This window comes from Tenrec ecaudatus, chromosome 1 (genome assembly GCF_050624435.1).
Source record: "Tenrec ecaudatus isolate mTenEca1 chromosome 1, mTenEca1.hap1, whole genome shotgun sequence".
Taxonomy (NCBI): Eukaryota; Metazoa; Chordata; class Mammalia; order Afrosoricida; family Tenrecidae; genus Tenrec; species Tenrec ecaudatus.
Window position 1 is genome coordinate 318,948,112 of NC_134530.1, and position 288,358 is coordinate 319,236,469.

Consider the following 288,358-nt stretch of genomic DNA (forward strand, 5'->3'; position numbering starts at 1 on the left):
TTATCAGCCAGGTTGGCACAATAAACCATAACTATCTCAGACTGTGTTAGTTTGGGTAGACTAGAGAAACAAATTCATGGACACTCATATGTATATAAGAAAGCGGTTTATATACAAGAGAATTGAATATTGAGAAAACATCCCAGCCTTGTCCAGATCAAGTATTAGCCCATATGTCCGATATAAGCCTATAAAGCCCTCTTCAGACTCAGGAAACACATACATGATAGGAAGATCACAGGCCAGTGGGTGGGAAGTTTTGTGAATCCAGAGACATTGTAAGCATCTCAGTGCTGGCAGGGGTCTCCATGTGGCTTCTCCAGCCCCTAGGGCTGCATCAGAGTAGGTCCATGTGGCTTCTCCTCAGGGATGTCCCACAGGGAGTTAGCCTTGTTAGTAGTGAGTCTCCAAGGGAGTGAACTGAGAGTGTGGCTCCCACTTCCAAGGAGGAAAAACAAGTTCCCAGAATTCTCAGAAGAAGGCCATGCCCACACAGAGGTCTCATTGGCTATTTCCGGATTGACAGGCTCCACCTCTGCACTCTTAATCCTCAAATTGACACCAGATTATGTAAGTACCACCATGACTGACTGGGGAGATGGAGGGAAAGTTGGAGGGATATTAGGAGCTAGTAACAAGTACAAGAAAGAGCACTTAGACGTATTTATCTGCTCTATATCATTATTCTTGCTAGATTTGTGACTATTTGTGTGTGTGTGTGTATACGTTTGTTTGTTGGTGTCTGTGTATGTGTGTGTTTATACAAGTAATCTAGATGGGCAACTTTACAGAGACAGCGACTGAAGCAATGCTTCCTGGGGGCATGGGAGGGGAGGTGGAGGAGAAGGGGAGTGGGGAGCCAAAATGATGGATACAACAGACTAGTAAGTGCTCTAAAATTGCTGGCAAGGAGTGGGTTGCTTCTCTTGATGTATTTGAACAAGTGAATGGTATCTGAGAGGAACTGCTGAAATGTGAATGAGATAGGTAAATATAGCTGTGGGGTAGGAGGAAAATAAATAAATTAGATATATATAAAAATATATATATATTATATAATTCCTGGTTCTCCTTTCTCTGTGCTCCAGGGGAAATGGAGACCAAATGTTCTACTGTGGGTGGGCAGTTGCAAGCCTTTAAATCTCCAGGCAATACACAACAAACTGAGAAGTAGATCAGAAGCACTAGCACACTGTTAGACCCATTACCAACGATGGCTATGAAACTATGACCCCAACCTACAAACTAAATCATGCTGCGGTGACCATCGGAGAATGTGTGTCGATTTGTATCATCATTTCCAAATCCCAGCAGTGTAGAGTTGCTGGATCAGATGGCGGTTCTATTTTCCTTTCCTTGGGAACTGTCACGTCGTCTTCCAGAAGGGCTACCTTATTTTTCACTCCCACCAGCAATGGGTAGAGGTTCGAATTCCCCCATATCCTCTCCAATATTTATTTCCCCTTATTTTATATTATTTTATCTCAGCCATTATATTGGCAGTAGAATGACTTCGCATTGTGATTTTGATTTGCATCTCTGATGTCCAATGATGTTGAGCATTATTGCATGTATACTTGGTGGCCACCCGAATGTCCTCTTTGGTGAAATGTTCCATTGGGTTTGCAATGACTGATTTTTAGGAAGTAACATTTCAGTTCTTTCTTCTGCTGGGAGCACTTGGGGTACAGAGGTGAATGAGCTCAGTTGTTTACCAATGGTTTGAACTCACTAAACCACTCCATGGGCCAAAGGTGTGGCAATCGGTTCCTGCCAACATGTGTAACCTTGGGAAGATTGTTAGGCCATTCTACTCTGTCTGGTTGGGTCACTGTGAGTAGGTTTGTATTCTATGGCTCCAAAAAGCCCACTACTATCTAGTTGTTTCTGACTCATAGCGACCCTGTAGGCCACGGTAGAACTGTTCCTGCGAGTGTCTGAGTCTGTAACTCTTTTCAGGAGTAGAAATCCTGTCTTTCTCCTGTGGTGCTGCTGGTGGTTTTGCAATGTTGACTTTGAGGATCACAGTCCAAATGAGTAACCACTATGCCACCAGAGATCTGTTGTTGTGCAGTAAAGGTCTGTTTCCATGAACTCAGGTGTTCTTAGGCAAATCATTTTTTGACATAAAGATATATAGAATATGGGTGTGCAGAACCGATTTCCTTCAAATAGTCCATGCTTGTGTATGCCCAGACAGCCTTTTAGTATCTGTGGGTAGGGGTGGCCATAATCCATTGTTCAAAGTGTTAGTGATGTGCTGTATTTTCTACTTTTCATATAATCCAGCTTCTCTGATGATTTGTTTAAAATACACATTGAATATGTATGGTGAGAAGATAAAACCGATGAATATCTCTCCTGATTGTAATGCATCCGGTTCTCTTATTCCACTTGAACAGCTGTCTCTTGATTGACATACAAGTCCCGAGTGAGCACAATGAGGTGGTCTGGAATCCGTACTCATTCATGGATGCTCCTGTCAAGAGATCAAAAGACACACTGTCGGGAGTAAATCTGCTGCACCAGACCTCTTTGGCGTGTATTGAAAAGCAAGGATGTTACCTTGAGGACAAAGGAATGCCTGAAAATACCCCAGCCATGGTGTTTTCAATGGCCTTACATGCATGTGAACGGTGGACATTGAATAAGGAAGACCACAGAAGAATGGGTGTGTTTGAATGATGGTACTGGAGAAGAATAGTGAAAGTGCTCCGGAACCCCCCAAGAACAAACGAGTCTGTCTTGGAAGAAGTACCGCCAGAATGTTCCTTAGATGCAAGGATGGGAAGACTTCATCTCATGTACTTTGAATATATTCTCAGGAGAGAACAGTCCCTGGAGAAGGGATGTTATCTTAGTAAGGGGAGGGGCAATGACGGAGAGGAAGGCCCTCAATGGGATGGTTGACACAGTGACCGCGACAGGGAATGCGAGCCTGGGAACAATTGTGACTATGGCGCAGGACCAAGCAATGTTTCATTCTGTTGTCCACAGGGTCGCTATGGGTCAGAACCGACTCAGTGGCACTTGGCTAGTTTTAATTAGAATGCACCTATCTATTATATTGTGTCTGTTATACACATTCATAGCTGTGATGCGCTGTCCTTGTTGTGCACCATCCAGCTGATTCGGACTCATACCTACCTTCTAGGAGAATAGTTCTCAACTTGTGGGTAAAGACCCCTTTGGGACTCGAAAGACCCTTTCCCAGGGGTCACCCAATTCATAACAGTAGCAAAATGATAGTTATGAAGTAGCAACAAAAATAATTTTAGAGTGCGGGGGGTCATCACAACATGAGGAACTCTATTAAAGGGTGGCAGCATTAGGAAGGTTGAGAACCACTGCTCTAGGACAACGTAGAGGTTTTTATACTATAATCTTTATGTGAACAGATTACCAGGTTTTTATTCCCAAAGATCCACTAGTGGGTTTGAATCACTGACCAGTTAGCTGATGAGCACTTAACTATGGCACCTCCAAGGTTCTTATATATGACATGTCCTTTGACATGTAGAGCTGTGTGGTAGACAGGGTTCTCTAGAGAGACAAAACCAGATTGCTAATAATTATACATACACACACACAAGAAATAAACAGTTAAATTATAAAGCAGTATAAATGGCTCAGTGCAACTCACTTCCGTGAGACAGTTGTGAGACACTGGCAGTCCTTCAAGTCTTGAGGGCCACCCAGTAGTCCTCTGTAGATCAATTCAGGCTATCCGGGCACAGACAGCAAACAGCAAGGTAGGTCACCAACAGTCAGTCAGATGACAGGGTCCGACAGTCCCCAGCTCAAGAGATGTAAATTCCAATGGTGTGGCGAAGCAGGTCTTGAAGGAACCTCAAATGACAGCGACACAGTCCAGGGGTTAGGTGTCCCACAGGTAGTGTAGCTTGCAAATCGAGGCACAGAACAAGCAAGGTAGCCGCACACTGGTCTGATCATAAAAGAGCAAGAGACAAGAAAGGTGAGGCTCGCGGAGCCATTTATCTCTCTGCCCATCAATTAACCCCACATGTGTTTATCGGCCACACTGGCACAATAAACTATCTCAAGCTGGAAAAAAAAATTCACCAAGTTTGCAGGGCAAGTTTCTTTTACACTAACACACAAGGAGAAATCCACGGAGCTTAGCTGGTCTGATAGATGTCATAGTGGGGGAAATGTGAGCGTTTTACAGTTGGTAGGAAAATTCCTCCCAGGGAGAAAACAATCTTCAGGAAAATGATGACTGTTTTCCACTGCTAAGTCATGGCCCTTGGGCTGCACTTAATGTTCTCAGTAAACAAACCTGCCCGTTCCTAGAAATGTACTCTAACCTGGAGTTTTGCAAAAGATCCCTGGGTCTTTTTTGCAAGGTACCTCTAGGTGGATTCGAGTCTTCACACTCTCGGTAAGCCAGCAAACACGCCAACTATTTGCACCCCCTAGTGAATCCTTGGTAAACAAAGAGCTAGTACACTAGTTTTGCATTTGGAAAATAAAGGAATGAGGACATGAAGGGAGCTGAGAAGAGGTGGGGATTGGGGTGGGAGATGAGTGGTGTGGGGATGAGTGGTGAGTGGTGGGAGATGAGTGGTGAGTGGTGTGTGGAGAAAGGTGGACTGTGGAAGATACACTCATGCGTGTGGCAAAGGCACTTAAAAATGTAACCATGCCTGTGTGTGGTGTTGAGACCCAGTGGAAAGGGACCATGATAGGGATATGTACACTATTCGATATAGAGAAACACTTACAAGGTTCGTTCAAGGTCTTCTGACCCAGGTAGTCAGCATATAACTCATGGTCATGTGGAACCTAGAACCCCAAATTCCATTAAGGACACACCCTTAGGCAAGTTCCTAGGCCCAGACTGCCCATCCCTGTGCTGGCTAGGGGAGTGGTAATAATCCAGTTTCTAACACACGGCCTGAGAGCAAAGGCATTCGTGTTGTAGGCTAATAGAAGGAATTTAGTGAAGGTTGAATTTATGTGGATAATCAAGACTGATTTAGGGCTTTCACTGAAAACCTGTCGTCTTCCAATAACCCGATGCTCATGGTTTAAGCTCTGATACAAGAGGGAAAGGAGCCCTGTGGGAACACTGGTTTATAAATTGGACAGAGTCATCTGTTCAAAACCACCAGCTGCTCTGAAGGAAAAAGATGAGGCTCTCAACTCCCATAAACAGTTACAGCCTTGGAACCCCACAGCGGTAGCTCCCTGTGCAATGGGGTTGCTATGAGTTTGTCTCAACTCAATGGCAGTGAGTGCAGTTGACAAGAGGGACATTGAGAAACAGTCAATGACAGAGTGGGTTGAACAATAAACCCCATTGTCCAGACGGTGTATGTCCCGACACAAAGACAGGGGTTTGTAAGAACATTGCGGGAGGCCACTCAGCACTCAGATAAAACTCAATAAAGCTTAGTGAATAATTGGGTGTGAGCCTTTTGGCTCCTCACCATGAGATACTCTTGAGCAATTCTAAGGGGGAAAAAAGCTTAAAATTGAAAAATAAGGTGACAACCAATAGTGAATTCTAAGGTTTTTGCAGACCTGGAATACAAATTCCTACACCCACGATAAACTACCATACACATATGCTGACTGTGGGTGGTAGGAACTATAGGAAAAAGTGAGAGTCCAGAAAACAAATCAGTGGCCAAAGGCAGGGGGGAGAGGCAAGCTCCTGACCAGCCAACTCCGGAGGCTGGCAGAGGACTTCGCACAGTATCGTCTCGAGCACCGACGAGTCACTCCCACCTGTCAGAAGGAGCGCAACTGGGGTCGAGAACACCCATATGTCTGCATGAACAGATACAAAATCTCTTGTGCTTTGGCCAACTTCAATTTAATAAGTGTATATGCAAAACGAATGTGAGAGTGTTTCCAAAAGGTTATGGAAGATTTCCATTAGCTTGCAATCCCTCTTTTTCCCCCATAAACCTTTTGAAGCCCCCTCATCTGCTATCCGTTCGAAAAGGGTTTGAATTCTTAGAAGGTAGCAATTAAAAGAATACTTTCTCTGTCTTTAATGTTAATGATAATAACTTGGAAAGTGTAATGCTTAAGTGGTCTTAAATGATTATCAAAATGTTTTTTTTCTTGCTATATGTGTTAGGCTGGGTTGTTTAAAGAAACAAAACCCGTGACACTCATATATATGGATAAGAAGGAATTGTATAGAGGCATGGCAGGGAGATTGGGGGGAAATGGGGAGCTAACAGCAATGAGTATGAGCCCAAAATGTTCTGAAATTGATTGTGGTGATGATGGCAGAGGTCTTCTTAATATGGTTTAACAATTAAATTGTGGTTTACGTGAATGATATGCCAATAAACCTATTTTTTAAGAAGTAATTTTATACCAAGTAGGCATCCCAGCCTAGTCCAACTCAATCCATGAGTCCGAGGGCAGCTGGGGCCCTCTTCAGACTCACAGCGCTGTAGGCAGACGCTGCAGGGAGATCGCAGGCTGGGGTGCACAGAGTCCCAGCAGACGCTGCAGGGAGATCGCAGGCTGGGGTGCACAGAGTCCCGCAGATCCATGCTGAATGGAAACATGGCAGGCTGGTGGACCACATGGGGCTTCCCCTAGGGGCAGCCACAGAGTCCCAGCCAGGGGGAAGGCAAAGGGCAAGAGGAGGGGAGAAAGGTCCCAGTGCCTCTTTCTTAAATGACTAACCCCCCACCCCCAGGAGGCATCCCCAGGCTACCCCTTGATGGACAGGTTGGACCCCACTCCTCCACTTTCACAGGGGTTCAAGTTGACATCGAATCTACTGCCACACTGTACAAGACTGTGAAAACTAACCAATGCTATTCACTGGTGAGTCCATTCCAACTCTTGGAGGGGAACCCATGTGTGTCACAGCTGAACATGCTCCATAGGATTTTCACTGAAGTTTTTTTGGAAGTACATTGCCAGGGCTTTCTTTCCAGGAGCTCCTGGGTGGACTTGAACCTCCAAACCTTTCAGTTAGCAGCCAAGCACATTAATCATTCCCGTCACCAAAGGACTCCATCAAAAATAAAAGGAATGCCAAAGTGAGTAGAATCGGTTCTTTGTCTGACAATCACTCCAACGTGGTAGACACAGCCATCGCTGTGGGAACCAGCCCCTCATCCGGACGGGTCCTAAGGGGGAGGTTGTGTAATTGAGGGGTAAATTAGAGAGACGTGAGACAGGGCATACAAGGACTCACCTCTTCTGATGGAGACCGGAACCAGAGAGAGGCAGTAGCGTAATCTCAGGCATGCAAGCCAAGGTAAGCACATAAATAACAGGAAGGGGTTGTATTAGAAGGATACACGTAGCATGAAGCGGACAAGCTAGGTTTATACACACGATACCCAATACCAACCTGAGTTACTAGAGGCTTATACATAACAAAATGGCCAGGCTCTGGGTTAAGATGGCGCCTAACCTTAATCATCTCTGCGCTGGCTTGACCGCAGGTGCCCCCCAGCTCTTCTCCAGGGTAATAATCTCTGATGTTTATCAGAAGACAGTAGGCACTTCTTAGGGTGGGACAGACAATAGGGTCTGCTTGCTCTTGATGGCAGACAACCTTCAGGCAAGTAATTTTCATGCCATTGACCTTCAAGCAAGCAAGTAGCAAGCATGTGCATGTGAGCTCCTTAAGGTTGGCATGATTGCAGGAGGGGGAGACATTGTGGGGGGTAACTTCTATTTAGGAGAATGTGACTGGAGTGTATCTACAAGTTACAAATGTGAAGGTCTCCCTCCACAGGCACCGGGCCTCCCAGGTCTTCCAGACTCCTCATGTATCCGTGCTGAGAGTTTATCCCCGTATACTCTCTTCCCAGTTCAGTGTCCCACAATTACCTTTCACGACTTGTACCCAAAATCAAATCACTTCTTACGTTATGCACTGCTATCTACCTGTGGATCCATCAATCATCTCTTGTCTGGATTTGCTAGGTAAGCTAGCTAGAGTTGGGGAATGTCCAGTAACGCATGCCCAGAGGGCCAAGCTGCAGAGACAAAGGAGTGGCACTGCACATGCTCAGAGGTTCAGGTTACCTGCCGGTGGGCATGGGTGGGCGCTGAACCTGGATTGGCCCACCTGGGCCAGGTGAATTCAATTCAGCCAATGGGGTCCATCAGGGTCATCCACCACGCCTCCTGTGGAATCCTTGAAAAGGCAGGAGCCCAGAGTCCAGCGACACCTTTTTGCATGACACTGGGCAGCTTCCAGCCAAGCTGCATGTTCCGGAGGAGTCCTGAAACTTCTTCTAACTCTCATAAAACTCACTTGGATCACAAGCCAGGCTTCGGCATGAATTCCTTCTCGCACAGAGCCCAGGACCGAGGTATAGATCTAGCTCCAGAGAGATCTAACAGATTCCTACAGTAACTTCCTAAACCAGCTTCCTGGCGTTTCTCCTTACCTTCCATGTTGTCCATTCTCAACAGAGACGCAGACTGACCCATGGCAAATCCGACCGCTTCACTCCTCTGCTCGGATTCCTACACCAGGTCCCCATGGCGATCAGAGGAAAAGCCTACCATGTCCTCTGGGGATGCCCGGGATCTGTCCCTGGCTGCCAGATCTCCTCTCCCATCTCCCTCACTCTTCTCCAACCCCCCTTTTCAACACACTGTTTTTTCCCCTTGCCAGACCTGTCTGTCTCTGTCTTAGCCCTTTGCCTTTGATGGTTACCCTTTGGGGAAGGTTCTTTGAATTGCTTGGGTTAATTCCTTCAGTGTCTTCAAGTCTTTGTTCAATGGATACCTTCTCTAGCAGACTGACCCTGACCATCACCTTGAATACTTTGACCCTCGCCCCTCCTCCACTTCACTCTGCTGCGCTTCTCTTTGTTTCTAGGCACTGGTTGCTTGTACATAATAATATTGTTTGGTTTTTTAAATGTATTTTAAAAAATACTTTTGTTTTCTTTCCCGGAGTGTGAACTCCATGAGTGGAAGGACGTTTATTTGTTCATGCATATGTCTCCCAAGCACCTCAAATCAATACAACATGCTGGAGTGGATTCAGAGTCCTGGCAGCCCCGCAGGAGAGGGGAGCATTGTTCCTTGGGGTTTCCAGACGCTGGCCTCTTTCTCCCCAGCACCCAGACCGGCCCTGTCAACAGTGCGCCTATAACACAGACCTCCTGAGTGTTGACATGTATTCTTCACAAGGAAAAGTGTGATTTCTCCAAGTATAGTCTGGGAAACCATTGTTTTGAAGGAAATAACTCATACACGCAGCTATGTTGTCAAAGAAGCTTTATAATTCCTGTCAAATCAATCCTAACTCACAGAATACAGAAACCCTGTGGGGTTCTGAACCTGTGGGCCTTGACAGAGAGCCTTCTCTTTCTCCCTAGGAGCAGCTGGTGGGTTGGAACTGCTGATCTTGTGGTTTGTAGCCCAATATGTAATCCACTAATCCACCATGCAACCAAGACTCTTATGACAGTTAACATGTAAGTACCTACTGGTGGTTTTTTAAAGCATTTTATTGGGGGCTCATATAACTCTTATCACAATTCATACATCCATCCATTGTGTCAAGCACATTTTTTTAAAACCTACTGCTTTTGTTGTTTCGTAAAACCCCTGTGCTTATAAAATACATTTGAAGTTGCCAACATGGTCCAGTAGGAGATGGAAAAGAGCCTAGGGGACATGGGGGAAATGCCTAATTTAATCCCAGAAATGGATTTCATGATGCACTCTGGATGTAAGGTTGGCCGGCCTCTGTGCTGACAGAAGGCCACACAGGCTCCTCAGAACAGCAGCTGGGTGGTGAGGATGTGACCGAGGAGAAAAGGGCTTGTCATGGGCCAAATGCCTTGACTGCCAGCAACCCATTCACTCATTCCCTCCACAGCACTGCTGTGCTTGGGACAAATTCCCTGCCCGGGGAATCAGACTGCAGAGCCGTGTAAGTACCAGCATCGAGGACGAATCCAAGTGATCCTCCAGGCCTGGGACTAAAGTTTGAACATCATGGAACTCTCTGGGCCCTGTGATGGCCATCCGTGGCCTGTTACTCCAACAGCCTACATGGAACTGGGGTAGAGGAAGAAGAGGATGGGTGCCAAGCATCTTAGGACACCCAAAGGCTCCTGGGGCATCAGCAAGGCACTGCTCTTGTGATTGGCCATGGTGTTGCCCCAGTTCATGGAGACTCTGGGGTCCGGTGGCTGCATTTCTTAGGACAGCAACAGACATTTCTTCTGTTTACAAAGCTGACTCTGCCCATCTTCCCACCTGATGAAGCGAGGTCAGCTCAACGAAGCTGGTGCTCACCAGCCCATTGGAGTTATCCGCACCAACCAGAAAGATGCAGATTCACCAGGTCTACAAAATGTATAGATGGCCCCCAAAACATAAATACTGTGGGATTTCCTTTGTCCTCTCTCGCTCTTGCTTCTTGCCCCTGCTCTCTACCTGAGATGCCTGCGGCTCTCTCTTGCGGTGCCAAACTCTGACTCTAGTTTGTTAGTGGGCCTGTATTAAGCCCAATGTTCTCCCCCTTTCTGTAATAGTGGATCTCCTGGGCTCGATACCTTTTAAATCAGCGAATCCTCTGGCTCTACATGAGGGCCAGCTCTGAATTTTATGCAGCTATCCTGAATTCCTTTCCCCTCGTTTTCTTTGATTTCCTGTTCCCTGCAAACCTCCCCTCCCTCAATAAATCCATTAATTAAAGGTCTCGATCTGTCTCTTGTCTCTGAAAGACCTAACATTGACTACATGCATATCCTATGTCATCTTCATGATTGGTTTCAAATAGGACCATTTTCATCCATCCATACCTCTAAGTTGTTATCTATAGAGTGGGTGATTTCCATAAGTAGATCACCAGGTGTATCTTCCTAGTCTGTCTTAGTCTGGAAGCTCTGGTGAAAACTATTCAGCATGTTAGCAACATGCATGCCTTCACTGACAGAGGAGTGCTGGCTGTACATGAGATATTTGGGCTGGGAATCTAACCTGGGTCTCTCACCTGGGAAGGAAGAATTCAATCACTGGTCCACCAAGACCCTGACTTGCTATTTTTTATTGTAATCCTAAAGGGAAGAGGCTCCTGGCCATATGTACTGACAGGTTTTTGTCCAGCTCTGTATTCTCAAACAGTGTCTTCAATCAAACTTTATTATTCATGGACAGTTCTTGGGAACAGTCACTATCTGAAAGACAGCCAATGAAACAGGAAATGAGGAGGCGGAGAACAAAAACAGGGTCCTGACTAACTTTGCTTCTTCGTGAACTCTTTAGGCCTTTAGGGAGCGTCTACTGACTCAAAGGCAAAACATGCACTACCATTGAGCCAATTCCTATTTCTAGTGACTCTACAGGAGAGAATAGAACTGCCCCTGTGGGTTTTCTGCCACTGTGCCTTTTTACAGGAGCAGAAAACAAATCTCATCTTTCTCCCGAGGAGCAACTGGTGGTTTTAACTCCTGCTTTAGCTATTCCAAATCAGTAGTTCCCAGAGTAGACAATACCACTCCCTGGGTGAGGTTGTTAGTTTATTGTGCCAGCCTGGCCAATAAACACAGGTGGGGTTCACTGAAGGGCGGAGGGATAAATGGCCCAGTGAGTCTTGCCTCTCTAGTTCTCGGGTCTCTTGCTTTGTGATGGTCACTCCAGGGTGCAGCTGCCTTAGCAGTTCCTTGCGTCAGCTTGCAAGGCTCACTTCCTGCAAGACATCCCTAAGGAGAAGCCATATGGACCTACCCCGATGCAGCCCTGGGTGCTGGAGCACCCGTGTGGAGACCCCTGCCAGTGCTGAGATGCTTACACATTCACTGATCCGACTTTCCTCCTGCAGTTGGCATTATTTTTGTGAGATGGAGGAGGACTTTGTGGGTTGGTGTTGGAGATATGGGTTAATGGGTAATGTTGGACTTGTGGGCTTGGGCAGCACTGGGTTGGGATTTTTTTTTATGTGCACTTAACCTTTATGTAAAACTCTCTCTTTTTTTTGCAAGTGCAAGGCCTCAAAATATTAGTTTATGACTCAGAATTGTTCCTCTCCACAGAAATATTTAGTAAAAGGCGAAAGATTTATACGATCTGAAGAGAAACTCTCTCTTATACATGAGTTTCTGTGGATTTGTTTCTCTAAAGTATCCAGACTAGTACACTAGGGGTCATTGGAATGACCAAGGTGGGAGTCACCTTAAACCTGCAGATCATAGGAGATCCAAAGACACAGGCTAGGAAGGCCATAGAAGGAGCAGGTGGGGTACCATCACAGAACTTCGGAGCTGTACGTGGTAAGCCCATTTACCCATAGTCGTCCCCACAGAACAATGAAGGCAGAAAAAAGATTCAGCTCTAGGAAAGTGACCCAGTTATTGAGAAAGTTGACCTCTTTGGGGATTGCTTAATGCAAGGACAAGCAGTGACATACCAATAGACCCCAAGGAGACCAGGGCACTGCAAAGGGGTCTCGGTTCACAGTAATGCCCCTATGACTCATCAACAGAAGTCCAGTGATGGCCACTCACTTCACTTTAGTGCGCAGAGATATGTGGTGTGGGTGGCACTTGCTTTCTACGGGAGCCTTGCTATCAGCTCCTCATTTCCCCTCCCTCTCCACTGCCCCATGAACTCCTGATAATTTATAAATTGTTATTTTTTGTCATGTCTTATACTGTCCAGTATCTCCCTTCGCCCACTTTTCTGTTGTCTGTCCCCTAGGAAGAGGGTTATATGTAGATCCTTTTAACTGGTTCCCCCTTTCTACCCCACTTTCCCTCTACCTTCCTGCTATCACTACTCTCACCACTGGTCCTGAAAGCATCATCCGCCCTGGATTTCCCGTGTTTCCAGTTGCTATCTGTACCAGTGTACATCCTCTGGTCTAGCCAGATTTGTAAGGTAGAATTGGGACCATCATGATAGTGGGGGCGGGGGAAGAAGCATTTAGGAACTAGAGGAAAGTTATGTTTCATTGTTGCTACACTGCACCCTGACCCGCTCGTTTCCTCCCAGTGACTCTTCTGTAAGGGGGGTGTCTAATTTCTTTATTTGTGATGCTAATGAGACCCTTTCTGAGTAGACTGGGATCTGCATCTGTTCTCTCTCTCTCTCTCTCTCTCTCTCTTCTTCCACAAAAAAGCAAACTAGACCCAGAAGTGTGTGTTCTCTCTCTCTCTCTCTCTCTCTCTCTCTCTCTCTGAGGAATACCCATGACAGAGAGGGTTGACTACAAGCCAAGGCATGCTCAAAGCTACCTAGAAGGAAGGAAGTAATAGAACCTGATTCAGACATTTAGTCTTCAGAATTGTGAGAAAATAAACCTCTGTCCTTCAAAGCAACCCCAGGTGATATTTGTGTTACAGTGAAAAAACACAAAAACCTCCACTGCCATTGAGTTCATTGGGACTCATAGCCACCCCGGGGGACAGAGTAGAACTGCCCCGGGGCTTTGAGAGGGCACCTCTTCATGTGAGCAGAAAGCCTTCTCTTTCTCCTGCAAGAGGCTGGTGGGTTGTTTGAACTGCTGACCTTTCAGTTAGTAGCCCAATGCATAACCCAATAGTTCCTGGCGCTGCAGTAATCTTTCTTACGTGTACCTGCATTACAGTAGCAATAAGCAACTAAGACAGGTCCCCACTCCAGCCCCAAAGGTTGCTATCCTTATTTATATTTTATAGAAGAGCAAGCTGAGGCTTGGCAGAGTTAAGCGATTTTTCTTAAACTCACAGAACAAGTAAAAGAAACTGCTCATTTTCAGGCCCAGTTTTGCTTGGCTCCACCGGCTGATGACTCTAGGTTTTCGTGACCTGCACCCTTTTTGCTGTTGTATGTTTTAGGCTCTCATATTGAGAGTAAGTTCCACAAAATCATATTTTAAAATATTTTTCTTGGAGCTGTTTTCGTTAAGGAAGTTTAAAAATTTTTTAGCCGCTTTTGTTTCTTCTGTCAGTTATCAGTAACTCATTTTTGCCTGTGTTGTTGTTTGCCTGTGATGCTGAGCAGGTTTCCATGGAGCTCCTAGACTAAGATGGACTAGGAAGAAAGACCTGGCGATCGCTTTCTGAATATCAGCCCCATGGATCACATTGTTCATCACTGCAGCCAACCATGGAGCAGTGTTGAGTTGGCGGTATTTACTTTTGTTGTGCTTGAAGTCGTTGTGAGTTGAGGGTTAACTGACAATTTCTGTTTTCTCTTCTAACCTGCTCCTTTGAGAGATTGGTCTGGAACGTCTTGGGCTTTGGACATAACAACATGTCCTTGGTGCAAGCACATTGGCTAGGACGCTGAGATAATTCTGTGTTGATTTGTCAGAAATGCTTCAATCCTCTCAAGGAAAAAGTTGGGTCACACATGCAATAAATAGATGCTCAGTTTCATTAATACACTTCCTTTGCTGAACTCACACACATGAAACTGATAGGCAGCTAGCACAGGGACTGGGGTGTCCATTGCACATGCTCAGAGGTTCAAGCTTCTAGCCCGGAAGGGGTGGGACACCTAGGTGGGCGTGGTTACACCTGGATTGGCCCATCTAAGCCAAGTGAATTTGATTCAGCCAATAGGGTCGGCCAGTATTGTCGACCACGCCTCCCAATGGGCCCCCCTGAAAAAGCCAGAGGTTTTGCTCTGCCTTCTCTCTCCCAGCAGCCGCTACATGATGTAGCACAGCCAGGCCATGGTCCGGCGTGGCCAGGCCGCAGTCCCACACTGTGCTGCGGACTCTGTCTGGCTTGTGTTCCATTTACTGTACGACCTGAAACGGCTACTATTCTCTATAAATCCACTTAAGATCACAAACCAGGCTTTGGCGTGAATTCTTTCTCATGCAGAGCCAAGGACCAAGGGATATCTTTCCCCTGAAAGATCTAGCAAAACTTTATAACAACAGAGTTTCAAAGTGATCTCCAGCTTGGCAAAACATGTTAGCTAGGTAGGTGGGAACTTAGGTTCTAAGTAAAGGGGGAAAATTGAGTCCTGATTCCAAAAATCTAGATTCCCTAAGTGTTCGTGGATGCTTGTGCTTAAAACACCAAGGTGAGACCAACTGCCCACATCCAGATCAGATTTTCAAACGCCATGCCTGGAATTAACACGCCGAAGCCAGCAACAATTTCTGCAATTTTCCTGAAGGTGGACTTCTAGTCTAACAAAAAGAACAATGGAATGCAAACTTAGAGTCCTGTTTTTTTTTTAAAAAATCATTTTATTGGAGGGTCTTACAGCTCTTAAAACATTCCATACATCAATTGTATCAAGTCTATTTGTACATATGTTGCCATCATCATTTTCTAAACATTGATTTTCTATTTGAACCCTTGGTATCAGCTCTATTTTTCCCATTCTCCCCTCACTTCCCACCCTGGTGACCCCTTGACAAATTACACATTGTTAGTATTTTCATAGCTTACACTGACTTCTGTCTCCCTTCACCCATGTTCTGTTGTTCATCCCCCGGGTTGGGGGGTTGGATTATGCTTGGATCATTGCAACCGGTAGAATCCTATTTTTGTTCCTCGCCTGCTGCCTAAGTGATTACCAGAAAGAAACGCCGTATTCTCATGAATGAAAATGGAGTTCGTATTGACATAACCACAAAAGATGGAAATACCTGTCCTTCTCATCCCACAGTGTTCTTGGGAGGATCAGAGGGGATAAGTGGGTATGTCTTGTGAATAGACATGCTCATTACATACATTTGTGTTGTCACTCCGATTACAGTTTTATCTCTGCACGAGTTACATCCTTGTGGCTGGTTTAAATCCAGCTTTGGTAGTGGCTCTTTTTGGTTGGGTCAAATCGGGAGAGGATGTATCGTTGGAATTTTATCTGCTTGAAGGGTTATCCCTTGGTCAACTTGAAGGATGGCTTTAGTTCAATGTTGTTACTTCAGTCTTGGGTCTGGGTGTGGGCTGGCACATGACTGGCGTTCCGACATTTTATCAACAAGAGGAATCCAGCTGCCTCCTTGGATCTGTTTTGGTGCCTGTTTGCGCCTGGCCTTTAATATCTGAGAGTCATCATTACGGGAGACGGAAAGCAGGTGAGCCAGTGGGTAGGTGTCACCCTCCTGGATACAATGCCTTGTCCGCCGTAATGACAGGCCTGGATCCGGTGTGGGGGTAAGAGAGGGGGTGAGGTAGAAGGGGGGGCTCTTGATAAAGAGAGAAACTCATTGTTTGGGGGTTGACTGAGAGTGTCAGGACCAACAGCACAGGATCAGAAGCCGGACAGATGTGCTTTGCTCAACCTGTCTAAACACACAGCCAAGTGACTTAAGCTTTCTACACATCCATTTTCTCAGTCTGAAAAAGGAACCTACAACAGCCACCTTTGGCAAGCAAAATAACTTTTATAAGATTATATCTAAAAATAAAAGTTGGTCCAGAGACTGACAGAATTGCAGGGGGAGGTTTTCTGTACAGCCCCTGGAAGAATTTAGAGTGCCATAGCACAAAATGGTAAACTTTGTCGAAAAATAAATAAAACAATATCTAATGTATTATTTGTATGTAACCACAACAGACAAAAAAGATGGTGTATTCAGTTGATGGATGTATGGATTGTGATAAGAGTTGTATATAAACTCTTGAGCCCCGAATAAAATGATTGAAAAACCAAAAGATGGTGTATTAGTTAAGGCTTTCCAGAGAAATAGTATCCGTAGGAGATATATATATGTGTGTGTGTGTGTGTGTGTGTGTGTGTGTGTGTGTGACACACACCCATATGATATATATTCTATACTTATACATACATAGGAGATTCAGATATATGATGTATATATCAATTTCCTATATATTACATTCTGTATCTCATTCTGCCCCTTCCCCCCCAAAAAAACCCCACTGGCATTGAGTTGATTTCTACTCATAGCAACACCATAGCGTTTCTGAGGCTGTCAATCTCTACAGCAGTAGATCACGGTCACTAAGTCAATTCTGACTCATGGTGGTCCTATGGGTTTCCAAGACTTTTAAATCTTCACAGGTACAGACAGCCTCATCTTTGTCCTGATCAGAACCAGAATATCTCTCTATATACACATATAGATATAGCTAGATTGACTGATCAATGGAACTTTAAAAACTGGTCCTTCTCACTGAGGGGGCTAGTAAATCCAAAACCAGTAGGTCAGGCAGCAGGCTGGAAACTGAGGTCGTAGGTAGAGTGTCCACAATACAGCCTTAAAGCTGAATCCCCGCCTCCCACCCCCAAGCCTGTTGTTGCCTAACTGGATGAGGACCACCCTCATTATTGAGAGTAATCTGTTTGCTCACTGCCTTGGAGCTGCCTCTAACTCTTAGTGACCTATAGGGCAGAGCAGAACTGCCTTTGGATTTCTGATGTGGTTGTTTTTCAATTACTGACCTTGAGGCTGGCAGCCCAAGGCATAACCCACTATGCTACTAGGGTCAATTGATTGGCAATGTCAATCAAACCTACAGATAGCGTCGCAAGCAACACCTAGACTAGTGTTTGACCAAGCAACTGGCCCCAGAGCCTGGCCAAGTAGATATATCAAACTAACCATCACAGATGGAATAAAGAGGTACAGGGGAAAGAGAGAGAGATGGGCCTGTGGTGGAGGAACCTTAATGGCATGGTTGTCAAAGTGCTTGCTGCCAGCCTAGAAGTTGGAGGTTTTAACGTACTCCATAGAGAAAGATGTGTCTGTCTGCCTCGGTAAGGATTACAGGCTGGGCAACTCTTGGGGGGCAGTCCTACTGTGTTCTATAATATTAGTATGAGTCCTAGTGAGTATTGTCCAGGGTACAGTTATTATACATTTTAAAATTGCATCTAATTCTTATCAAAACAGAAAACAGTCTCATGGCCATCAAGTTGATTGACTGCTCCTGTGGGTTTCTAAGACTGTAAGTCTTTATGGGAGTAGGAAGACTCATCTTTCTCCTCAAGAGCAGCTGTTGCTTTTGAACTGTTGATTTTTATGGTGAGCAGCCCAGTGTTTTATTTTCTAATCCTTCAGAAGCTTATTGCATTGTAATGTTTTATGAATATGGATCAATTACATTATCATGTAATCCTTCTGAAGCTTATTAAATGATGATGTAAGTGATCCCAAGTCTTAAAGCAAAACCCATGGCTGTTACATCAATTCCAGTTACACAGGGTTGGGTAGACCTGCCCCGTGGGATTTCCAAGGCTGTTACAGAAGCATTGCAATGCTAACTGTAAGCAAGGTTGATGGTTCAAACCCACCAGCCACTCCACAGCAGATCTGCTCCTGCAATGGTTTGCAGCCATGGAAACCACTTACAGGGCAGTAATGAGTTAGAACTGACTGCCTGGCAGTGGGCTTTTGTTTGCTACTCTTTTAAACAGTTCGAGGAGTAGGTGGTGGTGGGGTTTGAACCACTGATCCTTCAGTTAGCATCTAAGAGCTGAACCCTGAACTCCTCTGCTACAGTATCAGTAGGAAGGAATGGACAAGATTTAAGTTCTGTGACATTTTGCTCATGAGATATAAGCGGAGTGACTGTCTTTTAAAAGAACATTTTAGACTAGATTTTAATTGGTGTGTTCTGTTGAGTAGTTAAAAAAAAAAAAAAGCCCAGCAGAAAGGCTCACAGAGGGCTAGTATTGTTTCCTTTCTCTTCAGGCTTAAGCTATGCATGTGTGACAGCCATTCTTTCAAGTCTGAAGAGCATAATTCTGTGGGAAATTATAATTGGTCTGAGGCATGCACTCCAGAGGCACAACCCTAACTGGCCCTTCTTCAGTTTTCTGGCAGTTCCGATCCAAATGTTGATATATATCTGTACTTAAAATTTTAAAACAGTGCTTTCAAGGTTCTGTTTGCCCTCAAACACCCCACTGAAGCTGTCGCCTTGCTCAAGATAAGGTGGATCTTGCTCCAGCACTGGTCATTCCCCCCAGGGACGGTGTGCTATTTAAGGAGCAGGTCTAGCCTATTTACCAGCATGTGCCCGAGGGTGAGTTTGTGTGTGTGTGAAAGCCAGGTGTGTGGTGGCCTCCCTTGAAGTCTCCATAGGGACTGGGTGTGGTGTTAATGATACTTTTTTCTCAGATGGAGATATGAGTTGAGAAACTCTGGCCCTGAAATTTAATGTTCAGGGAAGCTTGCTGGTGATGAAACTCATAAAGGAAAGGGTGAGGAGCCACTAGTTGAGAAGAGGAAGTTGTTACAAGTCTTTGCTGGGCCTTCAGTTTGATTTGAAGCCTAAGGCTATGCTGACAGCAATGTTGCTCTACCCTCTAGTCACAGGCAAGGGACTCCAGCCACAGGCAATAGTTTTACAAGCTGAGAACATTGTAAGCTTGATTTTGCCGGACTGAACTTGATACTTGGTCAGTTGAACGCCCCGCCCCCTTGACTCAACCTGAATTTATTCGAGGCTCAAGTATTTCTAGCTTGTTCCATGGCAAAAACGTCCTCTCTGGCTGTTTAGCTACAGATGGTCCCCTTTTCTTTCTTACTCATTATTTGTATTTTTATCTTTATATTATTACTTCCTTGCCATTTTACCTTGGTTTTTTTAATTGTTTCTGTGGAGTTTCCCAGGTTGTGAAGCACAGAAGGAAGGAGTAGCTGTTTAGATATAACAACTGATGGAATGGTTTAAAGGGGATATGAGCGGAGGGGAGGGAAAGAGACAGGTAGGAGGAGGTGGGAGGTGGGAGGGATCACTAGAACTGACACTATATAATTCATTTTTAAAGCGATTTAACCGTGAAAGTGTATGACATGTGAATACTGTATCAAGAAAACCAGGAGAGAGAAAAAGAAAGAAAGAAAGAGAGAGAGAGGGAGGGAAGGAGAGAGAGAGAGAGAGAGAGAGAGAGAGAGAGAGAGAGAGAGAGAGAGAGAGAGAGAGAGAGAGAAACCAAACTTGACCAATGGTTACCAAGGCGAAGGGGAAAGAGATGCTGTGTAGGGGGCATTGCGTTTATGCCAATGAAGGTAGAATAATTTGAAAAATGATCCCGATAATGACTGTACAACACCAAGAGCACTTAAAATTACACAGTAGAAGTTGTGGAATTGGAGAATGTTCTGATGTGTATATTTTTGCCACAATTGCAAAAAATTACATGAATAATAGTGACTACAAGGCAAAATAAAATGTTCTAGAATTGAATATGGTGACAATTATACAACTCTTCTCGATATGATTAAATTATTGAATTGGATGGCATGTGGATGAAATGCTAATAAAGCTGTTAATTAAAAAAAAGTTGGTCTACCCCAAAATCATTGTCTTCCTGTTTGGTTGGATTCTACACTCATCTTGGCTCAGTAATAGCTTTCAACTCATCTGCTAATGCGGAGCTGTGGGCTTGCTTTCCTGGTAAAGTTTGGGTGCCCTGCGGACTCTTCTCTGGAGTGTCTGCTTATTCATCCAGAGCACCGTCTCTACCAAAATCCTTCTTTTCCAGCTCCTGTTAAAACAAACCCAAACTCATGGCCACCAATTTAATTTTGAGTCATAGTGATGCAATATTGGGTTTCTGAGGCTGTGAATATTTATGAGAACAGACAGCTTCATCTTTTTTTCCTGCAAAGAGACTAACAGGTGGGCCTGAACCTTGAGCTAGTGGTCCAGGGCTTACCTGACGGAGCCAGGAAGGCTGTTGTTGTTAGCTGTCATGCCGTCGATTCTGACTCCTAGCCAACCATAGGAGATGCTACATTGGGGTTTCTAGACTATCATCTTTACAGGCGCAGACATTGGCTTCCTAGGAATTGTAGGGTGGACTTGAACCTTGGACACTTTGGTTACGAGCCCTGGGCTTAATAGCTGTGCCACAAGGGTGCCCCTTCCCCAGATGTTGTTCTTGTTATGTGTCCTTGAGCTGGTTGTGACCAATAGTGACCTGATGTACAAAACAAGGAAAGAAGGAAATGCCGCCCAGCCCCGTGCCATCCTCACAATTGTGTCGGAACCCATTGTTGCAGCCACGGAGTCAAACCGTCTTGTCAAGGGTCGTCCTCTTTTTCGCTGACCCTCTCTTTTGCCAAACATGGCGTCCTTCCCCAGGAACTGGTCCCTCCTGTCAATATGTCCACAGTACATGAAACAAAGTCCCGTCATCCTCACTGTTGGGGAATGTTCTGGCTGGACTTCTTCCAGGACAGATTCGTTTGTTCCCTGGGGCAGCCCATGGTCATTTCCATATACGTTGCTGGCACCATAATTTGCATGCATTTGTCCTCTGGTCTTCCTCATTCACTGTGCAGTTGTCACATGCATGTGAGATGATGCCTTAGGACTCACGGTGACATCTTTGCCCTCTAGCACCCTCAAGGGGGTCCTTTTGCAGCTGATTTACCCAATGCTATAGGTCATTGATCCCAAACCACAACTAAACTCACTGCCATCGAGTTGATGCTGACTCATAGTGAACCTACAGGACAGGGTAGAACTGCCCCTGTGCGTTTTCCAGACTAAATTTTTACAGGAGTAGAAAGCTCTGTCTTTCTTCTGCAGAGCAGCTGGTGGTTTTGAACTGCAGACCTTGGGGTTAGCACTCCAAGGGATCATAACCATTACAACCCCAGAGCAGCCCATGCCTAGCAAACAGCGCACTTCCTCACGAGGATCTTAAGGACTTCATGACCCCCAATGTATTGCTGTGAGTCTATTCTGATTCACGGTGACCCTAAGGGACCCCTATAAGACAGGGATCAACAGCCTCAGAGGGTATCCAAGGCCTTAAAAAAAGGGATCCGATGGCCACACACACCCTTCTTTAGCCACGGTGCTGGCGGATTTGTAATGCTGGCCTTTGTTAGCAGCACTTGACCACTGCACCACCAATGCTCCTGTCCTTTCCAAATATTTCCCACCTAACTGTGATACACTTGGATGTCGAGGGACAGAGAAAAATTAAAGGGTAAGGGTCCCTTTTCATGGCCCTCATGGGCATAGGGGTTTCAGTTGGGCTGCGATCTGAAAGGTCAGCGGTTCCAAACCACCAGGCCATACTCCCAGACAGGGCTTTCAAACTCCAAGGGGGCGGTTCCATGGCAGTGAGTGGACTGGAGCCCTGGTGGTGTAGGGGTTAGGGGTGGGGATATACGAACCCCACAGTTAGAAACCACCAGCTGCTCTGTGGGAGAAAGATACTGTAAAGAATTACAGTCTCAGAAATCCAATTGGGGCAATTCTACCCTGTCCTACAGGGTCTCTATGAGTCGCTATCGACTCAATGGTAGTTTTTTGAGTTTAAGACCCAAACTCATGGCCTTCGAGTGAATTCTGACTCACAGTGATCCTAAAGGGCAGAGTAGAACCGATCCAAAATGTCTGAGACAAAATCCTTCCGCACACGGCCTGCCGCATCTTCTTCTCCTGGAGTGACCCACCTTTTAGTTAGCAGCCCAGGGTCCTAGCCCGTAAATCACTCATGAAGCTGCCTACAGAATGTAACAACACCGTGTCTTCCAAACGGCACCTTCTCCCAAACTTCACGATAAGTAGTCATCCATAGCGACTACAGGTCAGCAGAAATCCTGTACCCCCTTTTCTGCGGCTGTCTCAGGCCTTTTCATGTTTGGGGTACCTGGGGAGGTCATCCTGCGCCTCCCGGAGAGTCTCCTTAGCCTTGGGGGCGGCGGTGGCACCTTCTTCTGTTCCACTACGAATCGTCCAGTTGTCTCCCTAGCTGAGGAAGGACCTTGGTTCCTTTGACTTTAATAGAATGTGCTCGACGGCGCCTCCTCCAGGTGCCGCCCGGGGTGCTTGTCACACCAGGTGCACCTTGTCTGCTCGCGTGAACGGCGGGCGGGGTGGCGGGCAGATGGGGTGAAAGAAACCCTCCTGGACGAGAAGGAGGCAGAGACCGCGCGTGTGGTTGCCGCGGGCCACCTTCCGCGCTGCCAGCCACGACCTAGCGCGTTAACCCTTCCGAGCCACGGTTTGCTGGAAAGGGGAACGCAGGCCCTCTTCGCCCGGGGGCAGGCCGAGTTGGGCGGGGCCGGGGTGGGGTGGGGGTGCTGTGACTGCGGAGAAAGCAAAACAGGACGGAGGGGAGGGGGTCCTGCCCGGCGAAGGCCCCGGACTAGGTAGCGTGGTCGTGGTCGTTTCCTCTTCGCGGAGCTGGGGCAGCGAAGGAAGGCGGACGCGCTGGCGTCCCTTTCCTCCTCCCCGGGCGCCCGGAGCCGGGCCGGGTGGCGCTCGGGGGCCGGGCTGGAGGACAGTCCTCTTCCCTCCCTCCCGGGTCGCCGGGCCAATGAGCGGCGAGAGGAGGGGAGCGGGAAGCCCCGCGCGCCCGGCCGCGGCCCTCCTACGGCGCCCGTGGCCGCCGCGCCACGGCCAAGTTTGCACCGCGGGAGTTCGCGTGGCTCCGTGCTCCCCGCACCGCCACTCGGTCCCCCGCCACCCAGGGATCCGCGCCGCCCGCGGCCCAGTCACCCAGGAGCACTCGGGCGGGAGGACACCCCTCGGTGTGGCGTGGACTAGGACTAGGGTGCTGCTCCCCGAAGATGCAGGATGGCAGCAGAGCCGCCGTCCAGCCTCTCCTACCGCACCACGGGCTCCACCTGTCTGCACCCGCTCAGCGAGCTCCTGGGTATCCCGCTGGACCAGGTAACGCGGCGCAGGCCCGGCTCGGGTTCCTTTGAGAGGGGTTGCTGGCATGACGCGGGGAGGGGGTGTTACACACACACACACACACACACACACACACACACACACACTATAAGCGAGGAGGGGGTGCCTTACACGCACACACTCATACAAACGAGACCATTGGGCCATGTGTGTTTTCTTGTAGGGGGACAGAGTGGGTACAGTGCGCACTACAGGTTGGACTTCACTCTTTTTGGTTGTTGCTGACGGTTTGGATGGCTTCATTTCCTGTCACCAAGCCCTAAACTTTACAGCACAGTGAACTAGACCTTGTGCGTCTCCCAACAGAGTAGTCATAGTCAAACCTGATCAATTCACATGAAATCGAGTTCATTTCACTGGCCTACCTTAGGAAGAAGCCTGGCAGATCTTTAGGCTATGGTTTCTGAAGCAGAGACCTGTGTCCAGATTTCTGCAGGGCCACCTGTCAGGTCAGGGCCACAACAGATCCTCGGTATGGTGGGGCGCCCTCCATTGGAAAGTGAAGGGGGCCCATAGCACCCTGTGAGCCTCCCTGGGTCTTGATGTCCTCAAGCGCTGATCCCTGGAGTCCCAGTTTCCAGGTGAGATAGGTTAGTGGGCACAGAGGCGTTCGGGTGGAGCGATTTGAACTGTCCAGGGATTATCTGATAAATTTAAAATGAAAAATGGCAACCAATGACAGTGATCCCCAGTAAGAAATCTTCCTGAGGGTTGGTGCCGGATGTCTTCTTGTCTCAGTAGGTGCTGTAGGCTAGACAGTCTACCTGTATTTAGTAGTGACTCAAGAGCTGTTGATTTAAATAGAGGCTCCCCGGAGGCCATGCTTTACTGCTGAGTGCCTCCTCAAGGGCCAGGTGGTCTTCTACTTCTCCTTAGTGATTATTTTTCCTTTCTGCCAACATGAGTGTACCTGCTGCCCTTTCCACTGACATTCCTTTAGCAACGGGAAAGTGAGACCAGGAGGTTTTCTTTATTTGGACTCTGTTAACTGAGCCACCCCATCTATCGGGCAGATTCAGAAGAGAGAGCTGAACTCCACCTGAGCCTCACCAATGCCTCCTGACCACTTGCTGAACCCAGAAAGTCAGGAAACTGGGAGATGGGTCCCAGGCTAAGTTCGTCTTTAGTGTGTGTAGGGAGACTGAGGGAGACCCAGGAGACAAAGGCAAACAGAGTGGTACAGTCTTTAGCTCTGAAACTGTGACTCATCGCTGAGTTTCCTTAAGGTGAGCCTGGTTTGTGTTTTTCCTCTCCTGCTTCAACATTCCTTAGAATTTATTTGAATTAGCTTCCCTTTGTTAAGCTATTTGGCACAGCTGGAAGAAGGGAAGGAGCCTGGGTGGGGCAGCGGGTTAAGTGCTGTTCTGCTAACCACGAGGGCAGCAGTTCAGACCCACCAGCTACTCTGTGGGAGAAACAAGAGGTTGTCTGCTTCTGTGAATAGTTACAGTCTTGGGGGACGAACCACAGAAACATGGGTGAAGGGATACAGTGGACATGTAAGATTGGAAAGAATAATATTAATATATCATGTATCAAGGGTTCACAAGGGTGGAAGGGGAGAAAGAGGAGCTGATAGGAAGTGCTCAAGTAGAAAGAAAATGTTTTAGAAATGATGATGGCAACATATGTACAAATGTGCTTCATAAAATTAATGTATGGGGGTAGCGGGGAGGGAGGGGAATAAAAAGAGGACTTGATGCAAAGGGCTTCAGTGGAGAGTACATGCTTTGAAAATGATGAGGGTAAAGAATGTACAGATGTGCTTTACACAATTGATGTATGTGTGGATTATGATGAGTTGTATGAGTCCCTAATAAAATGTTTTTAAAAATTAATGTATGGATTGTTATAAGAGCTCTAAGAGCCTCTAATAAAATGATTTATTAAAATTAAAGAAAGATAATGTTTTGAAAATGACAATGGCAACATATGGACAAGTTTGCTTGATATAATTGATTTATGGATTGTTATAATATCTGTAAGAGCCCCCACTAAAGTGATTTTTTAAAATATTTTTTAAAGGTACAAAAGTAAGGGGAAAAAACCTGAATTACAGAAAAGTCAAATTTATTTCATGAAAAACTAAATAAAAATTAACAAACCCTCCCACCCCAAAGAAAACCAAAAAAAACCCAGCAAAGTGATTTAAATTGAAAAAATAAACTTTAAGAAAATTTAGTCTTGTGAACTTTAAGGAGCAGTTCAACTGTGTCTCTAGGATCATTCTCAAAATTTATTTTTTAAAGGAAGAATCCAGGGAGTCTTTGTATAATAGCTCCAAAAAAGCCAGACTTACAGCCATCGAGTCATTGCTGATGCACAGTGACCCTTCTATGGGCTTCTGAGCCTGTACTTATTTAAGGGAGTAGACAGTGTCTTTCTCCCTCAGAACTGCTGGTGGGTTTCCAACAGCCGACCATGCAGACCTCAGCCCAACTCATAACCGTTACACCACCAGGGCTCCTCTTGTATTATAGTTAGTGGACCACAGATGTCTTTTAAACTGCACTCACCCTGCCCTAAGCCAGTTGCCATGGAGGTGGCCCCAAGAGTGTGGGGGTAGAATTTCCTTCCTAGAATTTTCAGTTGCTGATATTGAGGGAGAGCAAATCGAAAAGGCCAATCAACAAGATTCCCCTGGAAGAGATCAAACTTCCTGCCCCCCCCCCTTTCTGGCTAGCGGCTCCCCCTCTTCTCTGGTTTTCTGGACTTCTGTAAAAGTGACCTGGTTTTCAAATTAAAAAAAAAAGTGACCTGGTTTTCAAGGTGTAAAAAGAACTGGAATAGTCTAAGACAGTGGTTCTCAACCTTCCCAATGCCGCCACCCTTTAATACAGTTCCTCATGTTGTTGTGGTGACCCCCACAACCATAAAACTATTTTCGTTGTTATTTAATAACTGTCATTTTGAACTGTTATGAACTGGGCGACCCCTATGAAAGAGTCGTTCGACCCCCAAAGGGGTTGTGACATACAGGTTGAGAACTACTGGTCTACGGACTTTAAAGACCAAGGTCAATCAGATCCACAGCTTGACGACCTCTTTGGAGACACCAAGAAGATAAATAGCTCACTGGAGGCCAGATACAGACAGATACTCCCTGAGAGACATTCTTGTTGACAAGACACATGGAGCTACACTAGAGCCCTGGAGCTGGAGGAGCCACGTGGAGACCCCTGCCAGGGCTGAGAAGCCTCCACTGCCACTGGATCCACAAGACTTTTTAACCTACTGCTCTGTGATCTTCCTGTATTCGGCACCATTGCATGTGTTTCCTGAGTCTGAAGAGGAAATTTACTGATTGGTATCGGACATAGAGGCTAATACCGGACTTATGGACTTGATCTGCACTGAGCTGGGATGTTTCTCAATTGCTCTTGTATATCAAGCTCTCTCTTATACACATATGAGTCTCTATGAATTTGTTTCTCTAGTCAACCTAGACTAACACAATAGGACGTGGAGAACAAAGAGCACTCACACAATCTTGATTGGTGGGAAATGAACTCATCGCAGTTGAAGGCAAGTCTACCCAATTGGAAAAAGTGAAAACAAAAAAGCTAAAAACGTTCACTGCCAATGATTAGATTCCAAATATTCTCAACCTTATAGGACAGAGTAGAAATGCTCCTGTGAGTTTCCCATCTGTGAATCTCGAGGGAGTAGAAAGCCTCATCTTTTCTCCGAGGAGGGGCCATGATGGGGATAGGTACATTATTGCACATGGAGAGCCCTAGTGGCATAGTAAGGTATGTATTGGTCTGCAAACCACAAGGCCAGCGGTTCAAAGCCATCGGGGAAAGATGAGGCGTTCTGCCCCTCTACAGATTTAATTAACGTATTGTTTAATTGTGCTTGCTTTAGAATATTATAAAAAGTATATCATGTCTTTTATCCCCTCCATCAATATAGTTTCTAAAATTTGTCCATGCCATGTGTATCTGTATGGTTATAACTCATTCATTTTCCTCCCTGTCTAGTTTTCCATTGTATGATTATGACATAATTGATCTCTTCTTTTATGGATAGAGAGCAGCTCTGGTGGCATGTTGGGTTAAGGACTGGGCTGCTAACCTAAAGGTCAATGATTCAAATCCACCAGCCATGCTGAGAGAAGGATGTGGCAGTCTGCTCCCCTACAGAGGTACAGTCTTGGAAAAAACTCTCTGGGACAATTCTACTCTTATGGGGTCCTTACGAGTCAGAATCTCTGTGATGGCAATGGTTTTAGGAAATACGTTTTCTTTATTGATAGATTTTTGTGGTTTCTATTTTGGGGAGGGATGCTCCGTAGAAGAAGGCACCCTAGTGGCAGAATGAGTCATTTGTTGGGCTGCTAACGTCAGCAGTTTGAATCCACCAAGTGCTCTTTGGAGGAAGATGAAGCTTTCTGGTTCTGTACAAATTTGTACCCACAGAAAACCTGTACAGGGTCACTATGGTTACGCATTAGGCTGCTAATCACAAGCTCAGTGGTTCGAATCCACCAGTCGCTTCGAGGGAGAAAGAGGAGCCTGTCTCCTCCAGTAAAGATGTAACGTCTCGGAAACCCAAAGAGGCCATTCTACTCTGTCGTATAAGGTCACTATGAGTTGGAATTGACTTGACTTCAGTAGGTGAGCAACTTGGAGAGTGTGACCATATACACCGCCTGTGTCTAGCGTTTCTTGGTGTGTCTCTGGGCTGTACATGCGCTGAGCCAAAGGCATGCACATGTTCAAAATGGTAAGAGAGCAACACTTTCCTTCCCCTTCTTGGCTGTTCCAGTTTCCCCAGGAGCAACGAGAGTTGCCGCTATTCTGCAACCTTGTACTTGTTAGATCAGCGTTTCTCAACCTGTGGGTCGTGACCCCTTTGGGGGCCAAACGACCCTTTCACAGGAGTCGTCCGATTCATAACAGTAGCAAAATTACAGTGATGAAGTAGCAACGAAAATTATTTTATGGTTGGGGTGGTCACCACATGTAAGGAACTGTATTAAAGGCTGAGAAGCACTGTGTTAGACTATTGCTTTTTATTTGAAACATTAGTTGTTGTTTTAATAGACATTTGGCCTTGTAAGAAGTCAGAAGCTCTTCGTTCTCTCATAAATACAAGGAGTCTGGTTTGAGAACCACCGATGGGCATGCTGGGCAATCAGCCACCTGCGAAAATCCACTCCCTCGGTTTTAGAGAGCAAGCACTCTGGCTGGAATGAGTAGTGTGGGAGCAGGATGCTGGGCCGTGTGCTCTTGTGAAATCCCATGCCTGCTCTTTCGTAGTGTGTGTGGCGCCGAGTGTTACTTGTCAGTTTGCCTGGGCTCTGATTCTCGGTGACTTGGCAGGCCTGGTGTAATCACCTTCCAGTGTGTGATCTGGTGTGAGGGGCCGATCAGAAGAGTTTCCTTGGATGTCCGGCCTGCATCCATGATGGATGTTCTTTTCTGGTCTCAGCACCTGATTCTGGTTCCTGGGACATAAGCCAGCAGAGGCCTCTAGCTTCTCACCTGACTTAGAGGTTTGGTTTGTGACAGCCCCTGCAGCCATGTGAGCCCACAAATGTTATCAGCTTGTGTCGCCTGACGCATGGATTTCGGATTTGCCAGTCCCCATCATTTGTGAGCCATTTCCTTCGAGTAAACCTGTCTACACATAGGAGAGAGATTCATGTGTATTTGTAAGCATCTCACTGGTTTTGCTTCTCTCGAGAACCCAGGCTAAGCCTGTGTGCTAAAGAGAGATGGGAATGAAGTGAGAAAGGGGAGAAGGCAGCAGAGAAACTCAAGAAATTGAAGTGTCTTGCTCCTGGTCCCAGGCTCGTGGTATGTGAAGATTTCCCTTATCCAGAGCTTCTCTGCTGTTGCTCATTGACTGTAGCCGTGTAATATGGAGCAAGGGGCCGTGGTGGCTCAGTGATGGATTCTCACTCCCACGGGGGCGGCCTGCTTCTATTTCTACCTGATGGACAGCCACCACCCATCAGCCAGTAGGGACTTGCGTGTTGCTGTGACATTCAACAGCCTTCAGCAAAGCTTCCAGACTCAGACGGACTGAGGCGGCGGACGGCAATGCAGAGATTGACTTATAAAAATGAGCCCATGAAACCCATAACCAATCATAGAGATGGCCCAGGACCAGCCAGTGATTTCTTTTGTTGTGCATGAGCAGCCATTATTGGGGAGCAACTCTACAGCAGGAAACAAGAATGTCATCGTCATATGCCCTGGCCCCTCAAAGGGTGGCAAGGGGACCAGCGACCACCAGTGAGCTTGTTAGAGTTGTTAACTCTCAGACCCCACCCAGACTCATTGAAAGGGACTCGGAGTTTAGCAAGAACCCCAGGAAAATGTACACTAGGCTTGCGGGGCATGGATCCCCTCAGTGTAGGGCACAAGCATAGGGCCAGTGGACACGTGTCATTGCCAACTGACATCCTGCCCTCTGCGAGCCTCAGTATCCATATTTGAAAATGAATGATCTACTTTTTAGGGTTGATTATTAAAAATAAAGCTGGCAAAATACATATTTTTTATCCCATTACCTACTTTTACATGTACAATCCAATGATATTAATTACCGTGTTGTGCAACCAGCCCCAGTATCTGTGTCTAATCGTTATCCCTCATCCCAGACAGCAGCTTGTCCCTTAAGCAATAGCTCCCCATCCCCTCCTCTTCCCAGCAGCCCCGGGCAGCTTTCTTCTCTAGAGATTTCACTTAAATGGAATAATAAATTATCCGTCCTTTTGTTCCTGACTTATTGCTCTTAGTAAAATGTCTTCAAAGTTCCTCAAGGTCAAAACGTGTATCAGAACTTCGTTTATCTTGTATGGCTGAGTGATATGCCATTGTTTGTACAGTTTGCCCCTGCCTTACTACAGGGTTCTTTTCCAAGTACTCCATGGAACGTCTGGTCTCCCATCCAACTACTCACCAGGACAGACCCTGCTTAGCTTCCAAGATCAGACAAGATGGGACACATTCAGGGTAGAATGGCTATAGACCTTAGGTCTATTCTGACGGAAGTTCAATGCCTCCTCATTTGTTTACATTCTTACCGCCTTTGTTTATTACCATCTGGGAGTGTAGTGGGTTACAGGTTTGGCTGCAAACTGCAAGGTTAGACATTTGAGACCACCAACTGCTCCAAGGGAGAAAAAAAAATGAGACTTTCTTGGGAACCCAGATGACGGCCAGTTCTGCTCTGCCTTATAGGGTCCAGATGAGTCTAAATCAACTGGATGACAGCAAGTGATCTTTAGAAATCATAATCTTCAACATATGTGAGTGAACAGTTGAGAGTGGTAACATGCATACATATTACTCACGACAAAACAAAACCCAAAGCCAAGCAGATGTTTACTAAGTGTAACTAGAATTATGGCGGGTGTCTGGGACGAGCATATTTTTTGTACTCTTTCATCTGTTGACATGTGGCTTGTTTCTATTTTTTTGGACACAGGGATATGAAAGGCCCTTGACTCATTTGGGGCTTGGGCTGAAAACAGAGTTCAACTAAGTTGTTTGAAGCGCAGCGACTTTAATGAGCTGCTTAGACATGGAACCAACAAAACATGTTGAGGTGCCCAAACTGAGGGCTGAAGGCAAAAGAGGAAGAAGTCTTGTTGCCATTGCCCAGTGAGAGCTGAGCACAGCCCCTGCTGGGGTGTCGAGAGGGCACCTAGAGAGACTCTTGACCTTTCCATCTTTTTCTAATGTCCCCCAAGGGTCAACTCTAGTGTGACTGGCCCTGGTCTGCAGGCACAAGTCTCAGAGAAGAGTGGAGATTTATTTGACAAGTTGTTAGAGGTTAGCAGGGTGGTTCTTGATACGTTTACTCTTGTCTCGGTGAAGGTGACTTTTTCTTAGCCTGACACATCCAGGGAAGTGTCCCTGGGTAGTGTGAAGAACAGAGCATGTGGCCACAGACCAGTGGTTTGAGTTTACCCCGAGGTGCTTGAAAGAAAGGCTGGTTTTACCTGGTGATCTGCTTCTTAAAGTCATTTAGAAGCATTTCTACCCAGACACACGATGTCAGCATGTGTCAAAACTGATTTGATGGTAGCTAGCTGGATTTTTTTTTTTACAGACTAAATCATAAAATTGTTCTTCATATTCGACCTAAAGACATTGACTTGCTCCTTGAATTTCCTGTGTGTATCTCTGATTCCTCACTGATTGAATGTGCATGATTGTCTTTGGACTTGGGGTGTCCATGTGTCTGATAGTCTATGATCTGTGAAATTTTAAATATCCACTGAGAATTCTGTTGCTGGAGCGAAAAACTCTTATTTGATAAAAAAAATGCTATTTATATTTCCTGTTAACCAAGGACTTAGAAACAGCACCCAAAGCCTGTATGCAGTTGTGATGATTGAAGGGAAAAAAATCTGTTGTTTCAGTGTTTAAGGACTTTTCTTACTGTGACATCCTCCTTAAGATGTTAAATAGAAAATTATCTGATTTAATTAGAGACACACAGTGTAGCGCTTCCAATATTTTCCTGTTGTTAGGTGCCATTGAGTTGAGGCCAACTCATAGTGAGCTCACGTGACAGAGTAGAACTGGCCACGGGTTTTTGAGGCTGCAACCTTCATGCGTGCCAACAGCCAGCCTTTCAGTTAGTAGCTGAGATAGGAAATCAATGAAGAACTAGAGGTCTGCGCCCCAAACCCAACCCAACGCACTGCCGTGCTGTTCGTTCTGATGCATAGCGACCTCATTGCACAGCGTAGAACTGTGCCTGTGGGTTTGGAAGGCTGTAACTCCGCAAGAGTAGAAAGGTTCATCTTTCTCCTGCAGAGCAGCTGGTGATTTCGAGCTACTGACCTTTGCCCCAATGTGCAACCACGCTGCTACCAGGGACAAGGGGCTCCTAGGTGAGGTTTTTGAGAACTGAATTTCTGAAATGAACCCATGTCCATCTGACAAACATGGCATGCGGAGGCAGTTGTTTCGCTTATTCAGCTCTAAGACGTCACCGAGGGAGCCCTGGGGGTGTCATGGATGCGAGCGGGGCTGTTAACCAGTGTCAGCAGTTTGAAAAGCCTTTCCACTCGAGTTCCGGTCTGGGAAACCAAGAGGGGTAATTCTACCCCATCCTCTACGGCCGCGATGAGTTGGAATCAATTCGAGGGCAGTGAGAAGACTTCACTTAACCAGACTAGGTTAGACATATTTCCTTTCTATGTAGCAGGAACTAAAGAATGAAGGATGCGTGGCTTTTCGGGTTAAAATCATCTGCCTGTGGCTTCTGGCGTCCACGTTGTTTTGTGGTGGAGTGTGATGTGATCTCGCTTTGGGCTGACATTAGACTCTTACGTTTGCACAGTTGACTCACCAACCAGGATGGAGTTCATCAAGCTGGCTTTGTACAGTCTCGTTCCATTATGGCTGTCCCATGGAGCCAATGCCAGCTCTTAGCGACGCTTTGCAATCTTTACAGAAGTAGACACCTCGGACTTTTGGGTTTGGTTAACCGTTGAGCCACAAGCCCTCCTCGATCAAGTGTTTGGATCTGAACGGAAACAGCTCGCTGGGCTCTGCAGCCCTTCCCCAGTACTGCCGAGAAATTCTAGGTGTTAAGGAAACTTTTACCTAATGTCACACCCCACGAGCTTCCTGTGAGTACATAAAGTATCAATTCAGTGTTCAGCTAAGCTGATTTTTGGTCTGGGTTTCATTTCTCCTACCCACTCACCTCCACCCCATTTAGTACCAGAAGAACAGGAGCTAGGGGAAGTAGATAAAGAATTCGGACCTAGGAAATGTTTTTGAGGTTAAAGCAATTGAAGTTTAGGGCTATTGAAGGTTTAGGAAGCTTGTGTTATAGTATAAAAGGCTAGGTGAATTCTAGTAGACCATCGTCAAAGAACAAACACCATGGGCCATGGCTGTTGGTAGAATGGCATTTGATTGTTCCCCCGGGACCTCTTAACCACAAGGCTTCCTGAACGACCAAAGCGCGAGGTAACCTGCTTGGTTTCCTTGCCCAAGTTTGGAAAGCCAAGCGTTCAGTTCTCTCCTTATCTACGGTTTGCCCTTCCTTAAAAGCTCAGCTCATATTGCACAGTCATTGTCAAATCCATTAAGTGTTTATTTAACACTGTTAGTGCCAGGGCGTGGTAGAAGTACAAGGATGGGAACAAGTCAAGGCCCCCCTATTGGAGGAGCTTATGCACCAACACAGAAGGCAAACATTTTCACACCCGAGGCTGGAATCCACTGCCAGCAAGTCGATCCTGACTCATGGTGACTCCTTGTAATACTGGGTAGAACTGAGCCCCAAAGGGTTTGCTTGGTCTTCCTTCTGCTGTGGGGGTTGGAACAGCTAACCCTTAGGTTAGTTGTCCAGCACAAACCAAGACCCATTGTTATCCAGTTGACTCTGACTCATAGTGACCCTGGAAGACTGAAGAGACCCTCCTCACAGGTTTCCAAGGTGATAGATCTTTATAGAAGCAGGTTGCCACATCTCTCTCTCTCTCCCCTTTTTTCTGCAGAGCAGCTGGTGGGGAAATGCAGCCTTTCAGTTGGCAGCTAAGTTCTTAACCATCGAGACACCCAGGCACCTGTACATATGTGTGCTATATACTCACCTGTGTAGATGCTAGGAAGAGTTTTGTAGAGGATGACTTAAGCAGAACAGGGAGGAAGTCCTCATGACAGGCTGAAGTCCTGTAGAATTATTTACCTTCGATATGTTTTACTTTAGACATACGGTAATTTTTACCTTATATTTATATTGTTGGGTTTGTATTCTGAACTACAAATGAATTCAACCTCTGCGACACTGAGGTCTTATCCCTGCCTGTAGTCTTGGGGGGAAATAAAAACAAACCACCCAGAACTCAAGGAAATAAAAACCAAGCCACCCAGAACTCAATCAACGTTTCTCATTAATAACAATATAGCCTAACGCTGCTGTCGTTGGGTGCCGTCAGTCTGATTCCGACCCCTAAGCGACTCCATGTGACAGTACACCACTGGCCTATAAGGTTTTCAGACTGCAGTCTTCATAGAAGCAAACCATCAGGTCTGTCTGTCTTGGAACCACTGTGTGGCTTCGAGCTGCCAACCTTGAGTTGACAGCCCAGCACTGAACCACCAGGACCCCTGATGATAATGTTAAGTCTCCATGCACTGCACTCACATCGTGATATGTGGAACCAGGCGTCCTCGCTGCATCCCATTTTGAACAGGACAGTAGCTGGGCCCTCCAGGTGGGCGGGACTGTGTAGCCCTTGAAGCTGTTCGTGGTGGCTTGCCGGTGCCCCTGCTTGTCTGGCCTGCATAGTCTTCTATGAACCTGGAGACTTTCCAGTGTGCCCCAGCCACCTGGGCTCCGGGTGCGTGTGCACGTTAGCAGCCCATCAGCCCTGGAGAGAGCACCTGCGTTCCTGCTTCTGGGCGTCGGCAGTTACCGGCAAGGTCAGGTCTGCCCTCCCACTTCATTTCCCCTTGGTCGTGCTCTGATACTGAGCAGGAGCAACTTGCAAGGGTAAATTCGTTTGCTTCGACCACAGATAACAAATACTGAATTCTCCTTGTGTTCTTGGGTCTGTGAGGATTCCATCGTGAATACAATCCTGCTGGCCCCCAAGAAGCTCATGGTGGGGTAGGGGCGGGGACACCATGCCAATCAGGTGCTCACTACCTGGAACTTGTAACCAGGGATCTAATGTGCCCTCTGAGGAAGACCAAAACAAAACAAAACACCGAGACCAAATCAATGGTTAGCAAGCTGATTCGGGCTCAGGGCAACCACTGTGTCCCAGAGTAAAACTGCTCCGAGAGGTTTCAGTGGCTGTGTTTTCTGAAGTAGACTGCCAGGCCGTTCTTGTACCATCCAGGGGCAATGAGCTCTCCAAAAATAAACAAATCACCACCACCACCACCACCTCCCTTCGCCCACCATACTCACTGCCATGGAGTCATTGCCAACTCATAGCTACCTTATAGGACCTTGGGAGTTTCCGACATGGTAACTGTTTACTGGAGTAGAAAGCCCCATCTTTTCACCAGGTGATTCTAATGCTTGCTAAAATTTGACAGTCACCAGTGTACACACCTTACTGGAACACAATTGAATTGAGCATTGCTGTTGTTAGTTAAGGGGCCCTGGTGGTGGAGTGGTTGTGAGTAGGGTTGCTAACTGAAAGGTCAGCAGTTCAAAACTACCAGCAGCTCTGTGGCAGAAACCATAGGGCTTTCTACTCTTGTAAAGAGCCACAGTCCCGGAAACGCGATGTGGATGCATGTGGCTCGGTTTGGGACTGCGAGTGGCTTTCTGTGTCGGTTCCCACTCCTGGCCACTCCATGCGGAACAGAGTAGAACTGCTCCAGTGGGATGTTCTTGGCTGCTATTTTCATAAGGGAGACATTTGGGGCTTTCTAATTCCATAACAAGTTCCAGTCTCAGAAACTCACAGGCGCAGTTCTTCCCTGTCCTATAGGGTCTCTCTGAGTCGGCAGTGAGTTTGGTGTGGTTTGTAATCTTTAAGGAAACTTTGGTAGGGCTTTTCTTACGTGATACTGGGCTGGGTGGGTTTGAACCATGAACCTTTAGGTTTGCATTCGAGGACAAATTGGTTGACCCACTTAGGGAGCCTAATCAAGCAAACCCAAAAGGAAGGAGAGGCCCATATTGCTCCCTGAAAAGGGGTGAGATGTGGTTGCCAGAGGTGAGGAGAAAGTTCTCAGAAGGAACTGGAGTAAGCAGAGGCCACATCACGAGGCAGCTTAAACACTGCCCAGAGGGGTTTGCCTTTCATCCTGTCCATCAGCAGTCTGCAGATTTTTTCTATAATGGGCCAGAGAGTACATGTTTCACAGATTTTCAGAGACACAAACGTATGTTGCCATGTGGTTTTCCCTTCCCGCAGCGGGTAGAGTGGCGGGGGTTTGTGGAGAAGGTTGTTGGAAGGTTCAGCAGTTGGAAGGGGGTGGGGGTCGAAGAGTTGGGAGTGGAGGTGAAAAGGGAAACATGTATAACTGGGAGGGACTTGGAAGGGTCATCGGAGGGGAAGTGAGAGAGCTGGGAGGCTGGGGTGGTGGAGTGGAAGATTTCTGGCAGAGCTTTTCTGGGTGCCTGGACGAGCCAGATGTGAATGGAGGAGTAGAGTGGAGGGTCATTTGGATTTAGCATGGTCTTCATGAATCTTGATGCTGCTCATGTACATTTTAGGATTTGAGGTGGAGTGGAAGACAGTGTCCCTAAGATCTCTAGGAATATGTGTGTCACTTCCAAGGCAAAGAAGGGTCCAGCCCAGCACAGTGGAATCCATCCTATCCCAACCCAACCCAACCCAACCCAACCCAACCTAACCTAACCTAACCCAGCCCAGCCCAGCCCAGCCCAACCTAACCTAACCCAACCCAACCTAACCCACTGCTCTCTTCTCAATTCTTATAAATGTGACCCCATAGGACAAAGTTAGACTATACCTTCAGGTTTCTGACTGTCTATGTTTATGGGAGCAGACTGCTTCATCTTTCTCCAGAGGAATGCTGGTAGGTTTAAACCAGTGACTTGGCTGTCTGCAGCTTTACCCATGATGCCACAGGACTCCTCCAAGGAGGGCCAAAGATGGTATGACCAAAGGTTATACATTTGGAGGGGGGAGAGGTTTTGTCAATGTTGGGAGGAAGAAAGCAGTCCAAAGCAACAACAAACAAACAAAAAACCCCAAACCAAACAGTTGGCTATTGAGAGTCAATATTGACTTACGACAAGCTGATATGTCAGAGTAGAAATGTACCCCAAAGGGTTTTCAGCCATCCTTCTAAGACGCATAAGGGTGGATTTCAACCGACAACCTTTTCAGTAAAGAGCCCAGTGCTTTTGCAGTACCTAGGCGCCCCGGTGGTGTACTGGTTATGAGTTGAGTTGCAATCCCGATGGTTAGCAGTCTGAAACCACCGGCAGCTCTGGGGGAGAAAGACCAGGCTTTCTATTCCCGTAAGCAGTGACAGTCTTGGAAACCCACAGCGGGTCACTGTGAGTCAGCATTGACTCAGTGGCAGTGAGTTTGGTGTTGGAGGGGCACTTCATGTAGCAACAAAAATGAAAAATCCAGACCCACGGCCACTGAGTGGAATCCAACTCACTGCGACCCTGTATAGGGTGTAAGAGACTGTAAATCTTTACAGGAGCAGAGAGCTTCATCTTTCGCACGCAGAGCGGCTGGTGGGTTCGAACCACCTACTGTGTAGTTGGCAGTCCAATGCTTATCCTATAGTGCCACCAGTACTGGGAAAGCAGACCTTGGCCTCCCAAGTTGTCCCCTTATACTGGTAAAATGAGCGCAAGAGCCCACAAGGCAAAGAGTACTCTGAGAAAACGAGCAGGTACAGGAAGAGCCCTGTGAGGATGCCAATTTTGAGCTTGGATGGAACCCCAGGGAGGCTTTCCAGAAGATCAACAGTGGGTGGTGGAGGTCAGTTGGGGGATGAGTCATGGAGAGGAGGAAGTCAGGAGCAGAGCAAGGTTGCCAGTTGAGAAATGAGCTTGCCTGCAGGACACTGGGGTGGGGCGATGAGCAGAAATTCTGAGCTGGTAGAAGGGCTCCCTGGGAGTCCTAATTCCTTGTGAGGTGGTGAGGTGGTGGTCTGCAATTGAGAGCCAGCACCAGGCTTCCCAGGTTGTGCACACCCTTAGTGGAAATTTCTGTGCTTCTAAAGAGAGGGTTACTGGGCGGGGGAGGGGTGTTCGAGGAAGCCTAAGAGCATGAGAAGATAAGACAGATTGGGTGCAAGTCTGAAAGGTCTGACCTGCAATTTCATGAAGTCGAGAGGGCAGAGCTGGTGCTTTCTGGACCATCCCTGACAACTTCAACCGCATCTCCATTGTCATGAGCAAGAGATAGTGTGGCTTAAAGATGCTAACAATGTCTATTTGTTGAATACTTATGCTATCTGTCACTCAGCCAGTGACTCCCCAAATGTATCTTGGTTAGTTGTTATAATGCTACTCAGTGTTATCCCAAACCTTTCAAGTTCAGGAACCAAGATCATAGTTTCACGGGCCATTCCAGTTAACTGGCCTGCTATAGGTTTTAGCTCTTCTGTTCACCCTGTTAGGTTGTTGCATAGTGTTGGGGGTCTTAAAAGCTTATAATGCCCATCTAAAGTGCAGCAGAGGAAGAGGGGGAGTCAGGAACAGGAGGAAGAAACGGAGTGCACGGTTGACTGTCTCCGAGAGCAGCAGTCTGCTTGGCTAGGAGACCAGAAGAACTGGGTGGTGCCCAGCTATCATTGACCATGTTTATCGAAGATTTTAAAGAAGAATCCTTATCCAAAGGGTAAAACACAGAACAGAATTTTAGTTCTCATGGAATCCACCCTGTGTTAGTCCAGGAAGACTACAGAAACATTCATAAATGCTCATATGTGTGTAAGAAAAAGTTTTAGGTACAAGAGCAGTTGAATATTGAGAAAACATCTCAGCCCAGTCCAGATCAAGTCCATAAGTCCGCTATTAGCCCATATGTCCAATACCAATCTATAACAGTCCTCTTCAGACTCATGAAACACATGCATTGACGCTGCATGCAGGAAGATCATAGGCCAGTGGGTGGGAAGTCTTTTGGATCCAGCGTTATGAGCATTTTAGCACTGTCAGGGGTCTCCATGTGGTTCCCTTTCCATGCGTCTTCTCCACAGGGATGTCTTGCAGGGAGTGAGCATGTGTCCTGCCTCCAGGGAGGTATTTATCTCCTTAGCGCCTCCAAATGAGGTCATCAAGCTACTACCTGATTGACAGACTAGACTCCACCCCTTCACTCTGAATCCTCAAATTGACAGCAGATTATGTAACCACCATACCTGTCCTGGAGTCACTGATGCGGAATGAACTTCTGAAATCATTGTTTTGAGGTTACCTTTAAATCTTAAACCAAAAATATCCCACCCCCCAAACTTTTAAAATCCAAATAACAATCTTGCTTAACTAGTAAAGAACCTGTACTAAGGGCATTGTGTTCTTTTAAAGAATGCACGATATGAGATCAATAGGAGCCCTTGTAGCCTTGTAGGTTATGAGTTGGACTGCTAATCTCAAGGTCAGTGGTTCAAACCCAGTAGCCGTTCTGTGGGAGGAAGATGAGGCTCTCTACTCCCATAAAGATTCACAGTCTTGGAAACCCACAGGGGCAATTCTCCTCTGTACTCTAGACTTGACATCAGTTGGAATAGATGTGATGGCATTTAGTTTGGAGTTTTTGTATATGAGTTCAAATTGTTAACAGCAGGACACCCAGGGAAGCAAGTTTAGATCAAGAGCCAGAGGTTGAAATGGCCACACCTTTAAAGAGTGTAATCAGTGTCACTGGATTGTACATGTAGAGACAGTTGACCTGGCGCCCGTGCCTATTTTCAACAGTCATTAAAGAACAGAGAAGCTTAATGGAAGAGAAAGGAAGCAGGCTCACGTACTCTTAACCCCTTTGTGTCTGGCTTTTTTCACTCAGCGTAATGCTTGTAAGGGTCATCCACGTGGGGGCTGGGATGAGACGGAGGGTGGGCTTGTATGCTGCCCCTCAGTCACCGCACTGTTCCCAGCGACAAGCTCCCTGTGCACCTGACGCCCACCACATGCCCTGTGTATTTCCTGAACCTCAACCACATTGCTTTTTTCATACGTTCTAGCTTCCGCCTCTTCTCCCTGGAGCATCCCTCCTCCTCCTGGGCCCCATTTCCTGTTTTGAGGCCTAGTCATAACATCACCTCCTCCCTGTGACACTGACCTTGTGGTGTCCCCTCACTCCTAGATGTCCCTCCCTCCCCTTTCTGCCCTGTTCCATCCAGGGCCAAATGGATCTCATCTTCTGGAAGCCCCCATGCATATCACAAAGCGTCCAGTGCTGTTCATCACACCCACCCTGCTGTGCAACATTTCAGAGAGCTTGAAGGTTCACAGAAGCTTCTCATCACTAAACAAACTTACTCCCCCTTATGTTCCAGCTCCCCAGTCCCCAACTCTGGTGGTGGTTGCTGCCCTTCAAAGTAACCCGTGTTACAAAGCAACACTGCCCCACAGGCCTTCCTGGGCTGGAGTCTTTAGGGGAACAGATCTCCAGGCCTTTTCCCCACAGAGCTGCTCGGTGGACTCGAACCACCAATGTTTCCTGTAGCTGTGGAGGGCTTACAATCAGTGGTTCGTGGGGCTCCTTTTAGCTCTTGGTAACAGGAGCCCTGGTGGCATAGTGGTAATGATTGGGCTACAAACTGTAAAGCCAGCAGTTTGAACCCACTAGAAGGGGCTTTCTACTCTCTTAAAAAGGGATAGTCCGTGTAAGAAACCCACAGGGCAGTTCTACCCTTCCTACAGGGTTGCTGTTCATCAGAGTTGGCTCGATGGCAGTGGAATTGTAGTTTAGCCACAAACACGCTTTCAGGAATGTACATTTGCCTACTAGATGGTCCACTAAATGGGAATCAGACAGTATTTGTCTTTTTGTGTCAGGTTTATTTCACCCAGTGTAATGTTTGCTAGGACCATTCATGCCAAGCACGTGTCAGCACCTCACGCTATTTTATAAACTCAAGGCCTCCTAGTTGATTCCGGTTCAGAGTGACCCTAGAGTTCTGAGTAGAATTGCCCCCAGGCTGTTCCCTTTATGGAACCAGGCTGCCGGAACGCTAACCTTTCAGTTAGCAGGCCAGCAAGCGCTTAAACAGCGCGCCACCAGGGCTCTGGCTCTCTCTTTGTATTTCAGGTGTGGCTGTGCCACGTGCTCTTTTCCGCTCATCTGTTGATGGTCCTTTGGGTCGGCTCCACCTGTTGGCCGTGGCAAACAGTGCTTCTGTGAACACATGCCTCTTTGCTTGGTGACTTCTTTCCAGGTGGGATTGGGGGATCCTATGATGATGTTTAACTCTTCACAGAACTGACAAACGGCTTTCCCCAGCAGCCACACTACTTTCCATTCCCGCCCCCTCACTCCCGTGTGGTTGTTAGGTATCAGCGAGTCGGTTCCGACTCATCGCAGCCACGTGCACAATGGGAAACCCTGCTTGGTCCCCTGCCATCCCCACAATTGTCCCTATGCATCGACCCATTGATGTAGCCGGTGAGTCAATCCATCTTGTTGAGGATCTTTTTTGAGTTGCTCCTCTGCTTGACCCATGGTAAGTTGTGTGTGCACACAAGAACTGTTCCACAGAGACTTCCTTGCTGTGATCTGTAGAAGGAGATTGCTGAGCGTGGCCTTCCATGGTTTGAACAGCCAACCTTCTGGTCACCTACGAAATGTGAACTGTTTGTGTGGCCCCGGGAGCTCAGGGGATAGAATAAACCAAACTCACTACCATCCAGTTGATTCCAACTCATAGGGACCATATAGGACAGGGTAGAGCTGATCCCAGTGGGTTTCCGAGACTGTGATTCCTTATGGGAGTGAAAGGGTGGCAGGTGGTGTACTGGGAGCTGCTTTGGGCCCACCTGAACAGGAAGGATTTCCTGGGAGGAAGGGGCAGCTGGAATAGAAGAAGCTGCTTGGGCAAAGCTACTGTGTTTCAAGCAAAGATGAACATTGTTAGTGGGCAGTCACTGTGGGTGACTCAGACTTGTTTGGCCTACCGCCTCCTTTTCAGGAAATAAAAATTACTCAATGCCCCACTGGCAGTTAAAAAAATTTTTTTTTGAGGTAAAGGTTTGGCTTAGTGACTTATTTATTTATTTATTCCCTGTCTCCCTCCTTCTGTTCCAACCCCTCCCCTTTCCCTCTCTGCCCCTGGCTTCCTTGTAGTCTTCAAAGGCTCTTCCCTTGGTGTGAAAGCATGTCTTCCTTTCCGTCTTCTGTATAGTAATGGTGTCATGAAAGGTTTGTCTTGATGAGACTGACTGTGCTGAGCATAATGCCTTCCATTTTTGCCTATGTCACGAGGAGTTTGACGGACCCATCGTCGTTTTTAAAGATGTGTAACATGCCATTGTGTCTATGGACCGGAGTGTGTTGATCCTTTCCTCCACACACTGGGTTTTTGGTTGTTTCCATCTTTTTGCTATTACAGAAGTTATTGTGGTAGACATGGGTGTGCCGGTGATTAAATACTTTGGCATTATAGTCCACGACTTAGAATAAAGTGTTGGTTTCTGCTTTTGAAGCCCCCTGGGTCATTCCAGAACCACCCCAACCCCCTCTGGGAACAGTATTACCCATTTGGGAAATACTTCTATAAAATGTTTTTTATATATTTGTATTTTTTAACTTTAAAAAAAGTTTCATTGGCATAAAATTCACATGATAACATTTCAATAATGGAATCCTATTCAAAAGAGTTGTGAAATCATCACCACAGAAAGTTTTAGGACATTTCTTCTTCTTTATACCCATTGTTATTAGCTTCAAATTTCCCAGCAATCTCCCCTGCTATGCTCTCAGGAAACTCTAAATCCAAGTGCTGTCTCTGTAGATTTACCTATCCTGGGTTTCCTATGCAAAAAAACAAACTCAAAACAAACAAACAAACAAACAAACAAAAAAGACACAAGAAACCCCAACCCAATGGCAATGACAGAATAAAACAGGAAAAACCCCAATAGAAAAGAAATCAGAAAATATTAAAAACTTCAGCAAATATACATTGGCTAAACAAGGGAGATCAAGTGACAAGATGCCCCAGTTTAGTCTAACTACCACTGCAGTAACCTGTGCTACAATGCGCTCTGATAACAAGGCCATTTTCGTCCTTGGTCTATAATCAGAGGGAATTTATCGGAGGCTTAATCCACATCGGGGATCCTGCAAATGGGTTTTGGGCCTTCAGTGTCATACATAGTCTTTTGCAAACTGAGTGGTCACAATTTAAGCTCTAGTACTGTTGCCTCTTCTGGAACTGGATTTTATTCTTTACAATCCACGATCACACAAGCTGATGCACTTCTTCTGTGTAGTCTGAGCTGAAGCCTCACTTAGATAGTTGCTTGTTTTCAAACAAGCCTTTAAGACACTAGACACCATTCTCTTTGGTAGCCAGCCGTCATCTGTGTGTTAGTCTGGGTGGACTAGAGTAACAAATTCATAGACATTTGTGTGCGTATAAAAAAGAGATTCATGTAAAGAGCAATTATATTGAGAAAACATCCCAGCTCAGTCCAGATCAAGTCCATAGTCCAACATTAGTCCATGTGTCTCCTACTAGTCTATCAGTTCCTCTTCAGACTCATGCAACATATGCAATGACACCGAATGCAGGAAGGTCACAGGCCAGTGAATGGAAAGTTTTGTGGGTCCAGTGGTGGTGGAAGCATCTCAGTGCTGGTGTGGGCCTCCATGTGACTCCTCCAGCTCCAGAGCTCTGGCTCCATCAGTGTAGCTCCATGTGGTTTGTCAACAGGAATGTCTCCCAGGGAAAGGAATATGTATCTCACCTCCAGGGAGAAAGACAGGAGTTCCCAGACTCCTCAGGAGGCGGCCAGGCCCACACAGAGGCCTCATTGGTTGTGACCTGATTGACAGGTTAGACTCCAACTCTTTGCAAGTTGACAGATTATGTAACTGCCACAATCTGGTTTCTTCATCATACTTTGCTGGATCGCCTATACCTTCAGTGATTTCTTCAAGAGGGCGAGCATAGATCAAGGTCATGTCATAAAGAACTAGCTGTTCTTAGATTAGGGCTATGATTAAGTGGGAAAAAAATAGGATTTCTTGGTATGACATCCAAGGACTTAGCTTTCTCACTTAGATTGTCTTAGTTATATAATTGAATTTTTGATGAAAGTGTACACAGCAAATTAGAGTCCTATTTACCAATTTCCACTTTCAATGGCATTTAACTACCTTTCCCACATTGTGTCAACATTCTCTTTTCCCTTCTGTTGATTCTGCTTCTATTGATTCCAGCTTCCCCTTTCCACTTGACCTTTCTTATCTTTGCTTTAGAGTAACTGCTGATCATTTCGTCTCATAAAGATTTTTTTTTCTTTAAGGCTAACTGTACTAATGGGTGACATTGTTTATTTTATGTGTCAATCTGACTTTTAATGGAAAGATATCCTTTGGGAGTAGTTTTAGTTCAAAGCTAAGGAGTATTTCAGACAACTGTTTTGGGGGGTTCCTCTAGTTTCTACTACTTAAGTAAATATGGCAAAAAAGAAAAAAGAAAAGAAAAAGACAAAACAGAGCTAGTTTTGTTCGTTAATTTTCTTGCATTCCCCGAGAAAAAATTATTTCAGAGGACAGCACTGAAGCTGCAGCTCAGTGAGAGGGACATGTCTGATCAGAGCACATGAGAGCAAACGAAGGTGGAGGAAGAGAGAGTGGAGCACATCCTGGCCCACCAAGGCTGGAGGACAATATCCCTCTCAGAGAAACCAATCCACAGAGAAGACCATATGGCCGTCCCCACTATGAAACATTACATCCCTCACTGACCTGTAGTCAGTGGAGACAACACTGGAGACACAGTGTGGGAATTGCGCCCGATCTCATCCCACCACACCGAGGCAAAACACTAAGAGAGTGCAACAGAATAGCAAGGAGAACAGAGAAATTAAGTCCCCAGGGAATACCAAAAATAGACTTTGGGGCCAGGGCGTGACATCCCATCAGACTACAGGAAAACACTCCTAAAGGCCAACAAACAATCCTTGAACTAACTACAGGCTTTTCTTTGTTGTTGTTTTTGTCACTGGCTTTTTGTTCTTGTTGCGTTGTTTTCTTTTGTTGCTTGGTTTTGCTCTGTCTTGTTTTTGTGCATGTTATTATCTCTGCAGGTCTGTCTAAATAAGATGGGCTGGATGAACAATCTGGAGGTGAAAATGGGACTGGATATTCGGGGGGGACATGGGAGAGGGGGAGGAGGGGCACAAGAGGTGGTGCTGACCAACCCAGGGACAGGGGAGCAATAAGTGATCCAAAATCAGTAGCAAGGAGGGAGTGAGAGGCCTGGTAGGGATTCATCAAGGGCAAGGTAACCGAGAGAAATTACTGAAACGCAAATGGAGGCTGAGAATGATAGTGGGGCAAGAGGAAAGTAAAAGGAAGTAGAGGAAAGAGCTAGGAGGCAAAGTGCATTTATAGAGGTCCAAATAAAGGCATGTACATATGTAAATATATGAGGATGGGGAAACAGATCTATGTGCATATATTTATAGGTTTAGTATTAAGGTAGCAGATGGACATTGGGTCTCCACTCAAGTACTCCCTCAGTGCAAGAATACTTTGTTCTATTAAACTGGCATTCTGTGATGCTCACCTTCCCAACAGGATCGCTGAAGACAAATGGGTGCATAAGCAAATGTGGTGAAGCAAGCTGATGGTGCTCGGCTATCAAAAGATATAGTGTCTGAAGTCTTAAAGGCTTGAAGGTAAACAAGCGACCATGTAGTTCAGAAGCAACAAAGCCCACAGGGAAGTGAGGTGTCGAAGGGATAAGGTATCAGACATCAAAGATCAAAAAATCATATCATAGTGAATGAGTGTAGTAGTGCGGAGTGGAGACCCAAAGCCCATTTGTTGGCCACTGGACATCCCCTTACAGTAGGGTCTCAGGAGGAGATGAGCCAGTCAGGGTGCGATGTGGCAACGATGAAAAATGTAACTTTCCTCTAGTTCCTTGATGCTTCCTTTCCTCCACCCCCACCACAAACACTATCATGATTCGAATTCTACCTTGCAAGTCTGGCTAGACCAGAGGAGGTACACTGGTATTGATAGGAACTGGAAACACAGGGAATCCAGGACAGATGATCCTTTTAGGACCAGTGGTGAGAGTAGTGATACAAGGAGAGTAGAGGGAGGGTGGTGTGGAAAGGGGGAACTGATTACAAGGATTTACATATAACCTCTTCCCTGGGAGATGGACAACAGAAAAGTGGGTGAAGGGAGACATTGGCCAGTGTAAGACATGACAAAATAATAATTTATAAATTATCAAGGTTTTATGAGGGAGAAGGGAATGGGTAGGGAGGAGGAAAAATGAGGAGCTGATGCCAAGGGCCTAAGTGGAAAGCAAATGTTTTGAGAATGATGAGGGCAATGAATGTACAAATGTGCTTTATACAATTGATGTATGTATGGATTGTGATAAGAGTTTTATGAGCCCCCAATAAAATGATTAAAAAAATTTCCCCCCGCATATTAACCTGGCCCAACCATCCATCTATTGTGTCTCTGACCAGGATGATTGGTACTAGCAGTGGGGCACCATCTAGTTCTTCTGGTCTTAGGATAGATGGGGCTATGTTTCGTGCCAGCTGTTAGTCCTGTTGAGTAATTTCTTCATTGAGTTCTTTGTTTTCCAGATGAGTAAAGACCAACCGTTGTGTCTTAGATTATCAATCTCAAGCCTTTAGACCCCAGACACTGTTTATCAGACTAGGATGTAGAACTTAAATTTTACAGACGATGCTGTGTCAATTGATTGAGTTGTCCCAAGAGACCATGATCCTAGGCTTTGAAATCCCTTCAACCAATGCTGAAACGTGTATGTCAGGGAGGGATCCGTGACTGTGCCCCTTAGGTGCTTTATTACACATGGATAAATATTTTAGAAACCTTAGAAATCAAAATCTTAGAAACCTCGATTAAAAATAATACAATGTAAAGCTGTTGTTTTTCAATATATCCTCCATGCATGTTTGCACATCACCACTTGTCTGTCTGTCTTTCTGTCTGTCTGTTATGCGTGGTGCCTGTCGTGTTGCTGTGATCCTGTAAGCTATGCTGCCAGCAATTTAGATATCAGCAAGGTCACCCATGGTGAACTGGCTTTAGTGGAGCCTTCAGATTAAGACCAGCGTCTGAAGGAAAATAGATGGTCTACTTCTGAGGGATTAACTACTGGAAATGTCTTGTGAATAACAGCAAAACATTATTAGATATAGTGCCCAAAGCTAGGTCCCTCATGATGGAAAGATTATGAAATATGACTGGGGGAATCTACTCCCTCAAAGCACAGTCAGTTGTGATGGTGTAAACTGAACAAAGCTTTTGGCACCTTGCTTTGCTGTTGGGACATAACTCAGAATGAGAGGAAACGCCTGCCTGCATGCATTAATAATTGGAGCATGGGATGTACAGTGTCAAGAAAAATTGAAGTTATAAAAAATGAAATAGAATGCATAAAAATCACTATCCTCGGTGTTAGTGAGTTGAAGTGGGTTTGGTGTTCGCTCTGAGGACTCCGATAATTACGTGGTTTCCTAAGCCAGGAATGACATGGAGATCTTTCATTGTCTCATGAAGCACCGTGCTGCCTGTGGTAGGAAAATATATATGTATACGTGTTCGTGTATCTATAAATATGTGGAAGCCCTGGGAATGTAACTGTTAATCAAGCTTATGCATCAGCCACTAAAACCAATGATGAAAAAACAAGAATTCTACCATCTTTTTTCACTCTGGAATTGAGCAAACATGTAATCAAGATGCTTGGTCATTACTGGTGATTGGAATATGAAATTCAGAAACAAAGAGGAAGGATCAGTGGTTGAAAAAGATGACCTCATTAAAAGAAATCAGCAGGATCCAGAACTCATGGTATTGAAGGAAGAAGTCAAAACTACCCTGAAAGCATTTGTGAGCAAACAAGGCTCCAGGAATTGATGGCATAGTAATTGAAATGTTTCGATAAACTCATGCAGCTTCCCCCCCTCCCACTTGATAAGAAATTGGGAAGACAGCTGCTTGGCCAATGGACTAGAAGAGATCCATATTTGTGCCCATCCCAAAGAAAGGTGATCCAACAGAATTAGAAAATTATTGAACAATGTTGTAGGGAAGTAAAGTTTTGCTAAAGATAACCAAAAACTTGCGATCGCAGTACAAGCCAAGCCGGTTCAGTAGAGGATGTGGATCCAGGGGTATCATTGCTGGTGCCGGTGGACCTGGGCTGAAAGCTGAGCACACCAGGAATGATTTTACCTTGCTTATTGGCTGTGTAAACTCTGGATAACAATGAGAAGAATGGGAATTCCAGAACACTTCATCATGCTCGTGTAGAACCTGTGTGTAGATTATGAGTGAGTTATTTGAACCGAACAAGAGGATACTGCACTGTTTGAACTCAGGGAAGATAAGCATAAAGGTTGTATCCTTTTACTCTGCTTATTCAACCTGCATGTTGAGCTGGGGGGCAGTTCGGTTGTGTCTATGTTTTTGTTACAGTGAATAATGCTGCGAAGAACACAGGTGCATTCTTGTTACTTCTGTTAGATATCCAGAATAAAATCCTAGGAGTGGGATGGTTGGATCATAAGGAATTTCTACTTATAGCTCTTCAAGGAAGCACCATACAACTTTCCAGAGTGGTTGTACCATTGATTGTTCATCATTTTAGTATGCTTAGCACAAAGTAAGCACTACATAAATATTTGTTGAACTGAAATGGAATTTTATGTGCATCCATTGATTGCAATGAATGACTAAGATAAAATTGGGAACCAGTTTTCTTTTCTTAGCCACCTGAATAATTTATTTTTAAAAATCCATAGTAGGGATTGGCTAGGCCTCATTCCTAGGTTGAAGGCTAATTAACGGTTCAATGACTGATAGAAATGGAAACCAAGCTAGATGCAACTGAATGGACACTGAGTCATGGTGCCCCAGGCCTGTTAGAATAGAAAGGTGCTTTGCCCAGTGCTGAATAGCTCTGATCTTTTGTAAACCAGGCCTCTCGTCTGTGGTGCTTCGGGTGAATCTGAGCACTCCGACCTTCTGGAGACTCCTTCAGTGGTTCATAGTGAAAGGTCAGTCTTTTGTTGCTTAAATATAGCACCTTCTGCTCCCATGGTTCTCGTGTGGAGTCAACTTTTTCATCGCTTGTAGTCGACATGCAGATATTCCTGCCTTGGGTCCAGTTGTGTCAGATTTGTGCAAAGCAGGTGTTCCTTCCCACAGTCTAACACTAGAAGGGAAGTTGTATTGCTCAGTCCTCTAGGAATTTGGCTTTTGTGACCTCCGAATTGTACTTATTAATTTATCATTTTATTGGGGACTCATTCAACCCTTTTCACAATCCATACATCCATCCATTTTGTCAAGCACATCCGTACATTAGTTGCCATCATCATTCTCAAAATATTTGCTTTCTGCTTGAGCCCCTGGCATCAGCGCCTCATTTTTCCCTTTCCTTCCCTGCTCCTCCCTCCCTCATGAACCCTTGATAATTTATAAATTATTATTATCTTGTCATACCTTACCCTGTCCGACGTCTCCCTTCACCCACTTTCCAGACTGTATTTATAATAAGAAAGTCCTGGAAAAGGTTATGTCCAAGGGAGAGGCAATTCGGGAATATCTTCTTTTATCACTGATTTAAAAAATCATTCGGTGTGTGATTCCATTGTGTGCTTTTAGCTGTTTGCTTTCCAGCGGCCTTAGTTTAAGTCCGTCCACCCTTTCCATCGACGACACAAAAGGAAAACTTGCCGCAGTCTCAGTAACAATACTTTCTGGTAGTATTACCAGAACAGCCCAAGGATAGAGTCAGTCAGTGGGAATGTTACATTAAAATAGTTTGTACTGGCTCAAACTGGACTTTATTAAAGAGCCCTCTCCCTCGGGGCTTACCACACAGGAACTACCTGATAAACACTTTTGTAATCTATCTTCTAAGCTAGTCAACCAATATGCACTTGGAGAATCATTTACCACCTTCCTTGTAATCCTGCAGTGCTGCCTGGAGGTTTCTAAAGCTATCAGTGGTTGATCTCCTTGCACGCCTCTCTCAGATGGATCTGCTTTGCCGGCAAGGCTTTGAAAGCCTGGGATGACACTGGCTTGGGATTCCCGGGCTGATATTGCTGGGAATTTCCCAGTCGTCATACTCCTGGCTCGGTCTGCCCTTGGCTTTCCTTATCAAAGCAGCGCAAAGCATGGGCTTAAATCGCATTTGAAAGGGAACAGGGGTTGCCTTTGGAAAGTTTTTGTTCATGATTCCGACAAGTCATTCGAATAATAAAAAAACCCAACAACACAGGAAGTGCTTTCTGACTCTATCTCAGTCTTTCCTCTGTTGCTGTAACTTGAAACAGATCACAATCAGCTGACGTGCCCAGCCGGAGAGGGTGCTCGGCCCAAAGGCAAATGCTCACTCAAATTCAAAAGCCGTTTTGAGACATTTCCGGAAGTGACTGGACTTGAGTGTCAGTGGGTTCAGATTTCTCTGTCCTCCCTACACCCACCCCCCTTCCCCCCATCCCCACTGCATATCCCTCTACCTTTGGGGAATGCTTTTTACTCCTTTTTCTTTCACAGTGTACAATTTTTGTTGTTTTGAAACTTTAGTATTCTGAATAGGTACCGGTATTATTTTACTACCAGATTCACAGACCAGTCTCTCCTCTCTCTCCTCTGCGTCCGGAGGGCATCCTTGGATGGTATGTGTGTTTAGCTTTCCAAGACCTCCTGCTCTGTTTTCCAACACAAAGCGACAGCGTCTGGTTCTTCTGCTCTGTGGTTTTTTTGTTGGTTGAAACTCAACAGTCTCTCCCAGGGATTGATTTATAGCTTCACGCACAGAGCTCTCACAGCGTTTTCAAGATCCCTGTGGGGCACAAGCGGTTGGTACTTGGCTACTGCCCAAAACGTTGGTGGATTGGACCCACCCAGTGCCTCTGTGGAGGGACCCGTCTGGTAATCTACTTCAGTAAGATTGAACAATACCAATCAACCCCATTGCTGTGGAGTTGCCTCTGCCTCCCAGCGACACTGTAGAACAGCATCGAGCATCCCAAACTGTCACATTTACAGGAGCCCTGGTGGTGAAGGGCTCAGCTGCCAATCAAACAGTCCATGGTTCAAACCCACCAGCGGTTCCATGGCAGAAAGGTGAGGTAGTCTGTATCCATAATGGTTCATAACCTTGGAAATTCAATGGGACGGTTCTGCTCTGATATTCCTATGAGTCACGGTGAACTCTGTAGCAGTGGGTTTGGTGTTTTTCAATATATGGAAGCAGACGGCCACACAGCTGGTGTGTTTGAACCATGGACCTTTTGGTTAGTGCTGCCAGGCTTCTGATGGGAATCCTGCTCTGACATACATGGGGGTTGCCATGAATCAGAATAGACTCAGGGGCAACGTGTGTTTTGGGAGGAGTTTAAGCAACACTTAATATTGCTTTCTGAAAGTTGTTTATGGGGAAGAGGGTCTTAATGGTGTTATCACCAACCTCCACTTACCATGGGAGATGCCAGGGAAAGATCACAGAGCTTGGGGAGGCAGATGACTTGACTTGTTTCCTGTTTACTCCTGAGTTGGAGAGACATACACTCGGGACAGAGGCACAAGGCTACTAAAGATTTTGGCACCCTCTCTGTGTCAGGGATGACCATGACTGCTTCGAGCTAGCCTTGTGTCACACTTGTTTTAAGGGCTCCATCTGCTGCCTTTTGAGACAAACTCACTGATTATATATGCATATTTGATGATCTATCTATCAATATATTTCACTCCAAAGCTCACTGCCATCGAGTCTGTGCCAACCCATAGTCACCTATAGGACAGGCTGGAACTGTCCTGGTGAGTTTCCAAGGCTGTCACTTTTAGGAGCTAGAAAGCCCCATCGTCTTTGTCCTGTAGAAGGGCTGGTGGTTCCCAACTGCTGACCTTGCTGTCAGCGGCCCAACACGGAACTGTTACACCACCAGGGCTCTGGGTGTGTGTGTGTGTGTGTGTGTGTGTGTGTGTGTGTGTGTGTCCACCTACATATGTACACCAGATGCATAGTATATATACAAAGACTCGATACTACATTATACACTTCTCTTAACCAAACTATACTCACTGCCGTCAGGCTGATTCTGACTCTGTAGTACAGAGGATAACTCACCCTGTGGGTGCCCCAGGCTTTTCATCTTTTACTGGAGAGAAAAGCCTCCTCTTTCTCCCTTGGAGCAGCTAGTGGATTCAAACTCATTACTTCATAATCAGCAGAACTTCCTATATATGAAAGAGACAGACGGCCCCCGACCTTCACCCTTGCCGGGAGCAGACAGCCTCCTTTTCCTCCTGCAGAGCGGCTAGTGAGACATTCAGGGACTCTGTGGCCTTCAGTAGCAACAGGGGACATTTGCTTTGATCTGTTCATTTTTATTTTCTATTTATTCTTCTGCTATGGGCCTGTTCAAGTTCTTTAAATTAATTTTTTTCAATAAATCATATTATTGGGGCTCTTACAGAGTCTTGTTTTAATATAAAGGGATTTTTTTCTTTTTGTGTTTTTGAGGGGAAGACTATCTAGCTAGGAGAATTGTCCCTGTGTATTTTATATTCATGTTTCTCTGGATGGGATGTGTGCCTTTCCGAGCATGCTAACATGAGCTGACCTTTGGGGCTCTGGGGTCGACTCTCTTCTTTCACTGCTTCAGCCAAGTGAGGCTGACTGCCTTAGAAACTTGCGTACTTTACTCTGGAAAGAAGGCAAAGAAACATTTTTACTTGCTTCTCTCTCTCTCTCTCTCTCTGTGCGTGCACACACGTGCGCATGTGTGCTTGTCCAGCAGAGCTGTGGAAGGCACAGCAGTGTTGAAGTGACAGAGTTCTTGCCTCCCGTGTGAGAGGCCGGGGGTCAATTTTTCCTGCCCAGGTTCTGTTACTCATGCACAGCTACCACACCCCTGTCAATAGAGGCTTTTGCGTGCCGGTGATGCTTAAATACACTGCAGCAGTGTTTGTAGGTTAAGAAGCAGGATCTGGTGGTCTATTTAGAAGACATCAGCCCACGAAAGCCCACGGTTTGGGTCACAGTGGTCTCAGTCCTCTGTGTGCAGTGTGTGTCCCGCGTCTGAGGTGACTCAGTAGAACAGCCAAGGACAACAAGAGAGTGCTTGAGGTGCTTAGCCTGCCTCCCCCATTCTCCACGATAACTAACCATATCCAGTCCAAACAAGAGGTGTTAACATACCTGCCCTTATCAGCAGGAAGGTAAATCAATATTAACTTGGATTTATATTCACAGAAGCAAATGCAAATTGTGGAGCAAAGGACACCAAAGAAAGCCATATGGCGTCTTTATGGGGTTGACAAAAAGGCCTCCTGAAAAGACCAATTTATATTTATTTTTCTAAAGGGAGCCCTAATGCAGTTGCGGTAATATGCTGGGCTGCTCGCTGTAAGGTCAGCAGTTTGAAACCACCAACTATTCTGTGGGAGAAAAAGGAGGCTTTCTACTCCCATAAAGAGTTACAGTCTCAGAAACTCACAGGGACAGTTCTACCCTGTCCTATAGGGTCACTGTGCGTCAGAATCAACTTGGTGGCAGTGAGTTTTTAGAGCCTTGTTAACATTTACCTCCGGTTTACAGTTACGATCACTAAGTTGCAAAACTTCAGTTGATACACGTTTTTTTCATCTTTCTATTAAAGTAATTAAGGCCGCTTATCTATCCATCTGATAACCGGTTTTGTTATCTTAGTTTCGAAGAAGAACACAATGAGCCTGTAAAGGGAAAAGAGATTCATCCAGATACAGGGTTGAGGGCTCTCTGCCAACATAATCACCAATAACGAAGCACGTCTGTGTACCTGAGCCCCGTGAAGGTGCAAGGAGAACTTGAGAGTGGGGTGTTATTCTTGTTGCTAGCTGCTTTGAATTGGTCAGAATGCGTAAGGACCACGGAATGAAACCACGGCCTCATTCTGTGCCATCCACACGATTGTTGTATTTGAGCGCCTGGCTGCATCCGCTGTGGCCATCCCTAGTGTGCTGAGGTCTGGGAAACGGGTTGGAAATGAAGCACTCCGGACTGGGCCACCTGCAAACCTTCATTGAAGAGCTAGGCGTCCAGATCTGGCTCTATGTTGCGAAGACTCTGGACGCATGGGAGAATCTAGAAAAGAGCCAGAAGAGGAGCTCCAAGAACAAGCCGGCCCAGCAAAAGGAAACGAACCGGAATGAACAAGGGGTTTTTCTTTTCTTCTTCTTTTTAATACTGTAAGACAATTTTTGGAAGGACTATAAGTTTATAGAAAAGCTATATAAAAAAACAGTTGGCTAAAATGGGAAAAGCTCACGAGACAACCAGCACCGAAGACCTGGAAATGCTGGTGAGGCACCTCTGGGTGTCATGGACCACTCATGCGTCACATTTCCCGAAGACCATTTGGAAGGAGGTGGCGTTTGGAGAGCTCGTCTTGTCTCTTATTCAGTCCAAGTGACGTCTACCAGTGGAAGGAAGGCCTAGGGATCCATTTCTGAAAAACCAGCCATCAAAAACCCAGCGGAGCGCTCTGCTACACACCGCGAGTTTGAATCCACTTTATAGCACACGGTAGTGGCAGGTGGCTCAAGCGAAAGTACCCAGATTTTCACCAGTATTTTTAGAGGCAACTGGCATGTCTTTAAGGGTTGCCCTTTGCTTCATAGTAAGTGGATAATGTTTTTCAGTCAAACTTCTTTAATAATTAGAGATTGACTGAAAAGTCAATTGTGAATACGGTACGGAGAGTTCTCAGATATGCCTCACCCCGGTTCCCTGATTGTTAACATCTTAGCTAGGCACACGCCTCAGAATAAGAAGCCAACAGTGGTACAGCACTGTGAAATCAACACCACACGGCACGTAGCTTTATCAGAGTGTCCACCAGCATTCCAAACTCCCATCCAGGGTCTAGTAACTGAGTGAGAGCGAGAGCGAGGATGAGGGGACAGGGAGGGAGGCAGGCAGGGCAGGAGGGAGCTGGCTCCAAAAGAGTTCATGGAAAAAGGGAGTTGAAAAAGTAGCAAAACTGGCGTGCTTCATGTACTGCACAATTCGCCTATTTCAACGTACAGTTCATTGTTGCTGTTTTTAATCATATACAGGGTTGGGCAACCATCCCCACTGCCTCAGAATTTTAGAGCCTTTTCCAGTCTCCCCCAAAATATCATAGCCATTTGCAGTCACCCACCCACCTCTCCCCTAACCAGCTTTCTTGGTGCTACCTGCCAGCGAATTGGCCCTGGACTCCTGCTAACTCCAGGTGCCATAGAGGGCACCCCTACCAGGTCCTGTGCCATCCCCAGGATTGGTTGCAGATCGGACAGTTGTGGTCCACACGCTTTGAGCTGGCTGATTTTGGAAGTAGGTCACCAGGCCTATCTTTCTAGTCTGCCTTATTCTGGTAGCTCCTCCAAACCTGTTGAGCTGGCTAGCCAACAATGATTTATGTGTGGCGGCTGCATCGAAGTGCACGCACTGGGACTTGACCTATGGCTCCCCCAGGAAATATGGGACTTCCTACAACAGAACGGCCACTGTTCCCAGCATCCAACCTTCAGAGCCGTTGCCCCGAGTTGATGCTGACCCATTCATAGCCTTAGGCCAACATTAAACTTAGGCCCAAGTCAGTTTGCTGACTCTGGATAGTTTATGTAAATATGATCTGTTTTGTGTATTTCATATAAATGGAATCAAGCAATACGTAGACTTTGGAATCGGTTTCTTTTTTATATCGTTTTATTAGGAGCGCATACAACTCTTATCATAATCCATACATACATCAATTGTGTCAAGCACATCTGTACATTCATTGCCCTCATCATTCTCAAAACATTTGCTCTTCACTTAATCCCCTGGCATCAGTTCCTCATTTTTCCCCTCCCTCCCTCATGAACCCTTGATTATTTAAAAATTATTATATTGTCATATCTTGCACTGGCTGACATCTCCCTTCACCCACTTTTCTGTTGTCCATTCTCCAGGGAGGAGGTTATATGTAGATCCTTGTAATCGGTTCCCTCTTTCCACCCCACCCTCCCTCCACTCTCCCTGTATCGCCAGGGATTGGTTGCTGTCACTTAAAATATTGTCCTCAAGGGCCACTAGTGAGTTTATGATTGAGCTCTTATGCCCGGTTACACTTTGTAGGAGGATTTGGAAACCTGCGTAGTCTTCAGAAGGATTTTACACTTACTCCTTTCAAGCATGGTCAATTTAAGGCCAATGGTATGCATGTCCTATGTTGGATTTCTTTGTGACCACTGAGCCCTGAAAGGCTCTTTCTCAAGGAATTCTTTATACCTTGTATCCTTTTATCTAGCGTCAAGGCCAATGTCAGTCTGAGGGGTCATCACAAAGTTTGTGGGAAAATATAATGAAAAGGTAATGGATTTTCCAAACCCCCCCGCCCCAATTTATTTGAAACTCCCTTGCACCTGTTAGGTTTCTGGAGGCCGGAATCCCTCAGTTCTTGGTTTTGCACGATGAAAGTGTTCACGCCAAAGCCTTTTGTCATCCAAGTGGGTTTTTCTGAAGGACAGGACAAGTTTCAGATTATACCATCTGAAAGGTTCACAACTGGGCACAAACAACCAGATGGAAGGGAGCACCCACACGTGTGGAAATGGGGGGTGGAGGTAGGATCCTGGGAGGCCAGAAGCCCAAGAACCCTAGAGGCTGAGAGCATGTGGGCCAAGAGGTGGCGGGTGCCAAGGGGTGGGTGCATGTGCACTTGTGCAGGGCAGGGAGACCCTCTCCTTCTACCTGCCTCTGACCAGGAGCAGGGTAAGAGAGCATCCCAGAGGGTGTGCCCTGCCTTTATTCTAGCCCACCCCCTGGCTGTGCGTAGGCATGGTTGATGGTATTGGTTGACCCCATTGGCTGAGTTAGGCCCACCTGGGTGATGTCATGAGCATGGGCTTAGTTTGGCCTGCCGAGGTGTACCTCCCACCTGGCTTGGGGGCTTGGGTATGGGCTCAGTTTGGGGTCTTCATAGGTGTCGAATGGTTGCCTGATTTCTTTCCCACTTCCTCTCTGGGGACCTTTGCAGGCATGGGAGGGGCCACCCCTGTCCCTAAGCTAGCTACCTAACACACCCATCCCCACTGTCTGCCTCTCTGAGGAGGCCTTTTATTTTCTTTTCAATCATTTTATTGGGGGCTCATACAACTCTTATCACAATCCATCATCAATTATCACATTATCATCATTATCGCAATACATTTTGATGGTCAGACCAGGGTGCAACTGCCTTAGCCAGTTCTCTGCTTTAGCTGACAAGGCTCATTTCCTGTAAGACATCCCTGAGGAGTAGCCACATGGACCTACCCCGATGCAGCCCTGGTGCTGGAGTACCCATGTGGAGACCCCTGCTAGTGCTGAGATGCTTACACACTCACTGACTTGGCTTTCCTCCTGCAGTTGGCATCATAGTGTGTGTTTTGTGAGATGGAGGAGGACTTTGTGTATTGGTGTTGGACATATGGGTTAATGTTGGACTTGTGGGCTTGGGAAGCACTGGGTTGGGATGTTTTATTGATGCACAGTTAACCTTTATATAAAACTCTCTCTTCTACATGAGTTTCTGTGGATTTGTTTCTTTAAAGTACCCAGACTAACACAGTTTGTATGCCTATATGTGCAAATGTACCCTCGTTTCATCAGAGGAGAGTGTCTGCAGGTAATGATATTTCATTCACAGCAAGCACACCCAGGACCAAGATTTTGGTTTCTAATATCACTCTCCGATGAAAGACATCAGGATTCCTTAGAGAAATGGCACATTCTAGGTCTAGAGTAGAGCTTGTCCAAGGCGAGCCTGGAGCTTCCTGTCGTGGCACAACTCAAGGATGACTTAATGGTCCAACCAGAGGATCACAGGGATCGACGGGAAGAGCCTTTAGGGGCCAAAACTGGAATGGTTGGCGCCACAAAATAAATAGAGGAATGGATTATAACCCCAAGTACACAGTAAGCATCCATGAGTACATACTGCTGTAAATGCACGATTGAATAAGTAAATGAAGGAACATAGACAAATCTCCCTGCAAAAGGCTTCCAAATAATATACGTAGATCCTCTGCCCTTAGGAAGGGCTGCATGACTCCTCACTCATTGTGCATGGGCTCGGCGCAGCAACCTCTTTCCAAGGAATTCTGTATGGGAAGGGAGGGCAGTTCCATTACATTGAAGAAGCCGACCTAGCCACGTCATCTCCATCAACAGCAAGCTGTGCTATATCGGAGAACATGATGGTCGCCATTTCCTGGAAACGGACGGTAGGACCCGTGTTTCTCTAATGATTTTTAGAAGATTAGAAGGATAATATGCTATTATGATGGCATGTGTGAATATTCGGATTTTGTTTTAAAGGTAACTGTATTAAAATGTTTGGAGGCATCTTAAGTCGCTTTGTACAAAGAGGCAAAGGACTTTGGGTCTACATGAATCTTCAGCCTTCTCCTCAATTAAGTAAACACATAAACTCAAACAACAGGGCCATTCCCAGACGTAACTCTCCCTGTTTTGTTTTTGTTTTTTAGTTTAAACAAAATCATTTTATTGGGGGCTCATACAACTCTTATCACAATCCATACGTACATCAATTGTGTGAAGCACATCTGTACATTTGTTGCCTTCATCATTCTCAAAACATTTGCTCTCCACCCAAGCCCCTGGCATCAGCTCCTCATTTTCCCATCCCTCCCCTCCTCTTCCTCCCTCATGAACCATTGATAATTTATAAATGATTATTTTGTAATATCTTACACTGTCCAATATCTCCCTTCACCCACTTTTCTATTGTACATCCCCCAGGGAGGAGGTTATATGTAGATCCTTGTAATCCTCCCCCTTTCCACCCCATTCTCTCCTTCCACCCTTCCAGTATTGCCACTCTCAGCACTGGTCTTGAAGGGACCATCCACCCTGGATTCCATGTGTTTCCAGTTCCTATCTGTATAGTGTACATCTTCTGGTCTAGCCAGATTTGTAACGTATAATTGGGATCATGATAGTGGCGGGGAGAGGAAGCATTTAGGAACTAGAGGAAAGTTGTATGTTTCATCATTGCTACACTGCACTCTGGCTCATCTCCTCCCTGCGACCCTTCTGTAAGGGGATGTCCAGTTGCCTACAGATGGGTCTTGGGGTCCTCACCCCACAATCTTCTTCAATTACAATGATATGATTTTTTTTGTTCTTTGATGCCTGATCCCTGATCCCTTTGACACCTCGTGGCTGGTATGTTTCTTCCATGTGGACTTTGTTGCTTCTGAGCTAGATGGCCACTTGCTTACCTTCAAATCTTTAAGACCCCAGATGCTATATCTTTTGATAGCCAGCCTCCATCAGCTTTCTTCATTACATTTGCGTATGCACCCAATTTGTCTTCAGTGATTGTATCAGGGAGGTGAGCACACAATGATATGATTTTTTTGTTCTTTGATGTCTGATCAGTGATCCCTTCGGCACCTTGTGATCACACAGGCTGGTGTGCTTCTTCCATGTGCGTTTTGTTTCTTCTGAGCTACATGGCCACTTGTTTACCTTCAAGCCTTTAAGAGCACAGACACTATATTTTTTGATAGCTGGACACCATTAGCTCTCTTCACCACATTTGCTTACGCACCCATTGTCTTCAGCGATCCTGTCGGGAAGGTGAGCATCATGGAATGCCATTTTATAGCACAAAGTATTCTTGCATTAAGGGAGTATTTGAGTGGAGGCCCAATGTCCATCTGCTACTTTAATACTAAGCCTATAAATATATGCACATAGGTCTATTTCCCCATCCTCATATATAAATATATTTACATATATATATGCCTTTTTTAGACCTCTGTAAATGCCCTTTGCCTCCTAGTTCTTTCCTCTATTTCCCTTGACTTTCCTCTTGTCCCACTATCATTCTCAGCCTCCATTTGGGTTTCAGTAATTCCTCTCAGTTATGTTACCCTTGATCACACTCTACCAGGCCTCCTACATCCTCACCACCGATTTGGATCACTTGTTGTTCCCTTGTCCCTGGGTTTGTTAACACCACTTCCTTTCCCCCACCTCCCCCTCTCCCAGGTCCCCCCCAAAAGAACTGTGGGTTCAGTGGTTTTCTCCTCCAGATTGTTAATCAAGCCCACCTTCATTAGACACACCTGCGGAGATAATAACATGCACAAAAACAAGACAGAGCAAAACCAAGCAGCAAAGGAAACAAAACAACAAGAACAAGAACAAAAAAAGACAATGAAAAAAAAGAAAAAAGCAACAACCAAAAAAGAAAAGTCTGTAGTTAGTTCAAGGACTGTTTGTTGGCCTTTAGGAGTGATTTCTGGTCGAGTCTGATGGGATGCCAAGCCCTGGCCTGAAAGTCTATTTTTGGTATTTCCTGGGAACTTCATTGCTCTGTTCCCCTTGCTGTTCTGTTACACACCCTTAGTGTTTTGCCTTGGTGTGGTGGGATCAGATCGGGTGCAATTCCCACACTGTGTCTCCAGTGTTGTCCCCTGCAGGGCTATGGCTCAGTGAGGGATGTCGTGGCTCTTAGTGGGGCTGGCTGTATCGACCTCTCTGTGGATTGGATCCTCTGAATGGAGTTATGGTCCTCAGGCTTGGTGGGCCAGGATGTGCTCCACTCTCTCTTCCTCCCCCTTCATTTACTCCTGTGTGCTCTGATCACACATGTCCTTCTCCCTGAGCTGCAGCTTCAGTGCCATCCTCTGAAGTATCTTCCTCTGAGGGAGGCTTCCCTGCATTAATCTGAGATATTTTCTCATAAAGCGTTCATCTTGGACATGCTGTTTTGCCTCAGTTCTTCATTCACTCTTTATTTCAACCTTTCCAAGGACTTCGCATGTAGGCCACAAGAATCCATGCAAAAATCTGCTCACAAGGAATCGGAACAGCAGCTGAATAAAAGACCACATTTCGGATCCTGTTTCAGAGACTGATATTTGTATTGGGCTGTTAATCCAAAGGGCAGAGGTTCAAACCCACCAGCCACTTGGTTGAGCGAGATGAGGCTGTCTGCTCCCACAAACACTTACAGCCTCAGAAACTCTAAGGAGCAGTTCTATTCTGTCCTATCGGGTGGATTTGACTTGTCTTCAGAGGGTTTGACTTCTGAGCTCTCTCCTGTAAAGTCGCCGGCTTAGTGGTCAGGGAAAGGACCCCGGAACAGTAGAGCAGGAAGTTGGATTCCGGACTTAGAGAGGCAGATAGCTGCTTCAGAGTTGGCTCTGACTCTTGGCTGCTGTGAACAGCAGAACTAGCCATTGCCCGGTACTATGTCATCCTCATGATTGCTGGCATATTCGAGCTTAGTGTCACATCCGTTGGACCTGTCCATCAGACAGCGGTCTCTCTTACCCTCACTGACCCTCAGTGGCACCACAGTTGATGCCCTCCTCTATGATGTGTCCAAAGCAAGTGGGTCAGAAAACGTTCTGTTGTGATACTTAAACTTTTTATTGGCTAATTTTGGGAAGTAGCTTGCCAGGACTTTCTTCTTAGTCTGGAAGCTCTGCTGGAATCTCTCTGTGTGCCATTTGGCTTCCAGCACTGTAGTATGACAAACTTGACAGATGGGTGTGGTCTAGAGCCACTATTTATTGGGCATTTGATGTTCGACGAGCTATTTAAATTTTCTGAGCCTGGTTCTTCAACTGTAAAATTATGTCATAATATCTGCATGAAGGGTTTGTTGTGAATATCAGGAAAGGTTTAGTAAACTGTGTCTTAACTATGTGCTGTTTATTACTATTTCCCCTATTGTTCACCCAAAAACTCACTGCCATTGGGTTGATGCAGACTCTTGGTGATCTTAGAGGACAGGTTACAACTTCTTGTGTGGGTTTCAGAGACTGTAACTCTTTACAAGAATAGAAAGCCACATCTGTCTCCTGTGTAGCTAGCACCTGGTAGTTTCCAACTGCTGACCTTGGAGTTAACTAAGATACTATCAGAAAGACATGGATTTCTAGTCCTGCAAAGCATCTTAGAAACCCAGAGGCAGTTCTACCCTGTCCTCACTTTTACAAAATTGGTGTTAAACACTACACACCACCAATTAAAAAGGAGCCCTGGTGGCGTAGTGGTTACACTGTGGGCTACGAACCGCAAGATCAGCCACTCAAAACTACCAGCCGCTCTGAAGGAGAAAGATGGAGCTTTCTGCTCCTATAAAGATTTCCAGTCTCACAAAGGTACAAGGTCAGTTCTACCCTGTCCTCTAGGGGTGCTGGGAGCCGATATTGACTCGATGGCACTGAGATTATTATAAACACTCCACATGCATTATCTCATCTATGATGGTCCTGTGTCATAAGAATGCCACTCCCACCCTACCCTGGAAGGGTGATTTGTGTAAGACCCCATGGCTGGTCCGACGTAGAGCCAGGACTTGGACTGGGGCAGTGTGGGTTCCCTCCCAGGACTCTCTTCCACTTTTCTGTGTTGTGCCCAAGGGCCCTAAGTACAGACTCAGAGCAGGGGGTGATTCAGAGAGGACTTGGACCAACCTGAGAATGAGCCTGAGTACTCTCCAGTTTGGCTTGCTTGACATTCCCATTGCAGTGAAATGACCCAGGGAGCTCATTAATCCCTGCCCTCCTTATCAGGGGACAGGGCAGAAGGGCAGGTGGCTGGCCCCAGTAGTCCATTCTTCCCTAGTCAGGTCACAGCTCCCCCAGGTGCTCAGTTCTAAAGCCACCTTTTATTTATTTTTGAATGTTTAAAACAATAAAGTTTATTGAGGCATAAATTACATGCAATAAGATGCTCCCATTTGAAGTGTAGAGTTCCGTGAGTTTTGATACCTATTAAACCTAGGTATCTTACTACCACTATATTCAAAATATAGAACATTTATTTTTTATTACTATAGGTACATTTTTATTTTTTTTAGGAGTTAGTACAGATGTCACCCTCTTGAATTTTTGGTATATGTTTTCTAATTTTCAGTATATGAAACCCAAGATAATGAACCTATATTGACAGCAAGTAGAATCAGGTTTCTGGCTTGGGGGGCAGTGTGCAGTAATGGGGTAAAAGGGAGCTGATGTCAAAGAATTCAGGGAGGAAAAGGGTATTTTTTAAATGATTGTGGTAGCCATTGTACAGCACTGCTTGATGTGTTTTGGAAAATATGGAATGATACAATGTCTATGGATCACATGGACTGATACAATTTCTATGGATCACATGGAATGATATAATGTCTGTGGATCACATGGAATGATATGATGTCTGCATTAGCTCCCAATAAAATGGTTTGGGTGCCAGCTCTTTACAGTGATGCTGACACAGTGAGGTAGACCTGGAGGAAGGTGGGTAGGAAAGTGTGCCACCTTGTACCTATTTCATAGGAGCAGTGATTGTTGAAGGAAGAGGGAGTTTTCATCTTGAAGAAGAAACACCTCCGAGACTCAGCTTTGAGAGGTCAGAGCACAGGATTACTCTGCTTCCGCTAGAATTAAGTTAGAGGAGTGGGCATTTAGGGAAGCAGCTTTGAACGCCATCATAATGCCAGCTGAATAGATGGAAGAATCGATCCCCGTTGAGTCTTCCTCCCCTGGAGGTGTTCAAGCAGAGGCTGTCAGGTGATAGATACCTGATTGCCACCCTCAGGAATAGCTCCCTTCTCTCCTGCCAACCCTGCCTACCTGCCGTGCATTCTGCTCTCTGCCCAGTGGTCCTTGTTTAGGACTGACTGATACCCAAGTCATTGGTTGAAGGAGTGACCTTTGTCCATGAGGATTTAAAGACTGAAAGAGACCTGGAAGCTAAGTGCCAGATGAGATGCTGTGCTCGAAAGATGAGGCTTTCTTCTCCTGTAAAGAATTTCATTCTCAAATAAGATAGGCTGGATGAACATTCTGGAGGAGAAAGCAACTGGACCGACAGTTCCAGGGGGACAAGGGATAGGGAGATGTGGGGGGAAGGGAGGTGGTGTTAACAAATCCAGGGACAAGGGAACAACAAGTGATCCAATTTGGTGGTGAGGTGGGTGTTGGAGGCCTGGTAGGGCATGATCACGGGTAATGTAACCAAGAGGATTTGCTGAAACCTAGGGTGGGACTGAGCATGATAGTGGGACAGGAAGAAAGTCAAGGGAAATAGAGGAAAGAGCTGGGAGGCAAAGGGCATTTATAGAGGTCTATATAAAGACATGTACATATGCAAATATATTTATATATGAGGGTGGGGAAATAGATCTATGTGCCTATATTTATATGTTTAGTATTAAGGTAGCAGAAGGACATTGGGTGACCACTCAAGTACTCCCTCAATGCAAGAACACTTTCTTCTATTAAATTGGCATTCTGTGATGCTCACCTTCCTGACACAACCGCTGAAGACAAAGCAGGTGAATCAGCAAATGTGATAAAGAAAGCTGATGGTGCCTGGTCATCAAAAGAGATAGCGTCTGGGGTCTTAAAAGCTTGAGGGTAAACAAGCGGCCATCTAGCTCAGAACCAACAAAGCCCACATGGAAGAAACACACCAGCCTGTGTGATCATGAGGTGCTGAAGGGATCAATTATCAGGCATCAAAGAACAAAAAATCATGTCATTGGGTGCACACCTCCCAGATACATTTGCTGAAGACAAATGGGTGCATAAGCAAATGTGGTGAAGAAAGCTGATGGTGCCCGGCTATCAAAAGGTATAGCATCTGGGGTCTTAAAGACTTGAAGGTGAACAAACGGCCATCTAGCTCAGAAGCAACAAAGCCCACATGGAAGAAGAACATCAGCCTGTGCGATCATGAGGTGTCGAAGGGATCAGGTATAAGCCACCATCAGAACAAAATAATCTTACCATAGTGAATGAGCAGGGGAGTGCAGAGTGGAGACCCAAAGCCCATTTGTAGGCCAATGGAGATCCCCTTGCAGAGGATTCTAGGGGAGGAGACGAGCCAGTCAAGGTGCGATGTAGCAACGATGAAAAATACAACTTTCCTCTAGTTCCTAAATGCTTCCTCCTCCCCCACTGTCATGATCCGAACTCTACCTTGCAAGTCTGGCTAGACCAGAGGATGTACTCTGGTGCAGATAGGCGCTGGAGGCACAGGAAATCCAGGGCAGATGATCCCTGGGGGACCAGGGGGTGTGAGTGTTGATACTGGGAGGGTAGATGGAGGGTGGATTGGAAAGAGGGAACCAATTACAAGGATCTACATGTGACCTCCTCCCTAGAGGACGGACAACAGAAAAGGGGGTGAAGGGAGATGTTGGACTGGGCAAGATATGACAAAATAATAATTTAAAAATCATCAAGGGCTCATGAGGGAAGGGGAAGCGGGGAGAGAGGGAAAAAAATGAGGAGCTGATGCCAGGCCCTTAAGTGGAGAGCAAATGTTTTGAGAATGATGAGGGCAATGAATGTACAGATGTGCTTTACACAATTGATGTATGTATGGATTGTGATAAGAGTTGTATGAGCCCCTAATAAAATGATTTAAAAAATAAGAAATAAAATAAACGGGAAAAAAAGAATTTCATTCTTGGAAGGTCTGTTTAATTGGAATCGGCTTGATGGCAGTGGGTTTGGTTTTGGCTTTCGGTTTGGAGGTGCTGTTAGGTTGAATGACAGTATGTTCCACCTATGTGATCACATACGAGTATCAGAGAAAAGGAGGGCATAGTTAGAGACACCCAGCATCTTATGTGCAAAAAGCCAGGTACAGACTGGTGTATACATTATGATCCCATTGAAACTAAACTGCAATAGAAATTCTATCTAATGATCTCATTCTGAAATTATGGCCACCAAATTCGTATTTCTGTCTCTGTCTGGTTCTGGGATGATAGTCACAGAATTGCCCTCTGTGTCTGTATTGTCTGTCTTTGTAACCATATTAAAGGGGCTTCGATCTTTTAATTCAGAGCTTTTTGAAGCTCCCTTGTACCTATATAGGTCTGAAATGATAGCCACCTTACCTTGTCCATCGGTACATCTCTGTAACCATGAGATAATTAGCGTTTATTGTGCCAACATGCCAATGAACACATGGGGGATTAGGCGGTGCACTGAGCCATTTGTACTGCTTTATAATTTAATTAACTGTTTATTTCTTATGTTATCTATCTAAATGTATATAAAATTCTTAGCGTTCTGGTTTTGTTTCTCTAGAGAACCTCGTCTGACATAAACCATGTCTATCTATCTATGTATCCTCGCATGCATCCGTGTAGATAGTAAGTCCTCAGATTATGAACTCTGACTTAGGGCCAACTCAGCTTCGCTCTGCAATGTTAATCTACGTTGACCCTCACTGAGAAATGACTGGTAGAACCAACCCCTACTCACAACACGTTCTTCATCACAATCACCTTCCCTTGCTGTTTGTAAATCAGGGAAAAGGTGTTGAGCTTTTCTGCGCTCCACAGAAGTGTTGAGAGCCATCCCATGCCCTGGGAGGGCCCTGGAGTGACCCAGACGGGCTGCAAAAGCAAACACTTACACTATCTCTTGGATCAATTTTGGATTTTTCTGAAAAGGGGGCAGTAGGCCAAGTAAACTTGTGAACCTATGCAGTAACAGCAGGCTAAGTAATGGTATGAACCTGTTGTGACTTACCTACAAAGGCGATGTAAAGACACTCTTAGGAACTCGTCCAGATCTCGTCCGTAACCTGGGGACTGCCTGTAGGTTTCTATGCATGCGTGGGGATCGATCTGTCAACTTATCTATCAAGTTATGGAATGACAGTCATCAAATCCATGTTATATGTATCAAACTCACTGCCATCGAGTCGATTCCGACTCCTAGTAACTCTATATAGGACAGGGTAGAACTGTCCCCTGTGGATTTCTGAGAGTGGAACTCTTTAAAATAAAGAGTAGAAAGCCTGGGTTTTCTCCCATAGGGCTGCTGGCAGTTTCCAATTGCTGACCTTTGGATTATTATCAAATGTGTAAGCACTATACCGTCAGGATTTCTGTTTATATCTGCAGCTATATTTATATGTCTACAGTCCGTTTGAAGGAGACCTGTCGGTAGCGTGGGCTATGTACTAAGCTACCAGGCACAAGCTGACTGGGATTCTCTGATTTACGAGGGAGTGTGATTAGCTAGGGCGTAGCTCTTGATCTCGTATGAAACGTTGTTTGAGCATTTACTCCTTGGGGGACTTGCTCTAAATTCTGGTTCCCTTGGGGATCTTGAGTCTCCCATGGTGATCAGACATCTTCTGACTTCTAAGGCTGAGCCAGCCTTTGGATGTGTGGGCATGTGCTCATTTCTTGTTTCCTTCAAAGACTCGCTGGCATCTCTGAGAGCCCGCTAATCCTCTTCTCTAGGCGCACTTCCAGCTCAGGGCTGCTTCTCACTCACGGTCCGTATAGTGTTTCAGTTTTACTTTTAAACGAGGCTAGAAAACAAGCACTCTGTTAAGCCTCTTCCCTCCTTGACCTGACCAACGACACATTTAATATTTCTCTGCTTATTCTTTCCTATTAAGTAGACCAAATAAATAAACTCCCCGCGAGGTGACTCACTCCCACCATCCCTCTTTCTTCTCTGGTGAAAACAAGCGATTGCTGGATTGCTTCCAGTTTGGTAAAATGTCTTCAATTCATCAGAGTAAGAGTTTGAGACTTATTTTGTAGGAGGAGCAGGTAAGGGGGACATGAACTCTGAGTACCATTTAGATGCTTGTGACGAATGCGACATATATGTTGTTGATGAATGTTAAGAACGGTCCTATCAATAACCTTTTTCTTTTCTTCCTTGTGCAGATAATCAGAACTGGGCTGGCTGAGGTGAAATAATTTACCCAAGAACACCCAGCCTAGTTACTGGCAGAACTGGCTGCCTGATACCTAAGTTGACCCCAAGTCGTTTGGGAGCTAACTTGTTCTTGCCAGGATGGCATGCTCTTATCTTCAGCGCTACTACGATGTGGCCCCGTGAAGGCGAGACCTTGGAATTAGGTTGGTGTGAGTGGAGTTGTCATTGGTTGGTGTTTATCCTTCCCCGGCCGCCGAGGAATTCTCTCAGGATGAATTCATCATGATATTCTGAATGAACGCGTTGTAGCATTCAAAGGAGATGTCTTAGAGGAATAAACGCAGAAGGTTATTTTTGTCTCAGAGATGTTTAAATGTGCAATGACTGTTTCCAGCATGCTTGGTAAACAGTTTCATGGGCATATTTACAGGCTGCATGCTTTGCCGAGAACTGAACGGAACCAGATGGCAACAGCTGATTTCGCTGAGCCCCACATGTCAGGGTGTGGAACTCGTCAAGGGGACTCGGAATTGATCGCTGGCACTGACCCAAGGCTCTGCGGGGTTTCTTCCGAATTGCTGGTTAGGTTTGTTTATTTCCAGAAGAAGATACTCGAAATCTCAGACCCAGATACTGTTTGAATGCACTACACTGTCCAGCGTGTGCCTTGGATGGAATGTTTCTCCAGACGCTACTTCTTTAAAAGCCCTTCTGGAACTGTGCCCCAGAGGGATGGCCTGATGGGGGGCTCTCCAGAGGCTGAGCCCCAGCAGGAAGCCAGGGACAAACGTGCCTAATCAACCCGACTTAAGTCCTTATCCATTAGCATAGACTCTCACTCTCGGCGGCGCTCTTTCTGCTGGTCATTCTCATACTTTGGGCTGCAGGGAAGTGATGAGACTCAGAACACATATTTTAAATGTAATGGTGCGTTTGCTAGAGCAGTCCATAGCTACACTACGAACATTTCCCACGTGAATGGTTTCTCTCCTTTAAAATTGTTATGCACATCGAACAGCATTTACCTGGTCAACATTTTTCTTGCGTACAAAGTAATGACATTAATTATATTCACCATGTTGTGGAACCACAAAACCCAAACCAAACCCTAATAGAAACCCACTGCCGCAGAGTTGATTCTGAATCATAGTGACCCCGTTGGGCAGAGTGGAAGTGGCCCATGGTTTTCAGAGGCTGTAATGTTTATGGAAACAGAGAGCCACCACTTGGTTCAGCTGGGCTGCTGGTGGATTTGGAATCAGGCACCTTTTCGGGTTAGCAGCCAAGCGATCAAGATTAACGAGGCTCCTGTGTAATCATTACCTTGATCTATTTCCAAAACAATTTCATCCTAACTCAGTGCCCCTTCAGCAATGTGGTAGTTTCATGATTTCATGTCAACTTGAAGGTGTGCATGAAGGGGTAGGAGTCTAGCCTGTCAATCAGGTCACAGCCCGATGATGCCGCCTCATAAGGAGGCTTCTGCTCTCACCTTCTGGTTGACAAGCCAGGTGGAGCCACACGGAGACCCGAGAGAGAGCCCTGGAGATGCTTCTACGACCACTGGATCCACAAGACGGTGCACCCACTGGCCTGTGCTCATTCTGCATTTGGCATCATTACATGTGGTTGTGTGAGTCTGAAGAGGGATTTATGGACTCGTATTGAATTTATGGACTTGAGTTTGGGAATGTTTTCTTAATACACAATGACTCTTTTGATATAAACCTCTTTCTTAGACATATCTGAGTGTCTCTGGATTTGTTTCTCTAGTCAACCCGGCCTAAGGCAAGCAATAACTCGCCACTGGCTCTTTTCACCAACTCATGGTAACTGTTAGCTTTCTCTGTGCATTTGCCTGTTCTGGATCTTTCAAGTAGGTTGGACTGCCCTTTTGTGTCTGCTGTGTTCGAGTGCGCATGTTGTTTTCGAGATTTACCCATTTTGAAGCATGTACTGCAATGCCATTGCTTTTGACTGCTGAGTGGTGTTCCACCGCATCCATGCACCACATTTTGTTTATCCATATTCATCATGTTAAACACGTGGACACTTGGGTTGTTTTAACTTTGTGACTGCTGTGCATAATGCTGCTAGGAACATTGGTGTATGTATTTCTGAGTCTCCGCGCTCAACTTTTTCAGGTATAGAACTTTGAGTAAAATTGCTGAGTCCTAGTGGTTACACGTGGTCTAGTGGTTACACGTTGGGCTGCTCTCTGCGTGGTCAGCAGTTCGAAACCACCAGCAGCTTTTTCTGCTCCCATACACAGTTACAGTCTCAGAAACCCACAATGTTGATTCACTTGGAGTCAACATTGATTTGATGACAGTGAGTTGGTAATTCTACTAGGGGACTTCAAAGACTTCATGAATTAAAATAAAAGGGAACTTTGCATGAACTTGTGGAAGCCCCCCTCATATGTTTATTGTTTATTTATTTTGTGGAACCATCAAACTATTTTCTACCGAAGCTGCCTCAATTTACCTTCCTCCTAGAACTGGGGTATAAATTTTCCACCTCCTCCCCAGCCCGTGTGACTTTGGGATCTTGGGTGGCTGTTGTGGCTAACAGCTACCGAGTTGTGGACTGGACTCTGGCTCATGCGGCCCCATGTGTGCGGAGTGGAGGTGCTCCCTAGCGTGGGCGTCTTCGCAGATGTAAAATGGGATTTCACTGGGGATTTGATTTGCATTTCCTTGATGACTAATGAGGTTGAGCATCTTCCCATGGGTTTATTGGCTGTTTGTAATTCTCCTTTGGGGAGATGCCTTGGGCACATGGAATTTGACCATGCTTGCTTTGACCAGGAGAGAGCGGTCACAGACAAGATGGGTTTATCAAAATCATGGGTTAAGATGGGATAGCTGCAGACGGAGATCTAACCCATCGCTTCTCTCTTGGACCTGCGAACATTGCACACAGCGCGACCCTGCAGAGGGATTCCTGGTCTGCAGCAGGAGCAGACAGGCTCATCTCTCTCCCAGGGAAGGGCTGGTGACTTGAACTGCCGAACTCATGGGGTCCAATGCTAAACTCACAGCAGTAGTAACAGGCAGGGACTTCCGGACTTCCAGAAGCCTGGCCTTAGCTACTCAGGAGGCCTTGGGCAAGCTACGAACCTGTTCTGAGGTGTCAGTCTTTTCGTTTGTGAAATGGAGCTACGGAAGCAAAGACTCCTAGGTTTTGTGAAGAGAGGTTCAGGAATAAGAAAGCATGCAAAGAGCTCAGACGTCGTTGTTACTTGCCACGGAGTTGGTGACCTGACCCCAGGTGTACAGAGTAGAACTGCCACACGGGGTTTCCAAAGCCCCTCCCTAGACTTGACTGTGGAGGCATCTCTGGGTGAGTTCCAACACCAACCTCCTTCTGTCCTGGTTGAATGCTTGGCCTTTTGTGCCATGCGGGGATTCTGCTCTGATCTTAGAGAATAGGGTTCATTTTTTAAATGATTATTTTTAATAGGATTCCTTTTTTATTACTGTTTGTTGAGCATCGTCCTGGCTACTAGGCTTACAAAAGGGCACAGACTTGTTCTCATCTGTCAGAGAACTCAAACTTTGAATATACCTGTGGCAATTAAAATGTTAGCCATGAGTGCACTTGTGTGGTGGTGCAGAGGTAAAGCGAAAGCAGGCATCCAGCTGTGTGTGTGTGTGTGTGGTTGGGGGAGGGAGGGTGTGGTGGGAGGGCTCTCAGGTGGATAGGAAATGCAGTGGGGGGGATAAAGGAAAGAGTTTTTATGGGAGGCAGGAGGTCGAGAGTGGGTGTCAGGGTTTTAGATTTGGGTTTGCATGACAAATGGAATTAATAAGCAAGATGGAAAACAAGTATTCCCTGGCCTATGTATTCGACGCACTGTACTTTTTGTTGTTTTTAAAATGATTTGTATATTTTTAACGCATGTGTTAAAATGCCTCTATAATTTTACATATAGTGTTTGCAATCCCCAAAGGCAAATCAAGATCTGATTTCTAAAGAAACAGATACTAAAATAATGAAAACTGAAAACCAAATGAGATATTGCACCTGTGTTGCCATCTACTAACTACTGTACCTGGTGTAAGAAGCGCCACCTGGACTGACGGCCATTCCATTTGTGTACCGAACAACGTCTGCTGCAAAAGCAGAGGGCAATCTGGGCCAGTAGGTTGGGACCCAATTCGGTTCTACAGTGCTGGAGACATCCTCCCACAGTCTTGCTCGACTTCCTAACTTTCTTTTTAAAACAGAATCCTTTCCTACCACCTTTTCTGTAAACACATTCCCCTCTTCCAGCTAGATCAGAGCACCATTGGTTAGATTATAGTTTACTTTAGTTACATTCCAGCCCAGCCCTGACTGGCAGCCTGCCAGGTGCCTTGGGGGAGGAGGTTGTGGGGGGAGTATAACACAAGTGAGGGAGTTCTCTGTGGCCTTGTGGTGCCATTGTGGAGGGGGGGGGGACAAGGGGACACATAGGGGAGTTTCAATATCTAAGAACACTATCTAAGCAGCTTGATCTTTTTATATGGTATACTAATCTTTTCCATTCTGCTTTTTAATTTATTATTGTTTAAAAAGTTATATGTAAAATGATCTATGATGTGATTCAATTCTATCTCATAACAACTTTATAAGACAGAGTAGAACTGACCTTGTGGGTTTCTGAGACTTTCAGTCTTCATGGCAACAGGAAGCGTCAACTTTCGCCATGATCAGTTTGAACATCTGACCTTGTAGTTAACAGTTCAATTCATAACCCCCTATGCCACTAGGGTTGCCTTGTATCTTTATCTCTTGTACATGGACCAAGAGGCAGTTGGGTGAACAAAGCAAGGGCATGGTTTAAAATCAGGAAAGGTATGTTTCAGGGTTGTATCCTCCCACCACCATGCTTGTTCAATTCTTATGCCGAGCGCCTACTCAGAGGAGCTGGATTAGATGCAGAAGCATGCGGCGTTGGGATCTCAGGGAGGAGTATTAACAACCGGAGATCTGCAGTGACAAGTGAGGAGGAATTTAATTACTCGCTGATGAAGATCAGGGATTGTCACCTTCAGTCTGGATTATAGCTCAACGTAAAGCAGACCAGCGTATCACAGCTGAACCAAGAGGTAAATAACATGATCAAGAAAGGAGAAAAGGTTGAAGTCGTCAACTTTTCCACAGTCACTGCTCCTGGAAGCAGCCGTCACGAGATCACATGATGTGTTGCACTGGGTAGATCCGTGGCACCAGGCCCTCTGGAGAGTGTGGCCAATCAAGGGCGTCACTTTGAGGACTAAGGTGTGCCTGGCCCGAGCCATGGTGTTTGCAATTGTCTCATGCGCACGTGAAATTTGGACCCTGAATAAGGAAGACCACAAAGAATCAATGCGTTTGGATTGTGGTGCAGGAGAAGGAGACGGAAAGTGCCGTGGGCTGCTGAACGGCTAAACCAGTGTGTCTCGGAGGAAACAGGAGCGGAGTGCTCCTGAGGCAAGGCTGTTGAGTCTTCGTCCGACCTACGTTGGACATGTTCCCAGGAGAGAGCAGTCCTTGGTGGAGGACATCATGCTTGGTAAAGGAGAGGGCGGCGAACAAGCGGAAGGCCCTCAAGGAGATGGATGGACACCATGGCTGCCACAGTGGGCTCACACCTGGGCACCGTTGTGAGGCTGGCACAGGACTGGGCGGTGTTTCGTTCTATTGTGCACGGGGTGGCTCTGGGTCAGAACCAACTCCATGACATGTAACAGCTACACACGCACATGCACGCACGCACACATATATACATCTGTGCTTCTGTAATATATACACATATGGGGTCTAAACAATTTGTGGAAATATTCCATGGTATTACACACAGGTGTGCACTTATGCACACACACACACACACACACACTTAAAAATTCTCCATAGTTTCATATTTAAGGCAAACTTTGAAGTTAGAGATTTCAGTTAATCCCTTCCTGTGGGTTGTGAATCAACTGTGAAATAAATATTGGGACTCAGGGCTCTGATATCAGCTTTGATCATGGGACATTGAAAGTGGAAACAGCAGTGGGGGCCTGGGTTCAGGCAGGAGTGCCGACAGCCTGAATTGAGTTGATTTATCCCAACTGGGAGCAGCTGGCCAGTGCTGTGGGGGTGGCCTTGCTCCATGAGGGACAGGGGAAGCCTGGGAGGCTGGTAGCCCCCAGTGGGAAGGGTGGTCTCCCCAGTGTCAGCCATTTCTTTTCCTTTGGTATAGAGAAATGGTTCCCAGAACACATCCCCCAACTGGCTTTCAGCCCTTCTGATTCCTTCTCTGGGCTCTGCGGGAGCTGCTGTTCCGTGCCTCTGTCCTAGCTCTTGTACAGTGGCAATCCTTGGCACTGCTTGGCTGTATCGCTCCACCTTCGTCTTCTGTTTGTCTTCCGTGTTTGTGCCCTTGGCTGTCTCTTATAGTGATGTTCTCGTTGGATTTGCGGTCCACACAGGATGCTCTCTTCTCTAAATCTTCAGTTCACTTGCATCTGCAAAGATCTTCCATATTTCCAAATAAGGTTAGCTTCATATGCAGGGGAGGGAGTGGGGCAGGGCTTGGGGCTCTCTTTTTGGGAAACACAATTCAACCCACTGACTGTGAAGTATTTTCCACCCATGCTGCAACCTTTCCTGGGAAAGCAGTATGTATCATTATCCTTTTGAAGCCAGCGGAAGCCTCCTAGGTCTGTGAAGAATATTCATAAAAACTGACATAATGCAGTCTTCCTTGCTCGCCAACCCCACGGCACTTCTCTAACCCGAATCTCCCTGTTAGGCCCACCCACAGCCATTGGTGCACTGTCAACTCAAAAGGACCCCAGTGGGATTTCTGAGACTGTAAATCTCTATGGGAGCCGAGAGCCTCGACTTTCTCCTGAGGAGGGACTGGTGAGTTGGAAATGGCCAACTCGGGATTAGCAGCCCAGTGTTTAGCCTGCAGCACCACCACGGCTCCGTAGTGGGTCAGACCTCAGTGAAAAGAACTCTGTCCTTTTGGATCAGCTGTCTTTGGAGCCTTTCTTTGACCACCAGCCATCCGGAGTTGAGCCTTCACAAGAAAGCACTTTGTATTTTCGGCTGCCAAATAGGGAAATGTGGGTTCCCTGCCCACTCTCCTGTCCTCAGTGGGTTGATCGTGTGATAGAATAATTCATGAACTCATGGCGACACTACCTGTATGTACAGTTGCACATCAGGTGCAGTCTGGTAGAAGGCTCAGTGTGAGACCCCACTCTCTCCAGGGACAGGCCATTCCCTTGCATGGATGTTCAAGGCAATTCAGGAACCCCAACAACTTCCATGTTGTGGGTCTTTTAAATAAAAATGCATGTAGATGCTTGGTGCCTCATGGGACATGCATGACTGAGGTAATCAATGATTATACACAATTGATTGGATCAGCCCCCCCACACCCCACCTTTCCAGTGGTTAACTGCCAGATATGGTCTGTATAGCTCCCCCTCATTTGAGTATTGCCTGGCTGTTTGGGCCAAACAAGGGCACATTGATTGCTTGGGATATCCCAGGGGCTGTTTGCAGGAACCAGAGACCAAGACCTAAGTGACTTCTTTGCTCCTCCCGCAGTTTACACTTGAGGTGGCTCTGGATACCTGGTGTTATGAAGGCTTGTTGTACTCGTGTCTCTAAAAGGTGTGCCCAGCCCAGTGTACGCCCTTCTGCAAGACTGGTGTCACGTAAACAGTGTGTCTGAACTCGGAGAAGGGCTATTTGGGTCTGTTTATTTAATGGGATACGTTTATGTGACAGCATTTCATCCATGTTAGAATTAAATAAAACAAATCCGGATGGGGAGAAAAAGCCAGCGAGAGAAAATGGAATTAAGTGGGGCACCAGGAAAGAAAGCCTAGAAGGAAAAGGCATTTCTCTCTAGGGAGAGAAAGACATTTTATGAAAGGACAAGAAGGAAGGAGAGGTCTATCGTGGGCAGCTGAAGGGTCCTACCCCTTCTGAGTGGCTCTGACTCTGTAGTGATAGTTTTGGCTCCCTTGTCTTTGGGGTCCTTAGGGGGCTGCGTGACCGCAACCATAGCCAGGATGGCCTCTTTGGTGGTTGGGATGTCGTGCGTGATTCATCCCCCCTTCATTGAAGTCACCAAGATAGGAAATAGTGTCAACAGGCCAGTCAGGACTTTGGCTTCTGGGCGGTAGGCAAGATTCAATCAATCCGTTTCAGGTTGGCAGCCTTCCCTGAAACTCGAGGTTGCGTGTCCGTTTGTCCTGGTGACTTCCTGTGTGTCCGAGTAGCAGTGTGCTCTGCACGGTTTCTCGTGGCTCTTGCCGGGTGGTTTCAAACGACCAACCTTTCGTTTAGTACGACTGAGTGTTTGTTTGCGCCCCCTAGGTTCTCCTCCTAAGGAGCGTTCTGGCTGCACCTCTCTGAGAACGATCTATGCGGTGTCTGGCATCCACGGCACTTTGATTATTTTTCGTCAGCACCAGAATGCAGATGCAGCCCTTCTTTTTCTTCTGTTGCTGCTGCCAGTTGCCGTTGAGGCGGCTCTGACCCACAGCGACCGCGTGCACGACAGCACGAAGCACTGCATGGTCCTGTGCCGTCCTCGCCATGGTCCCAAAACCTGAACCCACGGCTGCAGTTTGAATAACAATCCATGTCCTGAGGGTCTTCCTCTTTTTCCCTGCCCCTGCCCTTTACCAACCTGATGTCCTTCTCCAGGGACTGGTCTCTGCTGACAGTACGTCCAAAGCATGTAAGATGACGTCTTGCCATCCCTGCCTCCAAGGAGCACTCTGGCCTTATTGTTTCCAAGACTGATCCGTTTGTCCTTTTAGCAGTCTGCAGTATTTCCTATATTCGTCCCTAGCACCACAATTCAAACACATTGATTCTTCTTCATTTTTCTTTGTGTAATATCCACCTTTCATATGCATACGGGGCATTGGAAAACACAGTGGCTTGGGTCAGGCACGTCTTTAGTCTTCAAAGTAACATCCATGTTCTTCAATATTCCAAAAAGGTCTTGTGCAGCAGATTTACCGAATGCATCATGTCTTTTGATCTCTTATCTGCTGTTAACAGGAGCATCGAGTGTGGACACAGCGAGACAAACTCTTTGACAACTTCAGCCTTTTCTCCACTTGTTGGTCCAGTTGTGAGGATTTTGTTCTTCTTAACATTGAGTCATAATCCATACTGAAGGCTGTAGTCCTTGAACTTCATCAGCAAGTGCTTCAAGTCCTCCTCACTTTCAGCAAGCAAGGTTGTGTCATCCACATATCACAGGTTGACGACAAACCTTCCTTTAATTCTGATGCTGCATTCTTCTTCATATAATCCATCTCCTCTGATGATTTGCTCAGCATAAGGATTGAACAATTATGGTGAGACGATATAACCCTGATGCACACCTTTCCTGATTTTAAACCATGAAGCATTCCCTATTTTCATTTGCACGTGTCCAAGTTCCTTAGGAGCACAGTGAAGTGATCTGGAATTCCCATTCTTCTTAAGGTGGTTTATAGTTTGTTATGCACCACTCGTTCAAATGATATCGCATAGTCAATAAAACATAAACAAGCAACTTTGTGGTATTCTCTGCACCGAGCCAAGCTCCATCTAACATCAGCAATGATATCCCATGTTCCATGGCCTCTTTTGAATCGGGCCTGAGTTTCTGGCAGTTCCTTGTAAATGTACTGTTGCAGTCATTGTTGGAGGATCTTCAACAACGGTCACTGGCATGCAATAGCGACGATATTGTTCTATAGTTTGAGCATTCGGTTGGGCTTCCTTTCTTTGGAATGGGCACAAATAAGGATCTCTTCCAGTCAGTAGACCAAGTAGCTGTCTTCTAACTTTCCTGCCATAGACGAGTGGGTGCTGTGGGTGCTTCATCAGCTTGCTAAGACCCTCCAGTGGGCAGTCCATCAGTTCCCGGAGCCTTATTTTTGGCTCATGTTTTCAGTGCCGCTTGAACGTCTTTCTTTGGTATAATTGGTTTTATGTCCTATGCTGTTTCCTGCAATGGTGCATTGTCAACTTGTTGATACAGTGACTCCTTATATTCTTTTCATCTTTCATTATAATATTTGGCTTTGTCTTCTCAAGCTGCCCTTTGCAGTTTCATCTTCAGCTCTATGACTTCACCCTGCCTTCCATGTGCCTCAGCTACTCTATGATTAAGAGCAAGTTTCAAAGTCTCTTCTGAAGTCTGCTTTGGCTTCTTTCTTTCTGTCTGTCTGTCTGTCTTTCTTTCCTTTCATTCTTGTCAATGACCCTTTCCTTTCTTCATGAATGATGGTCTCGATGTCCTCCTACAACTCATCAGGTCATTGATATTTCATGAATCAAATATGTTCTTGACATTACTCAACATTCATGTGAGATAGACTCAAGGGCATGTTTTGCCTCTTGTGGACATGTTTTAATTTCCGTCAGCTTTATCCTGAACTTATATATGAGCAATTGATGGTCTCTTCCAAAGTTAGCCCCTGGTCTGGCTTTAGCTGCTGATATGGAGCTTCTCCATCGTGTCTTCCCACAGACGTAGTCAATTGGCTTTCTTTGTATCCATCTGGGAAAGTCCATGTGTATAGTTGCCTTTTGTGTTATTGAAAGCAGGTATTTACTATGCACAAGCTGTTGGTGTTGCAAAATTCTCATCATTGTGTCATTCTTCCGTACTCTTCTTTATTTTCCAACTTTCATAGGCAGTTGAAAAGGCCTTGAGTCATGCAGGAACACTTTGTTCTATTAAACTGGCTTTCCATGATGCTCACCTTCCAGACACGATCACGGAAGACAAGCGGGTGCATACGCAAATGTGAAGAAAGCTGATGGTACCTGGCTACCAAAAGATATAGCATCTGGGGTCTTAAAGTCTTGAAGTTAAACAAGTGGCCATCCAGCTGAGAAGCATCAAAGTCCACATGGAAGAAGCACACCACTCTGTGTGATCATGAGGTGTCAATGTGATCGGGTATCAGACATCAAAAAACAAAAAAATCATATCCTTGCGCATGAGGGGGAGTGCAGAGTGGGTACCCAAAGCCCATCTGTAGGCAACTTGACATCCCTTACAGAAGGGTCGTGGGGAGGAGACCAGCCAGTCAGAGTGCAGTGTAGCAACGATGAAACATTCATCTTTTTTCTAGTTCTTAAATGCTTCCTCCACCCAAATCATGGCCCTAATTCTACCTTACAAATTTGGCTAAACCAGAGGATGTATACTGGTACAGATAAGAACTGGAAACACAGGGAATATAGAACAGATGAACCTCTCAGAACCAGTGGGGAGAGTGGCAATACCAGGAGGGTAGAGGGAAGGTGGGGTAGAAAGGGGGAACCGATCACAGGATCTACATATAACTCCCTCCCTGAGGGACGTACAACAGAAAAGTGGGTGAAGGTAGATGCCAGACAGAGTAAGACATGACAAAATTAATAATAATTTATAAATTATGAAGTGTTCATGAGGGTGGGGGTAAAGGGAGGGAGGGAAAATTGAGACACTAATATCAAGGCTCAAGTAGAAAGAAAATGTTTTGAGAATGATAATGGCAACAAATATACAAGTATGCTTGACACAATGGATGGATAGATGGAGGATGGATTGTGATAAGAGTTGTACGAGTCCCCATAAAATCATTTAAAAAAAGAAAAGAAAATGCCTTGAATCCGACACACCTTAGTCTTCAATGTGACATCCTTGCTCTTCAGCACTTTGAAAGCAGTATTGTGCAGCAGATTGACCTAATGCAATGCATCTTGTTGAGTATTGATTGTGGATCCAAGCTAGACAAAATCTTAGACAACTTCAAACTTTTCTCTCTTTTTCAGGATGGTTTTTATTTTTCTGGTTTCAAAAATTTTGGTTTTCTCTACACGGAGTTGCAATCCATACTGATTGAAGGGGGTGGTCTATGAGTTTTATGAGCAAGTGTTTCAAGTCTTCCTTGCTCTCCTTACACAATCTGCACATTGTAGGCCGTTAATGACCTTCCACCAATCCTGATACCGTGCTCTTCTCAATATAGTACAGCTTCTCGGATGATTTGCTCAGCACACAGATTAAATAGGGTGAGAGGATACAACCCTGATGCACACCTTCTTGATTTTAAGTCCTTCTGCATTACCTCGTTCCATTGGAATGACTTTCTCTTGGTCCGTGGCCAGGATCCACGCGAGGGCACCTGAGTGTTCTTGAATTTCTGTTCTTCTCAGAGCTATCCAGAGTTTGTTATGATCCACATGGCCTTTGCATGGCCAATAAAACACAGGCAAGCGTGATCCTGAAGTTCTCTGCTTTCAACCCAGAGTCATCTGATGTTATCCAAAGATGTTCCTCGTTCTCTCTCTTCTTCTCAATCCAACTTGAATTTATGCCATCTCCCAGTCATTGTACTGCTGCAATTTTTGAATTCTTTTCAGCAGACTTTTGATTGCATGTGATCTTCATGATTACTCTCCACCTTCTATTGAGTCCCCTTTCTTTGAGTGGGCTTGTTTATGGATCTCTTCCAGTTGGTTGGCCTGGAAGCTGCCCTCCAAATTCCTTGAAGTAGATGAGTCAGTGCTTCCAGTGCTTTATCAGCTTGTTGAAACATTTCAAATGATTTTTCATCAATTCCTGGAGCCTTGTTTCCGGTCAGCGTGGAATTCTTCCTTTTGTACCATTGATTCTTTCTCTCATGACATGGTTGAATGTCGACCAGTTCTTTTTTGGCACAATGGCTCTGTGTCTTCCTTCTTCTTTTGAAGTTTTCTACATTAGGCAATATTTTTTTTTTGCCCATGAAATGGTTCAATCTTGCAACTCGAGGCTTGCCTTTTTTCTTTTTGGCTTGAGATCCACTGAGCGTGCTCTTTCCTTTTGGCTTTGTGACTCCTGGCTTTGCACATTTCATTATAAAATACGACTTTGTCTTCTTGAACTGCCCTTTGACATTTTCTGTGTAGCTCTTTCACCCTATCATGTCTTCCATGTGTGTAACTACTCTTTGTTCCATAGCAAGCTGCAGTGTGTCTTCTCACATCCGTTCTGGCCTTTGCTTTCTTGCCTCTCTTTTTAATGCCCTTCTGCTTTCTCCAGGTATGATGTTCTGTTTTTGAGAACGTCGCACAACTTTTCAAGTCTTTTGCCATTAGCATCCAGTGTGTCAAATCTTCCCTGAATCATCTAGGCAACGAGTCACAGGGACTTGGAATCGACTTGACAGCAATGGGTCTATAAAAAATTACAGCCAAGGAAGCCATAAGGCACAGCTCGACCTGCAGCATTTGAGGTCACTGTTAGTTGGAATGGACTTGACAGTCAAGGCATAGCCTGCTCTTAGCTCTGACTAAAAGCAGTTGGCTTAAGGGAATCATTAACTACCATTCTATTTTAATCACTTACTATTTCTACTTAAATTGTCTGCTCATTGAGTCACTTTGGCCTAAACCAAATTGGTTTCTGGCCATTTTCATTTTTATCGGCATTTCAATGTGAAGTTCTGATTAAGCTTTGCTATCCTACCAAGCTGAAAACATTTTACATGTTTACCTAAGAGATGCCATTTAGGGAGCGGTTTAATTAAAGTCCCTTGTCCGTGGATAAGTGAATGTTTTCAGATTTTTAAAAATCAAAAAGGGCCTGATAAATTGGGGTTTGTCGTGCGACAAAAGGGAAGGTTGCGATCATATTTAAAGCCAGACATGCAAATGATCCGGAGGGCAGCTCACGGGGGGGGGGGGGGGGATGCTGCTGTCGCATTCAGCGCGTGTTGACGAGTCCTGAGATTAGTTAGTGCTAACCAGAGCAGCTGGTTCTGTGAAGGTGAGGGAGAGAGGGTGAGTCCACGGCTGCTCATGCGTATTTATTGTAGTGGGAAATAGGTCAGCGAGCTGCATAGGAGGCCTGCTTGAGTCCGTACCAGAAAGACCCTTGGGGATGTGGCAGGGATGCTCAGAAGATGGAACAGGACTGGGCCAAGGAGAGAGCAAGTTGGCGGGAGAACTGGGGGATGAATGAAAATGCTAGGTGGTGAGGGATAGGTATTTAATGGGAGGGGGATCAAGGTGGGAAAAACCAAGCTTCATCAAAGCTTTGTTGAAAGGGCATGGAAGGCATGCTTCCTTGGCAACTCGGTGATTCACCCGATGAGGCAAGGATGGCAAGACTTTGTCTTGAGTATTTGGGGCATGTTATCAGAAGAGACCAGTCCCTGGAGAAGAACAGCATGCATGGTCCTGGGAAGGGACAGCGAAAAAGAGGAAGGCCCGCTACGAGATGGATTGACACCGTGGCGGCAACAATGGGCTCAGGCATAGGAACAATTGGAAAGCTGGCACAGGACCATGTGATGTTTCGTTCTGTTGTGCATGGGGTTGCTATGGGCTGGAACCGACTCAATTGATGGCATCTAACAACAACAACAACAACAGTCTTGGACGAAATGGCAGGAATACAGTGATGTTGCGTGTGATAGCAATCGATATTGGTCACTGAGCGGGGGGAGGCCAGGCCCTTTTGCTTCCTTGAAGGCACGGGCTGGTTTTATTCAGACATTACTAAGTCCCTGATACCCTCTAGCGAGACTCACTGTATGTTCAGCAAGCTGCACAATGAGAGGTGTTGGCATTGTAGTCCCGGTTGGTGGAAACAAACACACTGAGCTATGAACCAAAAGGTTGATGGTTGGAGCGCCATAGAGCCACCTCCCAAGAAAGGCCCAGCAGTCTACTGAAAATCCAGCCACGGGGCCCAGGGCCACTCTGACCCCACAGGCTCTTCTCCAGTTAGAGCCAGCTTCGTGACAACTGGAAGAAGAAGACAAGCAGCAGCTGTTCAGTGGGATCACCTTGCTCGCCCGTGACATTGAGGCTCAGGACCCGCCAGGTGCTGCACAGAGCAGAACCGCTCCGTAGGGTTTCCCAGATTGCAGATCTTCTGGGAGCAGACAGCCTCGTCTTTCTTCTTTGTAGTGGTTGGTGGGTTTGACTGGGCCCTTGTAGTGAGCAGCCCCACATGTCCCCCATGGGACCACCAGCGCATTGTGTTTATGTCACATGCTGTCTGTGTCATCATCGGTGACTCTCTATGCAGGGACCTCGCCCATGGTTAGTAGTAAGACGTCAGTCAGCCTGCCCTCCTCATCTCCTTATTCTGCCAGGCCAGGTATTAAAATCGTTGATCAGAGTTTCTTGAGTTAGAAAGGATCTATGAATCATTGATATACCCTCCGGATTTCGTGTCTTAGAAAACTTAGACCCCCAGGGATTAGATGATCAGCTGACTTCCAGTTCATCACAGACTCTGCTTGTCACCGAGCTTGTGAATGGCAGGTCAGGAGAAACATGGCCGCATTCTGATTCCAGGTGCACTTTGGAAAGGCCATTGTTTTCAAAACCATGCTAACGCATGTCTAATCTCTCCTTTGCAGAATTGTGTTGTACTATCCTACCACTGGTGTTTCTGGGGCATTGGCCATTTGATAAGGATTGCAGGGAGTGAGGTGTTGGTAGGGAAATGGTCTCTCATGCAAGAGACCCAGTTTTGATCGCCAACTCTCCATGGAGGTTTAGGATTTGCTGTGATAGTGAGTTTCAGGGGAGGAGCTTCCAGTCTCAGAAACCCACAGGGACAGTTCTACCCTCTAGGAGCACTATGAGTCAAAAGGAACTGGATGGCAGTGAGTTTGGAGTGAGTGAGGAAAGAAACACCTAGTTGTCTATTTCCCAACATGAACCAGTCAAAATCTAGGGATCCCATGGGTCCAATCTGCAATAGATCTCAGCCATGGAGCAGGATAGGGTAGTGTGTTAGAGAGTGTTCTCTAAAGAAACAAAATCAGAATGCTAACAATTTTATATATGTTTATACAGATAGATAGATCTAAGACATAAGCAGTTAATTAAATTATGAAGCAGTACAAATGGCTCAGTGCCACTCACTCCCGTGAGACAGTTCTGACACTGGCAGTCCTTCAAGTCTTGAGGGCCGCTGGATAGTCCTCTGTAGAGCAATTCAGGTTATCCAGGCATAGGCAGCAAGCAGCAAGGCAGGTCACCAATAGTCAGCTAGATGACAGGGTCCAACAGTCCCCAGCTCAAGAGATGTAAATTCCAGTGGTGTGGCGAAGCAGGTCTTGAAGGAACCTCAAATTACAGAGACACAGTCGACAGGTAAGGTGTCCCACAGGCAGTGTAGCTACAAGCAAATTGAGGCACAGAACAAGCAAGGCAGATGCACACTGGTCCGATGATCAAAGAACAAGAGACAAAAAAAGGCGAGATCCATTTATCTCTCCACCCTTCAATTAATCCCACATGTGTTTATTGGCCAGATTCATGTGTTTATTGGCCAGGTAGCATTTTGTTTCATTGTAAACATGGCCCCTTGTAAGACGACATTGACTGGGTGGCACCTAAGAGCGATCACAACAATCGAGCCCTCCTGGTAGTGGGTCGTCAGCACAGTTCCCTCAAGCCTAGCTTTTATGTTGAAGGGAAGTGGTGCCTTGTTGGCAGCCTAGAATTTCATTCCGTAAGTACTAAGGTAGAGGGGAGGGACTTGTCTATTACAGTCTGTAAATATTACTCCCTTTCCCTGTAGAATTCATGTTTCTGAGAAATAATTCCAGTAGATAATATCTTATGACTTACTTCGTGGAATGATCCAGAGTTAATTATAAAACAGAAAATAGGGGAAAAAAAAAACAACAAACCACCATTGGAGACAGGAAACTTCATGTTGGCTTTGTGGGGTCCTGAGATGTGAATGGTTTTGTTTATTTATTTATTTATTTATTTATTTATTTATTTATTTTCAGTTTATACCACGGAGAAAAAAAATAGGAATTATATACAGAAGTAAGTCCTGGGTTGACTTATAAAACCCAAAGGACTTAGCCCTTCATACTGGGATCAATCCAAAATACCTCTGCTATTGAGTCAATTCTGACTCATGTAGGGTTTCTGAACCTGTAGCCTCATCTTTCTCCAGAGGAGCAGCTGGTGGGATTAAACCAGCAGTCTTGTGGTTACCCCAGGGCCACTACTCTGAGATAGGGCCATTTTAATGTCAGAACAGGGCATCTGATAATCTTAGGCAGCTACAGGACATCTGCTGCTTGGTACCAGGTAAGCACATCAGTTAGTATTTATTCTGCCATCAAAGACCAGGAAAATTGGCATCTGTGGTAGTCCCATAATTTCAGGTAAACCTGAAGAGACATAAAATTGTAGCGGTGGAGTCTAGCCTGTCAATCAGGTCACAGCTTCAGGATAACTCCTTGTGGGCATGGCCTCATAAGGAGGGCTCTGGAAACCTCCTCTCTCTCTCTCTCTCTCTCTCTCTCTCTCTCTCTCTCTCTCTCTCTCTCTCTCTCTCTCTCTGCCTTCACCTTCCTGCTGGCCGGGCACTTTGAGACCTGCCAGAGCCCTGGAGATGCATCCACTACTATTGGATCTCTAAGACTTGTCCCCACTGGCCTATGATCTTCCTGCATTTTGTATCATTGCATGTGATAGCGTGAGCCTGAAGAGGGCCTTGTGGACTTGTGTTGGACTGGACTGGGATGTTTTCCTGATACAAAATTACCTCTTTTTAAAAAACAAATCATTTTATTGGGGGCTCATGCAACTCACAATCCATACATACATCAATTGTGTAAAGCACATTTGTACATTCATTGCCCTCATCATTCTCAAAGCATTTGCTCTCCATTTAAGCCCCAGGCTTCAGTTCTTCATTTCCCCCCCTCCCTCCCCCCTTCCCCTCCCCCTCCCTCATGAACCCTTGATAATTTATAAATTATTATTTTGTCATATCTTACACTGTCTGATGTCTCCCCTCACCCACCCCTCTGTTGTCCACCCCCCAGGGAGGAGGTTATATATAGATCCTTGTAATTGGTTCCCCCTTCCCACCCCACCCTCCCTCCAGCACAATTACTTCTTTATATAAATTTCTTTCTTATACATATGAGTGTCATTGGATTAGTGTCTGTAGTCAACCGGCCTAACACAGTATCAGAGCAAAGGAAGGAGGGAAATGAGGTGCAGGGGGTGGCAGTGGTGGGAAGGCTGAGCTTTGGGGACAAAAACTCAAAGAAGGAGAAAATGAACTCACAGGAGGCACTCAGTGAGAATGTCTCAGAAACGTGTGCTGTGCCTCACTTGCCTGTTCCCGATGAGTACTCCTGGTGAGTTGATTAATCGATATATTTGTTATCATAACTTTCTCTCTCTCTTTTTAAATCATTTTATTGGGGACTGGTACAACCTTTATCTCCATCCATCCATCCATCCATCCATCCATCCCTCCATCCATCCATCCATCCATCCATTGTGTCAAGCACATGTGTACATTTGTTGCCATCATCATTCTTAAAACATTTGCTTTCTGCTTGAGCTCTTGGTATCAACTCCTCATTTTTTACCCCTCCTTCCCTCATCCTTCATAATTTATAAGTTATTATTGATTTTTTGTCATGTCTTACAGTGTCCAAAGTCTCCCTTCACCCACTTTTCTGTTGTCCATCCCCCAAGGAGGGGGAGTATATGTAGATCCTTGTTATTGGTTCCCCCTTTCTACCTCACCTTCCCATTAGCCTCCTGGTATCACTACTCTCATTATTTGTTCTGAGGGGGTTATCTGTCCTGGATTCCCTGTGTTTCTAGCTCTGATATGTACTAGTGTATATCCTCTGGTCTAGCCATATTCATAAGGTAGAATTGGGATCATGATATTGGGGGAGGGGGAGAAGAAGTATTAAAGAACTAGAGGAAAATCGTATGTTTCATCATTGCTATACTGCACCCTGACTGGCTTGTCTCCTCCCTGCTTTCTTTCTATAAGGGGATGTCCAGTTGCCTACAGATGGGCTTTGGGTCTCCACTTCACACTACCCCCCTCTTTCACAATATAATTTTTTGTTCTTTGATGGCTGATACCTGATCCTATCAACACCTCGTGATCACACAGGCTGGTGTGCATCTTCCATGTGGGCTTTGTTGCTTCTGAGCTAGATGGCTGCTTGTTTACCTTCAAGACTTTAAGACCCCAAACACTATATCTTTTGAAAGTCAGGCACCATCAGCTTTCTTCACCACATTTTATTATGCACTCATTTGTCTTCAGTGATTGTGTTGGGAAGGTGAGCATCATGGAATGCTAATTTAATAGAACAAAGTGTTCTTGCATTGAGTGAGTACTTGAGTAGAGGCCCAACATCAATCTGCTACCTTAATACTAAACCTATAAATATATGCACATAGATCTCTTTCCCCATCATATATAAATATGTTTACATATGCGCATGCCTGTATTTAGACCTCTATAAATGCCCTTTGCCTCCTAGTTCTTTCCTCTATTTCCTTTTCCTTTCCTCTTGTCCCACTATCATGTTCAGCCTTCATTTTGGTTTCAGTAATTCCTCTCGGTTACATTGCCCTTAATCAAGCCCTACCAGGCCTCCTAGTTATAGCTTTCTCATGGTAGACCCAAAGCCCTCTGGTTGCTACTTACAGCAATGAGAAAAAAGCAAGAAAACAATAAAGCAAGAAAAAAGGTAGCTAGCTTCCTGTAGGTCAAAGGCCGAGTCCCTGGAGAAAAGTGACAGATGAAGCATTAGCCTTTTAACTATTGAAACGGTGACTTGGTCTTTACTAGTGTTTTCTTCAGGGTAGAGACTTTGGCTTGGCAATCACTTAAAAAAAAAAAGAAATAATGTTTTAAAAAAATCTATATAATCCAACATTTGCCAATTCAACATTTTTTAAATGGCCCATTCAGTGGCATTGATTAGTGTAATACACTAATTATGATGTAAGTCTTTCAGCTCTTGGAACCTACACTGAGTATATCTATTGATGTACTGGGGTGTGTGCTGGGCTGCTAACTGCAAGGTCAGCAGTTGAAACCCACCAACCCCTACACAGGAAGCAAATGAGGCTTTCTACTCCTGTAAAGATTTACACTCTTGGAGACTCCCGGGGCAGTTTTACACTGTCCTGTAGAGTTGCTATCAGTTGGAATCAACTTGATGGCTGTGAGTTTGGTTTTTGGTGTTTGGTATCAGGGTTTAATAACACCACTACTTTTGTCCATTGCCAAATTGTCTGTCACTATTCACAGATCATTGAAGGTTTCCTCAGTAATGTGCCCCTTTTGCCCGGCCACCTTGGGGACCACTAATTGAGTTGCTATACATGTGCCAGGTTAAGATAGTTCACATAAGCGAGGTCACACACAGTAATTGTCCTTTGGCGACTGACTGGCCAAGGCACGTATAGGGTTTTCTTGCCCTTTATGCCTCATGGTAGGCCTGCACCGTGTCTGGCTTCTCCATTCATCTCTAGGTGGGCACTTGGGCTGTTGAGAAGAAAACTACAGTGAAGCTGCTGTACACTGCCTGAGCCTGGGCTTCCAAGTCTGCTGCGCTCCCCCCTGAGAGCAGAATAACTATGCTTAGCTTTTGGAGGGAGCCTGCTAGCCTGGTGAAAACAAATTTTCGATTTTCTAATACCCACTGCCACAGAGTTGATTTAGTGTTTCCAACATGCAATATCTGTTCAAAGTTCTCCCCATTATTTTTATTGATACTATGAAGCCAGATCTCTTTATAATCCTCTAAATGGTCATTATGGCAGGACCCTTTAAAGCCTCCGTTGTAAAGAGACCATTGTTAATGTAATTGTAATCATTTATAATAGTGGCCATAAAAACAACCCCACAGCCTTGGCTGCAGTATATGAAGCATTCATGTTCCCGTGCATTAATTCCTTTAACCCCGACAACGGCCTTCGGGGCAGAGATACGGCTGTTTTACCAAGGAAGAGAGCAGTGGGATTGGGATGCAGGTCGGTTCCAGAATGAACAAACCACAGAGCAGTGGGGGAAACGATCTCTGGGTGGTGTGAATGAAGAGATCTCTAACCTAATAAATGCAGCATAACTAATTGCCGGAAAGAAAGAAAGGCCACACCCCCAAGGAGGCATCATCAGGCTGTGACCTGATTGACAGGTTGGATGCCCACACCTACATGTCCCTTCCAATCCAAGAAGACATAAGCTCTAACTGCCACACGAAGTGATGAGGAGCCACAGAGTAAGTCCCTAGCTTTCTGTCTATGAAACACTTAGAATCTATCGGGAGAAATACTGGTATATGTTCTGTTCCAGAATTCTTACAGATTACGGTGTGTTGTCAAGTCTGAGATCTCCTCTGAGTCGTATAACTGCTTGTGAAGAAAGGGCTGTTACCAAGTCATGTTTGTCTTTTCTCTTCATATGCCTTCTCTGTCCTGGGCAGTTTCGTCTCATTCCCTTTGCTGCGTTTTGAAGTCCTCAATGTTTACCAGCATTAAATAAGCCAGCACGCAAGCCTCAGATTTTTTAAATTGGCCAACTTCTGCCGTCTCTTCTTAAGTTGAACACGTATTTAAATCTCTCTCATCTTTCTACCCACAAGCAGCCAAATGTATTTTGACTTCATTTCAGATATTTTCCAAATGAGTCACTAATTCTTTGTGATGAAATATTCCCATTAAATTGTGGTATCTTTTAAGTACCTGTTTTAATCCGTGTGGTTGTTTTTTTCTTTTCTTAATGGAATTTTAAGATCGCAATAGTAGATTAACTTTTAAGAGTTTTTCTGGCAGGGACTCGACGGCCGTGACTTAGATAGATGGTCGATCAGGATGAGAGATATGAGAAATGCTGTTGGCATCAGGACACCTACCTTGGACTTGGGCAGTCGGGAGGTCTTTATGGAGGAGGTGACCTCTAGGCTGAGATTGGAAGGAATAATTAGGAGAGAGGAGTGAGTGAGGTCAAAGCCAGGGAGATTAGTTAGGTGACTGTTGAACTTGTCCAGGCGAAATGAGCAGTAGCTTGAGTGGGTGAGACATTGGGCTGCTAACCAGAAGGTCACCTGTTCAAACCCACCAGCTGCCCTGTGAGAGAGAAATGAAGGTATCTGGTCTGGTAAGGATTTATGGTCTTAGAAACACTGTATAAGGTTTCTATAAGTGGTAATCAGCTCCATGGCTGTGGTTTGATGAGTTGGGAAATGAACTCTGGTGGCACAGTGGATTTGGTGTTGGACTGTTGTCTGCACTGTAGGCAGATCAAATCCACCAGCCTCTGTGTAGGTGAAGGAGGAGGTTGTCTGCTCCCATAAAGGTGTACAGTCTTGGAGACGTTAAGGACCAATTCTATTCTGCCCTATAGGCTTGCTATGGGTTAGACTGGACTCCATGGCAGTGGGGGCTGGCTTATTTGGGGGGCTTCTGCTTTGAAGAAATGGATGGTTGAGTGACCCCAGCCTTAGATAAGAGAACTGGGAGGGGAAGGAGGTGAAGGGACAGATGAGTTCTGGGGTGGACATGGTGACATTTCCATGTCTGTGGTTTATCCAAGTGAGGATTCCAGTAGGCACTCTGTGGTTGTTGTTGTCAGGTGCTGTCGTGTGAGTCCCACTCATAGCGACCCTGTGCACAACACCGCGTGGTCCTGCACCATCCTCACAAGTGTCTTCTGCCTGAACCCACGGTTGCCGCCACTGTGTGTCAACCCGTCTTGTGGAGGGCCTTCTCCTTCTCGCCATCCTTGCCTCTGAGAACCATTCTGGCTGTTCTGCTTCCAAGTGTCTGTCCATTAGGCAGTCCATGGAGGACGCAAAGAGAGAGGGGGAGATAGACGACGCTGGGAAGGCAGACAGACATCTGGGCTGGAGACGACGGGGGAAAGTCAACAGTGTTCGGAGCCACAGGAGCGGAGAGGCGACTTTGCATAGAAGGTGGCATGGGAAGAGAAGTTGGAGGTGGTCCCCAGAGGAGTGGGTACGGGGAGCACTTCTCCAGGGAGGACAAGGAGTGCTGTGAGAGGTTAGAAGAATCCAGAAGAACGTGCGCAGCACAACAAGCTGAGCCAAGCGTTAGCGAGAGGGGCTGTTAGGGGATTTCCCCTCAGCATCTAGAAAGGAGCAGAGAGCTGGTGACTTGGCCAGTGCAGTTGCAGAGTGTCAGAAGTGGGCTGTGGTTTGCAGCGTGAACGGGAAGTGAAGGGAGGGAGGATGGTTTTAGGGATTCTTTGAGCATTTTAGTCTTCTCTTAAAAATATATACATACATCTGCCCCCTTTCTCCTGTGATGCTGTGGAAGGACAGAAAGGTGTGAGAATGAATACAAACCAAAGAAAAGGCTGCCTGACTATTTACTATGATTATTTACCGCTGACTTGTACAAGGAGCCCTGGTGGAGCAGTGGTTACATATTGGGCTGCCATCTTCAAGCTCGGCAGTTTTAAACCACCACTGCTCTTCTGGAAAGAGAGGGCTTTCTACTCCTGAAAACAGCTGCAGGCTCGGGAACCTCCAGGCAGGTTGCAATGTGTCAGAGACAACTTGATGTCAGGGAGCATCAGAGAGTAAGCGAGCGAGACGACTTGTACATTGGAGAATTGTTGTCTGGTCTGGTGTTAAAGCTGGGATGTGAGACGACTTTGATGCTTGGTCCACATTAGTGTTTTCCTTCTATTGTATGCACATATTTTTAGAGGAGGGCAGGATTACACCAGAGGAGCTTAAAATAGCCGAGTTCCTAGGGAGCAGACAGAATCGGCCATATGACTATCTTCCAAGGCACAATGGCCGCCATCTTGGACTTGGAGCATTTCAGACCCAGCCCCTCTGGCCCCATAAGATCTCTTTTCTAGGAGGGCAAAATGGCTGTGTGTTTTATTTTCAAATTAAGCTAAATTAAAATTAATTTTGTTTTGAGACAGTTGAGAATTTCCCAACCCATGCTGAGATAATTGGTCCCACTCCCGGGGGTGTTGCATAAGAATAGAGAGCCCTGGTCTGGCACTTTCCATTATCCCCAAGGATCTCACTCATGGTTGCCTCTTAAACAGCAAGAGGTATTATTGGTGATGGGAGACTATCCATTGGCGGGGAGGGCACTTTCTTTGGTGTGATTTTTGTTTTGTTTTTCACTTGAGTCCACCAGGAAAGAAATTGTTGACGCCAGGCTTTTGTTGATGTTTTTTAGGAGGCACTGGAGTTTGTTGGGAAAAGAAATGTCTTGGGAGACTTGTTTCCCTCTCTCGTGTTTATAATAAGCACATAACCTTGCTTAACCTCTTCATTTTACCCCGTGGGGAAGACACTGCTGATATTTGCACTCACTGCCTCCTTAGTGATAGGAAACAAGCATGCATTGCGTGCATTTATGCTTCTGTCAGTTGTTACTTTAATGAGAAAGAAGATAACATGTACTGTAATGTGAAGGGGCTTTAAAAAGTTCCTGGGGGAAAAAGTGAATGAAAAAATACTGTAATTTTTCCACGAACTATTGAAATCCCCTCAGAGAATTGACTCATATCCATGCTGGTTGGGTTTATATATTTTTTAAAAAGTTTACTACTTTAGATGTAGTTTGAAAACCGAAATTAAAGAAATAAAAAAAGTTAGACTAAGGAAGAGAGTCTCCTCAAAGCCCAGTGAGAGTCCTCCGTCTTTTTTGGAAAAGAAGATGGACTAATTGCATTTTCACCTTTAACATCCAGGAGCACAGTTCTTTTGAGTCTGGAGGAGCTTCGCATTCATTTACTAGGTCATCCGAGATTGCTTGTCAAGGTCAGCAGTTTGAACCCCTCAGCCACTCCTCTGGAGAAAGACGAGGCTTCCGACTCCCATGAAGAGTCGTAGTCTCAGAAACCTATAGGGACAGTTCTATCCTGTTCAATCCAGTCCCTATGAGTCATAATCAACTAGGTGGCATCGAGAGGGTTTTCATCATTTATAGGCTATCTATAAATGTCTTTGAACTTTCGCCTTAGGACTGTGATTGAACAATAGAGATGATAGTAATATCAAGCATGCATTGAGTACTTAATGGGGGGACAGGCACCAAAGTTAACTACTTTACACTTCTGAGGAGCTTGTTAATTCTATGAGCACAGGTGTATTCCATCTCCATCGGTCGAATAGCTTGGCTCAGGTTGTACAGCCCGACGGTGAGTTAGGATGGGATTCCACCACAAGCAATCTGATGTCAGGGCTTGTGCTCTTAACTCAATACTTCCCCGCAAACAACCAACTGTCACCAACGGAGTCAGATTCATGGCCAACACATGTGGGTCGGAGCAGAATTTGCTCCCTCTGGTGTTCTCCGGGTTTTCATTTAGGGACCGGATGTGGTGCCACGTAGCGTCCTTCAGAATCTGCTCTGCTGTGCCAAGGAGATTCCCGCTCCTAGGGACTCCAGAGGATGTAGAAGACGTGCCCCACAGGTTTACCTAGGCTGTCATCTTTTTGAAATGAACTTGTTTGTCTCTAACGACTCCAAGTCCATTTCACTTGTATGTTTCCTGCCCCCCCCCCCTTTTCTCTTTTTAATCATTTAGATCACTATTTCCGTTTGATGGATAAGGAATCTGGGGGTAATTTTTCTTGTAGGGGATGGCTTAAAAGAAACACACTACATTTAAACAGCCCATCTCAAGAAATGAAATCAACAACAATAACCTGTTAAAACTTCCATATATGTGGTTCTTTTCCTGCCCCCCACATCTCTCATCCTGCCTTCCTGAAATCTTATCATGCCCTCTCCCCTCCCAGATTATAATCTTTTTTTCCTTTAAAAAATCATTTTATTTGGGGCTCGTACAACTCTTATAATCCAGACCTACATCCGTCGTGTCAAGCACATATGCACATTTGTTGCCATCATCATTCTCAAAACATTTTCTTCTACTTGAGCCCTTGGTATCAGCTCCTCATGTTTTCCCTTCTCTCCCCCCCCCCTTAATCTTTGTGGGGGCAGATGGCCAGGCCTTTCCTCTCGAGGAGCTGCTGGTGGTCCCAGCCATTAACCTCTTCGTTAGCAGCTCAACACTTAACCAGAGAACTATTAGGAACTCTTACTTTATAGTCTACCACCCCTCAGGGAAAGGTTAAAACTCACTGCCATTGAATCCATTCTGACTCAGCGATCCCACAGGACAGGGTAGAATTGCCTCTGTGGGTTGATGAGACTGCCAATCTTTACGGGAGTAGGAAACCTCATCTTTCTCCTGCAGAGCTGCTGGAGGTTTTGAACTGCTGACCTTGTGGTTACCAACCCAATACATAACTGACTACAGCACCAGGGCTCCTGGATTAAACGGTGTGGCTGAATTTATCTGGGTAACGGTAGTCCTCTTTTATATATGAAAATGTTAGTCCAGTGGCCAATAAACTCATTGACCAAAAAGCCCATCATAGGTGAATAGGTGCTCATCTAGTAGTCTGGAAAAGGCAAATGCTGGTTAATGTGTTATTTCACCATCTGCTTAAAACCATTAAACAGGTTCACAACGCCCAGTGCTGAGAGGCATGCCTAGAAAAAGACCTGGGGGAGTAAGATTACAAAAAGCTGCGAGGGGGCACCCTAGCTTCTCAGGGGAAGCAAGTGGCAATATGTATTCAAACTTGAACCTGAACTGGACCTCCAGTAGACTGACTTGCTTTCTGGGTCTTGCAAGCCTTCTGCTTTTGACAGGTGTCCATGTTACACAAGTCCCAGCTTTCGAAGATTTGACCCGGCTTCTAGAACTTTATCCTATGAATGTAAAATTACACATACATAGGATGTGTGCACAAATTTTTTGTTTTTAATGGTGGTGTAATAGCAAGGATTGGAAACCACTTGGAAAGAGGGAGAGTAGCTGAGTGAATTATGTCACATTTGTAATATTTGAAGTCTTGAGAAACAATCAACACTACCCCCCTTTCTTTCCTCTACTGGATATGGTACCCATTTCAAAATTCGAGCCAAGGTACAGACAGGTTGTGATAAAAAAAATGATCTTTATTAGTGGTAAAGCTGATTGGCTTACATTTCCCAGCCCTTTACTCTTGCATGAGATTGGTGTTATAACCAACCAATTATGGGTACTGTCGGGCAACAAGCACAGGACTCTCCTGGGAGAGGCCAGCATGGCAGAGCATGGCTGTATCCGAGGACAAGCTGGCTCCCAAAGAAAGAAGTCCAAGAGCCCAAGCTCTGCATGCTCAGAGGTTCCTCTGGTCTACCAGCAGGGTAGGTTGTTCCTCCCCTCCCCGAGGAGGTAAGTGAGAGGGGTCAGGATAAAAGGAGGGTGGAACCATCCCCTCCACATGTTCTCCCCATAAAACAGCCCCTGTGGGTTTCCAAAACGGTAATTCTTGATGGGAGTAGAAAGCCTCATCTTTCTCCCGAGAAGTGGCTGGTGGTTTCAAACAGCTGACCTCGAGGTGAGCAGCTCAATTTTGACTCAAATTTGATTCTGTCACTCAGCATTGTGACGTCAGGCATCGCACTCACATGTTTTGTCCCTTGGTTTTCTGCATATGTAAAATGGGTGCAAGGTACTACATCGGGCCGTTGTGAGGACTGAACTGAATAATTTATGTAGGGCTTTCCCTGAGCATTGCACACGAGCATTGGTTGTCGGGATCCCAACACCTCTCTGTTGACCTGTCATGATGTGGTGGCTTGCATGTCGTTCATGTTGCTATGATGTTAGAAGCAATCTCACCGATGTGTCAAGTACCTACCATCAAGGGCATCCTGGCTGACAGGTTTTAACAGGGTTCTCACTCAAGATAGGCCTGTCAGTATATTTCGAAAAATTAACTCACGAGAATCATATGAATCACAGCAAAACATTGCCAACTCCCTGGATCTGGCCATATCATCCGGAGGGAGCAGTTGGTGGAGGATATCATGTTCGGTGAAGCAGGGTACTGGAACAATAGCTGAAAATGCTGGACTTGAATTTGAGGGTCATTGGGTGGAGGATGCAGGACCCGAACTGTCTGTGTGTGTCCGACCTAAGGTCCCTATGAGTCAGAATCAGTATTCACATGGGGTAACACAACAGAAGCTTGGCCATGAAAGGGCTGGGAGTGCGTCATGGGGGCTGTTATCAATAAAAAGCTTATTTGGTTCTAAACCTATGCACATTGCATTTTTGTTTGTTTGGTTTCCATCTGAAATCACATTTGCTTGTCCACATAACTTGGGGGGGGGGGGTGGAAATGGGCTCATTACAGATTGGAAAGCATTTTTTTTCCCTTCCTAACATCCCAAGGAGTTCATGATCAACATATTACAAGGATCTCTCTGAAGGTGCAGAGATGCTGCAGAGCCTAGTACACCCCCTATTTGTTCTTGGTGGCAGAGGGGCGGGGGCTCCTTCAGGACCCCTCTCCAGCCACATTAATTCGGAGGAGACAATGCAGGAGGAGGACTGATGGGGGCTGCCTTTCAGTAAGGAATGGTTTTTAAGTAGCTTGATTTTGTCTTGCAACATATAAGGCAGTGTTTGCCGAAAGAAGCATTCCAGGGCAGGGCAGTTGGCTGCTTCTCCTTGGTGAGCAACTGGTCAACCTCGATGTTAGGGGAAATCATTTGGGTGGCTCATATGTATTCCTGGTTAAAAATAGCCTGGCTGCATCCCTTGACTCGGAGCTCGGCGAAGCTGGTTTTTCTGCTGGGACAGTGCGGGAGGGCAGAAAGAAGCCTCCAAATCTGGGCCTTCTCGCAGCCCCTTCAAGGACAAAGAACCTTAGACTTCACCGTAAGACGCCCAACCCACGTGGGGACAGTCCCTTTATCTTGCCGCGGTGTTTTATTTCCTCGCTGTGACTCTGAAATCTTGCCAAGGCGACACAACAGGGAGCTTACTGTGGACTCCTGGCCATGCCCGCCTTGCTGAGGCGCACTGATGGAAACAGCTGGCGTCTATTGTTTGCTTATGCACGAGGGCCTACACAGTACTATGAGTATGGAGAGCCAGTGGTTGGGATCAGGGATGAAAACGCAGCTTTGCAGGAGGGACTCAGCCGAAAAGGAAAGCTTCCCACAGCGCTTCTTTCAACGGGAAAGGTTTATTAAAGTACCTCGTGGCGGCCACACGTTTCCTTGTTGGCCACCCACCTGGTTACTTTCCCCATTCTCTGTCAATCCAAAGCTTGCTTCTCATTAAAGTGAACTTGTTTTCAGAGCTGATGTCTTCCATTGGGGTACTAAAGGGACCCCGATCTCAAATATGATTTGAGAACATTTCTGAAGTCTTAAAATGGACAAAGACAACACAAAGGCATAGACACTTCATCCAGATGAGGACGGCCATTAGCACGAGGTCAAAATAGTGTCTGAGAAGTAACAGTTGGGCATGATCGCCGAAGACAAAGCAGGTGCATAAGCAAATGTGGTGAAGAAAACTGATGGTGCCCGGCTATCAAAAGATATAGTGTCTGGGGTCTTATAGGCTTGAGGATAAGCCAAGCAGCCATCTAGCTGAGAAGCAACAAAGCCCACACAGAACAAGCACACCAGCCTGTGTGACCATGAGGTGTTGATGGGATCTGGTATCAGGCATCAAAAACCAAGAATAAAAAATCATATCAATGTGAATGAGGGGGGAGTGCAGAGTGGGGACCCATAGCCCATCTGTAGACAATTGGACATCCCCTTACAGAAGGGTCACAAGGAAGAGATGAGCCAGTCAGGGTGCAGTATAGCACTGATGAAACATACAACTTTCTTCAAGTTCTTTAATGCTTCCTCCACTATCATGACCCCAATTCTACCTTACAAATCCAACTAGACTAGAGCATGTACACTGATACAGATAGGAACTGGAAACACAGGGAATCCAGGACATATTAACCTCCCAGGACCAAGAATGAGAGCAGCAATACCATTAGGTTAAGGGGAAGGTGGGATAAAAGAGGGAGAAAAGGGGAACCAATCGCTATGATCGGAGTATAACCCCCGCCCAGGGGGATGGACAACAGAAAAGTCCGTAAAGGGAGACAGCGGTTGATGTAAGACATGAAAAAAAAAGATAAATTATCAAGCGTTCATGAGGGAGTGGGGAATGAGGAGCTGCTATGAAGGGCTCACGTAGAAAGAAATTGTTTTTGAAGTGATGATGGCAATATATGTACAAATGTGCTTGATACAATTGATGTATGGATTGTTAGAAGCACTGTAAGAACTCCCAATAAGATGATTGTTTTAAAATGGAAAAGAAAAGAGAGAAAAAGAATAAGTAGCAGCAGCTGGGATGCTGGTTAAATAAGGCCTGGAACACAGGAAACAGTCACAAATTCATGATTGGTGGCAGATCAAATATATCATGGGTACATGCATGCTGACAGAAACAGGAACAGGGCCATGATTTTTTTTTACTTTAATAAATCATTTTGATGGGGGCTCTTACAGCTCTTATCACAATCCATCCATCCATCCATTGTGTCAAGCACATTGGTACATATATTGCCATCATCATTTCCAAAACATGTTCTTTCTACTTGAGCCCTTGGTATCAGCTCCTGTTTTTCTCCCTCTCTCCCCCACCTTTGCTGTCTCCCTTCACCCACTTTTCTGTTGTTTGTTCCCTTGGAGTGGGGTGTGTGTATGTGTACATTGATCATTGTGATCAGTTTCCGCTTTCTCCCCCTACCTTCCACCTACCCTCATGGAATCTCTACTCTCATTATTGGTCCTGAGGGGTTTACCTGTCCTGGATTCTGTGTGCCCAGAGCTCTTCTCTGTACCAGTGTACATTGCTTTGGTCTAGCCAGACTTGTAAGATAGAGCTGGGTTTATGTTAGTGGGGGTGGGGAACGAGAGCATTAAAGAACTAGAGGGAATGTTGTGTGTTTCCTCGGTGCTATCCTGCACCCTGTTTGGCTCATCCCTTCCTGGTGACCCTTCTGTGAGGGATGTCCAATTGTACAGATGGGCTTTGGGTCTCCATTCTGTTTGCATCAAAATGGTTGTTTGTTTTGGTTCTTAGGATGCCTGATCCCTTCGACATCTCGTGACTAGGGTCATGATTGAGACACGTACATTATGTTAGAAGGTTTAGAATTGGTCCAGGGCTTTCTGACCAAGGCAGGCAGGGAACAACTGATAGGGTATGACTCAGGACCATTTGGCCCCCTGTATTGTCTCCAGTATGGTGACCTCCATCAAGGACACACCCAGGCAAGTCCCTGAGAGAATCTGCCCTTTCCTGAGCTGACTGGAGATGGGAGGAGGTAATCTGTTTTTCAAATGCACTCTGCTAGAGGGCAAGATGATTTTATACCCTTGGTTAATCATCAGAAAGAATTCAAGGGAGGCCCTATCCATGTGGGACCCCTACAAGTGGATTAGGGACCAGCGCTGCCATCCAGAGCCTTTTGCCAACTGGGATGCTCAGAACTGAAACCCTAATCTAATCTTCATTTGTTAATTATTTGCCATGTAATCAATTTCATATCTAGGTTGCTTGTGCTGTCTACATCCATTTATATGGTGCCTCAGCATTTGGGGAACATTTAGTTGTTTATCATCGAATGGATCGATTTCCTGAAATAGCTCAAATGCCACCTGACAACCAGGTCACTTTGATAGAAGGGATGTGTGGCGGGGTGCATCCTTGAGTTGTCAGATATGCTACCGTGTCTTGACCAATGACCAAACTTTTAGATTACTTACGGCTTCATTCTCAGATATAATGAAATATTATTGGATATAATATTGAGGTGGATATTTTTTGCACATGATTTTTGTCCACTTTTCTACTAGTTTGTGAAATATCCCATTATCATTTCATTCTATTTTCCCCCTCCTCCCCCGAGCTTTTTGAAGCCTCCTTGCATCTATGGCGGGAGCCCTGGTGGCAGGTGGGTTCCATACTGGACTGCTAGCCACAAGGTCAGGAATTCGAGCTCACTAACTGCTCCACAGGAGCAAGACGAGGCTGTCCACCCATCTCCCATAAAGATATCCAGCCTCAGAAAACCAAAGGGGGCAGTCTGCGCTGTCCTATAGGGTTCCTACACGTGAAAGGGTATCCAGGACTTAGAAGCAATTGCCATTAACACGATTATTCTACGTATACATAACACTTTGCCCGGATTGCGAGCAGCGCATAAGAATCAACTTGCTGAGCTATGAAGAAATTGCTTCCCCAGCCCCCCTTCTTGCTTCTCCCTAACCAGTTTGTAAACTGGTCAACCTAGTAGGGGATGAAGCAGATTGTTTTAAATAAGCCTGGTTGTCTGGCTCTACCAGTATGCAGAGTCTCTGCTTTTAACCACTTGGTCATACAATGGGCACGCACAAAGACTTGCTTTGAGGATGATCATTGAGGAGTGATATTTTCTCCTTCATGTTTATTTATTGATAAATCATTTTAGGGGGGGCTCTTATACCTATCCAAACTTCAATTGCATCAAGCACATTTGTTCATATATTTATTATAGTTCTTTGTAAATAGGCATCGATGGTTTTGCAAAAGGTGGTCCATGTCCCTTTATTTGAAAACAGTTATTTCTAAACATATGCGTCACTCCCTCTCTTGATAGTGTGTTCCTCCAGTGGGAATAAGGAGTCCGAGTGGCCCGGGGGGCTATGCATTGGGCTGTTAACTGTAAGGCCGGCTAACTCCCACGTGCTCCACAGGAGAGTACAGTTCACAATTCCTGTGAAAGAGCGACCGCCTTGCAGTCCCACCGGCACAGGTCTGCTCTGCCCGAGAGGGGCATTGTGAGTTGGAGCCAGCTCCACAACAATGAGTTTGGGTCTGGTTTTCTGGTATGAATCACGACACCTTCTCTGTGTCCAGTGCGTAGAACTGTCAGGTCTAAAACCTGTGTGATCTTCCACTTGTGATTTGCTTTCCAGAATTGTACAGTTAACCAAACCAGACCATCCTTTTTTGGCGGACCATTTCGAATATACACAATGGTGGAGAAATTCGTGTAATGGACTTTCATGGACCTTCCGTAATTCCCAACTCATGGCAACTTGATTTTATGTACATACTAAGTAAGGTCTCTCGGCTGCGATGGCACCGTTGGCCTTTTGAGCCAGAAAACACTTTGTTGTGGGATTGCCCAGCACGTCTTTGACTGTTTTGCTGTAGCATGCCTGACTTCTATCTCATAGAAGCCAGTAGCACAGTGTCCCTCTCCAGATCTGACTAAAAGGTCCCTAGATTTTTTCCAAGTGTAACCTGCAGGGAAAAATCATCCGTAATTGGGAGCGAGTGACTCTTCCCATCCCTACTGCATTACTTTGAATCAAATTTCATACATCAAATATAAAACATGCCTGCATGTATTTCTAATATATATAGATCCCTGGTGGTGGTGTGGTTAAGCCAAAATTGGCCTGTGGTCCTCATGGGCTGCAGTAACCACCAGCAGCTCTGAGGGAGAAAGACTGGGCTTTCTACTCCCGTACAGACTCACAGCTTCAGAAACCCACAGGGGTTTGCTAGGAGTCAGCATTGACACCATAAATACACACACACACACACACACACACACACACACAGATGGGGATGGGGGCTCAGCAAGCACGTAGGCTCGGACTCAGGGCAACAGCATGTACACCAGAATGAAATGTGATCGGCGTCATCCCCACCTTCACTGACGGGTCCAGACCATTGCTTGGGCTTTGGTAGCAGTCCATCACACCTGTGGTCTCCGTTGTCCTTGTTGACTTGGCCCTCCACTTCACCACCCTGATGCCCCCCTTCCTTCTGCGATTGATCTCTCCTGATGATGTGTCTACAGCAAGTGAGTCAGACACTCTTTTGTTGTGATTCCCTAAGCGTTTCACTGGCTGGCTTTCTCAAATAGATCATGACATCTTGCTTCTTAGTTTGCATCAGTCTTGGAGCTCTGCTGAAACCCGTCTCCCGTAGGGGACCATACTGGTATTTGAAATATCGGTGGCATAGCTTTCCGCATGATAGCAACACACAAGCCACCACAGTGGAACACACCGACCAATAGGAAGTGGCCTCTAATGTGTGCTAATTAGTAGCTACTAATCACAAGATCAGCAGTTCAAAGCCATCAGCCACTCCTCGAGGGGGAAAGACAAGACTCCTGTAAAGAGTGACAACCTCAGAAACCCACAGGGGCAGGTCTGCCCTGCCCTCCAGGGTTGCTGTGAGTCAGACTGGCTCGATGTCAATGAGATTTGGGCAATGTTTGTGGACCCTTTAGCGAGGGAAGACTGCTATCTGTGACTGCAGTTGTGGGAGCTAGCCACTCTGGATCGCAGCGTTGGTTGTGGAAGCTCCGGTCAGCTATGGGGGTTGGAATGAGCCTCGCGAACATAAAGAAACTCCTATCATGCTGCAGCCTGTACCTTGTAAGGTGGACATCTAGCAGTTGAAGATCAGTCCTTTTTCTGCTAGAAACCCACTGCTAGAACTAAGTGGTGTTTGCTTTGTGCTTTCATGGAAGCGTTTGCTAGGGAACATTCAGTTAGCCACCCAGGGCTCATTGCTGGGGAGGAGGGTGGTGGGGTTGGCTGTGTCTCTGTGTGAGGGAGCTTTATATTGGCTACTACATCTCGAGTTTTGGCATGTACCATGAGCAAGTAAGGGGAAAGGTTCTGGTCAGACGTAGAAGTCAAGACCATGAGAATCTGAAGAGACATGAGAAACCACGTCATCCAAACTACAGTTTGCAATACAGGACCAGAAGCATGGAAGTCTCCTCCTTTTTTGGGCTTGGGCTAGAGACAGTGTCTGGTTCACTGCTCCCTAGTGCCTGGCACGTGGAGTCCTCTCCAAAACCTTGCTGAATGAACCAAGGAGTTGCCTAGAGCTGCTAGTTGAATATCTGGCAGTGAAAACTAGGGACTTTGCCACTCCAGATGATATTATGGTGAATAGAAGATAGATGGTTTTCAGTGCCCGGTTCAGGGACAGTTTTCCAACAATGAAGTATTATTTTTTTTTGGAGATAGACTGGGGAGAAAAAGCAAGCCAAGTTTTTAGACCGTAAGGAGGCTGAGGCGATCCGGGTCGGCTGAGTTGATGGATGGCTTCAGAAATTCAGAGTTCATTTTAAATCGGTTGCATCTCATTCCTGCCCGACAATGGGCGCTGTCCAATCTTGTCATCTTATTATTCCGGGAAAGCCCAGTTCCTTCGGGGCACCTTGGTAGGTCTCTATACACATACTCAAGACAAAACCAAATTCCCATTGAGTTAATTCTGCCCTCGAGTTAATTCAGACTCATTGTGACCCCAGAATGGACCTTGTGGGTTTCTGGAACTACAACTCTATGAAACCTCATCTTTTTCTTGCTGGTGGTTTCAAGCTCTTGACCTTGCAGTTAGCAGCCCCCAAATTAATGCATTATGCTACCAGGGCTTCATAGGAGTATATATATTTAAAATCCACTGCCATGGAGTCTACTGCAACTTATATCAGCCTCTATATGAGGCCATACTGCATTATGGGGGCAGACAGCCTCATGTTTCCCTCAAAGAGCAGCTGATGGATTTGAACCACTCACCTTGGCGATAGCAACCCAGCAACTGTTACCTGGTCGTGCCATCTTGCCTGCTTATTCGAATCACCCGAGGGCTTTCAAAGTGGAGACACCAGGCCCTGTTTTCATCCTGATTTTCAGCTCTCCCTTTTCATCACGAAACTTCTCATCGTCTCTTTTTAAAAACTCTCTGTTGTGAGTTAGGTGATGGCTTCTAGTGCAGGATATCACTTTACATTCAACAATCCATACACATTCTGATTCTACTCAGTCACTGCGGCCCCTTCCATGTGTCATTGCACATCCTACACCCTCCCCGTGTTTCCTGTTACCATTTCCCTTTTTTCCTAATCCTCTGAATGTTGTCCGTGGGTACTTGCTGTCATGGTGATCTTAAATGGTTGATTATCTCTGACAGGGAGCAGTTCCGTTCCAGACCTGGAGTAAGGGCCATAGCCTAGACCAGCCATCCTCAAACTTCGGCCAGCAGGCCACATGTGGCCCGCCGAGGACATTTATCCAGCCCGCCGGGTGTTTTGGCTCCCTTTGTTTTTTTACTTCAAAATAAGATATGTGCTGTGTGCATAGGAATTTGTTCATATATTTTTTAAGCTATAGTCCAGCCCTCCAACGGGTATGAGGGACAGTGAACTGGCCCCCTGTTTAAATAGCTTGAGGACCCCTGGTCTAAAGGTTCCCACCAGTCTCTATCTGACCAGTAAGCTCAGTCTCTTTTATGAGTTTGAACTCTCTTCCCATGGTTTTCTCCACATTATCCAGAGCTTCCTATTTTTTTCCAATGGTTTTATTTGCGTATACTCCCCGTGTCATACAATTTACTTGTTCAGTCGTATTAAGATCTGTGCACTCATCTACCCTGGACATTCTAATGTGATCCGTCTCCGAGCAGTTGCCAGTGGGAGCGGGGCAGCCTCCAGTTCTTCTGGTCTCCGATTTGAGATCCAGGTGCACCCAGAGGCACTTTGGAAGAGAGATGACACGCTCTCCTTCCAAGAAATCAGCCACGAGAAGCCTCAGGAAGCCCAGTTCTACTTCAGTACATATGAGGTCACCATGAGGCTCAGTCCGCTGGACAGCAGATGTTGTTTGGGGGGTGAGCATGCCACACCGGCCAGTCAGAAAGAGTTGGAAAGCGACAATTGGGCTCATTGCTTATTAATTCTACCATGACCTCCAGCCTTTTGTCACTCCCACATGGACACGCCGTGGAGGCCAAAGCCAAGCCTACACCTGAACTTCACTGTTGTGGAAGTCTGACCAACAACAGACAGCGGCAAAAGGACAAGTCTGGGGAAAAGTCTCAGAGGCAGAAGGAAGGCGTTCATTCTCTCTTTTGTCCCACAGGTGAATTTTGTGGCCTGCCAGCTGTTTGCTCTGTTCGCTGCTTTCTGGTTTCGCCTCTACCTAAGTCCTGGTAAAACCAGCCCCCAGGTCCGGCACGTGTTTGCCACCGTTTTTGGCATCTATTTTGTCATCTTTTGTTTTGGTTGGTGAGTATGAACCTCGTAAACTCTCATCTGTCTCATCTGGGTGGGCTGTGTCAGCGTTCTTGGCATTTCCTGGGCACCGGGCTGAGGAGGAGCCCTGGTGGCTCTGTGGGTTAGGTGTTGGGCTGCTACCTGCAGGTAGGAGGTTCGAACCCCGCTGGTTGCTCTGAGGGAGAAAGAGGACGCTGTCTGCTCCTGGTTAGGTTTGCAGTCTTGGAAACCTTTGAGTTTGGATAGGATAGCAAGGGTCTGATTTCCCCCCTAATTGTGAGTAATGAGGGCTTGGCAGGCATCTCCACTTACTGTGAGGTACCTGCAGCCACTTTCCTGAGGAGCCCGGGGAGGTCAGTGCCATGGATCTTGTCCTTTAAGCTCGATTTTAGTGGATTTCCCTCTGGCTCATGCCAAGCAGGATGCTGTGAGGTTTGAATTTTATTCCCCATGGGGCACTTTCCTCCAAGCTGTGCGTTTCTTTCAGAGACCCTGGTGCTAGTCACAAGGCAGTCAGAGGAGAACAATGGGGTCAGGTAGATCTTGGGGATCTCCGACAGAGAAGACCCTGCAGGCAGGGCTTTCCTCTCCCAGGTCAGCCTGGCGGATGCCCCAGACAGCATTTTGTGAGGAAGAAGTTTCAGGGGTGAGCGCTTTTAGAAGCTGTGAATTTGGGTATTTGTTCCGAGTGCTGGAAAAGTGCTCCTGTTTCTTCAGTAGGAATCTGAATTACACGTCAGGGAAAGTCTTGTGATCTGGGGACCCTGATGGTGGGGCTGGTAGAACGCAATGGAAGGACAGAGCATTCCGAAGGGAAATCGCTCTCCTGTGGATTCTCAACTACACGTGTGAGAAAAGAATACAGACCAACCTACTGCCATCGAATCGATTCCAACTCACAACTTCCCTGTCGCGGGTTTCTGAGCCTGTACATCTTTATAGAACCAGGTGGTGTCCTGCCCCCCCCCCCCCGCCTTCAGAGCAGCTAGTGGGTTTGAACTGCAGACCCTGTGGTTAGCAGCCTCGCCCTCACCCAATAGCACCCCCAGGACCCTTTGACAAACACAGAAGCCTCCATGGATAGACTGCTGACAGTACAACCTGTGTAGTTAGCAGACTATGTCTTGGCTTTTGCCTGTCAGTTCAAGATATAAAGCCACCAATTTCAATTGCGTGGGCCAGAAGGACTTGCTTTATTTTCTCTGGCATAACTGTGCGTTATCTGGTCACTGGCATTTTGGTGGGGTTGGGATAGAGTAGACAGTATGAATAGCCAATAGGTATGTTAACCAAAAATGTGCTCAGTATCTTCCCTGCTCCATTATGTCTTCTAGGTACTCTGTCCACCTTTTGGTGCTGGTGTTAATGTGCTATGGGATCCTGGTCACCGCAAGCATACCCAATATCCACAGGTAAGACTCTGGCACTGAACCGTGCAGGTGAGGGTCTCTCCGGTCTTCCCATTGGGCTTCCCAGGGTAAAGGTGTAACTTCCTCAATCTTCACAAGTGGTGTGTTCAAAGTTCTCTAGACTGAGACAGGTGGATGCGATCCCTCAGGAGTGGGAGTCTTCAGAGAAGGCTTTTTGAACACCAAACCATTTTAAACTTACTGCCGCGGAGTCAATGCTGTTTCACAGTGACCCCTAGTCACTAGCCCCTGCTAGTGGTTTCCAACTGCTGACCATGTGGATCGCAGCCCCACACGTAACCCCTATGCCTCCTTTATGAAAATGGTGGGATCAAAGCAGGGATCATCCGGGAAAGCAAGTATCAGGATTAGACTCAGATGTATATAAGAGAAATTCCAGGTTAACAGCGACTTAAACGAGACAGAGCCTTCCTCATTTTCATATAGAGCATCACAGAGTCGCAGGCACTTAGCCGCCTTTCTTTCTATTTCACTGACTTCCACATGTAGATTCCCTGATCACGGCTCCCTCTGGGATTGAGATGCTTGCCAGCAGGCCAGCCATCATGCCAGCATCCTAGTTGGAAGGAAGGAGAGGAAGATGTAGTGAGCGCTTTTAAAGATCCCTGGTGGCTCAGTGGGCTAAGCTTTGGGTGGCTGTCTGAAAGGTTGCAGCCACGCTGCGGGAGCAAGCTGAGACAGTCTGCTTCTGTAGCGATCCACAGGCTTGGGGATCCCGTGGAGCAGTCTACGCTGTCCTATAGGCTCCTGATGACCTGGAGTCCACAATGACAGTGGCCATGGGTAGCCCGGGACAAAAGTTTCACTTGTACCTCTTTGCCCCAAACTTAGTGAAGGGACCACACTTACCTCTCAGGGCATGTTTTACCTGGGCTGGAATGAGGTCCTCTAAATTCTGGGTGCATTTCCTAAGGAGGAAGGTGAAAATGTCTGATGTAGTCAGCAGTTAGCAGACTCCGCTGCGAAGTAGGGAGCAAATAACAAAACGGAGGCATTCCAAACAGAATGATCAGGAGCAAGAGGCGGCATGGGGATGGGAGTGGTACGCCCTTTAGCATTGAGCATGTTAAAGGCTAGTAAATAGTGGAGAGGGGCAGTGGGGCCTATTTTGCATACCCTTCAGGTGAAATTCACATAACATAAAACTCACCCATTTAACCATTGTAATGTGTGCAGTCTAGACGGTTCAGTACATCCACAATGTGGTACAACCATCACCAATATTAATTCCAGGATATTTCCATCATTCCAAAAAGAACCCCATAACCGACACCCCAACCCCACCCCACGCCCCACTCCCTACTGTGACATATGTCTTGGAAGCTACTAATCTACTTTCCTTTTTCCGTGAATTTTCCTATTTTGGATATGTCATATAAATGAAGCCATAGAATGTGCGGGTCTTTGTAACTAGTGTCTTTTGGCACAAACTTCTCACGTTCTTCCTTGTTCGGTATGGGTGAGTCCTTTCTCATTTACCATATGGACGGACTGCATTGTGTCTCTCCAGCCATCAGGTGATGGGCATTTTTGTGGTTTCAGCCCTTTGACTGTTAGGAAGCATGCCATGGATATCCATTTATGCTTTTGTGTGCATACATTGTTTTCAGCGCCCGTGGGCATACATGCCTGGGCATGGAATTGCTGGGTCACATAGAGGGCTGCCACGCGTTGGAACCGACTCAATGGCAGTGCGTTCGGTTTGGAATTTATAATGAATCTACCTTTCCTTTTGGAGGACTGCACAAACTGCTTTCCGTTTTCACTTTTGTCAGCAACATATGTGAGTTCCAGTCAGGGCACATCCTTCCCGGCAGTTATTATTTTCTGTTTTCTAATAATGTAAACTTATTTTGCCATCCAAACAGGTGAGAGGGGGCATTTCCCTGTGTTTTCCTCTTTCCTGCATTTCATTTATTTTGTTGTTGTTGAGACTACGCACAGCAAACCGGAGGCCAGCTCACCAGTTTCTGCATGTACAACTTACCGACAGGATTACATTCTTCAGGCTGTACAACCTCAGTTACCTTCCCTTTCTGAGCTGTTCCATTTTCATTAACATAAACTGATTAGTCATTCCTTAAGGGTTCTCTCTAATCTTTCTAGTTCGTGTTGTTGCTTTGATCCCACATGGATAGGTTTAAAAAAAAATCATTTTATTGGGGGCTCATACAATTCTTATCATAATCCATCCATCCATCATTGTGTCAAGCACATTTGTGCATATGTTGCCATCACCATTCTCAAACATTTTCTTTCTACTTGAGCCCTTAATATCAGCTCCTCATTTTTCCCCTCCATCCCCATTCCCCCATCCCTCACAAACCCTTGATAATTTATAAATTATTATTATTTTGTCATGTCTTACACTGTCCGATATCTCCTTTCACCTACTTTTATGTTGGCCATTCCTCAGGTATGAAGTTATATATAGATCCTTGTAATCGGTTCCCCCTTTCCTCCCCACCCTCCTTCCACTCCCAGTATCACCACTCTTACCTCTGTCCTAGATTCTCTGTGTCTCCAGTACCTATCTGTACTAGTGTACATCCTCTGGTCTAGTCATATTTGTAAGGTAGAATTGTGATCATGATAGTGGCTGGGGAGGAAGCATTTAGGAACTAGAGGAAAGCCGTATGTTTCATTATTGCTAAACTGTACCCTGACTGACTCTTCTGGGTCTTGGGTCCCCACTCTGCACTCCCCCTCATTCACATTGATTTGATTTTTCTTCTTTGATGCCAGATACCTGATCCCTTTGACACCTCGTGATCACACAGGCTGGTGTGCTTCTTCTAAGTGCGCTTTGTTGCTTCTGAGCTAGATGGCCGCTTGTTTATCTTCAAGCCTTTAAGACCCCAGGTGCTATATCTTTTGATTGCCAGATACCATCAGCTTTCTTCACCACATTTGCATATGGATAGTTTTCATAAGCTCATCATGCTCAAGGGAGACCTTTTTATTCCTAGTTAAGCTAAACTATTCTTGGATTTTAAGATGACTTCCAGCAGGATTTTGACTTAAGGTTTAAAATTATCTTAGGGCAGTACTTTTAGAGGCTCATCTGCCCTCCTCAATGGCTCCAGAAAGTCTAAAGTCCTTGAAAATTTGAAACTCTGTTCTGCATTCACCCCTTCTTGATCAGGATTGTCTGAGGGAGTCTTTGGCCACAATGCTCAGTAATGGTAGCTGGGCACCATCTAGTTCTCCGGGTCTCATAACAAAGGCAGCAGTTTTTCCTGAAGGCTATTAGTCACACATCCCATATCTTCTCTCTTTTCCTAATGCTCCTCCCTTCCCTTTTGCCCCAGGTAAATAGAGACCAATTATTGTGCCTTGGATAGCTGCTTATAAGTTTTTAAGACCCCAGGAGCTATGCATTGAGCTTAGAGGTAGAACACAAGCTGTAAGTGAGCTATTAGGCCAATGAACAGAGATGTCCTATGACACCATGTCCCCAAACCTCCAAACCAAGGAACCAAATTCTCCGAGGCACCTGCCTGTATGTAAGTAGCCTCAGCAGCTTCCCTCTTTTGGCGACGTTGTAAATAGATCTGTCATGTGACTTTTACCACCTCAGTGTTTTACAGCTGTATAAGTTACTGACAGAAAGGACAGGAACCAGCTGTGTCAGTCTAGCCTTAATTAATGCCATTACCCCCCCTCCCCCGACTTCCATAACTGTTAACCCCTTCCTGCCCGCTCCCTCCCACCCCTTGGTAACCACTAATAAATATTGGTCGCTATTCTTTGCCTCATCTTGTTATATAAGTGAGGCCATATGCAATATTTGTCCTCTGGTGGTTGGTGTAGTTAAGGGAGGGGAGACAAACCATCGACTGAGGGAAACTCTTTCAAAAGACATGTCCTATAAAGACCTTTCATGCTGACAATACAAAGGTCTATCGAAACGTAGGATAGGCTTCTCTCTGGAAAATGAACGCGAGATTTGAACGGATGCTTTCGTTAAAGAAGACGTTAGGATGGCCACTAAAGCCTAGGACAATTTGCTCTTCATCATTATTCATTAAGGAAGTGGAAAGTAAAATTACAGAGTTAAAATTACCGCATCTACCAATTCAGCCAAACCACACCAGCTGCCAGAATGCCGCTCACCAAGCCTTTCTTCTGAGGTGCTTTTGGGAGGGTTCGAACAACCAACCTTTATGTTCACAGTCAAACCCTTAACTGTCTACCGTGGCACTCCCGTCTACGTATTCAAAACAGAACCAACACTTCCGCTGATTCTGACTCCTAACCTCAGCACACTGGGATGTTGAGACTACGGAGTTTTATGGAGCAGACGGCCTCATCTGACTGCTAGCTTGTGGCTCGTGGCTCTGAGCAGCCCCCTACCTAACCCACCGCACCGCAAACTCAAAAGCACACTCCCTGCCATCAAGCCAATTCCAATGCATGGCCACCCTGTGGGATAGGGTCGAACTGTCCTGTGGGTTTCTGAGACCGGAACTCTTTAAGAGAGAAGAAAGTCTTGTCTTTTTCCTAAGGACTGACTGGTGGTTTTGAACTGCTGACTTTGCCGTTAGCAGCCCACCACGTAACCACCGTGCTACCAGCACCACACGGGCTCCTTATGTAACTATTAGAAGGCTTACATGATTCAAATAACATGAAGACGGATCGAGCTAAGTTTATTTGGGAGTCTGGAGCTGCTGGAACTCCTGCCTACCCCTGGTGTGGTTTTAAAATGAGATAAGTACTGTGAAAAACAATTTGGGAGTTCCTTTCCTAAAAAGAGACCCACCAGGGGACCCATCCATTTCACACCTAGGTGCTTTCCCAAGGGAGAGAAAGTGCTAAAATAAAGGCCTCGGCCTGGCACCCCTGTCAGGCCAAAATAATCCAGACATTAACAGAGGGAGGGAGAGACCAGCAGTGGTTCTGTGGCACTGATAACCCACGGGGTGTGTGTGTGGGTGGGGGAAGTGCTTCCTCTAACTGTCTCTCTGAAAGAAGAAAGGAAAGGGTTTTGATACATTTGGATAAAGGGAAGCAACATTGAAAGTATTGTAACAAGGGTGAGGGGAGTATTGGTGACTGAACATCAGCATTGTTGCAACTAGGGTGAGAGGAGCTAAGAGTCTTCCTCCCCTGTGTGCCGTCTCCACTCCCTTGGTCAGAGTCCCCACAATATGCTCACAGCGAGCACACAGTAGGCTGCTTTCTCTTGCTTTCCCCCTGGGACTCACAGAATATGTTTCAGTGTGACTATTCATTAACATCCCCATTCTCTGGCCTGAAATCACTAGCTATTCGTTTGCATGTTTACTGCCAAGGACACGAAAACAAATCACAGGGTAACGAAAACAAGTCACACGAAAACCACACGATAGAAATCTTCGTGATTCCTCCGCACGTATATTTAATAGTTCCTTTGACTTCAGTCAGCTCAATACGAACCACATGAACCTCCAGCATCCAGAGGGAAGCAGTGAACTGGGCAGTCCACTGAGGCCTGACGGGTCCTCAGAAGCCTGCATGCACCCCCCACAAGACTAGTCCACAGATGCCCATGGAGCTCTGTTGTGTCAGCCAAAGAACCGGGGTACAGCCCACCTATGAACAACGGAAGAGGACTCCGCCATCAAAAGGGAGGAACAATTTATGCAGAGGCCGCTGCTGAATTTCCAAGGAACTAGGCTGGAAGAAGGGAACCATGGACTTCTACCAAGAGAAGAGGCAAACAAATTCATAGAGACAGACCTCTGGGAGTGAGCTTACCTGGGACAAGGTGGTGCAGAAGACGTGAAAGGAACTTCGGAAGGGCATGAAGAAGAAACTTTTGGGGCTGGGGGGTAGGGTTGAGGGACATGCTGACTAACTTGGTTTGGGTGATAGCTTTCTGAGTATCAATTACAGTCTTGGGGCCCCACAGCTGGGCTGTGCTGAGTCCGTCTGGACTCGCTGCCGTGAGTGGGGTTTGTTGTTGTTGTTGTTTGGTTGTTTGGTTCTGAGTATCCACATATGTCCAAATCCCTCATCCAGATGACATGTCCTTCCCTTGTCTTTTCCTGTGTAAGACAATACACGTTCCTCTTAAATAATAAGTCTTACAGCGTAGCAAAGCGCACACTGTAAATGCATGCTGTAAGCCTATTCAGAAGTGACTCCACAGCAGTGAGTGGGGTTTTGTTGTTGTTGTTTTGAGGCTCCGTGCGATACCTGGCTGTGCATTTCACAGCATCTCCATTTGCCACGGCGTTTCTGGAAACTCAGGAACATTCCAATTCTACCTTCTTTCTGGCATGGAAGGCGAGCTCCATATAACGAAGGTTTCCCCTCTGGTTCATGGCAGCAAAGTCAAATCCAGAGCAGTCTCTGGCACCGAGTAAGGGTTCCATAAATATTTACTGAATGAACGACTGAAAGATGTTTAAAAGCCCTTTGTCCTTTTATGGCGTCTTCTGTTTTCTCTGAGCAGCAGATCGTTTGCTTCAGCTCTAGGAAGAGTTTTTGATTCATCAGAATCTGACCAAAAAGGCTTTCCTTCTTCCATGTGCTGCAACTTAATTGCTCACTGCACACCCCTGTTAGCACACTCTTCTGGTGTTTGAGAGAGCCTGTGTTTGCATGCTTTTCAATTTCGTAGTCAGCAGACTAGTTGGCGGCCAGGCGGCTGGGGCACTGCCAGGCTCCTGGCAGGGGAGCAGCCGCAGGGCAGCTCCTGCTGGTGCTAGGAGCCCCCTGGGCTCCCGGAGAAGCTGAGTCTTTGTTATGGATGGAGGTGCCTGCTGAGCCAGGGAAGGTCTGGAGCAGGCTTCCAGGAAAACACTCTGACTTAGGCCCCATCCCCAGTGCCAGAGGTCTAAGAGGGCCTGGCCGGGAACCCAGCAACAGTGACTGTGATGCCAGTGTCTGGTGCCACAGAACCCTCCACATTGGATCTCAGCACTGCAACAGGACTGTTTTTCTACAAGTAGCTCATCAATGCCCGGAGGATGCCTGGAAATCTAGTGTTTGAATCAACCTTTATTTATTTAAATAGTTTTATTAAGGGCTTATACCACTCTTATCACAATCCATACATACATCAACGGTGTAAAGCACATTTGTACATTCATTGCCCTCATCATTCTCAAAACATTTGCTCTCCACCTAAGCCCCTGGCATCAGCTCCTCATTTTGCCCCCTCCCTTCCTGCTCCCCTCTCCCTCATGAAGCCTTGATAATTTATAAATTATTTTTATCATATCTGAATCAATATTTAGAGGCATCCAAGGGCAGCTTCCTAAAAAGTATCTACCACGCTCAATAAGGGCAGGGTTCACCAGCCCAGACCGCAAAACTCATTGCCATCAAGTTGAGTCTGACTTTCAAGAACCATCTGGGACAAGATGGACTGTAACTCTTTACAGGAGTAGAAAGTCCCCTCTGTCTCCCCAGGAGCGGCTGGTGGTTTTGAACTGTCCACCTCGTGATCACTCTGCCACCAGGGATGTGTGACGTTAGCAATAGATTACCACACAGAGAACAGAAGGGTGTGCTTTTCTGATGAGCGATCACATCTGCTCACAGGAGAAAAGGCTTTGGGAATTCATCCATTTGTCCTCTGCTCAGTGTTGTGCTGCCCCCACCAGAGTGTGCAACAGTGACTTTGCTTTAATGAGGAAGTCTTTGAACTTATGCTGAGATTGGTATTGGCCCCACTCACTGGAAAATGATGGTGTGTGTGTGTGTGTGTGTGTGTGTGTTCTCCTTTGCATCAAGGTTGGAGTCGGTCAAGCTGTATAGCATGTGGACTGCTGCCAGAGCCTCAAGGACGTTGTAGTTGAGGACTTGAGTGAGATACAAAGGCTGTTTGTGTTCAGTGGTTGTGTCTGGAAGGTGAGCATCATAGAATGCCAATTTAATAGAAGAAAATATTCTTGCATTGAGAGAGTACTTGAGTGGAGGTCCAATGTCCTTCTGCTACCTTAATACTAAACCTATAAATATATACATATAGATCTATTTCCCCATCCTCATATATAAATATATTTGCATATGTGCATGTCTTTATCTAGACCTTTATACGTGCCCTTTGATTCCCAGATCTTTCCTCTGTTTCCCTTGACTTTCCTTCTGTCCCACTATGCCTGGCTATCAAAAGATACAGCATCTGGGGTCTTAAAAGCTTGAAGGTAAACAAGCGGCCATCTAGCTCAGAAGCAACAAAGTTCACACGGAAGAAGCACACCAGCTTGCGTGATCACGAGGTGCTGAAGGGATCAGTTATCAGGCATCAAAGAATAAAAAATCATTGTGTGCTCACCTCCATGATATGATCAGCTGAAGACAATTGGGTGCATAAGCAAATGTGGCGAAGGAAGCTGATGGTACCTGGCTATCAAAAGACATAGCGTCTGGGGTCTTAAAGGCTTGAAGGTAAACAAGCGGCCATCTAGCTCAGAAGCAACAAAGCCCACATGGAAGAACCACACCAACATGTGCAATCATGAGGTGTCAAAGGAATCAGGTATCAGGCATCATCAGAACAAAAAATCTTACCATAGTGAATGAGCAGGGGAGTGCGGAGTGGAGACCCAAAGCCCATTTGTAGACCACTGGAGATTCCCTTGCAGAGGGGTCTCGGGGAGGAGATGAGCCATTCAGGGTGCAATGTAGAATTGATGAAAAATACAACTTTCCTCTAGTTTCTAAATGCTCCCCCCACCCTCCACTATCATGTTCTGAATTCTCCCTTGCAAGTCTGGCTAGACCAGAGGATGTACACTGGTACAGATAGGAATTGGAAACACAGGGAATCCAGGGCGGATGATCCCTTTAGGACCAGTGGTGTGAGTGGCGATACTGGGAGGGTAGAGGGAGAGTATGTTGGAAAGGGAGAACCAATTACAAGGATCTATGTGTGACCTCCTCCCTGGGGGCCAGACAACAGAAAAGTGGGTGAAGGGAGATGTTGGACAGGGCAAGATATGCCAAAATAATAATTTATAAATTATCAGGGGTTCAAAATAATAATTGATAAATTATCAAGGGAGTGGGGAGGGAGGGGAAAAAGTGAGGAGCTGATGCCAGGGGCTTAAGTCGAGAGCAAATGTTTTGAGGATGATGAGGGCAATGAATGTACAAATGTGTTTTACACAATTGGTGTATGTATGGAAGATGATAAGAGTTGTATGAGCCCCTAATAAAACTATTAAAAAAAGAAAAAGAAAGACTATTTGTGAATAGCTATTTCAGTTGAATATTAGTGTTCCTGATCATATTTGTACCAAACACCACATCAACCATCACTCCTTACCAGATGGCGACAACCTGAGTTTTCTTAGCAAAGAAAGAGCTCACTTTGCAGATGGTGCGAAGACCCAAGACTTGTGCGAAGACTTGTGCAGACAAGCTATGAGAAGATGCTTTCACTTGTATTTGGCACTCCAATGCCTGTCTGTCTGTCTTGCAGGAAGACAGTTGCGGTTGTTCCACCATGAACCCCTTACGTACCAAGACTGGAGAATATCGCCTCTCCTGCTCCCACTCAAGCACAGTTAGTATTTGAATCTAAAGGAAAGTAAGTGAATTAAAGAGACTCGCAACCAGTGACGATCACATGCGACACAGTCCCCTGTCTTTTCCAGTGTTTGCAGAACTACAAAAACCACGCCGTAGTGAAAGCCCTCCACCCACACACGGATGTCTGCTTACTGTGTAGGCCGATCGCTATGGACTGCAAGACTTTGAAATTTTAAGTAGTTTAAAATTTTAGTCTTTAAAGACCTTAATGATATAACTTTTCATATTTTTTCCCATTTTTTTCCTGCCACCCTGTCTCCCTCCAACTATTGCTGCATGTACTTTGGGCGTCAACGCAGTGTTACTATTCAATCAGTTCAAAGGGTCACCTAGAAGCAGAGACGAGCGTTGCTAAGTGTGGAAGGAAGTGTAGCTAGAATGCTCCTTCGAAGCGTGGATGGTGAGACTCTGACTCACATAGCTTGGACATGAGAGACCAGTCCCTGGAAAGACCAGTCCCTGGAAAAGGACATCATACTTTATAGAGAGTCAGCCAAAAAAAAAGCAAAAGGACCCTGAACGAGATGGGTTGACACAGTGGACTCCAACAGTGGCATCAAACACAATTGTGAGGATGGCACGGGACCTGGCAGTGTTTCCTTTTGTTGTATCCAGGGCCATGGTGACCCAACTGAATGGCACCCAACAGCCATGATAATTATATCATTGAAGCTGTCTTTATTGAAAAAACTAAAAAGCTGCTGGATAACTCTGTCACTCAAAGTCTTTGCAAATCCTACTTATTGGTGGCCCAGCCTGTTTGGGATTACAAACATGGCAAAACACAAGTATTTGTTACTGGCTGTCTACTTCAGTTGGGTCATTGCTGCATTTCTTATGAATGTTACTGGTGCTCCACATCTTCTGATAATCACCTTCTTCTAAGCAAATGTACTAAAAGACACCTTAAATCATTCTGACTAACACGGTGGTCCAGTGATCACGAGTAGGTACTGGAATGCCTGATGCCCTAAAGAGGAAGTAGTGTGATTGTAAGCTTAATAAATTTCTCTTTAGGGCCTTATGGCGCTGCAGCAGAAGTAGGAATACGGTCACACCTCTAAAGGTCCATTTGAATCCAGTTTGCGCTATGGTAGTTATATAATCTGTTGCCAACTTGAGACTTAGGAGTGAAGGGGTGGCTTTTAGCCTGTCACTCAGGTCACAGCTTGATGACCTCATTTGGAGACACTAAGGAGATAAATAGCTTGCTGGAAGCAGGACATACAGACGCTCCCTGTGAGACATCCCTGTTGACAGGACACGTCGAGCTATGCTAGAGCCCTGGAGCTAGAGGAGCCATGTGGAGACTCACACCGGTGCTGAGATGCTTCCACAGTCACGAGATCCGTAAGACTTTCCACCCACTGGCCTGTGATCTTCCTGCAATCAGCATCATTGTATGTGTTTCATAAGTCTGAAGAGGACTTTATAGATTGGTATTGGACATATGGGCTAATATCGGACTTATGGACTTGATCTAGACTGGGCTGGTTGTTTCTCAATAGTCAATTACTCTTGTATATTAAGCTCTTTCTTATACACATATTAATCTCCCTGGATTAGTTTCTCTCCTCTACCTGGACTAACACATATACTTACTTCCTTTTCCTGAATTTTAAATACCGCTTTAATTGTGAATTTTTTGTTTTACTCCCTCTGGAAGATGGCCAACAAGAAAAGAAACAAATTCAAATTAAATGCTTTAGTATCAGAATTTGCAGGACTGACAAATGTAAAAGAAACATAAGGAATTAAATTTTCTAATGCTGATTTATAGGTTTGTGACATATATACTTCTGCAGGGATCAAGGCTTGAAACTGCACTGTCTCTACAGAGAAATATCCTCCACTTGACTCTTTTAAATAGCATTTTGCTGGTCAGCAGTGTGAAACCACTCTGAGGAAGAAAGATGAGGCTTTATGCTCCTGTCAAGATTCACATCCTCAAAAACCCACAGGGGACGTTCTCTTCTGTCCTATTGGGTGACTGAGTTAGAATCGACTGCACAGTGGTGAGTTTAGTTTTAGTTTAGTACATTGTTTATCTGCTTTGAGTGCTGTGTTAGGCTGGGTTCTCTAGAGAAGCAAATCCAGTGATGCTGATATGTCTAAGTATCTAGAAAGACATTCTATCAAGGAATGCCTCACACAGTTGTAAATGTAAGTTCAGTTCATACCCAGAGGTCAGATGTGAATTAGGGGTTACTCTGGACTAATGTAGCTATTGAGGTTGACAAACCAGGAATCACAGGCCGGTGGATGCAAAGGTGAATGAATCCAGTGTGGGCAGCCTGCCGATAGCTTCTGGGATCAGCAGACAATATGGCAGGAGGTTGATGAACCGGATCCAGCAGAAATGGCCCGCTCTGCTTAAAGAGGAGCAGCTTACACCCTGAAGGAGTCTTTCTGGCAATCGCATCATTACTGTAACCTGACTTTGTTATGTTGGATCATGTACCGGGGGTTTCTTGCCACACTTCAGAGAATCCTGGCCCAGGGAAGTTTGCGTAAAACCTAACTTTCTTTTCTTTAGACTCGGCAAATGTCTATTAGGAAGACCAATGTAATCCATATGTAATAAAAAGTGAGCTCTGAAGGTGATATAGAAGATATGATAGATATATATATAACAGATGGGTGATATCAAAGAACTTCTTTATCCTGCAAGTCACCCATGCATATGATCCCATTTCAAGACTGTTTATTTAAAGAGGTAACTTGTAAATACCTGAGGAACCCCAATTTCAGACTTTAAAGGTCAAGGAGTAAGTAGTTTTAGAAAATTGAAGCAATATATATAAGCGATTATACACACATACACACACTCCTCAACTTTGTAAAATGTATTTCTCCCATCTTCTCAAATGTACACATTAGGGATATTCCTAATATTAAGTAATATTAGCATTTGCAGCCCTGGAATAAGTTCTCTCATTATAGCAAACCCTCACATGATAGATGTAACATCCTCCAGGTTCATAGCTGCTCAGGGACAGAGCTCTGGGCGATAAATAATGTCACACAGTTTACAGTCTACCACCTCAGAGTCATTGTTTATGGAATCTGGAGACTCAAGTATGGGCTGCAGACTGCCTTTGAAAGGAATGCTGCAGCTCATGTGGCCGGCCTTTCTCAGATTTCTATGAAAGGCTAATAAAAACCCTATTAGTTAAAAGAAATCCATTTGTGGTCATTCCGTTTGGTATCCCAAAGCGCTCTGAACATTAGTCCCCTCCTTGAGAGCGATGATGCCATTCCTCACCGAAGGGAAAGAGGAAGTCCCCATTTCTAATTTGCAAAGAATGGCATTTGGAAAAGACTTTTGTTTTAAGTGCAGGGTGGGGGGTGTGTGTCTGTGTGTTTTGGAAATGCTCGTCTTTCCTAAACTTGGATCTGGAAACAATTACGTGATTAACGATGGTGCCGGTTTCGCTGTTACCACGTCCCGCTCCCTTTCCAAAGGCCATTTGTCAGCACTCTTCACACACGCCTGACACAGGTGGGGCGTGGTTGCTGTCCGGAGGGTCAGGGACGGGCACGCCCACTGGTTCTGCGCCAGTTCCAGGCGGGTTGTGTGGGTGATGGGTCAGGAGTGGAATCCGCCAGGCCTGGCAGCGCCGAGCGGTATGCAGGCAGGTGATGAGTCTCCTGCGTTGTCACATGGTGATTGCAGCGGGCTGTGCCATGCACACCACCAGGGAGAGTGTCCCAAACAAGGTCTTTCCTTCTTTCTTTGCCAATTTGGCCGGAGTCGGGAGTGGCTGCTTGTTCCCCATGGATGTAACATTCAAAGGAATGTTTCCAACGTGGTTTCCTACTGATGTAGGACAAGGCGCTGGAGTTTGGGTCCGGAAACCTGGCTCCTCTTGGAAGTGTGTTTGGAAAAGCCCCACAGCGGCTTTGGACATCAGATGCCCCAGCTGTCCGGTGTGGGGTTTTCGACATCCCTGCAAACATTTGAGAACCTTGCTGCTAAGCAGAAGGTTGATGGCTGGAAGCCACCCAGACACGCTCCGAGGGAACTCCTGCTGCTTTGCCCCTGACAGGTGAAGCCAAAGCCTTCAGGGTTGAATGCTCACTGGACCACAGTTCTACCCTGACCACATGGGCTTGCTCGCCGTGAGTCAGTACCAGCTCCACAGGCACTGGTTTCCTTTGGTTTTTGGTTGACTAGTTTGCGCCTCAAGCGCTCGTCCAGCCCTTGCTTTCCGTGATTTTAGTTTGTACTTTCGAAGCCCAAGGAGTGCATTCTTCTCGACTTCCTGGACCCAGTCAGAAGATGACTGCACAGAGGGGGAGGGGATTGCTCTTTGCCACTGCGACTGTTTGGGGACTGGCACTCGTGTCCAGGAATTGCTTTTAGCATTCTTGATGGTGCCCCTTCCATTTCCTTCCCAAACCACCGTGTTGGGCGGAAGTCAGAGGCAGTAAGTTGTCATTTGTAAACCAGCTAGAATACAGTTTGTATCTGTTAGGATGGAAGTCTCCAGGAGAACTTGATGATGCAGTTATCACGACTGGAGCTCGGTGTCAACTACAAAGCCAAGTTCGTTCTAATAGACTGTGCCACTGTTTCTAGTATGGAGCATATGAGTCATTATACCATTTAGCCGATTACTATGTTATTTCATATTTTAAATATATTGTGTCTTGGACAGTTCTATGGGTGGTAGGCTTAAAAAAAATAATCCCCTCCCCTCGGCCCTCCACCCAGATGCAGAAATGAAGGCCCCCAGAGAGGTAAGCAAATAGACCTCTTGATAGATTTTTACAAGGTGAACACACCCAGGTGTCCCCACCCAGGTTTATGAGCCGCATGTTGCAGGTTGCCATGCCCCAGCCTCTCCTTTCTATAGCGCCTCGTAGCTTGGCTGCTCACAGCACAGATCAGTTTTGCCAGGGCTGGGATTTGATGAACTCACGTAGGTTGGTCTCCAGAATGCACTCTTTCTCTACCACTCCTGGATTCCTTGGATTTTTTCCCCCAGCTTTGCTCAGCGCATGCATGTGTTGCTCTATTGTAGGAGCAGCGGCACTTGGCAGCGTCCTTCATAGGTGGGGTCTGAGGGCAACAGTTGAATTACACCCGGTTTTCCCTCTTGAGCAGAGGCAAAGGACAAAAGTCCTGTTTCTACCGAGGACAAAGGGAAGCAGCCGGTGTGGCCACATTTGAAGGGGCCCTGGGAGAATCTGGAACAGCCCTTGTGGGTCTGAGAACCAGCTTGGTGCTTCTGTTTTGACCCTGTTGAATGAGCTGGAGAAACACAGCAGGTGTCTCAGGCAAGCATGCCCCAATCCTTTGACTCCTGCTCTTAAGGGAGTTGATTGATTTTGCTCAGCATCTCAGGAGCCTCTGCATGGCGAAAACAGTGAGCACTCAGCTGCTAACTAAAAGGTTAGCCGTTCGAGTTCACACAGAGGTGCCTAGGAAGATAGGTGTAGGGATGTGCTTTCAAAAACTAGCCACTGGAAACCCTGTGGTGTACAGTTCTGTTCTGACACGCCTGATGTTGCCATGAGTCAGAGCTGACTGGGTGAACATGTGGGGGTGAGCAGCCTCCACAACTGAATGGGTCCTAGGGGGCAGTAGTCTAATTGAAGGGCAAGTTCAAGAAACATCAGACAAGGCATGCAAGGGCTCACCTCTTCCTGGAGACTGGAACCAGTGAGAGAGAGAGAGAGAGAGAGAGAGAGAGAGAGAGAGAGAGAGAGAGAGAGAGAGAGAGAGAGAGAGGAGAGGGAGACCTAATGTATTCCGGTTCTCAGTTTCCCACAACTGGTTCGGGCTATTTATTTATCTATCTATTTATTTATTTATTTAGCATTTACGTTGTTCACCAAATGGCTTGGAAAAGGTCAAATAAAGATTAACCCAGAGTTGCAAAAAAAAAAAATTCTTGTTGAAAATAATGATAAAAGGGGATTTTAGAGTTTCCATAACTCCTTAATGTATGTTCTCTATCTGTCCCTTGCTACCAAATGAATTTTCATTATGGCTGTTTAACTATTCCTTAGTGGAATCTAATCTTCATGAGTTATTTTCCTGTGAATTTGTGATTTTCAATATAATATCAGAATATATATCTTCTTTGTTTTATGATATATTTGTATGTAAAAGTTATGTCTTCTGAAAAAAATGCCTTCTGAATTTATGTAGCAGTTGACAGGTTTCTGGGCCATGTAAACATTTGCTTAATGTATTCATTTCAGTTTATTTCATCTTATAGTAACTGAACTTGTACTCTGTGTCAGGGTTTGGGATGTTCAAGGTCACAATGAATTGGAGATGACAGACATATTGTTGACATTATCGCTGCATATGCTATATGATTGTACCAGAGAACTAGACGTGGGAGTGGTAGGCAATGAGTAGGTTGTGACTGCATCATGAAAGCCTCCGCTATGGATAGGAGCCCAGGGGTAGTGCTTACATCCACACTGGGCTGCTAAGCTCAAGGTCTGCAGTTTGAAACCACCAGCGGCTCTACAGGAGAGAGTTCCAGTCTCAGAAACTCACAGGGACCGTTTTATCCTGTTCTATTGGGTCTCTGTGGTTCAGCATCAACTCGATGGCAGTGAGTTAAAATTTTTCTTTAGCCTTGGATGGAGTGGGGTGGGGAGCCTGCTTTCTCTGGACCTTGGGACTTTATTTTGGAATTTAGTTGATAGGTATTCCAAAAACCAAACAAATAACAATAACAACAAAAACGCAGCCCTCTGCCGGAATGAAGAGATCCCAATTCCTTTTGAGCTCTACTCGAGAATAGAAGTCTCCCGTTTGGCTTTCCGAGGCTGTGAATGTCTATGGAAGCCACACCTTTCTCTTGTAGAGCAGAGGGTGGGTTCAAACCAGGACCTCTTGTTAGCAGTCAAGCCCTTTAACAGGGGTGCCAGTTCATCTGGAGTTTAACTCCAGGCCCAGGGTAACACACATGGTTAAACCTTCTACTAGCAGAAAGGTTGCCTGTTCAAACCCACCCTGATGTGCCTCAGGAGACAGGCCTGGTATACTTTTTCCTAAAAGGACATAGCCTTGAACACCCCCCACGCCCCAGGGAGCAGTTCTACTCTGTATGTGTGAGGCCACCAAGCGTCTAATTCTATGGCCACAATAAACTAATAGGTAGAGGAAGACAGCTTGGAGTAGGAGTCCTTGCTGTGCTTTGTACTCGCCCTTGAGTTGAGTCAATTGGGACACATGGTGACCCTATGTGTAAAGAGTTGGGCCTGACCTTCTGGAATCAGAGTACCTATTTTTGGAGGAGCCTTTAGCTGGGTTGTTACCACCAACGTTTTGGCAAGTAGTGGAGCACATACCGTTTGTGCCATCCAGGGGTCCCAGGTGCCTTGAAAGAATTAGGTAGGGAGGTGGGAAGAAAACAAAGCAAATGGAAGCCAAGAGAACAAAGTGTTCCATGAAGATCATCAGGTAAACACTCCGGCTTTTGAAGAGGAGAGAGTGAGTACAAGACCCTCGAGTCCGCTGGTTCTCAGTCACCTCTAACCATTTGATTCACTGTTGCCAGCTGTACACTGTGCAGTTAAACCAAACCCACTGTTCTGCAGTTGGTTCCAACTCATAGCAACCCTGTAGGACAGAGTCGAACTACTCCATGGCGTTTGAAAGATTGGACTTTTTACTGAAGCTGACTGCCACAGCTTCCTCCAAGGATCTGTGTGGACTTGACTTTCCACCCTAACCACAGTCGAGCACTGAACCATCGTGGCACCGTTGTGTTAGAGAAACCAGAATGGAGACCCCTGCACTGATCCAGGTGGAAATGAGAGGCCAGCAAGTTGGCGGGGCTGTAGCCTAACTGGGTTGGACTTTATGATCGCTTCCATTTGGAGGAAAATGGGGAAAGGATGGTGAGAACATTTAGTGAGGGTATTCCTGTCCTGAATAACTATCTGGTCTTTTGTGTTTTCCATTTCAGGTACTCCTTTTTTGTAGCAATGGGATACCTTACCATATGCCACATCACCCGAATATATATATTCCACTATGGAATTCTCACTACGGATTTTTCTGGGTGAGTATCTCAATTTCGGAACAGTAGTTGCAAGCATTGACTCCATTTTTTTGGGGGGGTGTCTGTAAATATCAGGGGACACATGTGAATCATCTGTCTCTGGCTTAGTCAATTAGGAATGCACTGGTAATGATGTTGAGGCTGAAGACTTGGTTGCTAGTGGGACCACTACATTCTAAGGCCAAACTAAAAATCAAACTCGCCACCATCGAGTCAATTCCCACTCATAGTGACCCTATAGAACTGCCTCTGTGGGTTTTGTAAGACTATAACTTTTTCCCGGAATAGAAAGCCTCATCTTTCTCCCTTGGAGTGACTGATGGTTTTGAACTGCTGACTGAGATTAGCAGCCCACCGTGCATCCATTTTTCTACCAGGGCTCCGGATGGGAATTACAAGCGATGACTCATGGGCCGTATTTGTCTGCATTGGTTTCTTATGGCTATTGTAACAAAGTACCACGCACAGGTGGCTTATGACAACTGGAATGTATTCTCTTGAAGTTCTGTTGGAGACCAAAGTCTGAAGGCAATGCAGTGGTAGGGCTATGGAGAAGATCCTTCCTGGCCTCTTCTGGCTTCTTATCACCCCAGGTCTTCTGGGCTTGTAAAAGTAGCACTGTAATCTCCTGTGTTTTTGTTTGTTTGGTTTATCTTTGAGATTGAATCTCTTCTTTTCCTAAAAGAACATGCCTTACTGGATTAGGACCCATTCTGCTTCTGCAGGACCTCGTGTGAACGTAACAAATTACATCTCCAAAGATCCTATTTCCAAATAAGGTCATGGTCACCAATACCGGGGTTAGGACTTCAACATATATTTTTGAACAAAAGTTAACTCATTGCATCATCACACTGCCCATGGTTGAAAACAGTTTTACCAGAGCCCAGCCATGCGCTTGTTCAATTAGTTACTGTCTGCGACAGCTTTTGTATCATCATAGCCAAGACTGTGGTCTATATGAAAATATGTATGACTTGCTTCTTTAAAGAAAATGTTGGCCCATCCTTGTGCTAAGGCCCTAACATAGAGTTGATGTCCAACTCTTGGTAGTTAATTACAGAATTCTTCTGTCCTAGCTAGCAAGTATCTGTCTTGGAGCCCTGGTGGCGGAGTGGCTATGAGGTGCACTGCTAACCAAAAGTTAGCAGTTTGAAACCACCAGTCATTCCATGGAAGAAAGATGAGGCTCTCCATTCTCATAGCCACAGTCTCAGAAACCCACAGTGGCAGTTCTACCCTGTTATATAGAGTCCCAGAGAGTCAGAATCAACTCAATAACAGCGATTTTGGTTTGGTTTTGGTATTCTGGACTTTTGTAGCTTTAGGCCCTAAAGTTTAGGGGCTGGTGAACTCAAGACCACAGGCTGGTGGCTGTAGAGGTGGATGAATCCATGATGGGCAGGTCGGATGTCAGGCCTCCCAGAATTGATAGGCAATTTATTGGGTTGTTGTTGCAAGTTCAAAGGATCAGAGATTGTTGAGCCAGATGCAGGCAAGCAACAGAACAGCGTGCAACAGAACAGCAAGAGGAACAGGGCAATGAAGTCCCCAGGGAATACCAAAATAGACTTTGGGGCCAGTGCATGGCACCTCATCAGAATTGACTGGAAAACACTCCTAAAGTTCATTCAACAAACAGACCTTGAACTGTTTATAGGTTTTTCTTTTTTTGTCATTGGTTTTGGTTTCTTTTGTTGCTTTGTTTTGCTCTGTCTTGTTTTTGTGCCTATTATTATCTCTGCAGGTCTATCTAGATAAGATAAGTGGGATAGACAATATGGAGGAGAAAATAATGGGACCAATGGTTCCTGGGGGGCATGGGAGAGAGGGAGGTGGGGGAAAGGAAGTGGTTGTTAACAAACCCAGGGACAAAGGAACAGCAAGTGATCTAAAATCGTGCAAGGAGGGTGTAGGAGGCCTGGTAGGGCTTGGTCAAGGGCAATGTAACTGAGAGGAATTACTAAAATCCAAATGAAGACAGAGCATGATAGTGGGACAAGAGGAAAGTAAAAGGAAATAGAGGAAAGAACTAGGAGGCAAAGGGAATTTATAGAGATCTAAATAAAGGCATGTACATATGTAAATATACTTATATATGATCATGGGATAATAAATCTATGTGCATATATTTATAGGTTTAGTATTAAGGGCTTTTTAATCCTATAAACAGTTACAGTTTCAGAAACTCACAAGGGTAGTTATATACTGCCCTATAGAATTGCCGTGAGTTAACACTGACTCAATGGCAGTGAGTTGAATGATAAATCTCCTAGAACTCCCCAAATGAGGATGACTTTAACTGTCATCAAGTTGGTCCCGATTCATGGTTGTGCTACAGTAAACAAAGTGCTGGCCAGACCTATGTCATCCTATGACTCGTTGCAGATCACACTGCTGTGATCCATAGGGTCTTTGTTGACTGTGTTTTCAAAGTAGATTGGCCAGTCCTCTTTTCCTAGTGCATCTTAGTCTGGAAGCTGCATTAAAACTGTTCAGTCTTGGGGGCGGGGGAAAAATGAAGAGCTGATACCAATGGTTCCAGTAGAATGAAAATGTTTTGAGAATGATGATGGCAACAAATGTACACATGTGCTTGATACAATGGATGGATGGATGGATGGATGGATGGATGGATGGATGGATGGATGGATGGATTGTGATATGAGTTGTATGAGCCCCCCAATAAAATGATTTTAAAAACAAACAAACTGCAAAAAACGTGTTCAGTCTCAGAATACCATGCAAGCCCCTATTGACTGATGGGGGTGAGACAGCTATTTGTGGAAGCCCCAGGAAGCCAATTCCCTCTTCCTTACCACCCCCATCCTTATGAAACCAATCTTACCAGCTAGCCAGACTGGCTACCACTAAACTTCATCCACTGCTCCATGTGCTACTGCTGCCACCCTGGACCACTGGGCATCAGCAACATCTTCCCAATTAGCCATCCTTCCTCCTTCCTCGCCCCTTCTTTACCTGTGCTCATCATTCCCACCAGAGTGCAGTTCTAATATCTAAAACAAATGACCTTGTTGTTCATTGTCGTCGAGTTGGTGCCAATGCATGGCTACCATGTGTGTAACACACCATTGCCCAGTTCTGCACGATGTTCATGACTGAGTCTATTTGAGTCCATACCAATGAGTGACAGTTGTGAAAATCCTTCTTAGTGGGGTTTTCTTCACTTTCACTGTCTGCCTGCTTTAACCAAGGATGGTCTTTTCCAGCAATTGGCCTGTCCTAATCACAAGTCCAAAGTAAGCAAGACCCACCATCTTCACTTCTGAAAAGCGTTCTGGTTGCATTCTTTCTCCGACTGGTGGCCCCTGTCCTCCAGATAGTTCACGGTATATTCAGTTTTCTACACCATTGTTTTTGAGTACATCGGTTCCCTGCCATCCTTTTTTATTCCATCATCTTTCTGAAAACAAAGATGATGCTCTAGACCTACCAAACACTTTGTCCCATCTCTCACTACTTCTGCCTCCCCTTTTGCACCTCATATGGTAGGAATGCAGTAAAGTTTATGACCCGCCTACTCACTCCCTTCATTCACATCTTTGTGTCTGATCCCTGCTCATTCCTCGGGTTGGATAGTTATTTCCCATCATTGTCTTCCTGGAAAACTTTTCCCTTTTTTTAAAGATCATTTTACTGGGGGCTCTTGCAGCTCTTACAACTATCTCTATGTCAATTGGATCCATACATCAAGCATATTTGTACATATGTTGCCATCATTATTTTCTAAATATTTACATTCTATTTGAGCTCTTGGTATCAGTTCATCTTGTTACCCTCCCTCTCCCTCCTTTGCTTTTTTAAAGACCCCAAAAACTGAGAATGCTGACTGTGCCAGGCACGATGGCAAGAGACAGAAGTGAGTGTAGAACAGATGTGTCATTGTGGATTTTAAGTTCATGTGGGAAGTTAAAAATCTCAGCATATCATTGTGTACTGGGTTGATTAATATCTCCCCAAAGTTTGCATCCACCTTGAACCTCAATCTGTGTCCTTATTTGGTTATAGGGTTTGTGCAGATATCCGTAGTTAAGATGAGGTCACATTGGATATCATATCGGATGGGCCGTAAGTCCAATGACAAATGTCCTTGTAAGAAGGCATGGGGCACACAGAGCCACAGACACACAAAGGGGGAAGTGGGCCAGGTGAAACTGGAGCAGACATTTATAACGAGGCAGCTACAAGTCAAGGAACACCAAGGGTTTCCAGCAAGCCCCGGGAGTTAGGAGAGGGCCTGGAGCAGCTGGTCCCGCGGAGCTTCCTACAGGAACCTGCCCAATTTCAGACTTCTTGCCGCAGAACCATCAGAGAAGATGAATTTCTGTATATGTTTTAAGCCACCCAGGTTGTGATCACTGGGTATGGTGGCCTTAGAAAATGTAAACACATCGTTTTATGATTCTACACCCTTGGGCGAACTAACGTAATGAACTCTACCTCAGTGATGCACATCGCCATTGCCGTTCTTATCATGCCTCCTATCATTCATGTGCTTACATGACTTTCTTCTCATGGACAACCGGGGGCCAAAGTCCTCAACACGCTTGCGATGAATGAGACACCCGGGGAAGGGAAGGAGATGGTGTGAGGCTCAACGGGAGGCATGTTTGCCTGAGGATGAAAGGGCAGGGTCTGAAGGGCTAAGAGGACCCGATTCTGTTGCCTTGTCCATGGCGGACGGACGTGGGAGATGAGTAATCTTCCCGGGAGAGAGTGCAGGGACTGTGGTGTCTTTGTGGGAGAGCAGGATCCCACGAAGGATGTGGTTCCCAACCCTGGCAATTTTGGCCCAATATCGGGCAATGCTGGTGCTACCTTTGGCTCTCATGACTGAGCAGGGGATGTTAACCACTATTGCAATGTAGTGGCTGGAGACCAGGCAAGCTGCTAAACATCTGAGAATGTGTATAAAGAATCATCTGGTCCAAATGCCAGTAGGGCTGAAGGGAACATTTTCTGTAGTGGTAGAGGGGGCAGGAGAGATTGTACCCACCATAGCTCGAGAGTGCGGAGGCCTCAGGGGGGCTGAATGGGATCACCGAGCAGTGAAGGAGGCAGACAATGGGCCTTGGCCTCTGCTCATACTTGGCTTTCTAACCTGCTTTATGGCTTGCAAAAGGGGGCACTTGGGTGATTTCCATAATCTGTCCATACCTGTTTCCTCTGCTGTAGAATAGGTGCAGCGATGTTCTCATTAGGGAGCACAACTCTTGCTTTGTCAATGGATTTGTTTTATTCCTAAAGCCATAGACTCTTGAATGAGCTTGACACCCTTGTCCGTGGGGCGGATTACTGAAGAGAGAAAAGAAGGAGCTGTAAAGTGCTTGTACAATTGTGCTACACATACAATCTATAGCCCAATTCAGAGGGGTGTGTCTCCTAGGTGTTTTCTCTGAGAGAGGGGGCTGTTAAAGATGATAGACCATTTATTCTTATGATATAGCAGACTATGGCATCTTTTAGGTTTGTAATAGTGAACCTGTTCCCCCTGTTTGATCACCAAGGAGTGTGATGGAAGGCTTATTCTGAGGGCGACAGCCAGAGGTCCCTTCCCCGCCCCCTGCGTAGGCCATGGTCAGCAGGTAATTGTGTTTCCAACCTATTGGGAATCTGAAAGCATGATGAAATGCGAGTGGAAGTACAAATTGGGATAGCATTTTGGGGAAGCCAATTCAGCCATACCTTTCCAGCAAGGAATTTTCAAATGTTCATAGCCTACAGGAGGATGCATTTCTACGCGTTGAATTCCTAAAGAGAATGCATGTATCAAGATCTTGAACGGCGGTAAGAACTAGAAGCACTGTACATGGCTCAGACGAAGGGAAGGATGGAATGAGGGAGCATCCATCTGATGAGCTCATATTCCTCTGCTGGAAATGTCGGACAACAGAAAGTGGGTGAAGGGAGACATCGGTCAGTGTAAGACAAGAAAAAAAAATTGATAATTGATCAAGGGTTCATGAGGGAGGGGGAGGGAAGGAGGGAGGGAGAAAATGAGCTGATCCCAAGGGCTCAAGGAGAAAGAAAAGGTTTTGAAAATGATGATGGCAATAAATGTACAAATATGCTTGACACAGTGGATGGATGGATGGATTGTGGTAAGAGCTGTATGAGCCCCCAACAAAATGATTTTTTAAAAGAAGACAGAAAATGATGTTGTCACAGAAGGCTTAATCATACTGGAAAAATGCTCACTAATAAAATGGAAAATGAAAACTGGGAGGCAGAGCTATGTATTAATCTTTGATTTTCATGAATTGTGGGCACCCCTAGGAAAAGAGTGAATGGAAGCAATCAGACTATACCACCATGGTTCTATTTAGGGAGATGTTACTGATGATTTGAATATTTATTTTACTCTCTTATATTACTATGCTCTTGGGATGGGGGCGGGGGGCGGATGGGCAGCCCACTGCCACTGAGTGAATTCTGACGCATAGCAGCCCTACATGGGGTTCTTGAGGCAGTCAGACTTCAGAGGAGCAGTTAGCTCCCCTTTCTCTTCCAGAGCCGCTGGTGGGTTTGAACCTCAAACCTGGTGGGTCCCTGGCACTGCCACCTGGGCTCCTTTTCAAGGGCTGCAGTCATGAGAAACTCCCAAGTGTTATTTTAATCGATTTGAATGCACATCAATAGAAGCAGCACATGCGACTGCTAACTCAAAGGTCAGGGCTTCAAACCCAGCAGCTGCTCCGAGGGAGAGAAGGCTTGGCAGGCTGCTTCCATGGAGACGGACAACAGGGTGCTCTTCTCTGTTCTGTGGGGTGGCGTGGAGCCCAGGGCGGTAGGTTTGGGGATGTTAGAAGATTATAGTGAAATGCAGCAGACGCAGTTGGAACGCTAGCTGTTTGTCCTCTGTTATTCTGTCTGCGGGAACATTATATACATGTCACTCATTGCTGCCTCGTTCTAGGGATGGAGTCCCGTGCCCTTTTCTTCTATAGAGTTGATCGTCCCACCTTCTCAAGCCAGGTGGGCAAGGAACTGGGTTCCAGTCAGAGAAGGAGTCCCTGAGCAGGGGCAAGCAGTTGACATGCTCAACTGCTAATCAAAAGCGGGGCACTGCAAGTCCACCCAGAGGTACCTGCGAAACAAGGCCTGCTGAGCTGCTTCACCCCCACGTTAGCCACCGACAGCCATATGGAACTGAGTTCTGCTCGGATTCCCCCAGGGTTGCTGTGACTCCAGATTGACTTAATGGAGATTGATTTTTATTCCATTCTCGTGGGGGGGGCGGGGGGGAGGAGAGAACCTTCTGAGTTTTCCTCTTGTCCATGTTCTCTTTCACACTGCTGCCCACTCTTCAACAACTAAGTGGTCCCTTGCCGCTTAGTTCTGCGGCTATAAGCGAGAGTTATGCCAAGTTCATTGAGTGGCTCCCTGGGAAAATGGAGAATCGGGGATTTGTTGCTCTTGCTGGGTGCTGACATGTAAAGGTTCACGCTGAGACAAGAGTAACATGAAGCATGTGTCTGGACACACCATTCTGCTCTGGCCCACCATGGACTGGCTCTGAACAGGATACCAAGGAACTCAGCCCGGAGTCCCGAGGAGTTTTCTCTGCCACAGGAAGCCTGAGAGAGCCTGGGGCTTCCTTTGCTGCGTGGGGCTCCTGTAGGTCCCCGGGTTCGTTTTCTTTCAGGTTGGGACAAATTGGTCCAAGATTGGGAGTATGCTATCCGAGCTGTAATGTCCCCTCTTTCTCTGCAGTGATCCCAGGGCCGGCAGAGACAGCAGAACAGGAGCCATCAGGAGGAGGTGCACCGCCCAGGCTCCCTCTGTCCCTCAGGCTTGGGGTTCGGGCGCTATCACACATAATGCACGTCGCATCTGACGCCCATTGCAGTTGTGCAAGATGGCAGCATCAGGGCCAGGTTGTTTATGGTTGGAGTGTTGCTGTATCATACTCTGCCCAGTGCCCCACTCCTCGAGGGCCTGGCTGCCTGCATTCCTCGTATGCAAATGCCACGAGCAGATTCATAGTCAAAGCATTGGGAGTTAGAAAAATGGAATGTTTAGCCTTTCGGGTCTAAAATTGCCTGTCAGGAAAATACGATCTTTGAATGGCCAATGAACTAGCTGATGCTGCCTGGTCAGATGTGTGATTCGTTGGCCCTTTGGATGCTTATGAGTGATGACTGCATTCTCTGATGTTCCCTACTAGCTGTAGGAGGGCAGCATAACTTAATCGAGTAGGTCTAAAAGTTACGGTAAAATATTCTGAAACACTGACGACCACCGCATTGATATTGACTCACAGTGACCATCAGGACAGAGCAGAACGGCCCCTGAGGCTGGCTTTCTGGGACTCTAAATCTCTACGAGAATGGACAGCCAACCTCCCGTCCAGGCCCACTGCATTACCAGGGCTCTTCTAAGGCAAAATAGGCTGGTTTTATTTGGAATATTACTTAAGACTGAGTTTTTTGTTCAGTGGTTTAGCGATCGTCTTTGTCATGTTGGAAGTCAAGGTGGGAAGTGAATGAATGGGGAGCCCTGCGCCTGTGTTACCTGTTTCACAAGGTGTCGAAGTTACCTCATGCTGCTGTAACAGATTATACCACAAGTGGGCAGTCTTAGAGAACAGGGATTTATTGTCTCCCAGATGTGGAGGCTAGAAGGCCACCCTAGTATCTTCCCTGGTCAGAGGCCCTTCCTTGTTCGTGGTCCTAGGAGTGTCTTGGCATTCTTTGGCGTTGCTTAGCACCTCTCTCCCACCTGTGTCTCTCAACCTTCCTCATGCCAAGACCCTTTAAAACAGTTCCTCATGTTGTGGTGATCCCCCAACCATAAAATTATTTTCATTGCTACATCCTGTCATTTTGCTACTGTGATGAATCGGATGACCCTGTGAAAGAGTCATTCAACCCCCAAAGGGGTTGCGTCCCACAGGTAGAGAACTGCTGCTGTAGCTAGTCTTTTTTCAACTCAGATATTATTAGGTTTAGGACCCATCCAATCTGGTATGATCTCATAAACATAACTAAGAAAAAACTTCTTTCCAAACAAGATCACATTCACAGGTGCAGGGACTAGGGTTTTAATACCTATTTTGGGTGAACACAATTCAAACCATAGAACAAGGCATTGATTGCGTGTGTGTGTGTGTGTGTGTGTGTTTGTACTCTGTACATCTCTAGCTGACTTGTTTCCTTTTTTTATAAATTGGGAGTTAATACATACATCGTATCATTTCATAGTTCAATCACATCACGCAGTGTTCCATCATTACTACCACAATCAGTTTCCAAGCATTCATTTCCTTTCTGGACGCTTTGATATGGCCTCCTTTTGAAGCGTTCCCCCCACCCCGACCCAACCACCATTGTAACCGACCACCCCACCCCAAGAAACCCTTATTCTACTTGCTGCCACTATAGGCTCATTAATCCTGGGCTCCATATACCAAAACACAGAAAAAACATATAACACAGATTCAAGAGCGTGCCCCGATGACATGACACCACTGAGATAAACACTTGTATGAACAAGCAAAACCCAAAGTGCAGGAACTGCTGAAAACCAGAGCAGCCCAGGGCGCGTCAGAGTGGATCAACTGATGGGGTTTCGACTGTTGGAGTCCGGCTTATCCCTCTGAGCCTCTGCTCTCATCTCTGCAGTGCACTGCATGTAGTGACCCCTCTGCTCCCGTCGTCGCTTTCTCCCGCATAGAGGGAGTTCCCGGAGCTTTGTTTCCTACGTAGACCCCACAAAGGTGTCTGGGGCTCATTGTCATCCACAGCCTCTGCAAATGGGTCCTCATCGTTCAGGCTCGGACAGGAATCCCTCCTTTGGTGTCAGATTATATAATTTACAATCCTTCGGCGACTGCTGATGGTGTGCCTCTTCCATGTGGACTTAGCTGACATCTCACTTAGATGGCGGCTTGTTTGGTGCCAGATAAAACAATGCCCGTTTTTTTTCCTTCTCCTTACTTCATTTCCTCCAACATGTCTTATGATTTTTCATGCAATTTAGACGAATAATCTCAGGTTCGAGAAGGAAAAAAATGGTTTTTTTTCTTTTTAAAAATCATTTTATGGGGGGCTCGTACAGCTCTTATCACAATCTATCCATTGTATCAAGCACATTTGTACATATGTTGCCAACATCATTTTCAAAACATTTTGATTCTTCTTGAGCCCTTGGTATCAGCTCCTTTGCCCCCTCCACCCACCCTCATAAACACTTGATAATTTATAATTTTTTTTCATGTCTTGCACCTCCCTCTGTCTCTCTTCATCCACTTTCTGTTGCCTGTCCCTCAGGGAAGGGGTTATATGTAGATGATTGTGATCAGTTACCCCTTTCTACCCCCACCTTCCCCTTCTCTCCTGGTATCGCTACTTTCATTATTGGTCCTGAGGGGTTTATCTATCCTGGATTCCCTTTATTTCCAGCTCTTATCTGTATCAGTGTGCATGCTCTGGCCTAGCCAGATTTGTAAGGTAGAATTGGGGTCATGATGAAGATAGGGGAGCATTAAAGAACTAGAGGAAAGTTGTATGTTTCGTCGGTGGTATCCTGCACCCTGGTTGTCTTGTCTCTTCCTTGTGACCCTTCTGTAAGGGGATGTCCAATTATGTACAGATGGGCTTTGGGCCTCCACTCCGTACTCTCCATCATTCACATTGATATGATTTTCATTCTGGGTCTTTGATACCTGATCCCTTTGATACCTTATGATCACACAGGCTGGTGTGTTATTTCCTTGTGGGCTTTGTTGCTTCTGAGCTTGATGGCTGCTTGTTTACCTTTCACCCTTTAAGACCCCCAGATGCTATATCTTTTGATAGCCAGGCACCATCAGCTTTCTTCACCATATTTGCTTATGCACCTGCTTTGTCTTCAACAATCATGTCGGGAAGGTGAGTATCACGGAATGCCAGGGTAATAGAACAAAGTGTTCCTGTATTGAGGGGGTACTTGAGTAGAGGCCCAATGTTTGCTTGCTACCTTAATACTTAACATCTAAATGTATGTACCTAGATCTATTTCCCTATTGATATATGTAAATATATTTACATATGTAGGTGCCAGTATTTAGACCTCTATAAATGCCCTTTGCCTCCTAGTTCTTTCCTTTATTTCCTTTTACTTTCCTCTTGATCCACTATCACACTCAGCCTTCATTTAGGTTTCTGTAATTCCTCTTAGCCACATTGCCTTTGATCAAGTCCCAGCAGGTATCCTATGCCCTCTTTGAAATCGATTTTAGATAATTATTGTTCCCTTGTCCCTGGGTTGGTTAACACCCTCTTCCCCCAGCCTCCTCCTCTCCCGTGTCTCCCCTCCCCCAACTGTCAGCCCATTGTTTTCTCCTCTGGATTGTTTATTCCGCCTATCTTATCTAGAAAGATATGCAGAGACAACAATAAGCACAACAACAAGACAGAGCAAAACAAAACAACAACAACAAAAAATCAATGACATAAAAAGAAAAGCCTATCAATAGTTACAGGTCTGTTTATTGACCTTTAGGAGTATTTTCCGGTCAAGTCGGATGTAGTGCCATGCCCTGGCCCCAGAATTTATTTTTTGTATTCCTCATGGACTTCATTGCTCTGGTCCCCTTGCTCCTCTGTTGCATGCCCTTATTGTCTTGCCCCCATGTGGTGGGGTCAGATCAGGCACAATCCCCACACTGTGTCTCCAGTGTTGTCCCCTGTAGCTCTATGGGTCAGTGAGGGATGTCTTGTCTTGTGGTGGGGCTGGCCCTATGGTCCTCTCTGTGCATTGGCTGCTCTGAACAGGAATATCGTCCTCAGGATTTGGTGGGCCAGAATGTGCTCCACTCTTCTTCCCTCTTCGTTTGCTCCTGTGTGCTCCTTTGACTTTTTCTTAACCATGAAAAACATGCTTAGGACAACACAATACCTTCAACCATGATGGATTCAAACCTCAGTTTCTGATTGGTTCCATGGTTCCCCAGGATGCAAATGCAGAGTCTGTTACTGACCTGTGTGTACAAATCCAAGGACAGCACATGGTTCTGGGGTGGAAAATCTGAGTATAGCTCAAGTTCTGTGGCCTCATTGTCCCGAGGAATTTCTTTGGCTGTATCAGGGAGTCATTTATGAATCTCCTTTTTTGTCTTTCTTGTGATGGTGGTGTGTGCCTGTGTATGCTGGGGTTTGTTTGTTTTTCCTCAAAAAGGAAGCATGGTCTGTAATTGCAAGCAACTCATTGTGTCTTGAATTATTTTGTGTTTTGGTGGAAATACTAAAAGGATGGTATCTACGTTTTATCTCTAAAGTTTCTAAGGATTTAACTTTTGAAGCTCAATAACTTGTGTAATCTATTATTGAAAATATGTGTACATAATGTGTAACAGTATTTGATCTTGAGCTGTATTGTTTAAGTGTTCTAAAAGAGCACTACTTGTGCAGTGTGGAAGTGGTTGGCTGCTAACTGAAAGGTTAGCAGTTCAAACTCACCAGCCGGTCCTCCAGGAAAAAACCAAGTGATCTGTTTCTATAAAAGTCTCAGGATAGGAGATCCTATAGGGGCGGTGTTGTTCTCGCTCTCTATCTCTCTTTCTCCCATGCTATGTGTTGAAATCCCCTGGAAGGCAATGAGTTTGATTCAAAGGACAATAGTATTTTCCCCATAGACCAAGCAATATTATTAGCATTACATAATAATGATTTTATTAACATTATTACTTGATGATATTGACATAGATCATGTTGCATATTTTATTCATCTGGGTCCTCTGAGCAGCAGATTTAAAACCAAATGAAACCTCACTACCATGGAGTCAATTCTGACTCACAGTGTCGCTATAGGACGTGGTAGCCCTGCCCCTGTGGGTTTCTGGAGCGATAAAGCTTTACAAAGGCGGGAAGCCCTTTTTCCCCCCCAGGAGTTGACGTGGTTTCAAACTACTAAACTAGCAGTTCACAGACCAACGCATAACCCACTAGGGCACCACAGCTCAAAACGTATTGTTATTAGCGTTCCGGTTTATGCACGCCCTGCCTTATCCCGAGTCAAACCTGCTTAAACGTGCCTCCGATCAGTGGGCGGCTTCAGACACGCCCTCCCAGGAAAACACTGGTCCTAGTCTCATTACGGTGTCTTCCAGGAGAAGCTTCAATCAACACAGTGGCTTCGAAGGGGCTCTCTTATGCTCGTTACATTCAAGGCAGCGGGGTCACTTCGGACCGTTTTTGGTTTTCTTGAATCCTCAAAGGGCAACCTTGATAAGTTTTGGGAAGGATGATCACAGAGTGAAGTTTTCTGAAAATGGAAAACTACACCGTTAAGAAAAAGGCCAGGAAGCTAACTGGGAGGATCCCCCTCCCCCTCAATCTGGACCACGTACTTGCTCGTTCTCCCAGGGTGCCAAGGGCTGTCCTCCAAGGATTTGCTAGTCTGTAGCCCTGATCTTGGCCCTTTAGATTCTTTTTGTTCCTCAAATGCAAAGAAGAGTGGAAACGAAATCTTGGAGCCCTTCGAGAATGCCCAAGCTGCTGTCTTGCTGGGACGTAACGTGAAGCGGGCGGGCTTCTTGGGAGGAAGAGTTGGCGAAATGGAAACTGCCTTCAGGAGTGGATAGACGCAGGTGGAGCCTGAGAAACAATACTTCCATGTCCTGATATCTTTAATGGAGGTTTCTGTGGCTTCACAGCATCACTTTCTGGCCTACCCTCATAGACCTGTAAGGGCCATCGTGGGGAAATGCCTAGGAAAAATGGATGTCTGGCCATTGGTTTGTTCCACCTTCCAAACGTGTAGGCCAGCAAACGAGCCCGTAACCATTGTGCCTTTGGGCTTCATAAATAAGAACCGGGCAGAGATGTTAACACTACAATGGGTATTTGTTGGTCATTTCTTTCAGGTGGTTTTATTTTTGAATAGCTTGGAATGTTCTGTGTGTGATATGCTAAAGAGTTGGAAAATGCGATTGAAGACGAGAACAATTAAAGAGGAAAGCGGGCTCATGGAGAGGCCATCAAATGCTGTCCACACAGATGGAACTTCGCCTAAGACTCATTCGTATTCAAGCCCAGCTTCCCAGGCCCCTGAGCCTGGTCTGAGCAGAGGAGCAGGGGCTAGGCGGCGTCCTAGGGTCATCTGAGGGACACTGCCTAAGACATGAATGAAAAATTCAGCCTTCGGGAGGGGGAATGCTCTATAATTTATGGGGGGCGATTATATAATTCCCTAAGATTTGATTGAATTATATTATTTGTAAATTGCTTGCCAATAAAACTGATGGGGAAAAAAGACCTGAATGAAGATATTTAACTGATTAAAAAAATACAACACACATGTACATACACATGAGAGGGTTTGTCCACAAAATTTGTCCATAAACTCTTTGAAGCCCCCTCGTTATCTACAATCTTTTAACAAGTGAGCCTCCTGGAAACAGTCATATTTTCCGTCATGCATAACCTAACCAAGAAGCTGAAGAGCTGGAAATCCTCCCCACTCATAATAACTGAATGAAATATGAATTGAAAATAAAAATTAAACCTTTGTAAAATTAAAAACAACAACAGCAAACTTCATCCTTTATAGAAATAACTCCGTAGTAAAGAGAGGTCAGAGACCAAGTTCACAGGGATTAGCACATGTACATGCAGACTTTTTAAAAAAAAATCATGTTTTATTGGGGGCTCATACAATTCTTATCACCATCCATCCATCCATCCATCCATCCATCCATCCATCCATCCATCCATGTGTCAAGCACATTTGTACATTTGTTGCCATCCTCATTCTCAAAACATTTGCTTTCTACTTGAGCCCTTGATATCAGCTCCTTATTTTTTCCCCTCCCTCCCCTCCACCCCTCCCTCCTGAACACTTGATAATTTATAAATTATCATTATTTTTTCATGTCTTACATGGATTGATTTCTTTCTTCACCCACTTCTCTGTTGTTTGGCGCCCCCCCCCCCCCCTGGGAAGGGGTTATATGTAGACCATTGGGATCAGTTCCTCCTTTCTCTCCCCACCTACCCCATTCCCCTCCTGGTATGTCTACTCTCAATATTGGTCCTAAGGGGTTTATCTGTCCTGGGTTCCCTATGTTTCCAGCTCTTATCTGTACCTGTGTACATGCTCTAGCCTAGCTGGATTTGTAAGGTAGAATTGGGGTCATGACAGTGGTGGGGGCTGGCGAGGGAAGAAGCCTTAAAGAACCAGAATGCATACAGACTTTCGCAGTACAGATGGAAGACTGGAACTGCTGGGCCAGGTGCCAGGTAACTCCAGGTTGAACATTTTGAGATCAGCCAGGCGTTTCCCCAGCAGCTGCCCCCTTCTACCTTCTCACGAGGGTTGCGAGGGTCCCAGGATCTCTGCATCCTTGCCTACCCTTGTTTTCGTCCTTTCTTATTGAAGCCACTCACTGCTCGCGAGCCGGTGCTGATCCGTAGTGACTCTACAGGGCAGGCTAGAACTGCTCCCGGGGGTTCCCAAGACTGTGACTCTTTACAGGAGTAAAAAGCCTCCTCTTCCGTGGCTGGTGGTTTTGAACAGCCGACCTTGTGGTAGCAGCCCCACTTGAACCGCTCTCCCACCAGGACCCCTTGGCCATTCTAGCGGGCGGGGACTTGCTCTTTCATTCTGGTTTTGGTATGGAGTCACCTGATGGCAAGCGACTTTGAGCACCTTTCCTGTGCCTATGGACCATTTGCCTGGGTATGATTGCGTTTTCTTCGCGTGGCTGTCCATCTGTCTGCCACAGCACCGTTGATTGAAATGGCTGGGGCCGCCTTGCTGAATTGTTGCGACATCCTGGTTAAAGTTAGTGTCCATTTCGAAGCCAAGTGTTTAACTGATGGCCTTTTGAAGTGAAGGCTGGTGTACTTTCTCTCCACTAACTGGCTGACTGATAGCTAACTGCATTTTACAAATGCGTCTCATAAATGCGTGCTTGAGAGAATTGTTTCCAACGGAACAAAAAATGCCGGTAAGGGCAAAGAGCCAAGATGGGTGTCCGCTCACGTGGAGCAGAGCGGTGGGTTAGGTGCCCTTCAAACCAGTGCTTCGTGGACCTGCCACCTCCTTGGAGATTCCACTGGGAACACTGGTTCTGATTTACTGGGTCTGACGTGGGGTCTGCGAGGCCGCATATCTAACGAGCTCCCTGAGCCCACTTGGAGTAGCAAAGCTGAAGAGTGATTCCCCGCTGCCTCTTTGTTGTATGTCATCTTGTCACAATTACTTGTGTGAAGTGATTCGGAAAGGGAGTACCAACTTCTTCTTTGGAATGTCATGTCTTAACATGTGTAAGCGTCCTCGGAGAGATGGAAGAAGACGCGCTTCTTCCGGTCCTCTGGTTAATTGATTCTTGTGTTGCCAACGCTGATTGTTTCCTGTCTTCCTTCCAGGCCTCTGATGATCGTCACTCAGAAGATCACCACCTTGGCCTTCCAAGTTCATGATGGTGAGGCCGCGCTGCTCTTTTGCTCCTGAGAGCGAGCCTGCCCTGCAGAGCTCTGGGCGCATGCTGTGTAGGCGCGCTAAAGTTTAGATAAGCACTGGGGCATCGTGCTGTTATCCTGTTCGATTTTCAGTTCTCTTTTATTCCTGTTTTTAGGGGGGAAATTAGATGGTAACAGTATGGCATAGGGACAATGTCTGACTCCCTCAGACGTCACAAGGGCACACAGGGATCAAGCTCCTGGGAGGTCAAGGTCAGACGTGCCTCGACCCTACCACCTTCTTTACTTTCTTCCGACACCCCCTGCTCCTCACACGGCGCTCTTCTTTTCTGCTGGTTTCCGTAGGTCCTTGGCAATGGCCACACAGAGCTCAGATTTTGATGCATGATTATGAGACCGATGAAGGAAGCTACCAGGTTACAATTCAGGATCAGAAATGCTCAATAGACAACCCTTCCCTGGTCAGGAGCGCCTTTTCTCTGCACCCACAACGATGCCTCTCTCAGAACCATAGTCTCTTAGTCCCCCAGCCCCTTGACTGCTGTCCTGCTGGGGGTAAATGCCCAAAGGGCACGTTCCTCAGTCCGTGTTGGTTGGCATGGCAGGCACCCTGCAGGCATGGGAGGTCCTCTTGCTGTGTGTTCTGCTGCCACCGTTTCTGCTGCCCCAACTTCTCTACGGTCTGGCTGTCTCTGGGGTTGCAGTTCTGTCTCCTGGATGAGGGGGGATTAGTGCACAGGAATCTCAGTGTCCTGTGTTTGGGGTGCTTCTTTTCTGATGTCAGTGAGATCCCCCACTCCTGTGCTGAGATGGCTCATTTCGAACCCCAAGCTGTAGTAACCCACCACAATTAACCCCAAGTGTAACCATAATGTAGTAGTTAACATAGATGTATCCATTTTATTAATGTCAACCAGACTGTATGAATTAGCCAGAGTGTAGTGGTTTTGTATTGACCCAAACACGGCCACTTTGCCACTACTGCGAGTCCTTCTGTAACTGCTATTTTCTGAAGTCGTTAACCTGTTGACACTTATTTTTGAAATTGCTGATGTTGCTTGCAGACCCCTGTTTTATTTTCATAAGTTCTCATTTTTCCATAAATCATGATGCCACCTGCCCTTGTCCCTTGCTTATTCTGCAATATAAAAACTCCCCTCTTTAAGCATTCGGGGTTGAGAGTAAATTAGTCTCTAGCCTCTCCTTGACTACTGGCCAATAAAGTCATATTAAAGTTGTGTCTGGCAAGATTGACCTGCCTACATGTTAATATTCTGTACGCCCCATTTGCATGCTTCCATCTACTTATTTGGTGAGAGTTGCAGACCATGGCTAGAAAAGCCATCATCTACAGCTCTATAATTACCATTTCGATTTTTTAAAATTGATGAGACCATCCTGACTTCATTAATGAACTCCATAGTTTCCATTTAGGGACCGTTTGGGGGGGTATCAATGGTTAGTGACCTTGGCTATACCCTGAAAGGTTAATGGTTCCAGTCCACCTCAGACAGAAGACCTAGAGCGCTACTTCTGCAAGATCAGCCATTGAAAACCCGATGGGAACAGTTCCTCTTTGACCTTCCTGGGCGTCAGTGTGGGTTAGAATGGACTCTGGCACCGGGAGAGAGCTGTCGCTGGGTTTGATCTTTATGTCGGACATTCGTAAGTCCATGATGTCATGTGTGCACCAATACAAGACCCATGTAGAATAGTTACTTGTCCTCAGATTGCCCTGGGTTCTGTCTACTAAGTCTTCTCTTCCATACCTACATTGGCAACCACTGATCTTTCCATTGTGTCGAGTTTTGCTTTTGACAGTAACAATATAGCCTTGTACTTGTCTAGTGTTTTCAATCGCTCACTGCTGCATACCTAATCCAAATTTGCTGAAATGTTTGCTTCGAGAACAATGGACTTTCTCTTCGTGGGATTGACAATATTAAAACCCATGCTTCAGGCCAGATGCAGTCAGTTCAGGTGTGACCGACCATGTGAAACTGGAAAAGCCTTGACCTGTTAATACTTGGAAGGAGCGGAATGTCAATGGAAACAAGTAAAATTGTTGGTTGAAGCCCTGCCGTGGGATATTTGGAAGAGGCAGAGGGGGGCTTTCTAGGAGCCTGACATGGAAGATTGGATTTTTGTCAGGACTGTGCAGAGGGACACACATCCAAACTGCTTCAGTTGGCCACCGACTTTGAGAAGGGCACAGTCGTCTCTACCTGTGAGGGTCAAAGTATTTGGGTGCTGTGCATTGCACACACTGCCCTTGTTTTCTGAGAGGGAGACTTAGCATCTAGCACCTGTTCTTTCCTCTTCCTGTTAGTGGCCCAGTTCACTCACCTTTGACCATTTTGAGTCTATTTGGGTTTCATTTGGGCCTGACTGAAGTGGGGAGAACCGGTTTGAATCCCTGGTGGAAATTGGGCCCCAGGGAAAGAGAGATAGCATTTTCAGCTAGGTGGAATATTTCAATAGAAGCTTAAGGATGCCAAGTGCAATTAGTAAAAGTATCTTCTACGGATTTGTACTGCCCCATAAATGCTTTTGACCCCTGCAGGTTCTTTATGTGTTCACAGGTTGAGAAGATTTACAAACTCTGCCAACTGGTGTTCTTGCTCAGACTTAACGCTTGAGAACTGATTTAATTTCATTTTGATGTGTAGCACCAGTTCTCCAGAGAACTGGGTAATTTTATATCAATGGCAGGGCCTTCCTCGGATGACCACCTGGCCCGGTTTGCCCAGACAGAGAGGTTTCACAGAATATGGTACTTTCAAATAGGGAAAGTCGTGAACAAACTAGAACAAATTACTCACTGTGTCTGGACTTGGAAATTCATTTGATGCAGTGTCACAGACTAACAGTAGTAACAAACTTAATTGCTATAACATGCTTAGTTTCTGGGATTTGCCAGAGTTGTACTGTTTGGTGAGATCTTTACCCCCCAAAAAAAATATGTGATTTTTTTTCTTACTGCATTTCTAGGTTTTGCTTTGTTTCATTTTGTCGGTGTGCCATATTTCATAGAAGTAGCTTTACAATCAGCCAAATGTTCATTTGCTTGCCATCTCTCGCCCCCACCCCCTGTGTGAAGAACAAGTGGGTTCCAGAAACTCTTCCCTTCCCTAGGGGTTCTTGTGAAGTGTCTTTGTGGTTGGTGCCTATCATCAGTCTGATCCGAATATAGAGGAGGTTCAGGGTCAACTTGCATTTCTTCTACAAGGGAGGGGGGGGGAGTGGTGGTCTTCAGTGTGGGAACATGGAACGAGAAGATAATCGAATGTCACCTCAAACATTTTGAAGGCCCACTCTACTGTCCCATGTTTTAAAAGATTAAAATTTATTTTCTTGTGTCACTTATCACCTTTCTGCTTCATTGGCGGTAACTGTACATATGAATTTTATATGAAGCACAAATATAGCTGATACAGTGGGTTATGTGTTGGGTTGCTAACTGAAAGGTCAGCAGTTCGAGTCCACTCCTAGGGAGACAGATGAGGCTGTCTACTCCTGTAAGGAGTCACAGTCTCTGAAACCCACAGGGCCAGTTCTACCCCTTCCTACAGGGTCATTATGAGGAGGAGTCAATTCAATGGCAGTGAGTGACATGAGTGTTTTCTGCCATGGATAGATGTTAAATTACAATAATACAGCTCCAATGATTCCTTGTGTTTTCCTACCTTCTGTATTACATTTCCTAATTTCTTTGCAAGAGGAAGGTCCCTTCCTCCCTTCCCAATTACAGCCTTCACCCAAGTCCCCAGCTTGTGCCAGATGTCTGTATCTAGCAGGAAAGTATATCTGCACTGGTCCAGATTGTGAAAGGAAGTTGATTTCTTTGAAATGGAAACAAAAACCACAAAGCAATGAGGGACTCCTACTAGTAGGATGAAGGGGTGTCTCTGGGATCCATATTGCACTGTGTGAATTAAATAGGGAGAGTCTGGTGGTCCCGTGGGTAAATGTGTCATTGCTACTGCAAGGTCAGTGGTTCAAATCCACCAGTCTGTCTGACAGAGAAAGAGGAGGCTGGCTGTTCTTCTAAAGATTTAAAAGCCTCAGACACTCTGTGTAGGTTTGCTATGAATTGGAATCAAATCCAATGGCAGTGCTTTTTAAAATCTCTGACGAGAACCCTGGTGGTGCAGTGGTAAAACGCTTAGTTGCTAACCAAAAGGTTACAGTTTGAATCCACCAGCCACTCTGCAAAAAAATCGACTGTCTGCTTCTGGAACAGTTACAGTCTTGCAAGCTCGGGCAGTTCTGTTCTGCCCTGCAGGGTCCCTGCGAGTCCGAATTGATTCTGCAGCAATGAGCAATGGCTTGGTTTGTGTTTTCATCTTAACCTTGAAAAAGGAGTCCCTGGCTGACACCAGTGGTTAAGTTCTTGAAGAGTGACCCTGAAGTTCATGGTTCAAATCCACCCAGAAGCTCCTAGGAAGAAAGGTGACCTGCTCCTGAAAGATCCCCGCCCACTGAAATCCCTACGGAGCAGCTCTACTCTGAAACACATGGGGGTCCCTGGGGTTGGAATCCACCCCACTGCAACTGTCTTTTGTTTGCCTGTGATCTGCATGATCAGCAGTTCAATACCAGCAGCAGCTCAACAGGAAAAAGAGTGGGCTTTCTACTCCCGTAACCAGTTCCAGTCTCGGAAACCCACAGGGGTGCCGTGAGTCAGCACTGGCTCCCTGGCAGTGGAGCACCGCTTGAAAAGGCATCTTGTTCTGTAGAGTGGAGGGCCAGAGAAAGCGAGGGAGACCTGCAGGGACATGGAATGGACCCTAACTCCCAACAATCAGACCCGGCGAGGTCATTCTACCACAAACAAGCTCAGCACTGTGGCTAGAGCACATGCAACAGCCACCTCTGCATTCTCCCCGTGCCATGTGAATTTGCACTTGAAGAATGTACCTGTGTGCTTTCATGCGGAGCTATTTGATTTTCTGATGGAAAAGAGGGACTTTTTCTTCCTCAATCCTTTTATTGGGGGCGCATACAGCTCTCTCTCTTTCTTTTCTCTCCGTACTTTTATTGGGAGCTCTTACAACTCTTATCACAAGCCATACATTCATCCAGTGTGTCAAGCACATTTGCACATATGCTGCCATCATCCTTTTCAAAGCATTCTCTTCCCACTTGAGCCCCTGATATCAGCTCTCTATTTCTCGCCCACTCCGTCCCCTGCCTGCCCTCACTCACAGACCCTTAATAAGTTATAGATTATTATTTTCATATCTTACATCATCCTCTGTCACCCCCCACCCACTTTTCTGTTGTTTGTCCTCCTGAGAGGGGCGTATAGGTTGATCCTTGTGATTGATTCCCCTTTCTCCCCCCACCCTCCCCTAGTCCTCCTGATATCTCTACTCTCATTGTTGGCTCTGAGGGGTTTGTCTATCCTGCAGGCTCTTATCTGTAGCAGTGTGCATGTTCTGGTCTAATCCGATTTGTAAGGTAGAATTGAGGTCATGATAGTGGGGTGAAGGAAGCACCAAAGAGCTAGAGGAAAGTTGTGTGTTTCATCAGTGCTATAGTGCACCCTGACTGGCTCATCTCTTCTCTGTGACCCCGCTGTGAGGGGGTGTCCAATTGTCTACAGATGGGCATTGGGTCTTCACTCTGCACTTCCCCTCATTCACATTGATATGCTTTTTTGTTCTGGGTCTTTGATGCCTGATACCTGATCCCATAGACACCTCATGATCACACAGGCTGGTGTGCTCCTTCTATGTGGACTTGGTTGCTTGTCGACTAGATGGCTGCTTGGTTGTCTTCAAGCCTTTAAGAACCTTTAAATTGCTGGGCACCAGCAGCTTTCTTCACCACATTTACTTATGCACCCATTTTGTCTTCAGCGATCCTGTCAGGAAAATGAGCATCATGGAATGGCAGGTTATTAGGACAAAGTGTTCTTACATTGAGGGAGTACTTGAGTAGAGACCGAATGCCCTTCTACTACCTTGATACTTAACATATAAATATATGTACATAGATCTATTTCCCTATCGTTATATATAAATATATTTACATATGTACATGCCAGTATTTAGACCTCTATAAATACCCTTTGCCTCCTAGTTCTTTCCTCTATTTTGTTTTACTTTCCAAAGAGGGACTTCTTAATGGTTTATAAAAGCAATAATAATTTTTTTTCAGATGAGTTTGAGGAAACTCTTGAAAGGTTGATATCTACCTGGCTTGAAGCATCTTACCCTAATTCTTTTGTTTTTCCCAGGACTGGGTAGAAAGCCTGAAGACCTCTCTGCTGACCAACATCGACTTGCTATAAAGTAAGTCTCATGATGGTTGTTCAAGCTCTTTCAACATCAGTATCTAGAAGTCTTTCTCATGTTTGCGTCTGCAAATCAATTCCATTCTATGGACGTATTATAACTTTGGTGATGAATACGGAATATACCATGGCGACTAGAGAAACAAACATATTGGTCTCGGGAAAGCATACAGCCAGAATGCTCCTTAGAAGTGAGGTTGGTAGTGGTGGGGCTGGGAGGGGAAGTAAAATAATTTTTTAAAAAGTGAGGTTGGTCTGGATAGAGCAGAGGATGTACACTGGTGCAGATAGGAGCTGGAGGCACCGGGAATCCAGGGTGGATGATACCTTCAGGACCAGGGGGTAAGGGGCGATACTGGGAGGGTAGAGGGAGAATGGGTTGGAAAGAGGGAACCGATTACAAGGATCTACATGTGACCTCCTCCCTGGGGGACGCACAACAGAAAAGGGGGTGAAGGGAGACGTCGGACAGGGCAAGATATGACAAAACAATAATTTCTAAATTATCAAAGGCTCATGAGGGAGTGGGGAGTGGGGAGGAAGGGGGAAAAAAGAGGACCTGATGCCAAGGGCTTAAGTGGAGAGCAAATGCTTTGAAAATGATGAGGGCAAAGAATATACAGATGTGCTTTACACAATTGATGTATTTATGGATTGTGATAAGAGTTGTATGAGTCCCTAATAAAATGTTTTAAAAAAAAGTGAGGTTGGTGAGAGCTCACATCACGTACTTTGGACATACCTATCAGGAGAGACCAGGCCCTGGAAAAAGACACCAGGCTTGGCAAGGGGAAGGGGCAGTGCCACAAGGAGAATTTTCAGTGAGCTGGATTGGCACGGTGGCTCCAGCAGTGGGCTCCGCCATGGCAGTGATTGTGGGGTTGGTGTAGGACCAGACAGTATTTTGATTAGGCAGCACCTAATGATGCCATCACGGTGGGCGCGAGGAATCTCCTGTTGACACACACTTGGGCTACTTACCAAGTTTTAACTTTCACGCAGAGTAACCATCTACATCGGTCACTTGGAAGGTGTTTAGGTGTAGCGATAGGATGGATTCCCAGAAGTGGGATGGCTGGGTTGTAGAGTACATGTATCTGTAATATTTTTAGTTCTACGAGATTCCTCTTCAGTGAGGTGGTTCTTTGTATTCCAGAAATTTTTATTAGGCTCTCATATTAAAATTTGAGATGTGCGTCAGGAATCCTCAGCAAAACCATAATCGGTATACATCAGCACATAATTAAATGCCAGACTGAAGATGGTAGGAAGCAGGGCTGAAGAGATAAGTGAGGATTTGGCAAGGGAAAGTCAATGAAAAGGTAGGTTTTGTCCAGCCCCAGTATATCGAAAGTGCTACAGACCACAGGAGGCTGTGCTTGGAGGGTGGGGGTGGGGTGGGGTTGGGGGTAGTTCTGATGGGAAGTTGGTTCCTACTTGAGGGCAGGAGAAGGTCTCTGGGGTGAGTCAGGGAGGCCCAGGTTGTAGAGGAGACTGAGTGTTTCATTAAGGAATTGACGCTCGGTAGTCAACGCATGGGAGACCATTGGAAGATTCTGATGAATGAAGCTCTTTGTTATGCAATATGCGTACCCAGATGGTATAGACGCGCAAGCGCAGCTATGGATCCAATGGTTGATGGTCTACCCATAAGCGCCTTGGAAGAAAGACCTGGCGATCTACTTCAGTGAAGTCAGCCACTTGGAACAAAGACCTGGCGATCTACTTCGGTGAAGTCAGCCACTTGGAACAAAGACCTGGAGATCTACTTCAGTGAAGTCAGCCTCCAAGAGCGATACGAGCACAGCTGGACGAGGGCACGTGGGAAACCGCCACGTGCGCATGACAACTTCTGTTCTTTGCTTTTTTTAAACGGGGTTCTAAATGAGATAGGCCATGCTTTCTTTGACAGGCTAAACAACGAAAAGAAAGTCTTGGTACAAGTCCTTTCCCACAAGCCTGTCTTGAGAGAGGAACCAAAGTGTGAAAGGGTCGTTCAGACGCTCCATGGAACCGTTCTCGACAAAATGTTTTTTTCAGTCACATTCTAAGTCTCCTGCCAGGATGCCAACGCAGACAGGACACGGGTACAGTGGTGGCTCCGTGGGACTTCTTCTCGTGGACACGCCATCTCCCTGTCATTGATTTTGCATCAATTTTGGCTCTCCGGAGGAATTTTCTCCTCTCAGAACATCTTGATCAGTTCACCTAATGTCAGGTTCCCATCTTGTCTCACGCACTACCCTCATTTTCTCTCCTGGACAGAGAGGTGGGAGAGGAGAGCACATCTTCCAGCCAGAATTGTGTGGCGGTAGAGATCTCCTCTTCAGTGGACCGCCCTTCTCATTCACTCTTCCTTTCAACCTGGTGTCTCGACATGGCTTTTGAAGAAACCGCCGGACAAGGCCAGGTCGCACACAGTAATACACACGAACGACCCGGGTGCCTTTCTTTGTCAGCCCTTCCTTGACAGAAGCAACACAAGTGGGGGCACGGTCATGCAGATTGTATTTCTCACTGTTTTAAGAGGCTGAAAGACTGTTGGTCCGAAGCGCAGGCTGGAAGGCAAGGTCATCCATCGTCTCTTCACCTTCTGTTCCTGGCCTCCTTGTAGATGTTCACGTGGCATGGCATCTGTCTTTCCCCATTTCTGCTTGCTTACTTGATCTGCTCATTTATATCTCAAAAGACACCCATTGGGAACACGCCTTATGTTAATACTGGCTCATTAGCAAAGCAAAGAAGCCCCACCCCTAAATGGGATTATAGCCACATGTAGAAAACCCACTGTTGCCATTAAGTCCATTCTGACTCAAAGTCACCCTACAGGACAGAGGAAACCTGCCCCCCCCCTGGGGGGGCTTGCTTCCCAAGGCGGTAAATCACGGAAGTAGGCAGACACATCTCTCTCCTCCGTGTGATGATCTTCACGTGCTCTTTCATGTGTGACGTTCCAGCTACCGACCTTTTGGTTCATCAGCCAAGCCCCTCACCGCCGTGCCGTCGGGAATCCTATCACAGGTGTCTCGGTGCCAACAACTTGATTCTGACTCAGGCACACTCATAAGGGTTAGGGTCTCCAACCCCTCCTTTTGAGATGCACAATGGAGGCTGTCATCATTGGGGTTTACGGTTTGGGCCTTGGCACATCCAGGAGAGAAAGCCAAGGGGGGGAGAGCATTCAACCTTCTATTTTGTTTCTTTCTACAGAGTGAAGCCCTCCCTCTTGGAATACTTGAGCTACCTTCTCAATTTCATGAGTGTCATAGCTGGTCCGTGCAACAACTTCAAGGACTACGTAGCCTTCATTGAGGGGAGACATACACACATGAAATTGTTGGAGGCGAACTGGAAGCAAAGAGGGGGCCACAGCCTGCCAGATCCTTCTCCCACGGTGAGTGTTCCATGCCAAGTGTCTGCCCAGAGCTCCAGAGAACGTGTTGTGTTTCCCACTGTATTATGCGTTCGGTGAAAGCTTACACCACAGATTAGTTTTCAATTCAATAATTCATGCATGCATAGCTCCTGGACATCGGTGGCAATTCCCATAATACATGAGCGCTCTCCCCCCCGTTTCCACCCTGGGTTCCTTATGTCCATTCATTTCTCTTCCCTCCCTTCCAGTCTCCTATAGCTCATTGTTCTAAGGAGCACATTGCTCCTGGGTGCTAATCATTTGTTGTTTTTTTAATTGGCCAAGTCTATGATTTGGTTGAGAGGTGGCCGCCTGGAGTGGCTTCAATTCCGAGTTGGAAAGGCGTGATTTAGGACAGTGGTCTTGGGGATGCCTCCGGTACCCGTTAGATACTGGTCCTTTTTACAGATTCGAGTTTTGTTGTACGTTGTTATCTCATGCTACCTACTATGTTCAAGTGTGTCCCTAGTGAGAGCAGTCAGTGGTGGTGGCCTGGCGCCATCCAGTTCTTCGTGGTTCGTGTGGCCTATTCAGCCACACGCGGGACTGCTTGCTTCCCTGAGGGTTTGGTTTGCCTCACTCTTTACTCCAGGTGGGAAGAGACGAATATGTGGTTCTGTCCAAGATGACTTCTCACAAGCCCTGACGGCCCCAGTGATCAATTCACCAAACTAGGATGATGTGCATTTTCTCTATGAACTGTATTATGCCAATTGATCCAGATGCCCCCAAGACTAGGTAGTCTTTAGTCTCTGAATCCTCAGTCCCTCGAGGTGTTTATGTCCCAGACATTTCCATAACTGTGCCCACTATGTTCTTTGGTAGCTATGTGAGCGTTATCCGTGGAGCACACTTGTAATTGGTCTGTAGGGATATCCAAAAGGATTCCTCGATAAGCACAGGTGTATAAGCATGAGGGTGTCATCCTGTATGACCACCTGCAGCTATTCAGCCTATCTGCTCGCTTAACCACTCACAAATCACTCTCTGTTGTTGTTGTTGCAGGAGTGTATGTTATAATCTTTACGGTAGATGCACTGGAGTCTGCCTGCCTTTCGGTGCACCTCAGAAAAATGGCCTCTTGAGCTACCGTCGTCCCCGACGTAGGATATATTTGAGTTACGAGAACCCATCCTTAAAGGCTGGCTGGTTTTCATCTGTTTCTTTCTTCATACACCTCATCACGAGTAATATGTGCCATGAACAATGTCAAAGTATCTCTGAATTTATCCGCAATAGTTAGAACCCCTAAAGACAAATACAGATTGGATTTGTACATATACTGATATGAAAAGGCAAAAATAATGAAAACTTAAAAAGAAAGAAGATGCATTCAACTTACGTCGGACTGACTTATATGGAGTTGTCAGAGTGGAACCCTTGATAAGCTGGGGACCGCATTTCCACAGATACCAGGCACTGAAAGCCCCTAGCGCCCCCTTCTCCTGTGACCCAGACATACAGGGTTCTCATCAGTCAGAGCTGGCTTGATGGCCCCTGGTCAGATGTTCCCATCCGTGGGTTGGCACACTGCAGTACTGTGGATGCTTATCTTTATAAGTTGAACTTCATGTACAGCCAGATAACAAGGCTATATTATAAAAGGTGGGCGGGATGGGGCTCAGCATAAGTGTGCTTTTTATGACAGAAAGCAATTGTTTCCAAAGAAACCAGTTTTACCCAAGCATGTTAGAATCTCAGTTTTATTCCCTTCCAGAGAATTGAAGCTTTTTTTTTTATAAGTACTATTTTGTTTCCCCCAAACCACTTGATGGGGAGCCAATACAGATACCATATCGTTTCGTAGTTCCATCACATCGCGCAGTATTGCCCAAACAGTACTGTGCAGTGTGGCACCAATATACAGACATTCTCTTCCTGCTTGACGCCTTGGCATCAGCAACCTTTTCTTTGTAACTTGAATTGTATCACTCTCGTATTAGCCGGCATCAGGATAACTTCCCGAACTTGGTAAATATGCTCAATTTATTTGAATCCAATATCCTACCTTAAAGGGGAATTTTAAATTACTTGAAAGACTATGTTGTTTTTCAGTTAGAAAAGAGAAAAAACGAAAGTAGTTTGCGTCAAAAGGCATCCTACGCGCTAGGGAAGGCCTAGGGAAGTTTGAAGTGAAATCTTTGAAAATAGCGATTTCTTAGTGGATCTCGAGTTGGTGGAGAGGTTTCACAGAATCAGGTTACGGGCTGTTCCTGCACTGGGGGAACGACGGCTCCTCAGCAGGCACCCAAGTGAAGCCCACTCGTTTCCAGGCAGTCTCTTCAGGGAGCCTGGGGTTTTGCGTTTCCCCTCCTTTTATTTAGAAAAGGATTTTACCCGAGAGTCCTGACATCCCTCAGAAAGGAGCCTCGTGCATTTTTGTGCACACAGATGTGAAGTGGCAAGGGTGCACTGAGACCATAGGTCCATTCGCACCCAGTGTGCCGTCATGATTTGGGCTTAGGAGTGGTGAGGACTCCACAGGGGGCCAGTACGCTGTCAGTCCCTTGTCAGTGCTGGTTCAGTGCAGTTAAGCCTCCACACACACACCTTCTGATGGAGGGGCGTTTGGCATCTCCTGGATAGAATGAATTTATTTTTATAAATTGTTGTGTTTGGCAGGGTTCTCTAGGGAAATAAAACCAGGACACTTACGATGATACATATATAAGAAGATAGGTTTATGCAGTGAGAAGGGAAATACTTAGTCCGCACAGCAGTACAGAGGGGTCAGTTCAACTCACTTCCATGGAACAGTTAATGTACTGGAAGTCCTTCAACTCACGAGGGCTGCTGGGTCCAAGGTTAAGGAAGCAACCGCTGAGTCTTCCCTCAGGCACAGCAAGCAGAGTCTGCCCACAGGCAGCAGACAGCAGGCTGGGTCACCTTGGGAGTTTAGTGAAGCAGGCCCGGATGGGATCGCTAACACAAGTAATACAAGGTGACAGGCTCTACCAGCCTCAAGATCAAGCAATGTACTCACCAGCAGCGAGGTGAAGCAGGCCTCGAAGGAGCCTCGAGCTCTAGTGACATGATCCATGGGTTGGCTGGCCCACAGGTAATGGAGCTCACAGATTGAGGCAGAGAACTAACTACAGCAGCAGCATGCTCCAGCACGCTCTGATCCCCAGAAAGCAAGAGAGAGGGGGGTGGGCCTTGCAGAGCCATTTATCTCTTTGCCCTCTAAACAAACTGCGACCTGATTAATCCCACATGTTCCTATTGGCCAGGTTGGCACAATAAACCTATCACAATGATGTCACTGTTGAAAGTCTCCATACACAGTATACAGGGGAAGTGGGTGAAACCACTCTGCCCAGAGCACTTTGAGAAGTCAGCACATCTCTCATCCTCACAGAAGACTGCATCTAGACCATCTGAGAAGGCTTTCTAAAGCTTTCCAATATCTGCCCTTCTACTGGGTCGGGTATTTGATCATTCCTTATACAGAATCATTGATTCTGTATCCTCTTGTCTCCTTGCTGGTAATTCAAGACCACGTCCTTGACTCTGCTGGCTGTTGAAATAGCTGGCCGGTGGTTATTTTTTCTGGTGGCAAATTGCTGATGTTACTTGCTGTTGAGTTGACTCCAACTCATGCCAAGCCTGTGTACTACAAGACAGAATATTGGCCCGGTTCAGTGGCATCTTCATGATTTTGGGGGTCTAGTGTTGCAGCCACGGTGTCAATGTATCTCATTAAGGCTTCCCCTCACCCTCACTTTACCAAATATCATATTTAATGGGAAATTAAAAGCCGAACAAATCTCACTGCCATCGAGTCACTGTGGCTCATAGTGACACTATAGGACAGGATAGAACTTCCCCTGTGGGTTGCCAAGACTGTAACTGTATGGGAGTTGACAGCCTCGTCTTTCCCTCATGGAGTGGCTAGTGATTTCTACCTGCTGAACCATCAGGTAGCGACCCGATGCGTAGCTACTGCTTCACCAGGGCTCCTAATGGGAAGTGACCACCCTGTAATAGTATCCATTTCTCTTATGTTTTGAGCACTAGCGCCACCTCCTCTTTGTTGTTGGTGGAACTTGCTAGTGAAAGCCAGCATCCGTTCCCTAGATGACTTTTGTCCACTTCCTTCAGCCCTCCAGCGTCTGAGGGATACATAACTTGCATCTAAATACAGCACACCTCCCCTGCCCTAGAAATGCGCCAGGAGGGAGAGCGCCTGTCCACCTCTTTGTAGGGAATCATGCCAAGACGCTATGGGGACAACTTCGTTCATGACACGGCCTGGCTGCAGTGGTGCTCGCGTCCTTCGGTCTTTCATGGTTACACGGTTGTTGTCCCGTTTCCAGGGAGCGGTGGTCCGTAAGCTGTGCATCACCTTGGCGTCTCTTCTTTTGTTTCTGACGCTCACGAAGAACTTCCCTGTTACCTGCCTGGTGGATGACTGGTTTGTCCATAAAACAAATTTCCTGACTCGACTCTGCTACCTGTACATTGTCCTGCAAGCCTCAAAGCCCAAGTATTACTTCGCGTGGACACTAGGTAAGCTTGATGGAGCGGCCTGGCCTGGGTGAAGTCTGGGGGAAATGATCTTTGTGGATGGATGGCTTGGGAGAACTAGGGAGAAAGACAGGGTGTTCTACTCTCGTAAAGAAGGACAGTCTCAGAATCTCAGAGGGACAGTTCTACCCTGGCCTACAGGGTGGCAATGAGTCTGCATCAACTCGATAGCAGTGAGTTTGGAATTTTTGTAAGAGTTAGAACAACGTCTTGGATTACCCAATCAAACAAGTTGTATTAGTCTGGGTACTTTAGAGAAACAAATCCACAGAAACTCATGTGTAAGAGAACGTTTTATATAAAGGTTAAGTGTGCATCAAGAAAACATCCCAACCAAGTGATGCCCAAGCCCACAAGTCCAACATTGCCCATTAACTCATATGTCTAACACCAATTCACAAAGTCCTCCTCCATCTCACAAAACAGACTCAATGATGCCGACTGCAGGAGGAAAGCCAAGTCAGTGAATGTGTAAGCATTTCAGCGCTGGCAGGGGTCTCCACACGGGTGCTCCAGCACCCAGGGCTGCATCGGGGTAGGTCCATGTGGCTTCTCCTCAGGGATGTCTTGCAGGAAGTGAGTCTTACCAACTAAAGCAGGGAACTGGCTAAGGCAGCTGCACACTGGTCCAACCATCAGAAAGCAAGAGACCCAAGAACTCAAAAGGCGAGACTCACCAAGCCATTTATCCCTCTGCCCTTCAATTAACCCCACATGTATTTATCAGCCAGGTTGGCACAATCAACTCACTACCTCAAAAGTAAATCCAATGCATGCTGGAAACCAGTTTCCTCACCCACCATGGACTCAAGGATCCAGGACATAGAGATGAGAGCTTCTGACCGTTCGTTGTCTGAACTTGATGTTGTGAACAGGTGTCTAAGCTTGGAACTTCTGTTTCCACCCATCAAACGTGGATTTTGCTGTTTAGTTTTTGTTGATGAGGCCCAGTAGCTGCATCTGTTGTGCCCTCGGAACGCGTTCAGAATGGGAGCTCAGCACCTTAGTTGGGATGACCAGGTGCTAGGGCCAAAAGACAGCCGCTTCTTTGATTCAGTCAAACTGATGATTAAATTTGGTGTTGAGCTCATATCCCACAAATGAGGGAATCACACTGACTCGATTGAATTCTCCTCCCAGTTCATGCTCCATGGTTCAGACCCAAATAAAAGTTTGCAGCTACCCAAGTATTTTGGTACCACTTGGTTACCCCTCTCACTTGAGAGCATTTCTGAAATTTTGCGATGTGGGCAATGTTGCTTCTGTTCAGTGGAAGTTTTTATTGAATACCTGGTTTTGTGCTCCAAGAAAATTAAAGCATGTTACCCGGGGCGTACACAGACGCGCACCTCAGCGAGGGCAATGTGCAGGAAGAGCTACCACAGTGGGAGGAAGCTGTGGAATGATGGCTATGGAAAGGTCATTGGACAAGGTGTCCTTTAACTTCCTCCTTTTCCCAAAGTTCCTTCATAGGTGAGACTTATACCTGTTGTGGTTGAAACTGACTTGGGATGCTGGGTGTCTTCCCCTGTGAGCAAGTTAACATTCTTGCTTTCCGTGCGTGCGTGCGTGCGTGCGTGCGTGCGTGTGTGTATGAATGAGAAGGAGAAAGAGAGAGAGCATATCTCTCTTTCACTACCTTCTACTTGTTAAATTTACTCTCCTTTTCTTTTCCCCTATTGTGTCTGTGTGTCTGTGTGTCTGTGTGTGTGTCTGTGTGTTTATGAGAAGGAGAGAGAGAGCATCTCTCTGTTTTACCGCCTTCTATTTGTTAAATTACTCTCCGTTTCTTTTCCCCCGTCTCGACCTTTCCTGCTTCCTCATCTGGGTCTTGGGGGGTTAAGGAGTCCTGGTGGCTCCGAGAGCGGAGTGTGGGCTGCAAACTAAAAATAGCAGCAGATCAAGTTCTCCAGCTGTTTTTGGGAGACGGATGAGGCAGTCTGCTCTTTAGAGAGTTCCAGGCCTGGAAGCCCTTTGTCCTATAGGGCCATTTTCAGACTTGACAGCAGGTTAGGATTCAATCATCTCCTTGTTCCCCAAGGCCAGAGAGGGAAGTCTGCAGAAGGTGGGCCAGCCTTGGGGGGATCTGGGTGGGGAGGGGCTGGGGTGCAGAGAACTGGGGGCTTGGGGATTCATTCTGCCCTTTGGGGAGTATCTCAGATAGTTGGAAAATATAGCAATAACTACTTTTGTGGTTTGTTTTCCTGTTGCTTTAATGCTTCTTTTCCCTTTATCTTTTTTTTTCTTTAGTGCTTCGATAGAAACACATCATTAATTTGTATGGCCTCGATTCGAAGTTTGTTGCAGTTAGAATTGCACGGGCAGGTCTAAAATGAACCTTTGTATTATTTATGAATAATACTCAATGACTAGTATAGCAGGGACTCTTTAAATTGTTTAGCAGAATGATTGTTTCATCCAGCTCTTTAAAGCCCAATTTACAACAGATTGATGTACTAATTAGACATGATTATAAATTTAATCCTTAAAGTAGGCCTCTTGACAAACCTCAGATGAGCTGCACTCTGTTAGCCTTCTCCTAGTAGCTGTTTCTATTGAAATGATAACATTATTTTCTTTGGGTTTATTGTACAATTTGTGTTCATTTTTCTCCTCCTAATGAGTACTGATTGGCATCCCTTGGCTACTAACTGAAACCTGGCAGTTTGAATCCACCCAGCGGCATCTCAGAAGAAAAGCTCCGGGGCATAGTGGTTATGCATTGGTTTGCCAATCACAAGGTCAGTCGTTGAAACTACCAGTGAGTGGCTCCGTGGGAGAAAGATGTGGCTTTCTACTCCAGTAAAGAATTGCAGTCTCAGAAACCCACAGGGGCAGTCCGACCCTGTCCTAGAGAGTCACTGTGAGTCAGCATGAACTCGATGGCAGGACGTTTGTTTGTTTTTTAATTTATGAGAGATCAACCATTGAAAACTGCAATGGGGAACCTTTTCCCTCCCCCTCCTAAACAATTGCCCCGAGATCATCTTGTAGCCTGAAGTTAAAACTGTTCCCTGGAGTCTTCTTAAAACCGGACACGTTTAGTCTAAGTAGTAAAATATGCCTGCCTTCAGCATTGTTGCTCTTTTAAGGTGTACATGAAGGAGTTGACCAGGGTGCCTCACAGGTTCCGTAGGAAGCTCAGGGGTAGTCATTTTACATTAACAGAGGAACAGAGAGTCCGGAAAGGAGGATGGCGTAGAATGGTCCCACAACTCAAAGAATCGTATCAATGGCTTTGCATGGTGCGAGCAGGAACTTGAGCTGGTGTATTTTTTTGGCTGTGTACCTTCTGAACAGCCAAAATAAAATAAATGAAGGAAAAAGAAAATCCTACATGTTGGCTACTACCCTGTTTCCCTGAAAGTAAGACACCCCCGAAAATAAGACCTACGCACAGTTTTTCCTCTCGCTGAAATATCAGGCATTCCCCGAAAATACGACCTCCCCCAAATAAGGGCCCCCGAAGCTACCATAATTCTGGACTTTGGACCGTAGCGGCGGGCGGCACACTGTTGGCCGCAGCACAGCCAGAGCAGACAGGACGTGTGAGGTCTCTTTTAATAAAAGAATAAACAGTAAATGTGTACTGTATTCTTCTTCATGGAAAAATAAGACATCCCCTGAAAGTAAGACCTAGCGCATCTTTGGAAGCAAAAATTAATATAAGACAATGTCTTATTTTGGGGGAAACAGGGTAGCTCTCAGGTCAGCAGCTTGAACCCACAAGCCAATCCACTTTCTGCTCCCAGAAAGATTGACAGTCTCAGAAGCCCACAGGCGCAATTCTACCCAGCCCTATGGAGTCACTGTGAATCAGAAGTGACTCAATGGCTGTGAGTTTGGCTTTGTGGAACACAGCAATACTAGATGTATATGGATGCAAAAGGAACTGATTAAATTAACTCACTGCCAATAGAGTCAATGCTGACTCAGAATGACCCTGTAGCAGTGGTTTTCAGCCTTCCTCATGCCACGACCCTTTCATACAGTTCCTCATGATGTGGTGACCTCCCAACCATAACATTATTTTTCTTGCTACTTCATCACTGTAATTTTGCTACGGTTATGAATCAGGTGACCCCTGTGAAAGGGTTGTTCGACTCCCAAAGGGGTCATGACCCACAGGTTGAGAACCACTGCCCTATAGGAGAGAGTAGAACTGCCCCCATGGATTTCCAATAGGGTAACACTTTGCGGGAGTAGAAAGGCTTATCTTTCTTCCATGGAGTGGCGGGTGGTTTCGAACTGCTGACCTGACGTGTGGTTAGCAGTCCAATATGTAACCCACTATGCCAACAGGGCTCCAGCTGGGAGCTGGTGATTAATTGCTAAGGAATGCGAATTAACTTTAGTCCAAGTCCTGCTCCCAGGACCACAAAGTGCAAAATGTTCCTCAGTGCCGTTGAGCTGGTTACAGCTCAGCACAGCCCCATGTACAGCAGAACAAACGCCCGCAGGTCTGTCCAAATTGGTGGACCTGGAAAAAAAAAAAAAAAAGGATCGATTAGCTCCATGCCTTGTACAAGTAAAGCCAATTTTGGACTGAGGAACTTAGAACTTTTAACTGCCCTGAGGCCAAAGCGAGTCTTGATTTCAGCACCACCAAATGCTTTTAGGGGACAATGACTTCTGACATTGTAGAAATGCAGACGTTCTGAGAGAGCAGAATCTCTCCCTTCCTGTCCGCTAGCCACTGCGTTGTGGACTCAATGTTCTAGTGTTCCCATTCTGGTCTGCTCCCCACGGGTGTGGTTAATGTTAATGTAGCATCGCGTAGCCCCAGCCTCTGTCACAGCAGCACTGGGCTAATGCTCACCATCATAGCTACCTGTGCGGCGGGCTTGGCCAGCCACTCTTATGTGCTGTGGTGGGGGTGGGGGTGGTAGCTGCCAGGGAGCTGGCCCCCAGCTCATGGGAACTCAGAGCATTCAGCAGCTAGACGAGGCTCAGTAGAGGGAACCCACCAATCTCCAGGTAACAGCCTGGTGCTTCAACCACTGTGCCACCAGGGCCTCTGTAAAGATCACCACCTAGGTAGCCTTCGGGGGCAGTTCAGTTCTGTCCGAATCAACTTGGCGACACACCACCACAAGTGAGAACGAGCAATTTTGCTAAGCTTCCTCCCAGAGCTAGGATTTCACAATGCTGTGGTTTCATTGGGAGCCCTAGTGGCGCAGGAGTCGAAGCATTCGGCTGATAAATCAAAGGTTGGCAGTTCAAACCCCTCCGCCTGTCCCCCAGAGAAAGATGTGGCACTCTGACTGTGAATCCTCGGATACTCTAGGGAGCAGTTCTACTTTGTCCTGTGGCCGTGGTTCTCAACCTTCCTAACGCCGCGACCCTTTCATACAGTTCCTCGTGTGGTGGTGACCCCCCCTCCCACAACCATTAGATTATTTTTGTTGCTACTTCATAACTGTGATTTTACTACTGTTATGAACTGTGCAACCCCTGTGAAAGGGTCATTTGACCCCCCCCAAGGGGTCGCTACCCACAGGTTGAGAACCACTGCCCTAGAAGGTCACCGTGAGTAGGAATCAACTAGATGGGGAAGAGTTTAATTGGCTGATGGCTCCATTCGTTTGTATTTGCTTTTAAAGTTCAATCTTGCAGAATGAACTTGAAATGGAGCAACGAGGAAGAGAGTATCTCTTGGTCGTTATAATAAAAAAATAAAGGGTTCCTCATGTCTGTATTTGACTACAAAAAAATTCATTATGAGATTGATTAGACGTGACGCCTTTATTTTAGAAGCACTTTCTCTGAGTGCTCAGAGAAGCAAAATAACAGGTGCTTTTAGGTTGACTGCATGGGGAGGGTGTTATGTTGGGTTCTCTAGAGAAGCAAAACCAGTGATATATTTATGTATGTGTGCATATGTATATGTATGCACATGCACACATACATGTGCACAAAACCTGTGAGAATATATATATACATATACACACAAAAACCAGTGAGAACATATATATACATAAATGTATATATATGTGTGTGTATACCTACACACACACATACATATAGATAGCTAGATAGAGATTTAATTTTATCCAGAAATGGCTTACGCAGTTGTAGAAGTTGGTAAGTCCAGTCCGGTTTGGGTCCATATGTCAGATGTAAACTGAAGTCAGATGTAAGCTTGTGATTAGTGTCGCTGTGGAAGTTGACAAACAGCAAGCAGGATGGCCAAGGGCGAAGGCCCTAGACTGGTGGTTGCAGAGGTGAATGAATGAATGAAGCCAACGTTGATCATTTGCGGCTGGCTCCTAGGGTTGGCAGGTGGCACAACTGGAGATCAAGAACCAGATGCAGGCTCAGATCCCGCAGGAGGAGCATGGAGGCTCAGCCCTGCTCAGGCTCTCTTGTATACCAGTGGACAAGTCATCCGGCTACAGATAGGCTCCACCCGACCTTCACCTGAGTGTCTCTAGTTGACATGGACTAACCCTCACAGGGAGAATAGCCAGAGCAGATTGTTTTTCAGTTCTTAGCTTTGGGTGAACATGCCTGTATGTGACCTCTTGCTGCAGGCCCCAAATTCACAGCTCTCTTGAAATCCCGAAAGGGTTTTCAGCTCTTTTACCAACTGCATCTTGGCAGCTCCCTTTGATGCCCTGCTAGCAAGGTGTGCTTGGACCTGTCTGCAGTGAGCTCTCCTGCAGCCCTGGGTCTCCCTCTGAGCGCATGCTCACTGTGGATTAATGTGGTTCCAATCTCAGTGGCAGCTCAGGGGGTTCCTGCTGGGCCCCTCTTATCTTGTTTCTCTTTCTGGGAAGAGGTACGTTTTTGCCTTCTTCTCTTCTCCCTGTCCTCCCAACTTCTCATATCAAGCTGATCCCTACAGTCTTCTCATTGATTCTTCGCTTCTCTTTCGCACTGGCATTTCCGCATTCCATGAGTGTGCTCTTTTACTCGGTAAATGCTAGTGGACGAATGAATGAATGTCATCCACCTACGAACTATGGCTCTCTTATTCCATAATGATGACCAGGCCCTGGAAATTATTGTTGTTACTTTGTTTCTTTTTAAAGGAAACAACAGCACATCCCTTGTACTTGAAGTCAGGTGATCAGTGTCTTTTACAGCAGCAATATTCTTTTTGATCGTTAACCTCTTGTTTTACAAACTTTAGCGGATGCAGTGAACAATGCAGCTGGCTTTGGGTTCAGCGGCGTGGATAAGAATGGCAATTTCTGTTGGGATCTGCTCTCTAACCTAAACATCTGGAAGATTGAGGTGAGTGTATTAAGCTTTCAGATCAAAGTGCCGCAGCGAATACAGCCAATGGGCTTGCAGGAGGGTTTTCATCTGAGGGGCCCAGACAAACTTCTCTCAGTGGAATGAATACTCCCTGAACATTTGCATCTCAGAACTTCTTTGCCCACTTGTTTTTAAGATCTTTCCTTTCTCAATCTTTTAAAGAGTTCCAGGAAGAATGACACACAAAGCCTTAAAGAAAAAAGCAACAAAATAAAACAATGACAACAACCACAAAAAATACCAAAGCACGAAAACCCCAGTGTTTCTTATATATCGCTGTTCTTTCCACTCAAAAGCGTGGTTGTTGTTTTCTTTCTCTTGTTTACATTCTCCCTTCTCCGGTCAAGAATGCAAGGCTGGAAGCTGCTGGATTTAGAACTCCATATTATGAGTCTTCCCAATGGTTCCTCTGCAAACATCTGATCCATACGCTTTCTCATGCAAGAATTATCGTGCACACAGCTTTGGGGCCACGAGAATGGTTTTGAACCTCAGAGTCGTGTTTTCCCCTTGCCTGTCTTCCTTCTTGGGTCATAGCTGTCAGTCGGCCTTCCTCACCAGAGGTGTTCTCTTTAGCAATCCATCCAGTTTGGTTGGCATGGCACGGTTGGCACGCACGGCCTATGGGGATGCCAAGTCGTGGCCCCCTTTCTCCTTGCGGCTGGCTAGGAGCGAGGGCATGCTTCTAGCCAGGGGACTCGGGATTGCTGATGCTCTCGGATTTCCACCCACCACAGAGTGGTGGCAGGCAGAGTACCACTGGAGCGTTTGACAAGAAGGGGCTGTCCTGGTAGAACAAGAAGCCAAGGATGTGGAGGCTGGCCACAGACTGCCCACTCTGGGTGGAGAGTGGACCAGGAGTCATGGGGAAGGCCTTGCACCTTCTTGCCATCCGAGGCTTGTTGCATGTGGATGGCCTGTGGAGTAAAGGAGAGCAGCATTTTTACCCAAATACAGAATTTTCAGAAGGGGTCATATTCACTTCTTGCTCGTAGAACTGAAGCTATTGCTACTTCAAACGGCAAAGAAGCAGAGAGAAATGGATGCCCGTACACGCATTACCTGGTGAATTGGTAGGCGTACATCCTGTGGTCATGGTGCTCTTTGTCACTCAAACCAATTTAGTTCAACAAGTTCCGAGCACCCCCTGGGAGCAAAGCATTCATTTTTGCATAATTCCGGAAGATCTAAAGGCTCCTGCGGGCAGGAAGCCTGAGCAGGTGTCATTAAAAAACGGTCCAGGTCCAGACTTGGCTCTGAATGAACAGATAATGCTTTGTTTCCTTCCCCATCCGCCGCATTTTAAATGGACGGGCTCTAGCCTTCACAACAACCCTTCCCAGCTTTGAAACGGCAGTGCAGCTTGTCTGTACCCTTTCTCCGTTCTGTCCCGGAGGGAGATAGATGCCCAAGAGAAGGTGGAAGGAAAACTGCCATTATTTTTTTAATGACAAATCTAAATATGTTACAACTCTTTTCGCTTTTCCAACTGAACTTCTTCTCTCCTTCCAGCCATGTGGACCACCACTGGCTGCCCCAGTGCTGGAGGCAAATGTCCTTTGAAGTGGCTCCCTTCACCTTTGGCTGCCTGCTAGTCCACCCCCGCTGTGCACCAAAGAAGGAATCCTTTGACCTTAGGCGGTTGTGCTACATAAAAGGCTGTTATTAAATCATGTATTTATTCTAAAAGAGAACCAGAAGGAGAAAGTTTGTATTTTTAGTATATTTGATTCAGTATACGGGACTAAAGAATACCAAGGAAATCTGGTTTAATTGAGGAATCCTGGGTCTGTACATACAATATTTGAATTCCCATAGAATAAGTGGGTAAAGAAACTCTCTGGGTTTTGAAATTCAAAAATCACAATGCAACTATCTATCTGTCTTATCTATCATCCATCTCTATCCATCCACCCATTCATCTATCTTTCTAGTCATCTGTCTCTCTGGGAGTCTTTGGGTCGAGCAAGCAGTTAACACTCTCATCTGCTAATCAAAAGATCAGTGGTTTGAATGCACCTGGAGGGCTTCAGTAGCAAGGCATCAAGATCTCCCTCAACTCAGCCTTTCAAACCCATTGTATTCTGACACAAAGGAGGCAGACTCCACTCAGCAGCATCTGGTTTGGGTTTCTCTATTTCCTTTTATCTTCTTCTGTACCTCTTTTTTTAAAAAAAACTTTTTACTATATTTTAGGTGAAAGTTTACACAGCAAGTTAGTTTCCCATCCAGTGATTCATATGCAAATTGTTCCATGACACTGATTGCTACCCCTGTAGTGTGTCAGCACGCACCCCACCTTCACCCCACCTTTCCTCTTCCATCCCTCAAGTTTTCTGCCCCCCCTGCCTTTTTTTTTTTTTTTTTTTGGTTATGGGGTAGATGTTCCTTCTTTGGTTTTATCTAGTTAATTGTTCTAAGGAACATATTCCTTTCGGATGTTACTGTAAATTATACCGGTCAATCTATTAACTGAATGGTGACTTCTGGGAGTGACTTTGGTTCTAGATGACAAGTGTGTCTCAGAGCAATGGTCCTGGTGGCTCCCCCGCCTGCATTGGTTCAGAAAGTCAGGACTGGTGTGTACCTTGTTGGACATGTTATCCCGTCCTATCCTGGTGTCGGGCTAGAGGCGATGCCGACCATTGTTTTCGCGGATCCTTCCTTATTTCCTTCGCTCACTCTCTCCCTCCGGATGGGAGGAGACCAGTATGTGTATCTTAAGGGGCTGCTTGCAAACTGTGAAGACCCCAGAAGCGACTCACCTAACTAGGATTTAGAACATCAGCTTTAGGAATATTATTTTCAGAACAGGAGGCATTCTGCCTATTGATCTGGATGTCCCCCAAGGTATGTCTAGTAACTAGCCATAGCTGTGCCGCCTATGTGCATCCTGTATATACGAATACATATGCAGCACATGCAAATATGTGTATTCAAAAACCCACAATTATGTCTAAATTTGCATATCCCCCTAGAAGCCCGCCCACCCCTATATAGCATGCATATCTGCCTATACAGCCACGTAGGAATGTTTGTTTAGGATTGTGGTTGTTGGTGGTAGGTGCCATCCGCTTGGTCCCCGCTCATTGCACCCCTGTGTACCACAAAATGAAACCCCGCCGGTCCCAGACAATCCTCACAGCTGTTCTTTTTACGACCACTGTTGCAGGTACTGCACCAACCCATCCCGTGGAGAAGCATCCTCTGTTTTGCTGCCACGCATGTTGGCAGGGCCTGGTGTCTCCTGGCGCCACGTCCAAAGTACTCGAGACAAGTGTCGCGATCCTCACTACTGTTCTGAGTTGTCCTTTATTCTCGTGTGCTTCTGTGTCTTTCTTTACCTTGATCGTGTGGTGCTGACTTCCTCCGTATTGTGTATTGCCTTCTCACCACCAGATTTAACTGGCTAGTAAGTTATTCTTTCTCCCTTCCCCTAGCATTCTTGATAAGCCTTGAAGAACGTTGCATTCTGTGCATAAATGTATGCTTAAACTTTTATAAAAAAATGAGTCAGATGAGGGGACTTCAGAAAGTTTGTAGCCTTTTGGGGATATCTTTCATTTTGAATTGTAACAGCCTGATTGCCATCTAATTCACACATCCTTACAATTCACTAGTTTAAACATGTTAAAAAGAGGTGTGTGCTCATCCCCACAATCAATCCTAGGAATTTCCATCTTCCTTGTACTCATTATTATTAGCCCCCCATTTCCCCTGTCCGCCCTTGCCACAACCTCAAAAACTACTAATTCAGTTACTGTCTCAGTAAACAAAATGAAAAAGAAAAAAAAGCCCAAGAAAGATACCCCAACAATAGTAACGAAATAAAACAGAGAAAAACCTCACTCAAAAAGAAAGAAACTATGAATCACCAGAACAAAAATTTAAAATGAGTCAAAAGAGAGAACAAATGATAAGGCATTAAAATTTAACCTAACTACATTTGCATTAGTCCACTTTCCGCTCCACTCTACTTTATTAGCAAGGGTACTCACATTCCCGGTCATTGGTCAGAGGGGTTCTCTGGGGGCTAAATCCTTGTGGGGACCTGCAAATGGATTTGAGGCGTTCATTTTCATTCTTAGCCTTCTGCAACTGGGGTGCTTAGAATGTAACCTCTAAGACCAGCCCATCCTCAGGCTGGATTTTAATATTTGCAATCTTTGGATTGTATTTAGATGGCTGCTTGTTTTAAGACAAAACGTTAAGACCCCAGGCATGATTCTTTCTGATAGGCAGGGCTCATAGCTGATTTCTTCACCACGCATTGCTATTTCCCCCATATCGTCAGTGATCTCTTAAATATCTTTAATTCCACTTTTCTCATGGACTTTTTGGGAATCATTACATAGTATTTGCCCTTTGTGATCGACTTGTTTCACTCAGCTTAATGTCCTCCTGATGCATCCATGCTATGTTTCTCAGACATATTCTTACTACATTGCAGGGACGTACCATATTTTAGTGCTCTACCCATCTCTTGCTTCCATCATTTCGCTATTTTGCATACTGTTGCATCGAACCTGGGTGTGTATTTGTTCGTGTCACTATTCTTAGTTCTCAAAGATATGTGCCAAGGAGTAGGATTGCTAAGCCACATGGTATTTCTTACAGCTTTTTGAAGACTTGCTTTACTGTTTTTCCTAGTGGTTGTAGCAGTGTTGTAGACAGTTTCCAGTCTCCCACAAACGTGTCAGAATTGGTTTGTTTGTTTATTTTTAAACATTTTATTAGGGGCTCATACAACTCTTATCACAATCCACACATATACATACATCAATTGTATAAAGCACATCCGTACATTCTTTGCCCTAATCACTCTCAAAGCGTTTGCTTTTCACTTAAGCCCTTTGCATCAGGTCCTCTTTTTTTTCCCCTCCCTCCCCGCTCCCCTCTCCCTCATGAGCCCTTGATAATTTATAGATTGTTATTTTGTCATATCTTGCCCTATCCGGAGTCTCCCTTCCCCCCCTTCTCTGCCGTCCATCTCATGGGGAGGAGGTCACATGTGGATCCTTGTAATCAGTTCCCCCTTTCCAACCCACTCACCCTCCACTCTCCCAGCATCGCCCCTCACACCCCTGGTCCTGAAGGTATCGTCCACCCTGGATTCCCTGTGCCTCCAGCTCCCAAATGCACCAGTGTACAACCTCTGCCCTATCCAGTCCTGCAAGGTAGAATTCGGATCATGGTAGTTGGGGGGGAGGAAGCATCCAGGATCTGGGGAAAAGCTGTGTTCTTCATCGGTACTACATTGCACCCTGACTGACCCATCTCCTCTCCTAAACCCCTCTATGAGGGGATCTCCAGTGGTCGACATTTGGGCCTTGGGTCTCCACTCTGCACTTCCCCCTTAATTCACTATGGTATGTATGTATATATATATATATATATATACACACACATATATATATATTTGCATGATTTTTATATAGGTGTCTTTTTGTTTTTTAAGAGTGACATAGTATCTCATTGTTTGCATCTCTTTAAGTTGCATAGTATTTCTTTGGGCTTGCATCTCCTTAAGGAGCCCAGGGGAGGAGCCCTGGTGGTGTAGTGGTCACCACGTTGGTAACCTACATGGTTGCAATCTACTTGGTTGGCAGTTCGAAACCACCAGCAGACCCAAGGGAGAAAGTTACCAGGAGTAGCTATGAGTCAGCATTGGCTCATTGGCAGTGGGATTGTTTTGTGTTTTTATTTACATTTTACTGATTACCTATAGGGTTAATCACTTTCTGTTGTTTATCCCCCTGAGAGGGGGCTATATGCTGATCCTTGTGATCACTTCCCCCTTGCTCCCCCCACCTTCCCCCTATCCTCCTGATATCTCTATTCTCATTGTTGACCCTCAGGGGTTTATCTATCCTGGATTTCCTGTGTTTGGGGCTCTCATCTGTTCTGGTCTAATCCGTTTGTAAGGTCATGATAGTGGGGGGAAGGAAGCACATAGGCTGTTAACTTCAGGGTCAGTGGTTAGAAACCAACAACCTCTCTGGAAGAAAGATGAGGGTTTCTACTCCCAGGATTTGTAGTCTTGGAAACCCACAGGGTTGACTATGGGATCACGATGAGTAAGAATCCACCCAATGGCCATGAGTTGTTTCTTTTTAAATGGCTAATGACTGCGAGCATCTCTTCATATGTTGAACATCTTTGGTCAAATGTAGGTTCATATTCTTTAACCATTTCTACCCCCAGCACCTCTTTACCTCTTTTGATTGGATTGTTTGTGGAAGTGTTGGTGTTATCTAAGTGTTTTAGAAATTAGACTCTTGTCAGATTATATATATATATCCCCAGTGTGTAGATTATCCTTTTACTTTTTTTTAAAGTCTTTTGATGAACATGAATAAGTTTTAGGAGGTCCAGTTAGCTGTTGCTTGCACATTTTATTTCTGTTTGATGATCTATTTATACCATAAATCAGGACCTCTAGCATTACACCTGTGTTACATTTTAGGAACTTTCTAGTTTCAAGTTTAACACTTAGATCGTTGAGGCATTTTGAGTTACTTTTTGTGTATGATGTGAAGTATAGGTCTTGTTTCTTCCTTCTGCACATGGGTATCCAGTTTTACTGCCACCATCAAAAGGTAACTTCTCTTTCCCCATGGAGTAGACTTTGACACTGTTGAAGATCAGCAACCCACAGGTGGATGGATTTACTTCTAGATTCTCAATTCTATTTCATTGGATTATGTGTTTATTATGGTACCAAGTACCTGGCTGTTTTGAGTACAGTGAATGTATAATGAAGTTGTACATCAGGAAGTATGAGCCGCCGACTTGGTTCTTCTTCAATAATGTGTTAGCTGGTTAAGGCCTCTTCTCATTCCATATAAAATCAGAGGTGAGTTTTTCCATTTTTTAAAAGAATGTTGGGATTGGACTGGAATTGCATTTTAGCTATAGATCATGTTGGGCAGTATTGACATTTTTACTATGTTAAGTCTTCCAAGCCATGAGTACATTGTTATTGTTGCTGGGTTCACCCCCACCCCCACCCCCATTAATGTAAGTCTCTGGGGCTTCTTGCAGTACTACTTTGTAGTTTTCCTTGTATAAGTTTTTTACACCCCTGACTAGATTTAGTCCTAGGAATTTTATCCTTTGAAGTGGCTATTGCCAAAGATGTTGTCTTCTTGATTTTCTTTTTGGAATTCTTGTTAATGGGTTCATGTAGAGGATTCCAACTGATTTTTAAAATGTTGATCTTCTACCCTGCCACTTTGTTGAAATCTATTAGTTTTGGTAACTTTCTTGAAGAATCTCTGGAATTTTCTAAGTACAGAAGCTTGTCATCTGAAAATAAGTCTGGTTCCACTTCTTCCTTATCATTCCTGTTGCCCTTTGTTTCTTTTCTTGTCTTAAAGCTCTGGCTAGGACTTCCAGCACACTATTTGAATAAGTATTAATAATAGGCTTGTCTCATTTCAGTACTCAAGAGAATGCTTCCAGTATCTCTTATTTGAAAACAGTTTTGACAGTTGGCTTTGTCTATATGCCTTTAATTTTGTTGAGGATTTTCCCTTCTATTCCTATTTTGTTTAGAGATTTTATCAGGAAAGCATTCACCTCCTTCCTTTCTTTGCTTCCTGGTTTCTAAACAGGACAGTGTGTGACCCACACAAGATTTTATATTAGGACAGTGTGTGACCCACACAAGATTTTCTCATGGTTGCCGAAGCATCGACAGAAAAAGGCAGCATCTGCGTTTGTATTTTCCATCTTCATTGAGATATCTGGTCCTTGACTGTTTGCTTTTTTTGTTTTTTTGATAAGAAGACATAGTTGAGGATTTGTTTTTGGGTGTCTCTTTTCTTTTAAATCATTTTATTGGGGGCTCTTACAACTCTTGTCACAATCCATACGTATATCCATTGTGTCAAGCACATTTGTACATTTGTTGCCATCATCATTCTCAAAACAGTAGCTTTCTACTTGAGCCTTTGGTATCAGCTCCTCATTTCCCCTCTCCCTCCCAGCCCCCCTCCCTCACAAACCCTTGATAATTTATAAATTATTATCATTTTGTCATGTCTTACACTGTCTGATATCTCTCTTTACCCACTTTTCTTTTGTCCTTCCACCAAGGAGGAGGTTATATGTAGATTCTTGTCATCGGTTCCCCTTTTCTACCTCACCTTCCCTCCACCGTCCTGATATTGCCACTCTCACCACTGGTCCTGTGGGGGTTCATCTGAACTGGCTTCCCTGTATTTCTAGTTCCCATCTGTACCAGTGTACATAACGCTGGTCTAGCCAGATTTGTAAGGTAGAATTGGGATCAAGATAGTGGCAAGGGAGGAAGCATTTAGGAACTAGAGAACAGTTGTATGTTTCATTGTTGCTACACTGCACTCTGAGTGGCTCATCTCCTCCTCAAAACCCTTCTGTAAGGGGATGTCCAGTTGCCTACAGATAGGCTTGGGGTCCCCAATCTGAACTCCCCCTCAATCAAAATGATTTGATTTTTTGTTCTTTGATGCCTGATATGTGATTCCATCTACACCTCATGATCACACAGGCTGGTGTGCTTCTTCCATGTGGGCGTTGTTACTTCTCAGCTATAGATGGTCACTTGTTTATCTTCAAGACTTTAAGACCCCAGATGCTATATCTTTTGATAGCCAGGCTCCATTGGCTTTCTTCACATTTGCTTATGCACACATTTGTCTTCGGTGATCATGTCTGGAAGGTGAGCATCACGGAATGCTAGTTTAATAGAACAAAATATTCTTGCATTGAGGGAGTACTTGAGTAGAGACCCAGTGTCCATCTGCTACCTTAATACAAAACCTAGAAATATTTTCACATAGATCTATTTCCCCAAGATTATATATAAATATGTTTTCATGTGCACTTGCCTTTATTTAGACCTCTATAAATGCCCTTTGCCTCCTAGTTCTTTCTTCTGCTTCCTTTTCCTTTCCTCTTGTCCCACTATCATGCACAGCCCTCATTTGAGTCTCAGGAATTCCTCTTGGTTACATTGCCCCTGATCAAGTCTTACCAGGACTCTTACATTTTCCTTGCCCCTGATTTTGGATCACTTGTTGTTCCCTTGTCCCTGGGGGGTGGGGGAGGGTGTCTCCTTTTCAATGGTCAATTTACCCACACCATTGCCAGCTGAGTGGTTCTTATTTGTTTTATTTTCTGCAAGGGGACCCTCCATCCTTGAAATCTCTTCCCATGCCAGGCACACGTGGATGCCCCGGAGTCTATGTCGGTATTTATAGAGTTCACTTCAGAAGACAGACCTCGTTTGTAGATGGCCACATTGTACAGTGATTCAAGCTGGCTCCATAAAGTCACCGAGTCCTCATGATTAAACTGTTCCTGCGGTGAATCCCCTTTTAGGGTATTAATTTTAGGTTCCAAATGACTTTAACATTTTTTTTTCCTGTAACCCGAGTGGAAGGAAAATCCACAACATGTTCCTTCAGCCCGCCTATCATTTGAAAATAAATTTTGAGAAAAATTGAGACTCTGTCAGCCAAATTTTTAGCTGCACAATCAATCTTGTAAACGCCAGAAAACTGTACGGAGCAGCGGACCCAGTCCAGACTGACGGTTGTCACTGTTTTGAAGACCACAGGTTGTCTGCTGCCAGGGAAATTCTGGGGGAGGGTTTCCCATAATTTGGGGTTATTTTTACAGCCAAATGATAGGGGTTATTTTCTTCTCCCTAGACTGCCACAAGTTTCAAAATGTACGTAGAAAACTGGAATATTCAGACAGCTACTTGGCTCAAGCGGTAAGAGAAATAAATGGCCCTCATGACTCATGAGGCTGGCCTGTGTTCAGATGGGGCTCCTTAGATGAACAGCCATGGCTGCCAGTGGTAACATCAGCTGACATTTGGGTTGGGTAGTAACCTCAAGGCCCTGTAAATGGAAAAGTAGAAGCAGTGAGATTTGAGATTGTCGGTAGCTGTTAAATGTGCATCAGACTCTTTTGTCTTCCTACGATCAACCCTATTGATGCTGATGGCTATTTATCCCCATTTACAGAGGAGGGAGTGAGACACAGAAGTCATGAGACTTGCTCATAGTCCAACAGCTGGAGAGCCATAGATCTGAATCCAAAGGGCTTGTCTCTAGAGCTGGCCTCTTCCTCTCTGAGCTGAGCTGCCTCTCAGCTGGCCGAGTGTCTGTTACTTGTGCACCACAGAGGCTCAGTGTCAGCATTGTGTCGCCAAGGATGGCTGTGCTAAAATAACACGAACTTGGTGGTCCCCCTACACGCTCATGATTTATCACTCCCTAGTGTTGTTGGTATCTCCCTCTCCTTTCGTTTGCCTACATGTTCTGCCATGGAATGCCAAGATCATGGGATTTTCCCGCATACTTTTTAAAGTCCCCTTGGACTATCCATAGAGCAGAAGGTTCCTAGGTGGGGAAAGCTCTTTACAACTGACTGCTAGCCTACTGATTGGAAACTTGAATCTACCCTGCGGCACCCCAGAAGAAAGTCCTGGTTATCTGTTTCTGTCGGTTTCACAGTAACAACCCTATGGAGCGCTGTACTCTGAAACACAGGCCATCACCACGAATCCCTAACCACCCCACCAGCAGCAGATTTGGTTAATTTGGTTATTTAAATAACCAAATAAATCCTTAAGCCGGTCCCTGGGTAAGTAGGGAACACACAAACCATCATCACATAGTGTGAAGGGATCCGTGTTATTTAGCCCTGTGCTGGTTACAAGTTTAAATGTGGTGAGGAAAGCTGATGGTGCCTGGCTTTCAAAAGATAAAGCATCTGGGTGTTAAAGCCTTGAAGGTAAACAAGCGGCCATCTAGCTCAGAAGCAACAAAGTCCACATAGAAGGAGTACACCAGCCTGTGTGATCACGAGGTGTTGATGGGATCAAGTATCAGGCATCTAAGACCCAGAACAAAAATATACCCAAGGTGAATCAGGGTAGGGGCATGTAGTGGAGACCCAATGCCCATCTGTAGACTACTGGACATCCCCTCACAGAGGGGTCATAAGGAAGAGATGAACCAGTTAAGGGGTAGTACAGCACCGATGAAACACACAACTTTCCTCTAGTTCTTTGGTGGTGCTTCCTTCCCCCCACTATCATGACCTCAATTTTACCTTACAAATAGGATTAGACCAGAACATACACACTGCAACAGATGAGATCCTGCAACACAGGGAATCCAGGATAGATAAACCCCTCAGGGCCAACAAGGAGAATAAAGATACCAGGAGGATTAGAGGAGAGTGTAGGGAGAAGGGGGATCAACCCAGAACCCCCCTCCCAGGGGGACAATTAAAGGAAAAGTGGGTGAGGAGTGATGGAGGAAGGTGTAAGATATGGAAAAAATAATCTATAACTTATCAAGTGTTTTTGCGAGAGGGAGGGTGGGCAGGGGAAGGAGGGAGGGGGAAGAAACAGGGAGCTCATATCAGGGGCTCAAGTGGGAAGCGAATGCTTTGAAAACGATGATGGTGGCAGCATGTGTGCAAATGTGCTTGACACATTGGAGGAATGTATGGATTATGATAAAAGATGTAAGAGCCCCCAATAAAAGTATTTTTTTTTAAAGTTTACATCCATCGCCCCAGCTGTCTTCAGTTGTGCCTTTTGTCCCTGGCAATGCTCCAGAAAAGCCAGAGCAGGTCCAGGTGCTTGGTACCCCCGAACGAGGGTTCGGCAAGCCTCGCATTGGGCGTGGAGCAATTCATCTCTCTGTGGTCTGGTCGCTTCTGAGATGATTCTTCAGCTCATTGTACCTTCCTCTCTCCCCAGTGTGTGCTATGAGCGGGTTCCCTGGTACCCCACGGTGCTAACCTTCGTCCTGTCTGCCCTGTGGCATGGTGTCTACCCGGGATACTACTTTACCTTCCTGACTGGAATCCTCGTCACAGTCGCGGCCAGAGCGGTGAGCTCCCTTGGGTTGTAGCATCTTGTCCTTAGTCATCCGATGCCTCTATGTTGATTGCCTCTTTGGTCCTAGCAGCAATAGTGAAAAACAGCAACAGACACACATCTCCCCGGTAGGGAACTCCTTCAATTGGTAAGAACTTGGGGGTCATTGAAAAAATGGTGAACCGCTTAATTTAGTATTGTTGATGTCCTGTATTCCCATAGGAAAGGAATTCTTGGAGCAATGGCGACATTTCTCACCACTGGGCTCTGTGAGCACACAGTCTACGGAGAAGCAATGGCAGTGATGGTCGATTCATGGAGCTCTGTGGCTCTTCAATTTGCACATCCAGCAGTGAACCCTCCGCTCGTTTTCTCATTTCCTTCTCCGAAATGGAGGAATAATTCGCACAGTGTCCATCTGAGCAGCCTGCTAAATGGCAGGCGCAGGAGCTGTGGCCTGTTAGGGACTAAGCTGACCTTCCAGCTTGTCATCCCCGACCCAGTTGACTTAGCTCCTGAGCAATTCTTACTGCTGAATTTTATAAGGTTCCGGATCTAGGTTGTTTCGGAGGAGCCCTGGAGACGCAATGGTTAAGTGTTGGGTCAATAACCCAAGGTCAGCAGTTTGAAACCCTTAGCTGGTCCACAGCAGAAAGATAAGGCTTTCCGCACCAATAAAGAGTTACCTTCTCGGAAACTCACTGGGGCAGTTCTGTCCTGTCCTATAGGGTTGCTATGAATCAGAATTTATTTGATGATGGTAAGTGTGAGGTTGTCTGAGACGCCATCATCTTGTCCTCCATGGTCTCTGCTCTTTGCCGGCTCTAGAGCTGTATAGAAGGAATTAAAGATATGTCTGTCCCTGTGGAAAGAGCTAGAAGATCTCTATAAACCCACCTCTGTCAAGTCGATTCCAATTCATAGTAACCCAATGGGATCCAGGAGCACTGCCCTTGGGGTTTCCAGGGCTGCAGTCTTCATGGAAGCAGACAGCTATATCTTTCTCCCTTGTAGGGCCCGGTGGGTTCACACTGCTAACTTCTGTAAGATGTGCAGCTTAACACTTCAGCAGTGCACCACCAGGGCTCCTTAACACGAATTTCATCGAGTCACAGTGACTCAGTCGTCAGATCCAGAGCTGGTGCTCTATGAGAAATCATTAGCAGCGAGGCTAGGATAGTCAGGCAAGTCCACGAGGACACTCACATTGTACAAGTCACAGGGCCTCAAAGTGTCTTAGCTCCCAGGGAGCCTCATGCCTCATGCCAACTATTGCCTCAGCTTCCCTTCATGGCTGAACAGGGAGCCTCTGTTCTGAGAAGCTCAGGGCTGAGTAGAAGAATTCACCTCTTGCTTTCAGTGTGTTTTTGAGTCCTCGGTGCTGGGAGTGAGTCATCCTTCAGGGGATAATCTAGTCGCACCTGCCAAAACAGCTGCCAACGAGAACATCCACTGACCCAGTCCTCACAATGTCAAGGAATGGTCTTTTTAGCTAAAGCTCAGCTTCCTTATCTATAAGATGGAGCTAGGATCCCTGGTGGCACAAAGGTTAAGCATATGGCTGTTAACCGTGAGGTGGGCAGTGTAAACCCACGGAGGGGTTCAGTAGGAAAGGACGTGGCCATCTGCTCCAATACAGACAAGGAGTCCTGGCGGTGTAGCAGCCAGCCTCATCTTTATCTCTTGGAGCACCTGGTGAGCTTGAAGCACCAGGCTTATGCTGAAACCACTGGGTTACTGGGGCTTCCTGGTTAGTGCCCAGCAAGCACTGAATAAGTCATAGTTGCTTTTAGTAGTAGTAATAGAAGAATGATTTGTACTACAGTTCCCCAAAGGGAATACTGTATACCTACGCAAATAACATTAGGATTGTACCTTCTCGCCCTTGCACGTTATTTGCTTAGTTCACTTGTGTGTGAGTGCATTATTTGCGTGGGCGCCTTCTTTGAAAAAGGTACAGTAATCAGAGAACCTTGCAGAGATTCATCTATAGGAATACACATCACAGAGTTGCTTGTAATGGGAAAATAGGAGTGGAGCGAGGTGGGTAGGAAGACAAACTAAACGCACCACAGTTAAAATTCTACTGGAAGGTAATATTTACTGGCATGGCAAGAATTTTGTGCTGCATTTCTAAATGAAAAACATAATACATCGATGCCATTCAGAAAATGTAAATATAGGTCTATAGGAACAGAGAAAGATCTGGAAGCATCCGTGCCCAATTGTTAAAGAGTACTTCTCTCTAGGAGGTATGTAAAAGGGGAAAGAAAATCCATTTTTGCTTGGTGGCTCTTTTAATGGTCACCTACGATGAACCTGCGTTCTTATTATTTTTTAATGCGAAGAGGCCCCAGAGTGGTGACTTTAGTGGGGAAGGCACCGAGGTGGTCTCTTGTTTTCTGTCGCCTGTATCCCTGTGTCCGCGGAGAGAAAGGTTGATCTTGTGCTTTGTCCCCTTGTTGCTGGCTTCCAGGTAAGGAACAACTACAGACAGCGTTTCCTTTCTTCGAAAGCGCTCAAGCTTGTGTATGACGTGGTCACCTGGGCGGTCACTCAGCTGGCTGTCTCTTACACAGTCGCCCCCTTTGTGATGTTGGCAGTCGAACCAACCATCAGTCTCTACAAGTAAGTTTACGTGTCCTTCAGATGTGTCGCATGAACTTAACTGTGTTCCCGGCTGCTAAGTGCAGTCAGCCAGCACCGAGGATTTCATGGGCTCTGTGTGAACCATGCCCTGAGAAGTTCTCAAGAGGAGGTGGGTGACCCTCGTGGGAATACCAGCGGTTTTAGTGTCCTGGGGCTTCTTCAGAAACCCCCCACCGTGCATGCTTGTGAAGTACAGAAGGTTAGGAGAAGGCTTCAAAAAGCTCATGTCTTGTCTTTCCATTTTCCCACATACCTTTTGAAGCCTTCCCCTTTATTTTTTCCCCCAACAGTTCTGGAGACCAAAAAAAAAAAAATCCAAATTAGGCTCTGATCTCGATTGTTGTTTTCTGTGGGCTCTTCTCCATGTTTCTGGTGTCTCCAGGCCGTCCTTGGCTTTCTTTTCACCTGTCAATAGGACTTTGCTTGCTGCTGCAATGTGAGCCTGTGTCTATCTGCTCTTTTTTATATGACACCATACAGAAATGATTAGGTTTAGGATACATCCTACTCTAGTGTGACTTCAGTTTTTATTTTATTAACTTTTGTGATGATATGGGTGAACGTTTACAGAGCAAATTGGTTTTCCATTCAACAATTCATACGCATGTGGATCCCTGACATGGGTTCCAGCGCTTCCAGTGTAACAACACCCTTCCCACTTCTTGCTTCTGTTTCCCTCTCTATTGTCTTCCTTTCCAACCCGTTCTTGCTTCTGAGCGCTATCCTTAGGCATGTTGTGCCTGTTTGGTCTTGGGTGGTTGATTGTGCTAATCCGAGTGTTCCTCTCTGGTGTTTTGCATGCCTTATAGGCCTGTCTGTCGGTCATTTAGCTAGGAGCCCTGGTTACCCATTGGGTCGCTAACCACACATTCAGCAGTTCAAAACCACCCTTTGCTCTGTGGGACCTGTAAACAGTTACAGTCTCAGAAACTCACAAGGCCAGGTCTACTCTGTCCTACAGGGTCGTTAGGAGTTGGAATTGATTTGATGGCCGTGAGATAGTTTAGCTGGAAGTGGAGCCATGGGAATGAGTTCGGTTCCATCAGTCTCTAACAGACCAGTAAGTCTGGTCTTTTTTGTGATTTTGAGTCATGTGCCACATTTTCCTCCCCCTCTATCCAGCACCCCCTACTGACATTCCTTTCAGAGCCGTTCGCAGTGGTAGTTGGGTACCACCTAGCTTTTCCAACCTCAGAGCCCTAGAGGCTGGGGTTCATGTTGCCCGTTAGTCCTTTGGACTAATTGTCTCTTCATTTCTTTACTTTACTGCACTCTCCTTGGCTCTGGGCAGGGAGAGACCAGTAGTTGCACCTTAGAAGGCTTCTCGGCAGCTTTTAAGACACCAGTCACCACTCCCCGCAAAGAGGCTGTAGAACATTGTCTTTGTGGACTATTTAGTGCCAATGGATGGTGGTGTCTCCCAAGAGTAAGTCGTAGCAAAAGAAAACCCCTATATCCGAAAAGTAGGACAGACAGGAGTTGGGATGTCAGCACAATCTGTTCTGGGCATATGATTTAATTCAGAACACAAGCATAGCAAAACTTACAGAAATCCCTGAAGTTGCATGCTCTCATAAAGATTTCAGCCCAGGAACCCCAATGGGGAAGCTCTACACCCTGAGAGGGCTGCTATGAGCCAGAACAGACTGCCTGACACACCACAAGATTTGTTGGGGGTGCTGGTACATCAGGGAGGGCTGGGCTCTGTTGACTGTTGGGATTGGCCAGCTCAGGTGGTCTGTGCATGAACGCCGTGCTCCTCACTGAGAGGGTGTGTTTATGCCGGGTGTTTCACATGCTTTGGTGCAGCAGATGGATTTAGGGTGGAGGAGGAGAATCACACCAGAGACCAGGGGCCTAGAGTGAAAGGCTATTGGGCCACTGTGGTCACACTCCATTGCTCCAAATGAAGTCCCAGCCGGATCTAGCTTTCTTGTCTTGTTCCCCTCGTCGTTTTAATGAGTTGTATTTTTCCACTGTTGCGAAGCAGGGGAGAACACAGGTTCATGGACTAGTTGTGTGACCTCTGGCAAGTTATTGACCCTGTTTACCTGTGTTTTCTCAAGTGTAAAATGAAGACTAAGAATAGAACCCCCCCCTCCCCCCGTCCCCCTGCCCAGGACTGTCTGAGGAAGAGGGAGGGAAAAGGAGTTCACTCCCTCAGCACACAGCCTCCCAGGGAATGCCAATTAAACAGCGAAGCCCAGAAAGCCGGAACGCCACAGGACTGCCTGGTTTCTCAGCGTCTTGGCAATATTTCCACCTTTGACAAGTGCACTTTGCCACTTTAAAGCTTTTCCTCTTCTGACAGGTTTCCAGCTTCCACAGAGTCTGGCTTTTGCAGGTTTGAGTGTATTAGGAAATGAGTTTCGCAGGCTTGTGTAGGTTAGCACTGAAGCACAGCGGTGACCAAAATACTGACTTAGAAGTAAGCAATACATACCTTATACATAACTTGTGGTACAGGGATCAGACCGGAGTCCTGCATAGTTTAGGCATCCGGAATGGGTGAGAGAGAAATTTTGCTACTCGGTACTTTCCTCAGTGTGCCAGTTTGTCTTACTGTAGTGGCTTGCACGTTGCTGTGATCATGGAAGCTATACTACTGGCATGGCATACCAGCAGAGTTACTTTTGGTGAACTAGTTTCCGTGGAGCTTTTAGACTAAGAATAGACTCTGAAGAAGGAATCGGCCGTGCATTTCTGAGGGCGTAACCCCTGACACCTTATGGATAGTGATGGAACATCGTCGGATATAGTGCAGCAAGATGAGCTCCGCAGGTTGGAAGGCACTCAAGATAAAATTCAGAAAAGAGCTGCCTCCGCAAAGTAGAATAAACTTACGGCTATGAAGTTGATTTTGACTCATTGTGACCCCATAGGATAGTGTAGAGCTACCCTTGTGAATTTCTGAGAATATAACTTTTAATTTTTTTAATTTTTAACTTTTCTTTTTTTAAATCATGAGGTGCTCATACAATTCATCAAAATCCATACATACATCAGTTGTGTAAAGCACACTTGTACATTCATTGCCCTCATCATTCTCAAAACATTTGCTCTTCACCTAAACCCCTGGCTTCAGTTCCTCATTTCCCCCCTCCCTCATGAACCCTTGATAATTTATAAATTATTATTATTTTGTTATATCTTACACTGTCTAATGTGTCCCTTCTCCCACTTTTCTGTTGCCCATCCCCCAGAGAATATAACTTTTTATGGTAATAGACAGCCTCATCTTTCTCCCTCAGAGCAGCTGCTGGTTTTGAACCACTGACCTGGTAGTTAGCAGGCCAATGCGTAGCCACGACGCTACTAGGGCTCCTCCTCCAAGTAGAATGGACTTTAATGTGGATGAATAAAGAATCCAGACGAGGGTATATGTCCCTATAAAGATTTATAATCTCTGAAACTCTAAGGAACAGTTCTACTCTGTCCTTAGTCACTCAAAAACAAACAAAACAAAACAAAAAAACCCTCAAATTCACTGCTGTTGAATGGATTCCAGCTCATAGCAACCTGTAAGGCACAGTAGAACTGCCCCTCTGGGGGACCCTGCCGGTACTTAAAATGACCAGTGACAGCTTCCAACATCGCAGCAGCAGGCAAGCCCCTGCAGTGGGACAGCTGGACAGGCAGGCGGGGGAATAGACTAGAGGACAGACAAAGGCGGAGGGTGAGCTTAGACTGCCACTAAAAGCAGGAGCCATTCAGGTCTATTTCTTTTAAATCATTTTATTGGGGGCTGGTACAGCTCTTATCTCCATCCATCCATCCATTATGTCAAGCACATTTGTACGTTTGTTGCCATCATCATTTTCAAAACATTTTCTTTCTACTTGAACCCTTGGCATCAGCTTCTCATTTTTCTCCTCCCTCCTTGGCCCTCCCTCCCTCATGGACCTTTGATAATTTATAAATCATTACTATGTTTTCATGTCTTACACTGACCTATGTCTCCCTTCACCCACTTTTCTGTTGTCCACCGCCCTGGGAGGGGGTTATAGGTAGATCATTGTGATCAGTTCCCCCTATCTTGTCCCACCTTTCCCTTACTCTCCTGGTGTGACTACTCTCAATATTGGTCCTGAGGGGCTTATCTATCCTGGATTCCCTGTGTTTCCAGCTTTTATCTGTGCCTGTGTACATACTCTGGTCTAGCCGGATTTGTAAGGTAGAATTGGGGTCATGATACTGTGGGGCAGGAAACATTAAAGAACTAGAGGTAAGTTGTTTCATCTGTGCTGTATTGCACCCTGAGTGGCTCATCTCTTCCCTGCAACCCTTCTATAAGGGGCGGTGGGTGTCCAATTGCCTACAGATGGGTTTAGGTCTCCACTTCAAACTTTCCCTCATTCACAGTGATATGATCTTTTGTTCTGGGTCTTGGATGCCTGATAACTGGTCCTATCGACAGCTCGTGATCACACAGGCTGGTGTGCTTCTTCCATGTGGGTTTTGTTGCTTCTGAGCTAGATGGCCGCTTGTTTATCTTCAAGCTTTTAAGACCTCAGATGCTATATCTTTTGATAGCTGGGCACTGTCAGCTTTCTTCACCACATTTGCTTATGCACCCATTTCGTCATCAGCGATCATGTCGGGAAGGTAAACATCACAGAATACCAGATTATTAGAATGAAGTGTTTTTGCATTGTATTAGTACTTAAGTAGAGACCCAAGTACTCTTGTCCATCTGCTACCTTAATACTAAACCTATAAATATATGTACATAGATCTATTTCCCCATCATATATATATTTACATATGTACATTCCTGTATTTAGACCTCTATAAATGCCCTTTGCCTCCTAGTTCTTTCCTCTATTTCCTTTTACTTTCCCCTTGTCCCACTATCATGTTCAACCTTCATTTGGGTTTCAGTAATTCCTCTTGGTTACATTGCCCTTGATTAAGCCCTACCAGGCCTCCTACACCCTTCTTGCCATTGCTTTTAGATCACTTGTCTCCTTGTCCCTGAGCTTGTTAACACCCACTTCTGTTTCCCTTCTCCCCATCTCCCATGCCCCTTCCCCGGAACCATCAGTCCCGTTGTTTTCACCTCCAGATTGTTTATCCTGCCTATCTTATCTAGATAGACCTGCAGTGATAATAATATGCACAAAAACAGGACAGAGCAAAACAAAGCAACAACAACAAGAAAAGCCAACAACAACAAAGGAAAATCCTGTAAATAGTTCAAGGTCTGTTTGTTGACCTTAAGAAGTGTTTTCTGGTCGAGTCTGATGGGGTGCCATGCCCTAGCCCCACAGTCTATTTTTGGTATTCCCGGAGGACTTCATTGTTCTGCTCCCCTTGCTGTTCGGTTGCACACCCTTAGTGTTTTGTCTAGGTTTAGTGGGGTCAGATGGGACACAATTCCTGCACTGTATCTTCATTGTTGTTCCCCGTAGCGCTATGGGTCACTGAGGGATGTCGTATCTCCTGGTGGGGCTGGTAGTATGGTCTTCTTTGTGCATTGGCTGCTCTGAGCAAGAATATCATCCTTAATGCTTGGTGGACCAGGATACTGGGTTGAAGTATGGTCCCTCTTTTCCTGTAGAAATATAAACAACGCTCTCCATTTGGGTGGGTTAGTGCCCTGTTCCCCCAGCTTCCCCATGTTTTCCTGCCCCTCTCCTTCTTTAGACGTGACTACGTATGTATCCTAGGATTGGGCCAGGCCCCTGCCATACTACGTGGACCTCACCCCAAGAATGTCTGTATACCGTAGCTTTTCCCTACGTCCCTTGTGCATTTTTACACTTACCTCAGCTGACTCATGTTGTACTTGTCCTTTTGTGCTCGGCTTACTTCGCTTAGCATGATTTCCTCCAGTTCTCCCCATGCAGCCATGTGCTTCATGCATTCATCACTGCTTTTTAGGGATGCATAGTGTTCCATTGTATGTATGTACCACAGTTTTTAATCCATTCATCCATTGATGGAAATTTGGGGTTGTTTTCAACTCCTTGCAATTGTGAACTGTGCCACGATGAACACTGAAGCACAGATGTTTGGCCATGGTTTGTTTCTTGCCTCTTCTGAGTATGTGCCCAGTAGGGGGATTACTGGGTCATATGGTAGCTCGATTTCCATCTGTTTTAGACATCGCCAAGTCAATTTCCATAGTGACTGTATATAACTATAGGTTCACCATAAGTGGACGAGAGTTCCTATCTCACCACAGCGCCTCCAACACTTGTTGGCTCTGATTTGTCTGAATTGGGCTGCCCGTGAGTGTGTTAGGTGGTATCTCAGGATTGTTTTAATTTCCATTTCTCTTACGGCTAATGATCAGAAATATTTTCTCATATGTTTATTGGCTATTCTGATTTCTGCCCTTGTGAAACTTCTGTTTAGGTCCTTTACCCATCCCCTCAGTGGGCAATTAGTTTTTTCTTTTTTTCTTTTTGAAAGCTAGCAGAGTATTGTAGATTTTAGTTATAAGGTATTTGTCTGATGTGTCATTGGTAAAGATGTTTTCCCAGTCCATGACTCTCTTATTACTCTCTTGGTGAATTCTTTCTATGTACACAGGTGTTTTATCTTCAGTGTATCCCACTTGTCAATTTGTGACTCCTCTGTATTTTTTTGTGCCCTTCCCTTTATCTGCTAGCCAGTGCATTCCCTGCACAATAGTTCTCGGTTGGTCCCAATTCCCTCATTGATGGCCCTAATAGTTTGGGGTTTCACCTCGAGGTCTGTGATCCACCTTGAGTTTATTCTTGTGCATGGAGTGAGATAAGGTTCTTGATTCATTTTTCTACAGGTAGATACCCATTTTTTCCAGCACCACTTGTTGAAGAGGGCATCCACTTCCCACTTGATATTTTTTTGGCCCTTATCAAAGATCAGTTGTCTGTATTCTGATGACTTTATTTCTGGGTTTTCAGTTCTTTTCATTGGTCTGAGTATCTGTCGTTATACCAATACCATGCGGTTTTGATCACTGTGGCTGTATAATATGTGCTAAAGTCAGGTAAAGCAAGCCCTCCCACTGTGTCCTTCTTCTTAAGGAGTTCTCTGCTAATTCTGGGCTTCTTCTCTCTCCACATGAAGGTGTAATCAGTTTTTCCATTTCCTTGGAGAAAGATGATGGTATTTGTATTGGGATAGCATTAAACTTATACAGTGTCTTCGGCAGAATTGACATCTTTACTATATTGAGTCTTCTGATACATGAGCATGGGATAATCTTCCATTTGTTGAGGTCACTCTTGATTTCTTGTAATAGTGTTCTGTAGTTTTCCTCATACAAATCTTTTGTTTTCTTAGTCATATATATCCCTAGATATTTCAATTTGTGCTTGGCTATTGTGAATGATACAACCTTTTTGATCCCATCTTCTGTGATCTTGTCTGATGTGTATAGCAGTCCAATAGACTTTTGTTTGTTGATCTTGTATCCTGCCACTCTGCCACATTCCTCTATTACTTCTAGTACTCCCCTTGTGTAGCTTTTGGGATTTTCCATATATAAAATCCTATCATCTGTGAATAGCGATAGTTTCACCTCTTCCTTCCCCAGGCAAGTGAATACCTTGGATGTCTTTTCTTTGCCTTATGCTTTTAGCTAGGACCTCTGTTGCGATGTTAAATAGGAGTGGGGACTAGGGCCATCCTTGTCTGGGCCCCTTTTTTCAATGGGATTGTGTTAGTCTTTTCTCCATTGACTACTATATTGGCTGTTGGTTTTTCATATATAGCTTGTATTATATTGAGGAATTTTCCTTCCATTCCTATTTTATTGAGTGTCTTAAATAGGAATTGGTGTTGGATGTTATCAAATGCTTTTGCCATATCTGTTGATATTATCACGTGGTTCTTCTAATTTTCATGTCAATATGATGAATGATACTACTGGGCTTTCCAAGAAAACACTCCTAAAGGCCAATATACAGTCCTTGAGCTAACTACTGGCTTTTCTTTGTTGTTGTTGTTGCTGTTATTTTGTCATTGACTTTTTGTTGTTGTTGTTGTTGTTGTACTTTCTTTTGTTGCTTTGTTTTGCTCTGTCTTGTTTTTGTGCATGTTATTATCTCCACAGCTCTATCTAAATAAGATAGGTTGGATGGACAATCTGGAGGAGAAAACAATGGGACTGATGGTTCCAGGGGTACATGGGAGAGGAAAAGATGAGGGAGAAAGGAAGTGGTGTTAACAAACCCAGAGATAAGGGAACAAGTGATCCAAATAGGTGGTTAGGAGGGTGTAGGAGGTCTGGTAGGGCATGATCAAGGGCAATGTAACCGAGAGGAATTATTGAAACACAAATGAAGGCTAAGCATGATAGTGGCACAAGAGGAAAGTAAAAGGAAACAGAGGAAAGAGCTAGGAAGCAAAGGGCATTTATAGAGTTCTAAATAAAGGCATGTGCTTATGTAAATATATATATGAAGATGGGGAAATAGATCTATGTGCATATATTTATTTTATTATTAAGGTAGCAGAAGGACATTGGGCCTCCACTCAAGTACAAGAATATTTTGTTCTATTAAACTGGCATTCCATGATGCTCACCTTCCCGACACGATCGCTGAAGACAATGGGTGCATAAGCAAATGTGGTGAAGAAAGCTGATGGTGCCCAGCTATCAAAAGATATAGCACCTGGGGTCTTAAAGGCTTGAAGGTAAACAAGCGGCCATCTAGCTAAGAAGCAACAAAGCCCACATGGAAGAAGCATACCAGTCTGTGGGATCACAAGGGTGATCACAAGGTGTTGAAGGGATCAGGTATTCGGTATCAAAGAACAAAAAATCATGTTGTAAATCAGGGGGAGAGCAGATTGGGGACCCAAGACCCATCTGTAGGCAACTGTACATCCCCTTACAAAAGGGACATGTAGAGGAGATGAGCCAGTCAGGGTGCAGTGTAGCAATGATGAAACATACAATTTTCCTCTAGTTCCTAAATGCTTCCTCCTCCTCCTCCTCCCCACCCCACTATCATGATCCCAATTCTACTTTACAAATCTGGCTAGATCAGAGGCTGTACACTGGTACAGATAGCAACTGGAAACACAGGGAATTCAGGACAGATGATCCCTTCAGGGCCAGTGCTGAGAGTGGCGATACTGAGAGAGTAGAGGGAAGGTGGGGTAGAATGGAGGAACCGATTACAAAGATCTACATATATCCTCCTCCCTGGGGGATAGACAACAGAAACGTGGGTGAAGGGAGATGTTGGACAGTGTTAAGATATAACAAAATAATAATAATTTATAAATTATTAAGATCTATGAAGGAGGAGGGAACGGGGAGGGAGGGGGGAAAATGAGGAGCTGATGCCAAGGGCTTAAGTTGAGAGCAAATGTTTTGAGAATGATGAGGGCAATGAATGTACAAATGTGCTTTACACAATTGATGTATGTATGGATTGTGATAAGAGTTGTGTGAGCTACAAATAAAATGATTACACAAATACTAGTGGTCTTTTATATGTTCAACCATCCCTGCCTCCCTGATATGTATCCCACTAGGTCATGGTGTATTATTTGTTTTATATACTTTGTATTCTATTGGCCAGTATTTTGTTAAGGATTTTTGCATTGATATTCATTAGGGATATTGGTCTGTAGTCCTTTATTCTTGTGGGATCCTTGCCTGGTTTCGGTATCAGTTATACTAGCTTTGTAGAAGAAGTTAGGGAGTTTACCAGTTATACTAGCTTTATAGAAAGATTTCGGGAGTTTGCCGTCTTTTTCTATGTTCTGGAGAAACTTGTGTAGGATTGGTGTCAGTTCTTCCCTGAATGTTTGGTAGAATTCTCCTGTGAAACCATTTGGTTCAGCGGATGTTTTTGTTGGTAATCTCTCAATAAGCTTGTCTATTTCATCTATTGCTATGGATCTGTTGAAATTCTGCTGTCTGTCAGAGAGTCTAGGGAGGCATTGTTTTTCCAAGAATTCTTCCATGTCTTCCAGATTGTTGAAATCATTGGAGTACAGTCCTTCATAGTACTGTGTAATTATCCTTTTGATTTCATTAGGATCTATTGTGATGTCCCCTCTTTCATCCCTCATCCTTGCTATTGAAATTTGTTCCTTCCTTTCTTTAGTTAGGTTTGCCAGCGGTCTGTCAATTCTGTTTATCCTTTCAAAGAACCAACTTTTAGCAGCATTAATTTCCCTCATACTTTTCTTATTTTCCCTCTCCTGAATCTCAGTCCAGATTTTTATTATTTATTTTCTTTTGTCCTATTTGCTCTAGTTGTTGTGAATTTTGTGACAGCATATCAGTCATAAGTCTCGTTTCCTTTTTCATGTGTGCATGGATTGCTATGAAACTTCCTCTGATAACTGCCCTTGCTGTGTCCCATAAGTTTTGGTATATTGTGTTCTCATTCTCATTGGTTTCTAGAAATTTCCTAATTTCATCTTTGATCTGGGCCAGTATACACTCCTTTTGCAATAGTTATTCATCTTCTGATTGTTTGCCCTTCCCCCCCCATCTTCCTTTTGTTGATTTCCAGTCTTATGGCACAGTTGTCAGAGAGAGGGTTCTGTATGATATCAATGTGCTTAAATATATGCAAATTTTACTTATACCCCAAAATGTGTTCTGTCTTCAAATATATGCTATCTGTGCTAGAAAAGAATGTGATTTATAAAATGTATTTGGGTGGTCAAATTGTCTAATTGTACTGTTTAGATCTGTAGCCTCCTTGTTGAATTTCTTTCCCTGTGATCTATCTTTCTCAGACAGTGGTGTATTGAAGTCACCTACTATAATTGTTGAGCCTGTAATTTCTGTTTTCATCTTTTGGAGCGTGTGATTGACGTTTTCCGTGCGTCTCTCGTTCAGGGAATAGATGTTTAAAATGCTTAGTGGGTTTTGGTCTATAGTTCCTTTGATCATTATATAGTGTCCCTCCTTATCTCTTTTTATGGGTTGCACTTTGAGATCAATTTTATCTGAGATTAGGATTACAGCCCCTACTTTTTGTGAATTGCTATTTGCTTGGTATGTTTTTCTCCAGCCTTTGATTCTCAGCCTGTTTTTGTCAGTAATCTTGCAATGTGTCCCTTGCAGGCAGCAGGTTGACGGGTTGTGTTTTCTTTTTTTTTCAGATAAAATATTATAGGTTTATTTAAAACTTAATTCTCACCTTGAGTATGCAAAATACAAACTCCACAAAATGTTCATTTTTTTACTTTGTAGTTTACAAATATACAAAATAGAAGTTTGCTTAAATTTATATTACATATTTATTAAGGCAAGGAGCTATATAGAAAACACATTTGTTCTGCTTAAGGCATACTTGGGAATAAACCATTGTACAAATTATTGCACATCTGAAACCACAGTGCATACAACAAGACTGTCTGCATAAAAAAAATGTTAAAAGAAGTAAACCAGGTGTATTTACCTGACTTAGGTCATACATGTAGATCGGAAGACAACAATAGATTTTCCTTGTCGCAGTATGCAGCAGTTTGAGAACTTTGGCTTCCTCATTTGGTACCTTTAGAACCAAGACTCACTAAGCACCATCATTTAGGCAATTAAAACACATGTTCTGTACCTGAATTTCTTCCTACGGGTTGTGTTTTCTAATCCAGTCCGTTCAGGTCTATTTTAAGGAAATTAAACATGAGCTAACTCTGCCCTGGGATGCTGTGCTCAGAAAGGGACAGTCTAAGCCTCCAACCTCCTGCCTCTGCTGACTTCTCCTCTCTTGAGCCCTCCCAGGAGGCAGCATCACTGGCTCACAGCTCCACATTCCTTCTGCTTCTCTGTTGTTCTGTCTTTTATCTATCTATCTATCTATCTATCTATCTATCTATCTATCTATCTATCTATCTATCTATCCTTTTAAAATCCCCTATGACAGCAATCAGGGAGTCCTGGTGCCATAGTGGTTTACTTGCCGGGCTGCTAACTGCAAGGTCAGCAGTTTGAAAGCACCAGCTGCTCTTGAGGAGAAAAGCAAGACTTTCTAATCTCGTAGAAGATTTACAATCTCAGAAACCCACAGAGGCAGTTTTACCCTGTCCTATAGGGTCACTATGAGTTGGAATTGACTAACTGGCAACGAGTTTTATGACAGCCTTGGAAGCCTCACGGGCAGGTCTACTCTCTCCAGTGAGGTCACCATGAGTCGTATTCCATTTGGCATTGGGATTTGGATTGATTTGGAAGCCAAAGTGATGAACCATTCAAGTGCTTGGCTGCTAGCCCATATCCAACTCAGTCAGCAGTGCCTCAAAAGAAGACCTGGACAAAATAATTACAAATAATTTGTTTCAAAAAATACTTTTGAATCGAACTAGTTTATAGATACAACATAAAAAATGGACTCAATTGATTTACCAATAAATAATTATTCAAAGATATATCATTCTAAGGGAGCCATTGTAATGTAGTGGTTATGTATTGGGCTGTGATCCACATGGTTAAGAGTTCAAAACCACCAGCAGCTCCTCAGGAGAATTTCTTGGCTTTATTCTCCTGTAAACAGTTACTTTCTTGGAAACCCATAGGGGTTCTCTATGAGTTAGCCTTGACTCGATGGCAGTGAGTTTTTTAGTATAACATGCTAATGTTCTCAATGCCTACTTTCATGTTGTAAAATGCTATGCTTGGGATATTAAATTAATTATTAAAAGAAGACCTGGACTCCTGCTGGAACAAGAGGACTACCTGGAAACCCCTGTGGGGCAGCATTCAGTCGTACATCTCTCCCCCTCACCCTTGATCCATCTGCTGTGCTGTCCAGGATGCTGGCCCATGCTCACATTCTGTTACAACAGAAATGCCTGCTTCATTCAGCTGCATACTTTTCTGTCCTGCAGTGTGCCAGACACTGAGCACCATGCAGTGCTGGGGAGGGAAGCCCTCCTCCAAACAGAGAGCATTCTGGGCAATAGTGGTGCAAAGACAGACCCTCATTGACAGACTTATAAATGCACACAGAGCCCCCGCTCTGAGTGAATGTTGAAATGTCTTCTTGGGTGCATATCAGGATTCTGATTCACAATGGGTGTCGGGGGTGGCTTTGGAGGAAGTGGCTTTTGAGAGAAGTCCTGGGCTGTGGGTGGAAATGAACCAGGCACCAAGTGTGTGAGGGTGTTGGGTGTGGTGCAGTGGTGTGGGTAGTGTTTCAGACAAAAGGAATAGCATCACAAAGCCCCCATGGTAGGAGGAGCTGACAGAAATTAGTGTGGGCAGAACATTGAATCCAAGGAAGAAACTGGTGAGCTGGGGTGAGAGAAACAGGCAAAATTATTTCTCAAAATAGCTCTGTGATGTGCAGATATCAGTGTCCCTGTTTATCAGAGAGAGGGAGTAACTTAACCAGACTCATGTGGGGACTGAGGCCAAGGCCTGAGTTTCAGACTCACAGATCCATTCACAGCAAGGTAATATGGTTACTAAACATTTCTTGAGGAGAAGATATCTTTTTGAAGGAAGTAAATGCTAAAGAATTAGATGAAGTGGTAATATGCTAGTGACACTGTACCCCGAACCAATTATACATACTTACTGCCATCAAGTGCATTCCAACTCACAGAGACCCTATAGGGCAGGGTAGAACTGCTCCCGTGGGGTTCTGAGACTATAACTCTTTACCAGAGAGTAGAAAGCCATGTTTTCTTCTATCAGAGCACCAGGTGGTTTTGAACTGCCTACCTTGGAGTTAGAAGACCAAGTCATACATTGGACCTCCACTCAACTACTCCCTCAATGCAAGAATGAATACTTTGTTCTCTTAAACTGGTATCCCACGAAGCTTACTTTCCAAACACAATCACTGAACAAAAATAGGATGCATAAGCAAATGTGGTGAAGAAAGATGATGGTCTTAAAGACTTGAAGGTAAACAGAGGCCATCTAGCTCAGAAGCAACAAAGCCTACATGGAAGAAGCACACCAGCCTGTGTGATCACGGGGTGCCAAAGGAATCAGTTATCAGGCATCAAAGAACAAAAAATCATATCATTGTGTGTTCACCTCCCCGATACAATTGCTGAAGACAAATGGGTGCATAAGAAAACGTGGTGAAGAAAGGTGGTGGTACCTGGCTATCAAAAGCAACAAAGCCCACATGGAGGAAGCACACCAGTCTGTGTGGTCATGAGTTGTTGAAAGGATCGGGTATCAGGCATCAAAGAACAAAAACTCATATCATTGTGAATGAGAGGAAATGTGGAGTGGAGACCCAAAGCCCATCCACAGGCAACTGGACATCCCTTGTGAAAGGGTTGCAGAGAGGAGAAGAACCAGTCAGGGTGCAATGTAGCAGTGTTGAAATATACAATGTAACAGTGATGAAGTACACAACTTTCCTCTAGTTCCTAAATGCTTCCTCCCAACCTAGTATCATGATCCCAAATCTATCTTATAAATCTGGCTAGACCAGAGGATGTTCATTGGTAATGACAGGAACTGGAAACACAGGGAATCCAGGATGGATGATCCCTGCAGCACCAGTGGTGAGAGTGGCGATACCAGGAGGGTGGAAGGAGGGTGGGGTGGAAAGGGGGAACCGATTATAGGGATCTATATATAAACTCCTCCCTGGGAGATGGACAATAGAAAAGTGGGTGAAGGGAGATAAATTATCAAGGGTTTATGAGGGAGGGGGAAAAATGAGGAGCTGATGCCAGGGGCTTAAGTGGCAAGCAAATGTTTTGAGAATGATGAGACTAGTGTACAAATGTGCTTTACACACTTGATGTATGTATGGATTGTGATGAGTTGTATGAGCCCACGAGAAAATGATTTTAAAAAAAAGAACAAGTCATAACCATTGTACCACTGGAAGTCCATCATTTACTGGTATACAAGTTGCTATAGAACCAATTCTGAGGCATGATCATCCCATGGGTGTCATGGAAAAATTGTCCTCCATCAGGGTTTTCAACGGCAGGTCTGAGGCCCCTCGGGGTAGACTCAAATCCCCAACCTTGTATTTAGCAGCTGAGTGTATTAACTCTTGGTGTTACCAAAGGTGTCATCTTAAGTAACTAACGTGTAAAAGCAAGCCTGTTGCTACCTAGTTGATTTCACCTCATCATTCCCGCCATCAAGCCAATCTGATGCACAATGACCCTGTAGGACAGAGCAGAGCTTTCCCTGTGGGTTTCTGAGACTATAACTCTTTATAGGACTAGAGTGCCTCATTTTTCTCCAACAGAGCAGCTGGAGGTTTCAAACTGCTGACCTTGCAATTAACAGCCCAACACACACCCCATCAGGGCTCCCTCAACCAAGCAACCAACCCTCCAACAAGTTGTCATCAACTAGACTCCAGCTCATTACAACTGTTTTTATGCCAGGGTAGAAGTGCCCTCCACAAGGGTTTTCAGTGGTCGAGTTTGCAGAAAGAGATGGCCAGGTGTTTCTTCCTAGGTGCTTTGGGGTTGACTTGAAGCTTTGACCTTTTGGTTGGTGACCAACTGCATTAGCTGTTTTTACAACCTCCCTGGTGGATTGCATTTTTTCCCCTTTGACTTCCAAAATATTTGGACTTCATCATTACTCTAATTCAAATTCAGCTACATATGAAAGAGCAAAAGCAAAGTCTGATTTACATAATGAGTAAACTTTGAAGACTGGAGTTACTATGGCTTATGGTTTGTGCTAGAATGCCCTGGAGGACCCCAGTTCACTTGAGTTGGACACTACAGTGCATTCATCGGTGGAGTCCCTTTCTCTCTCAATAATGTCCTCGTCTAGACATTAAGTTATATAGACATTCGCCTATGACTGTGTACCCCTCCTCTGGCTAAATTACCATTACTCTCAGACTTGCCTGAGTCGCTCTGGTAGTATAGTGGGTTCTGTGTTGGCCTGCTAACGCAGAAGAGCAGTCATTGGAACCCCCCAGCGGCCACACAGGAGAAAGATGAGGCTTTCAGCTCCCATGAAGATTTCTAGCCTCTGAAATCCAGAGGGCTAGAATCTTCAATGGCAGTTGTTTGGCTTTTGAATTTGTCTTGTTTCCCATTGCTGTGAGGAAAGGGACAGGGTTGCAGATGCCCCTATAGAGTCCAGCTTAATTTTTTGTACATCCCAAGCAGCAAAGATTTATTGAAAGTATAAATGTACCAAGTCATTTTGTCAGCTCAGCGCTTCATTCAGGCACTCCCCTGTATGCCACTGGTCTGTAGACATTGCACTTGCTACAGGATGGGAACTGGCATAGATGAGCTCTCCAGCTTTAATGGACCTGACCTTGTATCGCAGAACTGGGAGAGTGATGCATACCCATGCTTCCTATGGTCTTCAACAAGTGCTAGAGAAGGTATCAGTTCACTTATCCAAATGGTTGTGGAGTAGTTGTAGAAATGCGAGCTATTTTAATGACTAGTGCTTCGTAATCTATCCAATATTACGGAGTGCCTCTAGTATGTACAGTCCTGCCAATGCCATAAAAATCTGCAGATCTCAAAAGTGAAACTCCTTTGGATGAAAGTTGTTTTCTCAGTCATAGACGAAATTGCTCAAATCTGGTTACTTTGGGCTCTTAAGACACACACATGTGTAAGGCAATCATGGGGGTGGGGGGAGAGTGCAGGAGGTGGGGACGTCTTACCTCTTGTAGCCACCCAAAGAAGGAGGATCCAACTCCACATGCCCAGGTCTATGAGGCAGAGGTCAGACGTGCCTCCTCCATCCATCCTATTCGGACACCAACCATACTTCCTACAACAACCTAACGTATCTGATGGGTGAGCTAATTTGTTGCCAGGGCAACAAAGAATTTATAGGCAATCCTCCACAATGGCAGGATTTACTAGGAAAGCTGACAGGGTACAAAATAGTAAGGATGCAGTTCTTTTCTCTACAGTTCCTCTTCTCAGACACTTTGGCAGACAAGTCTCTCTCTGGTCATCTGAGCCACACGAGTCCTTGGCCTCTGCCTCATTCTGTGAGCCGGGAAGCTCATTGGCCACTGTGCTTCATCTCTAGGCCTGGTTCCTCCGCCCTGCCTCATGGACTTGGTGCTGTAGCCTTTGGGGCCTCTGACGGCTCTGCTACTTCAGTCAGGGGTCTTGAATGCACACTTCTGATGACATTTGTTTCTTGATGGTCAGGGTTTTTTTTGTTCTTCTGTGAGATGGCTCATTTGTTATACCCAGCACAATGGGAAGATGGATCCATCCCCAAGTGAGAGACCTCTACACCTTATTTGCATGATCCCACCCTATTACTTGAGCTGAGTTACTAAGATATGGCTCTAAGAGCCATGCCAAGTAATTTCACTTGACCTGACTCGGGGAGAGCATGCTGGCTGAAATGTTAGTTGCCTTTTTCAGTAGCGAACGGAATGTAATCTTGAATTTGGTCCTGTGAGTTTTTAGATGTTGAGTATCAAATGTTTCTGTTTTTTGTGGACTTCTCTTCTTCTGCTTATGATGTCAGTGGGACAATACCAGGTGTCTTTCTATCTGCAGATGGACAGTTTGGTTGGCTGTGCCCTGGCTGTATGGTTTTAGCCCATGCCTCAACCCACACGCACCCACCCACTGAATGGAGTTATTCTTGCAGTACATTAAGGCAATCATAGTTTATTCTCTCACCATACCGAAGATGATGTGATTGTGTGACATTTCTTACATATATTTTTTGTTTGAAATTTAATTTCTCTGTTTTTATTCCTAGGTCAATGTACTTTTATATACACATTATAAGTCTCCTGATAATACTCTTTCTGCCGATCAAACCTAAAGAATAATTTCCTTTATAAGGATCAGCACAAAGCGGGGTCCGATGAAGAGAACCTGGAGTAATGAAGGATGAAGATCAAAGACCACAGTCTTTGGTATGGATTCCACCTCAACATCGAGAAAATCAAAATCCTCACAACTGGACCAATAAGCAACATCATGATACATGGAGAAAAGATTGAAGTTGTTAATAATATTACTTTACTTGGATCTGCCATCAGTGCCCCTGGAAGCTGCAGACAAATCAAGTGTCGTGTTGAAATGGCAACAATGTTATTACGAAGACAAACAAGCGTCTGACCCAAGTCCTGGTATTTTCCATCACTTCACGTGCGTGTGAAAGTTGGACAATAAAGAAGAAAGATTGCAGAAGAATTGGCACATTTGAATTATGGTTTTGGCAACCGAAACAGAACAAAGACACATTGAGTTTATTCCAAAACAAATCTGTTGGTATTGACAGAAGCGCAACCAAAATTCCCCTAAGAAGTGAGGATGGTGAAGCTCTGTCTCACGTACTTCGGACACGTCGTCATCAGGAGGAGAAACGAGTCCTTGGAGAAGGGGCAGGATGCTTAGTGAAGTAGAGAGCTGTCCCGAAAGAGGGAATTCCCTAGTGAGATGGATTGATACGGCGCGTGCCACAATGGGCTCGGACTTAACTGCAACGGTGAGGATGGCACAGGACCTGGTGCTGTGTTGTTGTGTTGTCCGTGGAGTCTCTGTGAGTCAGAACCAACTCAACTGCACTTGACCGCCACAACATGAAACGGAAGCTGAAGATGTTGCCAATTGCCACACCACTTCACCGTCCCTAACATCGAGTCCCCTCACTCAATGCTTTCCCTCCGGGCTTGGCTTTTAAAATTCACTGCCAGGTCTCACAGAACTCACAAGCCACGTCTGCGGAGAAGAGATTTTATTGGGAAGGAACCGGATACCATTTGGGATCAAAAATGACTCAGCAGTAACAAGAACAACTCAAGATACAATTCTTAATCAGCTCATCTTCTTGAACTTTCTTACTGGGCCCTCTTGGAGCCTTCCTGGGCCAGTGTTTAACTCAACTCCATGGGTTGGCAAGCCCCACTGCAGTTGTCATGCACCAGACTCCTGGTGCCTGGCGTCTTGTGCTCTACCATGCTTGCTACTGCAGTGTCCCTGAATGGCATTGTTTCCCATGTTACAGCTCTCCCCCTCTTCTCCGTGTCTCCCTTTAAGCCTAGGGGGATAGCAAAAATGACTAATCCCCTCATTAAGGTTCCATGCATCCTATTTGCAAGGCCCCCCTCAAATTTGGGGCATCACAAAGACTATGTTTAGAAAGACCATATTAAATAATTCACTTTACCATAGGCTTTACTCTGGCTTTCTAGCCATTGGTCTTTTCATACTTGAAGGGTTAACGTTTTCTCTGGCAGTCATATTACTCGGTCAGAACAATCACTAACTATCATCCCTTCAGCAAGACAGAGTCCTCAGGGTGAGGTCGCTCACGTGCTTGTCACGGAGCTCTGTGGCATGTATCCATCTGATATGATCTGCATCTCCAAAAGTCATCTTACCCTCTCAGGCCACTGATAAAATGGACCTGAGAGATTATTCCCTGGCTCTTGGAGGCCCAGTGTAATCCTGGGTTTCCCCTGCTGCACCGCTCAATTGTTCATTTCTTTACTATCAGCAATTCTATTTCCTTACACTGGTCACTGTTTCTACCTCATCTTTTCTTTGGGAAGGGACATCAGGTTCAGCTGTCATGTTAGTTCAGGTTGGCTAGCAGCAGGGCCTGTTTAACAAATGCGTCTTCGCCAGGCCCCTTCCAGTGTCTGTGATGGCCCGTGGGAGGGGCTTACCCATTGGATCTGCATCCTAGTCACTATAAGCCAGTCCAGCATTAGCCTCTTCCTCGAGGAATGTCCCAGTGCGTGTTTAGAGGGGCAGTTTCCTTTCCCAGTGTCCACAAATGTCACTGAACAAATGTCCCGGGACCACCAGGCTGGCCATCTGCTCCGGGTGAGCTTCTTATGTAACTGGATCTTGTATTCATGAGTTGTGGGTCTTGCTTCAACCTACGCGTCCTTGTTCATTCTGCGGCATTCAAAACTAAAGACCCTTCCCCCCGATCCCTGGCTCTCACAGTCCATTTGAGCATCGGTTCTTCGGAAGGCTGATGCTACCCCCCTACCAACTAAAGCACCTCCTTTCACTATGCCCATGGGATCCAGGTCTCTGCCAGCTTGCTCCCAGCAGTCGTAGTGGTACTTCTTGTTTCTGGTTTGTGATTTTGTTTGTTTTTCTGCGTCCGCCCTGAGACTAGCCTTGGCCGCTGCTATCGGCTTGGTTCAGTGCTACAGTTTCCCCTGCATTCTCCTTCCGTGCCATTGCAGCGACGTTACTGACAACAGCAAACAAGGCAATGTACAGCTCACCTCTTTTCTTACTGCGCTATGTTCGCCTTTGCATCCAACTAGCCAATTCCTCGGGTGGTAGATCCACCTCTCCTACTTCCTGTTGATAGCGGTTGACTGCAACAGAGCAGCTGCTTCAGTCCCCTCGGTTGGCCACAAGCACTGTATTTCCATATTCCCACCCAGTCATTGTGAAGAAGTCACAAACCATGCGGCTAACTGTCAAGTTGATTCTAACTCAGAGACCTTATAGACCAGGGGCAAGTGACCTAATAAGTAAGGTGAGCATGGTCTTATTGACGCTTACTTACTAATCTGTCATCAAATGTCATGTTAGGTGGTGAACAACATGTGAAACTGTTTACCACAATTTAGCAAGTAAGCAGTAGTAATTCTTTGCTTACCTTGCTTACTGGGTCCTCAGCCCCGGTCAGGGATTGTAAGTTTGAAAAGAGGATTTGATTCTATAGGAAGGTGCTGGGGGCTTGGCAGAGAGACAGATACCAGCCAGACCTAGAAGCAGAGTTTCGCATGTGGTGAAAAAATTGTGAAATTGTTCCCTGCAGATTAGAAAGCAAAGCACATGAAAGTCCATGCTTACCTTGCTTATTGGGTATCCACACTCAGCAGAACTGCCCCATAGCATTCCCACGGTCATCCATCTTTATGGGAGCAAACTGTTCCATATTTCTCCCAAAGAGCAGCTGCTGGATTCAAACCCCTGACCTTCCAGCTGTGTTAAGCCATTCATTTCAACGGAAAACCAAAAGCTTATACTCAAAGACACCCTATGGCCCTCAATTCTTTTGTTAGTAAGAAAAAAAAATTGATGTCTTCAGGAAAAGTTGGAAAACTAAAAGTGTAAGCTCTTCAACAGATGAGGTAAAAGGATTCAAGGATTCCCCAGTGGCTTAGAGGCATGCTTACATCCATCTATTTATTTAATTCAATAAGTGCAGGGAGTATCTTTATAAAGCTTTTTGTTTAATTAAATTTGGCACATCCCATTGACTAGTTTTAGTTCCTTGTAGGACCTCTGAGTGCTGTGGGGGTGTTAAAGAGTGCCCCAGAGCTGGGGAGAGACCGTTGGAAGCTTGGTCTTTGCTTTGGGGAGGGGAGGGGGCGCGGGGAGCTTTGTTTCTGACATCCAGCCACATGACTCTGGATTCTGGAAACAGGCATTAGTTCCAGGTACCAGAAGGAGAATGCCGAAAAAGTTTATCCAAGGTTCTTAAACCAAAACCTACTCAGACAGGATTGTTCCTTCTGAAGCCCTAGGTCCTTTGGATTGTGACATTCCTGGTGACACAATAGCTCCACTCAGAAGCTGGTGGAGAAGATTTGTGGAGGGAGATGTTCAAGCCACTACAGACTCTCCAAACTAGAAGGACTCAATGTACACACTTGAATGGACCTCCCTGCGAAAAAATCAGACATGCCCAATAGGTGGCTGGTTTTACTCCCAGGGCTGTCGGAATTGAGCTACGACGGGAAATCAGAGCATCTCCTTTACGTGAACTGTCTACCGGGAACCCAGGAGGGGTGACTTTCCCGAACGTTTTCCATGCTGAGCACGCCGTGTGCTTGCCCGGCAATGGCTTTAAGAACACACTCGAATGATCCTACTGTTAAACGCAGCAGGGTGGGGAAAGAAGTAATGTAAAGGGCTACGGACGTTTGGTAAGGAGGAGGGGCGCTCTCTCTTGGCCCTCGTTTCATGGCCGTGTTAGCAGTCAGGCCGCAATGGACCCTTCTGCGGGTTCTCACTCCCCAGAGCCGCCCTTGATTACGCGCAGCCTTGTTTAACAGAAGCGTCATCTTGGAAAGCAGGGATTGAAGACGCCGTTTCTGTCTGTGTTGCCAGTGGTCTGTGCTGGGGATTTTCCTGGGCAATAAACAACGCAGGAGGAGGCAAAAGGGTAGTAAATGTTGTGAAAACAATAAAAAAATATAAGCTGTGCTGGCTGTCCTCAATCAAGTGGCTCCGGAGGACCAAATTTGTTTAAATCAGGTGGTAAAATAAAAACAAAAGAAGAGAAACAGAATGAGTTTCTGACTGAGCAGTGGTTCTGACTTTTCAGTACTTCCGAGCACAATGATTACTTCCGGTTTGTGTTGGCGCATACTTAACGCAATGAGGCACATGTGCGGGGATGCATTTTAACAAGTGTACACACTGTAAAACTTTTATTTGCCTACACTGTGAGCATTCACGCTGCTCAAATTTTACTAGATGTCAGGCACTTGGATAGGGTATGTGTGTGTGGGGGGGGGTGTAAAAATATAACAAACCTTTTGCCAATTCAACAATTTTTACAGTTAGAATCCAGTGACATTGATTATGTTTCTCATGCTGTCCATCCATCATCGCTTGCCTTTTTGCTAATTATTCTGCTGCCGTCCCAGGAACTCAGTGCCCCCTGTGTTAGGCTAGGTTCTCTTGAGAAGCAAAACCAATTAAGCTTATGGATATGTATACAGAAAGAGGTTTCTATTAAGAATTGGTTCACACAGCTGTAGAGTGGATAAGTTCAAGTTCATGTGTTCTCTCTACTGTAGCTGCAGGACTGATGAACAGGAAGCAGGAAGATGAAGCTGGAAGACCAAAGGCTGGTGGATGCTGAGCTGAATGAATGAGATCCACTGAATGTGTGGAAGGCCAGCAGTTTGCAGCTGGCTCCTGGGATCAGCAGGGGATTTAGCTGGAGGTCAGTGAACCAGATGCAGCCGCAGGAGTGAGCTAGCTTCCCCGCCCTGTGGATTTATACTAAGAATGGGCCACACCCTGAATGAAACCTCCTTCAGTCACATCTAGGCTGTGACCAGATGAAGGAAATCAATTCTCCCTTCACCTGCTTGGCTGCTTCACAAAAGATCCGATGACAGGTTGACCATAGTACGTCAGATCATATCATGGGAGAGTCTTGGCACAACCAAGTTGACATAAAACCTAACTATCACACCTTCCTTGGCCTCTCATTCCACTGATAAGCTTTACTCTCTAGATATTTGCCGACTTCATATGAGGGAAATTGTGTGTGTGTGTGTGTGTGTGTGTGGTTTGTCTCTAGAGAACCCTGTCTAACACATTTTGGTACCAGGAGTGCTTCTAGAGAAATAAAATCATAAATATGGGCTTCTTAAATTGGCTCTCCAGCCTGATTAGTCTTTAACAGCACTAATAATGCTACTTTAACACCCAAAAGCATGGATAAGTCTGTTACTCTTACTAATCCATGGTGTGATATAGCAAAGCTAATGCCTACAGTAGCACCGCCGGTAGATGAGGTGCTGGTTAAAGGAGAGCCTCTGAGTGATCGTATGTTTGATATTTTCCAGGAGTTTTGTCAGGATGACAAGTATAGGGAAACTGGTTGGCTGGTCCTTCTTACAATGGAAAGTATGATTAAGGAGAGGGAGTGTCTCAGAGCCTCAGAAGTGCGCTTCAGGTGCAGACTAACAGATTTGAAAGCTTCCGTCTGTGCTACGAAGAAGAGCCTTCTCTCCTCTAGTACAATAGCTGACATTGCTGAGAACCAGGTCCAGAGTCTCATTATGTGAGTGGCTGAATTACAACGGCAGCTGAATTGCAGATCCAGAGCAGTGTCTGATACCAAAGTGAGGGCATTGATTGGGACAAATTGGGACCCTGAAACATGGATGGGAACATATGGACTGATGATCCAGAAGAGGAGGATATTGAGCCCCTAGAAACAATTGACCCACCCCACTCCTGGTACCAAAATGTGTTAGAGTTCTCTAGAGAGAGAAAACCAGATTGCTAATAATTATATATACATATTTATACAGATAGATATATAACACAGGAAATAAACAGTTAAATTATAAAACAGTACAAATGGCTCAATGCAACTCATTCCCATGAGACAGTTGTGAGACACTGGCAATCCTTCAAGTCTTGAGGGCCTCCAGGTAGCCCTTTGTAGAGTAATTCAGGCTATTCAGGCACAGGTAGCAAAGAGCAAGGCAGGTCACCAAGAGCCAGATGACAGGGTCTGACAGTCCCCAGCTCAAGAGATGTGAATTCCAATGGTGTGACGAAGCAGGTCTTGAAGGAACCCCAAATTACAGTGGCACAGTTGGGCTAGGTGTCCCATAGTTAGTGTAGTTTGCAGATTGAGGCAAAGAACAAGCAAGGTAGCCACACACTGGCCCGATGATCAAAGAGCAAGAGACAAGAAAGGTGAGGCTTGCCGAGCCATTTATCTCTGCCCTTCAATTAATCCCACAAGTTTATCTGCTAGGTTGGCACAATAAACTCACTACCTCAGTGTGTGTGTAGAAATTCCATTATCTTTTAATTCCATTTTTCTATGAACTTTTTGAAGACCCCCTCATATAACTGGACAATATTTGTCATTTTGTGACTGACTCATTTCACTCAGCACACAATTTTCAAGATTCATGTTGCTGCATGTATTGACGTGTCATTTATCTCTATGACTGATATTCCTATCTATCTGTCTCTCGCTCTGCTTCATCACGTTTATCCTTTCCTCTATCGATGGGCATGTGGGTGGTTTCCACTTCTGCTATTGTGGTGACGGCTGCAAGGGCCTCTGGTGTGCAGGGTTTTGTTCAGTTTCCTGCTTTCAATCCTCTAGGTTTTATGCGGGAGCTCAAGATGCTCATGCGAAAATGCCATGATCTCTTCATTCAATTTTTCCATGAACTTTCTGAAGTCACCTCCTATACCCACAATTGGGATTGCTGGGTCTGGAGTCCTGGTGGCACTATGGGCTAGGCATTGGGCTGCTAACCACAAGGTCGGAAGTTCAAACCCACCAGCTCCTCCAGGGAAGAGAGGTCAGGCTGTCTGCTCCCATTAAGGATGTACAGTCTCAGAAACCCTGTGGACCATCACTGAGTCGGTTGTAGTGGGGATTTGTATTTAACTCTTTGAAGACCCACTAAACTGGTTTCCACAGTGACTGTACCCCTTGCATTCCTACCAGAAATGGGTGAGGGTTCTTAGAGAGAGAGAGATTGATTTTTGATCTGCACTCTCAATTTTGTAGGTCGGATTTTCCCCTTTGAGCATCAGAGAGATATTTGGTCACCTGCTTCGGGTCACAGAGTTTGTGGAAAAGTGAATATTGTAATCCAGGGGAGCCCCAGGAAATTTATTCTCTGGAAATCTGTACAAGAGGTGCTTTGCCTCCAAATAAATTGTCTCCTTTCCATATGATGAGCCATTCTCTTAGATGATAAAGTACAAAAGTAACATGATTGTTCTTGAAACTATCGTGGCGTCAGTGCTAGGGCAAGACTAGAATCCATATTCTACCTTGTTTGGGATAAGAGATGTTAGGAGAAGCACTCCATTTGGACTAATGTACGAGGCTCATCCCACACAACTAGGGGCATCTAGACAACCCTATATTGCTGCCTTATGGGGATATTAGGTCATGGGTAATAGGCCTGGTGGCGCAGTGGTTAAGCACACTCAGATGCTGGCCAAAAGGTCTGGGTTGAACTCTCCAGTCACCCCACAGGAGAAGGATGTGGTGGTCTGCTTCCACAGATGACAGCCTCAGACGCAGTCTCAGTGATCTAATGCTAGCAGAACAAATATCACGCGTGGATGTCTTTACGAGCAAATAGATTCTCACAATTAAGGAGGTTCGAAATCTGAATTCAGGGCACCAGCTGGAGGGGAACACTTACTCTCAATTGGCTCTGTAGGAAGCTCTCTGTCTCTTTTCAACAAGTGTGCTCCTGTCATCCCTTCAAGATCTCCATGTATTTTGCCATCAGTGGGTTTAGAAGGTTCTCAGTTCAGGGACTCTCGGTCCAAAGAGCTCTTCGCAGCTCTTCTTTCTTAATGGGATGAGGTCCTTCCGTCTGCTTGATTTGCTTATTCCTTCTTAAACTGATGACACAGGACAAACCCCACGGAAACTCCCCTTACATCTCCACCAGGGTTATGGCCTGAGTAAAGGGGTCCGTCCCCCCTGCCTGCTTCATGAACATAAGAACCTAGTCCCCAATGATAGAACCTAATCCTGACTCACTAATATGCGGAAGTCAGAAGTCACAATACATCACAAACCAGGAGATAATTGCAGGGGGTCACAAAACGGAGGATCGCCACACAACGTAGGGAAATCATGGCCTAGCCAAGTTGATACACATTTGGGGGTAACACAATTCAATCAAGGATAGGAGCTGTATGGGGCGGTTTCACCCTGTTCTGTATAGCCATGAGTCAGAATCAGCTAGAAGGGAGTATGTTTAGTTTTGTTTAGGGAATAAGGACTTGCCTTAGAGAAATATTACAAATGGATGGCTTTAACCAGCAGAAATTTATTGTAGTGGTCATGTGTTGGGCTGCTAACTGCAAGGTCAGCCGTTTGAAACCACCAGCTGCTCCTCAGGAGAAAGAGGATGCTTTCTACTCCCGTGAAGACTTACAGTCTCAGCAATGCACAGAGACAGATCTATCATGTCCTGTAGGATCACTGTGAGTCAGCATCAACTCAGTGGCAGCTTGGTGGGGTATTTGGAAATCTGAATGTAGGGTTCTTGCCCTAGGGGAAACCTTAGTATCGATCTTCCTGAATCTCCTCTCTTCTCTACTTCTTGTTTCATCTCTTTGTATATCTCAAAAGAGATGGACTCAAGAGACTCCTCTTGCTAATCCCGCCTCATTAATTTAACAGAGCAAATGGGAGACATGAGTCAATGTATAACAGGATTGTTAAAGTGCTTACCAGCTCTCAAGAGCTGTCTCAACAGGACTCCTTTGTGATGCCAGAACAAGACAAATGCAGATCTTGCACACCAGCACAAAAGGGATCTCTATCACCATCAGCATGAAGCATGGGGAATGATCCATATTACAGGGAAATCTTAGAACTTGCTGTGTGATTTATGACCAAGTGTCACCATCTTCAGGTATCTTCATTTCCACGATAGGGAACTGAGGGAGTGAGAGCAGAGGTGGCCACTGCAGTGACCACCCATGCTGGTTTTCCCAGGACGCTCCCAGTGGTAGGGAACCCTGAGTGGGCAGCAATTGCATGCTCAGATGTTAGCAGAAAGGATGGCAGTTCAAAACCACCCAACGGCTCTCGGGGAAAGAGGACCTGGTAATCTAGTCCTGTAAAGATTATAGGCCAGAAGCACCTAAGGGGCCGTTCTACGCTGTCACATGGTGGCATGGTATTGGAAGCTGGCCTCAGCACCTGACAACCCCCATCCTGGATTTTAGCACTGGACGTCCCCTGTTCTGGGAACCTCCCAGGCAAATCGCTGTTCTGAGCAAACTGGATAGAGTCAGTCACCCAGAATCAGAATCAGTTACTCTGGCTGGAGGGCAGCTCCCAGGGCCTGGAAGTGTGGATGCTGCAGGTCAGACTTGGTCCTCGATTCTGTAACACAAGGAGGAAAATGAGATGTGTTACTTATCATTTTTCTCACTGGGAGGCTTGATTCAGCGTGAAAGGACGCCGCAATGATGGCAAGGTCCCTTTTTCCTTCTTGAAACCTGTGAAGTAAAGAATTGAACTTGACCCAAGAAATTTGATTTGGGGCCCTGGTTCTTGAAAGAAAACTTCTCAAATATTACCCCAATGATTAAAGGATCTTTGATGAGGCCTTCAGACCACACCCGAGGGTAAATAACTCATGTCTGTGGGGACTTGCTCTCCAGCACTCGAGGGCTGTCAGCCTTGAGATGTCAGGCAACATTGGCAGAGAGTGACTGGAGGTTGAATTGTGTCATGAGCTCTGGGCATTGGGCTCTGAGCTTCCTGGCTGGTGATGGAAATTGATGGACGTGGGGGTGCAGTCACATCCATCTGGGGGATGTGGAAGCTGCTGGTTGGGAACACTCAGATCTCTCCCTACATGTCTCTTTTTTGATATCCATTTTGCTGCAATAAAACTACCCATGAAGCATATCTCTTTCCTGAGTTGTGTGTGATATCCTAGCAAATCATCACACCCAAGCAAGTACAAAGTGGGAGCCAGATTTAGAAGTCTGGAGGTGTGTGGGGCCCCCCACCCCACTTATGAGATCTTCCCTAGTTTCAGGTGGTTCTAGATAGAATAAAACATACTGATTTAGTTGAAGAGAACATATTGATTTGCAGTTGATCATGTCAGAAACGCGCACCAATTAAAACAAAATTTAGTCAATTTTGGACTAAAATTTAGACCAGTGACTAGGACTGCTTTCATTGCCTTAGATGCTCGGGTTATGTTCCTCAAGACACGTTGGAGAAGCATCAGTCAGCGTCCAGTTTAAAAGCATTTGGCAATTTGGTTTCGAAGGTGTCAAATCTAAAACGGTTTCACTAACGAGCAATCCAACGAGACTGTTGCAAAAAGCAAGGGAGAATGTGCTTGTGAGACTGTGTCTGGGTGAAAGGAAGTCGGCAGTGGGGAGGTAGAAGTCAGTCTGGCCTTCCATGGGGAAAACCTGGCTCGATTCCCAGCCATTCGCGTGCAGCCACCACTGACCATCAGTGGACAATACCAAGTAGGTAAGGTTGATGGTCTCCCGAAAACCACAATGGAAGCCCATGGATCACACGACCCTGTTGGGCATGAGGTCACCATGAGCTGGGGCCAATTGGACAGCGTTAAGCCACAGCAAAGGATTAAAAGGCAGAGGGAAGAACTGGGGAGACTGCAGCGTTGTCGGGTGAATCCACCAGCCCTGGAGTGTCATGTTCCCCTGTTATTCTGGCAGCTGAGTGGCTGGTTCCAGCAGGCCCTTGTCTACCCCGAGTGAACATTAGCAGCCATAAGATGTTTAACAAGATCGTATTGATGCCCGGCCCCTCATGGGATCCACATCTTACTTCCCTTCCTGGCATAGTGCCTGCCACCTAATGAAGATTCAGTTAAGTGTTTCCTGAATGAACGAGGAGTTGAATGGACTCGTTTAATGCGTCGTTGCACTTGACAGTTTTGACTGAGTCCCTTTTGCCCTGGGAAACATCTTTTGCTTTTCACAGTTGGTTTTTGAAATAAAGGCGTGCGTTTTCAGGGCTACTCTGAAATAGCCAGCGAGGCAGTGAGGTTAAATAGTCTAAAAGTCCTTGGCCAAACCATCCACTGGGCGATGCACGCCTGTCTCCTATGGTGCTGGTACTCTGTTAGGTGATGTTGGTTAAAAAAAAAATGCTGAAAAGAAGGCCCTTTGGCTGTGCGGATGGTTTGCCCTCACCTGGTAACCAAAAAGCTGGTAGTTGGATCCCACCCAGCAACACCATGAGGGTAGCGGGACTGGCAAACTGCTTCTGTAAAGATTGAGGTGCCACTGAGTAGATTCTTAGCCACAGCGACCCTCTGCACTACAGAACAAAACCCTGTCCGGGCTGGCACCCTCCTCACCATTGTTCCTGCGCCTGAGTCCATTGTTACAGCCACCGTGTCAGTCCATCTCGTTGAGGGCCACCACCACACACACACACACACACACACACACACACACACACACACACACTTTACCCAGCATGGTGTCCGTCTCCAGGGACAGGTTTCTCCTGTCAACGTGTCCAAGGTCTGCAAGACCAGCTCTCGCCATGCGTGCCTCTAGGAGTGCCCTGGCCGCACTGCTGCCATGGAGTAGCTCTGCTAACCTATGGGGTTAGCCAAGTCAAGAGCAAAAGCTGTCGAAGACCCCATATTTACCCGCGGAAGAACTCACTGTGTCATATGGTGATGGGCTCCAGGGTGGTGTGTTGCGCCGGAGTCTAGGAGAGTTCCAGCCTTTTGAAATTCTTAAGAGCTCAATTGCCTTATTATTAATTCTTTTTGTTTCTGAAGCTTTACAGTGACTTCCAGTCACAGTGCCTGAAGGTTACCTAGGTCAACGACATCGCCAGGCACGTGTCCAGGTGCAACTAAATTTGGCTTTGTCCTGAAACTCTGTGGTGATCTTGCAGTATGTCTGCATCAGGGAATACACTAGCACCTGTCCTTTCACTGTTGCTCACAGAGGTTTCAGGGTGGTTAATCCTCTTTAGTCAAAGTGCTTGACTCAGTGAGCCATGCGGCTCAGGAGGAAAAGTACTTGTGTATAGAAGGCACAGCCTAAGTGAACTTGGCCTAACTCTCTAACTTCATCTAAGACTTCTGCTATGAACCTAACAGTTGATGGTTCAAACCACCTAGTGGGGAAGACGGACCTGGCAATCTGCTGTCATAGAGATTTCAGCCGAGAAAACCTCATGTAGCAATTGTGCTCGTTAGCACATGGGATCTCTGTGAGTCGAAGTTGACTTGATGTAACCCACGACAGCGTTTATTGAGAGTTCTGGACTTTAACACACCCCATCTGTCATGGTGCTGCCCTGTCCTTGCACGCACGCACGCCAGAGCTCAGACACTGCAAACTACTTGCCCCAGGTTGCCCAGATCCTTAAGAGAGTGGCCAGGGTTTGACTCCTGGTTTGGCCAACTCTGAAGTCCATCTCCTTGCATTGTGCAGAAGCTTGGTTGTTTTCAGAGAGACAAAAGGTTTTAAGGCTGAAAGTAACTGAACGCACCCAGTTGGGTGCTTTCCAATGCATACCGGCTGTTCTGGTCACCTGGGGAGTGGCCAGGAGTGGAGAAATATTACTGGTATAGCTACTCCCTTCTAAGGGGAGCGGCATGCCTCAATACAGAGGAGGCCAATGGTAAACTTTGTGTAACCTACTTCTGGTCAGAAGGTAAGAACCTGCTGCCACGGGTGGGAGCAGAGCTAAACCACTAGGTGATCTTAAAGAGAAGGTTCATGGACGTTTCTGTGGGTGCTTTGTTCTCCTGAAGGAGCTTTTTGTTTACCAAGGCCCTCCACATCATCTGGAATGTGCAAAAGCAGGCGGTGGCTGATTGAAATGTTATCGCCCGAGAAAGGTCTGTTGAGCCCTAGCCCCTGCTCCTTGTGAACCAGACTCTGGAAACAAAGCCTTTGCAAGTGGGATGAGTTAACATGAGGTCAGACTAGAGTCAGTCTTAATCCAATACGACTAAGTGTCCTTACAAGAGAGCAGAGACACACAGAAGGAAGATGGCCAGGCGATGACAGGGGCAGAGGTTGAAATTATGATGCAGCTGTAACCAAGGAGTCCTTGGAAATTGAAAGCCAGGGAAGTCAAGAAGGATCTGCCCCCAGGACACTGGGAAGGAGCTTGGCCTTGCTGACACCCCGAATTTGGACCAATTGTCTCCAGAACTGTGTGAGACTAAATTTCCATGGTTTAAAGCCAACCACTTTGTGGTACTTTGTTGTATCAGTCCTGCAGGTTGTTGTCTTGTGCTGTGGAGCCAATTCTGGCTCATAGCGACTCCATATGGCAAAGTAGAATGGCCTCACATTCAGACTAACGAGCAAAAAAACCTGCTATCAATTGGCCTTTGTGCCAGCCCCTGTCAGCCTCTAGGGGCTTTACAAAATGGGCAGTGATGGTGCAGTATTAGAACCATCTCTCCTGCCATGTGGGGGTTCAGAGTTCAATTCCCAGCCAATGCTCTTGAACAGCCACCATCTGTCAGCCAGTGGAGGCTTGGGTGTGGCTCAGATGCTGAGCAGTTGTTAGTGGACCTTCCAGACGCAGGTGGACCACAAAGAAAGGTCCTTCCTGAAGTCAGCCTTTGAAAGCCCTGTGGAGTGGATGAACAGGTTAACTCAAATGTGGTGTATATAAACAGTGGGCTGCTACCCCGTGACAAAAAATAGAGATGAGTTGGAGAAACATCTTCCAATGTGAATGAATCTAGATGACGTTATTCTGAGTATAAGAAGCCAATCCAAAAGGTCAAATATTATATGATATCTCTTCTATAAAAAGTCATGAATAGATTTATACACAGGAAGCACCATTCTTTGATGTTTTCCAGCGAGCCCTGGTGGTATAGTGGTTACACATTGGGCTGCTAACTTGCAAGGTCAATAGTTCAAACCTACCAATCTCTCTGTGGGAGAAAGATGGAGCTTTCTGTTCTGGTGGACAGTTAGTCTCAGAAACTCAAAAGTGGGCAGTTCTACACTGTCTCAGAAACTCAAAAGAGGGCAGTTCTACACTGTTCGTTGATGAGTCAACATCAAGCCGTGAGTTTGAGGTGTTTTTATTTTTTTTGAGGGATGGGAGGGGAAAGAAATCACAATCCACGGACATTTGTTTTTTCTGGTGATAGGAAAAGCAATGTGGATTGAACATGCGAAGCTTGACTAGTTCATGATGACATGACAGTAAATGGTACAACATACCCAAGTTTGCAAGATCAGCAGTAAAGCCAGACCCACTCGGATGGAGTCAATTTTGACTCATAGCGTCCTTTTCTAGGGTTTCGAGGCTGCAGCTCTTTACTGGAGCGGACTACTTCATCTTTGGCCCACAGAGCAGCCAAGGGCTTTGAACCACCAACTGTACGTTAGCCTTTCGATGCTTACCTGACAGTGCCTCCAGGGCTCCACAAAAGCAGGGACCAACATGACATGATTGGTTGCATCACTAGATATATATATATATAGATATAGATATATATATAGATAGATAGATAGATAGATATGTGTCTAGGAAGGTGTATGTGTATGCTTATGTGCACATGTATTAAAAAACAAAAAAGACCCACCACCACTGAGTCTATTCTGGCTCATCATAATGACCCTGTGGGAAGAGTAGAACTGTCCCTGTGAATTTCCAAGGCCTAAAGCCCTGTGGGAACAAAAAGCTTCAATATGAGTTCAAACTTCTGACCTTACAGCACAAAATATAATCCACTACACCACCAGGACTTCGTGTTCATGTATAAGCATGTTTATATCTATCTATCTATCTATCTATCTATCTATATCCTGTTTCCCCCAAAGTAAGGCATCTCCCAAAAATAAGACCTACTTATAGTCTTGCCTCTCACTGAAAGATAAGGCACCCCTGAAAATAAGACCTCCCCTAAAATAAGGCCCCTTGAAGCTACTGTAACTCTGGACTCTGGACCGTAGCAGCGGACATCACTGCGCAGCTCACTGTTGCCTGCAGCACAGCCAGAGCAGACAGGAAGTACGAGGTCTCTTTTAATAAAACAATAAACAATAAATGTGTATCATATTCTTCTTCATGGAAAAATAAGACATCCCCTGAAAATAAGACCTAGCCCATCTTTGGGAGCAAAATTTAATATAAGACACTGTCTTATTTTTGGGGAAACAGGATATATATATATTGGTGGCATTATTGGTTAACTATGTGGCTGGTAAGTGAAAGGTTGGCATTTCCAACTTTATCTGAGGAGAAAGCCTCATCTTTTTCCCGATGGCTGGTAGATTCACACTGAAGATCTTGCAATTAGCAGCTCAACTTGTAACTCACTACCCCACAGGGGTTCCAAACAATATGTGTAGAAATTGTTCATTATGATTCTATTTTTCTGTGTTCACCAATAACACACTAACACAGTAATTTTTAAAAATATCCCTGTGGGTCCCACTGGCCTACTCTTGAATGGACCTTGGACTGATACAGGGCCAGGAAATGGATTCTTTCATCCACTGGGTATGGGGTTGTCTTGAGTTGGACTACTGTAGAGAAACCAGCAACAGCAATGGGCCGCCCACAGCTGGACTGTGCCTGCAGGCGGGTCTGTGCAGGGGCGCTCTCTGGACACTGCAGCACGGTTCTGGATGACTTTCTGCATCCACTTAGCGCTGAGGATCAAATGGCCTCTTTTGTTTTCAGACAAGGACAATTCATACTCAATCAGCACTTTTGACATTAAAATTTACCCCATCTAAGCAGTTGCCTGCTACAATCACCCATTCATCCTCCCACCTTCTTTCTATTGTCTTGTGTTTCAAGAGCAGAATGACCTTTCAGTGTTTTCAATGGCAGTCCTGGGCTTTCACAATCTCTTGGATGCTCTGGTCTGAGAAAGCACCAGATGCTGGGCCAGTGTTTCTGCCTGGTGACCTGTTGGGGTCCCCTCCAGCCCTCATATAACCTGCAAGCTCAAAATCAACTCAACCTTACTGCCATTGAGTGATTCTGACTCACAGGGCCGGGGTAGAACTGCCCCTGTGAGTTTCTGAGACTAATTCTTTACAGAAATACAAAGCTTCATCTTTCTCCCATGGAGCGGCTAATGGTTTCCAACTGCGGACCTTGAGGTTAGTAGCCCAATGCCTAACCCACTACATCAGAGCTCCTCAATGTTGGGTGTTGCTAAGTCAACTTCCACTCAGACTGACCCCAGGTGACAGAGTAGAGGTCCCAAAGGGCTTTCTGGACTGTGATATTTACAGAAGTGGATTGATTGCCAGGGCTTTCTCTTGCTGAACCTCTGGGTCAGTTTGAAGCTCCACCCTTTTGATTAGCAGCCAAGTGCTTAACTATGGTGCTCCCATACAGCATGCTACATCAGTTTTTGTTCATAAACACACTGGGGGCTCCCTGCTGGCCACAGTACAAAGCCCCCGCTCTTCCCAGTCTGATCCTACCTAGCGTCCTTCCGATCCCTTCTCAGTCGATGCTGCAAGGCTACTTCTAGTCTTCCCCGGCAGCCAGGTTTGTGATCTGCACTTCATGTTGGATTATCTGAAAAAACTGCTTAAAATATTTTATTGGCATATAATTCACATATTACACAAACTCAATGGTTTAAATCAATGTTAGAACATTTTCTCCATCCCCATACCCATTATTGTTGCTCCCTCCCCTTCACCCCTCAATCTCCCCTGCCAATGCTGAGGGAATATTTATCTAGTGACTGTCTCTATGGATTACCGATTCTGGATTTCATATCAAGAAAATCATACAGCCTCCCCAAAGCAATAGCAACAAGCTAAAGCCCAGAAAAACCTTAGTCCAAAAGAAAGTGGAAGACAAACAAGTTAAAAATGGATCAAAAAGGAAAATAGATGATAATGTTAATTTTAACTTTACTGTGTCTCTAGTCATAATAAGTCAGAATCAACTTGATGTCAGGGAGTTTGATTTGTGTCTGCAGTAATCCACTTTCCAATGCACTCTGTTGAGGGCAAGACTATTCATGTCCCTAGTCAAGGGATGAAAGAATTCAATGGAGACATAATTTCTGTGGGGATTCTGTGGATGGTTTTGGACTTTCGCTGTCACTGTCATCCATAGCCTTCTGAAAAATGGGTATTCAGAATCTAAGCTCTAGTACAGTTCCCGCCTCTCATCTTGGATTTTATTATTTACAATCCTTAGATCACATGGCTGATGTGCTCCTTTCTTGGCAACTTAGCTGGTGTCTCACTTAAATGGCTGCTTGTTTTAAGAAGAGCCTTTAAGACTCCAGATGCTATTCTTTCTGATAGCCAAAACTTGCTTTTTATGAGTCGGCACTTTTTGAAGTCTCAAAGGTAAAAAGACCTTTCAAGCAGAGAAGACATAATGCACAAGACATTGTGTGCGCCATGTAGTCTTTTTCTAGAGTTCATTGATCTCCTAGGTTCTGTTCACAGATCTTCTTAAAGTCCATGTGATAGACTTGGTTGAATTTGTCTCTCCACCACACTGCCTGAGGTCAGCTGTAACTCACAGCTTTACATCTGCATACGCAGTGGGACCCTGGAGTCCCCTGGGGTGACCCAAACAGTTTACAATTGACCACTAGCCTAAAGGCTTGTGGTTCAAACCCATGCAGTGACCCCATGGTTGAAAGACTTGGAGATCTGCTTTGGTAAATAACACAGACCAAAACCCCATGGTGCAATTCTACTCTGCAACCCACAAGATTACCATGAGTCAGAATAAATTCAATGGCCACAAGTTCTTTTTTCCTTTAGTATGTTCCTGATTTCCAGAGATATTAGATCTATGTTAGCTGGTTGAACAAATGTGTGAATAAATAAATTTCATTCACTGGGAAAGGATTATTTTTGGGGGGATAAGGGACAAGGAATCCTGGGTCTTGGGGTGGTAAGCTGGAATTTGAGTTGTTGTCCTTATAGTTAGTGACCATTACTATAAATGTCCTCTGTAATATAATGAGCCCATGACCAGAGGCCTCTCCTTAAATATGGTGCTCGATTGAGCTCTTCAATTTGAGTGGGGGGGGGGGAGGGGAGATGAGCTAGAACTAAATTCCTGGAATTTATACATGGCCCAGGGCATTTTGGGCTCAGAAATAGACTTCTTGTCTTCTATTTGAGCGACCTAAATTAGATCTGAAGCTAAGACACTTCATTTACAGCTACTGTCAGGTGGGTCACCATGGTCCAACCCTGGCTCCTAGACACCCAGAAGACAGAGTAGAAATGTTTCCTAGGGTTTCTGAGACTGTCAATCTTAATGAGAGCAGACAACCATATCTTTCTTTCCTCTAGTAGCTGGTGGGTTTGAATCTCCAGCCTTTGCCGCTGAATGCCTGGCACTGGAGAGAAGTTTCAATGATTTTTATAGCTTTTTTTATTGGCATTACCATGGAAGAAGGGTCAAACACAACTGTTAAGACAATATTCAATTAGGAAGGATTTCATAAAGCGTTGTCTTGAAGAACAATTAAGACAGCTACCGGTTTCTACCTTCAAACACAGCTCTAGTCTGATCTTTAATTGACTGCACACAGATATTTCTTCCGAAGAGAAGGGTGCCTAAAGTCTCTACTAGTTTATCTAGACCACTGGTTGGTTCAAAGTGACCCTTAAAAACCTGTTGCATCAAGGTCAAGACTCCAAAGGATATCTAATGGGCAATGGCCAGGGTAGGTAACCCCAACTCCGTGGACCCCAGAGATCTGGATTCCAGGAGAAGTAACTTTTTGTCACCATTTTCTGAATAATCAAGAATTTATTACCCTTCCTGATGGACCTTGAGGATGATGTCACTGTTTTCATGGCAACAATCCGAGCTGCCACAAACACCCTATCGTTTTTTATTTTCCATTGTGGATAAGTGAGGGAAAGAAAGATAAGATTGTCTGTTCCTGTAAAGGTTTGCAGACTTTGGCAGCTCTAGGGAGCAGTCCCCGAAGGCCTACAAAGGAAGGCCTACAAAGCCCGCTGTGAGTCAGAATTGATTTGATGATAGTGGCCTTGGTTTGGGTTTAGGGTGAATCCGTGGGAGCGAGTTTGCAGGATCTTTTGGTTTTGCGGTTCTTTTTTGTTTTCCGTACAGTTGTGTGAATGTCTTCTCTCCTCCCACATTGCTCTCCTTTCCCCAACTATCATCAGCCCTTAGTAGCGCCTAGCTTTACACTGGCCGTCTGATACATGTGAGGATGTCCACACGGAGATTTCCAAAAAGCTCAGGGGGGAACTCCATTCTCTCTGAGTTCCGTTTTCCTGTGAGCTTTTGAAACCCGCCGGTACAGAGCAAAGCAATGGAAAATTGAAGAGAAAGTTCATATTAAGTCCTCAGCCCATTACTTCCAGTCCTGCGAGGTGTCTTCTGCGGCTGCCCTTCTCGCCTCCCTTCAGCTTGTTGAAAATGTATCCTGGCCTAGCATTCCTCCACGGTTACTCTGCCAACTTCTGAAAAGTTACATTGAATGCCTGCATGATATCCTGTGCAGTGAAGGTGTCAGAGTTTCTCTGAAAAACCTTCCTCTAATTTTTGGACACTTGTTCACTTAAAAAGAAAAGTTACTTCTAGGATTGTTGTTGTTGTTGAAAATACATGCAAAAAAGAACAGGATATCCGTAATCCCACAAAACAACTAAACTCGCTGCCAGGTGGTGAAATCAGACTCCTAGTGACTCCTAGTGACGTAGTTCCTGAGTGGAATTACTTCAAAGGCCATCCAAGGCTGTGAACTTTTACAGAAGCAGGCTGCCTCGTCTTTCTCCCATGGAGTGACAGGTGGATTCAAACTAGCAACTCTTCGATTCACAGCCTCGCCATTCAATCACTGCCTCACCAGGCCTCTGTAGTCCCACCACTGGATAAAATTTCATTGGATTTTTTTTTGTTCCTCTTATACACATGTCAATACATTTATTGATTTATTTAGGCAAAATGGAATTATTTTTCAATGGCCATTTCAACATTGTAAAACGTGTACAATTAGGTGACATGTGCATCAGGTTGCATAACCATCCTCCTGACTCCTTCCTGGGTTTTACCCTTCACCCTTAACAGAAGCTTAGTGCTTCTTAAACAGTAAGGGCCCCCCCTGCCTCTCTCCCCACCCTGGTCCTAAGCACTTGCCTCTTCTAGCCATTTCATGCAAAGAGGGGTCAGGCAACATTGGCTAGATTTCACCCCGCGCTATATTTTCAAGTGTCAATCATATTGCCATCAGAATGCCATTCTAATCTTCCAGTGTCGTTGTAGACAATGTTGTGTTTGCGTCTCCATCTGTGGGTGGACACTGCTGTTGGCCTCACTACGTGACAGATGGGCAAGGGAACTTGGTGGCGCTGGGCTTGGAGCATCCAGCTGCTCGCCAAAAGCTTAGCGGTTTGAACGCCACGGCCCCTCCCGGAGAAAAAGAGGTCTGCGCTCATAATTTTGACGGTCCTGGAATCCCCATGGGGCAGTTTGTTCTACTCTGTCCTGCAGTGTGGCCATGAGTTCGAATGGTCTCCATGACGGTGGGTTTGCTTTGGGCTAATGCTGCATCTTGGACACACGTGTTGCTTTCCTGCTTTTTAACATCTTGGGGGGCCTATACTGAGCCACGACAATGTTCAGTCCCACGGGATGTCTATGCTTTCCTTTTGGAGGATGAGGAAACTCTTCCTTCCACAGAGGCCGCTCCATTTAGAATCCTGCCATTGGGGAGGGAGCCAATTGCTGCACATGCTCGCCACCACTTGTTCTCTGTCTCCCTGATCACCGCCACCCCGGCCGGGAGGGAAGGCCTTTCTTGTAATGGTTTTGAGCTACATGTCTTGGAAGGGTGCTTTTGTTTTGTTGTTTGTTAACATGTCTGAGACTTCCTATAAAGTTTGCAATGCCAAGGTTTTCACTTGATGCCACACGTCCCCATGCCACAAACTTTTCCATCACTTTCTCTTGTTGTAGCAGCAAGCATCTCAAGGTAGAAAAGCCAATGGACTGCCATGAGGGGGATGTGCACTCCATCTTTAGGTTGTTGCTAGGCAAGGTCGAGTCGGTTCCACTCATAGCGACCCCATGCCCGATGAACCAAACACTGCCCAGTGCTGCCATGCTCACAACTATCCGTGTGCCTGAGCCCACTGCCCCTCCACATTACCAATATGATGTCATTGTCTAAACCAGTGGTTCTCAACCTTCCTAATGCTGCAACTTTTAATACTGTTCCTCATGTTGTGGTGACCCCCCCCAACCATAAAATTATTTTCATTGCTACTTCCTAACTGTAATTTTGCTACTGTGATGAATCATAATGTAAATATCTGATCTGCAGGATGTGTTTCCATTGTTACAGATTGAACATAATTAAAGCATAATGATTCATCAAAGCATAATATGTCATTATACATTGCGAAATATTTATTTTAAATGACAGATAAATGAAATTTTGTCTTGATGCATGGTGTAGCATGGGTAACAGTCTTAATATAACAGTAAACTACATCATCACATTTTGGGACAGTAGGTGTAAAAAGCCAAGATCAGTGGGAAGGTTGAGATAGCTTCTTTCTCACCAGATCAGAAATACTTGGGGAAGTCTTTGCAAGAGCACAATGAAGATCATCTTCCATTACAAGTCTACTTCTGTGTTCAGACTTGATAACCAACAAGCTGGAAAATCCTGTTTCACAAAGACATGTTGTTGGAAATGGAAGAAGGTGCAAAACAGTCTCAGACAGAACATGATATGACTGCAAACACTTGATCCAGAATTTTGTAACTGGCATTGTAGAGAAATCAGTTCTCGCTGCCTGTGCTGTCTCAGGAGCATCTTCAACTTTGACTGTGAATGGGCTTCTGGCAAGTGAAAATGGGGTGTCAGGTAGATATGGAAAGTACGATGAAATTTTGTCTGCAAGCATGTGCAAGTGTTCTTTCACAGAAATTATCATCATAATCCTTTTGTCTGGGTCAATGTCATGTTCCTCAAAGAAAGCAGATAAGGTAGGCAACATGTAAATTTCATTTTCATCTCTTTTTTTTTTTGCCAAAGCTGAAGTTTCATTTGAAATGATCAGATCTTCTCAGACAAATTGAGGCATGTTGCATTTGGTCCTTGCAGTGATAAATTTAACTTATTCAAGATGGCAACCAAGTAAGATATTTTCTGAAGTTCACCTTTTTCCCTGAAAAGTGCTTCAAACTGCAGTCTTGCTTTCTGATTGAAAAACACTTTGAGTTCATCACAAAGCTCGAAAACACATTTTAAAACTTTTCCTCTCGATAGCCATCTCACTGCAGTGTGAACTAGAGCATTACTTGGCGCATCCAACTGGTTGCTCAGTTGCAAAAACAGTCGACTGTTTAAAGTGCTCACCTTTACAAAATTGACAGAACTTACGGAACTTTTCATTACTTCTCGTATGTCTTGTGGCAGCGTCTCCATTGCTAATATTTGCCGATGAATCATACAGTGAGTTCCGATGACTTTGGTGACTCAGTCAGTACCAAACGCTGAAATCCAGGTCGACATCCTAGCATAGCTGGAGCACCCTCTGTGCAAACACCTCACACCTTTTCCCAAGAGATCTTATGCTTTTTCAGAAATGAACCAACCATGTCAAAATGTGCAGTAGTTGTTGTTTCAAGAGGTTTGCAAAAGAGAAACTCATCTTTAAAGTTGCCATCAGTCATAGACCTCACGCAAACCAGTGACTGTGCACAGTTTGCAACACAAGCTGGATGCTGAATATTGGAAGTGGAGCAGATTTAATTTCCTGGATGACATGATCAAGACTATCAGTATGCATGTCATCTATTCTTCTGCAGACAGTGCTGTTAGATAAGGAAATTGCACTCCATTTCATAATATATTCGTATCTGATCATAACTCGAACAATGTCTTTGGCTGCTGGCAACAGTAAATCCTCAGCAATGGTGTGAGGTTTCATCACTCTGGCGATTCTGAGTGCCACCAAATAAGAAGCTTCAACGGCTGCTATGTTTTGTTTGTGGTACTTGCCACCAGTGTCAAGTCTGGCTTTCTTGAGTCCATCAGCTTTGCTTCTAAAATAGTTGGTATCCTTGCCAGCAAAACTCAGATGCTTGCTATTAAAATGGCATTTTAGTTTGTTCAGCTTCATAGATTCAGCTGATAGAACTTCACACAAATCACACATTGTGGTTTCTCAATTCTGCTGTAATTATTGAGGTAACACCATACTATAGAAAATCCTTACTATATTTTCTTTTCTTCACATTCTTCTCTACACGATCCATTGTCATGGGATGGTTTGCTAGTGAAGATAATATATAACAATAGCTTTAATAATACAAAAGATGATACATGGCATAGTTCAGTCAATACAGTTCAGTAAAGTTTCCTATGATTTACCATTCCCTGTGTTGTTGTTGTTTTTTTACATATCTGTTACTATCACAAGGGGGCAGTATTCACATCAGCCACAGCTGAATATAAAAAGACCAATCAGCATCCAGATTAAGTTCCCATGGTACAGATATTTTTTTCGCAGTAGTTGATGATTTTATAGTACATGATTTTACATTTACCCAGTAATTATAATTCATGAAGTGTCATTTTACCTTCAATACTGCTGCTTTCAACAGAGCAGCTGCTTTTAGCAGAGTAGCTAGCTACTTTCAACACAGCAGCTGCTCTCTACAGAGTAGCTGCTCTCTACACATGTGTGACTGGTCCGCATAAGTACATTATGGCGCCAAACATGTCACATACACCTGTATTTGTACAGGGTGAATGTGATGGGGTTGGCGCGATGATATCATTACACCAAGTACTCGTATGTGGGCATATCTGCATGTGGGCGACCCACCTGGAGATGGATAGATGAGTAGTGTCTCGGTTTCTAAGACCATCAGAAATATGCATTTTTCTGATGGCCTTAGGCGACCCTGTGAAAGGGTCTTTCAACCCCCAAAGGGGTCACAACCCACAGATTGAGAACCGCTGCTCTAGACACTGGTCTCTCCTGACAACATGTCCCAAGTATGTGAGACAAAAATCTTGCCCTCCTTACGTCTAAGGAGCACTCTGTCTGCCTGTACTTCTTTCAAGACAGATCTTTTTGTTGGGAGCCCATGGTACCTCGGAACGCAGTCTAGTCATTTAAAAAAAGATTGGAAATGCAAAATCAATTTCAAACTTGACCCAGGAGTGAAATTGTTTGGCCGAGCGGCCATTCTTAAACGACTGCGAGTGAAAACCTCAAAGCAGCCCTGCTAACACAAGGGCTACGTGCTGATGCTGAATCTCCCAAACAGCTCTGTGAGTGAAACACCTGTGGATGAACTCCTATCATGTTGATAACCTTGAAAATCCCTTGGGGGCAGCTCCACTCTGCCCTGTAGGGTGCCGATGAGTCAGACTCCGCTGCACCCAACAACAACAACGAGCAGGTTTACGTTACAGCCTCGTCTGGGAAACCAGGGAGGGAAGGGCTGCTTCTCTTGCCCATTTAACCTCATGGCTTCAAGTGACCATCTATCAAAGTCTCCTGATGCAGAGGATGCATTTGGAACAAAATGTGGCCCTTTGAACAAAAGAACTCTTTTGATCTAGAGCCTGTCCAGCCCAGCAGCTTCACTGCCTTCTCTAAGTCACCGAGCTGGAGTTGCCGTTAATCAACAACTGCAATAAAAAAGACAAGGAAACAGAATCTCAGTAGAAAGCAGTAATAAAATGCATCCCGCCCCGGTCCAAAAAAATATCCCTCTCCTTTTAAAAGTCACCAAGCCACAGTTTATTTTGCAATAGCGGATCGCATGTGAATAAGAACTTAAATAAAACAGAAATGCAAGACTTCTTTTGTCGACACTCCTAGTATCCCTGGGATTTCTGCATGGCACAAACGGCAACTAACCCGAGCACCCTAAGGTTGGCTGTTCAAACCCATCCAGCAGCACTGGGAAGGAAAACTCTGGCCCTCTGCTTCTTACAGTGACCCTAGAGCACATGGGGGTGCCTATGTTGGAATCCACGGTGTGGCGGTGGACTAGACACAACTGAAGTTGAAATAGTGAGCCTGGTTAGCAGGGGCTCCGTGTTTCCACTTTTGTGACTACGTCCAATAATGATTTGCAAACCGATCCGATCGCGATGTCAAAAGTGCTTGTTTGTTTAACTCTGCATTGTGAAGGGGATGAATGTTTGCCGGGGAGACCGGTGTTCATTCCCACACATCTTGTTTCACATAACCGATCGCGATCCTCCCCGCGCACCATCTTTTAGCCCACGTCCTCCCTGGCTCCTGTTTCCAACCCTCCTAGTTTCCTAACCTTCTGAGATCAAGTCTTTGCTTATTCTCAAGGAGTGGGGGCCTCCCTACGGTTACTGTTTCCCTTAGCGATGTTAGGCAAAGGGAGGAGAGGCCATACTGCCAGAACGCTGCAGGGAGCCTATCACAAAGGAGAGTGGGCAGACTGGATGTTCACCCTGCCCCGCCATGGCCTAATGGACTCTTGGGTGTGGGAGTTGGAGGTGCGGGCTCTGCACAAAGCCTGGGGTTCTGGAGTGCAGGGAGGCACGTGGCTGAGGAGGGAGGGACACGCCAGAGAACCATGTCGTGGGTGCGAATCTGCTATGAGCCCGAGAGAGGCCCCGCTACATTCCACCAGGGCTTTTTCAGACTAGCTTCGGGCTTTTTGAAGTTCTTTTCCAAAGTCACGTTTTCTGTTCCAACCTTTTCTCGGACTCTGGGCTGAATGTGGTGTCCCTCTTGAAATGCCTTTCAAGAGCAGGACAAGAACGGAGGAGTGGGCATGATTGAAAGTCGCACGGACTGCCAACAGGACAAGCAGTTCTGTCTTGGAAGACGTGCAGCCAGATGCAGCCTTACAATCAACCCCACTTGTGTTTATCGGCCAGGCTGGCACAATAAACGGACTATCTCACTGCTTCAGGAGCAAAGATGACAGGACTTCATGTCACGTACTTTGGCCATGCTGTCAGGAGAGACCGAGCCCTGGAGAAAAAGAGGGAGACCCTGGACAAGGTACATTGAGTCAATGGTGGCAGCACGAGGCTCAACTAGAGTAATTGTAAGGATGGTGCAGAACAGGACGGTGTTTCGTTTTGTTGTCACCATGAGTCAGAACCGACTAGTGGACACCCATCCGCCAGGAGGCACAGGACAGCCCTGAGCTGAGTCTATGAATGGACGACAGTCCTTTGAAGGGCGTCCGTTCTGGTAAGGAGAAGCCAGAAAGCGCAATGTAAAACCCCAGGGTGCTGCCTTTGGGTGTGGCTTCGTCCCTGTTTCTTATGTGTCCTCAGCAGTGAGGGAGGTGGAATGACCTGTACGTGCCCCAGGAAGTTTTGTGACTGAGCAGGTTAACGGGCCCAGGGCAGGTCTTGGGCTCTGCCTTTCTTTTTGCCAAGAGGCCTGGAGAGCAAGGGTGAGCTGTTGACCTCTTTGTCTGTGCTTCACTGAGAGAACCGCCCTGGTCTCAGGTCTTTTTCTTTTTAAATTGTTTTATTAGAGGCTCATACAACTCTTATCACAATCCATGCATACATCAATTGTGTAAAGCACATTTGTCCATTCACTGCCCTCATCATTCTCAAAACATTTGCTCTCCACCTAAGCTCCTGGCATCAGTTCCTCATTTTCCCCTCCCTCCCCACTCCCTACTCCCTCATGAACCCTTGGTAATTTATAAATTATTATTCTGACATGTCTTGCCCTGTCCAACGTCTCCCTTCACCCACTTTTCTATTGTCCGTCCCCCAGGGAGGAGGTTAGATGTAGATCCTTGTAAATGGTTCCCCTTTCTGCCCACCCTTCCTCCACCCTCCCAATATTGCCACTCACACCACTGGTCCTGAAGGGATCATCTACCCTGGATTCCCTGTGTTTCCAGTTCCTATCTGTACCAGTGTACATCCTCTGCTCTAGCCAGATTTGTAATGTAGAATTGGGATCTTGATAGTGGGGGTTGGGTGGGGAGGAAGCATTTAGGAACTGGAGGAAGGTTGTATGTTTCATCATTGCTACCCTTCACCCTGACTGGCTCATCTCCTCCCCTAGACCCTTCTATAAGGGGATGTCCAGTAGGCCTTTTCTAAAGCCTATTATTTTGTAGCATCTCTTGAGGTCGATGTTAGAGAAAATCAGGAAGCAATCAAAAAGGAGAGCAGTAATAACGGAGCCTCGCTCGAATATGAGTGGTAAATGATAACTCCCAGTCCCCAAAGATCTAAAATTCGTGACAAGAACATGGGGGTGGTTTGATCCGAAATGGTGTGAAGTGGTGACATCTTGTGGCCATTTCTGGTCATGGCAGATGACTTAGAGAATTACCTTCTTGCTGGAGACCCCATGTGCCGATGGAGCAGGACTGGGCTCCATAGAGTTTCCAGTGCCAGAATTTTCCAGAAGTAGATCAGGCCCTTCTGCCAAGAGGTCCCTGGGTGGAACTTTCAGATAGCAAAAGAAAGCAAGGAGCTAATGTCGTCCCTGCCCAGGGACTCCAGATTGCCCTGTAATCTCTCTGGAGTCCCTTTGAGCAGAGAATGGTTGTCCGTGTAACTAAAGTCAGATTCTGATGACTGTTACCGTACGGTCGAACATTGAATTGGTTCCCTGCCCTGCCCTTCTCCACTTTCGAAAACGCAATCGTAGCAGAGTAGAAGAAATTCCTGGTGGTGGAGTGGGGTAGAGTTTGGCCTGCTAACTCCAAGGTCAGCAGTTCAAGCCCACTAGGTGCTCCATGGGAAAAAGGAGAGGGATTGGACAGCCATAAAGATTTAAGCTTCAGCAATTCTAATCTCTCTTACAAGGTCTCTCAGAGTTGCAATGGACTCTGTGACAGTGGGGTTGGATTTTTGGAGGAGGGCGTACATACTCCATAGAGTGTGGGTGTTGAAGGCAAAATACTTTTGTTGAAGGCATACTTCTGCTGCCTACTCGCTGTATGGTCTTGGAGCAAACAAGGAACCTCGTAAGTACCTTTGCTCGAAGGCAGAATAAAAGCAAGAATTACCAGTTGGAATTGTGGGGAGCCAGTGAGGTCAACCATGCTGTGGATTATCAAGCTGATTTCTGAAAATCACGGTGTAGTAGGAAAAAAAATAAATCAAGTCATTTTGAGAGGTGTCCACGGAAGCTCTTTGGATCTGAATTTTCTCATTTTAAAAGGTCGGTGAAAAATAAACTGACTTGGTGGCCTAATGTGTTACCCGTTGGGTGGCTAAACCCAAGGTCAGCAGTTCAACTGTAGCAGCTGCTCCTCTGGCGAGAGAAGCAGGTGTCTGCTCTCCAATGCTAGCTGTGGACACCTACACCAGCGGGTCCACTCTGCCCTACAGGGTTACCATGAGTCAGAATTGACTCACGGCACTGAGTTTGTTTGCTTGTTTAAGGTCACTTCTATTTTTAACCTTCTAGACTTTTTTTACAGATCATTTTATTGGGGGTTCTTATAAAACTTTCCAGAATGTGGTAGTGTTTCTATTTCAAGCCTGTGGCTGTTTCATTGTGATTGGATTTATTATTGTGATTTTTTCTCTTTTTTTTCACCCATCACTGACCCTGGTGGCAGTTTGGGTTTGGCATCGGCTTTGGAACCCAAAGGTCGGCATTGCAAGGTCAGCGGCTGCTCTGGTAGGAGAAAGGTGAACTTGTCTGGTGCCATAGTGATGCACAATTTTGGAAACCTTATGGAGGGTCCCTAAGGGAAACCACTCAGTGGCAGTGGGTTTAGCCTTTTATCATTTTTGTGGCAAGTATTAGACTCTTGGGCAACATGTTCTGGGTGGCTAATTTCTGAAGGAAAAGATAGGCATTTGAGTATGTTATCTTTCACTGTTGATAACTTTGGGGCAAGTATTGGTTTCCTGGGCACTTAGTTTTGAAGGAAAGTATGAGTACGGCATAGTAAGAGTTAGCTTTCATGGCTGGCATTTCAGATTTATGGTTAGCATCATTAAGCAAGTTTCTGGATTTAGAAAAAAAGAAGTAAATGTGTGTGTGGGGGGTGGTGGTGATGGGGGCTTGGTTGGCTTTTACGCCTCACTGCACTTGATGTGAAAGTTTACAGAGAAAATTGATAATATTAGTTCCCCATTCCGCTCCTCATACACATTTTGATATGTGACATTCATATCACTTCCATCCCTTCTGTCCTTCCTGCCTCTGACCTTTCATCCTGGACAAACGCTGCTCTCTCCATGTTGTATGGCCAGTTGTTCTTGGAGTGTGTATCCTTCGGCGCTATTGGCTGAAAGTGGAACCATGGGGATATGAGTTCGTGTTGCATGCCTGAAAGGTGACGAAAGGCCATAATTTCAGGAGCCCACCAGTTTCTATCAGACTAGAAGAAGCTGTCTTTTTGTGGGAGTTTGAGTTTTACCCCATCTTTCTTCCAGGGCCTCTTATTGTGATCTCTTCAGGACAGTTGTCAGTAGTGGTCGGGCACCATCTAGTTCTTCTGGTCACAGGGTAGAGGAACCTGAGGTTCCTGTGGCTGGTTAGTCCTTCGGACTAATTGTTTCTATACATGCTTCAGACATTGAGAGACCAATAGTCCTGCCTTAGATGGCCTGAGCCGTTAAGACTCCAGTTACGATTTACTATAGTAGGATGTCAACCACTGCCTTTGCAAACGGTGTTACACCGGTTGTGTTAGCTGTCCCAGAATGGTGGTCCTAAGCCCCTACAGATCTACAAATGGCTTTTCATATTATTCTTACATGGTCAACCCTATAAGATACTTTATCCATTTGACTCCACACATGGAGCTATCTGAAGGCTCTTGTTGCCGCCAATACACCCTTAGCTGTCCAGCTCCATTCATCAGGACCTGTCTTCATCCTTCTCCTGCTAGATCTCCCACTTCTTGGAATCTTCGGACTTCTTCTCTCTTGGTTTATTCCTTGCTCTTGTAGCACATTTGGCCGTAGCTCTGGGAGAAAGGTCACAAGAGAGATAATGTTTCTATTGCTCAAAGCTTTGTTTAGCTGGCTGGGTATAGAGTTTATGGCCGTGACACTGGACAAGACTAGCCAGCCTCCTCTTTCTCCTGTGCAGTGACTAGTGGTTTCTAATGGCTGACGTTGATGTTAACAGGTCACACATAACCACTATGCTACACACACCCACACACCCACCCCCCCACACACAATACAAACTCAAAACCAAGCGCACTTTCATTGAGTCTATTCCAACCCAGTGTTACACTATAAACAAATATGCACACCCATATACACACGTATATGCACACACATACACCTACATATAAATGTATCTCTATATCTGTACACATACATAGACATGTCTATATACAGGGTAAATAAAAAGCATTGCACTACTGCTACTAGTGGTCTAGTTCATGCATGCACTGCTTTATGCCAAGGAAAATGTCTCTGTGATTAGTGGGTGGCTCCAGAAATGTTCCCACAGTAATGCGCTTTCCTTAGTCTCATTGAAGTGCCTTCAAAAAACAAAAAACTGTGCACATCCTCTGGTCTAGCCAGATTTGTAAGGTCGAAATGGGATCATGATAGTGGGGCAGGAGGAAGCATTTAGGAACTAGAGCAAAGTTGTATGTTTCATTGTTGTTACATAGCTCCCTGACTGGCTCATCTTCTCCCTGAGACCCTTCTGTAGGGGGATGTCCAGTGGCCTACAAATGGGCTTTGGGTCTCCACTCCACACTGCCCCCTTCATTCACAATATGATTTTTTTGTTCTGATGTTGTCTGATACCTGATCCCTTTGACACCTCGTGATCACACAGGCTGGTGTGCTTCTTCCATGTGGGCTTTGTTGCTTCTCAGCTACATGGCCGCTTGTTTGCCTTTAAGATCCCACACGCAATATCTTTTGATAGCTGAGCACCATCAGCTTTCTTCATCACATTTGCTTATGCACCCATTTGTATTCAGCGATTGTATCAGGAAGGTAAACTGGAAACACAGGGAATCCATGGCAGATGATCCCTTCAGGACCAGTGGTGAGAGTGGAGATACTGGGAGGGTGAGTTGGAAAGGGGGAACCGATTACAAGGATCTACATATAACCTCCTCCCTGGGCATGGACAACAAAAAAGTGGGTGAAGGGAGATGTCGGACAATGCAAGATATGACAAAATAATAATTTATAAATTATCAAGGGTTCATGAGGGTGGGGGGATTAGGGAGGGAGGGGAAAATGAGGAGCTGATGCCAGGGGCTTAAGTGGAGAGCAAATGTTTTGAGAATGATGAGGGCAATAAATGTACAAATGTGCTTTACACAATTGATGTATGTATGGATTGTGATAAGAGTTGTATGAGCCCCTAGTGAAATGATTAAAAAACCAAACCAAACAAAACCAAAAACATCCTATTAAGAGAGTGGCCGTCAAGGAGATCCACTGGGCCAGCCACATTCAAGGGGGAAGAAGTCAGCTCTGCAGGTTAAGTTCCCAACTGTACTTGGGAATTCTCAAAGGGCAGCCTTGACCCACTTTCTTGAAGGACACAGGAGGATCACAGGACATAGATGTCCTCAGAGCACACGGGTGATCACAGGGACTTATTAGGAAGAAGGTTTAGTAAAACGGAAAACTTCCTTGGTGAGAAAATAAAGCCAGGAAAATTGTACTGAGGAAGTTCTTTGCATGGACCTGTTTCTTCCTCAAGGTTGCAAGTACTGTGGGGAAACCTTACACTAGTCACCTCTCAGGTCCAAGTTTGCCTCCTCAGCTTCTTCTTGCCCCTCCCACTCAAAGACCATCTCAAAGAGCATGATGCGAGACCCTTAAAGGATGCCCAAATGGCCGTTTTCTCTTCTGTTGCCCTGAAGAGCGAAGCATTCTCCAGGGAAGGCTGCAAGACAGGGAAAGGCTGCTTTCAGGAGTCTCTAGACTTAGACGGAGCATATGTTCAGAGCCAATGGCTTCACATTATGCTATTTTAAAATAAGGATTTCTAAGCTGTAGTATCCGTACTCTTTAACTTGTGTGTGTATGTATGAAATTAGAAGATAATGGATTTCTACCACAAACGTTTTGAACTGTGTGTGTATAAACATACACTTACACGATCTATCTATCTGTCAGTCTGTCTGCCTATCAAGGGGCATATGGATGCTATTCTGTCATTGTACTTTCAGATGGATTTTTAAAATGCTCCTATTGAAGATGAGTGCACCCATTTCACAGGGAGCTCTCTCGGAGCAGGGATCACGGATCATCGGCCAACTCTCGCAGAACCTCCAAATAGCGTCATCCGAAATCAGTATGTGTGCACCAACTGAATGAGCAGTGGCACCAATTTCCTTTCTGAAAAACAGAATGCATGTTTCTGTGCTGGATCTTTCCTGAGGTGGTGGTTGGCCCAATCCTATGGGAGACCATCTGACCTCTCTGCTCTTAGGCTCTGTAGTCATTTCCCAGGGCTGCCGTGATAAAGTACCACAACGTTGGTGGCTTGACATGCCATAAGTTCATTTTCTTACCATTCTGGTGGCCTGAAGTTCAAATTCAGTTGCTCAGCAAGGTCATGCACTCTCCAAAGGCTCTAAGGCAGGGTATCCTTGTCCTCTTCCTGATAATTCTAGGCATTCTTGGCTGGTAGGTATATCATGACTACCTCTTCTTATGTTTCTGTCTCTTCTGATAAAGACATAAATTATATTGGATTAGGGCACAGTCGGCTCCTGGATGACCTCATGTCAACTCATTACACCTGCAAAGATGCTATTTCTAGATGAGGTCACATTCACAGGCACTGCTGATCAGGACTTCAATATATCTCTATGGGATAGTCATTCTTCCCCATCACCTCCTCCCACCTTTATTTGCTTTGTTTAGACTAGTTTGAAACCGGTGTGTTGCCTAGAATCAAAAGAAGTGGCATTTCCCCAGTATTTTTTGCAATCCTTTACAATGAGCACATGCCATTTTATGAAAACACCTTCTATGTTGATGCTATCCTTGTTAAAATGGTTCAAAGTACCTTCCATACTTTCCTGGGCTTTCTCAGAGCCCCAGAACTAGTTATGCTGATGAAGACACTGTGAAAGTTTGGGGTTGAAATTATGTTGTGTGATTCAGATACTTACAGGTCAGTTTTATATTTGGAGAGAGAGATTAAAAATGTATATATGTATGTACTTATATGTGTCACCTTCTCTGTTTTGTGTGTATGTCTATGTACACACACAATAGGCAAGATTCAGAAGAGGATGTGGAACAGGGATTATCGTTACTGATGTCAGATGGATCTTGGCTAAAAGCAGAGAATATCAGAAAGATGTGTACTTGTATTTCATTGACTATGAAAGGCATAATTGAAGTTGTCAAAGGTCTAGTTGAGTTCCTCTTGCTTGGATCCATAGTCAATGCTCATGGAAGCAGCAGTCAAGAAATCAAAAGACGTATTGCATTAAGCAAACCTGCTGCACAAGACCTCTTTAGAGTACTGAAGAGCAAGGATGTTACTTTGAGGACTAAATGTGTGCCTGACTCAAGCCATGGTGTTTTTAAGCGCTTCATATGCATGTGAAAGTTGGACATTGAAAAAGAAGACTGTAGAAGAATCAATGAATGTGAATTGTGCTGAAAAAGAATTACAAAAGAACCATGGATTGCTACTAAAAGAACACATGAATCGGACTCAGATGAAGTGAGGCCAGAGCGTTCTCTAGAGGCAAAGACTTTGTTTTACATACTTTGGTGTCCAAAGAAGGACATCATGTTTCATAAAGTGTAAGGGCAGCAAAAAAGAGAAGGGTCCTCAAGGAGCCGATTGATACAGTGGCTGCATCAATGGGCTCAGGCACAGAAATAATTGTGAGGATGGTGCAGGACCATGCATTGGTTCATCCTATTGTGCATAACGTCCCTATGGGTCAGAGCTGACTAAATGACATCTAACAACAATAACATACACAGCATAACATTTGTCAATAATGATTTTAGGGTTTTTTTGTTTTAATTTCCTCATCTTTATGATGGAATATTAATAGTGGTTGTGATAAATGTATTGAAACAGCTTGATCAAAAGGGGGAAATGTAGACCAAAACCTCAAATTCTCATACACTCCAGACTTTCTGGAGCCAGGAATGCTGGGTGAATCCCTGAAACAATTTCCCAGAGATAATATTTAAACCTTAAACCAAATGTATCCTTGAAGTCTTCTTAAAACTAAACAATAGTTTAGCTTAACTATTAACACATGACTTCCTTGAGCATTACCCTCTTTTAAGAACTATCTTTAAGGAGTCACATTGGCCACAGCAACTTGAAAGGTCATTTAGGAGCAGTTGGGGCCGTGAGTTTATGCTAATGGGGAAGAACAACTCACAAAAGGATGGGGGAAATGGTTGTACAACTAGGAGGGTGTAATACATTTCACTGAATTGTACGTGTGGAAACTGTTGAACGGGCGTGTTTTGCTTGTCTATTCTAAACAATGCCAACAACCAATAAAATGAAACAAATAAAATAAGTCAAGGCTTGTGAGAAAGCTTAAAAGCAGCATGCGTATAAAGCTCTTGGCAGATGGCAAGCGCTCAGTAGAAGTCGTCAGTGAATGCATTGATGTCTGGAGTGAAGGTGTGGAGAGACTTGGGCAGATACAGTAAAGCTTGTCTTTGCAGATGCTTAATGACATTGAGAAAAGCATGCATCGAGCGTGTACTAGGTGTCTTCAACCATGCTGAGAACCTAACCTACATCATATCAGCTCATTCTCACACTCTACGTGGTCAAATTAGCAACCTAGACTGATGGTGTGTCTTTGGGTCAAGTTTAAAATCACAGAGAAGAGGGTCTGATTTGCCAGCTGGGGTGTGGTAAGCAGTGTGTGAATTCCCTTTTCTTCCAAAGATGTCCATATCCTGATGCCCAGAACCTGTGACTATGACCTGATGCACGCACAGTGGATGTATGGTTGGTAATCATTGACTTTAAGAGAGGGGGACTATCCTGAATTACTTGGGTGAGTTCAGTGTAATTGTAAGGGCCCTTAACTGTGGAAAAAGGAAGCAGAGGAAGTGATGTCAGTGTTTTGGGAATGTGAGAAAAGGATCAATCATGGCTAGCTTTGGAAGACGGAAGAAGGGGGCCACGGGCCAAGGAATGCAGGTAGCCTCTCAGCCCAAGCCCCTGCTGAGGAGTTGATTCTGACTGATAGTAACCCTTTAAGACAGAGTAGAACTGCTCCACAGGAGCCCTGATGGTATAATGGTTGGCACTTGGGCTGATCAGTCAGCTGAGAGGTCAGCAGTTCAAAACCACCAGCCAGCTCCATAGGAGAAAGATGGGGCTTTCTACTTCTGTAAAGAGTTACAGTCTTGGACACTCATGGGGAAGGTCTACCCTGTCCTATAGGGTCGCTGTGAGTCAGCATCAACTTGACGGCAGTGAGTGAGTCCATCTTTACAGAGGCAGCTGCATCTCTGTCCCTTGGAGCAGCTGGTGAGTTTGAATAGCCAACCAATGTTGAGCCCACTGAGCCCACTATCTCCCCAGGGGTCCTGAGTGAGCCTCTACTCTCAAGCCAAACCCACTGCCATCTGACAGATCCCGCCAACCCTATCCAGGATTTCCCCCTCGAAGCTGCAAATCTTTATGGCAGCAGAGAGCCTTAACGTTCTGTCAAGGAGTGAAGGGTGTGTGTGGATCCCTAACCTTTTGCCTCGCAGTTGGAGAGCCTCGAGAAGATGGGGAGAGAATCAGATTCTCTGCTACAGACTTAAGAAAGACAAACGCTTTGGCAACGTGCTGATTTCAGCCCAGCATGACCTATTTTTGACTTCTGGAGCTTTTCAATCATGATCATCATCATGATCATCATCATCATCATCGTCATCTAGTGTTGTTCCAAGCTCCCCGGTTTGTGGTGACTTGTTTTGGCAGCATGGAGAAGTCCTTGCAGAGGGTGGGCAGCCGTTGACATTGCTGGGACCAGAGAAACCACAATGGCCTGTCTTCTGGAGTCTGCCGGGGCTGTTCTTGCTGGTTCCACCCTCACATTGCTCCCTGCCCTGCCCCCTCCTCCCCATTTATTCCCCAGAGAGATGCGGGAGTGCTTCCATTTAAAAGTAAGTCAGGGCATGTGGGTCCCCAAGTGGCTTCTTCTGCTCGCCACTGCCGACGATGGTGCCCGGGGCACCGCGGTTCGTTCATGCGTGCTCGCTGGAGGAGGGGATCAGTGGGGACCCATGACACCCTTGGTCTTCTAATCCATTGACAGCCTAGCTCTCCATTTACTTAGGCCTTTGAAACATCCTTCAATAAAGTTCTATAGTCTCTAAAAATAAAAGAAAAAGAAATCCACACAGTGGTCCCGCATTGGGCTGCGATCGGCATGGTCAGCAGTTTGAAAGCACCGGGTTCTCCTCGGGCGGAAGTCTGGGCTTTCTCCTTCCATCAACGGTGGCAGTCCTGAAACCCGCGACGAAGGGGGTGGCTGTGAACCAGCACTGTGTCTCCCTGGCAGGGAGAGACGCTGCGCTTAAGCTTAAGAACTCTTGTGAGGATGGCACAGGCCTGGCCCTGGGTCGTTCTGGTGTCTAGGGTTACTGTGGGTCAGAACCGACTCCATGGCACCCGACAACATAGAAAGTTAAAGGTCCCTAGAACCCACCTTCTCAAGCACTTTGGCAAAGATTCCTCTCGGCATGTCTACAGGGATGTACAGATGCGGGTCAAGTTCACAGTTCAGCATCAACTGTGATGTCCCAGCCTTTTCTCTCCTGTGGTCTGGACTGTGGCTTAGCTCGACGGGGCCTACTTGTTTATTTGCCTTGGGATAGACTTAGGGGGGAAAATCTTTTAGATGGCTGTGAAGAGAATTACCAAGGACGTTTCTATCTTCTGACGTACCAGACAGATGATCAAGCTGAATGATAGATCTGCAGACCCTTGTCTTGGGAGGGTTTGCCACTGCAGAGTGAAGGTGTCCCTGAAGAGGAGGCCACCAGGCTGAGGCCACCCACAAGGGTCAGCGGCCTTCCTAACATCGTCTGGACTCTATCTGACTTAACGATATAGCTTTCTCGCACTAAGCTGTCACGTTCTTGGGCAGTACAACTAGCTAAGGTGCTCGGCTGCTAACTTAATGGCTAGAAATTCGAGGCCGTTCCAAGGTCGTTCATCAAGGGGAGGAACAGACAGTCTCATCTTTTTCTCTCAGAGCAGGTGGTGGGTTTGAACGGCCCACCTGGTGGGTGAGCAGCCCAACGCTTTACCCCTGGAGCCACCAGGGCACCTATGAGACCTATGGCAGGGAATTTGGTTTGGGTGTGCAAACCACCAGATTGGCCACTTGTAGGCAGAAGGAACTGGTGCACACAGTCCAACACCCGGTTGTGAGCTTTCAGAAGCAGACACCCGCCTGTTTCCCTGGATGGTGGTGGGGAGGGAATTTAAGGGAGAGAGGGATGGGTTAAGAGTCTAAGGCAGTGGTCCTCAACCTTCCCAATGCCGTGATCTTTTCATACAGTTCCTCATGTTGTGGTGACCCCCCAACCATAACATTGTTTTTGTTGCTACTTCGTAACTGTCATTTTGCTGCTGTTATGAATCAGGTGACCCCTGGGGAAAGGTCCTTTGACCCCTAAAGGGGTCACGACCCACAGGTTGAGAACCGCTGGTCTAAGGCTTCTGCCCCTGTCTCCCTACAATGGGCCCTGAGTCAGGATGTGAGTTTTGTGAAGAACTGTTGTCCGTCTCCTCAACTAGGAAAGAGGCCCCCTGAGCGTTCTCTGGCCGTAGATGAGACCCAGCAGTGTCGTTGAGGAGGTGAACGCTGTGAGGCAGAGGGGCCTCCTCAGGCTTCCACCCTGGGAGGAAGGGATATGGAGATGGAACATCTGCTTCGGGAGTTTTACGATGAGCTCAGATGACTTCGAGGCAGACACTGGGGTGGGCCTCTGAGGCTGCAAGTGGGGAGATGGTGGCTGGGATGCCGTTAAAGCAGAGGTGGGTCAGATGGACGGGGCTCTGGCTCTTGTGAAGCTGAAGAGACCAGCAGCTACAGAAGTTGGCTGAGGACCTTGGGCACAAGGGGCACTCTCCTGGAGACCAGAGAGCCCTCACAGGCTCTTCAAAGGCATGGCAATTTCCTCCACCATCCTGGGTGCCTTCTGGGCTCACATACCAGGCACCCCTGGGGGAAGGGAAGGGAAGGGACCACAGGGAGTCCTTTAGAAACCCAGAACACTGCACCAAACACATGGCCTTTCATGGTGCCCCTGTATAGAGTTTCTGAAACTGTAAACCTTTACAGAAGCAAACAGCCTCATCTCTCTTCTGCTGAGTGGCTGCTGAGTTTGAACCTCCCACCTTGTGGGTAGCCCGACATCAGAAACCAAGAAGTTTTCTTCAAAGAGACTATTAGACGAAGGAGCTGTTTGCATACTTAGATTGGATTAAGTTTAATAAATATTGAAGATTTAGTTAACATTCCTCCTCCTCCATCCTACCAACTGTTGAATCGGAGATTATGAAAGAGAATAGGGGAGTTTAAGGCAAAACATTTTAAAATAAAAAAATATACATTTTCTTTGCATATTCAAGTACTGATTAGTCATTGAAACCAAACAAAGTGGAAAGACTCCTGTCTGGGTTGTCTACTCTCATGGCTATTCGATCTGTATGCTGAGCAGATAATCCAAGAAGCTGGCCTATATGAACAGGAATATGGCATCCAGATTGGAGGAAGGGAGGAGGAATCAAGTAGAATGACACACCTCCTCGTGCTCCTGTTAGATCAGGAAATTAAGAGATGGGCACTGGGACCAAGCCCGAGGAGAAAGCAATTAGGGGTGGGGGAGAGGGAAGGCAGGGGAAAGGAGCAGTGAGCAAACAACGCCATAGACAGGGGGACAACTAGGGACTTAAAAGCAACAATAAGGAGGACGTAGAGATCCCGGGGGTGTTGGGGCAACAGCAAATCTAGCTGAGAGGAATTATTAAGAGGTAGAAGAAGTGCAAGTGTGATGGTGGGACAGGAAGAAGGTAAAAGGAAACAGAGGAAAGATCTAGGAAGCAAAGCTATGGATAAAGATATAAACATAGGTTTGCACATATGTAAATATATTCATTCATAAAATAGCGGTATTGGCCTATAGACATATATTTATATGGCAATACATTGAGGAGGTGGATGGACTTTGGACATCTGCTCAAGCCCTCCCTCAACGCAAGAACTTTGTTCTGTGATGCTCAACCTCCTGACACAATGACTGAAGACATAATGGGCGCATAAGCAAATGTGGTGAAGAAAGCTGATGATACGTGGCTATCAAAAGATATAGCTCTGGAGTCTTAAAGACCTGAAGTTAAATAAGCAGCCATCTAGCAGAGAAGCAACAAGCCCCCATGGAAGAAGCACATCTGCCTGTGCGATCCTGAAGTGTCAACAGAATCAGGCAACATGCGCCTGAAGGCCACAAACAAACAAAAAACCATCTTGTTGAGAATGAGGGAGGCCAGAGCCGAGACCTCAAGCCCATCTATAGACAATAGAATATCCCTCACAGAAGGATCACAAGGAAGGGATGAGTCAGCCAGGTCACAGTACAGCACAGATGAAACACAGAATATTCCTCTGGCTCTTTGATGCTTCCTCATCCGCCACATCATGACCCCAATCCTGCCTTTCAGTTCTGGCTAGACCGGGGCATCTGCACTGGTACAGATAAGAGCTCATGACACATGGAATCCAGGTCAGATAAACCCCTCAGGAACAGAATTGGGAGTAGTTATACCAGGAGGGTAGACAGAAGGTGGGGGGAGGAGGGGAAGAAGGGGGAACCAATTGCAATGATTGATGCATAATCCACCCCTCCCCCCACAGAGTGAACAACAGAAATATGGGTGAAGGGAGTCAGCAGTCGGTGTAAGATACAAAAACAATAATAATTTATAAGTCATCAAGGAGTCATGAGGGTGGGAGGGGGAAGGGAGGGGGAAAAGAGGAGCTCATACCAAGGCCTCAAGCAGAAAGTCACTATTTAGAAAATGATGATGACAACATGTACAAATATGCTTGAAACAATTGATGTATGGAGTGTTATAAGAGCTGTAAGAGACCCCAATAAAATGATTTAAAAAGCAAAACAAAAGACTGGAGGAAGACTCATTACCAACCTGAGATATGCACATGACACAACCTTGCTAACCCAACGCACAGAAAACTTGGATCACTTGCTGACATAGGTGCAAACAAACAAAAACCAGGCTTCCGTCTGGATTATACCTCAATGTAAAAAAACCCAAAATCTTCACAAAAAAAAGAGTAAGTAACATCATGATAAATGAAAAAATATTCACATTATCAAGGATTTCATTTTACACGGATCCACAACCAACACCCGTGGAAGTTGAGATCAAGAAATCCAAGGATGCATCACTGTGGGCCAATCTACTGCAAACGATCTCTTCAAAGCAGAAAAATCAAAGATGTTACTGTGAGGAATAAGGAGGGCCTGACCCACGCCATGCTCTTATATGCATATGAAAGTTGAACATGAATCAGCAAGTCTGGGGAAGAACCGATGCCTCTGAATCATGGCGTTGGCCAAGATTACTGAGTGGACAGCCAGAGGAACCAACAGACCTGTCTTGGAAGAAGTACAGCCAAAATGTTCCTTAGACTCAAGGATGGAGAGACTTTGTCTCACACGCTTTCTGGGGGTGGGGTTTGATCTCACATGCTTTAGACGTGTTACCAGCAGGTCCTAGTCCCTGGAGAAGGATATCATACCAGGAAGAGGTCCAGTAAAAGGAGGAAGACACTCAACAAATTGGGTTGACACCGTGACTGCAGCAACAATTGTGAGCATACACCGTGCCAGTCAGTGTTTAATCCTGCTATAAACAGCGTTGCTATGGGTGACAACTGGCTAGATGACACGTAACAATAGCCACATGTAGGTGCCACCAGTGCAGTTACCTATGGTGTCACCTCCATCCCACATGGACTGCCTACCAAACCAGACCACATAGAGTCCTTAGTAATGTTTGTGATACTTAGGTTTATTGTGCCAATCTGGCCAATAGGAACATGCGGGATGAATCAGGTCAAAGTTTGATTGGAGGGCAAAGAGGTAAATGGTTATGTAAGGACCACCCCCATCTTGCTTGCTCTCTAGTGATCAGACTAGTGATCAGCTGCTTGAGCGAGATCACTGTCATAGCCTGTGTGCTACAACCCACAGATCATGTTGTTCGAGCCGAGGCTCCTTTGAAACCTGCTTTGCTGGTGTGTACATCACTTGGGCTTGAGGCTGGTGGATGCTGTCGCCGGCTTGCCTTGTTTGAATTTGATATCCCATCCAGGCCTGCTTCACTAAGCTTCTGAGCTACTAACTGTTGCTGACCCACCCTGCTGTTTGCTGCCTGCAGGCAGACTCTGCCTGCCTTGCCTGAGAGGGGACTCTGTTGTCTGCTTCCTTGACCATGGACCCAGCAGCCCAAGTGAGTTGAAGGAGGGACAATGTATTAACTATTCCATGAAAGTGAGTTGAACTGAGCCCTCTGTACTGATGTATGGTCTAATTAGCTGTGATATTCCTATTCACTGTATAGATCTATCTATCTATCCATCTATCTATCTATCTATCTATCTATCTATCTATCTATCTATCTATCTATCTATCTATCTGTAATCATAAGTGTCCTGGTTTTGTTTCTCTAGAGAACCCTGCCTAACACAATATTCATGATCAGATTTACCATAGAATAATACGTGCTGTAGTTGTAAATTGCTTAAATGTAATATTTCTTTTATTAAGTGAATACTAAAAAACAAAACTCTTTTGCAAAATCTTCCTCCATTGAATTATGATATTATTAATAATTGAGAGGACAGTTTAAAAATATTCTTTTCTCTTAATTACCACTTCATTTTTTTAATAAAAATCTCATTGAAAAAAATCTCATTGGTACAGGTTTATAAATACAAATTAGCACTACATTGTAGCCAAAACAACAGAAAAAATTGACAAAATTAACAGCTACAAAAACTGGCAGCCAGGAAAGCAACACTGTATGTTTGTGTCACATGCAGATGCCGCCAGGCGATTTGAAGTTTTTGTGCATAATGTGCACTGTGCCCTTGCAATGGGGTGGTAATGACAGCTTTGACTGGAGCGCATTACAAGGGCCCCAAAATAATTTAGCATAGACTTTAACCTTGTAGGCATGCGGATACACATGAGCTGGGTGATGACAATGTTTCCGTTGTCATGAGTAACCATAACCAATCTGTCTTGGAAGACCTGCACTCAGAGTGCTGCACAGAGGTAACGAAGGTGAGACTTCATCTCATGTATTTGGAGAGCTCATGTACTCAGGAGAGACCAGTCCCTGGAGAAGGACATCATGTTTGGGAAAGTCAAAGATCAGCCCCAAAAGAGGAAAGCCCTCAATGAGATGGATTGATACAGCGCCTGCCTCGATGGGCTTAGGCATATAGGCACAATTCTGAGGATGGTGCTGGACCGGGCAGTGTTTCCTTCTGTTGTGCGCAGGGTCACCGCGGGTAGGAGCTGATTCGACGGCACTTAACAACAACGACAACAGCAACAAAGTAACTATAGTGATGTTTTTTATAAAAATAAATAAAGCAATGTTTGCATAAAACTAGTGTAGACGGTCATTTGGTATCGTCCTGCCACACAGGGTCACCTGGTGCTGTCCATGCCACCGTGTTTCTGTAATCTGCTCTCCCTAACGTGCAAACCCATTTTGTAGATCACTTTTTGTCTTAATCCACGATTGAAATGAATAAAGGGAGCCCTGGTGGTGGGGGTGCAAGGTCGGCAGTTTGAAGCCATCGCCGCTCTGCTGAAGCCTGATGAGGTTTTCTACTCCTGTAACGTGTGGCAGCTTCAGAAACCCACAGGGCAGTTCGGCCCTGTCCTCCAGGGTTGCTGTGAGTCAATGGCGACTTGATGGCAGTGAGTCATTTTGTAAAATAAAACGATTCAAACTCATTTACTGCCTGTAGAAATTAAAATGTAGTCACCCAGACTTCTGTTGATGGACATTAGGTTTGTAATGTATGCGGCTGGAATGAACTTTGGACAAAGGACTTCAGTGCACAAACAGGTCACCCCACACCCTTTCAGAGGCTCTTGGTTGCAGCTACCACATGGGCTTTTGTCGAATTGGCCAGAAAGAAAATTGGGTCCTAGCAGCACAAATGAGTAAGCACTCAACTCCCAGTCCAAAGGTTGGTAGTTCAAATACACCCGGAGCTGCCTTGAAAGAAAGGCCAGCCAGCCTGTCTCTGGAACGTCATAGCCATGAAAACCCTGTGAAGCACAGGTCTGCTTTAGAGCACGTGAGTCCAAATGGACTTGACACCACCGGCTTGGCTTTGCTCTTATATACAAGGAAACAGAAAGTCAGGAGGGGGGGTGGGGTGTGTGTGTGCATTTCTGGCATGAAAGAGTGTCTGATTGTGGAGAGGCCTACTGGCCACTTGTCTCTCACCAACCATGACCCTACTTCCAAGATGATGGAGCACCATGGTTGCTTGTCACTGAGTAAGTCCCTGACTCATGCTGACCCCAGGACAATAGGATCAGAAACTTGCGCTTCCTATGAGTTAGTTTTTAGTGCTCCTAAATGGGGTGATGGAGTGGGTCCCGGCCCATAGCAACCCTCCAGGGCAGAGTAGAACTGCCCTCCTGGATTTCCTGGCCTGCAAATCTTGACAGGAGCAGAAAGTATGTCTTTCTCCAGATGAGCAGCTGTGGATTCAAACAACTGACCTCGAGGGTAGAGGCCCAAGGTGTACGCCATTATGGCGCCAGGGGCTCCTTAACTGGAGCACTCAAGACCAGATCCAAACTCCCCGCCATTGAGTCAACACTGACTCACAGCTACCCCCAGTGGGTATCCCAGCCTGGAACTGTTCATGGGAGTGGAAAGCCCAGTCTTTCTCCCAGGGAGCTGCTGCTGGTTTCGAATTGCCAACCATGGGGATCGTGACCTCACGTGTAACTCTATATTACCAGAGCTCCTAAAAAAAAATGGAGCACTGGGGGGATTTTTATGCCTCTCAGAAAATTCTATCCACCTGCCACTCTGTCCTCACCACAGTAAGGCTTCCAGAGTCTCCCCTTGGCTGCCAGGGTGGGGGGGGGGGACTGGATAGAAAACAAGGGCATCTGCCTCCTGGCCGAGATAAGGAACGGGGGCAGGCAGGAGGAGCCGGGCCACCTGAAGGATGGCCAGCAGCCCTATCTAAGCCGTCCAGAGCCCGGCTGCCATGGGCAAGCTCTGTTTACCAAGAGACACATGGCCCCGATCGCAGGCAACTGCATGGCTTCAATTAGACTTTTTGACTGATGGCCAGTTTAATGAGCCTATTTACAGAGGGTCATTCAACACGGCAATTACACCTATAAATCTATTTGCAGCAGGACTCAAATAACCTTCGGCACACAGCCCTGTATAAAACTGCTGTCGGATTAATTAACATTCATTTCCCCGCCGTATGGAACCAGCTGCAGTTGGTATCATGCTTCCAGTTCCTCTCTGCAGGCCCGTGTGAATGGTACGGTTTCTTGAGGGGTGGTGGTGGTGGTGGTGGTGCAGGGGACTGGGACGGAGGGGACGGCCAGTCGTCATGGAGTTGCGTTTCCAAAGGAACCCTTCATTTTTCTCTGCCCGACCGTTTTTTTCTCTGATTGATGTTTCAGGGCAGTGTCATCCATAGAGGGCACAATTCAATTAATTGGATATGAAATATTTATAACCCTGCTGTATGTGTCTACTGGAAGAGCGCCCTTAATAGATCTTCTCATTAGCATGAGCTGGTGACTCATTTCTCCGCTTTCACAGTCATTTGGAATTAAAAACCAATTAATCTAATATCCCTGTGAATGTTATTAAATTATTGGTGAAACTGCATTCAAGAGATAGTGTGAGGGGAAGACGTAGGCCTCTGGGGGGCTCACTTCCCCTCTGCAAAGCACAGAATGCCAAGGGACCAGTCCCTCTTCCCCAGGGCTTTCTGTTTCCAGCTTTGGGGTTGGTCTCCACTTGGCAAAGAGAGCGCAGCCTGGTGAATCCTGGGGTCTGGCTGCCAAGGCTGCCACTGCCAGGGCTAACAACAAGAACAGCCAGACCAGACAACCGGATTCTGAAACCTGCAAAGCATTCGCAAAATGCAAGGTGGCAGAGAAGTGCAAAGGCAAGACAGACATTGTTTTGGGCAGCTGGGGCTAGCCTCCTTAAGCAGAACAAAGACGGGATGGGGCACCCTCGAGGCTCCTGGCAGTTCCAGAATGCCGGCGCTCATGATTTCTCCGGGTGGGGGCCTGCGAAAGGATCCGTGATGGCAGCCTATGGTGACAGTGCAATGGCAAGTGACGCAGAAAGGCCGGGGCTCCTCGCATCTGGAAAGAAAAGTGCCGGGTCTCATGAACAGATTTTCATGCCACGGGGCATTTTGCTCCTCCCCAGTCTGTGGAGGCACTCGGGTTATTTGCAATCTGCGAGGGAAGAGGCCAAAGATGCTTTGATTATGGGAAGCCAGGATGAGCAGGTTTGTCAAGTGACCGATAGGAAGGGAGTTTGACCCCTGATTTGGAGGTCACCGACTCTAATCACCAGTTAAGATTTTGACATATAGTTGTAAGAACCATCGACAGGGCTCTCAATGTCCCCCTCCTTGCAGAATCTAATGTATCTATTGAGTTCTGACTACGTGTGAGCCATTGTCGCAGGGGTGCCGGGCATGAGTGACACATTTATAATGAGGTGTTCCCCAAAGGACGTGATGATGAAGAAATGTTAGTCTCCTGGTGTTGAGCCCCTTGTTGCAGTGCTTGTGCTCCTCTTGCTCATCGAGGGCCTTTCTCTTTCTCATTGACCCTCTACTTTACCAAGTAAATGGGCTTCTCCTGGGTCTGGCCTCTCCTGATAACAAGTCTGAAGGACAAGTCTTACCATCTTCACAATCAGGAAGCGTTCTTGCTGAACTTTTTCCAATTTACATTCTTTGCCAACAACATAGATCAAATGCATTGAGATAGTTAAGGTTTATTGTGCCAACCTGGCTGATAAACACAGGGGGTGGGGGGTGAATTGAAGGGCGGAGGGATAAATGGCTCAGCGGGCCTCCCCTTTCGAGTTCTCGGGTCTCCTGCTTTCTGATGGTTGGACCAGGGTGCAGCTGCGTTAGCTAGTTCCCTGCTTCAGCTGGCAAGGCTCACTTCCTGCAAGACATCCCTGAGGAGAAGCATATGGACCTACCCCGATGCAGCCCTGGGTGCTGGAGCAGCTGTGAGGAGACCCCTGCCAGTGCTGAGATGCTTACACATTCACTGATTCGGCTTTCCTCCTGCAGTCGGCATCATAGTGTGTGTTTGTGAGATGGAGGAGGACTTTGTGGATTGGTGTCAGACTATGGGTTAATGTTGGACTTGTGGGCTTAGGCAGCACTGGGCTGGGATGCTTTCTTAATATACACTCACCCTTTATATAAACTCTCTCTTATACATATGCGTTTCTATGGATTTGTTTCCCCAGTTTACCCAGACTGACACATGTATCGATTCTTCTTCCATCTTTGTTATATATTGTCCAGCTTTTTCATGCATATGAAGTAATTGAAAATTTGCAGGGCTGGATAGGACAGAGGCTGTACACTGGTACATATGAGGGTTGGAGGTACAGGGAATCCAGGGTGGATGATACCTTCAGGACCAAGGGTGTGAGGGACGATGCTGGGAGAGTGGAGGGTGAGTGGGTTGGAAAGGGGGAACTGATTACAAGGATCCACATGTGACCTCTTCCCTGGGAGAGGGACAGCAGAGAAGGGGGGAAGGGAGACTCAGGATAGGGCAAGATATGACAAAATAACGATGTATAAATTACCAAGGGCATATGAGGGAGGGGGGAATGGGGAGGGAGGGGGGGTTAAAAAAGAGGACCTGATGCAAGGGGCTTAAGTGGAGAGCAAATGCCCTGAGAATGATTGGGGCAGGGAATGTATGGATGTGCTTTATACAATTGATGTATGTATATGTATGGATTGTGGTAAGAGTTGTTTGAGTCCCTAATAAAATGTAAAAGAAGAAAAGAGAAAAAAAATGATTAGGGCAAAGACTGTACAGATGTGCTTTATACAATTGATGTATGTATATGTATGAACTGTGAAAAGAATTGTATCAGCCCCAATAAATTGTTAAAAAAAAAAAAAAAAAAGAAAATATCAGGGGGTGGGCTAGGCTGACCTGATTTCTTAAAGTAGTGATCTTGGCTTTTTCAGGCTGTAAAAAAGATCTTTTGAGGCTGATTTGCCCAGTGTGATATAACATTTGATTTCTTGACTGCTGCTGCTTCCGGGGTTGCTGATCTCCATGCTGTGTTCCTCAAGTCCGGCTTCTCAGGTTATTTGCTGAGCCACCAGCTTGAATAAGTATAGTGAGAAGGTACCAGGCTGGCATACACCTTTGCTGATTAAAAAAAATTGTTTTCAAGTCAACTTAGGCACATAGTGGCCCATAGGGCAGAGTAGAACTGTCAACCTTTCTTGATTTTTAAACAGGGCAACATTCCCTTGGCCGGTTTGAATGACCACCTCTTGGTCTATCTATGTACAGATCCCTCGGGAGCATCATTAAGTGTTCTGAAATTCCTGCTATAAGAATAAGAGCAAGAAGAGATTTGACACATGGAACACACGAGAGAAGACCAGATAACTTGTGGGATGATATTGAGGATGAATATATATATATATATATATATATAGATAGATAGATAGATAGATAGAGAGAAAAATTATTATCTATAATTTGTATGATTCAAAATTTGTTATTATCCAAATGGTTGAATACCTTTGCATGGTCAATAAAACACAAATAAACATCTTTCTAGTGTTCTTTCTGCCAGGTATTCTTTCAGCCTGGTATTCTTTCTGACAGAATCAAATCAGTGATATCCCTCTTTCCATGTCCTCTTCCGAGTCCAGTGTGAATTTCTGGTACCACTGGTACTGTATTTGATTTATCTTTGGCAAAAGTTTACATGTTTACAATTAATATATGGTTTAGGAATTTGTTCATTTTTCAGGTAATCCTTTTTAGTGATACACACAAATATGAATCTCTTCAAGTCAGTTGGCTGGGTAGCTCTTTTCCAAATGTCATGCCTTGGATGCCTAAGCACTTCCAGCTGTATACGTTATCTCAACTTGTAGTCCGTCAATTCCTGGATCCTCGGTTCTCACCAACACGTTCAAGAAGTTTGTTCTTCCTTCAGTACTGTCAGTTCTTAATCATATGCTACCCCTTGGAATGTTTGAATGTTAGCCAGAGTTGACTGATTAACAGCCCTATGTAGCATATTAGAATGACCCCCTTGGGCTCCCAAATCTTCATCGGAGCAGCCCTGGTTTTCTCATGTGGCGTGCCTGGGGGGTTCACGCCGCCAAGTGCACACAGCAACTCTGTACCCCCTCTTTCTTCTTTGGGTGCTTTCTGAGTCATCCCATGTTTTGCTCACAGACTCCTTCAGTATTACAAATCCAAGCCTGCATTTATTTTCTTCTCTACTTCTTCTTTGCCCTTGAGAAACACTGAGCACGTTCTTTCTGTTTGGTCCTCTGACTTCAGCTGCATACACATTCCATTACAATACTCCAGTCTTCTGGAGCTGCCCTTTGAAAACTTCCTCTCAGCTCTTTGGCTTCATCATTGCCTTCCTTTCCTGTAGCTACTCTGTGTTGAAGAGCAAGTTTCAGACTCTCTCCAGACATCCATTTTATTCTCTTCTGTCTTCTAAATGAGGTTGTGCTTTCTTCATGTGTAACATCCCTGACATCCTCTCACAACTTAGCTGGTCTTGTCATAGAGTCAATGTGACAAATCTATTCTGAGATGTTCTTTAAATTCAGTTGGAACATTTGCTTATGCACCCGTTTGTCTTCGACGATCGTATCATGAAGGTGTCCAGCCAATGATATGATTTTTTGTTCTTTGATGCCTGATAACTGATCCCTTCGGGACCACTCGATCACATAGGCTGGTGTGTTCTTCCATGTGGGCTTTGTTGCTTCTGAGCTACATGGCCGCTTGTTTATCTTCAAGCCTTTAAGACCCCAGTCACTATCTCTTTTGATAGCCGGGCACCATCAGCTTTCTTCACCACATTTACTTGTTCACCCACTTTGGCTTCAGCAGTTGTGTCGGGAGAGTGAGCATCATAGAGTGTCAATTTAATAAAAGAAGGTATTCATGCATTGAGGGAGTGCTTGAGTAGAGGCCCAAGGTCCTTCCGCCATCTTAATACTAAACCTATAAATATAGATACATAGATCTATTTCCTCATCCTCATATATATATTTGCATGTACATGTCTTTGTCTAGACCTCCATAAATGCCCCTTGACTCCCAGCTCCTTCCTCCATCTCCCTTGACTTTCCCCTGCCCCACCACCATGCTCCGTCCCCACCTGGGCTACAGCTATACCTCTTCTCTATGCAACCTTACCCTTGATCATTCCCCACCAGGCCTGCCAACGCCCCCCCCCCCCACTACCATTTTGGGTCCCATGTTGTTCCCTTGTCCCTATGTTTGTTAACACCACTTCCTTACCCCCATACCCCCCCACCCCAAGTCCCCCTGGAACTGTCGGTTCCGTTGTTTTTCCTCCAGATAGTTCATCCAGCCTGTCCTATTCAGACAGACCTGTGGAGACACTAACATGCACGAAAACAAGACAGAGGAAAACAAAGCAACAGTATACAACCAGACAACAAAACAACAAAAACAAACCACTTACAAAGAACAAAACAAAACACTTCACAAAAGAAAAGCTTGTAGTTAGTTCAAGGGTCATTTGCTGGCCCTTAGGAGCGTTTTCCAGTCCAGTCTGTTGGGGCACCACGTCCTGGCCCCAAAGTCCACTTTCAGCATTCCCTGGGGACCTTGCTGCTCCATTCCCTTGCTGTTCCGCTGCACTCCCCCAGTGATTTGCCTCGGTGTGGTGGGATCAGGTCAGGTGCAATTCCCACACTGTGTCTCCGGTGCTGTCCCCTCTATCGCCCTTAGTCACTGAGGGGCATCATGTCTCATAGTGGGGCCAGCCATGTTGTTCTCTCTGTGGACTGGCTGCTCTACTCAGGAACATCTTCCTCATGGCCTGGTGGGCCAGGCTGTGTTCCACTCTCTCCTCCTGCCCCTTCATCTGCTCCCATGTGCTCTGATCAGATATGTCCATCTTCCGGAGCTGCAGAATCAATGCCGTCCTTTGAAACAAATTCTTTTTGGGGGAGGGGCAGGAATCCACTTAATTTTTGGTGCTGGGGCCAGCCTCCCAGATCTCTCCACTGGTTCCCTCCTCCATGCCGGGATATTGCATTCACACCTTGCGGCACTGGGTTGAAGTCTGGTCCCACTTTCCCTGTGGAGATATAAACAATACCCTCCCCTTGGGTGGATTAGTGCCCCATGCCCCCACTCCCCTTTTCTTCCTTATATTCATCCTTTTATTTTCCTTTCCCCACCTCCTCCACCATTGTCTACCATGTGCATCCCTGGTTTGGGTCTGGTCTCTGCCATGTGGCAAAGAAAGCTGATGATGCCCGGCTATCGAAAGAGATAGTGTCTGGGGTCTTAAAGGCTTGAAGGTGAACAAGCGGCCATCTAGCTCAGAAGCAATAAAGCCCACATGGAAGAAACACACCAGCCGGTGCGATCACGAGGTACCAAAGGGACCAGGTATAAGGCATCATGCAAATAAATAAATATATATATGTGTGTGTGTGTATATATATATATATATATATATATATATATATATATATATATATATACCATAGTAAATTAAGGGGGAAGTGCAGAGTGGAGACCCGAGGCCCAAATGTCGACCACTGGAGATCCCCTCATAGAGGGGTTTAGGAGAGGAGATGGGTCAGTCAGGGTGCGAGGTAGTACCGATGAAGAACACAGCTTTCTCCCAGATCCTGGATGCTTCCTCCCCCCAACTACCATGATCCAAATTCTACCTTGCAGGGCTGGATAGGGCAGAGGTTGTACACTGGTGCATATGGGAGCTGGAGGCACAGGGAACCCAGGGTGGAAGATACCTTCAGGACCAGGGGTGTGAGGGGTGATGCTGGGAGAGTGGAGGGCGAGTGGGTTGGAAAGGGGGAACTGATTACAAGGATCCACATGTGACCTCCTTCCTGGGAGATGGACGGCAGAGAAAGGCGGGGAGGGAGACTCCGGATAGGGCAAGATATGACAAAACAACGATGTATAAATTACCAAGGGCAAATGAGGGAGGGGGGAGTGGGGAGGGAGGGGAAAAAAAAGAGGACCTGATGCAGAGGGCTTAATTGGAAAGCAAATGCTTTGAGAGTGATTAGGGCAAAGAAAGTACGGATGTGCTTTATACAATTGATGTATGTATATGTGTGGATTGTGATAAGACTTGTATGAGCCCCTAATAAAATGTAAAAAAAGAAAAGAAAATGATAAGGGCAAAGAATGTACAGATGTGCTTTATACAATTGATGTCTGTATATGTATGGATTGAGATAAGAGTTGTATGAGCCCCTAATAAAATGTAAAAAACAATTCAGATGGAACATCTCAAAATATTACTCTGGCTCTCATGGACTTGCTTTAATCGTCTTTCGTGAATTTGAATATTAGCAACTGGTATCAGGTCTGCTTGTAATTGATTCCTGGCCTTATTCTGGCCAATTATAATGAGCATCCCTATCATCTCTGTCCACAGAGGTAGTTGGACTGAGTCCTGTGTGTTACATCTGGCAAAGTCCATGCCAAAGTCCAAAATCATTGCTTATGCTGTTGGGAAAAAGAGGTATTTCCAATGAATAGATCACTTCCTTGCAAAATTATACCAGGAAATCTTTAGACTATATTGTGTATTTACCGATCCTTCTTCATTTCCACTTTTAACATTCCAACCACTAGTAATTATCAATTCATCGTGATTGCATGTTTGAACAATTTTACACTGTAGAAGTTAGTAAAACATTTGATTTCTTCGCCTTTGGCATTAGTGATTGATGGATGGGGGGAGTTGTTTCCTTGATATAGATTTCTTTCTTAATATAAAGCATTTGCACTTATATGAGTGTCTCCAGTTTTGTTTCTCTAGAAAATTCTGCCTAAAACAATGTCTTTTGTTTCCCCTCATATGGAAAAAGTGTATGTGCATATATATGTATATATACATGTATATGTGTGTATATATATCTGTAACCATATCCAAATCTATCTTTTTTCTTTTTAGCTATTTATATGCTCTATCTCTATCTTGTTTTGTATATGTAAAATTTTTGTTTCTAAATGGACAGGCTCTGTATATGTATGTTTATATATTTGTGTGCATATGCATGTGTGGATGAGCCCGGGTGGTGGGGTGAGCCAAGCACTGGGCTGCTAAATGCAAGTTCGAACCCACCAGCTGCTCTGTGTGGGGAGGAGGAGACTCCCTACTTCTGGACAATCTGACAATCATGGAGCAGATCTATTGTTCCCTCTTGGGCCAACTTTCGGGCAGTGGGCTTTGGGGTTTTATGTCCAGTTTTGTGCATTTTAGCACATGTGACTGTCATGTGGCTATCGCCACAACCAGGAGAGAAAATTGTTCCATCATCTCACGAAACTCCCTTGCCTCTCACCCACCTGCCACTCCCAGCACCTGGAACTCACCGTGGTGTTCCTCCTCTCAGAAGTGTTGTCCGCCTGAGACTGTCACACGAATGAACTGATTACTCTTATTTGGAGGGATGGCTTTGAGATTCCAGCAGGTTGGGGTGCGTGTTGATAGTTCATGCCTTTTTATGACTGAGTACTATTCCACAGTACAGGTATGCAGCCGCTTGTTTACACATTCATCTATTGAACGACATTTGGGTTGTTTTTAGTTTGGGGCCACTTAAGGGTAGAAAAGCTATAAACATTAATGTACGAATTTTTAGATGAGCAGGTTTTCTTTGACACATAATCCAAATATACAATTCAATCATTCAATCCTATCAAGAATGTACAATCATTACCACAATCAGTTTTAGAATGTTTCCTTCTTTCTTGTACTCACTGTTATTGGCTCCCCTGCCTCACCCCAAGGAACCATTAATCCGGTTACTGTCTCCTGTGCAGGTTTTCTTTTCCATCGGCTAGCTACTCACAAGGGATTTCTGGGTTGTGTGGCAACCTCGCTAAGAAGCTGCTCACCATCCCTTTGAAATAGCTTATCCTTCTGCATTCCTGTCAGTAATGGCAGAGAGCTCCAGTCGTGTCACATCCTTGGTAGCACTTGGGACTGTCAGTATTTTTAAGTTTAGTCATTTAAATAGGCTTTGGTATTTAAAAACAAAACAAAAATCACAAACATCTGCTGTCATCCAGTTGATTCGGACTCATAACAACTCCAGATAGGAGTTCCACGACTGTACCTCTTCACAGGAAGAGTCTCATCTTTCTCCTGTGGAGTCGCTGGTGGATTTGAACTGCCAATGTAGGGGGTTAGCAGCCCAACACTTAACCTACTGTGCTATCAGGGCTCCTTGGCATTTTACCAAGGTTTAAATTTGAATGGCTCTAGTGGGAATGAAGAACAATATCAAACTATAGAACACTATCATGGGTATCAATGATAAATTTTACTGAAGAACCAGGAATTCCATTGCTGATGTCAGATGGATCTTGGCTACCAGCAAAAAATGCCAGAAAGACGTTTGCTTGCATTTTATGGATTATGCCATGGTATTTGACTATGTGGATTATCACATGTGGATCACCTTGAGAAGAATGGGAATTCCAGGGCACTTCATCGTGCTCATTTGGAACTTGTATATGAATCAAGAGGCGGGTGTTCAAATGGAAAAAGGGAATACTGCATGGTTTAAAATCAGGAAAGGTGTGCATCAGGGTTATATCTTATCCCACACTTGTTCAATACACATGCTGAACACATCATCAGAGAAGCTGGGTTATAAGAAGAAGAATGTGGCATCAAGATTAGAGGAAGGGTTACTGATGACCTCTGATGTGCAATGGCACAACCTTACTTTCTAAAAGGGAGGAGGACTTGAAGCCCTTGCTGATGAAGATCAAGGACTGAAGCCTTCAGTGTGGGTTTATGACTCAATGTCAAGAAGACCCAAATCCTCACAACTGGACCAAGAGGTAACATCATGATAAATGGAGAAAAGTTTGAAGTTGTCAAAGTTTTTGTCTTGCTTGGATCCACAAGCAGTCAAGACATCAAAAGACACATTACATTAAATACATCTGCTTCAAAAGACCTCTTTAAAGTATTGGAAAGCAAGGCTATTCCTTCGCAGACTAAGAAGCACTGGTCCCAGCCATGGTATTCTCCATTACCTCATATGCAGAGGAAAGCTGGACACTGAGTAAACAGACTGAAGAAGAGTTGATGCACTTGAATGGTGGTGCTGGAGATTATTGAAAATACCATGGATTGTTAAAAGGCTAAACCATTTGTCTTGTGAGAAGTAAGGCCAGAGTGCTCCTTATAGGCAAAGATGGCAAGACTTTATCTTGCATACTTGGACCAATTGTCAGCAGAGAACAGTCCCTGTAGAAGACCATCATGTTCAGTAAAGTGGAGGAGCAGTGAAGTGGGAGGCCCTCGGGGAGATGACTTGACACAGTGGCTGCATGAAGTGGCTCAGGCATGGGAATATTTGTGAGGATGGCACAGGACGATGCAGAATTTTATTCCATGGTGCACAAAAGAGGACACTTAGGAATATATATATATATATATATATATATATATATATATATATATATATATATATATATATATATATATATATACAGTGAGAATGAATATCACAGCTAATTAGTCCACACAGCAGTACAGAGGCTCAGTTCAACTCACTTTCATAGAACAGCTAATGTACTGGAAGTCCTTCAACTCACATGGGCTTCTGGGTCCAAGGTCAAGGAAGCAGACAGCAGAATCCTCCCTTGGGCAAGGCAGGCAGAGTCTGCCTGTAGGCAGCAAACAACAGGGTGGGGCAGCAACAGTCACTAGCTCAGGAGCTTAGTGAAGCAGGCCTGGATGGGATATCGAACTCAAGCAATGCAAGGCAGAGGAGACAGGATCCACCAGCTTCAAGCTAAAGTGATGCACGCACCCGCAGCGTGGTAAAGCAGGTATCAAAGAAGTGTCAAGCTTTAGTGACTCCTTTCATGGGTTGGCTTGGCCCTCAGGTAGTGTAGCTCCCAGGTTGAAGCAGAGAACTAGCTAAAACAGCAGCACAGTAGTCTGATAACCAGAAAGCAAGAGAAATGGGGCAGGCCTTGCAGAGCCATTTACCTTTTGCCCTCCAATCAAACTGCAACCTGATTAATATGAATTCCTATTGGCCAGGTTGGCACAATAAACCTAACAATCACAGGGTCCCTATGTATTAGACCTGACTTGATAGCACCTAATAAATGGGCTAACAATAGGCTTATTTGCTGCTTTAACATCCTTTTGGCTGAAATGTCTTTGCGCTCTCTCTTTCTGTGTGTGTATGAAGGCCTAATTTATTTGAAAATTATATTTTAAATTGGCTGCCTTCTTCCCAAGATCCCAAGTCCTATTTTTTCACTTCAGGAAGAATTGTGGACATGGAAAACACTCTACGATTCACCTTCCCCCATTTTCTAAGTGTGAGTGGCTGGTCCCACTCCATAGATCCAGCAACGCTCCATTCAGAAAGGCAAGGGGTCAGTCAGGGAGACGACATGGTTTTTCTACGGTTCCATTATGGTTGGCGGAAAAGCCAATGCTGGGCATGAAACCTCCGGTTCTCAAATTTTATCAGGACAAATGGCCTGGTGAACTCCTCGGCTCCTCCCTCCCAGCCACAGTCCCCAAACCTTTAGCAACTGAGTGAGCAAAACGCTTGTCTGGATAAATGTAGCCGTTATTGTGTTCCTGAATATCTGAACCTTGAATTCACGCTAGATTTAGCAAGAGATGGGCTTCAAGTGATAAAATAACACTAATTTTATCCATATTCCTCCTTTATATAAAAACAATCTGGTCTTTTTCTTATACATTATCATTTTCTTATGGTTAGGTAATTTTGAGGGGCTGGAGGGGCTAGTAGAAAAAAGAATATATGTATTAAAAAAATAAGAATATATATATAGTAGTTTTTTTTAAAGGATTACTGACCAAGACTTACGCATTGTTGAGAAGTTCTTAAATATAAATGTTTCCAATGTTTGTAAAATGTTGTAGAGGGCATCAGACCAAACGGAACCTGTCCATATTAGGAAAGGTGTCGAAGCCACTCCTCCCCGTCAGAAGGAAAGCGCATTTTGATAGACATCCACCCACTGCTCTGTAGAGACCGATGGCTTTGCCCAGACCCAGGAGAAGCTAGTGTGACAGAATAGGAGGTGAATAATACTTTCTCTGTCACAGGTAAAAATCAATATTGTCCTTGCATCTAGAAATCTGGGTTGTATTCAATGGAAAAAGAAGAGACTGCTATATTTCAAGCCGAACTGTCAGAGGACCGGTCTTATGTTGTTGTGAGGTGCATTGCGTTGTTTCCGACTCAGGGTGGTCCTGTGTGCAACAGAGTGGAGCACTGCCTGGTCCCGCACCATCCTCAACGGTTGTGATGTTTGAGCCCATTGACACAGCCACTGCATCAATCCATCTTGTTGAGGGGCCTCCTCTTGTTCACCGATCCTCTATTTTACCACGTGTGATGGCTTTTTCCCAGGCCCGGTCTTTGCTGATAACATCTTGAAAGTAGGTGGGATGAAATCTCAGCATCCTTGCCCTCAAGGAGCATTCAAGCTGTACATCTTACAAGGCGGATTTGTTTGCTCTTCTCGAAGTCCATGGTACTTTCGATACTGTTCTACATCACCCTGATTCAAAGACTTGGATTCTGCTTTGGTCCTCCTAAGTCACTGTCCAACATCCACATGTATATGAAGCGATTGAAAATACCATGGCTTGGGCCGGCCACTCCTTCTTTCTCCAAGTGACATCTATACGCTTCAACCCTCTAAAGAGGTCTTGTGCAGCAGATTTGCCGAGGGCAATGTGTCATTTGATTTCACGACTGCTGCTTCCATGAGCATTGATTGTGGATCCAAATAGCATGAAATGGATCTTGAAGCAGGAGCCTGCTTCCGAGTCAACGTGATAAAGGTGTCCCTGGGCCAAGTATTATAACAAGATAAAAGGGTTAATAAAGACTTTTAAAAACCTTTGTATAAGTTATACAAAATTAAAATAATTCTTTATATAATAAATGTACCCTCCACTGTTTGTTTGAGAAATTGTCATTCATGACCATGCTTAAAGTCCCAGGCAACGACTTGTCCACGGGTGACGGGGGCTGTTTCAGTGAGGAGACCAGAAGGGGCTTCCCCTTCCCACATCATTGCTGAGACAATGCATGGGTGGGCAGTAGCCAGAGTCCCCATCTGTGTGGCTCTCCACCCTCAGAGGACTGGGGGCTGATGCTCGTCTGTTTGCCAGCTGCCCAGAGTCCAGCATTCAGAGGTAATTTTTAGTTCTTGAAGAACGAGGGTTAATAGAACCTTTTGTACATTAAAAAAAAGTCCCAAACTAGAGATAGAAAGAGAACATGATGTTGATTGGAGTATATCAATCAAAAAAAGGACAAGTATTATATGATCTCACACATATGAAATAGCTAGAAGAGGCAGATGCATCGAGAGGGAAGTATTCATGGTGGTTGGGGGCAAGATGGAGGGGGCGATGAGGGACTAAGTTTAGAATTGAGGTTCTGTTTAAAGTGACAAAAAACTTGGCAAAAGACATTGCGATGATGTCACACCTGATTAGTGTCCTTGTCACGAGAGACAGTGTATGTCTTGAAGCATCACATTATCACACAATTCAAGTCCTTGATGAGGCACCTGGATGGCCCAGTGGGTTATGTGTTGGGCTGCTAACCTTAAGGTCTGTGGTTCAAGCCCACCAGTTCCTCTGCAGGAGTCAGAGAAGGCAGTCTTCCCCATCATACTCTACAGCTGCAAAAAGCCTACTTTGTCTTACAGCAGCGGTTCTCACCCTGTGGGTCGTGACCCCTTGGGGGATGGTGCTGAAGGACCCTTTCACAGGAGTCGCCCGTTTCATAACAGTAGCAAAATGACAGTTATGAAGTAGTGACGAAAGTAATTTTATGGTTGGGGGGTCACCACCACATGAGGAACTGAACTAAAGGGTCGCGGCTTTAGGAAGGTGGAGAAGCGCTGTCCTCTAGAGTTGCCATGATTCAGAATCTACTTGATGTCAGCGGGTTTGGTTTTGATTTTTCAAGTCTTCAATAAATGGGAAAAATGAATAGAGAAAAGATGTTAAGATTGCAAGAAAACATCGAGATGCTTAATGAAATTTTACTTCATTGAATGATAACTAACCTGGTTGAGAGAGCTATTCGGTTGATACAGCCTTCTGAGTGGCATTGGAAGGTTGGAATGTTGGGTTACGCCACTTTGGCTTCTGGTCCCTACCAAGGCCAGCTGGGAAGGGCTACTTGTCTGATACCTCTGGGAATCCTTGAACAAGTCTCTTCTTCCCTTTCCCACTGGGGCAAGGGAATGGCAAGGTCAGTAGGTCTAAACCACCAGCCCCTCCACAGGAGAAATACGGGGATGAGGGCGAGGTGACTTTCTACTCCTGTAAAAGGGTTACAGGCTTGGAAACCCACAGGAGCAATTCTCCTCTCTTCCACAGGGTGACTGTGAGCCAGAAGCGACTTGATGGCAGCATGTTTGGTTTGGTTTGAGACCCCTTCCCCGGGGAAAAGATGAAGTTATTTGCTTCTGTAAAGATTTACAGCCTCAGACACCCCATAAACTGTCACGATGCGTTGGGATCAACTTGACGGCCATGGGGTTTGGTTCGTTTTGTTGTCTAATGCATCAGCTGCTGATTGCGATGTAGCGGATTATTCCCCAGTGTAGCAGCTTCACACAGGGAGCCTTTGTTGTTTCATACAGTCCCCGAGGGGCAGGCAGATGGCTGAATTGGGTGGTTCTGGCTCAGGGGTGGGGGTGTCCCCCGGGGTGCCCCCCAGCACAAGGTGCTGTCAGATGTCGACGAGAGCTGCTGCCACCTGAAGAGACGGCAGCCTGGAGGATTTACTACCTTGCTCACCCAGCTGCGGCTGGACGCCTCAGTTCCTTGTGCTTTCAGAACAGAAATGTACCAAGCGGGTGGCTTTAATGCACAGAAACGCATTTTCTCACAGATTGGGAAACTAGAAGTACAAAGTAAGGGTCCTGGCTTTAAAGGAAGGCTTTCTTTCTCTCTGTCTTGTCTTTTGCAACTTCTGTCCCTCCATTCTGTGGCAATCTACCTGTGGCCTCTGCATTCGAGGTCCCTTCTCATTTTTTCGCATCTCAGAAATGACTGGTTTCGGACACATTTTATAAGGCCATAAGAGCCCTGTGGTTACCATTTAGGGTTCTAGCGGCAAGGTTAGCACTTCAAAACCACCAGCCACTCCGAGGGGGAAAGGTGCAGCTTTCTATTCCTGTGAAGAGTTTTAGTTCAATCCTGTCCCATGGGGACCTCTGAGTTGGCATCAACTCGATGACAGTGAGTTTGGGTCTTACATGGCCGCACACCCAGGAGCATAATAAGGAAAACCCTGTTTCCAAATGGGAGCCCAATCACAGGTGTGGGGGACACATTGCCGTTCAGTCCACAACACTGGCTGGCCCAGAGTGAGGGGTCGCAGAGAGCAATGCAGAGTGCCTCTTGTGACCTCATCTCAGAATTGACCAGCTGTCGTTCCGGCCACATTTCACCCGTGACACAGACCAACCGTGATACAATGTGACATCACACAGGGCATGCGTACCAGGAGGTGGGTTTCACTGGAGATGGTCCAGCAGGCTGTGTGTGTGCTTTGTCTGTGACGGGCCCAGAGCTTTTCTCCCACTTCCCAGCACCTGTTAGCACATGCCGTGTCCAGGTCTGGCTCAACTTTTGCCCCCTGCTCTCCTTCCTCTGTCTACTCGGGCTATCTTCAGGACCTCCAGAGAGGCAGAATAACCTGAACCTCTACCTTCTGCACTCTGTACCCCCTTTCCCTGCCACAGGGAAACCGCTCCTGAATCCCCAGGTACTGCTTCCACGGGCCTTCGATTACGTATCCCTCGGGCTGCTTTCCCAGCACCGTTCTCTCTGCCACACACTGTCACGTACAGTTTTAGAATGACGTGTCAATGTGACTGTCCCTGCTTCTAGAATGTCAGCTGTCTGAGGGCAGGGCCTGGTGTCTCACAAAGGGCTGTTTTCCCAGGTATTAGGGCCTGATAGCCCTCACTAAGTAGTCGGCACATGTCATTGCATGAATAAATGAAGCAGTGCTTTGAACTTGTCCCAACCGGTTCCGCCACGGCCAACACAGAAGTCAGGAAGAGTTGAAGTGTGCACATTCGGGGCGTGCTACAGCGAGATTCAGAATGGGAGAAATCGCAGGCGAAAGGTCCGGGGTGGGAGACTTGGAAGAGGCAGAGCGAGCTCTTTCCGAAGCATGATGATGCAGGACACTGGATTACTGCCAGGCCTGAGGAGAGGGACACACATTCAAAGCGTGCAGCTAGCTGCCATCTTTGATTTTGCATCATTGTTTCTGGCTCTTTTGGTCAGGAGATTGGTTTGCTGTGCAACACACACGTTGCCCTGCTTTCTAAGAGAGAGATTAAGTTTATAGCAGGGTATAGACCTGCACTTTTTCCATGCCAGCTCTTGCCCTGGTACAGCTCTATTTTACCAACTCAAGTCTGTTCTGATTTGGCTTTAACAGTCACCCCTGCGCTGGGAAGAACTGGTTGACTGCCCGGCAATGGACACAGTATGAAGGTCCCTGAGGTATCTCTGGTCCATGGGAGCTGGACTGATAAGCCTGTTCTTTACTACATATCACCACCACCATCACCATCATTGTCTCATCATTTCTACCACCGCCACCATCATCGTCACCACCACTGCCATTGCCATCACTCCACTGACACTGCCATCACCACCACCACCGTGGCACCATCATCATCACCACCACCATCATTGTCATCCCCACCATCATCTTTGTCATCACCACAATCACCAATATCACCAGTCATTATCATCACCACCACTACCATCATGGTCACCACCTTCATCACCATCCCCACCGTCATCTTTGTCATCACCACCACCACCACCACCACCACCATGCCCACTCTAGTTTAGTTTGGCCGTTGTTGACTTCCCCAGCGGAGCTCTGCTGCATGAGCTCTCCCAGATCCACTGCCTGCCAGCCAACATTTCAATTGAGCTTTGTTTTCATTATGCAGGCTTCCTGGGAAGTTTCAAATTAATTTTAATCCTCTTCTCACTTTTAAGGCCTCTAAAAAGGGCTATATTCCTGCCTTCCTAGGAACACTGGGGCCCATCCCAGCTCCCTAGGACAGCTTTCAGCCTGGCAAGCACTCTATGCTTCCACACCCGTGCCTCTCTGCCAGGGCAGCGGGTTTCCAGATTTCCAAGCCGGTGGGCAGTTCTCCACCTGGGCTCCGGGAAAGCATGCCCAGGGCATACCAGCCATGCCAACTCCCACCTGGGTCTGATGGATGTTTGGCTTTAAAAATTCACTGAGCACACGTGCATTATTATATCTTATTCTTGCTCTTCCTCCGGTTCAATGTAAATAATATGGAAACCAAAATTCTTCCGAGCTTGAAGATCCCCCCCCCCCACCAAACCATCTGCCTGGAATATTTGGTGTGGAGCTGACTTTAAGGTCTTGACGAAAATGTATAGTACATTTTTGTTTTTTCTTCCTTCTTGATACACAGTTCTTTTTCCTTGCCTAGAATTCTTAGAGCTTCTTCACAGACCTACTTAGAAAATGAAGGTGGAGGAGGGAAAGCCACGTCAATCACGCCTACCATGGATTACAAAGCCTTCCGTGCCCCAGCGTTAAGGATGCCCACAACTCGGTCTCATTGAAACGTCACTGCGACCCATGCAACGAGCCCTGCAAGGCTGACTGCTGGCCGGTGAGTTGCTTTTGAGCCCCGTGTGCGCGTCAGAGTGACACTGTGCTTCCCGAGGCTTCTTCTGAGGCTGAGCTTTCAGACGCCCATCACCAGCAGACTCCACGGCACCTCAGAGTAGACGTGGAGCTCCTACCTTCCCTTTCACCCAGTGGGCTCCTCATCCGGACCACCCACAGCCTGGACAAGAGCACCTTTGTCTCCATTTTGCAGAAGTCCCGAGGGTTCAAAACCTTTGTGATGGGGTTGAGATCTGACCTTTTGTCTTCCCAGGATCCCGAAGCCCACCTTTCACCACTAGGCCAAGAGTTCTTCCTTCCTTGGCTCCTGCCTCCCCTCACTCTGTGGGAATGCCCAGCTTACCTGATGAGGTAGGTAGTTTATTGTTCCAACCTGGCCGATAAACAAATGTGGGGTTAATTGAAGGGCGGAGAGATAAATGGCTCGTTGAGCTTTGCCTTTCTAGTTCTCGGGTCTCTTGCTCTCTGATGGTCGGACCAGGGTGCAGCTGCCTTAGCCAGTTCCCTGCTTCAGCTGGCAAGACATCCCCAAGGAGAAGCCGCGTGGACCTACCCCAATGCAGCCCTGGGTGCTGGAGCAGCCGTGTGGAGACCCTGCCAGTGCTGAGATGCTTACACATTCACTGACTTGGCTTTCCTCCTGCAGTCAGCATTGTTTCTGCTTTGTGAGATGGAGGAGGACTTTGTGGATTGGTGTCGGACATATGGGTTAATGTTAGACTTGTGGGCTTGGGCAGCACCGGGTTGGGATGTTTTCTTGATGTGCACTTAACCTTTATATAAAACTCTCTCTTATACATGCGTTTCTGCAGATTTGTTTCTCTAACGTACCCAGACTAACACACCCGAAGAGTGATTTTTGCACGGAAATGGAAGAGTTTGGGGATTCGAGAAGTTCTGGACAAAGGAAGTTGGCGCCCTGGTGATATAAAGGCGAGACTTTCTACTTGTGGTAAAGTGAGTCTCGGAAGCCCCTAGGGGCAGTTCTACCCTGTCGTGTAGGATCGCTGTGATTTGGCATTGACTCGATGATAGGTGTTTGGTTGGTTTTGTAAGCAGACTCAATGAGGAGATCTTGGGCTGGTGATATGGCTGGGTTTCCATGGCTAGGGGTGGGCATGCAGGGGGTGAACCAGCCAGGGGGCTGTTTTCAGCAGAGGGCTAGGCCAAGAAGGGCATTGCAGGCTGGTGGGGTAAACGATAGCAAAGGCAAACCTCAGAGACAAGGCCTAGGCTGGAGCTTTATCAAGCCCCTCTCTCTTCCAGGCTTCTTCCTGCAGGATCCACGCTCCTTCCTGCTCATGGGAGTTCTTTCTTAGCTGCCCCCACCCCCACCCCCAACACTATTTCTATCAAGGCCCCTGGCGGGCGCAGGCCGTTTGACCATTGGATTGCTATCCTCAAGGTTGGAGGTTCGAACTCTCCCAGCTGTACCGCAGAAGGTAGGCCTGGCAATCGATGTCCGCTAAGATTAAGAACGCAAGCCAAGAAAAATCCAAGGGACCATTTCACTATTACACTCACTCGGGGTCGCTACGTGTCAGAAGCCACATTCCCGGTGTCTGGAGTTTAGTAAAGGACTCCTGTTGGTCAGGGGTGGGGCTGTTTAACCGGACTGCACGCGCCGGCGCTTCCCACCCACCCGGCCTGCTCTTGAGAGAGACAAGCTTTCTGGTCAGGGAAGAGGGGCCTTTCAACCCCCCAAGGAGCAATTCTACCCTGCCGGACCAGGTCCCAGGGACTCAGTGGGTTTCGACAGGAACAGAGAGCTTAGCTGCAGACACGACTCACTACAAACCACAGGAGGGGCTCCGTTTCTCCGGCCAATGGTCGGCGGTTTGGGGGTCTCCCCAGCGAACGCTGCCAGGTTCTCCCTGCCTAATTTGATTGCCTGCCTCACACCAGGCTGCCAATGAGAGTCCCTTTTCCACCCTCGTATGATTCCCCGTCCGGATGGCACCTTTAATGTGCGCTATTCATTGTGGTAATGGCCGCACCTGAGCAGTGCGGGCTCGCTGGGGCGGCAGCAGCTGTGGGCCATAATTGCAAGACATTATTTTTTTGCTTCTCCCTGAAAGCGACTGTGTGTGTGTTTGTTTTTTGTTTTTTTTTCATCTATAAGGACTCGGGCCCAAAGGTCTCCCTCCCCCAACCTCCCCCCACTTCCCCCCTCCCACATTTAGCGAAAATACATCCATTTCAAAATGCATGTCTTGGGGAAAGCCAGCCCCCTCCCGCTGTCCCCAGGAGCCTGCTGGGCGGGTGGGCCAAGCAAAGACAGGAATTCTCGCTGCTCCTAGGAGCCCGGGGACTTGAGGGGCCTTGGCCTGAGGCTGACTGGTGATGAAAGCATTTGTACTTGGATGTGCAGTCGCTCCGTGTCTGCGGGACGTAGAATCAGTACCGCAGGCCCAGAGGATCACCAGCACCTAAGAAGAGGTCGCTGTAGCAGGGGCGCCCCAAGGAGCGCACAGTCCCCTCCACCCCACCCCAGGGGAAAGCCTGAGCTTGGCAGGCTGGGCCTTTAGAGTCAGCTGCTGGGCCGATAATTAGAGATTTATGTGGAGGCGGTGGGGTCCATCTCTGCTCACGCACCAGCCCCCCAGCCCCCCTGGAGGGCTCTTCCAACCCTCCGTCTGTCCGACGCCAGGTCTGGCAGGGAGAATGTGATGTCGTTATCTCAGCGAGAGTCTGGTGGACACACAAAGAACAGCCTGCCGGCTGCTCAAAGACATGTGGCCGCCCTGCCTTCCCCAGCCGCTCTCACGGGGGCAGAGATGCCGCTGCTTCAAGCCGGGGAGGGGCCGTTGCACACAATTGAATTGCCACCTTGGCATTGTGTGAGCTGGGTGTTCTGGGTTTTGGGGGGCGGGGCAGCGCTGGTGCTCATCACCACCTGCACTCTTCCAGGGACAAGCTGAGGGTCACCCCACCTCCTCTGGCAGGTGCGGACAGAGGCCCCCCTGTGCGAGCCCCTGCATTTAAAGAGAGCCCAGGGGAGCAAGCGATATGGGTGCTTCATGTTGTGTTCTTCCCTGAGAGGGGACGGACAAGTAGTTCGCGTGCTTGGCTGCTACCCTGAGGTTGGAGGTCTGCGTGCACCCCGAGGCCATGGGAGTTGGCACCGAGTGGGTGGCAGATGATGTGGGTCGTCTCTGCTCATACAGCAGAGAAGTAAACTTCCTAGACGGCACGTGTCTCCACAGAAAATACTTTCTCTTAGGAAAGCTCTCATAGAGGACAGATGAGCCACAAGTGCAGAGCACGCCCTGTTGCCCCCTCACCCCACCCTGCTCCTCTCTGTTCTAAGATGTGCTTCTTGCATTTGCGCGGGGCATGTGTTCACACAGGCTGAACCTTGGTACCCAACGCTCACAGTAAACACCCTGGCTTGCTCAGTGATGTTCAGCTCTGTAAGTTAGGCACATGCCCCCTGTTAGTTGTCCCCCATCTATAGTATCCTGTAGAATCATTTCATTGTCCTCCAAACGCCCCCTGTTCTTCTCCCTGCTCCCCTGACTACTGAGGATCATTTCCCCATCTCTGGAATTTTGCCTTTTCCAGAATATTAGATACCTGGGATCAGACAGAATCGACCTTTTAGGAAACCAGTCTGGAAAATCTTAGCCACATGGGACACCGGAAACTCAAACTCATTGGCATGGAGTCCATGCTGACTCGCAATGACCCTATAGGACAGGGAGAGACAGCCCCTGTGAGTTTCAGAGACTGACTTTTTATGGGAGTAGCAAGCCTCTTTCTTCCATGGAGCAGCTGCTGGTTTTGAACTGCCTGCCTTTCTGTTCGCAGCTCGGTGCTTAACCACTGTGCCACCAGGGTTCCTTGAGTAATGTGAAGGGGTATTAAAAACTCTAGAGACAGAACTGAAGAAGACGAAGTGCCAAAGTCACATCAGCTGATTTATGAATATTGGCATAATTTTGAACTCAGATTATTACTTTAAAATTAAAAAAAAAATCAAACCCGTGACTTTTTTAGTAATAATAGGCAAGCTTGAACCTTTTATTATTATTCTTAAAGAAGGAACCAAATACTAATGCCAACAACAAAACTGTGATGAATGAAAAAATGACTGAGAATCCGATCCTCCTCTCTCCAAATTCTGCGAGAGCGAACACGTCTGCAAGAGTGATTTTAAAAACCTGGTAAACTTTGTCGGTCACAGTTCGTTATTCCTCTCTGGAACCTACTTCCTCAGTGGAATGAGCGTTGTCCTCTATTGTGTGTAATTTTTGGTTCATTGTTATCTGTTAACTGTGTACAGACATAACAAAAGAAGTCACAACACAATTCTTTTTCAGCCTACTTAAATGCGCTTACCAAACGGCGAGGCTGCTAGACAACGCCATGGCGCGTGTTGCCACTTTGTCCAGCAGGTGGCAATATTTCCTTAGGAATTTTCAAGAATTGACTCGCTTCAGAAAAGGACCAATTTATCTCAGGACAGCGTGTTTTGTTCCGTTTTCAAAGGCGCCCACACCCCTACCTCCTTGCCCCTATTCTCTACACGTCAAAGGGAAAACCATTCTCTCTCAAATTTAAATTGTCAAGCTTTTTAGTCTGGACGAGGGTATGTTAATATGAATTTATGTGGATTGCAAATTTAGAACGCTAGTCTCTGTACTCCTTCCCCCAGAAAAGGGTATTTTTTATTTGTTTGTTTTCATAAATAATTTTATTGGGGGTTCTTACAACTCTCATAATAATCCATACATCCACTGTGCCAAGCACATTTGTACATATGTTGCCATCATCATTTTCAAGCGATTTTCTTTCTACATGAGCCCTTGGAAAAAGGGTGTTCTTATGGAATGGGTGGGGGGATGCCGTGTGAATAGTCACGCAGGGCTGTAGCAGGCAGATTGCATTCTGTCCAATGACCATGAACATTTCTTCCTGTCTGGCCTCAAGGCAGTGCTCTGCAAGGACCAGTCTTCTCTCCACTCGTCTGCTCTCCTGTCTGTTAATGTTTGATCATGTTGTGAGATTCAGGGGCAAGGTGAAACCGAGGACAGATACCTGTAAGGACTGAGGGAGTGAAACTCAAACTAGGCGGTGAAAGAGCAGTCAGTGCTCTGCATGCTGGCCGCTGTCAATTGCAAGTGCATTTGGGGCAATCTTTTAAAAGAGACTGGAAATGCTGGTCAGTTCCTTTCCACCACACCTTTGTCTCCATCTTCTCTCATATTTCAATGTATCTTAATTTTTGGAAAGCATGGTCTGTCAACACACACACAAACACATGCGCGCACACATGCATACACACATGGGTGTGGTTTAGAGCAATTTTACTGACAGTAGTATTTTCCCTGAGACCTCTGTTTCTGGCCAGTAATGTTCATGTGTAATACACTTCTCTTCTGGTCCACAAAGAAAAATTGTGTCAAATGTTAGGAAGGAAAATTTGTATCCGATACATATTGTGTAGCTTTGGGAATTGTTCTCCTGGAAGAAGGAGATGGAAATCCACATTCTGAGATAGGTTTGATCTGATTCTTTGTGTTTCGTCTGCCGAACTTGGTGACTCTGACTTTCATAATGGTAAGGATGGGCGGAGTATCTATTCCCCACACACATCGTGTTGCCATTGCATGCAGCGGAGGTGATGCTTATTTCCTAATGACCCTAGAGAGCACAGTCGAACTGTAATCTTTATGGGAGCAGATGGTCAGGTCTCTTCTCCCTTGGGGCTGCTGGTGGATACAAACCATTGACCTTTCATTAGCAGCCAAGCGCTTAACCCTTGTGCTACCAAGGATCTTTGTTTCTTGCTAACCAATACACACACCATTTCTGGTGGGACGAGCAGCCCACTTCCTCACCCCTCGCCTCTAGCTCACGTGTCCCATTGCAGTCTGCCGTCCTCCTTGGGCAGGGAATTGTATGTAGCTTCTTACATCTATTCCGTTGGTACCACCTACCTCCGTGCACGCCCACACCTGTGGGCATGTTTGACCCTGGGGGAAGATGTTACATTCCGAAATGATTCTTTCTCATCCTATCCCTACCACAAAGCCCCAGTTCTTCTCTCTCTGCCCCTAGTCCCCACATGGCTTGTTATTCCATTCCAAGTATTATTCCTGGATGGAGCTCTCCCCATCCATCCCCGAAGCCGGTGTTGGCTTGCAATGGCCCAGGCATGGCAAGAAGAGGGCGCATCCTGTCACCGATGCACTTAAAGTTGAAAAACGTGGGATGATAAAGCCATATAAATTACATGTAAATCTACAAGCCAGCATAAAGCCAATGCCACAGTATAAAATAAGATGACGAAACGCAACATTTTACATTCTTATCGCCAGTAGGGTCACCTCTCCCATGGCTCAGCATACCCCATCTATACACAGCGCTGATATGGACTTTTCTGGAAGCTTCTTGACCTGGTAAATCTGCTCATGTGACACTCATTCAATAACCAAGGGTTGGCCTTTTTGTTGTTTGTAACTTTTCCCAAGGAGCCCCTGGGCTGTGCGAATAGTTAATGCATGTGGGTGCTAACCAAAGAGTTGACTGTTTGAGTTTATCCAGTGGTGCCTTGAAAGAAAGTTCTGGAAATCTACTTCCAAGATATCAGTCATTGAAAACCCGATGGAGCCCAGTTCTATTCTGACACGGGGGTGGGGGGGGGGGTTGTCTCCATGAGTCAGAATCAACTTAATGGCCACTGATACTTACTTATGAGCCTCACTCTGCTTGGGAGTGGGAGACAGTCAGGGTGAGCTATAGCATCTTTTGGTAAAATTCTATGAACATAAAGAGGAAGGGACAGCTGGGAATCATGGGAATGGAACAAAGGTGGAGATGGCACAGTGGAATTTTGTAAGACCAATGGTTTATTCACTGCAAGGTCCTTTTTCCAACAACATAAAAGGTAACGTCACCAGATGGAATACACAGGAAGCAAATTGACTCCCTCTGTGGGAAGTGAAAAGGGCGAAGCTTAGCATCAACAGCCAAAATGAGCCCAGGGGCCAACCGTGGAACAGACTCTCCAATGACTGATGTATAAGTTCACGTTGAAGTTGAAGAAAGTTAGAATGAGGCCATCAGAACAAAATACAACCTGGCATCTGCCCCAATTGAATTTCAAGCATATCTCCGGAATGAACTTGACATTTTGAACTGGTGGCAGAAGACCTGACCAGCTATGGCATGGCATCTAGAACGCTATACATGAAACAAAAGGTCATTAAAAAGGCAGGAAAAAAAGATCCTGATTAGATTTGTGCTTGAGCACAGAGCAGCTAAAACAAACGGGAGAAACAGTGAAGAAAAAGAGCCGAACAGAACATCTTAAAGGGCGGCTCCAGAAGACAAAGTATTATAATGAAATATGCCAAGATCCAGAGCTGGAAAGCAAAAAAAAAGAATAAAACACTTAGCACGTCCCAAGCTGAAGAGAACATTTGAGGCTTGAGTTACAATACCGAAGGACTCTATGGACGCAATATTGAACAGTGCCAGACACATCCAAAGAAGACGAAGCTCTCTCGCTGACCCATGGCCCTATGGGGGGACAACACTGGAGACCCAGTGTCCGGATTGGCCTGGTCTGACCCCGCAACACTAAAACACTAAAGGTTTGCTGCAGAGCAACGGAGGTGGGGTGGGGAGCAGAGTAGGGAGCTCCCAAGGGCGTGCAAAGGATAGGCTTTGGGGCCAGAGCGTGGCACCCAATTGGACTTGACTAGAGGACATGCCTAGAGGTGAAAAATCAGACCTTGATCTATTTACAGGTTTTTTTTCTTTTTAAATTAAATTTTTTTTTCTTTGTCTTTAAAAAAAAATTAATTTATTCTTCTCTGGGTCATTGGTTTTCTTTTTTGTTATTGTTGTGTTCTCTTTTGTCGCTTTGTCTTGCTATGCCTTGTTTTTTTTATGCATATTATTATCTTTGAAATCTATCTAGATAAGATAGGCTGGATGAACAGTCTGGAGGATTAAACAATGGGACTGATAGTTCTGGGGGGACATGGGAGAGGGAAGTGGGGGTAAGCAGGTGGTGTTGACCAACTCAGGGACAAGGGAGCAACAAGTGATCCAAAATTAGTGGCAAGGAGGGTGTGAGAGGCCTGGTAGGGCTTCAGCAAGGGCAATGTAACCGAGAGAAAAGTACTGAAACACAAATGAAGGCTGAGCATGATAGTTGGACAGGAGGAAAGCAAAAGGAAATAGAAGAAAGAACTATGAGGCAAAGGGTATTTATAGAGGTCTAACAACAGGCATGTACATATGTAAATATATTTATATAGAATTGTGGGGAAGTAGATCTGCATGCATATTTTTATAGGTTTAGTATTAAGGCAGCAGATGGACATTGGACCTCCACTCAAGTACTTACTTAATGCAAGAGCACTTTGTCCTATTAAGTGCACACCTTCCCAACACGACTGCTGAAGACAAATGTGTGCATAAGCAAATGTGGTGAAGAAAGTTGATGGTGCTCGGCTATCAAAAGATAGTGTCTGGGGTCTTAAAGTCTTGCAGGTAAACAAACAGCCATCTAGCTCAGAAGCATCAAAGCCCAAATGGGAGAAGCACACCAGCCTGTGTAACCATGAGGTTTAGAAGGGACCAGGTATCAGACATCGAAGAACAAAAAAATCATATAATTGGGTGCTCACCTTCCCGATATGATTACTGAAGACAATGGGTGAATAAGCAAATGTGGTGAAGAAAGCTGATGGTGCCCGGCTATCAAAAGATATAGTATCTGGGATCTTAAAAGCTTGAAGATAAACAAGCAGCCATCTAGCTGAGAAGCAACAAAGCCCCCATGGAAGAAACACATCAGCCTGTGTGACCACGAGGTGTAGAAGGGATCAAGTATCAGGCATCAAAGAACAGAAAATCATATCATTGTAAATGAGGGGGAGTGAAGAATGGAGGCCCCAAGACCATCTGTAGGCAACTGGACACCCTTACAGAAGAGTCATGGGGAGATGACAAGTCAGTCAGGCTGCAGGGTAGCAACAATGACACATATAACATTCCTCTAGTTCTTAAATGCTTCCTCCCCCCATTATCATCATCCCAATTCTACCTTTACAAATCTGGTCAGACCAGAGGATGTACATTGGTACAGATAGGACTTGGAAACACAAGGAATCCAGGATAGATGATTCCTTCAGGACCAGCAGCGAGAGTGGTGATAACTGGAGGGTGGAGGGAAGGTGGGGTAGAAAGGGGAACTGATTACAGGGATCTACATATAACCTCCTCCCTGGGGGATGGACAACAGAAAAGTGGGTGAAGGGAGACATTGGATAGTGTAAAGTATGACAAAATCATAATAATTTAAAAATTATCAAGAGTTTATGAGGGAGGGGGAGCTGAGAGGGAAGGGGAAAATGAGGAGCTGATATCAAGGGCTAAAGTACAAAGCAGATGTTTTGAGAAGGATGATGACAGCAAATGTACAAATGTGCTTGACACAATGGATGAATGTATGGATTGTAATAAGAATTGTATGAACCTCTAATAAAATGATTTTTAAAAAAGAAGATGAAAGGCATTCAGAGAGTCATTTTACCAAAGAGAACTCGTTGAAATTCAACTAATTCATGAGGTAGTTTAAGATCAAAACCAGTGGTACCAAAGGAAGCTACTGCCAAGATGCATGGAAGGCATTAGAGAAAAGTCTCTAGGAATAGTCAGAATACCAATCGATGCCAATTGAAATGTTTAAACTGACGAAGAACTGGAAGCATTCTTCACCTTTGCCAACAAATTTGGAGGACTGGCCGGGTGACTGGAAGAGATCTATATTTGTGCCCATTTCAAAGAACAATGAATGTGGAAATGAAAATATAATTAATATCACATGCAAATAAAAATTTGCTGAAGATAGTTCAACAATGATCATAGTAGTACATTGACAGGGGCATATCAACAAACATAAATCAATTGGATTTCAGAGAAAAGAGTTCTGGTCATCCAGAACTTGAGGCAAAAATTTCACAGTGACCCTTTTCATTCCCAAATCTTCCATTAATATTTGCTGAACTGAGCTCCAAGATAGTCCACATAACTCCCCCATCTCTTCAGTGGTGTGTCGTTGGTCTTTGATCACACGTGCATGAATTTTGTTGACATTTATGTTTGTTCAGGAAGTTGACGGACATCCAGAATGAGGTGTGTCATGAATTGACATTCATCTATTTAGGAGCACGAAAACCACTCATACACTTGAGTTTTCCTATAGCACTGTCCTTGTAATCTGTTCAACATCACAACAGTTTCTGGGGCATTTTCCCTGGGCAGGAAACAAAATTTCACAGCCACATGCTATTCTCTTAAATTGGCCATCACACAAAATGAGGTTCAAGTGAAATTGCTTCTATGAAAAAATTCACTGTAACCAGAGGGAACCTTCCCAAGTGATGCCAGTGGGTGTACTAACTCAGAGTGAGTTACTTGATGCTCACCTAGTGGGAAAAATGCATAGTACAAAAGCTCCACCCAACACAATTCTGTTTTTTTTGGGGGGTACCCCTTTGTACACCACTGGTGGGTTTTAAAAGAAGCACAACCCATGTGGAAAGTGCACAAAAACAATTAGGAATAAAAATACCATGAGACCCAGCAATGCTTCTGTTGGGTATGTATCCCAAAGAAGCAAGAGACAGAACACGAACAGACCTATGCTCTCCAAAGCTCATCACAGTACGGCTCACAATAGCAAGAAGCTGGAAACAGCCAAATACCAATCCACGGAAGAATGGACAAAGGAATGTTGGACCATACATCGAATCACACAGTGGGATATGACATTTCTCTAAAAAACAGTGATGAAACTATAAAGACCTCAAGACATGGATGGCCTAGAAATCATTATGCTGAATAAAGTTATTCAATCACAAAAGTACAGATATTGTGTGAGACCACTGCTATAGGGATTAACACCAAGACAAAGGCAGGCATGTGCTTTCAGGTAAGGTAGTCTTCTAAGCTGGCCTCCCAAGCAACGAGGTGGTGTGCCTGCCTAGTGTACATGATTCTATCACCCCTTTATTTGTACATCTAAAGACCACTTTGTCAGAGGAGGTCAGCTGAGGTCAGTTTCTCATGTTAGCGTGAGAGAAAGAAGTCCATCAGTCCCCAAAACATCTGGTTACCCCAGACTAACAGATACTTGGGCTCAGTGAACCTTCATGGAAATCAAAATCCAGAGATAATTGAAGGACATGCCTATCTGTCTCAGAGAAGTTGATTTTATTTGTTGGTGGGTAAGCCAGAAGGGTCAATTTTTCGTTGGGAAAAAGATTTAACATTACATATACAGACCACAAGTGTGTTATGCTTTGTATCAGGTGCTTTTGACAAAGTTTCTATCTGGCCCTTGGGGACTCAGGATATGTTCATTAAAAAAATTATTATGTATTTATTAAATACTTTTACTGGGGGCTCTTACAGCAATTACCACCATCCATCCATCCATCCATCCATCCATCCATCCATCCATCCATTGTGTCCAGTATATTTGTACATATGTTGCCGTCATTCATTTCAAAGCATTTACTTTCTACTTGAGCTGTTGATATTTGCTCCGCATTTTCCCTCTCCCTCCCTCCTTCATGAAACCTTGATAAATTATAGATCGTTATTTTCAAATATTACATCATCCTCTTTCTCCTTTCACTCACTTTTCTGTTGTTCGTCCCCCTGGGAAGGGGTTATATGTTGATCCTTGTGACAGATTTCCCCTTTCTCCCCTCACCTTCCTCTTAGCCTCCTGGTATCTCTATTCTCATTATTGGTCCTGAGGGATTTATCGGTCCTGGATTTCCTGTGTTTCGGGCTCTTATCTGTAGCAATGTACGTGTTCTGGTCTAGTCAGATTTGTAAGGTAGAATTCAGGTGGTGATACTGTGGGGCGGAGGGACGGGGAGAAGCATTAAAGACCTAGATGAAACTTGCATGTTTCATTGGTGTACACTGTACCTTGACTGGCTTGTCTCTTCCTTGTGACCCTTTTGTGAGGGGATGTTCAATTTTCACCAGATGGGTTTTGGGTTTCCACTCCATGCCCCCCACCCCCATTCACATTGGTTTGATTTTGTTCTGGATCTTAGATGCCTGATAACTGATCCCTTTGGCACCCCGTGATCGTACAGGCTGGTGTGCTTCTTCCATGTGGGCTTTGTTGCTTCTGAGCTAGATGGCCACTTGTTTACTTCAAGCCTTTATGACACTAGATGCTATATTTTTGATGGTCAGGCTCCATCAGCTTTCTTCACCATATTTGCTTATGTACTGATTTTGTCTTCAGAGATCATGTCGAGAAGGTGAGCATCACAGAATGCAGGATTATTAAAACAATGTGCTCTTGTGTCAAGGGAGTACTTGAGTTGAGGCCCAATGTCCATCTGCTACCTTAATACCTAACATATAGATACATAGATTTATTTCCCTATCTTTATATATAAATATATTTACATAGGTACATGCCTGTATTTAGACCTCTGTAAATGCCCTTTGCCTCCCAGTTCTTTTCTCTATTTCCTTTTACTTTCCTCTTGTCCCACTATCATGTTGGACCTTCATTCGGGTTCAGTAATTCCTTGCGGTTACATTGCTCTTTATTAAGCCCCACTAGGCATCCTACACCCCTCTCTCCATTGATTTTAGTTCCCTTGTCCCTGGGTTGGTTGACCTGATCCCCCGCCCCCCTTCCTTTCTCCCACTTCCCTTTCTTCCCTGGGCTCCTTGGAACCATTAGTCCCATTGTTTCCTTCTCTGAATTGTTTGTCCAGCCTATCTTATCTAGGCAGACATACAGAGACATTAATAAGTGCAAAAACCAGGCAAAGCCAAGAAAATAACAAAACAAGACAAAACCAACAAAACAACAACAAAAGCCCCAAACAAAATAACAACAACAACAAAAAGAAAGCCAATGACAAACAAGGAAAAGCCTATAAATAGTTCCAGGTCTGTTTTTTGACCTTTAGGAGTGTTTTCCAGTCGAGTCTGATGGGGTGCCACACTCTGTCCCCAAAGGCTGCTTTTGGTATTCCCTGGGGACATCATCTCTTTGCTCCCTTTGCTGCTCTGTTGCATGCCCTTAGTGTTTTGCCCCTGTGTGATGGGCATCTCCTTCCCATTTGATATATATTTGGCCCTTATCAAAAATTAGTTGTCTGTGTGCTGATGTTTTTATTTATGGGTTTTCAGCTCTTTTCCATTGGTCTGAGTGTCTGTCGTTATACCAGTACCACACTGGTATACCAGTACCACACTGTGGCTGTGTATAAGGGCAGGGGGAGTGGGGGAGAAATGGGGAGCAGATATCAGGGCCTCAAGTGGGAAGAGACTGGTTTGAAAATGATGATGGTGGCATATGTGCAAATGTGCTTGACACACTGGATGAATGGATTGTGATAAGAGATGTAAGAGCCCCCAATAAAAGTATTTTTTAAAAAGGTGCTAAAGTCAGGTAAGGCAAGCCCTACCAGCTTGTCCTTCTTCTTGAGGAGTTTTCTGCTAATTATGGGCTTCTTTCCTCTCCATATGAGGTTGGAAATCAGTTTTTCAATTCTTTGAAGAAGGATGATGGCATTCATATGGGATAGCATTGAACGTATATAGTATCAGGTTATGCTCTATAGGCAACTGGGGCTCCAGAGTTTGTCCTTTCAAGGTACACAACATCCTTCATAGGCCACACCATAAAAAAATGATTTGGAAACGCTATTGAACAAAGTGGATTTTACCTTAAACACACCTGTAGCTGATTAAAGGATCCGACCTACTCTCTTGGATGTAAGCACGAAATGCCCTAAGGTGAAAAGAAATGGGTGACCACTATCTGAGATGTCGATTTGGAAGTCATTGGATTTTGGTTCAAATCTCTTGCATCTAGGGTGCTCAGCCAATGGCAGCTTAAAGCTGACCTATATTGGCTCTTGCATACTCTCTTTGCTTTCTCATGATGCTGTACTCCAGTCAGCAGAGTTCTGCCCTGGGGAATGAGGTGGTCTGTGTTTCACTGACCATGCAAAGACTTTCAACTGTGTGGATTGTAACCACCAATGGATAACATTTTGAAAAAGGAGGATTTTGTGCTTGTGTGTAACCTGTACACAGACCAAGTGGCAGTGCTTTGGACAGAAAAAGAGATCCGGAATGGTTTAATCAGGAAACGTGTAGCCTAAAGGCTGTATCCTTTCACCATCCTTATTCAGTCTGTATTTAGAGCAAATAATTTGGGAATCTGTACTGTGTGAAGCAGAACCACACATCAGAACTGGAGAAAGGCTCTTCAAGAACCTGGGAAGAATGCTGATAGAGGACTTGAAGATTTTATTTAGGCAGCTCCTAGACCACAACCTTCAAATGGCTTTCATGTCAACATGAAATAAACATTCTTACAAATGGACTACAGAATAACATCATGGTAACCGGGAAAAGATCGGCGCTGTCCAAGATTTCATTTTTATTTGATTCACAAATGGTGCCCATGGAAGTGGCAGTCCATAAATCAAATGACATATTGCATTGGGCAAATCTGTGGCACAAGGTCTCTTTAACACGTCAGAGACAAAGATGCCGTTTTGAGGACTAGTGTGCCCGACTCAAGTCAGGGCATTTCAATGGCCTCATATGCATGTGCAAAGTTGAGCAATCAATAAAGAAGGATTGACTCGGAATTATGCTGTGGGCATAGTATTGAATACACCATCAACTAACAGAAGAATCTGTCTTAGAAGGAAGTACAAATGGATTACTCCTTAGAGGCAAAGTTGGTGAGACTTTGGCTCATGTGGTTTGGACATGTGATCAGGAGAGACCAGTCTCTGGAGAAGGACATGATGCTCAGTAAAGTAGAGGGTCAGCAAAATTGAGGAAGACCCCCAAGGAGACAAATTGGTATAGAGGCTGCAATAGGGGGCTCAAGCATAGCAACTGTGGATGACCCAGGGCCGCTCAATGTTTTGTTCTGCTGCACATAACACAGCTACTAATCGGCACTGACTGAACAGCTCCTAGCAGTAACGACAATACTCTCTGCCCTTCCCCTCAGTTTCAGTGGGTACTTGAAAATAGCAGAAGGTTATGCAGAGCTCCATGCAGAGAGAGAAGCTTGTTTATACTACACGGCCCTTCCGTACACTTGTCCTTTTCATAAAATAGACCGTCTTCCCCCACTTCTTGCCTCCCGCCTCTCAGGAGTTCTGTGAAGAGGAAATAAGACTTTTCTTTTGGGGTGATTCCCTCAGAATCAACACCCCGGATGATGCCCTGAAACACTGGTGGTCCTAACCTACCCACCGAGGGAGAAGCATGGTCAGTCTGCTCCCATAAAGCTTACAGGATACGGAAGAGTCTGGACTCAGCCTATTTTGTTCCTGTGCACTTGCTCTGACTCATGAGCTAAACATGACCCTTTCAGTCTCTCACCACAGATGGTAACGTGTGGCAAGATATGGTTTAGGTCAGGATTTTATTGATTTTCAAAGTTACTGACTCATTTAGACTAACTCTCTGGCAAATAGTGTTCTGTAATCTATTTGCCTCTGTTAAATTATTATGGAGTTTATGTGTATGCTAAGATGATCTCAGTCCAGTAAAATAGACTGGTTGGGGTTGGGCAAAGGGAATTGTCTGAAGGAACACAGTTTCTGTACCCATTTAATCATTACTTCTCCACTGAAAATTCAAAAGAAACGTGGAAGGATGCCTGACAGAAACAAAATTCTTCTAATGTAGAACCTCAGCTCTCAGTGATTTGGTCTGGCATTTAGGGGAATCTCTCTCTTCTCGCATATATATATATATATATATATATATATATATATATATATATCATCTATCTATCTATCTATCTATCTATCTATCTATCTATCTATCTATATATCTATCTATCTATCTATATATCTATCTATCTATATATCACCTCCCAAAAAACAGAATTGTGCTGGGTGGAGTAGAGCTTTCATAGTATGTATTTTCCCCACTAGGTGAGCATCAAGTGACCTACTCTCAGTTAGTGCACCCAGTGGCGTTGCCTAGGAAGGTTCCTTCGGGTTACCATGAGTTTTTCCATAAAGGCAGTTTCGTTCAAACCTCATTTTTTTTTATGGCTAAGTTAAGAGAACAGCATCTAGCTGTGGAATTTGTTTCCTGCTCTGGAAAAATGCCACAGAAACTGCTGTGATGTTGAACACAGCTTACAAGGACAGCACTATGGGAAAAACTCATAACAACTGGTTTTCTTATTTCAAAAAAGGCGAAATGCTGATTGACGACAAACCTCGTCTGGACATCCAACAACTTCCCAAATGGATGAAAATGCCAACTCTTAGTGCATTTGGAGTTCGTTGCAGCAGATCAGACTATTAATCAAGCTTTCTATTTAGAGGTTCTGAAAAGAGTGCATAACAGTGTGTGACCAAAAAAAAGGCCTGGTTTATGGCAGATGGGGGACTGGTCTTGCCACCACAACAATGCACCTGCTCAAGCAGGCATCTCTGTGGGCCAGTTTTTGGCAAAAAACACTATGCCTCTCTTGCCCAATGCATCTAACTCGCCTGTCCTTGCTCTGTGCAACTTCTTTTTGTTTCCACAAATGAAGAGAGACATGAAAGCACAGAGATTTGATGGCATAGAAGAGGTGAAGAAAAAAATGAAGGAGGTGCTGTCAGCTATCCAAACAGATGAGTTTGAAAAATGTTCCCAAGAATGGAATAGCAGATTTTACAAATGTATTGAGTGTAATTGAGAATACTTTGAAGGCAATAAAGTTGCTTTATAAAATACATAGCTTTGAAAAAATATTCTGGTTCTTTTGGTACCTTCTCGCACACATGCATGCACATGCATGTGTGTGATGGAGATATATGGATCATATATGTATCATATGTCCTTATTTCTAGGGAACTTTCAGTGGGTAGTATTAAACCCATGGAATCTTCCAGAAGCTTTGGCCTCCTAACCTCCTGGTACTCTGGGGGTGGGGGTGGGGCTGAATTACTGCAGGCCCTTTGCCACTAAAAATCCTAATAGTCACCGAATAGCAAATAAAAATAAAAAGTCTCACAATATTTTTTCCCAACTAGTGCGGATTGTAAAATATATGAGGAAGAAAGACCCCTCCGTGTCTGGGCGTAGGGTCCTGTGAATACCCGCTCATTTGAGTTGAGGCCTTTTTAGCAGAGTGCAGTCACAGCGTTGGGTCAGTAGGATGTCGTAAACATTATTTCTACAGGTTGCGCAAGGCTCAGTCAATATTTACACATAATGATAGCTCTCATCAAGGCGCAAGGGCTTAAATCATTATGAAATGATTATGCATCGCCACCCATCTACAAGCAGGGTTTTAATTATCATCACCGTCAACAATAACAAACATTTATGGAGGAGCTACCCTGTGCCCTGATTGAATTAATGTATTTGTTCATCATTGCTCCCTGTTTCTATAAACATTTGCTTACGTTCAAGCTCAGGCAGATCACAAAGGCACCAGACCAAGACACCTCATGATGGACGGAGATGAACTGCTTTCTTTCTTTGTTATCGTTTTATTGGGGGCTCATACAACTCTTATCATAGTCCATACATGCATCAATTGTATAAAGCACATCTGTACATTCATTACCGTCATCATTCTCAAAACATTTGCTCTCCACTTAAGCCCCTGGCATCAGCTCCTCATTTTCCCCCCTCCCTTGCCGCTCCCTCTTCCCTCATGAACACTTGATAATTTATAAATTATTATTATTTTGTCATATCTTACACTGTCTGACGTCTCCCTTCACTCACTTTTCTGTTGTCCATCCCCCAGGGAGGAGGTTATATGTAGATCCTTGTAATCGGTTTCCCCTTTTTACCCCACCTTCCCTCCACCCTTTCAGTATCGCCACTCTCACTATAGGTCCTGAAGGGATCATCTGCCCTGGATTCTCTGTGTTTCCAGTTTCTATCTGTACCAGTGTACATCCTTTGGTCTAGCCAGCTTTGTAAGGTAGAATTGGGATCATGATAGTGGGGGGGGGGGGAGGAAATGTTAAAAGACTAGAGGAAAGTTGTATGATTCATCATTGATACATTGCACCCTGACTGACTCATCTCCTTCCAGCAACCCTGCTGCAAGGGGATGCCCAGTTGCCTACAGATGGGCATTGGGTCTCCACTCCGCACTCCCCCCTCATTAAAAAACTGATTTCTTACACTGCGAGGAGGTTTTGGCATACATCGGCACATGTAAGGGTTTGGCTGGCATTGGCAGGGTCCAGGGAGAAGTCTTGTCTACAGGACGAATGGCTACCAAGGCCGACTCCTCTCGGAACCAGGTGCGGTCTCTGGAGATGTGAGCCTCCCATGCCTCAGTAGTTGTCCTATGTCTGTCCAGTGGTCCTCTTGCTCCACTGCTCTGTGGCTTCCTTTCTCATTTGTCCCCTGTGTGTTGCTTGCCTGGCTCCTAGTGGCCCTGGGTTTAAAAGATAGTTTCTGATCCTGCCTGGTCCGCAGAGCCCCCGAAGCATGTCTGGTCACTGGCCCGGAGCTGCAGCATTGCCTCGCTCTTGCATTTCAGTGCCCCTGCTGACCTCCAACTGGCCGTCCCTTTGGTTGCTGATGGGTGACCTCTTTCCCCATCCATTCCTGGCCTCAGCTGATGTGAGACACTGCCCAGAAAGTCTCCCACGACAGGAATGGATGGGAAGCCTTGAAGGGACCCTGCCTTGTGACACCCCTAACTGTGCCTTACTTCTCACACTTAGCCGGTGTCTCTGGAGCCGCGGGATGTAGATCACGACTTCTCTTAACTTCCTCTCAAGTGCATCCTCTTGTCCGATGCCCAGGCCGAGAAGTCAAAGGCAATCTTTCCCGCTTGCTTGTGAGACCCATATACTTGGGTTGTTGGCTGACCGCTCAGGTTCAGTCCCTTCTCCAAGGCATTTCCATCCTGCCCCACTGGAGCAGAAAGTGGGGGCTGCCCTGCTTTGCCTCAGGTCAGGTTTGCAGTAGTAGAAAAAAAGCAGAAGCTCTTTCTGGTTCATGAATGAGCTCTGGTGACAGTGTTCCTGGCTGAGAGCTTGGGGATTTGAACCCACCCTGTGTGCCTCAAGACAGGTCCTGCCATCAGCTTTAGGTCTTGCCGTCTGCTTCTGAAAGGTCATAACCCGGAAACCCCTATGGTGAAGTTCTACTCTGCACAGACGGCATTGCCTAAAGTTGGAACCAACTCAACGAGACAACTAACAACCACGAGAAGGAACAGCCAGCTCAGGTGGAGAAGGGGTCTCCAGAGGGGGGAGAGACAGGCAAAGAGAAGAGGGAGAAGCCTTTCAGCCTGGGCTGGGAGGGTTCAGGGTGACACGTTTCATCAGGAGCGGGGAGCACATCCCCCTTCAAGGGTTAGCAGAACACCCCTCAGTAGGGAGTGCTGCCTCATGGACTTTGTGGGCAGGGGCTTCTATCTTGATAAAGGTTTGCTGAGCGTCTAGAACATCAGGAAAGCAGCAGCCACACGGCCATATCGCACAGGGCCGTGACTGGGTGTGTCTCCCAGCATCTCAGGACCAGTGGGGCCTCTTTTACATCTCATGTTGCGTAAGGCTCAGGGGAGCACCGGGCTGTGGGTCCAAACAGTTCACATGCTCAGCTGTTAACCGAAAGTCATTGTCGAAGAAATATCCAGAAGTCTGAAAAAATGAGGCTGTGTAAACTCACCGAATACAGTTCTATTTGGACACACATGAGGTTGTCATCATGCAGACTTGAATCAATAGCAACTGGCCTGCTAAGATCCAGGTGTCTTTGGATGCCCTTGGGGCGGGGGCGCCTCTTCAAACATGACTCGGATGGATGTTTCCAGGAGTCAGGGGGGTGGAGCTTCAGATTGGACTTGGGTCAACTGCAAGAGAAACAGGAAAGTGTAGCATTTCTTGCACACTCTGGCCCAGGGACCGGCCACAATCTCACACTCCGTGCAGTCATTGGGCTTCCCGGGGGGCAGTCGTCTCAAGTAAAGCCACTGCCGTCTTCCTCAGAGACGCTGTCGTGCGTGTTGTAAGTGTGCCCGATGGAAAATTTTTGTCCAACCCTCGTGACGTAAGACCGGCTGAACGTTCAGAATCCACCCTCCAGATTGTGCATGCAGAAGTTGGTGGTGGTTTGGTTTGGTTTCCCAATTATTTGACTGTGTGCTCAGTCTATGTTGGAGCAATGCGGTGGGTTGGACTTGTGTGTGTGAGGTGTAGCAACCGCTGAGCAAAAAGGGAGTAACACAGATCACAGGGGCGGAGCGAGTAGGCGTACAATGGCTCGGCTGAGGAAATCAAGCTAAAGTTTCCGTTCGAGAAGGCACATGTATTTATTATTCACTAGTACCTGCTGGTTTCTGCCTCCTTCTAGTGGCTGTCCACAGAGCCCCTAATGACACAGAAATTGCTAGCAAGGAGAACCAGAGCTGTCTAAAATACTCACGGTTGGTCCTGGAACTTACACGGAACAGGGGCAGCTCTCTGCTTTCCAACTGGAAGGATTCTGCACTTGAGAGATGCAGGTGACCGAGACTGGAGGAGGCCTGGAGACAAGACTGTCTTTGGAAGCCTTTGAAATTATAGACAGGCGTATGGAAATCACAGGGGCCCCGCAAAGGTTATTACAACGTCTTTCTTTACTAAGGAAGCTATGCGTCGGCTTGATGGACAGCATGGATCCCTCTGCCTGGAACCCCTGGTGACTCCGTGCACAGTGAAGTAGATGCTGCCCACCTGGTGCCAGCCCCGCCATCATTCGTTGTTTTCCAGAAGGTTTTCATAAGCAGACCTCCAGGCCTTTCTTCCTCGTCCAGGTTTGGACTACATAGCTCCGCCTCACGTCAAACACACCCCACGTCCCACTGAGAGAGGGATGGCGGCAGCACATGAAGTGCATTGACCGGGATGGGAACCCGGGACGCCCACATGAAACACCAAGAATCCTCCCACAGACCCATTCCTGGCCTCCACGTTTTGTGACTGTTCTTGTGGCGCTGGAGCTGGGCTGCCACTCATCAACCCAACGGGGACATCCCCGTGTAGAAGAGTCCTGTTTGCGTCCTCTGTTTCGAGACACATTTTATTTTTAAAAGAAGCAAAAGGAAAGTGAAACAAAACCAAACTCTGACCAACTATCCAAATATATTCCGTTAATCACTCAAGTCGTGCCACTCAGAAGAGAACTGAGCTCCACACGGTTTCCAATGGCTCAGTTTCAGAAGCAGTTCACCACGTCTTTGCCCAGAGGGATGTCGGGGGGCCTCAATCCGGAGTCCTTTTCCACCAAGTCTGTTAACTGTTGGTCTCATCCAGGGAATCCTGCAGAAACCAGGGCAAGAGACATCTAGCACTGCAGGGCTTCCCAGGATGGGTAAAGACATAGGAAGCCCTTGGCGACCTACTCAGCTCCAGCAGAGAGGCCCAATGAGGCAGAGTCAGTCCCGACGGCCTCCCCAAGGCTGTAACTTCTTCCCGAAGCAGACTACCATGTTTCCCTGAAAGGAAGACATCCCCCCAAAATAAGACCTACTTACAGTTTTGCCTCCTGCTGAAATATAAGACACCCCCGAAAATAAGACCTCCCAGAAAATAAGTCCCCCCGAAGCTACCATAACTCGGGACTTGGACTGTAGCGGCGGGCACCACTGCACAGTTCACTGTTGGCCGCAGCGCAGCTGGAGCAGACAGGAAGTGCGTGGTCTCTTTTAATAAAACAATAAACAATAAATGTGTACCGTATTCTTCTTCATGGAAAAATAAGCTATCCCCTGAAAATAAGACCTAGCGCATCTTTGGGAGCAAAAAAATATATATATCATATAAGACATTGTCTTATTTTCGGGGAAACAGGGTACTACATCTTTCTCCCACAGAGATGTTGGTGTTCCAACTGCCAGTCTTTGGGCTAGCAGCTGAGTTTAACTACGACCACCTGAGCTCCCGCAAAAGGCAGCGAACTTACAAAGTAACCAGGCAATTATCCGATCATGCTAGGAGACAGAAGTCTGACAGCTCATCCCTCAGTATGCTTTAAATTGTTGGGTGTAGATTAATGTGTTTGAGACATTCACAAGAGGGTTAAAGTATAATCGCTTTCTATTGCTTTATTTAAGTCATAAAAAAGATTAACACGTACGGGGCTTAACCGAAATTACAGGGGCAAAGCTAACAAGAAGTCATTTTGCTTTTGACAGATTCCCTCCCTGCTGCCTCCACTCATTCCAGATGGAGGGGTAATGTAAACTTTATATCAGAGGAATAAATGCCTATTGATTGATTAAACATTGATGATGGCGCTCTGACTCCATCTGTACACGAAAGGGGCTCTTTTAAAAATTAACCCTTCTGTGGCTCGGAAGCAAGCTACCGAGGCTGGAGTCCTGAGTTTCGGAAGCCAGACTGCTCACAGCTGTGCCATTATGCAAACTAGCCTGCTTTCCAGACCTCATTTACATGCAATGGTAAGACGCAACTTTTGTAGTTTCGTTTAGATACAGTGCACATTGGAATGCTGTCGCTGACTTCGTCTCTTTGAGGGGCACGTGGTGTGTTGCGCTCATCAGAGACCTTCCTTTTACCACACAGCGGAATGATGATCTGTGAGAATAAGGTCACTCACTGTAAAGGAGTCTGCCTAGAATCCAAGGACACCGTCTTCCTTGAAGATTTTTTTTGCCCATGTAGACAGTCTTTCTGGCCTGATGAGGAATATGTGCGTTCTCTTCCTTGAAGCCGGAGGAGAGATTGAATGAGGCCTCTGGACATATTTGGCGTGGCAGCTTGTCTGAAGTGCAGGGTTCCTCACTTGGCTTGTGAAGCTAGACCCTCAGAATGACTCTTGATTTAGACCTGCCCTCTCTCACCCAAATGTTGCCATTCCTGCTCCTACGGGAAAGGAGCGCTGGTGACTCGGTGGTTCCAAGGTCAGCAGTGCGAAACCACGATCCGCTCATCGGAAGAAAGATGAGACTTTCTACTCCTCTACAGTGTTACAGCCAGTTCTACCCTGTCCTGTAGGGTCACTACGAGTCAGAATTGAGTCAGTTAGTGAGTCTGTTTGTGTCCTAAGGGATACCTATTGATAGGTTTGCTTCTGAGGCCCTCACCGTGGTTGCAACAAAGAGAGGGGACCGATTACAAGGATCTACATGTGACCTCCTCCCTGAGGGACGGACAACAGAGAAGGGGGTGAAGGGAGACATCGTACAGGGCAAGATATGACAAAATAATAATCTATAAATTATCAAGCGTTCATGAGGGAGGGGGAAGCGGGGAGGGAGGGAAAAAAAGAGGACCTGATGCAAAGGGCTTAAGTGAAGAGCAAATGCTTTGAAAATGATGAGGCCAAAGAATGTACAAATGTGCTTTACACAATTGATGTATATGTATGGATTGTGATAAGATTTGTATGAGCCCCTAATAAAATGTTTTTAAAAAAAACCCACAATTGTGAGGATAGTGCAGGACCAGGCAGTGTTGTATAGTATCACTATGAGTCGGCAACAACTCCACGGCACATAACAACAATACAGGAAGCCCAGGCTTGATTCCTGGCCTGTGTCCCAAATGTACGGCATCCATTCACCAGTGGAGGCTTGAGTGTTGTTACAATGCTGAACTAGCTTCAGCAGAGTTTCAAGACTAAGATAGACTAGGTAGAAAGTCCTGGCAATCAACTTCTAAAGGTCACCCAATGAAATCTCTGTGGATCACAACAGTCCAGTCTGCTCCTGATCGTGGGAAGGATGGTGCAGGACCAGGCAGTGTTTAGTTACATTGCATACTGTGGTTACCACATGTCAGAGACTGACTCCATGCTGGCAGTGAACAAGAGGCTTGCTTCTGCTGGACGTGAATGTCAAGGGAACAGGAAGATGACCCAGCAGTTCCATTTGCTACTTCTCAACAGCTCACTGTGCAAATGCCAGGCGCACGGCATTGTATGCATTGTGGGAAGGCAGGAGATCATGGGAAACAGGCCCCACACCTGGAGTGGAGTGGGGAGAATGAGAATCTGCATGGTGGCATTGGTAAGTGCCATTCAGTGGATGCTGGCTCAGAGTGAGCCCGTGGGACTGAGTAGAACTGCCTCTGGGTTTCCTAGTGGCAATCTTTCTCGAAGTGGATTACCAGGCTTTTCTCCTGTGAAGTGGCAAGTAGGTTTGAATCACTAACCTTTGGTTTGGCTGGACCGTTGGCATCACCGGCGCTCATTAAAATGCTCAGACATAGACCCAAGCCCAGGGTAAACAATAAGAACTGTTATGCTGGTGGGCACATGAAAGCAGAAGACAGCTATTCAGAGGAGAGTGAAATTCATTGGGAGAACATATATTGTTAACATGAATTATACTAACAATAATATTATGCATGAATGGATCCAAACGTTTTCGGTACCACCTGTTTTCTAAATCAGGATTTCCTTTTATTGATACACAGCACATGGGATGGGCATGCCACAAATTAGACATGTTATCATCCAAGATTTAGGATTTCCTTCTTGGACAAATTTCAAGTCCTAGCTTCCTATTCTTGTAATGAAATTATGTAATAGAGCCTAATATGCAACCATATAGCTAGGAGCTAATTGATTGTTGATCCCTAACAGGCCAGGATACAGGGCTTCAATACCCTTAAATCAAAAGCAGATTAGTGTTGAAAGGGACACCTCGAAGTCTGAAAGAAGTGTGATCGAATAAGTTGGATAAAATATCGGATGCGCTTTCCAATTATGCCTCTTGGCCACTGGGTATCCACTTAGCAGGCCTGTTTTCATTTTCAAAGCAATAAAATTCAGATAATTTGATCCTGGTACCTATTATGAGAAACAAATGGTACGTAAGATCTTTAGAATCTTGATGCTTAAAAACCATGATATATTCAACCTTCAGGTCTAATATTTTTTAAAAGATAAGTGAAATGATCAAAGTAACATTAAAGTTATAAATGTATCATAATATTTTAAAAATTGTATAACTTGTGTTTAGTCGTTGCACCCATTTTTAATTCATGATTTCCCCCCTTGCTGAAGAACCTCATTTTCTTGGGAAGACAGTTACTCTTTTTAAAGCTTCTGTTCTTATCATTCCTAGTTAGGACTTCCCGCCGTCATTAGGCCCCTGCCTTTGTTGGCCACCATTGATATCATTTGAGCTCAGGCTTGCCTTTAAGGCAGAGGACAGGCCCTCTCTGCACCCAAGCCACGCAGCCTTCACGATGAACCGATTTCTTTCAGAAGGTGACTTGCTTATAACACTTGTGGGGTCTCCTGAGACAAAATCATTTTCAATAATCTTCTGACTCTGAAATGGGTGTGGCGCATCCCCCATCCCCACCCCAGCTTATGCCTTTGGCACAACGCAAACGTTATGGGCTCAGTTAAGTTGGCAGTAACAAAGTTTTCTGCAATTGTAGCACCTCGGAGAGCCCAATCAACATCTGCCTGACATAGTTCCATGGCAAGGCAAGAAACAAAAGATCTTGGTAAAACAACTTGACACTCTATTCCTTAGAGATAAGAGAACAAAACTTTCCAGGTGGCCTTGACGTCTCAAGATGAATTCCTACCAACTTTAGTCTTAGTGGATAACTTCGCCATTTTTTTCCATTTTCTGAACAAGTTGGAAATTATCAGATGGGCCTTTACCCTGTACCCCATTCAGTCTGGCTTTCTGAGACCTAGGCCCTTCTATTTGGATCAATAGTCTGTGGAGCCAAGGGAACCTACCCACTTCCTCCTTTCTAGACCATGCTGGGAGCACACTTCTGGTTGCCACCAGATTACTCTGACTCATGGCAACTCGCAGGTAGTGCAAATGCATGGCTGTGAACTGAGCAGTTGGAGGTTCAGATCTACCCAAGGGCACCAAGAAGAAAGGCCTGGCAATCTTCTTCTGACAAGTCAGCCATTACAAACCCTGTGGAGCCCAGTTCTACTGTAACCCATGTGGGGTCGCCACGAGTCAGGGTTGACTTGAAGGCAATGAGTGCACCAGGTGAGTTAAACCCAATTGTTGTCCAGTTGGTTCCAACTCATCATGTTTGTCAAAGTTGAACTGTGCTCACAGGGCTCGCAGGGGTTGAATTGTTTGGAAATTCCTCACAAAGCCTTTCTTCAGGGATATCACTGGGAAACTCAAACAATGAACAGCCAACCCTGTTAACCATTTGCACCACCCCAGGACAAGGAGCATACAGGAGGCCAGAATTTCTTGCACAAGTTGGCAGGAGTCTGCTCCCAGGGCTTGAGTAGGCTGTGTCCATGTTTTGGGTGTACTGTGAATGTACCTCCATGCCCCAGTGCTGAGTGACAAGCAGCATTTGCAGAGGTATGTGGATAGAGATTGGGCATGTAGACTTGGGTGTACACGTATGTACCTGCCAAGTCCCTCAGGTACAGAATGGGGCAGTGGTAGCAAGAAGACAGTTGGACGGTGGGCTGGGGGCAGCTCTTCCATGTCTCTATCTTCTTGGTAGATTTCTGAGGATTTGAATGAAAACTTGGCCTTCAAAGTTAAAAAAAATAGCTATGGTTGTCATACCTACATACCCAAATCCGCTGCCATGGAGTCAACGCTGGCTCAGGGGCCCTGGAGGATGGAGGAGAACTAGTCCAGAGGCTGGAAATCTTCATGGAAGGAGACGGCCAGATCTTTCTCCTTTGGAGTGCCTGGTAGATTCGAACTGTCAATCTTTTGGTTAGCCTTTAAGCACTCTAACCACTGCAGCCACCAGGACGCCATGATGAGAGGCTAGAAAATATTTAAATTAGTTGCTCTTTGGCTTGATTTATAATTTTAAAATGTTTAGGCATAAGATATGTGAGCATCTGTATGCATTTTTGGGGGCCCGGGCTTGACAAATGCTAAAATGGGAGACCACCAGACACACACGGTTTCCTTTTTTCTTGGTCAATTCTCCTCAATTCACTAATATGACAAATCTCTTATGTCCTTGAAGATGATTCAAATGTCTCCTCCCCCAAAACACCAAGTGCTTTTCTTCCTTGTGTTGCCAACTTCTTGCAAGTTTGTTCCATGCTCTTCGGTCTCAAGGAGTCTCCAGCGCCCTCTTATGACTCAACTGTCACAGGCGGTTTGCTTCTTCCAGGGGCCACAAACCCACAACCACCCGAGGATCCTTCGTCAGCTAACTTGCACTCGCTGGTCAATTTGATTCCGTTGACCAAATCCTTTTGAATTTCGAAGTCCCTGGTTGTTATAACTGCATGTTTCTGCATTCTATGGCCATTTCTTTGGTGTTTTGCATGAATTGTGCCTTCCAACAAGTTATGCTGAAGCCCTAAAACGTGTTCCTATAAATATGACCTTTTTGCTAATAGCAGTTTTCTCTTATTAGGTTAAGGAAGTCATACTGGAGGAGGGTGGGTCCTAAACGTAATCCTCTCTGAGTAGTGTCTTATAAAAGGACCAGAACACACACACACGCACACACACACACACACACACACACACACGGCAAAACATCGTGTGATTATGGAGGCAGATGCTTAGGAACACTAAGAATTTCTGGCAAATGTTAGAAGCTGAAAGATACACAATGATCTTCCCCTAGAGCCTTGGCTTGGATTTCCATGCTCCAAAATTATATGACAATACATTTCTGTCTTTTTAAAATAGTTTTATTAGGGGCTCATACAACTCTTATCACAATCCATACATACATCAATTGTGTAAAGCACATTTGTACATTCATTGCCCTCAGCATTCTCAAAACATTTGCTCTCCAACTAAGCCCCTGGAATCATCTCTTCATTTTTTCCCCTTCCTCCCTGCTCCCCACTCCCTCATGAACCCTTGATAATTTTTAAATTATTATTTTGTCATATCTTGCCCTGTCTGACGTCTCCCTTCACCCACTTTTCTGTTGTCCCTCCTCCAGGGAGGAGGTCACATGTAGATCCTTGTAATCGGGTTCCCCTTTCCAACCCACCCTCCCTTTACATTCCCAGTATCACCACTCACACCACTGGTCCTGAAGGTATCATCTGCCCTGGATTCCCTGTGTTTCCAGTTCCTATCTGTACCAGTGTACGTCCTCTGGTTTAGCCAGACTTGCAAGGTAGAATTCAGATCATGATAGTGGTTGGGAGCGTGGGGGAGGAAGCATTTAGGAACTAGAGGAAAGTTGTATTTTTCATCTTTGCTACACTGCACCCTGACTGGCTCGTCTTCTCCCCAAGACCCTTCTGTGAGGGGATGTCCAGTGGTCTACAAATCGGTTTTGGGTCTCCACTCCACACTCCCCCCCCTCATTCACTATGGTAAGATTTTTTGTTCTGATGATGCCTGATACCTGATCCCTTCAACATCTCGTGATTGCACAGGCTGGTGTGCTTCTTCCATGTGGGCTTTGTTGCTTCTGAGCTAGATGGCTGCTTGTTTACCTTCAAGCCTTTAAGACCTCAGACGCTATATCTTTTGATAGCTGGGCACCATCGGCTTTCTTCACCACATTTGCTTACGCACCTGCTTTGTCTTCAGCGGTTGTGTCGGGAAAGTGAGTACCATAGAATGCCAACTTAATAGAAGAAAGTATTCTTTCACTAGGGTAGTTCCTGAGTGGAGGCCCAATGTCTTTCTGCTACCTTAATACTAAACCTATAAATATATGCACATAGATCTATTTCCCCATCTTTTAAAACCCACCACTTTTTGTTGTGGTCACAGTAGCACTAGGTAATCAAGAAAGCCTCCACTATGCCTGGACGAGCCACATTCCATTTTAAGCTCCCTAATTTCCTTAAGCAGCAGCTCTGGTGGCATTCGGGGGCAAGCGTTTGGCTGCTTACCTGAAGGCTGGCAGTTCCAACCCCCCAGCGACTCTTTGGGAGAAAGGTGGGGCTTCCATCAATATTACAGCTCCTGGAACCCTATAAGAAACGGGTTGCTATGAGTTGGAATCCACTGATGGCAGCGGGGCATCTTCTTAAGGGAGCCCTGGTGGTGTAGTGCACTACAAGTTGGGGTGCTAACCACAAGAACCCACCAGCTGCTCCTTGGGAAAAAGATGGGCCTTCACAGGCTTCGAAACCTGAGGGAGCAGGTCTGCTCTGTCCTCCAGGCTCTCTGTGCACGAGAATGGATCAACGGCATGGGTTAGGTTTGGGTTTTCTTTATTTAAAATATCTGAGTCGCAGGCCTCATCACCTATTTGATAAGAATTGATACGTCTAGTTTTCTAACTTTAAAGTCTCCTTCCAGTGTTGAATTCAGAAATCCCCATGAGCACAGACCATCCTGAAACTGACATACCACCAGGTTCTTCAAATTCAGCACGTCTAAACTCGTGGTCTTCCCTGAGCCTTCTCATTCTTGGTTCATTTTCCTAAGGGTCTGGAGTCTCCTAGCTTCTCTTTTAATAGCACATCAATTGCTAAATCCTCATGATTCAACCCCACAAAGATTCCTTAAACTGGTATCATGTTTCCTTCTCACTAACATTGCCATACATTTGTCAGGATTTCTCTTTAAATTTGGGCTGATACCTCCTCTCTACCCCTCCCTGCCTTCAATCTTGTCCTAATATTTTCACATGACCTAATCTTAGCATTTTGTGCCAGAGTACTTCATCTGCAGCACAAATCAAGTCATGTTCCTCTTCAAAGGCACGGGAGGCACAGGATGAAGTCTACGTCCCCGAGTATGGGATACGCAGCACCTGGTGGTTCGCTCACCATGCATCTCCTTCTCTCTGTCCTCCACCCTCTGCACCAAGGTTATTCCAGCGATGCTGTCATCGTATGCGCCCCTCACCCTAAAAGACATGGAGGGACTTCCACAGGTTTGAGAGAATCCAAACATTAAAAATGAATGAAATACAAACTTTGTTTCTCAATATGAGCTCTAGGAAGATCGAGATAATTTTGAAAGCTCTCACACCAGCCATTTAGCCCATCCCCAAAGAGCTGAGAGTGCTGAGAATGTAACCATTCCCAGGTTAAATTCCGTGTAGGCCTTTTTACATTATTAACCGAAGAAAGCTGGATCTCTTTTAACATCTTTTAAGATTAGGAAACAAACAAGCAGAACACCAGAAGGAGCCAAATCAGGACTGTTAGTGAGAGGCCTATTGATTTTCCATTGAAACGCTCACGAAACGGCCCTTGTTTGCGGAAAGGAACGAGCAGGCAGGTTGTGCTGGTAGAGAAGGACTCTTGGTGAAGTTTTTCCAGGTGTTTCTCTGCTTAAGCTTTAGCTAACTTTCTCAATGTACTCTCATGATAAGCAAGAGCTATCATGCTTTGGCCTTCGGTAAAGTTAACGAGCGAAACACTGTTGCCGTCGTCTCTATTGCCCCACTTTTTTTTTGAACTTGAAAATTCTGTTCTTGGCGAGTGTACATCAAATGAAACGAGGCGGGCACCAAGTACTCCTCCACGCTCTCATGCCAGCACTGAAAGATCAGTTCTGTTGTGGCTCAAAGCTGTGTAAAAGTGCTTCATTTTAAATTCGCTGTCAGAATTACACCGGTGCCCTCGTGGTCCCAGACAGATTGTAGATAATGGAATCTCAATTATGTTTCAAAGTATCCAAATGGCCCACTTCTGCTTTGATGGCACCACCTCTACCTCTTCGGGCTACTGCTTTGTACCAGGAAAGCCATGTTGCATCGATTGTTACGATTCTTCCAGAAAATGCTTCAGGATCTTGATCCTGGATGTTGAAAATGTTCACAGCAAGTTTTATTCTTAACCCAGATTGCAGAAGGCAGTGGAAGCCCAAAATCCAGTTATAGGGTTCACAGGCAGATTAAGATTTTGGGGAATCCCCTCTGACCGTATTTGAGGGCTGTGAACAGCCTTGCTAGCACCCAGAGAGCATTGTAAATGATTATGGCTGATGCAGTTAGGTTTAAATGCAAGGCCTTATTATTTGACTTACCTTTTGACCCATTGTAAAGTTGTTTCAGTTTTGAATATTTTATGCTTTCTTTTTGAATGAGGTTTTGTCTAGTCATTGTGGTTGACGTTTCTGTTTGGTTATTTGTTTGCTTCCTGCTTGCATTTCATATTATTACCTGTGTATGAAGCCCAGTATAGGTTGATCTATAGAGTCAATAACTATATTGATAATTACCTAGGGCATGACAGGGAGTTATAGGGGAAAATGGGGACTTAATGGTAATAAGTACCAGAAGGAAATATTTTCAAATTGACTGTGATGATCATTGCAGAAATCTTCTTAATATAGTTGAACAATGCAATTGCATGATATGTGAAGTCTATCCCCATTTATAAAAAGAAAGAAAGTTTTGTTCTTGTCTGTATGTGATCTGGGTCCTGCCATTTGGGCACCATTCAAACAGAAAGTTTGCTTAACTTTAATTTTTCAGTCAGAATTGTGTAAGATGAAGCAGTTGAGATATCTGAGTTGTTGGCTATCCTCATCAATTAGGGCACAAGCAAGGTTAGTTTTTTTCCTTAAAAATTGATGTTGATATGTACAAATATGCTTGATCTATTGATGGATGGATTGTTATAAGAGCTGAAAGAGCCCCAAGTAAAATGATTTATTTAAAATAATTGATTTTATGGTCTTCCACTGTGGGCTTCATCTTCAACATTATCTTGACTATACTCTTTGTGTTATACAACCATTATTGATATCCTTTTCTGAATTATTCTACCACCATTAGCATAAACTCAATGCACCTAAGCAAAAACTCTCTTCCTCCTTCACCCGTGTTAGGTCATGTTTGGTTTCTTTCTTTTTTTATTTTTTAGTAGTTTCCTTGATATACTATCCACATATCATACGTTTCCACGGTTAAATCATTTTTAGGAAGAGTTCTGGATAATAAATCATTACAACCAGTGCTATTGTTTCCTCCAACCTCCTGCTTTCCTTGTTTGTGCTTCTATTCCCCTCACTGTCCCATCCCAGTCCCTGATGAACAATTACATCAGTTATTGTGTCTATGCACCCACTTCTTATGGGCTTTATAAACTGGGATAGCTAACCGAAACAATGAAAGACAAAACAAAAGGAAACAGAAAAAAGAAGATAATAATAATATAAAGATAAAAATAAGAAATA

The 288,358-nt window shown here is 45.6% G+C and overlaps 1 protein-coding gene and 1 non-coding gene across 2 annotated transcripts; one reads left to right on the forward strand and one right to left on the reverse strand.

Moving 5' to 3' along the window:
- Positions 1-11,953: 11,953 nt before the first annotated feature.
- Positions 11,954-12,068, reverse strand: LOC142438127 (U5 spliceosomal RNA). Its single transcript, XR_012782561.1, has one exon. It is a non-coding gene; the product is annotated as a U5 spliceosomal RNA (small nuclear RNA).
- An 11,181-nt stretch (positions 12,069-23,249) lies between these two features.
- On the forward strand, positions 23,250-198,258 carry MBOAT1 (membrane bound glycerophospholipid O-acyltransferase 1). Its single transcript, XM_075533406.1, has 13 exons — positions 23,250-23,534; positions 104,566-104,711; positions 106,034-106,111; positions 123,601-123,696; positions 140,070-140,125; positions 146,368-146,422; positions 149,635-149,818; positions 154,156-154,348; positions 161,502-161,605; positions 171,328-171,392; positions 173,400-173,532; positions 175,996-176,147; positions 193,780-198,258. The coding sequence occupies exons 1-13, from the start codon at positions 23,439-23,441 to the stop codon at positions 193,850-193,852; spliced, it is 1,431 nt and encodes a 476-aa protein (XP_075389521.1). The 5' UTR covers positions 23,250-23,438; the 3' UTR covers positions 193,853-198,258.
- The last annotated feature ends 90,100 nt before the right edge of the window (positions 198,259-288,358 follow it).

Bases quoted from the DNA above. Each gene is read 5' to 3' on its own strand.
- MBOAT1 (XM_075533406.1), top strand. From the start codon at position 23,439: ATGGCAGCAGAGCCGCCGTCCAGCCTCTCCTACCGCACCACGGGCTCC. The intron at 140,126-146,367 runs GTGAGGCCGCGC...TGTTTTTCCCAG, and splicing joins GGCCTTCCAAGTTCATGATG to GACTGGGTAGAAAGCCTGAA. The intron at 149,819-154,155 runs GTGAGTGTTCCA...TCCCGTTTCCAG, and splicing joins TGCCAGATCCTTCTCCCACG to GGAGCGGTGGTCCGTAAGCT.